General features: G+C 38.3%; 25 protein-coding genes, 1 non-coding gene and 4 pseudogenes across 32 annotated transcripts; 16 read left to right on the forward strand and 14 right to left on the reverse strand.

Moving 5' to 3' along the window:
* Positions 1 to 12,554: 12,554 nt before the first annotated feature.
* LOC137715788 (endoglucanase 17-like) lies at positions 12,555 to 15,379 on the forward strand. The gene is made up of 8 exons (XM_068455136.1): positions 12,555 to 12,980; positions 13,105 to 13,311; positions 13,409 to 13,609; positions 13,718 to 13,810; positions 13,908 to 14,069; positions 14,198 to 14,309; positions 14,399 to 14,562; positions 14,697 to 15,379. The coding sequence occupies exons 1-8, from the start codon at positions 12,720 to 12,722 to the stop codon at positions 15,027 to 15,029; spliced, it is 1,533 nt and encodes a 510-aa protein (XP_068311237.1). The 5' UTR covers positions 12,555 to 12,719; the 3' UTR covers positions 15,030 to 15,379.
* Positions 15,380 to 17,846: 2,467 nt separating this feature from the next.
* LOC137714670 (sucrose synthase 2-like) lies at positions 17,847 to 36,995 on the reverse strand (annotated as a pseudogene).
* Positions 36,996 to 40,290: 3,295 nt separating this feature from the next.
* On the forward strand, positions 40,291 to 42,508 carry LOC137716332 (exopolygalacturonase-like). Its single transcript, XM_068455771.1, has 5 exons — positions 40,291 to 40,693; positions 40,794 to 41,111; positions 41,212 to 41,865; positions 41,963 to 42,001; positions 42,132 to 42,508. Exons 1-5 carry the CDS (start codon positions 40,316 to 40,318, stop codon positions 42,390 to 42,392), a joined length of 1,650 nt encoding a protein of 549 aa, XP_068311872.1. The 5' UTR covers positions 40,291 to 40,315; the 3' UTR covers positions 42,393 to 42,508.
* An 11,436-nt stretch (positions 42,509 to 53,944) lies between these two features.
* On the forward strand, positions 53,945 to 61,346 carry LOC137715761 (putative GTP diphosphokinase RSH1, chloroplastic). Its single transcript, XM_068455106.1, has 24 exons — positions 53,945 to 54,268; positions 54,597 to 54,787; positions 55,285 to 55,464; positions 55,572 to 55,637; positions 55,735 to 55,827; positions 55,911 to 56,042; positions 56,172 to 56,273; positions 56,356 to 56,433; positions 56,515 to 56,586; positions 57,011 to 57,118; positions 57,294 to 57,391; positions 57,732 to 57,792; positions 57,897 to 57,959; positions 58,054 to 58,110; positions 58,203 to 58,304; positions 58,444 to 58,602; positions 58,723 to 58,854; positions 58,956 to 59,042; positions 59,142 to 59,213; positions 59,438 to 59,524; positions 59,615 to 60,071; positions 60,445 to 60,506; positions 60,593 to 60,661; positions 60,774 to 61,346. Exons 1-24 carry the CDS (start codon positions 54,244 to 54,246, stop codon positions 60,876 to 60,878), a joined length of 2,658 nt encoding a protein of 885 aa, XP_068311207.1. The 5' UTR covers positions 53,945 to 54,243; the 3' UTR covers positions 60,879 to 61,346.
* Positions 61,347 to 61,982: 636 nt separating this feature from the next.
* LOC137714671 (protein SEED AND ROOT HAIR PROTECTIVE PROTEIN-like) lies at positions 61,983 to 62,656 on the reverse strand. The gene is made up of 2 exons (XM_068453824.1): positions 62,419 to 62,656; positions 61,983 to 62,329 (listed from the first exon to the last, which is right to left on the reverse strand). Exons 1-2 carry the CDS (start codon positions 62,654 to 62,656, stop codon positions 61,983 to 61,985), a joined length of 585 nt encoding a protein of 194 aa, XP_068309925.1.
* Positions 62,657 to 64,523: 1,867 nt separating this feature from the next.
* LOC137714672 (protein SEED AND ROOT HAIR PROTECTIVE PROTEIN-like) lies at positions 64,524 to 65,478 on the reverse strand. Its single transcript, XM_068453825.1, has 2 exons — positions 65,211 to 65,478; positions 64,524 to 64,920 (listed from the first exon to the last, which is right to left on the reverse strand). The coding sequence occupies exons 1-2, from the start codon at positions 65,476 to 65,478 to the stop codon at positions 64,583 to 64,585; spliced, it is 606 nt and encodes a 201-aa protein (XP_068309926.1). The 3' UTR covers positions 64,524 to 64,582.
* Positions 65,479 to 71,971: 6,493 nt separating this feature from the next.
* On the forward strand, positions 71,972 to 73,434 carry LOC137716266 (ethylene-responsive transcription factor ERF073-like). The gene is made up of 2 exons (XM_068455692.1): positions 71,972 to 72,288; positions 72,381 to 73,434. Exons 1-2 carry the CDS (start codon positions 72,105 to 72,107, stop codon positions 73,133 to 73,135), a joined length of 939 nt encoding a protein of 312 aa, XP_068311793.1. The 5' UTR covers positions 71,972 to 72,104; the 3' UTR covers positions 73,136 to 73,434.
* A 2,299-nt stretch (positions 73,435 to 75,733) lies between these two features.
* On the forward strand, positions 75,734 to 77,618 carry LOC137716329 (large ribosomal subunit protein eL19x-like). The gene is made up of 5 exons (XM_068455768.1): positions 75,734 to 75,909; positions 76,553 to 76,675; positions 76,803 to 77,116; positions 77,198 to 77,253; positions 77,343 to 77,618. Exons 1-5 carry the CDS (start codon positions 75,798 to 75,800, stop codon positions 77,365 to 77,367), a joined length of 630 nt encoding a protein of 209 aa, XP_068311869.1. The 5' UTR covers positions 75,734 to 75,797; the 3' UTR covers positions 77,368 to 77,618.
* A 210-nt stretch (positions 77,619 to 77,828) lies between these two features.
* LOC137716328 (probable ethylene response sensor 1) lies at positions 77,829 to 81,127 on the reverse strand. Its single transcript, XM_068455767.1, has 6 exons — positions 80,862 to 81,127; positions 79,654 to 80,585; positions 79,014 to 79,382; positions 78,659 to 78,925; positions 78,419 to 78,546; positions 77,829 to 78,287 (listed from the first exon to the last, which is right to left on the reverse strand). Exons 2-6 carry the CDS (start codon positions 80,557 to 80,559, stop codon positions 78,041 to 78,043), a joined length of 1,917 nt encoding a protein of 638 aa, XP_068311868.1. The 5' UTR covers positions 80,560 to 80,585; positions 80,862 to 81,127; the 3' UTR covers positions 77,829 to 78,040.
* Positions 81,128 to 82,917: 1,790 nt separating this feature from the next.
* On the reverse strand, positions 82,918 to 87,045 carry LOC137716139 (fumarate hydratase 1, mitochondrial-like; annotated as a pseudogene).
* A 6,151-nt stretch (positions 87,046 to 93,196) lies between these two features.
* LOC137715720 (probable polygalacturonase) lies at positions 93,197 to 96,975 on the forward strand. Its single transcript, XM_068455061.1, has 7 exons — positions 93,197 to 93,735; positions 94,082 to 94,158; positions 94,630 to 94,944; positions 95,170 to 95,290; positions 95,387 to 95,561; positions 95,674 to 95,744; positions 95,832 to 96,975. The coding sequence occupies exons 2-7, from the start codon at positions 94,147 to 94,149 to the stop codon at positions 96,497 to 96,499; spliced, it is 1,362 nt and encodes a 453-aa protein (XP_068311162.1). The 5' UTR covers positions 93,197 to 93,735; positions 94,082 to 94,146; the 3' UTR covers positions 96,500 to 96,975.
* Positions 96,976 to 97,092: 117 nt separating this feature from the next.
* On the reverse strand, positions 97,093 to 99,221 carry LOC137715721 (major allergen Pru ar 1-like). The gene is made up of 2 exons (XM_068455062.1): positions 98,921 to 99,221; positions 97,093 to 97,656 (listed from the first exon to the last, which is right to left on the reverse strand). The coding sequence occupies exons 1-2, from the start codon at positions 99,102 to 99,104 to the stop codon at positions 97,358 to 97,360; spliced, it is 483 nt and encodes a 160-aa protein (XP_068311163.1). The 5' UTR covers positions 99,105 to 99,221; the 3' UTR covers positions 97,093 to 97,357.
* Positions 99,222 to 100,740: 1,519 nt separating this feature from the next.
* LOC137715826 (kinesin-like protein KIN-14I) lies at positions 100,741 to 106,632 on the reverse strand. The gene is made up of 19 exons (XM_068455173.1): positions 106,299 to 106,632; positions 105,887 to 106,053; positions 105,639 to 105,782; positions 105,215 to 105,460; positions 105,044 to 105,115; positions 104,711 to 104,779; positions 104,480 to 104,557; positions 104,264 to 104,371; positions 104,100 to 104,181; positions 103,899 to 103,994; positions 103,624 to 103,797; positions 103,405 to 103,511; positions 103,122 to 103,300; positions 102,798 to 102,959; positions 102,423 to 102,676; positions 102,165 to 102,328; positions 101,901 to 102,092; positions 101,219 to 101,706; positions 100,741 to 101,125 (listed from the first exon to the last, which is right to left on the reverse strand). The coding sequence occupies exons 1-19, from the start codon at positions 106,423 to 106,425 to the stop codon at positions 101,002 to 101,004; spliced, it is 3,033 nt and encodes a 1,010-aa protein (XP_068311274.1). The 5' UTR covers positions 106,426 to 106,632; the 3' UTR covers positions 100,741 to 101,001.
* Positions 106,633 to 120,219: 13,587 nt separating this feature from the next.
* LOC137715790 (actin cytoskeleton-regulatory complex protein pan1-like) lies at positions 120,220 to 124,302 on the forward strand. The gene is made up of 7 exons (XM_068455138.1): positions 120,220 to 120,722; positions 121,384 to 122,147; positions 122,565 to 123,201; positions 123,288 to 123,388; positions 123,501 to 123,590; positions 123,689 to 123,816; positions 123,900 to 124,302. The coding sequence occupies exons 2-7, from the start codon at positions 121,488 to 121,490 to the stop codon at positions 124,042 to 124,044; spliced, it is 1,761 nt and encodes a 586-aa protein (XP_068311239.1). The 5' UTR covers positions 120,220 to 120,722; positions 121,384 to 121,487; the 3' UTR covers positions 124,045 to 124,302.
* Positions 124,303 to 126,341: 2,039 nt separating this feature from the next.
* Positions 126,342 to 129,300, forward strand: LOC137715114 (ATP-dependent Clp protease proteolytic subunit 5, chloroplastic-like). The gene is made up of 9 exons (XM_068454341.1): positions 126,342 to 126,619; positions 126,908 to 127,024; positions 127,130 to 127,244; positions 127,350 to 127,442; positions 127,608 to 127,653; positions 127,755 to 127,827; positions 128,267 to 128,301; positions 128,401 to 128,489; positions 128,829 to 129,300. Exons 1-9 carry the CDS (start codon positions 126,492 to 126,494, stop codon positions 129,066 to 129,068), a joined length of 936 nt encoding a protein of 311 aa, XP_068310442.1. The 5' UTR covers positions 126,342 to 126,491; the 3' UTR covers positions 129,069 to 129,300.
* A 970-nt stretch (positions 129,301 to 130,270) lies between these two features.
* On the reverse strand, positions 130,271 to 131,971 carry LOC137716189 (probable WRKY transcription factor 65). The gene is made up of 3 exons (XM_068455600.1): positions 131,833 to 131,971; positions 131,518 to 131,658; positions 130,271 to 131,127 (listed from the first exon to the last, which is right to left on the reverse strand). The coding sequence occupies exons 1-3, from the start codon at positions 131,910 to 131,912 to the stop codon at positions 130,554 to 130,556; spliced, it is 795 nt and encodes a 264-aa protein (XP_068311701.1). The 5' UTR covers positions 131,913 to 131,971; the 3' UTR covers positions 130,271 to 130,553.
* LOC137716190 (peter Pan-like protein) lies at positions 131,932 to 140,324 on the reverse strand. 2 transcript variants are annotated; one of them, XM_068455602.1, is made up of 13 exons: positions 140,006 to 140,324; positions 139,568 to 139,917; positions 139,396 to 139,455; positions 139,077 to 139,256; positions 138,823 to 138,926; positions 138,480 to 138,738; positions 137,809 to 137,864; positions 135,598 to 137,192; positions 135,318 to 135,415; positions 134,422 to 134,450; positions 133,914 to 134,023; positions 133,665 to 133,800; positions 131,932 to 133,458 (listed from the first exon to the last, which is right to left on the reverse strand). In XM_068455602.1, the coding sequence occupies exons 6-8, from the start codon at positions 138,649 to 138,651 to the stop codon at positions 137,118 to 137,120; spliced, it is 303 nt and encodes a 100-aa protein (XP_068311703.1). In that variant the 5' UTR covers positions 138,652 to 138,738; positions 138,823 to 138,926; positions 139,077 to 139,256; positions 139,396 to 139,455; positions 139,568 to 139,917; positions 140,006 to 140,324; the 3' UTR covers positions 131,932 to 133,458; positions 133,665 to 133,800; positions 133,914 to 134,023; positions 134,422 to 134,450; positions 135,318 to 135,415; positions 135,598 to 137,117. The 2 variants fall into 2 exon arrangements, with proteins under 2 accessions (XP_068311703.1, XP_068311702.1); XM_068455601.1 differs by having other exon boundaries at positions 135,598 to 137,864; positions 139,568 to 139,635; positions 139,800 to 139,917; positions 140,006 to 140,309.
* On the forward strand, positions 139,709 to 143,587 carry LOC137714673 (uncharacterized; annotated as a pseudogene).
* On the forward strand, positions 141,876 to 141,947 carry TRNAD-GUC (transfer RNA aspartic acid (anticodon GUC)). The gene has a single exon. It is a non-coding gene; the product is annotated as a tRNA-Asp (tRNA).
* A 1,586-nt stretch (positions 143,588 to 145,173) lies between the features above and the next one.
* LOC137714674 (DELLA protein RGL1-like) lies at positions 145,174 to 152,318 on the forward strand. The gene is made up of 2 exons (XM_068453826.1): positions 145,174 to 145,721; positions 150,959 to 152,318. The coding sequence occupies exons 1-2, from the start codon at positions 145,174 to 145,176 to the stop codon at positions 152,316 to 152,318; spliced, it is 1,908 nt and encodes a 635-aa protein (XP_068309927.1).
* A 13,951-nt stretch (positions 152,319 to 166,269) lies between these two features.
* On the forward strand, positions 166,270 to 167,818 carry LOC137714675 (uncharacterized; annotated as a pseudogene).
* Positions 167,819 to 169,654: 1,836 nt separating this feature from the next.
* On the forward strand, positions 169,655 to 173,527 carry LOC137714676 (uncharacterized). The gene is made up of 3 exons (XM_068453827.1): positions 169,655 to 171,346; positions 172,914 to 173,015; positions 173,225 to 173,527. Exons 1-3 carry the CDS (start codon positions 169,655 to 169,657, stop codon positions 173,525 to 173,527), a joined length of 2,097 nt encoding a protein of 698 aa, XP_068309928.1.
* On the forward strand, positions 173,223 to 178,233 carry LOC137716368 (histone-lysine N-methyltransferase EZA1-like). 4 transcript variants are annotated; one of them, XM_068455812.1, is made up of 15 exons: positions 173,223 to 173,505; positions 173,659 to 173,820; positions 174,632 to 174,716; positions 174,797 to 174,922; positions 175,012 to 175,059; positions 175,142 to 175,210; positions 175,559 to 176,055; positions 176,146 to 176,299; positions 176,432 to 176,652; positions 176,725 to 176,856; positions 176,981 to 177,068; positions 177,167 to 177,214; positions 177,304 to 177,432; positions 177,546 to 177,622; positions 177,731 to 178,233. In XM_068455812.1, exons 2-15 carry the CDS (start codon positions 173,669 to 173,671, stop codon positions 177,921 to 177,923), a joined length of 2,019 nt encoding a protein of 672 aa, XP_068311913.1. In that variant the 5' UTR covers positions 173,223 to 173,505; positions 173,659 to 173,668; the 3' UTR covers positions 177,924 to 178,233. The 4 variants fall into 4 exon arrangements, with proteins under 4 accessions (XP_068311913.1, XP_068311910.1, XP_068311912.1 ...); XM_068455809.1 differs by having other exon boundaries at positions 173,364 to 173,505; positions 173,654 to 173,820; XM_068455811.1 differs by having other exon boundaries at positions 173,364 to 173,505; positions 173,654 to 173,820; positions 177,546 to 177,623; positions 177,688 to 177,871.
* A 3,711-nt stretch (positions 178,234 to 181,944) lies between these two features.
* On the reverse strand, positions 181,945 to 183,778 carry LOC137714086 (protein trichome birefringence-like 6). The gene is made up of 5 exons (XM_068453375.1): positions 183,563 to 183,778; positions 183,136 to 183,310; positions 182,746 to 182,939; positions 182,486 to 182,644; positions 181,945 to 182,291 (listed from the first exon to the last, which is right to left on the reverse strand). Exons 1-5 carry the CDS (start codon positions 183,775 to 183,777, stop codon positions 182,021 to 182,023), a joined length of 1,014 nt encoding a protein of 337 aa, XP_068309476.1. The 5' UTR covers position 183,778; the 3' UTR covers positions 181,945 to 182,020.
* A 6-nt stretch (positions 183,779 to 183,784) lies between these two features.
* Positions 183,785 to 189,017, reverse strand: LOC137714677 (uncharacterized). Its single transcript, XM_068453828.1, has 10 exons — positions 187,927 to 189,017; positions 187,618 to 187,792; positions 187,134 to 187,327; positions 186,801 to 186,959; positions 185,784 to 186,695; positions 185,475 to 185,649; positions 184,980 to 185,173; positions 184,649 to 184,807; positions 183,889 to 184,543; positions 183,785 to 183,805 (listed from the first exon to the last, which is right to left on the reverse strand). The coding sequence occupies exons 1-10, from the start codon at positions 189,015 to 189,017 to the stop codon at positions 183,785 to 183,787; spliced, it is 3,735 nt and encodes a 1,244-aa protein (XP_068309929.1).
* A 4,950-nt stretch (positions 189,018 to 193,967) lies between these two features.
* Positions 193,968 to 196,316, reverse strand: LOC137716528 (protein trichome birefringence-like 6). Its single transcript, XM_068455983.1, has 5 exons — positions 195,413 to 196,316; positions 195,043 to 195,235; positions 194,769 to 194,959; positions 194,421 to 194,579; positions 193,968 to 194,343 (listed from the first exon to the last, which is right to left on the reverse strand). Exons 1-5 carry the CDS (start codon positions 196,153 to 196,155, stop codon positions 194,052 to 194,054), a joined length of 1,578 nt encoding a protein of 525 aa, XP_068312084.1. The 5' UTR covers positions 196,156 to 196,316; the 3' UTR covers positions 193,968 to 194,051.
* A 1,024-nt stretch (positions 196,317 to 197,340) lies between these two features.
* On the reverse strand, positions 197,341 to 200,365 carry LOC137715184 (uncharacterized). The gene is made up of 2 exons (XM_068454420.1): positions 199,822 to 200,365; positions 197,341 to 198,166 (listed from the first exon to the last, which is right to left on the reverse strand). The coding sequence occupies exons 1-2, from the start codon at positions 200,258 to 200,260 to the stop codon at positions 197,619 to 197,621; spliced, it is 987 nt and encodes a 328-aa protein (XP_068310521.1). The 5' UTR covers positions 200,261 to 200,365; the 3' UTR covers positions 197,341 to 197,618.
* A 4,672-nt stretch (positions 200,366 to 205,037) lies between these two features.
* LOC137714098 (probable cytochrome c oxidase subunit 5C-3) lies at positions 205,038 to 206,523 on the forward strand. The gene is made up of 2 exons (XM_068453387.1): positions 205,038 to 205,198; positions 206,148 to 206,523. The coding sequence occupies exon 2, from the start codon at positions 206,158 to 206,160 to the stop codon at positions 206,347 to 206,349; it is 192 nt and encodes a 63-aa protein (XP_068309488.1). The 5' UTR covers positions 205,038 to 205,198; positions 206,148 to 206,157; the 3' UTR covers positions 206,350 to 206,523.
* A 288-nt stretch (positions 206,524 to 206,811) lies between these two features.
* LOC137714096 (probable glutamyl endopeptidase, chloroplastic) lies at positions 206,812 to 211,992 on the reverse strand. 3 transcript variants are annotated; one of them, XM_068453386.1, is made up of 11 exons: positions 211,659 to 211,992; positions 210,434 to 211,418; positions 209,711 to 209,839; positions 209,199 to 209,498; positions 208,659 to 209,117; positions 208,456 to 208,521; positions 208,164 to 208,224; positions 207,924 to 208,073; positions 207,660 to 207,797; positions 207,243 to 207,556; positions 206,812 to 207,026 (listed from the first exon to the last, which is right to left on the reverse strand). In XM_068453386.1, coding segments are annotated over exons 1-11 (2,913 nt in total). In that variant the 5' UTR covers positions 211,969 to 211,992; the 3' UTR covers positions 206,812 to 207,025. The 3 variants fall into 3 exon arrangements, with proteins under 3 accessions (XP_068309487.1, XP_068309486.1, XP_068309485.1); XM_068453385.1 differs by having other exon boundaries at positions 210,434 to 211,421; XM_068453384.1 differs by lacking the exon at positions 206,812 to 207,026 and having other exon boundaries at positions 207,239 to 207,556; positions 210,434 to 211,421.
* A 2,466-nt stretch (positions 211,993 to 214,458) lies between these two features.
* On the forward strand, positions 214,459 to 217,543 carry LOC137715560 (protein HOMOLOG OF MAMMALIAN LYST-INTERACTING PROTEIN 5-like). Its single transcript, XM_068454907.1, has 6 exons — positions 214,459 to 214,746; positions 214,860 to 214,960; positions 215,532 to 215,641; positions 215,823 to 215,898; positions 216,079 to 216,219; positions 216,571 to 217,543. The coding sequence occupies exons 1-6, from the start codon at positions 214,653 to 214,655 to the stop codon at positions 217,375 to 217,377; spliced, it is 1,329 nt and encodes a 442-aa protein (XP_068311008.1). The 5' UTR covers positions 214,459 to 214,652; the 3' UTR covers positions 217,378 to 217,543.
* The last annotated feature ends 16,243 nt before the right edge of the window (positions 217,544 to 233,786 follow it).

Below are 233,786 nucleotides of genomic sequence, written 5' to 3' on the forward strand. Positions count from 1 at the left end.
TTGTATAGAGTTGCTTCAGGAAAAACTATTTAGTACTGTACAATAACAACAACGATCCTTATCCTACTAAGTGGGGTTGTCTGTATGAATTCTAGGACGCCACTATTTCGGTTTGTGTCAAGTCTTCCTTTAACTCCAAGTGCTCCATGTCTTTTTTTAGAGTTTCTTTCCAAGTCTTTGTAGATATGTATATTCACTACTATACACTTAAGTTATAACTCTTTAGTTATATATGTTTTTGATAATTTATGTCTTAGGGTTGTCTAGTAGAATAAATTTTATGATTGATTTCTTATGGTTTACTAAGATTTATGATTGCTTTCATGTTTGTTCAGAATTAGGGTTTCATAAATACACCTTGTAAAACAAGATCGAAGTGTAGTGATTCGTTTTCTTCTTTTCTTATCCCCTTGATTCGGTAACAAATTATCATTTTAAAAATAGACAAATGATGTATATTCAACCTCTTTGATTCCTCCAGTTTAGCCAAGTGTGATAAACATTAGATGCTCTTTTAATAATATTTATTTTTATTTTTAATTTTTCACCATTTATGCTATCTAGAGAAAATACATAAAAGAAATGTGTGAGGAGGAGAAACTATAAAGATGAAGGAATATAAATAAAATTTTGAAAGTGAAAAGCTGAAAATAGTTTTGTTTTTGTTTTTAATGTGTGCCTTTTCTTATACATTTCTTATCTCTCCCACCTTCATCCGTTCACTCTTCTTCATCTCTCATTTCCATGTCTCTTTTCCTTCCATCACTAACACAAATATAAAAATAAAAAAATAAAAAACTAAGTGATTATTAAACAAGTCATGGATTTGCTTAACTTTGAGACTTACATTTTCTATATGCAGCCAACCCATATACATATAGTATAGCCCTTCTCGAACATTTTTGCTTCTGAACAAATCTATTATAAGGTCTGAATATAATTGCACTTTGATCGTCAAGGTCCAGCCTACTTTGAGTACAAACAGTTTATTACTCCATTTCACAGTAGTAATGTTAGATTCTATTCCCCCGATGTACTAATTAGATAGTGCTTTTAAATAATTAAAAGGGCTTTTAGAAAAGAAAAAAATTTTTTATAACCAATTCTCAGTAAAAAGCACCTCCCAAACATTTTTGTTAGATTATGGAGATAGAAAGGACGGTTGAAACACAGATCATCAGCTTAACACAAAACAAAGGAAATATTTTGAGCCTGTATGTATCCCTATTGAGGACAAAACTTAGAATTTGGATCCTCTCCTAACATTAGTGTACGAAACCTAAGGACTAGGAAATCCGAGTCCTTGGTTTGTGTAAAAGAGAAATCGAAGCTCTTAATTGGTTTGTGTTAGGTGGGCTAACGGAATGAGTTAATAGGGACCGTAGATGTGAAACCCTGTCCCAAATTATATGTATTTTCATATTAACGGAATTATGAAATTACTATTTTGTCCCATCATCCCCTCATCCTATCCGGATCTCCCCTTTCCCTTTTGGGATATTTTCCCTTATCTTTTACTATCATTTTAACACTTTCTCTCTTCCTTGCCTGCCACGTGGCACACCCACCCCATTTCTCCCTTTCTCTTATTTTCTCTTCTTCCCCCTCCCTCCTCCCCCGAGTACACTTTCTCTCCTTCTCGTATATCTCTCTATCTCACTCTTCTCTCTCCCACAAGGACACACCCACCCATAAAGGCAACGAAACCACCCTCGACCATCACCTCACTATGTGCTCTCTCTCTCTCTATCCCCTTTGTTGTGAAGCACAGAGAACCCAGGAAGCTCTCTGATGAGCCCTTTGGCTTTCGAGCTAAACTCCGGCTAGCTCCGACCACCACACAGCGTGTTTTAGGTATGAATCTTTTCCTCTCATCCTAAAATTCAATTTGGTAGTTAGATCGCACCTTGGGGTTGAGTAACGGAGTCAATCGGAGCTTGGGAAGCTTAGATCTTCTCCCTTATCAAAATCGGGTTAGACCCGACCTGAGATCCTAAGGCCTGGATCGAAACCTAACCCAAACCCAAAGCTTTGGGCCGGGCTTCAAGCCCAAAGCCCATTAGAACCCCAAGCCCAACCCATTACACTTGAGACCCAAACCAGGCCTTCGGGTTATAGAACCTTGGGCCTAGACTCTCAGCCCAGGCCCAATGGCCCAGGTTTTTTGAACCCAGGCCTTTGGGCTGTGCAACTCGAGCTTTCAGCCTAATGAACACCATGCCCAAACCCTAGGAAGCCCAAGCCTATAACTCAAGCCCAGACCTGACCTGGATCTGGCCCAAACCCAGTCGGATCCCAGAACCCAAGCCGCAAGTGGGTCTGCATGTGGGAGCACGTAAGGGCAAGTCTTGGCTGGCGCATGAAGCACACAAGCCTCCACCGTCCACGGTAGTGCCGGCAACTTTTCCGAACAATTTTCTGGCGATCCATCTCGGCGCATGGGCGGCGTGTGGGGGTACCCGAGGTTCCCCCTTATGTTTTTCGATGTCCTGAATCCGTTTATGACATCTGTTTTTTGAAATTCAATCGTTATGGTAGAGTTTTATGAATTGGACCCTTTATGTGCTTAGGTACGTTTATTAGCGACGATTATGTCCTTCCTATTTCGCACGGCTCTTCGATGACGGAGTATCTGTGAGTGGACCCTTTCCAAAATGCATAATTTTGGTATTAGAAATACATACATGAAAAGCATGATTTAATGATTACTTTTTATGAGATATCATGCTTTACTAAGAATATTTTGGAATAGTATTTTGGAATCTATGCTTTGTAGTATATATGATGGATGACTATATACTATGAAGATATTTTGAGATATGATGTTTGAGCTACTGAGCTTCGTTGAGATATATGTACTTATGTTGGAAAGATTATATTCAATGTTTTGTGCTTATCTAGTGGTCATTGTTCTGCCTACGGGCATATGTCTTGCCTATGGGCACGTGAAGGAGAGCCTTTGGGCGATTATGATACCACTAGTTAGCACACTATATATGATATATGTTTTATGAAAGGTTTTATGGCATGCTAGGGTTTTCAAAAAACCTATCACATATTATGCTATTAGTTTTCATAAACTTTGGGGGTTAGTATGTTATGGAATAACTATATTTGTACTACTTCTATACCAACTTGGTCCACTCATATTTGTTTTGCGCCCTCTCAGGACATAGGAACGAGGCGTACGATCCGAGCTACGAGGCATTCTCCTACCAGTGATATCATGTCATCCTCTCTGCTTTGACATCACTTGTAATAACACTTTCTGTTACACCTTCCGCTTGTATTTTGAACTAGATGTATGCTTTGAATATGTCATGTATTATCACTATCTGTTTATTGACTGCTGCATACTATTATATTATTTAGGATAAGGTTTGTATATGAAAATTACATTGTGTAGTTAGAGCAAAATTTATATGCATGTTTCACATGTTCTCAGCATATGCATTCATAAAATGGATTGAGTCACCCTTGGGTGTTGGTCAGCACGTGGCCATTTCGTTGTCCCTTTGATATCGGGATCGGGACGTGTCAGTCGAATTCAATTTGAGTAGTCTTGATTATGTGGTTCTTGCGCTCCGGAATGTGAGATTTGAAGTGAATCTCTGTCCCAAAACTTGTACTACATATTGTGCTTCAACGATCGATAATCATGATTCATCAAGATGATGGAAATATTACCATTACAGCCCTGGACCAGTAACTAGCTTTAACTTGCACAATCTATTTCAATTTTTGAACAAAGTTTCCTCATGGAAATGTTAGGTAGACTATTTTTTAAACTACATTTGTAAACTATGTGATGCGTTATCAATAAGAAATATGAACATTAATCAAATAATTTAAGTAATAATCTAATTATCAACAACCATGTCATATGCTTTACAAAATGTAGTTTAAATAAATTGTTTCCCTAGCATTACTCTTTCCTCACTAGTCATTCTCATGCTTAGAGTAAAAAGAAAATCAAATTGAAGGCCCGTCTGAAAAAGTAATTTGACTAAAAAGTATTTGGGAGTGTTTTATAGAAGTATATCATAATTTTAATATACTTTAAATAGACAGTCTCCCTAGCATTACTCTTTCCTCACTAGTCTTTCTACGCGGGCGAGGTTAGCAGCCATCTTCCTCTAGGTTGGCTAGCCTAGTGTTCTCTTCTCGTCTTCTCGGTTTACTAGCTCCATCAGGGCCACTAAACTTAACTCTTTCTCTCGCTCTTTTGCTTGTCATAGTACTTGGGGGAGTATGTATGACTACTTGGCACGAGACGTGTTTAGCTGGGTAGAAAATACAACCAATTTGTATGCGTTTCTCAAAGACGGCCCCAAACTATTAACGCTCAAAATTGGACGTCAACAAAGACCAGTATGGCCAACCGTGGTTGGACATAGGGTAAAGGCTAAATGATAGACAACAAAACTTAAGTGGTTTACCTCAAAACTAAGCTATGTCCACTGTAGTGATCTGTATATATTTGATGTGGGTTATAAAAGTGCTTTACAACAGTCTAAACTTTTTTATGTCTGACCCCTTACAAGAAGGCCTTCTTATATAAGCCTTTTATGAACCCCAAAAGTCGTGGGATTTCAAGTACTTCACTGCCTTAACATTAAATGAACTAAACGCATAAACGTGACTTGCTGGCTACTCGTCCATTATCCAATCAACACATGGAGATAAAGTGACGTTCGTTCAGGGCTAATTGCAAGGCTTATTAGGCTAACACAAACCAAGCATTTTGCTTGACCCTTGAATAGCCGAGAAAGCACTTTCCTAAGTGCTAGGTCCGACAATCATTGCATCCCTTCATAGACCTCTGATCTTGTTGATAGCTAACACATATCTTAGAGTTGATGTCTTGGTAGGCCTGTCTCTGAAGCTTCGTGTCATAAAATTGTCAATATTGCTAACTTACTTGGGTGGGTTGAAAGGTACTTTGTGATTAAGCACTCATCTTCTTTTTCGATAGTCAATCAAACTGATAAATGGTCATTTATAGCTGTGGTCATTTTGTTCTTATGATGGTGCTCAATCGTCTATTTTCTTTGGGCTGGCTCATAAACCTAAGGCTTGGATCTTCTCATTCTCTTGTTGGCCCTCTATCTTAGCCCACTTTAATGGGTCCAAAATACAACTATATACTATTTTAAGGTCTAAAAGGACCTTGCATTACCTCTTACTTGCAAAAATCATCATTGATTAGTTCGAACAATTCTATACTAAATAGTTCAACTCTAATTTTGATAGTTCCGATACTATTCTGGATAGTTACACTCTAATTCTAAATAGTTCCAATTTGATTTCGGATAGTTCCACTCCACAATAAAATGAGTTGGAAATTGATTTTGAATAATCTTGAGAAAGACCCCAAAAAGAAGATTCCTATAAAGGATTATCGTCCTATTATTCGAGATGAGGTTCGAAGATCATATATATTAATGGAGCATTTTGGTCTTTGTAGCTTGTAATTTTGTTTGTATAAAGATTATGAATGAAAGGTTGGTAGTTTAGCCTTTCATTTTTAATGTTATATTCGTTTTTTTTTTAAATTTTTATATTGAGACCACCTGATGTTAGAATTCTAAATTCACCACTGATTACAGATGGATCATGCAAGATGATCTAGCAAATGTGTGTGTGTGTGTGTCTATATATATATATATATATATATATATATTTTTTTTTTTTTTTTCTTTCCTTTGGTGTCAGCTTTTTTGGTCATCGTTGATTCTAACCTTGTGTTTTACAGAGAGGCGATGCATGAAGCATGAAGAAGCTGATGAAGATGCATGAATACATGATTAAGTTTAGCATGTGGAAAGGGGTACCACGTATCAGAGAAACCACGTGATGATACAAATAAGCCCATTTCCATAAACATGCCCTCTCACTCTCACCCATCAACTCTGGGCCATCGGTTTCTGACATAGAAGAACAAGCTCCACTATTGGATGGATAGATCATCATCCATTCTACTTTCCAATGATTATTAATTCCCTTTCGTCCAACAGGTCCTCTTCAATCTTTCAATCTATGCTCGACTATTAAAAAGAAAAAAACTTAACATAATTCGTTATTTTGAGTATAAAATAGGCTTTTAGAGCTTGAATTTTAAGTTTCAAAGATCACATTCTTGAAAATTAAATACTTGAAAATCTAATATCGAAGCGATTAAGTGACTTGAGATTAGACTCTTAAAATTTGACTTTTTGAACGACCATTGTATATGTCCTAAACAACTAATTTTGGTTCATAAATGAGACCGAAGTTGAAGAGAGCCTCACGCTTCAATTATTTTTTTTTTTTTTTTTTTAATAAAAACATTCTTTTTAGAGAATTATTTGTTTGGGGTAACATGGTTTTGGGTCCTATTGATAAAGAGAATGTTCGAAATGCCCTACCATGCAAGTATAGTGCTGTAACGCATATGCAAAACACAAAAGCAGGCCATTGATCGGATGATTAAAAGGAAAATAGTGTTGGAAAAAAAAAAAAAATTAAATCACCTCTCAACACGACACTTGTGAAATGAACTTTATGACTACACATGCTGTAGCATATGTTGGCGGACTAGGATTCTCTCTTCTTCTCTTTCCATCTCCTTCCATCTCCTCCTCTCACATTCTCTATTTTATCTTTCTCTTTCTATAAAAAATTAATATAAGATGTTGATGTGGCTTAACCGTGACTGTTCAAATAGGAGGGGAGGAAAGGGGAGGGAAAAAAAGAGGGAAGAGAATCTCATTCTTCCTATGTTGGCTTCGTCATGTTATCTTTTGCTTAAGTTGATTCTTGACAAGAGTTGGATGCTCGTTATAGCTTCTAAAGTTGCTTTTAAACTTTCGGCATTTGAGTTTTCAATAACACACTTCAAAGATATACACTCAGTCACACTAAGATTATGTCCCATCAAAACAACACTCTTTTGAACTCTTTGCTCTACTCCAATTTTGTCGAACTTACAAAATGCTGCAATAATATATTTCTGCTCCAATAATAACAATGACATTGCAATAAGCCGACTTTGAAATTAGGGTTCGACTACAATGTGAACACTTAAAAATACCATTATCGTATCATTTTATTGTATGTTTTGACACATTTACCACACCATATGATGGGTCTCATGCACAATCTAATGGATCATTTGTAAAGTTATGTACTTAATACATGTGTCTGTCCGTACCCTAAAAAATCGATGAAACTAAGCAAATTTGATATCGTCAAGTCAGGTGCATGTCACTAACTAGTAGTAGTACTACACGATAGAAATGGTACTGTTCCTTCAATTTGTGAACTCGATTTGGACTGATGGGTTGGTATTGGTATTATGTGAATTGGGGATTAGGATTTAGAACCAAAAGTTATCCATATTTCTCGATTCAAGAGTGCTCCATCCCAAAAACTAGAACTAGTACACATATATGTGCAGGGAACAGATGGGGCTTTATTGACCGTTTTGTGAATGAATTGCAGAACTCAAAGATCTTCACGTTTAAAGTCACTACCTTCCTCCGACAGCATATTTCATTTCAAATAATATCGATTTCGAACAACCCATCTTTTATATGTTCATCACCTTTCTGAATCTGATCTGACTGTAAATTTTGATTCTATCTGCCACACGGTATGGGCAACTGCTCCGCGAACCTAAGTCCTAAGTAATTGAAGCATAGTTCAGTTGTAACTTGTAATGTTACCATAGGAATTGACCAGAGTTCAAAATCACTTCATCATATATGTGATAATTGGTTCACTCACTCATTCACGGTCAGGAACGATCAAAGCTTTCATTACCCAGTAACATGAGATTATTTCACCATACAATAAAGATAATTCATACAATTCTCTCTATCATCATTTAAAGATCTCTTATTAAAAAATTCACTCGGTTTAAAGATCGTTTGTCATTTATATATATCAAAGAAATTGATGATTCATCATGAGGTTGTTACTTAGTACCATAACTTTTAATTTCCTCAACATATATGGATGTCTACATGGTTTTCAAATTGAATAAATACTTTTAAAAATAATCTTTAGATGATGATAACGAGAATAATGATCCACATCCTTATAATCTGATGAAATGATGTCACATTAGTTCCTCCTTAATGGGGATGAGTAAAATATTATCCCTTATTATACTTGGATAAAAAAAGCAGTGTGTCATCCACACATTCGTTCCTATCTTTTACACACCCTCTTTTAATTTATGTATTGTAACATCCCACATTGCCCAGGGGAGTGATCATTATATGTATATTCTCATCCCTACCTAGCACCTTTTGGGAGCTCACTGGCTTCGGGTTCCATGGGAACTCCTAAGTTAGCGAGTAGCGCACAAGAGCACTCCCAGGATGGGTGACCCCATTGGGAAGTTTTCGTGTGAGTTTTCGGAAACAAAACCGTGAGAGCGTGATCAGGGCCCAAAGCGGACAATATCGTGCTATGGTGGTGGAGCAGGCCCGGGAAGTGGTCCCCCCAGGACGGGGATGTGATAATTTGGTATCAGAGCCTAACCCTGGCCGTGGTGTGCCGACGAGGACATCGGGCCCCTAAGGGGGATGGATTGTAACATCCCACATCGTCCAAGAGAGTGATCCTTATATGTATATTCTCATCCCTACCTAGCACGAGACCTTTTGGGAGCTCACTGGCTTCAAGTTCCATGGGAACTCCGAAGTTAAGCGAGTAGCGCACGAGAGCACTCTCAGGATGGGTGACCCCATTGGGAAGTTCTCGTGTGAGTTCCCAGAAACAAAACCGTGAGGGCGTGGTCGGGGCTCAAAGCGGACAATATCGTGCTACGGTGGTGGAGCGGGCCCGGGAAGTGGTCCCCCCCCGGGCGGGGATGTGACAATTTTGATATTCTTCAATTCATTTGATTAGACGGTCAAAAATTAAAAAGAGTGTGTAAAAAGTAAAAAAAGTGTAAGCGGGCCCGGGAAGTGGTCCCCCCCGGGCCGGAATGTGACAATTTTGATATTCTTCAATTCATTTGATTAGACGGCCAAAAATTGAAAAGAGTGTGTAAAAAGTAAAAAAAATGTGTAGACAACACTACCCTTATATCAAATACTCTATTAGGGCTGGGTTCGGTTCTAATCGGTTCGGTTTTTTTTCAAAACCGAAACCGAACCGAAATTTCGGTTCGGTTTTTCTCGGTTCGGTTTCGGTTTTTTTCGGTTTTTTTTTTTTTTTTTTTTTTTTTGTTTTTTGTTTTTTTTCTCCCTCCAAAATTATTATAAAAAAAAAAGGAAATATGAAAGTTCACATTCATATTAATAGGCCAGGCGGAATGAAAAATAAGGAGGAGGAGGGTTAGGGTTACAGTTAAGGGTTTTGTTAAAAAGATTAAAAAATTAAAAAAAATCTCACAAATCCTGAAGGCATGAGGGTTCGAACCCATGTCTCCATGCTTGTAAAGTTTCACTGAAACCAATTTGGCAACAGGTTATGTTTTGTTATGATTGTATGACTAAACTATTTATAAATATTCAAAAAAATTATATATATATATATATATATATATATATCGGTTCGGTTTCCGAGCCTCAAAAACCGAAACCGAACCGGTCAGATTCGGTTCGGTTCGGTTTGACAATTTCGGTTCGGTTTTTTTCGGTCTCGGTCCGGTTCGGTTTTCGGTTTTTTGAACCCACCCCTATACTCTATTGCTTAAGTGTATATGAACACAGTCAAATTAACTAGAGCAATATAATTAATATATGGACTCAGATTCAAATCAAACTACCCATAAATTAGATTAGGTTAAGTATGACTCATGTCATCAGGATTCTCCAATCTGTAAATTTGCTTCTTAATTAAACTAGCTGCAGTGCTACTTTGGTGCAGCTTCAGTAATATTGGTCTGTTCAGCTTTTTGATAACGACATGGTCATAACTCGTAAATTCAATAGTAATTCCTCACTGCAAATAATTTTTTTTCGGGTCAATATACACTATTTTATTAGGTATCCTTAATGTGCGGGAGAGTTTTAATGGAATTGGATCCCATGGATTCAAATTATAGGGATTTTCACATCTTAATTATTCATCATGTAGTAAAAAATTATTTGATTTTTTTATTTAAAATTAAACACAAATAATATATAATGAAAATTAATCGTATAATATACGATGAACGGCTAAGAAGATTCCCACAAAGTGGATCAGGAGAGAATCCTCTTCCATTTTTAATTTATTAAACCAAAGTTCAAAGATTCTTTTGGAATAGAGATATATATATATATTGAACCAATGAGAACATTTCTGGTACATTTTGCATCTGATGCCTATTGCAGACAATGGGTGATAGGCTTTGAAATTAAGGTTAAATAAAAGGTACTTGTTATAAGTGTGAAATTAAGATTCTAACATAAAATTAATTGACAATATAGGGAGTAACACAAGATCATATAATCACATAACAAACCTTGTTCCTCACCAATATGGGATAACTCTCAACACACCCCGCATGTGGCAGATTTTCAAGCATGCACGTGAACAACAACTAGATGACGTGGAGCGTGTGTGGCCGTTGAACTTCACACGTGGACAACCTTGCTCTGATACTATGATGAAATTGAGATTCCACCATAAAACCAATTGCTAATATGAGGAGTAGCTCAAGATCATATAAGCACATAAAAAACCTTGTCCCTCATTAATGTGGGACAACTCTCAACAATAAGTTCATAAAACAAACTCACTGTACTTGTACTGTAATTTCTTGATAAGTAAGTAAACAACAAAAACCTTGTCCCTCATTAATGTGGGACAACTCTTAACAATAAGTTCATAAAACAAACTCACTGTACTTGTACTGTAATTTCTTGATAAGTAAGTAAACAACAAAAGGATTTTTTTTGTTCGAAAATTAACATCCATTAAACTGAAAGAAGATTTACACGAGGCCAACCCAGAGAAAGGCAAAAACCTAACACATATTGAGGAAATCCATATACACAAAAAGCCGCCCAGCCTAATACGCAAAAAGACAAGAAATTAAAAGAACTCTACCAAATGCAGACTTCAACTGTCGCCGCCGCCACAAACGCCTTGCCAGCAGCCAACAAGGCAGCAACACTGGAGAAACAATTGAGTGGTCAATTCGACCAAGACATCGCAACACAATGTTACAAACCTGCAACCAAAAGTATACCACAACCAGAATCATCACCATGAACACCACACCAAGAGATAGCCATAAGATCCAAATCGGCTTCACTGACCCCTGCAACTATATATAATACATATACAATAGCTATTGAACGAGGGGTGAGGCTAAAGGGGTATGTGCAATGCCCTTACTTTGGCCGAAGCTCATACTTTGGCCAAAGCAGCAGATCTATTGGCCTCGAAGGAAATCCGGCATGCAGGTCGGGGAGGGGCAGTAAGGGGGGAAAACAAATTTAGCATCCCTTTTCGATTCAACACTTGTGGGTTTGCGGAAAGGTTTTGTTGGGGATGGATTATGAGGATAGAAGGTAGAGGAAATAGATGGAGAAAGAGTAGAGGTATGGGTTTGAAAAGGGGCGACGGGAAGAAGAAAATGCTGGAAAACTAAAGATAATAAAATAGAAAATGGCGACAATAAATGTTGGGGAAGAGGCGAAGAACCACTAGGATGCATGCCACCAACTCTCAAAACGGAAACCGGAGGAGGCAATCAAGGGCGAAGCATGAGAGGGTGACAACGTTTCATATAGGAAGGGGGAGGAGGAGGCTGGAGTGAAGGAGGTGCAGCAAAAGGGAGGGGCAGAAGAGACCGAATGAGGGAGTAGAGGGAGAGGCAGTGGATGCCGCCAAATCAAGCAAGACCAAGGGGGCGGCGGTTGTGGTGCTCTCTGATCTAGGGTTGAAGGGGCGGCGACTTTCGTTTTTTGAGAGAGAAAAGGAGTAAAGCGATGAGTTTTCGTACCTAACTGCTGTTTACAGGAGACACTCCTCACCAAAAAAATTTACATGAGCATCAGTGAAAATAAGACCCCATGTGACCAGTCTTGTTAATTAAGATAAGAAAATCCACAAAATATAAATGAACTTATATATCAAGACTCAAACAATCGGGTATTGTTATACGTTTTAACGTTCTCACATATTAGTGTATGATTAGTTTGTGTGTGCAATTGATATTGTATTTCAAACCAATAATGCAATGTTGTGGAAGAAAGTCAAACTACATATCATTACATTATTTGTTTGAGATACATACATGGTGACGTACCTGGTGAGTAAATAAAACTCTTCACGTGAATGATTTTGTTAATAAATATATAGCGAACCCCAAAAAGAGATAAAAACTTATGGTATAAGGTTATGAGTTTTTGGCAGTAGTCAATATTGTGCCAAACGTTTTACCTTTTTAACATGACAATATATTACTAGTTTATAGGACGGTTACAATGAATTTCGTTGTATGGAGAAAGGGCACAACGCACAATGAAGCCAAACAGTGACAAAAGTGCCTTATAAGATAATCCAAGTTAATTAACCCAAAGCAAAAGCCGTTGTTGGAGGATGTGGAGCTAGCTATGATTAAGACCTAGCACGGTTAAACAGATGAGGGCAGCAGCTTGCAGTTTATAAATACAAGGGAAGGAGAGAAGGGAGAGGTGTCTGCTTCTATTTACTGCGGCTTTGCAGGTTGGCAGTTGGCTTGTTAGTTGGCCTGCATTGTTATTTCTTATACTTTTACTTCCCCCTAAATGGCTCTCTCTTCCATACTTGGACTCCTCCTCCTCCTCTCTTACTCCACCACTCTCCTCCTCCTCTGCAATGCCAACCCCATTCCCGGCCGCCACCGCAGCCCAATCAACCGCCACCCTCGCTCCGCCAGCCACAACTACAGAGATGCCCTCACCAAGTCCATCCTCTTTTTCGAAGGCCAGAGGTCCGGAAAGCTCCCACCTAACCAGAGGGTTTCCTGGAGGAGAGATTCTGGCCTCTCCGACGGTGCCGCCGCACACGTATGTAAAACAGACATATTCTTTCCATTTTTTGTCCTTTCCCCTTCTGGGTTTCGAACTTTACCTCAAAATATGCAGTGGGCTTTTACCATTTTATGATTTCTATGTGATTTTCAAAATGCAGGTTGATTTGGTTGGAGGGTACTATGATGCAGGGGACAATGTGAAGTTTGGGTTTCCCATGGCTTTCACCACCACCATGCTTTCATGGAGTGTGATTGAGTTTGGCGGGTTGATGAAGGGTGAGCTGCAGAATGCCCGGCAGGCCATCCGGTGGGCCACCGACTACCTCCTCAAAGCTACTGCGCACCCAGGCACCATCTATGTGCAGGTAATTTACTCTGCCCACCCAAAGCATTCTTCAAATTTCTCTGCTTTTTTTAGAAAAAAAAAAAAAATCTGAGCCAGTTTTGTGGTTCTTTTGGAAGGTTGGTGATGCTACAAAGGACCATGCTTGTTGGGAGAGACCAGAAGATATGGACACCCCAAGAACTGTGTTGAAGATTGACCAAAACACCCCTGGTTCTGAAGTTGCAGCTGAAACGGCTGCTGCTCTTGCTTCTGCCTCTTTGGTCTTCAGGAGATGTGATCCCACTTACTCCAAGCTTCTGGTCAGGAGGGCAATGAGCGTAAGTTCAAAAAACCAAACTTTAAATTCCAACCAAAGGAAAAAAGTAGAAGGGTTTTCTTCTAATTTTCCCAAAGAATCTGAGATCACGTTTTGCTTCTGGGTGTAGGTGTTTGCGTTTGCCGACAAGCACAGAGGACCTTACAGCATCGGATTGAAGAAATTTGTGTGTCCCTACTATTGTGATTACTCTGGCTTTCAGGTTAAAGAATTTCACTTCTTTCAAATTTGCCAACTTTTTATTGCTTATTTCTGCAAAATGTGGCTGAAGGTGTTAAAATCTTTTTTAATAATGGCAGGATGAGCTGCTGTGGGGTGCTGCTTGGCTGCACAAGGCCACCAAGAATCCGATGTATCTCAGTTACATTCAGGTTAACGGTCAGATTCTCGGGGCGGCGGAGTTTGACAACACGTTCGGATGGGATAACAAGCACGTCGGAGCAAGAATTCTTCTCTCCAAGGTCCCCATTTTCTCAAAATTTTGTATTCGATATCAGTTTTTGGTATATTCTTGAGGCTCCGATTGTATAGTAAATTAGAAGAAAAAAAAACTCCCCGACAACTATAACGTGGGATTTTGCTTTTACAGGCATTCCTCGTCCAAAAGGTGAAATCCCTCCATGACTACAAAGGGCATGCAGATAGTTTCATCTGTTCAATCATTCCAGGAGCCTCTTACTCTTCAGCCCAATACACTCCAGGTACTCTCTCTCTCTCTCTCTCTCTCTCTGAAAATCAAGAGCATAGTGGTCCTGTTCATAACGGCTAGTTTTGGTGTTTTTGGATGCAGGTGGTCTTCTGTTCAAAATGAATGACAGCAACATGCAGTACGTGACATCCACCTCGTTTCTGATCTTAAGCTATGCCAAGTACTTAACCAGTTCCCGCCAGGTGGTTAACTGCGGCGGCACCGCCATCACCCCGAAGCGGCTCCGAGCAATTGCCAAGAGACAGGTAATCGTGTATCACGTATTGGCCCTCCCAAATGCCATGATAAAGACATTAATTCCTCTTGTTATAAATTAATGAGAAAAATAGAGCGTAATTAATCTCTTTTTAATCGTGTTTATGTTAATGGCTTCTATCAGGTGGATTATCTACTAGGAGACAACCCAATGAAGATGTCCTACATGGTGGGGTACGGCCCAAGGTATCCACGGAGGATCCACCACAGGGGCTCATCGCTGCCGTGCATCGCCGCACACCCAGCAAAGATCCAATGCTCGTCCGGCTTCAGCGTGATGAGCTCCCAATCCCCCAACCCCAACATCCTGGTGGGGGCAGTGATCGGTGGGCCCGACAAGAACGACAAGTTCCCAGATCAACGGTCAGATTACGAGCAGTCGGAGCCAGCCACTTATATCAACGCACCCCTCGTAGGATCACTGGCTTATCTTGCCCACTTATTTGGCCAGCTCTAAGCTAAAAGCTAAAAGCTGAAAGCTGCTTCTGAGATTCTCCTCCAAGTTATTAGGTGTTTTTATTTTAAATTAATTATTATTAAGCACTGCTTTTTAGTAGTAACTGGATGGAAAGTGCACGTGGTGATAGGGTCGAGAGCAAAGAGCCCCAAACTACGAAGCACAAATGGCAAGGTGTAGTTGGTTCATATGTCAGGGTTCATAATTATAGTATCGATGTCGTAATTTGCCAGAAACGGTGTTTACATGTGAGAGCTTCATGGACTCTTACTACTATTCTAATTTGGTAGTTTTGTTTGAGTGATTTGTCTTCTAGTAAGCAAAACCGTTTAGCATGATTTGAAAAGAAATTTTTGAACGGATGTCTTGTTAAGACGTCTCTTGCAGTTGCACTGATCGTGATTAAAACTAAAGTTTTAAAAAATGTTAGGCGCCAGTCAAACGTGTAGGGACCTAGTGCTAAGGTGCGGGCCTCAAAGTTTTTATTTTATTTTTTATTATACAACATATAAATAAATGTTATACATAATTATATTGAGATACATGAAATACAAAATATAATAAAATATATATTATAAAATATTACAACATATTGAAAATATGGGGAATAAGTATAAAATGAGTGTTCATCTAAGTATTCAACAAACTCTTACAATTTATTGAAAAATAAAAGGCAAAATTTTTTTTTCTATTTTTTGTCTAAATGAAAGTCGAGACCTATGCGAGCGTTTAGACAAGTCTAGACGCCCCTTCTTAATTATCAAACATCTAGGATTTATCGGAATAGTTATCAGCCACTGCTTAGACAAGATCTAAACTGTCCTGGACGGAAATTTTTAGAACAATGCCTAAAGTAGAAAAGATTAGGGTGTAACCAACTTTCAAATATCTCATGTATTTGTGAGTTACTTTATAGACATGGTCAGAAACTCTAGTGCCTCACTGACATGGTCGGACACCTGAGCTTTTTACTTTGGTTTCCGATTAACTAAGTTGGAGATGGATCCGTAACTCAGTAGTGTAGTCTAGTGTCATTCTTGTTGTTAAGATATGTTTAGTCGAGTCATTTTATTAAAATACATATAGGTCCATCAAATGGTATTTTTTTAAAGTGATATAGTCGGGTGGGATGGTCTACCTAAGGAGCTAAATAAAAATAAGAATCCAAAGACAAATATTTTGGATTAGATAATTACAAATTATTATCAACGATGGTCCCCAAAACAACACAAGAATAAGCTTCTTTAGATTCAAGGCACATGATTTAACAATTATACCTTATAGTTTAATAAGAAAAAACACAATTAAGAACAAAGAGAACGGGTGAATGATAGTAATAGGATATGAATTTTCTCCTCTCTTATTTTCCCTTCTTCTCTCTCTTTTTCTGTTTGAACGCTCAAGATTAAACAACATTATCATCTTGTTTTACCTTTCCAATAAAGAGAATGAAAAAGAGAAAACTAATAGAAAAGGAGAGAAGGGAGAGAATTCAAATAATGCCTAACTAGGAAGTGATTAAATAAATTATCGTTGGGGAAGTAGTTTAGCGGTTAACGAGTAAATATTTGACCGTTGAAAAATGAGTGCGGAAAAAGGAAGTGGAAGGAAGATCAAGAAACAAGATTTTGGGTAAAAGCATGTGAAAGTTTGGCGGGAAGGAGTGAGTGGATCGTTTGGTCAAAAAAGCTGCTTGTATATAAGTATGCAGGTTTGTCAGATATGGTCAAGTGTCAGAAAGGGGTGTAAAACGCGAGAAAGTGGCTACGGGAAGTACTAGTAGTCCTTCTGACAAAGTACACGAGATATGTCACATGCTCTGCAATGCGGAAAGTGATCATCTTCGAATATTTTCCGTCTAATCCAACAGATAAATTTATTATAATTTTTAAAAAATTTAATTTTTGTAGTCGTTGAATTAAATTTCAAAAGCCTAGATCCCTTGATTTAGTAGATTTAGTGCAAGGGATCTGAAGATGATCATTTCCCCTGCAATGTTGAGCTTGAGTGGCTAGGTCGAGGTTGAGGACTTTCATGCCACATGACAGTAATACTGTTATCGTGGAGAGATTTTCAGTGTGATCGGGACACGAAATGGTATACAACGTATCATTATATAAATGGTGGGGTATGTGTTTTAAAAAAATTAATAACTTAAAAAATAAAATTTCCACCACTTACATAAAAACACATGATGTATCACTCGTGTTCTCATTACAACAAAAAATTTCTCGTTATCGTGATGTTTTGAAATTAATAATACAATATTATGTTTAAGTTTTAATTTATATGACAATGCTCGACTGGTTCAAAACGTTAAAGGTATGTACTCGATCTAAGTTGACAACTTGCTATTGTCAAGTTGAGAATAGCAGTTAGCAAGTTAGTTGAAACTCAAAAGGGACTCGGCGTTCAAAAAAAAAAATAAAAAATAAAAACTCGAAAGGGACTCCCAAGGGACCCAAAAACATTCCAAATGTGGCGTCGGATTGGATTATAACAAGTATCTGAACTGTAGATCGACTGAACCACATGAGATAGTGTATTGGACCAATTAGATGGTGTAGTAAACCGTAGAAATGGACTTACACCACTCAATCACCATGATGGCCCAACAAGTGGTATTTACAAATAATTTGTACCGAGTATGTGTTCGTAATGCAGCCGGACCCCTAAAGAAAACCTTAATGCATGTATTCTTCGTCTTGCGATTGGAGAAAGGAAGGAAAGTAACCGAGTGTTTTTCACCATGTTTACCAAATTCGTAAAGGATGACAATGTCTTGCATATTATATTAATCAGTTCAGAACAATACAAGATCAAGAGCTTCTGTACAATTCTACATTCATACATGCACAAAGGGTAACTTCTAGTTCATCTGTACAACCATATTACCTTGCGAATCACCGAGTTACGGACTCAAAGCCTCCGCAGCTGAGCAGGATGTAGCTTAATGTGCATCGTCAACAGCTCGAGAAACAGATTTTGCCTGAAACAATGCAAGCATAATAAGTCCCATGAAAGGAATTTATCTATCTTAAGCAACGACTGTCATTAATCCTATCAAGATCGTCCATTGATGTAGTTTAAAGCTAACAATCAAGACAGAAACTCACCAAATCACGGAACTTTAGAATGTGGAACATCTCCAGATATTGTCGGGTCTCACGCCTTTCAAGCTTTGACACAAACTTCCAGAAACCATAAACACCAGCCAATGTCATTAGCCTTCCAGAATAAATCTTCCATGTGTACCTGCAATGTTACAAAAACCCGTCAGTTCAGTAACGCATGGCTAATACGAAGTACTATTGTACAACTGTAGAAAGATACTAACTTTTCATAAGTTCTTTGGAGGCCTCCATCTGAGATTGTATTCCAGTAGCTAGGATCCTCCTTGCAACGTTGAAAGAAATCTGCCAGAAGTGCAGCAGCCTTCTCGGGATGATAAGGATCGATGTGTCTTGATACACCATGCTCAATAATCTCCGCAGGGCCACCATGGACAGTGGCTAATGTTGGAAGGCCGCAAGTCATGGCCTCCACAACCGTGAGTCCAAAAGCTTCATAAAATGCAGGCAGCAATTATAAAACTAAACAAAGTAAATTAAAGTACCCTGGGAGTTCTCTTCAAAACAAAATGCAGAAACACCTACGTACCTGAGCAAAAGCACCTCTTGTGTCTGCTATGTAACGATAAAGTTAACCGGTACTAACTCGATTAGTTTGGCAAGAAATCCATCGAAATTGAGCATTTAATTTGTACTCCTTCATGAGATTATGCATCTTCTCAATCTCTGCAATCTCTTCTCTATCCCGTGATTTGTTTGCGTCAATGTAACCAGCGACTACGACAAGGTTTACCAGATCCCTCAGTTTGGAACACTTCGCATAGCACTCAACCAACCCATGTTGAGAATTAAGCTGTCTTCTAGCTTTAGAGTTAACCTGCAGAAGGTAATCCTGCAGAAGAAATCAAAAGGAAGCAGAAAAGTGTGAAGAAATGAAGACTTTACTAAAATTAGAAGGAACTTTTAATTTTCAACGGCTAGTTTCTCTTCCTAGTTTTAGAAAGCCTACAGCTGGTGTTTTATCTTTTATTTGTACTGAGTTTTCTCATCTTCTTCCAAGTGGATGGATGATATCCTCTGAGAACCATTAATGGTCGGAGAGAAGTACTAGGTCCCTAGTTGTAGGATCTGGTTTTTAGACCGGCTGTGGAAAGATATAGTCTTTGTAATTTGTCTTTGGAGATTAAGAAGAAAATATATAGAAAAGGCTTTTGCTCTTCCGTTTTCTCTCTAGCAAAAACAAACACAAAATCTCTTCAAACTATTATTCAAAGTTTGAATCTTTATCAACCTAAACAACAGGCATGGTACCATTTCAATATGGTATCAGAGCATCTAGGTCTGATTTCGAAGAAGGGACGTGATTCTGTGAAGATACAAATCCAGAAAGGGTTAAAGGTGGTACCTTTATAACCATTTGTGCTGTGCTACCTGAGAAGATGGCCGGATCAAGCTCCTCCGGTGGTGATTTACGAATACCACAATTTAATGGTTCAAACTACGATTTTTGGGCTGTAAAAATGGAAACCATTCTCATAGCATACGATCTATGGGATGTGGTTGAAGTTGGTCTTGCTGGACAACAAACTACCAGAGAGGAGATCTCTGAGGAAGAAGGAGAAAGCGAGTCAGAGCACATTCCAGTTGAAAGACCATCAAGAATGCCAAGGCTCTAAGCCTTATTCAAGGAGCAATCACTGATGAACTTTTTCCCAGAATCCGAAATGAGAAGACTGCAAAGGGTGCCTGGGAAATCCTGAGAAGAGAGTTCAGAGGAGACAAAAAGGTAAGAGCTGTGAAATTACAAGCCATTAGAGCTGATTTTGAATATCTAAGAATGAATGATGTTGGATCTCTGGATGACTACCTGGCTCGGTTTTTTGAGATAGTAAACAACTTGAAATCTCTAGGAGAAGATGTAACAGAGAAAAGAATTGTTCAAAAGCTGTTAATGAGGCTAAATAGGAGATATAAGTCTATAGTGTCGATCATTGAAGAAACCAGAGATCTGGACACTATTAGAGTTGAGGAAGTCTTAGCTTCAGTGAAAGTTTATGATAAAAGAGAAGACTTGCATGAGGAAAGAGAGAAATATACAGGTACTGAGAGAGCTTTCAGTAGCCTTAAAGTTGGAGGAAATGGAAATGGAACTGGAAGTGTCAAAGGGTCTCAGTATAAGACAAACCCAAAATGGGGTCAGTATAAGAAGGGTAAGAACTGGTCTCAAAACAGCTGGAATAATGGCAGTGGTAGTGGCTGGAACAACAAATTTACTGCACATAACAGACAATCAAGTGGCAGCCAAGGAAATGTGAAACCGTTATGCCAAGTATGTGACAAATACCATTTTGGTATATGCAGATATAAAGGAAAACCCAAGTGTGGAAGATGCAGTCGATTTGGTCACTTATCTAAGGATTGTGACAATGGTAAACAGGTTGCACACTGTGCAAAAGAAGAAGATGCAGTCACAGGAACAATGTTTTATGCTTGTCATGCAAGTTCAATTGCATCAAGCAAATCTGTGTGGTTTGTGGATAATGCGTGTAGTAATCACATGACCTCTCAAGAGTCTTTATTGATAAATCTTGATAAGTCAGTGACCTGCAAAGTAAAAATGGGCACTGGAGACCTTGTTCAAGCTACAGGAAAAGGGACACTTGTAGTTGAGACACGAAAAGGGAAAAGATACATAAATGAAGTGCTGCTAGTTCCTGGATTAGATGAAAACCTACTGAGCATAGGGCAAATGATGGAGCATGGGTACTACATTCTGTTTGGAGGAAACTGTGCACTAATATGTGATGATAGTAGTCTTGATAATGTTGTTGCTAAAGTTGCAATGACTGGAAATAGATGTTTTCCATTGTCCATGGAATCTGTCAACTCAGTAGCAAGGAAAACAGCAATACAAGAAGATCCATGGGTTTGGCATAGAAGATTGGGTCACTTGAATTTTACTAGCATGAAGAAAATGCAGCAAACACAAATGGTGTTTGGTTTGCCTGAATTATCAGAGACGAAAGAAATTTGTGAGAGTTGTGTTTCTGGGAAGATGCACAGGGAACCATTTGATAAAGAAAAAACGTGGAGAGCAAGTTATCCACTAGAACTGGTGCACACTGATGTCTGTGGACCAATGCAGACTGAATCTGTTGGTGGCAACAGGTATTTCATCACATTCATTGATGATTTTTCAAGAATGTGTTGGGTGTACTTCCTCAGGAACAAATCTGATGTGTTCAATGTGTTTAAAAAATTTAAAGTCTTTGTGGAGTTACAAAGTGGTTTAAAGCTTAAGAAGCTGAGAAGTGACAGAGGAGGTGAATATACCTCTCATGAATTCTTGGATTTCTGTTCTAACAGTGGAATAGAGAGACAATTAACAGTTGCATATTCTCCCCAGCAAAATGGAGTGGCTGAGAGAAGAAATAGAACCATTGGTGAAATGGCAAGATCAATGATGGCTGAGAAGAATATCCCTGTAGTTTTTTGGGCTGAAGCAGTTGGAACTGCAGTATACTTGCAGAATAGGTGTCTTACAATCTCAGTGAAAGGCAAGACTCCATTTGAAGCCTTCACAGGAAGAAAACCAGGTGTAAAACACCTGAGGGTGTTTGGAAGCATTTGTTACAGTCACATTCCATCAAATCTGAGACAGAAATTTGATGGCAAAGCAAGCAAATGAGTCTTTATGGGTTATGGCAGTTGTGAGAAAGGCTACATGATCTATAATCTTCAAACTAAGAAGATTATACTCTCAAGAAGTGTTGTATTTGATGAGAACAAATCCTGGAATTGGGAAAGCAAGCAGGTTGAAACAGTTTACATGCCTCTTATTTTTGGAAGTGAAAATCCTGAGATAACTGAAACAGAAGAATTCTCTCATGAAACTCAAAGCACTGACTATTCAAATCCCATTCAATTAGTCTCAGATGATGAACATGTCTCTGGAAGCAACACTGGCAGTACCAGTCAAGAGTCATCACCAAGCAATACACCAGTAAAGTTACGAAGTTTGGAGAACATTTATGCAAGATGTCATATGACCATTATTGAACCTGAAACTTATTATGAAGCTATTGAAGACAAAGCATGGAAGGAAGCAATGAATGCTGAGATTGAAACTATTGAGAAGAATGGAACTTGGGAACTGGTGGAAAGGCCTGCAGACAAACCAGTCATAGGAGTCAAATGGGTGTTCAAAACTAAGTTGAATCTGGATGGAACAGTTCAAAAACACAAGGCTAGACTTGTGGCAAAAGGGTATGCTCAGAAACCTGGTATTGACTATAATGAAACCTTTGCTCCAGTGGCAAGGTTAGATACAATTAGAACTCTGATTGCACTTGCAGCACAAAAGGGTTGGAAGTTGTTCCAATTAGATGTTAAGTCAGCTTTCTTGAATGGAGTACTTGAAGATGAGGTTTACACTGAACAACCAGAGGGTTTTGAAGTGGAGAATGCAAGTCATAAGGTCTATAAGTTAAAGAAGGCCCTCTATGGTTTGAAGCAGGCTCCTAGAGCCTGGTACAGTGAGATTGACACTTATCTCACAAGCTGCAATTTCAAAAGAAGCATCAGTGAGGCTACCTTATATACTAGAACTGATGATGAAGGAAATATGATCATAGTCTCTATATATGTTGATGATATAGTATACACTGGAGGTAGCAATACATTGCTCAGTGAGTTTAAAAGAGACATGATACAGAAATATGAGATGACTGACTTAGGACTCTTACACCATTTCTTGGGAATGGGAGTTCTACAAACTGAAAGACGGGTCTTTATTCATCAAAGTAAGTATGCAAAGTCCTTACTTGCAAAGTTTCGCCTGGAGGATTGTAAGTCTGTGACAATTCCTCTTCCCACTGGTGAGAAATTGAAGAAAATTGATGGAAGTGAACTGACTGATGAAAATTTATTTAGGCAGATTGTTGGCAGTTTGTTATATTTAACTGCAACCAGGCCTGATATAATGTATGCTGCTAGTTTGCTATCAAGATTCATGCATGGTCCCACAAAAAAACACATGGGAATAGCTAAAAGAGTTCTCAGATACATTCAAGGCACTCTCAGCTATGGTATTGAATTCACAAGGGACAAAGAGGCTGTTTTGATTGGTTTTTGTGACTCAGATTGGGCTGGAAGTGAAGATGACAGTAGAAGCACATCTGGATATGCATTTAGCTTTGGAAGTGGTGTTTTTTCATGGGCCTCAGTCAAGCAAAACACAGTTGCATTGTCAACTGCAGAAGCTGAATATGTCTCAGCAGCTGGAGCAACAGCTCAAGCCATCTGGCTAAGATTTGTGTTGGATGATTTTGGTGAATTGCAAGCTGATGCAACACCATTGTTTTGTGACAACATGTCTGCAATATCAATGGTCAAAAATCCAGTCTTTCATCAGAGAACCAAACATATAAACAGGAAATATCATTTTATTCGAGAAGCATTGCAGGAAGGATCCATTGATGTGAAGTATTGCAGAAGTGAAGAACAATTGGCAGATATATTTACAAAAGCCTTGCCTAAAGATCGATTCAATTACTTGAGGATGAAGTTAGGAGTGAAGCCAGTAAGCAGCTTAGGAGAGGCTGTTGAGAATTAAGATGTCTTCTAGCTTTAGAGTTAACCTGCAGAAGGTAATCCTGCAGAAGAAATCAAAAGGAAGCAGAAAAGTGTGAAGAAATGAAGACTTTACTAAAATTAGAAGGAACTTTTAATTTTCAACGGCTAGTTTCTCTTCCTAGTTTTAGAAAGCCTACAGCTGGTGTTTTATCTTTTATTTGTACTGAGTTTTCTCATCTTCTTCCAAGTGGATGGATGATATCCTCTGAGAACCATTAATGGTCGGAGAGAAGTACTAGGTCCCTAGTTGTAGGATCTGGTTTTTAGACCGGCTGTGGAAAGATATAGTCTTTGTAATTTGTCTTTGGAGATTAAGAAGAAAATATACAGAAAAGGCTTTTGCTCTTCCGTTTTCTCTCTAGCAAAAACAAACACAAAATCTCTTCAAACTATTATTCAAAGTTTGAATCTTTATCAACCTAAACAACATGCATGGTACCATTTCAATAACCCAGTCATGTTTTTCACCTGGTTGAGCCTTGCCATTGAAAATATTATGGGCTTTGATCGATCGCTTAGGGTGCCACTAAGCCAATAAAGAAGAATATCATATTATCAAGTGACTGCCACAAAATAATTGCATTGTCACCTATGAACGAACTTACATATGCACATCATTCTGGTCAGGATCATATAGCAACTCTTCTAGGGAACCATGGAGGCTGGTAAGTCTCTTTTGCTTTTCAGAGTATGGGAAATAAATGGTCATAACTGCTCCGGGAGACGCAATATTGAACTTTGGATCAAAGACATTAATTCCATGAACCACTCGGTATTGCCTCAGAAGAGTGAAAGAACTGTGGCTCTCATACTGACCAACCGTATTCTTACTGAAAGATCGAGCGGAGACAAAAGTTAAGGAACCAGGAAACGAACATCAGTAAACAAAGAACAAGGCAACGATATCTATTTGGACAAGAAATTTCAACACTCCAATTATCAAAATCAGAAGTACCATTGACGCGTAAGTAATGATGTAATAAGCTTATTTATATTCCATTTCCAGATGAAACTAAACACAATTGAGCTGACAATCACTGTACTAACAAAAGTAGAGCACGAATATGACATTCCAATGTACCGGGAGACTTATGTTCCTGCAATCTCTTGGTATGTGCTGGTGACTATGAAATCTGCATTATTCATGGCTATAAGATCAGCCGTGAACTGAGTTGAGAAATGGTATTTCTCCTCAAATTTCTTTCAATCTATATCGGAATCCCGATAGTTTGTTTTCTCCACGCATGCGCAATAGTACACTGAACAGATTAGAACTTCAGATAACATTCTCGTTAGATAATATGATGAAATTTACAGCTGCAAAAATATCGAACCTGTGTAACTCCCATTTTATAAGCCAACATAGATGCAACAAGATTCCCATCACTGTAATTCCCAATAATAAAGTCTGGATATCCCTGTAACTCAGCAGTAATTTCACCTGCAACATCCTGATCACATGAGAAACAATGACTATATCAGATGGCAAAGGCTGAAAGGCATGTAAGGATTAGTTAATCGGAAGAGAATACAATTCTGTAGTATTCTGAATATGCAATTAGTGAACAAAGTCATGTGCTACTTTCAAAGTAAAGGGAGGCAGTTGTGGTCATGGCAGCAGTGACATCAGATGGGTAGCAAGCTATGATGGGAATGAACATGGACAGACAAAATCATCCACTTAAGACGGTGAAAGAGGCACAAATTTGCAGATTTAGTAGCTGTAGATAAATAGAGTTTACATGTTATCAAAATTTACCTCAACAAAGGTCTCCAAATAAGGCCAATACGTCAAACCTTGATATCCACTTACGAAGAATCCCTTTTTCTGATCTAAAAGGAGCTCTTAAAATATGCGTGTACTCGGTTCCAGTTATTTTTTCCTGCCTCTGGTTGCATGTAGTTCCTTTCCCATCAGGTATTAGCCTGGTCACCTTGAACCCACCAGTGAAAAAATCCATGAACTTTTACATACCAAAAAGCTACCGTAAGGATTCCCACTATAAGGATAAAAACACTTACAATAAGGATTCTTGGAGTGAAATCTAATCCTTGCCTGCGAATTCTTTCAAGCATTTCATTTTCAAGGGCACGCACTTGGTCCAGTATATAGACAATCTGCATATAAGTTATGCAAACTTCTCGTTTGTTATGTTGCAATCACGGCTACAAACATATGAAAGGTCATTATAGAGGTTTACAATGTACCCAAAGTATAGGTAAAAATTGGTAGTGGAACAAGACAAGGTTAACTGATTAGTATCGTAAAGTTTGCTAGTCATTTAAAAAGAAAAAAAGTTGACAAGGAATGCCTGGCCGCCAGTGTCGGGTAAGCCTAAAACATTTGCTCATCCAAAGTATCCATGTGGAGACAAAATGACAACATTAAACACCATCGGTATTCTCCCAAGGAATGTCTCCAATATAGAAGGATCAGGAGGTTGAAGGATCTCTAAGAGAAGATTTATCATCTCCAATACGTGAAATGCAGTGTCACCTTAACCTCGCTCGAAACCCATTCCATGAAATCTGTATACAAGTCGCAGGAAAGAAAACCAACATAAGATATCAGGAATTGCAACTTAAGATAGGTATTGATATTTGCGTGCGGGCGTCTGGTATATATATAAGCCTACATATATTCAAACTCAGAATAGGGTGTCTCAGGTTGAAGCTTAGAAAGATGATCCTCAGCCTTAGCTAGAACTGACTGAAGCTTGGATACGCTTTGTATCCATTTATTCAACATCAATGGCTACAAAAAGGAAAAGAAAAAAAATTAATTCAAATATCTCAAGAAATCACCAATTATTTTAAATAGACTGATGGTGAATTGCAATTGCTAAGGGTCACAATAGAACATCCATACTTTAGCAAAATAAACTACTTATACAAATAGAGAATTGAAAAAGAAAGACCCTTTTTAGGAAAAAGTGGCTCAGCGAACTTACATGCTCTTTATATTTGTGTACTCTAAGGAAATCAAGTAATGGCAATTGAACTTTACGGGAATTATTTAATTGTATTGCTTCTTTAGAAATATAAATATATACAATCAGTGTTCAACTAGGAAACTAAATAAAGCTTATAAACAACCTACTTAATAAAGGACTCCTACTATTTACATTCCTTTTTTTTCCTAATATTGACTCATGACTAACACTCCCCCTCAAGTTGGTGCATAGATATCACACATGCCCAACTTGACAAGTGAGTCATCAAACTTTCGACTACATACTGCATGAGTTAGAACATCTGCAAGTTGCTCCTCCGAATTCACAAAAGGTATTGACACAATCTTCCTTTCAAGTTTCTCTTTAATAAAATGTCGATCAACTTCCACATGTTTTGTCCTATCATGCTGTACCGGATTATCAGCTATATCTCTCGCTGACTTATTATTACAGTATAGTCTCATGGTCTCCTTTGGCTTGAACCCAAGCCCCTCAAGGAGTTTTCGAAGCCAGAGAATCTCACAAATGCCGTGAGCCATCCCTCGATACTCAGCCTCAGCTGAGGATCTTGATACTACCTTCTGTTTTTTACTTCTCCATGTAACCAAATTTCCTCCTACAAAAGTAAAATATCCCGAAGTAGACCGTCGGTCACCCACACTTCCTACCCAATCAGCATCTGTGAACCCTTCAACCCTCAAATGTCCATGATTCCGATATAAAACTCCTTTCCCAGGTGCAGACTTCAAATATGCTAAGATACGCATAACAGCAGCCATATGATCTACACTTGGTGAATGCATAAATTGACTTACTACACTCACTGCATAAGCAATATCAGGACGTGTATGAGCCAAATAAATTAGTCTCCCTACAAGTCTCTGATATCTCCCCTTATCAACAGATTTCTGATTCGGATCTAAACATAGATGGTGTTTTTCAACAATAGGAGTATCTACTGGCTTACATCCCAGCATACCAGTTTCTTTTAACAAATCCAAAACATACTTACGTTGTGACAAGAAAATACCTCTCGAAGATCGAGCAACTTCGACTCCAAGAAAATACTTCAAATCCCCTAGGTTCTTCATTTCAAACTCAGCCGCAAGATTTCTCTCCAACCTTGAAATCTCATCAAAATCATCTCCAGTAATAATCATGTCATCTACATAGATGATTAAAGCTGTCACTTTTTCATGTCTCTGTTTAATAAACAATGTATGATCAGAATGACTCTGATAATACCCCAATCTTTTTCATAACTCGAGTAAACCTATCAAACCATGCACAAGGCGATTGCTTAAGCCCAAAGAGAGACTTACGCAACCGACATACTCCGGTATTTCTGCCAGCACTGTATCCAGGAGGAAAATCCATATATACTTCTTCCTCCAAGTTCCCATGGAGGAAAGCATTTTTCACATCAAACTGTTTTAATGGCTAGTCCATATTAGCAGCTAAGGATATCAGAACACGTACCGTATTCATCTTGGCAACTGGAGAGAACGTTTCGTGATAATCTACACCATATGTTTGGGTGTATCCCTTGGCTACCAACCTTGTTTTGTACCTGTCTAATGATCCATCGACTTTGTATTTGACAGTAAACACCCACCGACATCCAACTGTTTTTTTCCCATCTGGTAAGGACATCACCTCCTAGGTATTATTCTTCTGTAATGCCAACATTTCTTCATCCATTGCTTTTGCCCACTTTGGATCCTTTAGAGCCTCTTCCACACGGGTTGGTACTCGAATAGCCTCCATATTGTTCACCAAGGTCTTGCGTTCTGGTGCAAGACAATTGCAGGAGACATAGTTGGCTATTGGATACTTCACTTTGCCTTCCAGAGAAAACCTGTCAGGTGGCACACTCCGATTTTGTCTCGGTGGCAGCTTATATGCATTTACATCATTACTCGCGTTAGTTACATAATCATCCACAATACTTACCTCAGGTATGTCCAGAGAAGATTCATTGGGGAGCACTGTGGAGCTAGAGAGAGAGGGGGTTACGTCCGCAGACTTGTCAACAATCTGCCCTGACTGCAGATCACTCTCGGCTGCAATCACTCTTGACTGCATGCTGCTCTCGGCAGCAATTATTCCTGACTCCATGCCGCTCTCGACAACAATCTGTCGTGGCATTCCAGCCCCATTATCACGCACGGCATCTATGATCACTGCCTCATTATGCACGGCATCAGCTACAGTGTTCCCTCCCAAGTCCAACCATTCCATATCACCACTACAGCTCTCCTCCTAGTGATCTGAAGATGAAGATATGGGAGCATAAAAATACTCCGATTCAGAAAAGGTCACATCCATGGTAACATATATATGCCGAGTCTCAGGGTGATAACATTTATATCCTTTTTGGTGAGATGAGAAACCAACAAACACACATCGGAGGGCACATGGATCCAACTTAGTGTGATGAATTTTCTGAATATGCACATAAGCCACACACCCAAATACCCGGGGTGTGAGAGTATGAGTAGACACCACTGGAACATGGTGAGTGAGGGCTTGAAGAGGAGTGCGAAAATCAACCACCCGAGATGGCATACGATTAATCACGTAAACGACATAAGTAACTGCTTCAGGCCAAAAACTCTTAGGAACCGATGCGCCTAGAAGGAGAGCACGTGCCGTTTCTAAGATATGACAATTTTTCCGTTCAGCCACCCCCATTTTGCTGTGGAGTATAAGGACAGGTTGTTTCATGGAGAATGCCTTGATCACATAGAAACTCTGACAACTCACAATTAATATACTCACCCCCATTATCAGAACGGAGAACTTTAATCACAGACAAGTATTGTGTCCGAATCATCTGAGAAAAAAATCGAAATACCATACCAACATCACTTTTATTTTTTAACACATACAGCCACGTCATACGAGTGCAATCATCCACAAACACAACAAACCACTTAATCCCAGAAGAAGTAACAACAGGGGAGGGTCCCCAAACATCCGAGTGCACAAGTTCAAATGGTAAAGCTCTTTTATTCATACGAGGAGGAAACGAAGCACGATGGCTTTTAGCAAGAATACATACTTCACAATGTAAGTCTGATTCATTTATTCCACTAAATAGACTAGGTAACATATGTCGTAAATACCCAAAAGATGTATGCCCTAACCGATGATGCAACAACCACACTTCTTGTAAATTACTAGACCGGGACGCTCGAACTGCATTAGCTCTGCCAGAAACAACGTCGTCCACATAGTACAACCCCTCTCTCTTAGTGCCACACCCAATTATCTCCTTGGTCTGAATATCCTGAAGTAGACAAAAGGACGGATACATTAGAACAACACAATCCAATTGTTCAGTAACCTGTGGTATAGACAACAAGTGATGGGATAAAGAAGGAACAAGCAAGCAATGATGTAAAGGAAGTGACGGGGTGAGATGCACAGTGCCGGCACCACACACGGGTGCCAAAGTACCATTGGCAGTTGATATATTTTTTCTGTGAGATGTAGTCATGTATTGAAACATATTTTGATCATATGTCATATGATCCGTTGCCCCAGAGTCCAGAATCCAACCTGTATAGTGCTGAATTTCGGAGGCTAAGAGAACACGTCCCACGGTACCTGTGTCGGAAAACGTGTCACCTTGAGTACGAGTCAACAAATTTTGACTAGAGTCACTTGGGCTAGGCACGGCTTCCTGGACTATTGGTGTAACCGTAGCAAGGGAGGCACGGCCTCCACTGGACCCGGCTGCTCCACGCTCCTTGGCACACAATTTTTTCTTTAACTCTGGAAACCAATCAGGCACCCCATGCTTAGTAAAGCATGTATCTTCAGTATGACGGGTTTGTCCACAGAAAGTACACTTCAAATCATCTTTATTTTCTCGGTTGAATGGACGAGAATTTAAAGATTGAGTAGAAGGATTACTAGGACGAGAAGCACCAACTGGCCGAGAGATCATGGCCATGGACGGTAACCCTCCGTGATTGTTATTTCCACCCATCATAGTAGCATGTCGTTGAGCTTCACGCCGAACAACAGAAAACACCTCCTCAACAGATGGTAGGGGCTGAGTACGTAAAATATCACTACGCACTTTATCAAACACATCATCCAAACCCGCCAAAAAAGCATACACACGATCAATCTGACGTTCTTCTCGAAGTGTCTTGAGATCCACAACACATTCCATCTTGATTGGTCTCCGTTGATCTAACTTCTGCCAAACGAACTTGAGATCAGCATAATACACGCCAACTGGCCGACCCTCTTGACGAAGTCTGAACGATTTAACCTTCAATTCATAAATCTGAGAAATATCTGAGCCATCATAATAGGTCCGAGCCACCTTTTCCCAAATTTCTTTAGCGGTATGCAGGTTCCATGGAATTGATCAACCACCCTTTTACTATTGCATTCCCTGTCTCCCACGTCTCATACTCAGCACTATTCTCAGCAGGCTCCTTGGTACTCCCAGTCACAAAGCCCTTCCTACCGCGTCCAGCGATGTGCATCTCCAAAACTTTGGACCAAAGAGCATAATTTGATCCAATTAATTTCACGGTATTTGGTATAGTAGATGCATCACTCTGAATAACGACCGGATTCAATACTGGATTATTGGTTGAGTTACTGCCCTCTAACTTCAACATGCCACTGCCTACTTCTGATGCCATTCGACTTTACCCAAAAAAAAAAAAAAAAAACAAAGCAAGACTGACACTGATGATTCACCACACTGCCACACACGCAGCACTACCACACATACACGGGAACACTGTGCAGAAAACACAACACCACCCACACTGCTGCACACACACAACAACACTGTTTGCTGCATAAATTTTGCAGAAAAACGCACCACCCACACTGCTGCACACGCAGCAAGATTACACACACACACGACACCACTGTTTTCTGCAGAAGATTTGCAGAAAAAACAATCAACCAAGCACAGCGGAAACTAGGGTTTCGGCAACTCTTGCTCTTGATACCAAATTGAACTTTACGGGAATTATTTAATTGTATTGCTTCTTTAGAAATATAAATATACAATCAGTGTTCAACTAGGAAACTAAATAAAGCTTATAAACAACCTACTTAATAAAGGACTCCTACTATTTACATTCCCTTTTTTTCCTAATATTGACTCATGACTAACAATGGCTTCAACGATTCTTTGTTACGAAATATGATTGAAGAAAGGTGGCGGTTGAGAAATTGAACGCCATTTCCAATGGATGAAGACCGGGTGGAACGAGGAAAAGTAGCATTAAATGGCTCAAAGTCGAGCTCAAGTACTGAGGAAAAATGAGTTTTTGATATATTTCCAATGATGAATTGTGTTTACAGCAAGGTGCACTATATGAAGCAGCAAAAACACAAGGGAAGATACACGACACCTTCTCCTTGATTTAAGGCCTAAACAATGGCTTTTAACTGATTACAAAGGATTCCTTGATTTAAACAGATTTACATCAAAAAATCACCTAAAGTCCCTAAGACCCTAGTTTCAAGGAGCAGCATCATGTTGCTGCAGGAAGGGCAGTGACTGCTGCAGGAAGCAGCAGCAGCGATAAGACTTGTTGCTACTGAAAACTAGAGTGGCTATAGTAAACTTTAGGGGTTACCTTGCTGTGGCTTTTCGTTCAAGACTCCCCTCAAGCTGGATCCATAAGATTAATGGAGCCAAGCTTTCCAAGAAGGTGCTGAAAATGTGTAGTTGGCAATGCCTTGGTACACAAATCAGCCAATTGATCATGGAAATAGTTAGAGAGAGTTTGAATAACTTTGGACTGAACTTGGGCTCGCACATAATGGCAATCCACCTCAATATGCTTGGTATGTTCATGGAAGACTGGATCGGAAGCAATGTGCATCGCGGCTTGGTTGTCGCACATGAGGGACATTGGTGCATTGCTAGTAAACCCCAAATCAAAAAGAAAACTCTTGAGCCATATAAGTTTACACGTAGTGGAAGCCATTGCCCGATATTCCACCTCAGCACTGGAGTGAGCAAAGGCATTCTGTTTTTCGCTTTTCCAAGTGACCATATTACCACAAACGAAAGTACAATAACCCATGGTTGCCTTTCGATCGAGAGCGTTTACCACCCAATCTGCGTCCGTATAGCCTTCTATTTGGGTTGAATCATTATTTCTCATGAGAATACCACGCCTAACAGACCCATTGAGATACCATAGTATCCTCTTGACAACATGAAGATGTGTAACAATGGGAGCATGCATAAACTGGCTAAGAAGACTCACAACATAAGTAATATCGGACCGTGTAATAGTAAAATAAATGAGTTTACCAACTAATCATTAATAGCAAATTACGTGAGTGAGAGGTTCCCAGCCGTGTCCAACTTGAGCTTGCAATCCAAGGGAGTAGTGACTAGTTTGCAATCAAGCATATTGACTTCTTGAAGAAGATCCAACACGTACTTTCTTTGGTTCAAAAACATTCCATTATGGGAAGTTGCCATCTCAATGCCAAGAAAGTAGTTTAGCTTCCCAAGATCTTTAATAGCAAATTTCTAATGAAGAGACCGTTTGAGGGACACAATCTCGTCCATATTGTCACCAGTTATGATAAGGTCATCAACATAAATCAACACCACCAATTTACCTGATGAACCTATTCGAATGAATAAAGATGAATCTACATTACTCCTAGAGAATTCTACCTCTTCCAAAACCAAGCTTAACTTAGCGTACCATGCTTGAGGGGACTGTTTTAACCCATAAATGGCTTTGTGGAGTTTACAAACAAGGCCATTTTGGGAGGCTTGGGTATGTCTGGGAGGTAATTGCATATATACTTATTCTTCAAGTTCCCCATGCAAGAAGGTGTTTTTCACGTCCATTTGGAATAAGAACCAACCTTGGTTGACTGCCACAGAAAGAAGAACCCGAACTGTATTTATCTTGGCCACAGATGCAAAAGTCTCTTTGTTGTCTACCCCGTACGTTTGAGTAAAACCCCGAGCCACCAATTGTGCTTTATAACACTCAATAGAGCCATCTGAATGGAATTTGAGCTTGTAGACCCACCTAATGCCCACGATTTTCTTTCCACAAGGAAGGTGGACAATACTCCAAGTGTGGTTGTCGTTAAGGGCTCGCAACTCCTCGTCCATAGCTTGTCTCCATTTGGGCTCACAGTGGTTTGAGATAGCACTGAGAAAAGTTGCATGGGAAGGTGAGTAGCGATGATATGCAAGTGGAATAGGATGCCATATTGCATAGGTAACATAATCCAGCAGTTTGGGTGGAGGTTGGCGTGCTCTTGGAGGATTTCTTCTAACTGGAAGTGGGTCAACCTCTTGACGGTTGAGAGGTGTTATTATGGCCTCGTCATGGGACTGTGACACGTGGCAGAGACTTGAGGAATCAGGAGGATGAGAGGCATTGAGGGCACGAGCATGAGCGACATCAACTTGAAGATGGTCCAAGTAAATATCCTCACTAGGATTAGGCAGCGGAATCAAATCCTCCCAAGTCTCCCCCTTTCTTGAATTTGCTGCTTCTTTGTGAAAACAGGAAAGACTCCTAAAATTTTCATCTCTAAACACCACAATCTTGTTAGTAACAGGATTAAACCATTTATACCCTTTCTAAGTTGAAGAGTACCCCAAAAACACACACTTAAAAGATCGGGGATCCAACTTGTCACAATGAGGTGTTTGAATGTGCACAAAACATGTACATCCAAACACTTTTAAATGTGAAATCTATGGGCCGATTTTTAAGAACTTCATATGGTGATTTAAACTCCAAAACTCGACTTGGAAGCCTGTTTATCAAATATGTGGCAGTGAGCACTCCTTGTGATCAAAACTTCTTGGGAATGTTCATGTGAAGCATGAGAGAATGTGTCTTCTCTAGGAGGTCTCTATTTTTCCTCTCGGCCACCCCATTTTATTGGAGCATTCCAACACAACTTGTTCGACGAAATATGCCATGCATGCTCAAATATTGTGTCATGTTATTAGACATGTATTCGGTGCCATTATCCGATCTTAATATTTGAAGTTTGGACTCAAAGTGAGTTGTAACAAGGTTGTGAAAGTCTTTGAACATAGTAACCACCTCACTTTTGAATTTCAAGAGATATAACCAAGTGATTCTTGTAAAATCATCAACAAATGTCACAAAATATTTGTAGTCATCAAATGATTCATTAATTGGACCCCAAATATCCGAATGTGCAATTTCAAAAGGCTTACTAGCTCTAGATAAGGAAGAATTAAATGGCAGTATAGCGAATTTGGAGAAATTACAAGTGTTACACTTGATAAGAGTTTGACAAATAGTAGGAAATAACTTAGACAAAACAGGTGAGGACGGATGTGCTAGACGTTGGTGCCACAAATGTGGGTCTTGGGGCTGTTTTGAACTTGAGGTTGCACTAACTTGAAGGCCTTTGGACATTGAGCAATTTCTTGGCAAATAATAGAGACCATTGAGAAAGAAACCTTCACCAATCGTCTTCCCGGTGACTAGGTCCTGAAAAATCACATTTTTTGATGAGAAAATTGCAAGACAGTTTAATGTTTTGGTAATTTTTCCAATGGAAAGAAGTTGAAAAGGGAAGGCAGGAACATATAAGGCAATGGACTCAACTTGGTTTGAAATTAGCCTAATTTTTCCTCTACGCATACACCAGCAAATGCACCTATTTATTCATGGAAAGCTAATTTTACGTTGTTAATATCAAACGGGAAGAACTGCTATAAAAATTACCTTTCGTATGAAAGCCTCCACCCGAATTCTAAAATTTCAAAAGGCGTAGAACAAATAGTATCTGGAACCATTTTCATTCAATTCTCAATAATCCATTCTGTTTCTTTCTAAAGTGTGCAAATATAGCGACAGTTGGAAACTTGACTAAATGTATCTGCTTCTCCAATGCAATATTACACTTTTTCCCTTTATTTATGTGAATGTTCCCTCCCTTCTTTAGGAACCCCTTTCCACATACATTCAATAATTTATTGGAGAACGAATTGAATTTTCGGAAATTAAATTCATGAAAAGTCATCAAGAAATCATGTTCTTCCCACTTCTAATTTACTGTTCTAAAAATAGGTCTAAGCGGTAGAGGACTGATGCGATTTAGGCCAAAATGTAGAAAAAAATCGGGTGGGAGCTAGGTGGCGGCGAGGCAACTAGGTGGCTAGGCGGTTTTATTGTTTTTAATTTTGTTTAATTAAGTTAAAGGGTTTTCTAGATAGCCTACCAAAAAGAGCGCAAATTATGAATTAGTGAATTTTCAAATTTGGTTTTTGGTTTTAGGTGTTCTTATTTTTTATAGCTTTAATATCTAATAATGTCATATTGGCTTAAGTAGACACTTATTTATATTTATATAATAAATTTAATTAAATCCGCCGCTTAGCCGTTGGGCTCTAAATCCCAGCCCGTCGCGGACTAGCGATTAGTAGTTCAATTACAGAAAATCACACGGAAATATTTCAAACAAACATACACACCATGTATCAACTAATAAATACCGTGCAAAAATAGAACAACGAGCAGAATAATTGGAAACTATATCAGCTTTCAGTGAGAAAGTAAAATCAATTATAAAAACCAGGTCTAGAAAATGAAACACGGAAAAAATAAAAGACCTGTGCGGCTTTGAGGACTTTGCTAAAAGCTCCGGTTTTGAGATGCTGTTTGGCTTCATTATCGCCGATGACATTTTCGAGCTGATCGATCAGGTCATGCGGCTGCAGTATTCCTTTCCCCCGATCCACGTACCTTCAGCCGAACCAAACAGAAAAACAAAACTCAGCAAAAATCTACCCCGCACTAAAATTTCAAAACTTCCCCCGGAAACAAACAGAGTTTAGCAGCATCAGAAGACAAAATAATTCCAAGCTGAGGAGGGGAACCTGGAGAGGAGAGCAACGAGTTAGTTGCGGTGGTCGGAGAGAGTGTCCTCGACGCGCTCCCTGAGGCTTACGGAGCGAGTGAGCTTAGGGCGACTCCATGATTCAATTTTCTTTCTTCGGTCGTCGTCGTCGTCGTCTTCTTCTTTGTCTCTGTGTTCTTCAAGTGCTGGAAGAGAAGTGGAGAGAGAGGGGGAAGTATGAGACGTGGCAAAAGGAGATAAGCGGGTATTTATAAAGAATGGGGGTAGGTGGGGCCTGAGGAGTGAGGATGCTCATGGTGGCGGTGGCGGCGGGGTATATACCAGAGTACGGTGTACGGTGACGGTGACGAGCAGAGAGGGAGGTAGACGTGTGTCATATGCCTTGTCTTGAGAGGCAGGCAAAAGCCAAAACGATCAAAAAGGGTCATTAATTTTTCGTATGCCTAATTCAAAAACACGTGCCTGTTTTAGAATGTCCGATACTGCATGGTTTTATCTCCGTCCTCTGGTCGGGAACGGGAAGGGAGAAAGCCCAGGATTACTCTTTGTAATGTATAAAATCCATTCTCGACGTGATCGATCCTCACACTTATTACATTTTTCATACTATATTTATAACACTTCTCTAATACAGGTACATGTAAGTCTAATTTCTAATAAAAAATATGAGCTTTTAGATCCAGGTCCAAAAACATAGATGGTTTTTAGGAATGAGTGCAATTACCTAATTATATGTATTTATTTTTTTAATGCTCATTTTATATTTTCTAAAAATGTTAAAAATCAATTAAAATCTTTTAATATTATGAATTTTCAACCCCAAAAAATATAATTAATATCTTATAACAAAAAAATAATATATATATTGACATAAATCTATCTGCAAATCATTCTACCCTAACTCAAGTAACAAATATATAAATGTATATCACACCTATAAGTAAGATATGAAACTTAACTAAAAGGTAGAAAAAAAACATAATATATCTACAAGAAAGACACATGAATCTTACTTGATTATAAAAAAGAATCTATCATATAGGTAGATAAATATAATTAACCTGTGATATAGGTTGATTATAAAATATAAAATAAAATCTACAAATGGGGTTTAAAACGGGATAAAGAACAAGAAAGAAAAAAAAAATATAATCAAAGAGATAATTAGGAAGAAATTTGATTTTTATAATAAATCTTATCATTTAAGAGATAATTATTGATAATAAAATAATAAGATTTAAGGAATTGGACTTATTTTAATAAATTGGACTATTCCTACTATTGGCTCAAAAAATTGGACCTATATCAAGTTTCCTCTAAAAAATAATACAAATACGGTATGGAAAATATAATAAAAGTATTAGTTTTAGAATGCTACTAAACCCACTACATTGTCCTATTTTTCCACCCATTTTTTAATCAAAATATTATTGACATATATACCCTTTTAGAAAAATACATTTAGACCCTTGTTTATAAATGGGTAGCATACATTTAGACCCTTGTTTATAAATGGGTAGCTGACATGTAAATGCCACACCATCATCAACTATCATAACCACATCAATGGAGAAACTTCTGGACACCCACAGATTTGCAGCAAAAAAATTTTCTAGGGTTTAGGTGGAATGAGATTTATTGAACACCGAGATGAGGATGGGGGTTGGAGGCTGTCTAGAATAAGGATTATGGGTTGGCTATGTAGTTGGAGAAGGATTTGGTTATGGCATGAAAAGGGGGACAGGTTTAGGTGGTTTAGTGGTTTCGGTGGTAGATAGGCAGAGATCATGAGAGAGTGTGGTGGTGGATAGGGGAGAAAGATATTGATTATTGAGAGGTGGTGGTGGATGGGTTGCAAGCTGGGGGTGAGTGGTTTAGTGGGCTGGGGTTTCTGCTGCTGCCGTGAATGTGGTGCTGCAATTAAGGATGAGATGTATTAAAGGTTATTTTAGGAATAATAAAGGGTGGAGGAATAGTATTTTAAGTTTTTTAACTTTTTAATGTGGGTGAAATTATAACGTGGGTGGAGAAATAAGACAATGAAGTGAGTCTATCAACACTGTATTTTTATTAGTTTAAATGAGCCAGAGGTACTTGGAAAAAGGACTTGTCGTCATTACATTGGTGTAATGATGAAATATTATGAGTACTTAAACTTGATATTTTACAAAAGATATTGCTAGGGAGGTCAAATTTAAAAATCAAATTTGCAAACCAAATTATGTGTCATGAATAGAAAATAAACAAGTTAATCAACACTTAAGTAATAATCCAATCATAAACAACCACATTATTTGGTTCATAAAATTTAGTTTAAAATTTTCGATTATTACTTAAGTGTTGATTACGTATTCATTCCTATTGGTGGTATGTGATTTGGTTTGCAAATTTAGTTCATAAATATGGTCTCCCTAGTATTATCCTTAAAATTTGACCCTTCTAGTATTACCCTTTTATAATTGGATGGAAATATCATTGTGATAGTGTGCATATTTAATGTAAATCATTTTTTAAAATGAGATTTCTCTGCGAATTGAGTTTGTGTCCACTAATAAAAGACCATATTAGTTCGGAAAGTTACAATCACTGTGAATTTGTTTCATACAAATATGGTCGAATAGTTGTGCTTATACACGGCCTCCAAATATGTTAAAGTTTCTCATGGTATAGACTTTTTGATCCTCAAACTCCACTTCATTTGATCTCCCGGGACAAACTTCACGTTTGATTTCTTGTATTAGGTTAGTGATGTATATATCTGTGACCAACGTTAGGGGAGTAACTGACCAACTTATTATTGTCTCGTGTGTGTGTGTGTGTGTTTTATTTTTATTTTTCTTAATAAAAAACTACTTTCTTGTGATTGAATCACTTAGACTAACTAACTATTGGTTTTGAATTCTCACTCCCTCAAATTTAATTAACAAAAAAAAAAAAAAAAAAAAAAAAACTTATTTAACCAATAACCATTAAGTGTTCCTACAATGGCAATAAGAAAATTAAAGAATAAAATAAATTCAATTTCCTACAGCAAAGGAAATCTTCCTGTCTTAAATACTTTTGCTTTCACAATTTGAATCCGCTAATTATTAGGATTAGTTAGTACGTTCAATCCAACTCAAGGCAAGCATTATGAAAATGATTAAGTCTTCTAATTCCTAAACCATCAGCAGCCTTAAGAGAACAAACATTATTCCAGGCAACTGGTTCATTTTACTATTCTTATTCCGTCACATGTCTTATTTTAAATGTCTTTATAAGACAAATAGTAAACTAAATTAGAAAACGTGTTTTTAATAATAACACTTACGAACACAAGTATTTAGAAGAATCTTTTCAAACGGCAACTTGTGAATCTTTCGATGTTTGCCAAACAATGCAAAAGATCATCTTAAACCACAATGTCACGTAATTTGGGCCTACTGTGGGCCGGGCCGGTTAAAAACAAGAATTGCTTTGATTTGTGGGTCCCGCTTCCGAGTGGTTTGCAAACCGGGAGTGTAGGACTTGCCTTTGGAACAAGCGGTGTGGTGGGGATCACCAAACAACCAAATAGGTCATCGTTTACTATTTCTGTATGAGTAAACATAGTTCATAGATGAAAACAGTAAAATCGCAAATATTTTTATAGATAATTTTAGGGTTGGAGCTTCTAAAAATAGATAGAGATTGATATATAGATGCATGCAGCATTGCCCATTCTTGCAATAAATCAAACAAAAATAAAAAAATCTGTACACATAGAAAGATGTCTATGGGATTGAGGTCACCAAATATGGGGGGCGTTGCAAGGAGAACATCAGCCATGGCTGTGTTTCTTCTCGGCTTCGCTTTGCTCTCTTGCGTGGCCCAAGCTGCATCCCGTGGACATCCTTTCAGGGCTGGTGCCCGTCGTAGCGACACTACCAAGAGGAAAGTGTTTGATGTCACAGCCTTCGGTGCTAAGACCGAAGACCAGATGAATAGAGGAAGTAAGAAGCCTAATGTTGTCGGCAAGTTGAGTACCGGGGAATTGCCCGGTGGAGGTGTACCCGGGGAACTGCCCGGTGGAGGTATACCTGGCCTCCCTGGTGGTACTGAGGAGGAGAGTTATGATGGCAATAATATTGACGATCCTAATGGATTGGTGAGATTACAGAAATCCTTAACACAATTTCATTTCAGTGCATAACTCGTTCAATAATTTGAATTCACGGTTTGATAACATAAGATTATGTTATATGTAGGCATTCATCCGGACATGGGTAGCCGCATGCAGAGGAAACTACAAGGGTCCAACTAAGGTTGTGATCCCCAAGGGAACATTCTTGACAGGACCTGTGGTGTTCCAAGGGCCATGCAACAGCTCAACTGAGCCCATCGTCGTTGAAGTTCAAGGATATGTCAAAGCGAGCACCGATATCAGTCAATACTCCTCTCCCGAGTGGTTTTCATTTGAGTTGGTTGACGGCTTGATCGTCACGGGTGACGGAACTTTTGACGGGCAAGGTACATGGACAACCAGTGGCAGCAAGGACTCCGACAAAGCTGCTCAAGCCCCATCCGTAAGCTCTCTAGCGTAACATCTCTGATTATGTTCTCCATTTTCGAGTTAAATTTTAAGTGACATACCATTTATTTGATTCAATTGTTGCACGAATGCAGTCACTTAAATTCAACAAAGTGAACAACACCCTGATCGAAAGGATCACATCCTTAAATAGCAAATTCTTCCACACACACATGTTCGGCTGCAACAACGTGACAATGAGGAATGTCCACCTCACTGCTCCTGGAGATAGCCCTAACACAGATGGCGTGTACATCAGCGCTTCGGACCACATCAAAGTGCTTAACAGCGTTATCACAACCGGGGGTGACTGCGTTTCCATCGGGCAAGGCGCTCACGATGTCACCGTTAAAAACATCACTTGTGGTCCAGGATATGGCATCAGTATCGGGAGCCTCGGAAAGTACCCTGACGAACTGAGCGTCAGTGAGATTCATGTCAGCAATTGTACATTGAGAAACACCACCTATGGTGCCAGAATCAAGACTTCGGCTGGCAAAAGTGCAGGAGAAGTGACCGGAATCGTCTACGAAGACATTATCATGGACCAAGTTCAAAACCCTATTATTATAGATCAGTACTACGGTAACAAGAAGGTGGTAAAAAAAATCAACGATGGAAATAAAAAGATGGTAGTCCCAGGAAATAAAAAGAACGTAGGAGCTGGATTAAAAAAGAAGGTAGGAGCTGGATTAAAAAAGAAGGTAGGAGCTGGATCAAAAAAGAAGGTCGGAGCAGGAAAACAGATGGTACGCATGCATGCACACGTAAATAATTTAATTTATTAATTCTAATTAATTCATTATAGATTATTAATTCATTTTGATATTTGTTTAATTTATTCAGGAACTGCAAGGTGGAAAGAAAAAGAGCGTAAGTAGGAACGTAAGTATTCATAGTCATGCAGCTCATGCATATAATTAGCGATTCAATTAATTAATTTTGCACCATTTATTAGTTAATTAATTGTTATCTATTGTAAGTAATTTATAATTTGGGTACTGCATGCATGCAGGATGGAGCTGGAGTACCTTCTAGGCCAGTATCAAAGTGGAAGATCAGTGACGTTCACTTCAGAAACATTAGGGGCACCTCAGCCGGAAAGGTTGCCGTTTCGTTAGCTTGCAGCTCTGTAAACCCATGCGAGGGTGTTAAGTTCACCGACATTAACCTTTCCTACAAGGGCACCAGTAAGAAACAAACGGCGCTTAAATCTAAGTGTTTCAACGCCCAGATTACACCAAAGGGCGTACAGAACCCACCACTCTGCCGTTAAATTAGTTTTCGATAAACTCGATCATCTTTGTGTACAAGATTTTGATTAATTTTGACTCAATGTTAACATGTTAGCTGAACATCTGTGTACTTAATGATATCGACTGATTTTTGTTCTTCTTTCTCTGTCCTCTATGATTTCTCTCGACCTATGTATATATTATATAGTACTTCATGTAGTAACAATACAAAAATATTACGTTACCACATATTTGTACCATTATTATATCATCTTTGTAATAAAGATGAAACTCATATGTGTTGACGGGTTCTATTTCTATTCGAGAAATGATATAAATGATGATACAAATTAATAAGCGTAGCATTTCTAGTAACAATATGAATCTGACCTTTATATATATATATATTTATATATATAATGTCTGATATTTCCGATTTTGCTAAAAAGTCAACCAAGGCAATTAAGGCTAAGTAATAAGGAATAGTGTAGTGCAGCTGTCTCCTCTAGGGTAGCTGGTTACATTATTCAAGGAGTTTATTCTCAATGTCTTGTCATGTCTCCTTATTGTCAAGGAATTTAGGGAAGGAAAAAGTTTTGTGTTTTCAACCTTGCCTTTATATTGTAACCCAGCATCTTGTTCTTCACACAGAAAAATATATACAAAACCTTCAAATTACAACAAAATCAACGTGGTATCATAGCAGGAACCATAATCGGCCTGCTTCTGCATTTTTTGTTGTCTGTGTTGCTTTCTTATCCTGCTAGGGTTTCCAATACATTCCTACTAAAATGGCAGAAGAAAATCCTTTAGTTTTAGATGGAGAAAGCTCATTAGTTCTTTCACCTCCAAACTTATCTAAGGTTGATGTTAGTCCCAATCAACGCTTGAGTTTAGTGCTACTAAATGAATTCAACCATTTACCTTGGTCAAGAGCGATTACTCTTGTTCTCAGTAGGCATTCAAAACTTGGCTATATCAATGGCAGCATCGAAGCTCCTGATGTCTCTTCTCCTAACTACAAAGCTTGGCTGTACAAAAAACAGTTGATCATGTCATGGCTTCTTAATTCTATGGAAAGAAAAATTGCTGAAATCTTCAGCTTCTTAGAGTCCTTTCATCTTGGCACCTCTCATCTTGGTAGTCTGTCAAGGAAATGTATGGTAATCAAAATAATTTTGCTCGAGTGTTCCAACTAAAAAAGGATCTTGCTTATCTTCAACAAGAAAGTAAGCATTTCGTTCAACTCTTAGGTAGCATGAAGAACATGTGGAATGAACTGGAGGTTTATCGTCCACACACCACTGATGCCGATGTGTTGTTGAAAAAAAATGAGGAAGAAAAAATCTTTCAGCTGTTGGTGAGTCTCGGTTCTGAATATGAAGACCTTCGAAGTCATATTCTCATGAACTCTGAGTTACCCTCATTTGCAGCTGTTTGTGCAATAATCTAGCAAGAAGAAGTTCACAGGAAAGTCATGAATATGGAGACTAAGGTCAATATCACTGAGGCTAGGGCGTATATGTCCAATCAAAGAAAACATGAAGAGAAAGTGTATAGAGGCAAATGACCAGGCTGGAAGTGCCTTAATTGTAATAATTCTGGCCATGTGATTGAAACGTGTTAGATACTGCATCCAGAACTGAAGCCTAAGTTCATGAAGGAGAATACCAGAAGCTCAGAGAGAAGGTTCCAAACTTCCAACTACAAGGCTAATCACACTACCTTCACACCTACTAAGGGTCTAGCTAATTTCACAGTAAATCCAGGTAATCTCATTAATGAATTTGCTGCGTTTCTTCAAAAAAGGCAAGAAGATGTTGAAAGCAGGGGAGAAAACCAACCCTAGGGCTGAAAGTTCAACTGCACTACTTGGGAAGTTTGCTGGATTCCGAGCGGAAACTGAGTACCCCTCACAAGATGACGTACCAGGTATTTTAAATGCTTTTTTAACTACCCTGAATTTCAGTTTTGTGCATGATCTTTGGGTTATAGATTCAGGTACCACAGATCATATAACAAATAAAGTTACAAACCTATATGAATTTGAGAAAATCACCAAACCTTCCAAAGTCTCTATTGCAAATGGTAAGGGTGCATCTGTTGAAGGGAAAGGGAAAATCAAAATAATCTCTGAAAAAATAGAGTCAATGGCCTTGTATGTCCATTCCTTTCCATTTCAGTTATTGTCAGTTGGGAAACTCACAAAGTCCTTAAACTGTATTGCTATTTTTTCACCTCACAATGTCATTTTTTTTTTTTTTTAAGGATTTAATCACCAAGAAGAAGATTGGTGAAGGTTTTTACTTGCATGGGCTATATTAGCAGTCAAAAGGCTTTCAAATTCCTAAGGGACTACAAGTAAAGTCAAATATTGTTCAAGATCACCATCTATGGCACCAACGGTTGGCTCATCTTTCTGAGTTTGTTTTGTCCAAAATTTACCCTAGTTTAAGGACAAACATGTCTAAGTGTAACATTTGCCACTTGTCCAAATGTACTAGGTTACCTTTTAACTCTTCCACAACTAGGACTAGCAAGCCTTTTGAACTAGTTCACTCTAATGTTTGGGGATCCATCTTTTAATCTTTTGATGGCGATAGGTACTTTGTAAAGTTATGAAAATGTTCAAGAACTTTCACAATCTTGTTAAGCCTTAATTCTCATCTCAAATTCAAACCTTAAGATCTGATACTGACACTGAATATATGTCCTATGTATGACACAATACCTGAGTAATCATGGAATCATTTATCAAACCAGTTGTGTTGGCACTTCTCAACAAAATGGGGTGGCCGAGAGGAAAAATAGAGATTTACTTGAGAAAACAAGGGCATTAATGTTTCAAATGAATGTTCCTAAAAAGTTTTGGTAACAAGGTGTTCTCACTGCTACATACCTTATTAATCGATTGCCAAGCAAAATGTTGAAGTTTAAATCTCCCTTGGAAGTACTAAAAGGAAAGCCACTTAACTTGTCACACTTGAGAGTGTTTGGAGCCACTTGTTTTGCTCATGTTCAGTCTATCCACCATGACAAACTTGATCTAAGAGCTGAAAAATGCATGTTCATCAAATAGTCTTTTATCACCAAAGGGTACAAGTGTTATAACCCCAAGTCTAAGAGGGTTTTTGTGACAAGGGATGTACACTTTGATGAAAGAACTTCATACCACCAAAAGGTTAGAGATGGTTCCAGTCAGGGGGAGCTCCTTCAAGATCTATTTCCTTTACCAAATCCAACTATAGTTGAAGATGTCTCAAATAATATTGATGCTCCACAAGATGACATTGACAATGTGTCAAATCCTAGTGCTAAGGAATTAGAAGATATCACTCATTCAAGTGAAGACATCATCATTAGCGAGTTTTCTAGTTTAGCCCCAGCACACATGTATCCTACTCGTGAGCGTCATCCTAAAAAAAGAATGCAAGAATATGTTACTTACACTGTAAAGCATCCAATTGCTAACTCCATTACTTATCACAGAATGTCACCCTCACATTTTGCGTTCCTTAGCACAATTTCCAATCATTATGAACCCCAAAACTTCCAGGAAGCCAATCTCAAAGATGTGTGGAGAAAGGCAATGAAGGAAGAGCTGCAAGCCCTTGACGAAAACCAAACTTGGAGCATTGTTGAATTGTGATGAGTATATTTTATATTATGTATTTTACCCTATTCTTAATATATTTTGGTTAATAATCTGGAAGGATTTTGATACTTTGAATTGTATTTCTAATATAGGATTTTCGACTTCTTCTGGAGCAAAACATGGACAAATGGATGAATTTTGGAGTAATCCCAATCGGAGGATGTTCGTGAGTCACTTGGCTTGATCGTATCAAAATATCAGATTTTTCTACCAAGCGTTGATTTTCTGACAATAAAATAAAGGAGCAATGCGCAGTGCGGGAATAGTGACGTTTTGGGCTTAACTTGCGTTTTTGGAGCCCAAGATGACCTTAGATGGGTTTGTGGCCTTCTGAAGATGTGTTCAGAACGTTCTTATCTTTAAAACAAGCTATCTTGGGCCGGATTTGAAGAAGTTTTGAGGCTAAAACGTGGCTGAACAGTTTCTGTGCAGTTTTTCCTAGTTTAATTAGGACTTTATTTTTTATTTTATTTTATTATTATTTAGTTTCTTAGTGGGAATAAAATACTTCTTAGGGTTTGTGCGCTGGTTTTAGGAGATATTAAAAAAGGCTTGGCCGTTCTTAATCAAGGGGAGGGCTTTCTTTTATGCAACTTTGGGGAGACAGAGAACTTGACTAGGGTTCTTGGAGATTTTCTACTTTAAGGTGTTTTCATTCATTTTATTCTTAATAATATGTTCTATGATTTCAATTATGAATATGCGTAACTAATTCCTTTTGCTAGGGTGAAGCCGTAAGCCTTAGCATGAATATGTGATTTTTATTTAATTACTTATGATTGATTGCGTGCATACTTTGAATTATTGATCACCGTGATTAAAACTATCTAATTGTCTTAATGTCTGATCACCATTAGGATTTTTAGAAAAGTAATTTGATGCAATTTTGGTCGGAAGGTTCCCTGAAATTGATGTTGGCTTCTTGTGATTAATAATTGTAATTTCACTTAAGATGAACACCACATCTTAAGGGTTGCATGGTATTTTCAAAGGGTTTTCATAAAGCATAATGAGTCTCTCATGTTCGGATTTCATCCGAATGTCTGGACGAGTTGCATGTTAGATATACGTTCTATGTTGGAGGTTCCAAGTAGAATATAAATTAGGAAAACCTAACCTTCAAAGTGGCATGTGTAGATCATAAGTAATTGATAAAAATATATAGGATTGCTAGGTGATGGTGAAACCCTATTGCTTTCTTAATTTGATTTTTCCAAAACAATTTTCTTTTCCTTTCATCTTTAATATTGCATATTAGTTTATTTTTATTAATTAAATTCGTTTTAATTTAAGTAGGTTATAAAACCAATCGTCTCAACTTTCTACTTTACAGTAATTAATTGAAATTTAGTTTGTTCGAATTACTTAATAATCCTTGTGGAGAACGACCTTGCGAGAACCATTTTATACTACAACAATCTTGTCATTCTTGCAAGTAATATAAGAGTTTTTAACCCGTTTGCGTGTGTGGTAAAATCTCTATCAAATTGCCAAAGGGAAAATGGGAAAATGGGCTATCGGTAGTAGATGGATCTATAAAACCAAATTCCATTCATATGGCTTCATTGAAAGACATAGGCCAAGGTTGGTTGCTCGTGGCTTCACTCAAACCTTTGCACCTGTTACAAAGATGAACACAATTAGAGTTTTATTATCCATCGCAGTCAAATCTAGGTGGTCCCTATACCAAATAGATATGAAGAATGCTTTTTTGTATGGTGAACTGAAGGAAGAAGTCTACATAAAGTTACCTTCAGGTCACCCTCAAATATGTCATTCTAATTTGGTATGTAAACTTCATAAAGCAATATATGGATTGAAACGATCCCCTCGTGCATGGTAAATGCTAAACTCAGTTCTGTCCTTGAAGCTGTTCGATTTAAGAGGAGTAATGATGACTATTCTCTAGTTTTTCATAATGGATCATTAGAAACTTGTTATTCTTATATATATTGATGATCTCATCATCACTAGGGATATATGGATGAGATTGCAAGTCTCAAACATTCGCTTTAACAAAAGTTTTCCATCAAAGACCTAGGAGTATTAAAATACTTTCTAGGTATCGAGGTAGCCATTTCCCCAAGGGATTGTTTCTCAACCAACACAAATATCTGCTTGATTTGCTGCAAGAGGCTGAAATGAAAGATTCTAAACCCAGTTGTACTCCTCTGGACAGCAAGCTGAAACTAGACATAGCGGGTGAACTTCTCAGCAACATCACTCACTATCAAAGGCTTGTAACTAAACTCATCTATCTAACCATCACAATAGCTAACATCACCTAAGTATAGTCAACCAGTTCATGCACGCACCTATTTTGGCACATTTGAATGTGATTAAAAGGATCGTACGTTACCTTAAACAGTCCATTGGGCTTAGTATTTTCATAAGCAAAAATGGTCGCCCTCATATTATGGGATACACTAATGCTAATTGGGCCAGTAGTGTTATTGATCGTCGATCTACCACTGGTTATTATACCTTCATTGGAGGCAATCTCGTCACTTGCAAAAGCAAAAACAAAATGTCATTGCTCGTTATAGCGCTGAAGCCGAATATAGAGTTATGACATCCATTGCATGTGAGCTCATTTCATTAAAAGGTTTGCTTTCAGACTTAAGGTTTCCCACTCATCAACCCATGTCTTTATTTTGTGACAATCAAGCTGCCATGCATATCACATCTAATCTTGTATTCCATGAGAGGACTAAGTCGTAGGGAAAAGTGTATTGGAAGATGAAAGTCAACCAAGGCAATTAAGGCCAAGTAGTAGGGAAAAGTGTAGTGCATCTGTCTCATTTAAGGTAGCTGGTTGCATTAGTCAAGGAGTTTATTCTCCATGTCTTGTCATGTCTCCTTATTGTCAAGGAATTTAAGGAAGGCAAGACTTTTGTGTCTTCAACCTTGCCTTTATATTGTAACCTGGCCTCTTGTTCTTCACACTGAAAAATATATACAAAACCTTCAAATTACAACAAAAATCAACAAAAGAATAAAAAGGAAGCCCCTAAGAACACCACTTTGACCCAATCAAATTTTGTTCATATACATGTTTTAACACTTGGAAAACGTCATTATGCATTCCAAATTTTTATAATGATAAAGAAGGTCGGTTGCAAAAAAAATAAATGCATGATTAGTGTGCCAATAACAACACCACTTTTTCAAACTATACAAATTTTGTAAATGACAGTTACTTGCAGTGTCTAAAATAGTGGTAGGTGAAAATACGATATGCAAATTTGTGAAAATATCAATTAATATATCGACATGGTTGTCTTTGATGGAAATGATGAAAATTTACTAAAAATGTGAAAATTTAAAATGAAACTATAGGAAATTTCATGTGGAAATTTGTTGATATTTAGCTAATATGTCAGAAATTTCGATGAGATTTATCGATTTTACCCAAAATTTAAGAGTTTATCCAACATGGGGTGAACTCTTTTCATATTTTTCTAATATTTCCACTGAAAGATCAACAAGAAAATTTCAAACACTGATGCATGTGTAAATGTACCGTGTCCATATATAATATATATGATAGGTTAAACATTAATATGAATACGTGGGGAATATTGGTGATCAAATTTAAAACAGCCGGGCGGCAACACTTCGTAATATCAAACAAGCGCAAGACAACTCCCGCAACCATAGGTCCGATCAAGGAATAGTTAACCACGTCTTTGCCTTTAGTTAGGTGGTAATAACTAAAAATCTAACTCGGTTATATGAAGAAAATAATTATTGAATTTCTAATTAAAGAGTACATCAAATGATCATTTCCAACGTACAGAAACTGGACATTGCAGTTCAATATGTGTCTTGTACTGAGTATCGATGAGGAAGCCATATTTGTAATTACTTTCTTACATGTACCGACGATAAAACTCAATAAAAAAAACATCTCCGAATTGAGCTCGGGAAGGGATCAAGATCAACATTACAGGAGGAGTAGGAGACGAAAATTAAATAGATCAATAGGAAAGTATGACGTTGGAGGCACATCAAGAGAGTGATCAAAAGGTTCTAGTTGAGGCTTCTCTGCAGAACTACGTACAATAATTTTTCAAGAAGATTTAGTGATCAGCCTGATTTTGTGCTAGGGCTGCCCTTAAAGGTGAGCTGGGAAATGGTTGAAGAGATGACATTTGGGTTTAGAACTAGGATTCTTGCTGATGAGAAGAGTGACTGTGCGGCTTATGAGGGATTCTGGGAGCCTGTTTATGGATCACAAGTAATGGTGAAGAGATACAACACGACTAGTGGTACTAGTACTTCTCCTGGTAATAGTAGGGCCGTTATTGAAGCCGAAAAGAAAGCGGCGGCCTTGTCTATGCATCACAAAAATATATTAGGCCTCGCGGGTTACTATATCATTCTGACAATGCTATGATTCTCGTATTTCCCTCTGCGTAAAGAAGCTCGTTAGAGTCAAACCTCTATGGTAATTAAGCTTCATCATGATGATGTCAATGGAGAATTGTTATTAGCGGTCCAAAAGTGTGAATGACTAATGTAGAGTGTCAATAACAACTACGTAATCATGTTCATGATTTGCTATGTTGTTTGCATAATCAATATATATATATATATATTGTATTATTGTTACTGCATGCACAGGTTCTATAGGAGAACACTTGAAATTGACATTTCAATATGGACTGAGACAGCAATAGAAATTGCCCGAGGGGTTCGATATATGCATGAACAATGTCCTCAAGGTCCTGTTGTTCACGGCAAATTACTCATCAGCAATATTTTCTGAGGTGCAATTTACGTTCGCTGGTGAAATCTCAAAATTAATTAGCCTAAAATTTTGATTTAATCTATTTTAACATCATGTATTGAGGATATTTTGTATAATTCTAATCATTTGTGTGCTTGTAATAGATATCTGGTTTTGGCCAAGCTACATGGCTTAATCTTAAGCAACTAGCAAAGCCAATCCCCAATCAAAAGTATGCGTAATCCTATACTTAATAGCTTAATTTCCTCATGTATATTTTACTCTTTATATACGATCTAATTAAGCAGTTCATTTTGGTCTTTATAAGGATTTCTTTCCGGGATCATATAGACCTGGAATCTAAAATCCGATATCTTCTTCTATGAAGTCTTGCTTTAGAGACTGTTTTGCAAATCATCTGGTGCCACAGGACAACAGAACTTTAATTGAATGGGTTAGTAAATTAAACTACTCTTTCCCATATATATACTCGGTTAGTTGGTTGAGACTCGAGAGAAACTAACCTAGAGGTGCATGCTCCTGTATTTCAAGTCAATCAAGCACATATTGTCATGAGCTTTTAACTTTCGAGCATGACAATGTGACTGACTTGAAATATCATCATAGTAGCATCCCATTACTTGAAAATTCTTCTCCATTCGGAGATGACTTTGTTCTTACATGTCAGCACTTAAAAAGTTATTATATACACACACGCATATGTGCAGGCCCGTTGTCCATTGTTGATGAGAAGAGCATTCCACGAATTAGATGAAGTGTGGGAGGACGTAGACATGCATGAACTCTCTACATTTCAGTGCACAAAGAGTCAAAGACAAGTCCAGAATCGCAATCCTGCATGAGCAAGGTATTTAATTAAAATCTCTACATATTATATATTCTCTCTATCGAGGTAATTAATTACTTGCTGATAATATATTCTTTCTCCGTATATTTCAGATTCTATCATATCTTAAAGGGGAAAGTTTTAAAGTAATGCAATCATCGCCTCCATTATCTTACAACATTCCATGAAAGATGGAGGCAGAAGATTTATGTTGCAGTGTTAACCCAATCAAGTTGGTTGGCATATTATTCATGCAATACCTTGACGATGGATGCTATCAAACATCAATAATGCTATTCGTACCACATTTACAATTACCTATCTAATATAAGTGAATCTAGTATTTGTATTTGAGATTCACCAGTATTAAAGAGGTCATCAACAATGTCGTACAAATATGTGCAAAACATGGAATAACAAGAGTGGAACTAAAGAGAGTTAGAGAGCTGTATTGCTTATGGCTTGTATTTTCATCTTTGTATGTGAAAATCGCCTGTATACTGTCACTTTTTTTTGTCTAGTTTGTTGAAGTATGAATTTCATGTTAGGAAAGATGGACTTTATATGTGCTTATAAGTAAGTGGGTTACTCCTTATATCGCCAATTGGTTTTAGGGTAGAATCTCAACTTTTTTAATATATCATAACAGGTTAGCATACGTGTGAAATTGAATAGCCACATGTGATCTATGTTACTCGATTTGTATTGTCCACATGCTAGGCTTGAAAATTCATCACATGTTAAGAGCATGAATCCCATATCGGAAAAATGAGAGACTTTATATGTGCTTATTAGTAATTGAGCTGCTATTTCTCTATCACTAACTGATTTTTATAGCAGAACTCCAACTTTCTTCAAAATTTTCTGGAGCTGGGGCTTCCACACATATACAATTTTACTAGGTAACTTAAAGCCAGCAGTATTGGTTTATTCTTTTGGGGAAAATGGTGGCTTAGTTTCAACCACACAAACATCATATAATATTTTCCAACATCCATTAGACCAGATCTTCCATATTATTCAGCAAAAAAACAAAAGACATGAAGCAGATGCTAAATCTGGGCAATGGTATATGCTTTCTCTAAAGCAGCCAAATCAATAAAGCTGAAAAAAAAGGATGGAATCATCGAATCTTCTTGTTTTATCTTTGAAACCTTGCACTAGTCAAATGGCTGGTCTTTTTCTTCAATTTCTTAATTCATCTGCTTGATTATTATATATGTGTATACAAAAAACATAGTTAAGCATGCAGCAGAAAATTGCAAAGTTTCTCGCCTCACAGGGCAATTTAAAGTACAAGCAACGACATCAAAAGATATGAGATAGCAGCATACTTCCCCAGAAGATAATACAAAAATAACAAGCAAAAAAGTGTCCTCTTCTCTTCTGTGTAGGTAGATATCTGCAGTACGCCTGCTAGCTTCCATCAGGCAGGCCAGCTCTCACTACCATCCAGAGCCAAAAACAAAATAAGTGATATAGTATAGCCCAAGTGCAGAGGGGCACCTTAGCTCACGAGAGATTTTTTTAATGTGTTCAAACACAGAGTAGTACGCCGTATATTATTAAAAGTAACTAATCGTTCGATTTGGAAAGAAAAAAAAAGTAAAACACAAAGTGTAGCATGTTAAAGTAGAAAATCAAATAAATAATTGTAGAGATAAAGACACATTAAAAGTAAATAACTCACATTAAAAGTAAATAACTCTAAAGATAAGATGCATCAAAACTTCTCCAAATAGTTAAAAACAACACATTCACAAAACATCACAACAAAATTTGTTTCACACAGACAATATGACCAATGACTTTAGGCGAAAAATAGGTGAGAAAGGGAGGTTTTCCGAATTGAGATTTTTTCTGAATCTTGCAGTGCGGAGCTAACGAATCGAGAAATTCTGACCATTCATTTTAAATTCTACAGCTCCCATTAATCAACTCTACTGACACATCTCACACAAATCATGAGTCCAAATCTCCCTCTTCCTCTCCCTCACTTGAATAATCTAAATTTCTCAATCCATCGACAGTGAGAGATCTAAAAATAATCCAAATTCAAGCTTTCCTATACTTGGGGAAGGAATAGTAAACCTACAAAAGTCAAGGGGCAGGCATTAACATATTAAAACGTGCGATAACCTTTAGTACAGACAAAAACCGGACTTTTCTCCTACGTGTCAATCATGTTGCCGTGATGGCTTAAAAATCCATATCTATTCCCTCCGCACACTATAAATCCCGTCTCAAAATAAAAAGTAATAATAAAAAAAAAAAACACAAAAAATATCTTTATCGAACGGCATTTGTGTGGCCTCGGCTAAAGATCCTCCCTATCCCTCCCTCTCTCCCTCCTCCCCCTCCTCCCTCCCTCTCTCTCTAAATTATCTGTTGGCCAAATTCTTGGTTTCAGTCCGTCGCTAATTTGTCCGAGACGAACGTTTCGGGGGCACCGCGTTCGACGCTCCGATTCGACGGAACCTCCCCGATTCTCAGCTGCACAGCCACCGTCTCTGTCATATTAAACGCGCGCTCTCGATTTTCTGGTGGCCTTAATCAGCTGCTGCCAATCCACTTTCTTCATATTTTGCGTGGCGTGCTTCCTCTGGTGTCGTTTAAATGCTCAGTTCGATTCAGTGAGATTGCTCTCTTCCGTCGCAAATGGCTTCCGCTCCTTCCATGTCAGGTATGCATCTCCGCTCTGCTTCTTCGCTGTTAGCTCAGAAAATGTAGGACACCGATGAACTTTCGAATTTTTTTTTTTTTTTTTTTTTTTGTTAATTTAGACTTGGTTTAAGAAAAACCTAGTTAGCTTAGCTTAACTCAGTGTACGGACACTGCCATGGCGGTCTCACTTTCGTTGAGGAAATTCGATTCACTATTTCCACTGGTTTTGATTTGCAAGAACGCGAACTTGAAATTCTTGAATTTTTGTTTCTACTGGTTTTCTGAGCATCCAAACAGATAATTAGGGAATCTGATTCACTTTTGATTTTGTGTGTGAATTGCTGTAGTTTCTTTAGAATGCGTGAATGTGTGTAAGCTATCGAAAGGGGACGGAAGTGGGAGAAATGACTGTAGCGTGTTCTCTTGTGCGTGGAAAGCTCCAAGAGTCTTGACGGGGTTTCTTGCGAGCACGGCTCATCATCCTCAATGTTCGTGGTTGCCGGATGTACGAAATGGAAGAAGGAACCGGACTAATCATGTAAGTACTTTGTGTAATGTGGATTTGCTCTCTGCCACCGATTGAAACCCAATTTCCTTGATTAGATGTCTTAATTTTGGGTGCAAGTTTGCTACTTGTTGGCCAGATTAGCTTTTAGGCAGCACTCAAGTTTATCATGTCTCGAAGTAGATAAATTGGTGCAGCATATGAACGTAGGGATCCTAATAAGCATACCTTCTCAAAGTGGTTAAATTTGTTTTTAAACATCTATTGGGTTTGGGGAATAGGGGGTAAGAGTACATTTTGTTTATGAAAGAATGAAGGAAAGAAACAATTTAAGCATGGAGCTGTGGTTTAGGAGCAAAATTGTTACTTGGTATAGGTGCTTGCTAGTTTTCTTTTCAAAAATCTTACTTTACGCAATTCTCTTTAAAAAAAATTAACTGTCTTCACTAGATGTTAGTGGTCTGTTGCCCAAGCAATTATCTTGCATGATTATCAATCGTAGAACCTGTTCTCTATTGTACTCTCCACAGAGATATCAGTCCTCTAGCGTTGGAGGTTGGAATTCTGTTGAAGCTTCAGATTTTGTAGTATTTGGAAGACTGCTTAAATCAGGTTTTCTTTGTGTTGGTGGTAAGAGATGGCATCTGCGATGTTCTTCATCTTTGTCTTCAGATGTCTTGGATGATATTTCTCCTGAAACATTGTGGGAGGTAAAGTTTTGTTATTGCCCAAATATGCATCAATGAAAATAATAGTTATTATCATACAAACAGGGAAATTTGTTTAAATTACGTTGTCTGTAATCTGATTGTCGCAGGATCTTAAGCCGTCTATCTCATACCTCTCACCTAAAGAACTGGAACTTGTCCATAATGCTCTTAAGGTTAGATATAAGCCTAACAACAAAGTTTAGTTCTTGTCTTCAAAATCCATTGTATCAAATTGGTGAACATATATAACACTAGTTTTTGGTTATATAGCTGGCTTTTGACGCACATGATGGTCAGAAAAGGCGCAGTGGAGAGCCTTTCATCATTCATCCAGTGGAAGTTGCACGGATTTTAGGAGAACTCGTGAGTCTTGCAACGTTAAAAATAGCCCATATTTTGATTTTAATCACAACATTGAATTGATGTGACTATATCCGTTGTTCTAGGAGTTGGATTGGGAGTCCATTGCTTCTGGATTACTACATGATACAGTCGAGGATACCAACGTTGTTACTTTCGAAAGGATAGAGGAGGAGTTTGGGGCTACTGTTCGCCATATTGTAGAAGGAGAAACTAAGGTTCTGTACCTTTATCTGTCTAGTACTAATAACAATTGTGTTTTTTTATGTTTTAAATAGCTTCTGTAACGTTTCACGAACCTCCTTCGTAATTGGGCATGCACTACTTCAATGTATCCTCGTGTTTAGGTGTCAAAGCTGGGAAAATTGAAATGCAAGAGCGAAGAGGATTCTGTACAAGATGTAAAAGCAGATGATCTTCGCCAGATGCTTCTAGCCATGACAGAGGAGGTAGATCTATTTCTTACTGTTCTTTCAAATTTCATGTGTTATAATTGAACCCATTTGGAAACTAAAATACATGTTGCCCCAGGTCCGAGTTATCATCGTCAAATTAGCTGACAGACTCCATAACATGCGTACCCTTTCACACATGCCACCGCATAAGCAGGTGTTGTGTTGTCTTTTTAAAGTATATTGATATTTGTATTTAGCTGATGCCTGATATGGTTTGATATTTTGTTGTGTCCAGTCAAGCATTGCACGGGAGACATTGCAGGTCTTTGCTCCTCTGGCAAAGTTGCTTGGGATGTACCAAATCAAGGTATACCATTTTTTTTACTTTTGTTTACAATTTTATTCCACGTTTATGCTTTTCAATTATCAATATTCCAGTTCTGCAACTGCCAACCGCTTCACCATTGGAACCTAGATTATCATCTCATGTAGCATAAACCTGTGGACCTGATTTGTGATCACTTGTATCTTAAATAAGTAGTTATTGATAACTGGTCATCAAACTCTAAAGTTTGAATATTTAGAGTTGTGACTTAAAGTTCTGTCCTTAAAATATAGTTTATGAGATACAAGTTTCTTATCTTGAGGTGAGGATGAGGGTTTCACAACTGAATTTCAAGTTTATGAGGAATGGTATGACTATAATGATAAATTGTTCTATCTTATTTCATTTTCATATATGATGCTTCTGTTAATTTGTATTCTGAATGCCCGCATATTCCATATTGCAGTCGGAACTTGAAAACCTTTCCTTCATGTACACCAATGCTGAAGATTATGCTAAGATCAAGAGAAGAGTTGCCGGCCTCTACAAAGAGCATGAGAAAGAACTTGTGGAGGTAATGCATTAATTTGTTAAACAACAGGGTCTACGTAATGCTCAGGGGACATTGTTGATTATATGGTTATTGTTTTGGCATGCAAATATAGTAGAGGCTTTCGGTTTTAAGTTTAACTTCTCAACACTGTGTTATTGGTGATGTTTTCTCATCAAACCTTAGTTCTTTGTGCTAGGCAAACAAAATTTTGATGAAGAGGATTCAGGATGATGAGTTCTTAGAACTTATGGATGTGAAAACTGAAGTTCGTGCTGTGTGTAAGGAACCATACAGGTCAGATCATAAGTCCTACCACCATTTTCTCTTTCTATTTTGTGGCCTGTTTTGTATTTTCTAAACTCATTACAAGCATGATTCTCTTTGACTTTATTATATGATTTAGTACTGCTGTGTTATCTGCTACGTGAAATACAAGGACATTGTCCAAAGAGATCTTAAAGTGGCATGGAACATGACCTATCACTCATGTAATCCTTGTAATGAGATGTTACATTCAAGCTTAGTGTGTCATTCTTTGTCCGAGAATTTATCATTTTGCTTCATATTTCAGCAGCCAGTTTCTTGAGGACTATTTTTGGGTCTAAAATAGACTGTTCTTGATGTTTGCTTGCAGTATCTACAAGGCCGCGCTCAAATGTAAAAGTTCAATTAACGAGATCAATCAAATTGCACAGGTATTTCTGATATTTCCTTCGGCTAACTTGAAACTTTTGTTGAGGACATTTCACGATAATTCATATTTCTTCATTGAGTTATAGCTTTTGTTCGTTATTACCAGCTTCGAATTATAATCAAACCAAGGCCATCCCTTGGAGCTGGACCTTTGTGCACCCCACAACAGGTATATCCTTGCTCATGCCAAGATAGGGAGTTCTTTACTTTGTAATCTGTACTTAGTATGTAATTGAGCTTTCCTTCTATTGTTTTCTCATCAGATCTGCTACCATGTTCTTGGGCTGGTTCATGGAATCTGGACCCCTATTCCTCGGATGGTGAGTATGTCTTCTATTACTCTTACAAGATTCAATTTAAGCAGTATAAGTTATTTGTGAATTTAAAAATTCGTGTTTATCTGTTCTGACAGATGAAAGACTATATTGCCACCCCAAAACCTAATGGCTATCAGAGTCTCCATACAACTGTAATTCCTTTCTTGTATGAAAGCATGTTGCGGCTAGAAGTGCAGGTACAATCACATCATTTTTTAGCATGCTCATATTTTCCCAAAGTTTTTATAAAGGTTTTTATAGAATTGAATTCTCTCCTGCATGATTGTTAGGTTTTTAGGAGGTATTCATTACATCACTTGCTTTCTGTTTTGGCAGATAAGAACAGAGGAGATGGATCTGATAGCTCAGAGAGGAATTGCTTCTCATTATAGTGGGAGAGGATTTGTTACTGTTTTAATTGGGCGTAGTCTCCCTAATGGTAGAAGTTCAAGAGGGAAGACTGTTTGCCTTAACAATGCAAACATTGCGCTCAGGGTATTGTACATGTGTTCATTTGTAATTTATGATTCCTCATAAGTCCTCTTTGTGGGGATTTCATGGTAAACTCTTTTCATGTCTACGAATCTCATGAATGAAGTCTCTTGTTTCTTCCAGATTGGCTGGCTCAATGCAATTAGAGAATGGCAAGAAGAATTTGTTGGCAACATGAGCTCTAGAGAATTTGTTGAAACTATCACTAGAGATCTATTAGGTAGTCGTGTGTTTGTGTTTACTCCCAGGGGAGAGGTAAGAAATTGGATTGCTTCATGACTGAGATTGTCAACATAAATTTTCACACACCAATAATTTTGCTTCATTGTATTGATAGATATCTTTACAATATGCAGATAAAAAATCTTCCTAAAGGAGCAACTGTTATTGACTATGCATACATGATACACACTGAAATTGGCAACAAAATGGTAGCAGCAAAGGTAATTTGCTCACATTTGACTGATTTTATATTATTTTTCGATTTTAAATTTCGGCTTCATGTATGGAATTAAAACTAGGATGACATTTTTTTGGTGCAGGTCAATGGAAATCTTGTTTCTCCTATGCATGTGCTTGTAAATGCAGAAGTTGTGGAGATAATCACTTATAATGTCAGTATTTGTCAACCATCATCTTGTATTTCCTTTCTTTAAATGTGTACAATAAAATGTACAAAATCTTAACATACACACCAACACACGCATTACATAGTAAAATTCTAATAGCTTGCTCATTTATATGGACATGTAGAGGAGTTTATATGACATGTTCAGCATTCTGTTATCTTATGGTTGTACATGTGGGGATCATAATTTTCTTTTTCTTGTTTCTCCAGTCACTTACCGGAAAATCAGCTTTTCAGAGGCACAAACAGTGGTTGCAACATGCAAAAACTCGTAGTGCCAGGCACAAAATTATGAAAGTATGCTTAGTCGGTTGGATGATGATATATTTTTGTTTGTCCTATTACTTCTGCCTTGCTCTAATGATAAACATTTCATTGTGATTGTAGTTCTTAAGGGAGCAAGCAGCCCTGTCTGTTGCTGAAATAACAGCCGATAAAGTAAATGACTTCATTGCTGATTCTGAAGAAGAGATCGAAGCAGAAGAGCTCCCAAGTACCTTCAAAGGATACAAACCTATATGGGAAAAAATGATGGGGAATGTTGTAGAAGTTTCATTGCCAGAACGAAGTTCCATAGGTCCCTTTCAAATTACAAATGGAAGCGCCTTGGCTCCCAAAGTGAATGGGAAGCACAACAAGAATGTTCAGCATGTAAGTTTAAAGGCTGCGGGGGAGTCATTGTTGCAAGGGAATGGCGTTGCCAGAATGTTGCAAGCTAACATTCCAATGTGCAAGGAAGCCTTGCCCAGTTTAGAAAGTTGGCAGGCCAGCAAGGTTGCATCTTGGCATAGTATTGCAGGGCACTCCATACAATGGTTCTGCGTGGTTTGTGTTGATCGAAAAGGTTAGCTTTTTTTAATAAATCATTGATAGATTCCCTTTGGTCTACATTCGAAGTTAAAAACAGTAGTGACGCATTTGCTGCTAGTTGAGATCCAACTTGTGCAAGTCAGCACTCAGCGGGCACTTCTGATTATTTTTCTTTCTTGAGAAGATCAGTGGAGATATCTTGTTTACTACCCTAAACTCTTTTCAACCTACTTGATTTACTTTAGTAATGATGTACAAGGATTCCCGGGACAAATTTTTTTCTTCTAATTTACCTTCATAGATTGAGTCAATCGGTAGCATGTGGTCTCATTAGTTTCAGTTGATGGATGTAGACGTCGTCTGCATATCACTCTAGACCTGTTTTAACTTTAAAACAATAATTTCAGGTATGATGGCTGAGGTTACTACAGCATTGGCAGCTGCAGGCGTTACAATTTGTTCTTGTGTGGTGAGTGGTTGGAGCTGGCAGTTATTTGCTTTTTATGTAGATGCACTCTCTTTTATTTCTGTAACACCTCTACCATCAATGACCAGGCTGAGATTGACGGGGAAAGGGGAATGGCGGTCATGTTATTTCACATTGAAGGAAACGTGGAAAGTTTGGTAATATATCCGACATCCATCTCTGAAACCTGTATTTTTATCCCTTGGTGATTCTTTTTGTGCTAACATGAGAATTTATCTCCCCTCTCCCCTCGCACCTCACCCCTCTCAGGTTGTTGCATGCTCAAGCATCGATATAATTCTAGGCGTCTTGGGATGGTCCACAGGTTGCAGCGTACCTAGCTCAATGGATAATCTGCAATATCTTGAATGCTGAGCCATTCATGGAGCCATCAACGCTCAACCCACTCAGCCGCTGCTGGCGTGGTTATCAAGTTTTGCCTAAAGAAATCTGAAATCCCGTCATGTTTTAGAGTTTTGTTGTGTAATCAGCTCCGTAGTTTCGGTTAATTTGTTGGTGACTCTTGGCCAAATAAGCCGGCAACATAAGAACTAGGGAGGTCTAAATTCAGGGCGGTGTATATAGGAAAAGGAGTGAATACGTAGGCTTAGTGTAACACACTTTGTAAAGAAAATTGTGAGGAGAGAGGACAATGAGAAAAGCTATACACAGCGACAGAGGGTTGTACCAAATTTGCTATACATATTCTTTTGTATAATTTGTAGTTGAAAGGGGACTACACCGCCTGCTCTCGTATAAAACTCACGGGAGAAATTTTACTCTCAAGCAGTGTACGATGACATTTTAGGAGTGTCAATAATAGCTTCGACAATATGCTGGATTGAGTGAGGATTGCTTGAATGATAGAGTACAAATTAAGCTTGTTACATTTGTTTATGAAATGCTAATTAACTCTATAGGCTTTTTAGGTAAAATGATCTCTGAGATTGGCATAATTTTTTCACTTCGATCTTTGACAATGAAAGTCGATATAGGTGATCCTTGAGTTTATCGACTGTTAATAATTTTGGTCATTTCGTAAAAAATCTGTTAATATTCTCATTAAATTGTCACATGAACGATCACATGACCAATTTTTTAAGGTTATTTTTGCCAAGCCAACCCCTTCACTTAACGAGGATACTGATAGATTTTTACATAATGACCAAACTAATGTACGGTGGACAAAGTTAGGAATCACTTCTATTGATTTTCAATGTCAACGACCAAAGTGAGAGTTATGCCACTGTTATGGACCATTTTGACTAAAAAAACGATTAAAACTCTAGCAACCAGAAAAATTAAAACTGATCAATTACAAAGTAAAATCATTTGCCTCCCCACATCTTCTCACACCATTTTTCTCACTTTGCACGTCTCTGATTATTCTGATCTTCGAATTGAATAAACTAAAGAACAATCGACGGACAAAATTCATTACTCATTATTATTACTCAAATGTCGAAAGTAGAGTCTTATCTAGTAGCCATTATTTGGGACTGAACTCTGGGTTTGTGGTGATGATGTGAAAGTAAAAGGCCCTACAGTATATAGCTTGATGTTCTTGTCATGGAGGAGGCGATATGAAGCTAGCACAGCACCACTGATTCCGCTGTTCGAGTCCGTCGGAATGTTGCAAGTCTCGGACGAAGAGAGTTCAAGAAAGGCTTTGCACTTAGTGAGCTGCTTCTTGTTTTCAATCTCAGAAGGACATATTGTTGCAAAGAAATAACCCTTTGCGTCAGTTGCATCACTTAAGATGGTGGCAGGTGAAGTTTCCAACCCATACTGGTCTACAGCCTCGCACGTAATCCTGGCTGCCGCTCCTGAAATATCAATTGAATAATATTCTAGTTAGAAACTAAGATCGAGCACAAAACTATATTGTAAACTACTCTAATTTTCAGAGAGAAACTGGACTCGCCTTCGAGCGGGAGGACTTTATGGCCGGATTTGCAATAAACAAGGCCTTGAATGCCCAAAATGGCTTTGGTTGATAGTAGGTTGTTCTGTTTTTCTGGTTTGGGCTTCTCATACAGATCAGGATTTGTGTTGCCGTAGCCGCCGGCACCAGCCTCGGAAGCCGTCACTGCCACCAGTACCAAGACTAGCAAAGAGGTTGCATGCAAGAAATGGTGATTAAAAGCCGCCATTGCAAAGATTTTTTTTTTCCTTCTCCTATTGGCAAATTATTGAAGTATGCTCAAATTAGAGAGATGGATGGAAAATGAAACCATCTCCTTTTTATAGAGAGGGATAAATCTTTGGTGACATAAAATATATGAATTACAGGAACCAACTTGGTTGCATGACATATAGACATGAGCAACGTGACTGCCAAACTGCAAATTCTTTCTCCACGTCCTTAATTTTGTATGCAATGTCTCTTGCTTGAGGTTATTTTTTATAGTTATTTGGCAACGAAATCAGATTTTGTTTAGATAAATGTCTAAAATGATTAGGATTTGGGATAAAAAAAAAATCAGACCAACTAGTTGACCTGTCTGCATGCAACCACGAACCTCCCATCGATTGTAGAAAACATTTATGATTGTAAATGCTAGTTTGGAATTACTTTCAACTAAAAAAAATTTTTTTTTTAATTTAAGTTTCAAAAATACTTGAAGCGCTTTTTTTAAGATTTACTTGCATTTTTATTAATAATTAGTTCCAAAAACGCTTTCAAATAAAAACACTTTCAATTTTCAAACGAGCCCTAAATGCATAACTAAAGATAGTACCTAGTTGACCAAAACAAACAAAACACAAAAAACTAGTCGTTGTCAAGATTGCAGAGATACAAATTAACGGCTCATTATTTATCACATTTACATTATCTCAAACTTTCATTTTATTACTTGGATAGCGTGACAAGTATTGGTGTTTTATCAGAAAAAGTAATTGTGCAAATTTTTATTATCGAATTCTTATATTATTTAACAATCAAGAGTCTAGATTCAAATATTGTATTTTAACAATCAAGAGTCTAGATTCAAATATTGTCCATAAATTTGACGTACAAATTTTGAAGGTTTATTAGTTATATATCGAAGAAAGATCTAACTCAGTTTTAAGCGTGATTCGGGTCAAAACGAATACCCCAAATCTAACTCAGTTTTAAGCTCTAATGGTAGGGTTAGAAAGGAAGCTATAAATCTGGCCGAACTTGAACAACCCAACCATTTTTGGGAAGGGGTTGGGTTGAGTTGAGTCATTGTCCGCTCGAAGCAACTCGAATATGAATTTCACTATATGTGAAGTAGGCTATTTACATTCGTTCTTTGTAAGGGACCAATTAGTATCAAGAATGTTAGATATTTGTATTAAGAAAGTGTTGGAGAATAGAGTCACATCGGGCAGATAACAAAATATAATTAATATAACTTATATATGAGATATCTCACCTTTAACATCACCGATGCATTTTATGATAAAATTCACACCTAGCAATAGGTGGTTAAGTAAAGACAATATCAGTGATATTAGTGGTGGACCTGCATAGATCTACAATGTTTATTAGAACGTATATTGATTTGCATTAATAATTGATAACACGTCGTTAAATTTTACCCTTGACATGTTATCTAGCTACCAATGTCGTCGCTAAATTTTGTTGTTGACATGTTATCAAGCTACAAATGTTATTGACACCATATTGACAGTCTGTTTTTTAATAAACACGGACATCTACAGAGAAGAAGTGGCACATACATCACACATGCGTTTAAAAACAACTCTATATATTCTTCAACAACATTCCTCCAGTTAGAAATCTATGTATTTGGAAACTCAAAAGTTGTAGATCTTATGAAATAATAAAGATATTATTGCAATAGTAAAACAAATGGAAAAACATTGCATATGCTCCTCTAATAGAGCAAAGCGCAGCTAATTACAAGTAATCCCAAATGGTAGAGCACAAAACCTCTTGACATTAATAATGAAATTAATCAAGCAAAACCAACAACAATGAAGAATCAAAATTCCAGCTCCAAATTAGTAAATGGAGGAAATAAATAAAATCAGGCATAGCTATGACGTGCTGGCTGACTGGTCAGGACCCGAATATTATCCTTTAATTAGTAGCCGCCATTAAGAACTGGTTTAGATTCTGAGGTGCAGAAGAAAGGCCCAACTGAGTACAGCTTGATGTTCTTGGCACTGAGGGTACGATAAGAAGAAAGCAGATGACCAGTAATTCCTTGGTTAACGTCAGTAGGGACTTTGCAGGTCTCCAATGGAGAATAATCGAGAAACGCCTTGCACTCTGTGAGCTTCCACTTGTCTCCAAGCTGCGACGGCGACAACGTTGAGATGAAGTAACCCTTTGCATCAGTTGCACCACTCAATATGGAGAAAGGAGCAGTCTCGTAACCTTGTTCATCCTCAGCCAAACATGTAATCCTTACCACAGCTCCTACGTTCCAACCCAATAAAACATTGATTAATTAAAAAAAATTATAAACTAGCTGTAAGCCTGTAAATATGTTCAAACTCATGATATTACGCCAGGTCGTGACATATCAACCATGTCCTCCACCTATATTATAACGCGTGGATTACACATGAGAGTGCAAACATACCACAATGTAAACCCTAAATTTTGAAAGTTACGTTAAGATTCTTCATGATACATAATGTGCCCTTGATTGTCTAAGAACGTAAGATGCATGAAGATTAATGATTTAACATTGAATTAGAGACTACCTTTAATTGGGAAGCTTTGAAGGCCTGATCTGCACAAAACCAGCCCCTGAATATCAATGGTCTGAGGTTTTAGCTTTGTATATACTTCTGGTTTCGGTTTTCCGACATTCGGTAATTTCGGCATACCAACCTTCGGAAGTTTTGGATGCTCATCAACCTTTGGCTTAGGAGCACCGGAGCTATAATCCGTAGCAGAGGCAATGGCTAGCAATGAGAAGAGAAGCATGGAGGAGGAGGTGGCAAAGAGGAAACGGGAGGTGAGAGCCATTGTTTGTTACTCTTGTTGTAAACAATGTATGCACAAGGTGAACCAAACTTGGATGATTTGTGAGTTGAAGAGTCACTACCATATCCTTATATAGCAATGGCTTCAAGTGTTTTATTTTTCTTTACTATTTTTAGAATTGTTGGCAGATCAGAATGGTTAAGTTTTTTTATATCCAGAGTCTGATTAATTAATATTGTGTTGGAGAGAGTTTACGTGGAAGCACGTTGGCAAAGATAAATGTCATAGGTTTGGGGTCAAACACTTCAATTTTTCTTCAAATAATCCGAACTACTGAGTAGCATTTGAAAAATTAACGATCAATATTAAATTGAGAAAATAATATTTTTGCTTACTTGTCAATCTAATTGATTTAAAATCCAAATTTTTGGTGAAAAATGTGCTTACTTAAACTACGGTCTAGTGGTATTCTTCTTCAATTGTAAGTGAGAGATCCTAGGTTAGATTCTCGCCAATGACGAATTTGAACCACATTATTGTTAGCCCATGGTGAGACTTAGTCCACTCCCCCACCCCTTTAATATAAATAATATTGTTTGTTTCAAAAAAAAAAAAAAAAAAGAAATCTGAATTTTTTAAGACTTACCCCAAACACTTATTGTGACAGCTCGTCCCAGATTTTTCATACCGTAGGGGTGAAATGATGGTTTTGCCCCTAATGGATAATTGTTGTTTGTGTGGTTGCTTTGGGTACTTGATTGGCTGCATCTCAGCCACACATCCATCATCATTGTCATCACCCTCTCCTGTTGACCCTATCTATCCCGTATCTCTCTCTCTCTTCTTCATTAGTTTGTACGAACAAGAACCAAAGTGTTGGAAAACGTGGTAGATCGAGGAAGCAAACTTTACATTTGTGCTCGTGAGGTTCTTAGGAGTTCAACCATACCCATTTCAGGTAAGGATACCTTCGTTTTCACGTCGAACTCGTGATCCCCGATTTGGTCACTGTTCATGCACACGTAAAATCTTGTGTTTTTGGGATTTTCAGGCTTGTAGGAAGCTTGGTGAGGTCCTTAGGAGGCTCGGGGTGGTTCGTTTGAAGGTTTTGGACGTCGGGTTTGTGAGTTGCAGGTTTGGGCGGAGTTGGTGGAGTTTTTCCGACGAGATTCCGTTGGTTTTAGTGCTTGAAAGTGGTAAGGATTTGTTTCTCTAGTTGTAAGCTTCGTTTTGGTACCAATTTTGTGGAATTTGGGTGAAAAACAAGTGAGATATTAAGTTTAGAAATTTTCCTGGTTTTCCGGCGACGGCGACGGCGCAGGAGGTTGGCCGAAGAAGACGATGGAATATTCCATCAGTTTGGACGGAATATTCCTAATAGCGTTAGGTTAACTTTAACGGAATCTGTCAAAGTTAACGGAATATTCATGACGGCGTTAACTGACGCCGTCAGTGTGCCAGGCATTTGCCTATGCGTGGACGGCGCGTGTGGCCATGCCTTGGCCGGCGCGTGGAGGCGCGTGCGGTGTTAGAAAATTATTTTAAAAATATGGGGATGTTCGTGAGGTTGAGTAGATCACTTTGGTGTATTCATACACCTCATTTGAGCATTGTATGAGAAGTTTTTACCTAGTTTGGGTTATGTGTTTTAAATTAACGTTTTTATAGTTGTTTCGCATATAGGTGAGACCTATCCCGAGGACGAGCGCAGTCACTCAAGGCAAGGGGGTTACGACCCTTCTACACACAAGTGAGTGGGCTTTTGGTTTTCCGTATATACCTATATAATTGTGTTTTTCCCAGAAAGTGAAATGAAGCGTCTATATGTTTTATATGCCATGCATTATGTTTGCCCATTTAATTATGCATTATTAGTTGCATATATATATATATATATATATATATATATATATGTTTGGTGCTGTGGACGCACAGGTAAGTGTCAGTTAAGTTATGGTTTATGTTTATGTTTAGTAGTTATTTGTGATGCATAGAGAGCTCATAACCTGCACATCCGGTGTTAGTGCTCCCGCCCAGAGTAGGGCACAGTCCTTCATGTGATGTTCACCTCCCGCACCACACGCTCATCTTGGATCCAAGTTAGGTGCACAGTACTGTCGTACAGACCACTTTAGGTGGTTCCGACTAGTGGGTGACCCGCGATTATTCGCCCAGTCTTCACGTGATCGTAGCACTTGAGCGTATTTATTTACACCCAGTCATGTCGTACAGACCACTTTAGGTGGTTCCGACTCGTGTGCAGGTATAGTTAGTGAGTTGTGGATTTGAGCTCTAGATTCAGCCGTACAGGTCACATTAAGTGACTTCGGCTGACAAATTACATGGCATTGATTGGCATTACCTGAGTACTTGCATTTTATTTAGAGGCATTCGACATGACATATTTCTGAGTATGAGTTATATATATGTGCATATTCTATTTTCTGAGAAACTATACAGGTTTTAGGGCAAGGGGTTAGTACTTTTGAGATTGAAATGATTTTGGAAAAGCTTTGTTTTTGCCCACTCACACTTTCTGTTTTGCGCCCCTCCAGGTTCTAGTTTAGATAGCTTTGTTTGTGGCTCTCGAGGGATTCACGACATATCTGACAAATTATCACCAGTGTAGAACCACCTTTGGATGTGTTTATTTAGTGTTTGTTTCTTCCGAACTGCACTAGGTCTTCCATGCTCTGAATATTGTTTTTCACACTTATGCTTGCACGTGTATGTTTCTACTTGGTGTATAGCTTGATTTTTATTTATTCGTACTTTTATTATTATTTATTAGTTTCCGCACTGTGCACATGGTTACGTCACTTCCACGTGACGGCCAGCATGCCCTGATCTCGATCGGGGTGTGTGTTCAATCGATCATATCGTTTATAATTGAGCATATTGTAGGCCTAGCACTGCTGCTTTGTAAACACGTATCTCCGAAGTGTTTTGCATGAATTAAAAATGCTTTAGGCGTTGCAAAAGTGTTTTAGGATGGATTTCGTAGAAATTCAAAGAAACTATTAAAAATCGTGAGTACTAGCTCACAATTTTTGGTGAAAAATGTGACTATTAGTTTCACGAAATTTTTCCTGTATGTCACTGAGAATACTTGTGTTCCTCTTTTGGAAAAATAAGTTCATTTTTTCACTAGCAAATAATGTATCTTCACCGTAGAAATTTCATGATTGAAACCACTCAATTTTCTTAGTCTTCATTTGAAGATCAGCCTTACAAAAACTCATTCAAACCGGAGTTCGTTTAATCATCTAAATATATCAAATAAATAGATGGTTCATCATGAATATGTTATTTAGTACCTACATCATTAATTTATTTAATACATTTAGATGACTGACCAAACTCTTATTCGAATTATTTTCTATAGAGATGATCTCCACACAATTAAATTTCCTCGACATTAAGAAATATGTTGGAAGTCATTTGAAAGCACTTATCATTATTGAGTCATATAATTACGTTTTTTTTTTTATTGAAACTTCAGCCGAAAAATAAAAAAGCTAATAAAAAGTACTGGTTAGTCTCACTAAGATGTCTCTAAAATGATCTGAAAGTAAATTTTATGACAACTTCAATAGAAAATTCCTCGTTGTTTCACATTGTCGACTTTAAGCAAACATGACATATAAAATACAATTTACTTGCACCAAAAGTGACAAAAAGTTACATTAAATTAATGTAAATTTGTATTATCAAATGAGACTCGGCGAACACGAAGTGGTGCGGATTAATTAAGATATTGCAAAATTTGGCAGTCAATGACTCAATCGGCAACTTCTACCATTCAATTCAAACACAACTACAGCAGCAGCAAACAAAAAGAGCTTTGAAGTCTTCCCTAATTAGCTGGCTGTTGTTTCTTATTGTCCAAGTCAACATGGATGCTCGATTATGCCCACCACTTTGAAATTAGAATATGCATACGATGTGCTCCGCGGTTTCTAAACATGCTTTGCTTCCATCCACTCTCTCGAGTCTCCTCTCATGTTTAATTATATATATTTACGTACCAACTTGATCAACAACTTGAGTTAAAGTCAACGAGGATCCTCTTTGTGAGAATTCTGGAAATCATCTAATTGCATTCATTCATCGTATGTCGTGCGATCAGTTTTCGTCAGGTACTATTTATATTTAATTTTAAATAAAAATATTTACAATAATTTCTAACTATACGATATACAATGAACGGATATGATTGGAGAATCCGGAGAGGATTCTCGTTCAGTTAAAGCTACTCCACTTACGGTAGAACCTTCAACATACCCATTCAAATTTTTACCGACAATCACTATTTTATTTTGGTTATTTGCCCCCACCCGATCGCTTTTTAACTGAGAAACTTCCTACAACTAGGATGCCAAATTAGTTGTATCCCAAGACGCTTATGTAATATCATATGAAGAAGGAAAAAGGTGGGAATTGTCCCCAAAAGAACAAAGAAATGAACAGGGTGGAACTTTGGTCCCTCAGCAACTCGGAAAAATCAAGGCACCTCCTTCAATAATCCTAGCTCCTCACTTGGAGATTTGGGAGGACTCCTATTATATGCTATTACACTTCAACATTCGAAAGATTCGTGATTACCAAGTGACTTGAATTTTTCAAGTTCACAACCGATAAGCATTACTCACTCGGGAATTTGGGGGAGCACTGTTTGTACCATACTTCACCAACCCCGAAACTACCAAGTACTTGTCAACTTTATACCTTTGAAGACCTACTGAAGGGTTCACGATAAGGCACCCCTGTCAAAGCACGTGAGTTCCTCTCCAATTAAGAAACCAATCATAATGTGACATGTGTCGACATCATAATAAAACTCCTAGGGTCTCATATCGATCGCAAACGAAAACACGGGACTATCCTCAACTATAAAAGGACATCATTCTCCCACAATTAATCCCTAATGCTATTATTCTACTTAATAATGATTATGCTTAAACCTTTGTATCATGTAAATTCCACATTATTAATGAGAACTCCTATACTCTTGTGGACGTAGCCTAAAATTAGGGTGAACCATGTACGTCTTTTGTTTGTGTCCGTATCTCTATCTCTATGCATATTACTTACACTTAGTAACTAGAGCAACCTTGTGAAAGTCACACTTTGATATTTTACGCTGTTCCAAAATCAACCTGATTTTATGCATCAACAAAATGTATCACGCATATGACTTTCTTTCCACCGCTGAAAAATTACTAAAATAGTCATAATTGAACTTACCCATAGTAAATTAGATAATAATTGTATAGGGTATACCACCACCAAGAAGGAAAAAAATGTCATGGTATGAATTTCAAGTCAATATTTGCAAAATCAAGTGAGAAAGCTAAAACAAATACCAAAGCGTAGTAGATTTAAAATATTATACAACAGCTTCTATATGTACCATACATGTAAGTTTTTTTCCACGCCAAACTAATAAAAGTAGATTTTCACATAATAAATTAAAGGACTTGTTATTAGCACTTCAAAAATCTCATTTGGCACTCCAAACTTTCTATAATTAGAAAGAAAAATACACGTGTGAGGAATGTAGAATGAGATTTTTTTTGTGTGCTAATAACAGTTTCCTAAGTTAATTAGAATAACGATAGATAGTACACCACCGAGATGAACATAATGTCATGGTGATTGTATCCCAAGCCGGTTATACAATGTTATGTTAAAAAGTTAAAACAAATAATATTGTATGATAGAGTCATATACAACTAATGTAAAAGTTCAGATGTACCATGTAATAAACTCTTTAAGTACAATATGTTTCACTAACTTCACCACCTATTCCAAGGTTTAGAAATTTATCAATAAAAAACCTTGGTAAGGTAATATTAAGGATGAAAACTCGCATATAATAAATTTTAGGCATTTCGGTCAAAATGGACATTGAGATTGACATATTCCTCACTTTGATCCCTGAGATTTGTAGTCAATGATAGTGGTCTCTGAATTTGTTCACCATCAATCATTTTGGTCATTCGGTGAAAATTTTCAACTAAATAAAAATAGAATGATAAAAATGATTGATGGTAAACAAACTCAATGGCTAGAGTGAGAAGTAATGTTAATCTCAGAAATCATTTTAATTAAAAAATCTGAATTTTATAGTATTTTGTTATATTTTCACTGGAAGACTCCATTCTCTGGAATCATGCAGGTAAATTTCTTTCCGCCGCCAAATAATTAGTCAGAATTTCAGCTTACAAAAAGCAAATTTTCAACCCTGTTTTACCAGCGTCACGTTGATCATCACCACCACGTCCAAATAAGACGTACGCGACATTGCTGTCTCATTGGGGCGAGCTGGCCTACCAGAGACGCGAAAGAAAGTCCGATAAGCTTGCCAACCACGCAAGGCCCAATAAGATTTTAAAGTAACAAAATTTAATTAAAAGGAAGGTAAATCCGACGAAAGTTCCATAAAAGGACATGTAATTAATGCTAAATCCCAAACAGTGTGGCTTTCTCCCCGTACAAAAGCGCCCCTCTCCTCAATTCTCACTCATCCCTTAAAACACTTCTCTCCCCTCTCTCTCTCTCTCTCTCTCTCTCTACCCCCCCTCTCTCTTCACATCTTTCTCCTTCGATTTTCAGTTCATCAAATCTCTGAGAGTTATTTAACACAAGTTTGTTCGACTTCGAGAATGTGCGGTGGTGCTATAATCTCCGATTTTATCCCTCGCGACCGTCGCCCTCGTGTCACCGCTTCTGACATATGGCCGGACTCTCCCTTCGCTAAGTTCAATCCCGACACTTTCTTCGACTGCAATCCCACCCCAACTACTCACACCGACTCAAATCCGCGTAAAAAATCCAAGCCCATTTCAGGTAAGCTCTTTGTTCATCCGTATGTTGTTTTCTGCGAGTTTAAAAGATGAGAATTTTCGTTCGGATTGTGACTGGGGATTTTTCACAAATAGGTAATGTGCAAGAAGAGAAGCCGGCTAAGAGGCAGAGGAAGAACCTGTACCGAGGCATCAGGCAGCGTCCGTGGGGAAAATGGGCCGCCGAGATTCGTGATCCTAGAAAAGGGGTTCGAGTTTGGCTTGGTACCTTCAACACCGCCGAAGAGGCGGCCCGAGCTTACGACAAGGAGGCTCGCAAAATCCGCGGCAATAAAGCCAAGGTCAATTTCCCAAACGAAGACGACGACCTTCCCGCCCAGACCTATCTGAGAAAACCAAATCCTCCTCTGTTTCAACCCAAAAGCTTTGAATTGGGATTTGAGTATGATCTGAACCAGTTTGCGGCATTTCCCTCCAATTCCAATTCAGATGGGTTTAACTCCATGGCCATTGCGAACACCGACCCAATTGTTATTTCCGGGGAAGAAAACTCTTGGTCTGGTTCAGATGGCGCTTTCTCCTCGAAGGGGTTGCTGGGTTGCAATCAGAACGGGATGGGCGGTTGTCACGGCGGAGCTGAGCTGACAGAAGTGGAGGAAACACAAGAAGGGGAATTGAGCTTGGAGGCGATTGCAAGAATGGAAGATGACGAGGTGCAGAAGCTTTCTGAGGAGCTAATGGCGTACGAGAACATGATGAAATTCTATCAGATTCCTTATCTGGACGGGCAGTCCATGGCGGCTCCCCAGAATCCTCCGCCTCAGGAAAGCACCGTCGGTGATGACCTTTGGAGCTTCGATAACGACGAGGGCGTTCCTGCTTCTGTGTGATTAATGTTGTCTGCTTCTATTAGTTTGTTTTAATTAAGGTGGTCGTGAATTGAGTCGGTCGGGCAAAATTGATGATTTTGATCATTATTTTCGTCCTGATTAATCTGTATTGTAGGCGTTTAATCTTTAATTAGTTTGTTAATCACCCACAATTGCAGTTGTGTTAAAATTTTTCTTCAGTTTCCGGTGTAAGTAAGTTTCTGGTGTTTATATAAGTGCTGAGACACTGAGTGTAATTGTTGAAAATCCCATTCCATTCCTCCCAATTTCCAATTTCGTTCTCTCCTGATAATTATTATTAAGTTTTGGGTCAAAATTCCAAAGAATTTATAAGAAATGGTAATGTTAATTGAAACGTGATTTATTTCCAATTTAGGTGTGAGTAGTTTTTCAAAGGAAAATGTTTTCTTTCTCCTAATTCATTAAGTTCGAAGATTCAAACCATTAAAATTTGATCAAACGATTAAAGTTATTATAACTTTTAAAATGAACCTCTATTTATAACCGTTGGAACAAATTTTAATAATCCGAATTTCCGAACTTGATGAATTAAGATAAAGAAATTCAGAGAGGATGCTTTCCGTTTTCCAATTGAATTCCCAGTGCGCGCCCACGGTTGCCGCCTTTTGCAAACTTGTACGTCCCCTTCTCCTACTTGACTTTTTCTCTCTTGTACTACACAACTAAACACCCGATGGCTTGGCAAGTAGCGCCCTTTCTTCTAATCGTTGGGCCTGATATCTGATTGAACTGGGTTGGGCTATTAGAACTTTATTCAGACTGGGATATAGGCCCGTTGATATTTGATTTCTTTTTCATCGAAAAATGTTTCACTTTTAAATTAAGCAACAAAAAATGCTTAGTAAAAATAAAATTCTCTGCTTTATTTATAAGTAATGGCCTTTAAATATCAGTTTTTGAAAGCAGCATATAAATTGTTTTTTAAGATGCGCTTTTATAAAAAGCAATATTAAACGTTTAATAAATTTTCAATTTCTATGATACCCTTATTAGCTTTTAAAAATGACATTATTAATAATTCTACACACATTTTCTCCCTTGGAGATCAAAATGACTGCCATCACCTACCACTACAACCACTAATCTTACACCACTGTTGCCATTACTACCCTCGCCACCTCTGCCACTACCACCACCACCACCACCACCACCAAAACCACAACCAAAGTTGCCACCACCATCGAGGTTGCTGCTATACCACCGTTGTTACCGATGCATCTCAACCACTACATTGCACTATTGGGCCCACCACCATACTCTTAACATTGCCGCTGCCATCACCTCCTCTATTGTCATTGTCACCACCCACAACGCAACCACTAGCCTTATACTACCACCATCATCGTTGCCGCCACCACCGCTGTCATCAACACAATTCCCACAACTACTACCTCTACCTTGTGTAATTCTGGCAGTTAGGTAGAGCGTTGAATAAAAACAAACATGGGTGTTTTTCTCAAATTGATTGTTAAGATGAGGCTTGGACCCAAACAACTTAAACAAGATAAGATTAGTTTTGGAAATCTCAAATCAATCCTTAAGAACTCAAATTGTCACAACAAGGAAAAGAGCAATCAAAACCCAATTTGTATGGATGTATGCCAAACTACCGGTTACAAAATTCTTTCGTACCTAAACATTTCGTATTTAAAACTATAAATAAAGTTTTTGAAAACAAATTTCGACAGACCGAAACAAGAGAAACCAGTGGTTGATTATCCACTACGACAATACTAAAGAAACAATGAGGGCAGAATCATGTTCTACTATTAACTTATTAATTTGTTACCTCCATGCTAGTTTCAAGTTCGAAAAAGGTCACGTAATCTCCAAGCTAGTTGCAAGTTCGAAAAAAGTTCTCCAAGCCAACTATAACCATACTAAAGAAACACCGAGAATCTCCGTTAAATTCCAAATTGGTGTTGTTGATGCACAAAATTAGATGAACTTTGGAACAATATAAAGTTTCGAGATATGAGTTTCGCAAGATATGCTCTTAGAATCTTTTAAATTTAAAAAGAAAGGAAATATTAGAGAAATACATATACAGAGAAAGAAAGAAACATGAGAGAAACGAAGGAGAAATTGGGAAGGAAAATCAGAGTCATTTTTTCTCTCATTAAAGTGCCTATTTATAAGCTTAGGATTTACATAGAAAATTTCCTAATTAATAACACATTATATAGTGACCCAGAAGAATATCCCATTCCCAAATTTGAATTATCGGTTTTTAGATAAGACAATGAAAATTAAACCAGTCAAACATATTTAAGCCTAGTCCAATATATTACTTGCTAAGAAATAACCGAATTTATTATTGGAGTTGTGAATAAAGCCAGGGAGCGAATTCACGGCCGTATAACTGAGCAGCGATTACTAGCGATTCTAACTTCATGTAGGCGAGTTGCAGCTTACAATCCAAATAGGCTGGACCACCCAACTAAAGAACCCACATAGAAAAAATATAGAAGAAACAGGCCCATGAAATATTAAGGCCCAGTCATATGGGGAAACCCTAGGTCGAAACTCCAAAACCGCAAAAGTGAGCGATATATAAAAGCTTGTCGTCCACTGAAGCTCAGCCTCTCTGCCCACTGCAGTTGCCGAAAGGAAAGGGAAGGAAGGAGGTAAGACACGGACGATGGTTTCGCTTAAGCTCCAGAAGAGGCTCGCCTCCAGCGTCCTCAAGTGCGGTCGCGGCAAGGTCTGGCTCGACCCCAATGAAGTCAGCGAGATCTCCATGGCCAATTCTCGTACGTTCTTCTCCTTTCCGTTAATTTTCCTCCTTATTTGCTTCTTTTGATCTGCATATCCTGCGCTGTTTTCCCCACTTAATCAATTTTCAATCCATTTCTTTAATCCCGCGTTAATCCACTGTTTGGCTATCGTGAAAACTCAAACATGTAACTATTCTGTGTTGTACGGAAGGGATTTGCGTACGGTTGCTGAAGTTTTGAGATGTCTGTTAACTGTTTTGAACTGGGTTTATTGAAAGATTATATTTTTGTGTTAGATTTAATCTACGATTTGTTTTAAGTATATGAGCTGTGGTTAATTGATATCGAATTTTGACTTGAGTGGTAGCTTTTTATTATCTTCAAATCAGTATAGAAGTAATTAACGTTGGTTTAATTGTTATAATCTGGATTATGTTTTAATTTAAGTCATTTTGTAGTTGTAGAGCGAAATGTGATGAAATGTTTTCGTGTTGCGATAATGTATGTTTTACTTGTGTTATATTTGAATTTTCCCCGTATTTTCTACTTGTGAAGTTTCGCCAATAATTTGCAATTGTATAAGTAGATGTTTAGATTGACGGTATTCGGATGCCAATTTTTTTTAGCACTTCTGCCTTTCATTGTATTGCTTGTTGACGTGTTTGATTCTGAATTGCAGGCCAAAACATAAGGAAGTTGGTCAAGGATGGTTTCATCATCAGGAAGCCGACCAAGATTCACTCTCGCTCTCGTGCACGTCGTATGAAGGAGGCTAAGAGAAAGGGACGTCACTCTGGATATGGTATGTTATTGTATGTGTTGTATGTGTTATCTCGGCTTGCACTGTGACTGTACATATACACTAGTGTTTGCATTTATTCAAACCAGGAGCAAGTCACATTTTAATGAGTGGTTTCTTAAATTTTTAGGTAAGCGCAAGGGTACCAGGGAGGCAAGGCTTCCTACCAAGATCCTCTGGATGAGGAGGATGCGGGTGCTCAGGCGGTTGCTTCGCAAGTACCGTGAATCAAAGAAGATTGACAAGCACATGTACCATGACATGTACATGAAGGTTAAGGGTAATGTTTTCAAGAATAAGAGAGTGCTGATGGAGAGCATTCACAAGTCAAAGGCTGAGAAGGCAAGAGAGAAGACTCTGTCTGATCAGTTCGAGGCTAAGCGGGCAAAGAACAAGGCTAGCAGGGAGAGGAAGCACGCCAGGAGAGAGGAACGCTTGGCTCAGGTATTGTCACCGTAATCTGTTTACTGATTATTATGTAATTCATATGAGATTCTCACGTTGCTGATTATTCTCTGCATTCAGGGACCTCAAGAGAAAGCACCAGCACCTGCTGCCCCAGCTGCAGCTCAACCGACACAGTTAGTACCCTGCCTTGAAACCCTATATATTATCTGCTGACCTTGTTGGTGTTGTTTTTTGCTTATTACATTGTCTCTTTTACTTGCAGGGTATCCAAGAAATCAAAGAAGTGAGTGCTTGACGAGAACTGATGGATTGATGACTTGTTATGGTCCATTTGTCTCGACTTACTTTGTTAGATTAGTTTTAACGAGCAAGTTTGTTCGTTTGTTTTGGATGTCAGTACTTTATTTTCTAGTTGAAAGAGATTTCAAAATCGGCGTACTCTGTATGAAGTTTAGTTTCTTTTATCTATTGATCGGTTTTTGGTCCCGGATCTACCTGTTTTGTATTCAGATTTAATATGAAATTCTTGTTTAACAAATTCTCTGTTCTCCGATGCATTAAAAATGAACAATGTCAGGAGTGTTTCATTAAAACTTTTTTTTTTTAATTTATGATTGAAAGTTGTCTATGATAGATATAGGTTTCTTTCAACCCAGTTATTGAATGATTGTAGATAATGGTGTATCGACGGTATAACATGTTAATTACCTGATTTGCCTCATCTGGACGAGGATTTAACACTTTCTAATTAAGAAACAATTGCATTAATCGCCTCGTAAAGGTGATGATTAACAGTTATAAACGGCATCGTTCAGTTTTACATACGAAGCACGTGACGATTAAACCCTAAATTTTGAAACCTACAGATTTCATCCAACCTCAACATCCTAAATCAAAATTCCCAGGTTGAGCTAATATCTCTGTCAAGCAGCAAACATGGATGACTCTGACCATTGACATTCAAAGACTTCTTTGATAACGTGCAATCGATGAACTTGCGCCAAATCGAACCCTAAAGGATGGTTTGCGTCCAACGAGATCTCCGCTTCCATAATTTGCTTGTCCTTTAGGTGGCATCTGGACCTGGTGTGTTGTTGCATCACCATGATTGTCGCATACCCCCAGTTTGACGATGAATGCAACGATACTCCCTTTGTCGATACCCTCGCTTTCAATCCAAATATGACCTCCCATGGTGTTTACAAACCTAATCCAAGTCATTTCGGATAATGTGGTGACCAAGTTGGATGAACAAGCAATAAAAAATAAAAAAAGCAGAATGCAAAATTTTCAATGCCCTATAGAACTGGTAAAAAATCAGAAAATATTCAAGTCTACCGTTTGCAAATGGCAAGTCCAAGTCCAGCACCCTCGTTTATTCGATTGGATCCATTTCGGGGCTGAGAAAACTTGGTGAAAACATGAGGAATATCTTCTGGGAGAACACCACAGCCAGAATCCTTAACCTGCAACATCAGGAGTGCCATTAGATCACGTTGCATCGATGTCAGAGTTACTAAGAGATGTCCCGACCTCAGCATACAAAGAAAAACTAAACAAAGATAAATCGCACAAGACCTGAACTCGTAGGTAGAAGTGGCCCTCAATTGACTCTGGATAAAACTCCGGTGGTTGCCAGTCTCTTGAAGATTCTGGTTTCGCAACAGACGCTATAATTGAAATATAGCCCTGCTTTGTGAACTTCACCGCATTACCGGCAACATTGAGAATGGTTTGCATAAGCCGGTTCTCATCTCCAACAGCACACACAGGTAAATCTGGGGCTAGAATCAAAGTCATAGACAACTTCTTCACAGATGCGATGGGCTGTACCAAATTCATTACCTACAGTTTGGAAAAGGCTTGCACGTAAGTTTGCCAAAACCAAATTATTCGAAAGTATACATTCAGGCCCTGGGTCTGGAAAATTTACCTCTCTGAAAACTCCATGGAGGTTAAATATTTCATTGTCTAATTCTAGACTGCCATCATCTAGTCTAGAAAGATCTAAAACATCATTAATAAGTGTTTCCAAAAGGTTACTACTCTTTAGAACTGTCTCTATCATAAGCCTTTGTTCCGGAGTCAGTTCCGTCTCTAACAGAAGAGAAGACAATGCAATGATTGCCTGCATTGGTGTCCTCATTTCATGGTTCATGACAGCAAGGAAATCATTGCGAGCATGGATTGCCATCTCTGCTTCTCTCCGAGCTAAATCTAAAGCCTTGTTCTGCTCCATGAGCTGAGCACGGGCTCGCATAGACTCTTCCAGAATAGCAGCATGTGAAAGAGCAACAGCTACCTGAGCACAGCTACACTTGTTATAACCTTTAGCAAGTATATAGGAATCATAAGGAAGGCAAGTGATTTATCAGTTGTTTCGGCATGATCAGGAAACAAATGTGCATAAGAGCTCCCGATAAATACATTACTCTTTCAAATCATGAACTTAAGATGCAAGCAGTAGTTAAACAGTAAGCAAATAAGCATTGTGAAAACAAAAGAAAACGAGTAAATGCATCAGGACAGTTAGTCATGCAGTGAAAAGGAAGCAAGTGAACGTGAAAACAGACCTGATCTGCGACAACATCAACAAGCTCCAATTCATGGTCTCGCCATTTTCTGGTGCTATCAGTGGGTAGAATCAATACCATGATTGCGTAGCTTTTGGCAGAGAGATCCGGCCAGTCATTGATTTCAAAATTCGAAAGATTCAATAGGGGTACCCGTAGAGCAACAACCTCAGGCGGCACATATCTTCCCACAAGCGGTCTGATCCTGGCCAGTGGGCAGGTGTATGGTACACGAATTGCTCGAGAACTATTGAAGACTTCATTGACCACAGGAAGGTTTATTGACACAGTAGACCCAACTTGTATCTGGTAGTTCAGAGTGTGATGAAGCTGTAGGTTCATACCAGTTCTCGACGGCATCCATAACGCGCATTCCTCGAGGCCTAATGTTCTACCCAACTCAACAAGGGTAGTTTTTAATATAGTGTCCCTATCCAATGTGCTTCGAATTTCATGAGTCAGCATCCTAACATGCCTTCCTGTTTCTTCCTGAGTGAGCATGAGCCCCATCTCCCTGTCAAGCTCTTCAGCTCTGTTCTTCAGACGCAGCTCCCGGCTCTTGACGCTTAGCAAATCAGGGATAATGTGAACGAGCATTAGAGCGGTAGCACACGATACAACGGCACACGAAACCTTGGCAACAGTCATAACTATAGCAACAGTTTTGGTGTGCATAGAGAAAGTCCAGACATTTATGAAATGGGTTGCTCCACAAAGAACAATGAAAGCACCGAATTGCATAAGCACCCATCTGTACGGAAAGAAAGCGGATTTCTGCACAAAATATACGAGCTCCAAGGGGATGGAGAAATAGGCAAGGGCAATGAACACATCAGATATGTACTGATATTTCACCAGCAACTCATCCGGGGGCCATTGCGCATCTACGCAATCACAGGACTCCATTTTTTCAACAGAAGTTTTCACTGAATCTGTGAAAAAATCATAAAAAAACAATAAAAAATAGAAAAAAGATTGAAGCTTTGGAACTAATAATCCATCTATTTTCTTAAAAATTAATCCAGAAAAGAACCCAATAATCTTTGTTTTCTGGTGATGATCTTGGCAATGCTTAAAGGGTTCAATGAGATTTTCGCTCCAGTATCCAGATATGCTAAAAAACGAGGCTAATCATAAAATAATAATCTCTAATCAACTGATAAACAAAACAAAAATGATATTATAAATTTAGTCAAATTTAGTATTACCAGGCTTGATGCTCGAACTGAGGGTGAGAGATCAACTGGGGAGCTCAGAAGGAGTGATCTGACTCGTCCATTTTGCAGGAGCTGAGCCTCTGAAAGTGTGAAGCGTTTTTTCACGTGGAGGAAGGAGGAGTAAAGATAGTAAAGCGGAGGGAGAAAGACAGAGACTCGGAGGGAGGGGAGGGAGGAGAGGGAGAGCCAAAAAGCATCACGGACAAACGAACAACGCCACGGACGAATAAATCCAAGACAAAGGAATACGAGGGTCTTGCTCGCGCGAAGAGAAGACCCATCTAGAATTTATATATTTTTTCTCCTCAAATGAAATTAGAGAAAAGAAAACAAATTATATATTTGGCATCTTACTGGCCCTACATGTATGTTAGCTACCTTCTTAGAATTCGATTTTGATTTTATTTTATTTTTTAAATTTAAAAGTTGTTATTTTAATCTTTGAAGTACAAAATTAGTTTTACATTGTCTTATTTTTGTTAAACTCAGTTACATATCTGTTAAATTTGCTTATGTGGATTAAAAGATGTGCATATGGCAACATGTGTGGACTCGCCACCACATAAAACTATGCCACATGTTCAGAAAAATTAATTATCGGTTATCGATTTTTATTTCTTTTTTACTTGAATCGTTGACGTGTCATACGTGCGAGAGGCTCTTGAATAAGACAACCATATAACTTATAAGACAATTCTCTCACAAGACAAGACCAATCTAAAGTCAAAGTGAAAAAGAGTTTTTATTCTTTTTAAAAATTGGTCAAACATAATATGTCATGAGGTGATTCGATCGAAGATTTTCTCTTTACGAAAGTGAGTTGAACGTTCTAATTAAAAAGACACCAACATTTCGTATTAAAAGCCACATTTGAAATGGATAAATTAAAAATAATAAAGATATATACATATATATATATATGATAAATGGAACCGGATCCCTTCTGGAGCAATATAATCTGAGCCTTGAAATTTGATTCAATAACTATAAACAAGAGGAGCTTCTAAAAGTTATAATAATTGTAATCATTAAATCAAATTTCATTTAACCGGATGACCTGTTCAGCAAGCTCAGATTATATTGCTCTGGAAGGGATCCGGTTCCATGATAAATGTTTATTGGTTCCTCAAAGACAAGTAGCGCGAGATTTAGTAGGCCCATGTCCATGTCCAAGTCAATGCTCTTTTTTTCATAAAATGGAGAGAATTGAAGGTGCAGCGTACTGAATGACTTTAGACAGTGACGATGCATTGTATTTGGAAGATGGCGATGTCGCAGCTATTATATGAATCTCGAATAATTTAAAAGTTATCTTCACGTGTTGTATTTTAGGATTTGTTTGGATGTGTTTATGAAATGGTGAAAAATATTTTTAGAGAAAATATTTTTCGGTTCCAAAAGCACTTAAAGTGTTTTCTACAAAAAGCATCAATTATGTGTTTATTCCAGGAAGCACTTTAAGTGTTTTTTCAAGATTTGCTTACATTTTTATTAAGGATTGGATCCTAAAATTATTTTCACTAAAAACGTTTTCAGTTATTTTAAAAGCACATCCAAACAAGCTTTTAATCTCTTACACACTCGTGTTTAATCTTGATCGCTGGTTCTATTTGATCTATTATGTCACATCCCGGCCCAGGCAAGACCATTTCCCGGGCCCGCTCCACCACCATAGCACGATATTGTCCGCTTTGGGCCTCGACCACGCCCTCACGGTTTTGTTTTTGGGAACTCACGAGCAACTTCCCAGTGGGTCACCCATCATGGGATTGCTCTAGCCTCCTTCTCGCTTAACTTCGGAGTTCCTACAGAACCCGAAGCCAGTAAGCTCCCAAAAGCCTCGTGCTAGGTAGGTATAGGAATATACATATAAGAATCACTCACCTGGACGATGTGGGATGTCACATATTAAACCTGAGTATCCTGTGCTTGCTTAATTGCTGCTTAGTTAGGTTTATTTATAAGCGATTTGGCCTTGGCTTGTTTGCTAACTGTCATGGAACCTGCACAACCAAGTAACTTTCTACATTTTATTCTGCTGGGTGAGTGAGTTTCTGAAAAGCTTGTACTCTTACAAACATTTGGGAGGCTTTCCCCTCAGCGGCCTAATTGACCCAAAGAACAAGGCCTGCCAGCCAGCCATGGAGAAAACCTCGAGAATATTGTTCCTAAACACATTACAAATAGCATACTTATCGCTTCTAATTCTTATTTCACCCGTAGGATTTATGCACAAGCACAACGGCAATTGATTCGGCTGAAACCGGGAAATCAATTTTCAACAGCTTCGAAATCTGTCAGTCAGTTGGGCCAATCATCTTCTCTGGCACCACAAGAGTATCAAATTCTTCGCTCGATAGCATTCCAAGTTTCAATGCAGCTTCCTGCAGAATGGTTGCATCTTTGTTAGATTCAAATGCTTCAGGCCTGTGCTCAAACATAATTTGATAATGCCATGTGTCTAACAAGAACGGAAACAAAATTTTCGAAAGGAATTAATACCTTCAAAGTGGATCCCTCCTTGTGGGCTGTCTTTGCAACTGCCGCAGCATTATCATAACCAATTTTCTGAAATAGAAGCAGAAATATAAGTCCGACAGACCGAAAGTACGCAAGAAAAATATATACATGAATGGGTGGAAACTTACATGATTCAAGGATGTGACCAACATAAGTGACTGCAATACAGAAACAACGTAAAATCAATTAGCTCTTAAATCTATGATATGGAATGCTTAAAAGGTGCACATTCTTCACCAAAAAAATAAACAGACCTCATGAAGAAACTTTGAAATTCTTTCCCTATTAGCTTGAATTCCTCTCACGCAGTTCTTTTCAAAGGAAGCAGATGCATCCCCAAGCAATCTCACAGACTGTCAGTAAAGAATAAAAAATACCAGCTCCGTGAACAATTGCATGTATGTGGCGCTGCAGCACAACAATAGACTCCAAACACAAATCGAGTACATACAGTAATAAAGGGGCATCTACTTAGGAAGTTCCATCATATGGAGAACTCGAAATATCGCAATGCATCCAAGTATGTGAAAATGCTCTATGACATTATTGTACCCACAACTACATTCAAGAAATGCGGGTACTTGATTTCTATAAGTTTTAGGTCTGAAATTTCAGTACTACAGCATTTTGATTTTGAACTACAAATCATAACAATACTACAACAGAACTTACGTGTAGGAGACCACTAGCAATCATTGGCTTGAACACATTAAGTTCAAAGTGACCATTTGATCCACCTACTGTAATGGCAACATTATTACCCATAACCTGCATGACATAAAAATACAAATTGGTTACAAGAAAAACTATATAAAAAAGATCACAGTATCCTAACATTAAACCAACATCTAACTAATGACTTCTCAAATGTTTGTATATCTTAATGAAACAAAAAAGGAGACACTTTACCCGAGCACAGACCATTGTGAGAGCCTCACACTGGGTAGGGTTTACCTTCCCCTGGAACAAAAATGAAGTCGATCAAAATGACAAGTTTGGTGGGATTAAAACTTTGCACGGAAAGCTAGTTACAGGTGTTGGGCTATTTCTTCATAAACATATGTAGGGAAGATATGAGAGTTTACAGGCATAATGCTGCTACCAGGCTCGTTTTCAGGGAGAATGAGTTCACCAAGGCCACAACGTGGACCACTGTACATGAAGTGCACCTTGAAATTCATAATTACAGAAAGGGCACATGGAAAGGGGGCGAAGAAAAGACAAAATGATCCAAATAGTACACAAACCTTCCTAAAAAACGTATGTCATTAGCAATCTTCATCAAAGAGGTAGCAACTGTGTTTAGGGCTCCGCTAGTTTCAACAACAGCATCATGTGCAGCCTGGAATAAAACAATAAATGTATAGCATGCAATATAAGTTTGTTGTATTCGACGCAAGAAGGTTTACCAACTGTTCAATCAAGTTAAATCTTTCATCCATCAAAAGAAGAAGATGGGCATTTAGTGTAGTGACTCACCAAAGCTTCAAACTTGTTTTCTGCAGTGACAAATGGTAACTTTGTTTCCTCAGCTACTGCTGCTGCTATCTTTACATCAAATCTGGACGGAAGACACCAAATAAATGAAAATCCATAAGGCATAAGAAATTCACTATGAAAGTTATAATATTTAAAGTTTAGTAAATGTACAAAGCATGCATCTCTATATATAAAACCAAGTGAGGTCTACGAAATACTAAAATAAATGGTGAATAAATTACTTTTCTTAGAAAAAATCTTGAGATTCTTGAAATATAAGAGCAGGAAAAGGAAAAAAATAAGAGTTGAAATGAAACCATGACTCCCCCAATTGAAAATACATCAGGATACCAAGGCAGGCAAACGTAGAGAGAGAAAATCAAGGAAAAAGAACACACAAATATTCTTCAACCCTAAAAGCTATTCATACCCCTTCTTTGTGTTCAATCCAGTCCCAACAGCAGTACCACCCTGTGCAAGCTGCTCAAACAAATTATCAATCAATCAGAAGGTTTAAAAGAAAAAATAAAAGGGGAGGGAAAGCAACCGACAATCATATGAGTTGCCTACCTGATACATGCGAGGTAGAGTACGCAAAACTCGTTCAATTCCATACTTAACCTGCAGCCAAAGAAAGAGGCTTTTGATACGTAACTCCTCGAACAAGGTACCAATCTTGTCCAAGAGTCAAAGATGTAAAAAGAATAGTATGGCCCAATGATGAACCAAGCTCGGCAAGAGGAACGTAAGCTCACTTGTGTTGAATAGCCGCTGAACTCTTGCCCAAGGGTCAAAGGTGTCGCATCTTGCGTGTGGGTTCGTCCAATTTTAACAATATCTTTGAATTCTTCAGACTGGTAACATTAAAACATATGGAATCAAGAACAAGTTTCACTTTTGGAGAAAATAATTTTGATTCATAAAATATCCATCTGCTTTCGAATGAAAATAACCAAACCTTTGAATGTAGGGCAGCATGCAAAGTTTGCAAATTTGGTATCAGTCTTGAGTTAATTTCCTTTGCAGATGCAATGTGCATGACCTGGAAATACCACACAACAGTTCAACAAACAGCAACAAAGAAAAAACCAACCTCACTAAAACAAAGGAAAAGCAAAGAAAAAACCAACCTCACTAAAACAAAGGAAAAGGGCTTACCGTTGGGAAAGTGTCATTGGAAGATTGTGATCTATTAACATGGTCATTTGGGTGCACAAACTTCTCGCCGCGCTGATGGCCAAGTATCTCAGCTGCCCTGTTCGAAATGACCTGGGCACAGTCCAATATCTTACCCCATTAATTAACAATTTAACATACACAAGAAGCACGACCCAAGAGCATAACTTTCATGGATCAGTGTTAACTAGCTGCTAAGAGCTCACCTCATTGGCATTCATGTTGCTTTGGGTTCCACTGCCAGTCTGCCAGATAACAAGCGGAAAGTGTTGGTTGAGCTTTCCCTCGGCGACTTCTTGGGCAGCTTGCATTATTGCTTTCCCAATAGTTGGATCAAGCCCATACTCCATGTTCACCTGCAGTACTCACCATAAAACTCAGCCAGGCAATACATCAAACCTTACAGGCACAAATAAAAACCACAAACCTTTGCAGCGCATTTTTTGAGCACCCCAAAAGCACGAACGATGGGTTCGGGCATTCGCTCCCGCTCGCCGCCGATGTCGAAATTCTGCAGCGATCTCTGAGTCTGCGCCCCCCACAGCCTGAAAATTCACGTTTTGGATAAATAAAATCACTTCAAATTTAGAGACATGAAAAATGAAGAAGCAGCTTGGAATGGAGAGACAGACGAACTTGTCTGAGGGAACGTTGATGGGTCCAAAAGTGTCCCTTTCCTCTCTAAACGACGTCGAATAGGCTCTCGAAGATGTAGCGTAGCGGAATGCCGCCAACGGCGTCAACCCTCCGGCTGCCCGCCGTGATACGATGTACATGGCCATTTGCTGGTGGTTGAACTCGGAACGATGAAGAGAAGTATGGAACGTAAGCTGAGTGGTTGGTGAGTCCAAATTATATGTCGGCGTGCCAGAACGTCGCATGCATTTGGACTAAACGCAAACCGAATTGTCGTATTGAGTTCAGATTTGGGTCGGATGGTAGGGCTCATGGGCTGGTGAGTTGGTCCATATGAGCCCACATTAGGCAGTCCAAGATTCATGTTACCCGGTTTAGGCCCACTGCGCAGTAGAATAAATAAAATTAATCAAAGGTAAGAAAAATAAAAAAGAAGAGTACTAGGGAAAGTTTATGCAAGTGGTGAATTGTAAATTGCATTGCTCTTCAATTTATTGTGCTCTGGTTAAAATATTTTTCCTTTTCTCCGCTTAATTTAGAGTAGTAACATCGCATGTAATAAAAATAAACAATTTTATTTACATTTGTGTTTTGTATTTCTACCCCAAACTTACTTTTCAAACTCATATTTTGAACAACAACATATTTACTGTGGGGATAGAGGAATAAATTAGTAGTGAACTTGTCATTCATAATATATTTACACGGGTTATGTAATGGGCTAGCTATGCAATTTCTCAGTTATAATAGATAATATCAAACTTGCCATCCACAATATCTGAACCTAAAACCTTCCGCTTACAGGTGCGGAGAAATACCACTTGCTATAGTATTACGTGGCACCCAATGCACTTAAACTTCTCTTTACACTAAACTAAATTAATTAAATATTTAAATGTCACATCCCGGCCCGGGGCAAATCACTTCCCAGGCCCGCTCCACTACCGTAGCACGATATTGTCCGCTTTGGGCTTACCATTCCCTCACGGTTTTATTTTTGGGAACTCACGAGCAACTTCCCAGTGGGTCACCCATCATGGGATTGCTCTAACCCCCTTCTCACTTAACTTCGGAGTTCCTACGGAACCCGAAGCCAGTGAGCTCCCAAAAGGCCTCGTGCAAGATGGGGATGGGAATATACATTTAAGGATCACTCCCTTGGGCGATGTGGGATATTACAATCCACCCCCCTTAGGGGCCCGACGTCCTCGTCGGCACACACGCGCCCAGGGTTAGGCTCTGATACCAATTGTCACATCCCGGCCCGGGGCGGATCACTTCCCGGGCCCGCTCCACCACCGTAGCACGATATTGTCCGCTTTGGGCTTACCATTCCCTCACGGTTTTGTTTTTGGGAGCTCACGAGCAACTTCCCAATGGGTCACCCATCATGGGATTGCTCTAGCCCCATTCTCGCTTAACTTCGGAGTTCCTACGGAACCCGAAGCCAGTGAGCTCCCAAAAGGCCTCGTGCAAGATAGGGATGGGAATATACATTTAAGGATCACTCCCTTGGGCGATGTGGGATATTACATTAAATATTAAAAACAAGCCACTTAGTAGTACGGTCTAGTGGTATGCCTCTTCACTTGTAAGTGAAAGGTCTTAGGTTTGATTCTCGGCAAAGGCGAATTTGAACTACAATATTGCTAGCCCATTGTGAGGCTAAGCCCATCTCTTCCATCCTTAGTGTAGATAATATTATTTGTTCAAAAAAACAAAATCCTTTGAAGAAATTTTGGAGAAATTTTTTTGGGTGACGACTAGACTGTGATAGTGTTGTTAATCCATGTGTTATATTGTGAATAAACAATATGATCAACAAACATCATGGACCTAGATTATATTATCATTAAAAAAATCCATGTGTTACAAGGTCGCATACTTGTTAATAATAAGGGGAGGGGGAAGGGTTCAAAACTATTCCAATAATTTTAGGGAGGAGGGATTTTTGAACTCGGGACGCATGGGTAAAAACCCAACACCCTATCCACTAAATATTGTACCACATGCTACTATTGGAGGGTTAGATTTGTTGCGTTTGATACATTAGTCTTAAGCTGATGACATAGCTAGATTAGGATAGCTTATCACTATTATTGTTAAGATGTACAACTACTGCAGTTCTCCATTATTAATTAATGAAATTATTTTAAGATTTTCTTTAACAATGTGACAATCACACTAAAAAACTTATGAACTTAAAAAAAAATTATCTAGGTTAATAAAATCAAATACAATGATCACCATGTTAAATCTTATTGCAAGTTTGTTATGATTTTATGCACGCCTATATAAATGTATGTGTTGCATATGCCTTTCATGCACCCTTAAATGCCTTTCGTTTCTGGCGTGCATGCAGCTCCTGCATGCAAAATATATATACACACACATACACACACATACACTTTGAATGCGGTCCCTAGTTATGAATATTTTTTTTTATTGAAAACTTGTTGGTTTTCAATTTTTTATTGAAGTCCATGAAATTAATGTAATAATTTATTTCTATGTATGTTACTATATTTTTTAAATTAAAATTTGAAATTTATAGTTGTTTATATTAATGAGGTTTTAAATAAAAAACAGTAATTTGTGGGATTAAAAATATCAAAATATAAATATACTATTTTGTGTGTGTGTGTGTGTGTGTGTGTGTGTGTGTAAACATGTGTATATTCATCAAAATTAACCAAAAAAATATTGTACCAAAACATGGGTACATTCTTCAAAAATTACACAAAAATAAAAAGATATTAGGCTTAATAACATTAGTAAATTTTTTCGTTTAAACTTGACATAGATACATTCTCAAATCAAAGAAAAAAAAATGTACCCATATAAGTTTAAAAATGGATTAGAAAAAAATGGTACATTTTGCATATAACAAATTTGTATATTTAAGAATGAGTACATTTTAAGATTAAAATTTTGAAAAAATTACATGAATGGGTACATTTAAGATAAAAAAATTGAAAACATTTTTTAAAAAAGCTAATGGGTATAAACTTATTCTAATTTATTTATTTATTTATTTTGGAAATATTTTGAATTGAAAATTAGTTAGGAGTTTAGTAAAGGTGTGAGAATTAAAATTTTAAATCAATTATTAATTTTTAGTTTAAAAAATTATGTAACTGACATGTAAATTCATTATTACATTAATGCTAGGGACTTAGATCAAAATTTGAAAACTAATAAGGTTTCAATTAATGAACATTAGTAATTAGGGACCGAATACTCATTTTTACGTGTGTGTGTGTGTGTGTGTGTGTGTGTGTGTGTGTGTGTAACAAAGTGCAGAAACGGTATTGCTCAATCTTTTTCATATATATGTATAACAAAGTGCAGAAACAGTATTGCTCAATCTTTTTCTGACAAGTAATATCTAAGGAATTGTACTCAGACTCAAACCTCAAACAGCATTCGAAGATGGTAGACTTTGCATTGCCTGAAGAAATTAAAAGCTGCATTAGCAAGCTGGGAAATGATGTTCCGAAACCGCAGCCCCTCGGTCGATTGTTGTTGTCTCAAAACGCAATAAAAGCAAACTTTTTACCGCTACCTTTGGATCCAAATATATTCAACGAAATCGAGCACAATGTGTTGAATGGGAGACAAAATTATAGTGTTAAGCTGTTAAAGATAGAACCCCCAGCGGATCCATCGGCCCCTGGGGCATCGGTGCCCACAAGATCCGAGGTTGTTGCGTCTCCTATGGATCTGGTAAAGAACGAAAATTACTATGGTTTAACCAAGAACTGGAGTACTGGTGTTGTCAAAGGGCAAAAGTTTGCTGTGTGAAAGGATAGATTTTTCAGTGTGACCGTCACAAGAGATGGTACATCACGTGTCTCTATATAAATGGTGGGATATGCGTGTCAAAAGGTTAATAACTTAAAAATTAAAATTTTCTATCACTTACATAAAAATACGTGATGTACCATCCGTATTCCCGTCACAACTAAAAATTTCTCGTGTGAAAGATTGTACAATGGATTGGAAAACTAGGATTATGACATGAGTCATTAGATTAGTCAAGAGATGTCTTAATGTTGTTATATGGTGTAAACTATAAGTACCTAAGTGTAATTATAACAATTACAGTTAATTAATTAATCAAGCATATATACTTTGAATTAATTTGTAAATGCAATAGCATATATGTTTTTGTTGGTTGGTGCGTAAACTTACAAGTTTAAGTTTCTTACTCATGTATTTTGTGTTTTAATAAGATACGCATATGACAATCCAATCGAGGTGATAATCGGGGATACATTGCAAACTCTTCTTCATTTATGTTACAATACGTAGTTATTCCAGTATGATACAGATGTTTCTAATTATTGTGTTAGTCCCCTCTAGTCCTATATATAAAATCAATCTAAAAGACTCTCTTCTTGATCTGTAATGATGATTTAGATCAATGAAAGAACACGATCTTGGTTCCTAATCTGGAAAACATACGCACATATTCACTTACATTGTTACATAGATATATAAGAAAGGGACATAGTGTTAAAGAAATCAACCCCATCTCATTAAAGGACCTACACAAATCTAGAATAAAGAATTCTAGAACATTCACTAAGGTTGGTTAGCTAGATTATCCAAGTTAAAGTAGTACTTTGTAGAAATGACTAGAATGTTGTTTCTTAAGTTGGTGGAAGAGTCTAGAAGAATGGTGAGGATTCCACCAACATGCAAGATTAGTGTAGATAATTCTAGCTTAGGAAGTTAGTGGAATTATCTGGATATCTTTAGCATGGTGTGTCCATACTTCTCCAAGGTTCCATCCATGCCTATAAAAGGAGAAGGCATCCACACCATTTGTAACAACAAATCAACAACCAACCAACCAAGCTTGTAAGCAAGCAAGCAAGTGAGAGTGAGAAGAAAGAGTAGTCTTGTAAGAGTGTGAGTGGTCTAGAGTTTGTCTCTAGAAAGTGAGTGAGTCATAGCTTCCCAAGAGTGTCCTTGATAGTTTGTGTTGTAATATTTTGTGTGTGTAATACAAGTAATTTGTTTACTTGTATTGTCTCTCCAACACTTGTGTTAGAGTTGTGTACTCTAAGTTTTTCACCCCAACACATAGTTTTACAATAGCTCAAGACAAATACGTCTTTGCAACACAGACACATGAATATATGTAAATTGCCATTTTCCTTCTTCATAGCAGACTGAGGTTAGAGACTTGAGAGTGCAACATTTTGGTTAAGAAGTAACATTTACACACTAGGAATTAATTGGTGTGGACGTGGATCCTATCGTGTCTAGAACTTTGCTTGAATGATTTTGCACAAAGAAGATTTCGTTGCCTAAAATTTTTTACCGACGAATTTATACTTGGCGCGACGTATCATTTTTTGTTGGGCGAACACTTTTCTGTAGTTGTGTAGGCACCTACCATAATGTCTAATGGGGTAGAGAAAACTTAGCTATCTTTAAAAGACACACGACGATGGTATCTCAAGTCACTCACTCATTGTTCTATGTTTAACCGTACATTAGTAACTTAAGATATCATTATCATAGCATTCCAAACACATTAAAAGTTCTTCTCGTAACGGAGGACCCCTCGACCCCTCTCCTGCAGTTATGATGCCTACCACTGCTGCCCAGTAACACTCATAGTGTTCTACAAGAATTGAGAGACACAAAACTACAACACTGGGCTCCAATTCACTAATAAAAAATAAAATAAAGCAAAGTTACGGTCTTTGAAAATTAACCAACCAACCCCATGACCCCATGTCTTTGCAATATGTCCCTCTCAGCCTTCGCAAACAAAAAATCCACAAAAACATGAAAAAAGAAAAGGAGAAGAGAAAGAGCTTTAATTAATTGAAATTAGTGTGGCAAGTACTAAAGCTTGTTGCTTTATGATACATCTGGCCGTTAGCGGCCAAATATTGAAATTCTCGGTGGCGGTTGCTAGCTGGTTTTCTTGGTTCCCCTCCTCCACTGCCACCGCTGCGGGTTCTCCATGTGATTCTCCCCTTTATCCGAGGGTTTTTTTGTCAATATACTCAAAAGCATATAGTTATCGTCAGCCTTATTCTAGAACCAGAAGCACTTACCAGCTTCGTTTCTGATAAATAAGCTCTGGCAATATCATGCCAATCCCTTCTTTTATGGTTTTTGACGAGGTTAGGATATTTATATATACAATTTTACAACGCAGTATTACGCCAAATACTTATCATTAGGTATCAAACTTATCTTACACACATGAAATTATTGGAGATATATGTGAGTCGAACATGAGACAATATAAAATATCGATTACAACTAAGTATCAAACTCATCATTGACATATTGTATAGGTGAGTCGAACATAAAATAATCGAACAGAAAACCAATACTTCGTAGGCAACGTGGCATGTGATGATGTAACAAAGTAAGTAAATAGTAGGCATTATATGTTGACTAACATATGGCGCAGATTTTGGCAAAACAACGATAAGTCTTGGGAGGAAACCAACTAGAAGAAGAAAACAAAGACGCGTTCGTCAGTAGAAGTGTTTGATTTGATGTGAATCCGAGAATTGGATGTGCGACCGTACGAGGAGAAGGAGGAGTGAGGGAATAAATATCCCTCTGATAAGCAGCAGCACAAGGGCCAGACAATCACTCATAGAGGAGGAGCAGACGAGGGCGGGCCCACACATGACGGCACAAGTAGTTGCAACCTGGCGCTTTGGCAACTTGGGCTGACGCCAGCCTCGCAATATCGACACATCACTGACATTATGGTCCTCCGCCCCACCCCCGTGCGCAGCACCCAACAGGGAAGTTGAAGACGTGACTAAAACGATATCTCGAACCGATTACGCATTGTGTATCCTTATTACACATTTTTGTTATTTGAAAATTTTAAAACAGTATATAATTAATTTGAGATAGCTTGCAACATCAATCAAATCCTCAAATTAGGTACAAAGATTTTGACTGTTTTTGTGTTTGTGCAAGAGGGTTTTGGGGGCCAAGATTGTGTCGGAAAGACATGATTTGTGTTGGGAATCGTGGAGGTTTAATTCAATTTCTATATTTGGTAAGGAACAGGATTAACTTAATTTCTAAACTTGATTAAGGAACAAGATTACCTTTTTATTGTCGAAGATTTTGTAAAAGAAAAAAAAAAACATTATTATTCAGATTTGAACTTTCCAACTTTGATGCGTGGAAAATGCTTTTTATTGTTGTGCAAATTGCAAATTGCAAATTTCTGCTGGCCTTGTCCTTTTTTAGCTGTCGTTTTTTCTCACCACCCGTTTGTTTTTGTTTTCATGTACATCATTGGCATTTTATACCCCAAACCCTCCTCTTACTTGTTCCCTTTTTCCTTGTCCTTCTTCTTCTTCTTCCTTCTGTTTCATATTTTTACTGGGTTTTTGCAGAGTTTTTAGAGGCTGCTGCTCTCTCAGTTTGGTAATTTGCTGTTAAGTGGAAGGGCAAACGACTAATGAAGAGCCTAGTAAGTACGTTGGTTTTGATTTCTAATGTTTGATTCGTGTGTGTGTGTGTGTGTGTGTATGTTGGTTTTGAATTTTCATCGTCTGGGAATCTGCAAAAGATGATCTTTCTGATCCAATGGTTGTTGGTTTTTAGTTTTTACATTGTACATCGGATTTGCGTACGATGTTTGTGAAAGACATCCACAAAAATGGAAGATTAGTTTTTGTTTATGATTCATGATTCTCAGATTAGATTGCTTCTTTGTTTTGCCTAAATTGTCGAGATCTTCGGACATCGAATGTTGTATTCTTTAGTCTGTTTTACAGTCAATATTCATTGATTTTTTTCGTTCGCGCTTTCTGTATCGTTGATTAAGGTTTCGATTTTAGTGTGTTTTTCTTGGTGTTCTACCAAGTTAGTCGCAGGATTTTTGAAGACATATCCCCAACTTCCCTTCAACGTTAATTTTCTTTTATTTCGCATTTTTCAGCTGGCTCTGGTTTTGGTTCTGGCATTTACTAGTGCTGAGTATGATGGAGAAGGAAAGGACAGAGAATGCGAAAGGAAGAAGCTTTTCGATCCCAGACCTCACAGTGTGTCACTCTTGGAGTTTGGGGCAGTTGGAGATGGGAAAACATTGAACACAGTCGCCTTCCAAAACGCTATCTTCTATGTCAAGTCATTTGCTGACAAGGGTGGTGCTCAGCTCTATGTTCCACCCGGCAGGTGGCTCACCGGGAGTTTTAACCTCACCAGCCACCTCACGCTCTTTTTGGAAGCCGGTGCCATCATTCTTGGATCCCAGGTTCACATATAACACAAATGAAAATTCTTTCTCTACACCATTCTCATTCTGCACACTGTTGTTTATTTATGTCTCGATCTTCCTTTGATTTATTCAATCTAAAGGTCGGAAATAAACACGGGTGTCCGGAAATCACTTTGCTGACACAAATTTTACTCTGCTTTGTACCAATAAAAACTTTTCCGCTTCTGTAAAAATTGCTCATTTTTGGCAATGCTTATGCAGGATTATGCTCACTGGGAAATTGTGGAACCCCTGCCTTCTTATGGTCGAGGGATTGACTTTCCGGGTTGGAGATATCGTAGCCTGATCAACGGAGACAATCTAACCGATGTGATGATAACAGGTGAGGATATTCATCCGTAAAATGGTTGTCTGCTGAGATATATCCGAGTTCTGCTCTTCTTACGTAACTATTTACATATTCAATAAATTTTACCAGGTGATAATGGAACCATTGATGGGCAGGGTTTCGTCTGGTGGGAGCAATTCAGCTATCATGCATTGAATTACAGCCGACCACATCTAGTCGAATTCACCAGATGCGAAAATGTCACTGTATCGAATTTAACCCTCTTGAACTCCCCTGCTTGGCACATTCATCCGACATACTGCAGGTACTGCTCGTAGCTTATGAGGTCAAATGTCACTTTTCTTGTATGCTCAACTCTACCAGATGCATTTCAAGAACTGATCTGATGTTAATCTATATGTGTCAAAATAATGCAGGAATGTGCAAGTTCTGAACATAACTCTCCATGCTTCTCCTGCGTCTCCATACACTAACGGTATAGTCCCAGGTGCGTCAAAAATTCTGTTCACACTGTTTATCTATCACTGCATCTCCATATACAAAGCCTAAATATCTTTCGTTACGTGTAACTCAGATTCTTCCGAACATGTTTGCATTGAGAACTGTAACATTAGTATGGGGCATGACGCAATTGTTCTCAAGAGCGGTTGGGATGAGTATGGAATTGCCTTTGGAAAACCAACCAAAAATGTGCACATCCGTGGCGTTAACCTTCAGTCTTCTTTAGGCTCCGGCCTGGCATTTGGCAGCGAGATGTCTGGAGGCATATCGAATGTTCGTGTAGAGCAGCTTCGTCTACATGACTCATTCATCGGCATTGCACTAAAGACAGCTATGGGAAGAGGAGGTTATATGAAAGACATAGTTATATCCAATGTCGAAATGGAGAATATTCGCTTGGCAATTGAGGCTACTGGTCAGATCGGTTTGCATCCTGATGAAAAATTTGATCCCGATGAACTACCAGTTGTTAAAGGAATCACCTTCGAGAATATGGTTGGCACTAATGTTACATTAGCTGGAAACTTTTCTGGACTCGAAAATTCACCTTTCACGTCCATCTGTCTCTCAAATATCTCATTCACCCTCACTTGGAATTCTTCTACCTCGTGGTTCTGTTCCAATGTGATCGGTTTTTCACAGGAAGTTTCTCCCAAACCGTGTTCAAACCTCCGGGACTCGGCTTTTAACTCTTCCTCAGCTTGCTTCTTTCCGTTATATAATTATGCTTCAGTTTTGTGAGATCAACATCGAAAAGACAAAATCACCGGTTCCTTGCAGTCTGTACATTAGATACGGTTTATACAGGAGAATTTTCCAATAAAGCTCCAACTTCGAATCTTCCATCTCTATACAAACAGGCATTCTCTGCCTTGCTACGAGATCTTCCCAATCATTGTGGCATCCTGATAGGCTCACGTAGAGCCTCATTTCTTCGTGTACAAGGAAATTTTGGTAGTGCAGTACAACTCAGATAGTCATTTGCTTCCATTGTGTTTTTAGTTTTTCTTTGAATTTCTTTATCTACAATGTAAATTTCGCGTAATGTGGACTGATACCAGTTTAATCACTCATCATGGTCTGGCACTGAGAGGGTTAAGTGACTGATGTGATTGAAATTATGAGTAATTCGAGTTTAATGTACTGATTAAGTCAAGTTTGGTAATGAATGGACTTGTGCACCCTGCGGTTTAGTTGGTTCTGTCATTGTCCGTATTGTTGGAGGGAAACTTATCTGCACATATGGTACAGTAACGGTATTTCAAGCCAATCACGCATTGTCACATATTTAGATGTTTACGGAAGTTCATTTCTTACTTTCCCACATGATAATGTTGCAGATGAAAATAACCATCCGCTTTTTCTAAGCTTCACTGCTAGTTTATATATTTCTCATGTCCAACGAAACTACAAACCAAAAACCGGATGAAAAGAAATATGCACACCGTGAAAGTTGACCGGAAAAGAAGAACGACAGAGAATAAAAAGGGTTTTTCACATATAAGCCCGTGACAGAATGACGGAAAATAGAAAGAGGTTTTCACATATAAGCCCGCCCCGCGACAACTTTACACGAAAATGCAGCCGAGGCTGCTGCAACTATTCGTAAGCCCCGGGACTTTCGAAGAGGTAAGCTTCAACAACTTTGTACATGCCCATTGCTCTTTCTTTGCCACCCCTGATTTCTTCCTCATTGATCTCCAAGTCACCGGCGGCGTGGTACTCACTCATCATCTTACAAGTACATCCGCCGTTAGGGGAAGCTTGAAAGCTTACCTCATAAGAAATGGACTTAATCTTGTCCGCCAATACATCTCCTTCAATCAGAGTGTACTTGCACACCAAATTCTCCACGTCCAGTGCGTCTATTCTGTTCTTCATGTACTTATAACGCGTACCTGCACATCGTTGATCACAAAACACGTGCGAAATTAGACATGAAACAGAGAAATGTGCTTCCTTTTTACTCTAGCAATGGAGAGAAACAAAGGGAGGGTACAGATGGGAGAAAAGGAGAGTGTGAAAATCATTATCCTTATACTCAATTGACCAAAAGAAAATCCTTTTACTCAGGGTCATCAGTCACAAACAAGCGGTTGAAATTAGACATGAAATGGGAAAATGTGATGTGACGAAGATTTAATGGGGAGTTTCCGCACTCCGCGCCTGCCCTCCTTCCTTTTACTTTAGCAATGGACATAAACAAAGGGAGGATTAAAGATGGCAACGGTTGGGTTTCGGGACAGAAATTACATATTAATCATAATCATAACCGAAGTTAATTATGGGGGATTATTTATAACTATATTCACGGGTAATAGATTTTCCATAGGTTAACCGTTATAATCCATCTTCGTCCATGTAAAAAAACTATTCATTTAACTGACATAATATAATTTAATAGATACTAATTCCGTCATTGAAATCCACATCTAAATCATCAAAAACAATACAATACTTTCTGGAGCTGTTCATGATAAGCCAAATGTGATAGCAAATTACGGCAAATTGGTCTCATGTAAAAAAGGAAAGGGATGACAAAAACAAATAAAACAACCACTACGGAAAACAGACGGACCAAATTATCAAATAATTTTAGTACTTGCTGTGAATGTACATATGTATTCATATTATTATAGACGAAATAAATTATCATATAATTTCAATATTTTTAAATATACATACATATATATATATATATATATATTCATATGTATTATATCGCGGATTTGGGAACGGATGTGGATTAGGGGTCCCTATAACCATATTCAAACCGTAATTGAATAATATTTATGGTTTTCCCCAATATCCAAAACATACCCGAATTTTCATCCCCAAATCCATCATATTCGGGCAATTATCCACATTCATCGGGTTTGACAGATTGAATTGTCATCCCTAAGAAAGATGCAGAAGTAGAGAAAATATGAGTGTGAAAACCACTATTTTGTGATTGGGGTCATCGAACACAAGATTTGACGTGGGAAGATGATGATTTTAATAAAGAGTGATTTTTGCACTCCCCTTTTCTCTGCCTACCCTCTTCCCTTTTGCTTTAGCAACGGACAAACAAAGGGAGGACGCAGAAGTGGAGAAAACAGGAGTGTGACAATCACTATCCTTGTGATTAGGGTCATCGACACATGGTTTATCTATAATTACCCTCAGCAAAGTTGATCTGCTTGATGCTTCCTGCGCCGCCGTCGCCGTGGATGATTTCGATGCTCTTGATGGCCTGAGGCATGAGCTTGGGGATGAGATTGTGGGAGTCTATGATCAAGGCCTTGAACAACCTGTCTGCAGCAACTGGACTTGTAAATTCCTGGCTCAAACTTATGGAACTCATCGTAATTAGCTAACTAATTAGCCTTGCTAATATGAAAAATGATAATTAGAGTTGAGGGTTGAGAATTGAATTGGCTCAATATTTATAGATTGGAATTTCTAAATTTTATGTAGTTGGCTTTGTTGGACCATATACTACCTGCTATAAATGTAAGCCGTGGAACACAACATTTGACCTGAAAAATATTTTGTTGGCTAATGCCATTGTCAGATTATTAATTAATTATGATTAATTGTTTTATTTGCATGTGATGGATATGAAACTTTGTCTCATCAACTAACCGTTCTTGTCCTTAGTAGATTGTTAGAAGCATCTAAATCATTTTTAAGAAAATATAATGTACCAACTTGTTTCTTTTCCTCAATGCACCAACTTTTTTTTTTTTTTTTTTTTTTTTTTGTGGATAAGTACCTTTTGGTTGGAGATTAAAAATTTGGACTATTTTTTATTGTTGCGTGTCATTCATTTAAATATAAAATAATTAGATGATTTTTTTATGTTAAAAATGTTGGGTACATGTATCGATCTCTTAGATTAAGCCATCTTCAATGGATAAAGCTAAAAGTTCAAATGCTAAAAAATGACCCAATTGAAGCCCCTCTCCTAGCCTGGTTTTCGGGACCCAACTCTTCTGCTACATAAACTGATTCAAATCTAACGATTGGATTTGAAAATTTTCAATGGTCAAGAAGGCAACTGCTAATGTCGTCAGCTAGTCGTTAGTATTTTTTTAGGAGGAATTTAAAAAAAAAAAATTATAGCTTTTTCTATAAACATCTATCACATTTCTACACCATCTCTCATATCCTCTTCATCCTTACATACTATCTTATCTCATTTTAATTTAATTTCACATTCTATTCACTTCAAACACTATTTTCATGCATACATCTCTCTTACCTCTTCTAATAATCTAAACTAGCATATGGGCACACACAAAGTGTGTGAGAATTTTATTTTATTTTTGAAATAGAAGGAGAGAGGAAGAGAGTGATAGAGAATGTGGGAGTGAGAAATTTTTATTTTTTTTATTTTTTTAATTAGAGATATGTTAGGATTACATGTAGGTGAGACTTTGAAAAAAAAAGAGTAAAATTTGGTTGTGTGAAATTACATTTCTGCTCCATATTTCTTATTCATGTTCTGTTTTAATTAAAGGGTTAAACCGGTAATTTTATAAAGTTTTGATTGACAATAAGTGTTTTATTAATTAGTAGAGATTTACATACTTTTTTTTTTTCTTTTCAAACGGCCACTCTTCAACCAAAGGAAAGGTTGAGATTATATAAAGATAAGAAATCTGAAAACTTATTCATTTAGCAACACGTGATACATAAAAATCATGTCTGGATAACTTTATTTTATTATGATAGTTTAGTCTAATAAATAATTGAAGAACTCGAGATGATATGTAAATATGGCATGACACTGTTCATTCAAAAATAATTTCTTACAAGACTATAATTCTAGACGTGGCCATGTCTAGCCCCTTCATTTGAAGGTGGCCTTAGAGCCAACCAGCCAGCCTAAGAAAAGGCTAAGCATATTAATGTATAGAGATACGAACTCAAGAGTTCTGGTATATAGATAAACGGTTGCAACCGCTTAAAAATTTAGCATATCAATTACAAGAAAGTGGAAAAATAGAATTTATAGACAGTATTTGCCATCCACACCAAAGTATGGCAGGATTTGTCTGCATAACTCACTCTTAAACATATACAAGCAACTGGATTTATTGCTGCACTTGAACTGTATTTATATGAAATTACAAGAATAGTTTTTTTTTAAACAAGAAGAATGTAGTAACACCTCTGTCCGTAACAAATCAAAGAAATCATTGAAAAATAAAAGAAGAAAACCTGAATCACTCCCTCAACGTGTCTAGTTAACACCTCTACTTTCTACTCCCGGCTTTTCGTTTCATCTCAGCTGGAACTGGCTGCCTTGCAGTCCGATGTGGTACCCCGTTCAAAGGTTTTCGTGACAATGAAGGGCCTAGAGAAGGATTAAAACTTTTCCTGCAAAATCATTAGTAACTTCTTTAGCAAGCAGATTGTATAAAACTCACCAAACTAAATGTACATGCAAACAGAATGCCAAGTTCGAATTACCTTGGTTCTAGGCTTTTCACTGGCTTTCCATTAGGTTTCTTGGTTTTCGATGCAATGCCGTTGCCTATGCTAGTAAGTTTAGTCTGATTGAATTGCCAGAGCAAATCTGGCTCTGAAGAGTCGCTCGTGGCAGCATCAAGATCATCCATTTCATCGGTGCTAGCAACATTGAACCTGTTGCTTCCCACGAACATATTGTAGGATTGGTCTGGATAAACCTTCGAAGAATCCTGGAGATATTTCTGGTAGAAACCATCAGATAAATTCCCATTGTCTGCTCCCCAGGATCCTAAAGGATTTCCAAGCCTGCTTGCTTCTTGCTTGTTCACCATAACCTTATCAACCCACTCGCCTGAGCTCACGTCCCTATCATCCTCCTCACAGTTCTGGATAGGACTATCAACTGGGGGCCAGGGAGATGAATTCCCTAGTAGCTCATCAAGATCAAAGCTTTGTCTTTTTGTCCTCGAAGCAGAATTGTCGTCAAGCTACAAAAGGAAGACATCAAACAAGAGCACTAAGTTCACAATGATTCAAGCATACGAACTGAATACTTTTGAAAACAGGCAAGAAACTACAAGGCATGCCAGAAGAATGAGGCATAAAAAATTTGGCATGACATCCACTGACAGTACTAAAATGTTGGTTTCCTTCAGATTCACCATCAAAAGCTTAGACTTACCTCAATTTTGCCTACCATTGGTGTCCCGCAACCATTCAGATCGCCCATCATGTCTGTACCCTGACGGTTAGAATGAAATGGTGACAGCTCACTAGCTTTCATCCTGGATTTATCAGAGCTACCACAGACTTGGCGTTGATTGCGTTCAGCTTCCTCCTCCTTCCTGGCTAGTGATGCCCTAAGACCAGCAATCTGATAACAAACAAAATTTCAGTATAAGAATTGGAACGATGCAAGTCAGAGTGTGACAGAGAATGTGAAAACCTGTTCTTTGAGAGCTTTGACATCTGTGCTATCTTTGTTTACTTGGGCTGCACCAAGTTCAACTGTGGCTACTCGCTCTGCAAATTTGAGCGTGCTTATTGTTTCACCAACAGCATCTGGCTCAGGGCTTATGTGAACAAACATAAGTGTCTTCGCCTGTCCACCTGAAATATGATTACAAATAGAGAACCATTAACAAAAGTTTCTTGACAATCTAGGCAAAAATCTCTCGAGAAGGCATGAGTTAGTTAACCGTACCAAGTGAATCTTGGAGCAGCTGTGTTAGTTTACTATTTCTATATGGAACGTGTGGATTCTTTTGGGCAAGGGAAGCGATCACATCTCCTAAAGCTGAGAGGGATTTGTTAATATGTTGAGCTTCTTTTAGTCTATCTCCGGTCACCTCAGATTTGTCCACCCTCTCACTTCCCGCAAGATCAACCAGATGCATACAGCCACGAAGAATAGCTCCAGATGTCAAATCCCTTCCTTGAACATGAACAGTCAAGCAACTGCAGATTGATAAAAGTTAGAATTGGCTAATTGCAGCTTAAGTATTTACTCCCATTCAACCCTCTCCCTCTCCCTCCCGCTCACACACACACACACACAAAGAGAAGTTTAGATTCTCACCTGTGAGAACGACTACTACGGTCATTCAGGGCAGTTGCACCCACAACACGATTCCTATGTCCAAGGTTCATCAGATCAATAACATCAGATGTTGATGAGACAGGAACAAGATTTGCATCTGGCACATTGAGACCTGTCTGAGAACTATTACGAATTTCTAATGTATGAATGGTTAAGGAAAGCCTGGAATATGTGAAAGACAATGAAAGACAACATAAGTTTTTGGAGTCTCACAAGTGTTTGACAAGTAGCTTGACTAAAGCCAAATTTCATGACCTATTGGAGAAAAAAAATATATAAAAGCAGTAAACTAGTAAAGGATATCTTTTGTTACTCCCGTCAGTAACAAGGAGATCTCGTACTTGCTCGTTATAGATCTCGATCATTTGAACAGAAACATCATAACGGAAAATGTCCTTTCTTTGATCTGCTATAAAAAACAAATCTCCCAATGCCCTAAAATTTACACCTTGGCTTTTCTCCGTAAGCTCTCTGGGTCCACTCTAATCAATTAAACAACAAAAGTTAGTGATAGTATGTTAATCAATCAAGCAATCTACAGTTCACATAAAATAACATGTATACAGTGATAGACAGCTTATGTTACCATAGTGTAAGTTTTGCCCGATCCAGTTTGGCCGTATGCAAATATGCAAACATTGTAACCATCAAGGACCGACCGAATCAATGGGTGCATGTCAGAGAAAACATCAGCTGCGATGCAGTAGAAAATAACATTGTGACAAATATAATCAAATGTTTAGATTATTTAAACTTCGAAGACTATTTCCATCTTAGTAAACCTTCTTAAGAGAAGCTTACCAACCTTGGGTTGCAGATGGCCCGAATACTTTGTTGAAACTGAAGGACTTGCGTCCGTTCCCATGCCTTGCTGGGGTGTTAATAGTGATATTTCCATCTTCTATATGATCCACAGTACTTAAGCAGTTTGATACTCCAGATAAGAAGGGTCTCACTCGACAATAAACCCTGATACTTCCTAATCAACACACCATACAACTAATTAGACATTTTGAGGACTAGCATTATGAAGGCAGACACAAAACTTAGAGATTAGGCAGCCACCAATTATTCTATTACCCTTGAGGTCTTGGACTTGATTGTAAAGCTTTCGATTTTCTTCAAGAACTCTGTGATATCCACTCGCTGCTTGAGCTAGGCCATGAATGTGCAAACCTATGGAAGCAGAAAGTTGAATGAGTATAAAGATTTCTACTCACCACCCTCAAAAGGAAAAATGTCAACAAAAAACACCAAATATATTTCTTTCACAATTTATACCAATATTGTGGAACTCCTCGTGGAACTTCATTTTCATAAACTGAATACCAGATTTGGTAGTGTGAAGAGTTTGCTTTAGTTCCTGCAAATTTGATATACGGCATAAGTATGCTAACCAAAAAAAAAAATGTACTAATAAATATAAGATCACGGCTGAAACCTACCTGAACATCTCTTTGTTGTTGATCAAAGATCATTTGCTGTTTAAGGAGCCGACTTTTTGATTCCTCGTCAGATATGTAATTTTTATTGACAAGTGTTTTGTCTTCCATCTAATTATTATCACAAAAGGCAAAGATATTTGAGTTTCAATCAGTTATAGACTTCGACATTAAAATATGAATTTCACTAGCTGATCAGAAACTAAAGCACAACAATACCTTTTTATCACCAGAAGCAAATTTCATCGGAAATTTGTTTCCGTGTGAAACAGTCACATCTTTTTGACTTGGTTTTGTCTGTAAGATTAATTTGTAAGTACGTGAATGTATGAAAAAGAAACAAAGAGATAACCCTAATCATGTTGAATAGGTGAAAGCAGTTATCCCTGCCACAAGTTTTCCTGATAATGTTCAAGGGGTGAGAATTTTGAAGGTGAAAAACAAACATACCAATTCATGTTGGCTCAACATACGTTGCTCAAATTCCTCCACGAGCTTGCTTAGCACAGACTCTACCAACTGTTGCACATTCGAATAAAATAATCCAATTAAGCAGCAGCAGCAATGTCACAAGATATCACCGAGAGTGAATCAATAGTACATTATAGGTAGTTGTATCAAAGAATCAAACAATGCCTTTTTTCTCACAAGTTAAAAACACAATTCGCTTGGTTAAATGCAGACCAGTTAGACAATATTAAGTAGCAGATATGAGTGGTACAAAATGAGAGAATGTTTCCGCCACTAAATTAGAAATAGGTCAGAGACTGCATTAAAACTTACCATCGGAACTTCTTCAGGCTTCTTATCTAATAAAACTGCGCGAACAAGCATACTCAAGGAGTGAGAATTAGGCTGCAATAACTCAAAACAAGAAGGGGGAACTTAAAGTTACTACTCAAGAATGCAACAATACACAAAACAAAATTGATAATATAAGGTTAGGTTACCAACCATCTTTTTAGAATTAAGGTCAGAGGACAGAGCACTCAAAGATTTGTCATTCATTGAGGAAGTCCTTGACAGCGAGTTCGTGAATGGCTCCGAATTTTTTCTTACAAAAGGCTTGGCAGAAGTAGTAGGTTTTATGTTTGCACCAAATTTCGATATGCCATTTGGCCCATTTCCCCCGGTCTGTTTCCCCTCACTGTAAGATTTAAGCACCAGAACCGTATTCACAACCCTTGCAGATTTCCCTCCCTGAAGGATAACAAAATAAAATGTATAGATGTTAAAGAAGTGCTTATCTTAGAAAATCTAATTCTGAAAACTGTAGTTGCCGGTCACAAGTTCCGGTATTTCAGCGCGCATAGAAACCTATCCAAAATAAATTTCTATGCAAAAAATGAAGAATACATTTTTGTGTAAAAATACATACTTGTTCCAAATCAGATGCCTCAAACGTGGGAAGTCCCATCCCCTGAATAGCAACAAGGAAGTTCCTCACATTCTCGAAGTACTGAAATGCAGACAAAGCCGCCCCATCAGGAATCAATGCTGAATCACATGGACTTTCTACCACCTGAGAAAATTAAACAGTGTAAACAACTGCCCAATATTTACAAATTGAAATTGAAATCGAAAAGAAAGCCGGAAATTAGGATAGGATTATAGGATCAGGGTCACCTTGGGCACAACTCCAGGTTGAACTTTATTGATAGCATTGCAGAGGATAATCCCACTTCTCAATGCAAGCCTGAACTCTTCCTCCGAAGGCTCTGCCGGCATATCTTTAGCCGCAACAACGCCGATCACCTTTCGAAGCCACCCGGCCGCCTCATTTCTCCTCGATGCTACAGAACAAAGGTTAGCTCAATTAGCTCAAAGAATGAAACGAAACCCAATTTTCAAGTATTCAATTATTTCAAACTTAATAATTAAAGTAGATTAAAATGTTTTTGAAGTATCAGTTGGTAAAGTTAAACAAAACAAAGGAAAGATAGCTAATTTCTGTTTGGTTGCTGAGAAAAAAAATTCAATCTTGAATACAATCGAGAGATTTTGGATGGAAAAAAGAAAAGAAAAAAGAATTGAGTACCTGCTTCCTCAGCTTTTCGAGACTCCAACTTAAGATCGCCGAGGCGAGTGCCGTGCTGTTGAAGCACGTCCTCCACCATGGACGCAACCGAAAAAGACAATGCCGTTCCCCCTCCTGCCACTGCCATTTTTGCTCCTTCTTTCTTGCTTGCTTCCCCACCACTAACAAAGTAACCACTAACAATTTATCACTCGGACCCGAAACTCGAAACCAAACACTCTCACAATGTAGCCATCAATCAATCGAATCCCTCTCAACTTCTCAAAAAAATCCACACGAAATCAATGCAATTTCAGCTATGCTTCTGTGTTGCCGCCAGGAGAGAGAGAGAGAGAGAGAGTATCTGTGCCGTTGTTGTAGGTGGTGTTTGAATTGATGTAAAGGTTTCTTTGTTTTCCAATTTAGACTTCTCTCTCTTCGACAGTAGGTGAGAACTTTTGCTTTTCTCTCTCTCTCTCTCTCTCTCTGACTTTCCTTTTCTCCGAACCTACTCTCCCCCGCCCAAAGCTTCTCCGAGCCTTCCCAGGTTTATCCCAAATTACCAAACTACCCTCATTTCTTTTGAAAAAAAAACAATTAATATTGATATTATATATGGACTCTGACTCTCAATTCCGAACTGTTAAAAAATGGCAACATCTTCTGCCAACAATGGCATGTGAGGTTGGTAGGCGCCGACGGAAAGCGTGGGGTTGGGTTTGGCGACACGTTTCGGGTTAACATTCTAAGGCCTTCCGCAGTCATTTAAGTGAATATGAAACTTTATATAAGAATCAAGCAGCCTGAATTTGATACATTTTCACACCACGACTACATTAGTGTGATTCAATAATTATGAGGGTCATATTTTCTTACATACTGTAGAAGTGTGATCTTTATATGAGTTCAATATATTAGAGGACATATATTCTGTCATTTTAAGTTAATCCTTTTTATGAAAAGCTATTTAATGTTCTAACCCAAAAAGAAGAAAATTATTGCTCTTAAGATGGGAAACATAATACCCACTGGGGTGTCAGTTAGAGCAACTCCACCTTTGCTAAGGCCCCTAGGGATATTCACTATTTAATTCACTCATTGAACAGTAACTGCCTTTTGCATCTCCATCCCTACACTGAATAGCCCTAACAATATGCAATAAAATATTAGTATTTTTTTATTTATAAAATAATACAAAATAATTTTATTTGTAATTTCGGATAAGATTTTTAATCATTTTCGTTGCACCACGTGTCATTATCCGAAAAGACAATTATTGGTAATTTCGAATAAGATTTTTAAATTTTTTATTCACATAATTAATCTCTGCCGTTGGATTAAAAAAAATTTGAATTCAAACACTCCAGATTGTGCCACGTGGTACAACGGTAAGATTTCAGAATTTTAAACTGCTTTTTTTTTTTAAATTTATAAAGCCGAATAACGTAGACCATTGATATCAGATTCAACGGCTGAAATTAAATAAGGTTTTAAAAAAAAAATTTACCGTTGGAAATCCAATGGTCTATAAATTGTTGTCGTTGAAATCCAACGGACGTGGGGAAGCCACGTGGCCTCCCCAACGGTAACATTTCTGAAACGCGCCACAGGGCCCCAGGTTTGAAACCTTGTCGGACAACGCGCACCCACGCGCGCTTGAAGCACACGTGCCTAACGCAAAAAATATATAAAACATGGCTGACTTCGCCCAAACGTCAGCCTGGCGTCACGTGGCCTTCGGGCTCTCAGGCCGGCTACTCGTGTTGGGCCTCTCCCTTGGGCACGCTCGGGCTCAATCACCAGCACACGCTGGACCTCATTGCTCGGGCTATCTAGCCCTGTTTGAGAGCCAGTCCATCGAGCTATTGCCCATAGTGAAACTGCTCTTACAACGCTATATTTGTGAATAGTTGGAGAACATTGAATAATATTAATAAATCAATAACTTATTATAACATAAATAAATTAATATTAATACGTGAAATTTTGACAGACTATTTTGCATGTAGGGAACACAATTCATTTGTCACAATAACCATTTTTCTGTATGAGATATGATTTTACAAGTATGAAAATCTTTGCCCGACGATTTGGATAGTGAATGGAGGTCCAAATTAGTTTAAGGTTTTAAAACTAATAATTAAGATTCATGAAACCTACCATGCACTATATGCTTCAAATCCAAAATCTCTTTTAATCCTTGATCATCACTCGTGTTTTTTTTTTTTTAATCAAAGTCGTGTTTGCTAATTTGATAATGATGGCTAGTGTTTGTTTGTGCCACTATTGCCTTAATTAAACGACAATAAAAAAAACCGGGGGGGGTGTAGGGGGGTCGGTGGGGTGTTGGGGTTTGTGGGTTGAGGGGGAGGAATTCGGCCCGTCACAATTTGTTATTCAACTAGTTTCGAGCTATCAGCTTGACTCTTTTTCTTGATTCAAATGTTCAACCACCTTTCTGATGAAACTAGGAGGGAACGAATTTTAAAATTTTCTAGTGCATGTCAGTGTGTATATATATATATATATTTGTCGTTTTCAATCCATTTGACAAACCTCTAGCTCTGAAGCCATATATATAATTTGTTTAAGAGTTTGAAATTCAAATATTATATATGGGATTGTGGTTAAGTTGTTTCAAAGCAACGGAAACATGTGGAAAGTTAGAAGACCTTCACACAAACTTGGGCAAGTGAAAACTTCGAAGGCAAGATGAAAGAAATCGACATTATCCAATTATCCAATACATCCAAGATACTATATGTAATGAAGGGTAGTGGGCGACTAACTGGTTGGTCGTGTGTTTTATCAGGTAGCAGAAACGGTTGCTGAAAACAGTAGTAACCGACCGCTAACGGGGCTAGGTTGAGTTAGTAAGGCGTAAGGATTATTCTCTTTGCTAAATCAAGGCATATAAGTTTGAGTTATTCTCTTTGCTAAATCAAGGCATATAAGTTTGAGTTTTGATGCCGACAATCTCTTTTGGTGGACGATCTATAAAAACTAAGAAAAAGGTAAGACCCCTCTGTAAGTTCTCAAATAAACTTATGGTATGCTTTGACTCTGAGATGAGGTACCCCCAAAAAAAAAACTTCTGAAAAAAAAAAAAAGTAACCGACGGACCTTTGAGTTATCTTATTAGGTCGTGTGATCATGGGATTAACCACTATTCAATAACCGTACGTACCCCAAGTATCTAGAGACTATTGCCTTGAGCTCTAATTAGGTCATGTGATCATGGGATTAACCACTAATTAGCTTGGAACTGTTTAGGTCAAAATGTTGGAACGAACCCTAATATGCTAAGAGATCAATTTAAAAGGTACCGGTACACCATTTATGTGGCATCTCGTGTCAATGGCACAACGTTATGTAAGTGGAAGAAAAGTTACATATAACGTTGTATTATTGACACAATACGATTGGTAGTTGGGTTCCTATAAGTCCTCTTGTATTAAAGCGTTAAAACTTTCTTTCTGCGATACTACTATATGATAACATGGGCAAATGTGCTATAATATCATTAACAAAGTTAAGGTTTCACTCTAAAAGTCATGTGTAATGTTATTTAGACACACAAAGTTGATCACATTACTGATACATACTCTAATATGTCATGCACACAATGTGATCAACTTTACAAGTTTAAATATCATAACAATGTATGAGTAACTCAACTCTTTATAAGCTCTTGAAAAAGTTTGTTTTTCAATACAAGACAACTCCTCATGTTTTTTATTACAATCATTACTTGACACAACCTCTCATATATATATATATATATATATATGATGAAATGGCATGCAATTACTTTACCTCTTATACGTAGGGTTTCGCTTTATTTATTACGAATCTCTTGCAAGATTTTGTGACAATGTGACTAGGAAGAGAACAAACTATTCGAGCAAGGTAACAGTAATAGTATGCGTTTTGGGCCTTTTGGCAAGAAAATGTTATGCGCATCGCATGATGGGAGCAACGGAAGCAAACAGACAAATGGGACATGATGGGAAGCATGGGGCATGCATACGCATCGCAGATCGATGGCTTCAACGTTCGAAAAAATTCAAATCGTAGCTTCGGTGCCGAACCTCCAGGTATGGATAAAGTGAAGGCCCCACGTAGTGCGTCTTTACCGGTCCTACTCGCGACCGCTCGGCGGGAATCTAATGTATGAAAATCCTTCTAAATTTGCGTAATTTATTACTTATTTAAAAATAAAAAGAAATTCACATAATTAGTGAGATTCATCAAAACATAGAATTCCAAGTTAATAGTGAAAGTATTATTCCAAAAGTTATCAAATTAAAAGGCACCAGAGAGTTGCTAATCATTATTAGTTTTTTTTTTTTTAATAAAAAAAAATTGAACATGATGGTGGTTTCATTACTGTAGTCCACCCTTCCATCATTCCGAAGGCCAATAAGACTCAGAGAGACATGTCAGTCTCTTTTGACCACCATCGTGTGATTCATCAGCGCCAAGAATCGAACTCAGGACGTGCCGTGTGAAATACGAGTCAGGAATTTGTATCTAACCACTGGGTCACCCCATGATGGTACTAATCATTATTAATTGTACAATCCGTTTTTCTCACCCCCTCTAATCCAAGATAATCGTTACTTTACTTATGGATTTACGCCACGTATTCTGGAAGGAATGTAACAATTACCTTGGGTTAGGAAAGTGAGCAAATAAGGACTAAGTAGTTATAATAAAAGGTTGTCAATAGTTGGATTATAATTGCAATTACCAATTTCAGAAAGATTATATGTCATAATAGCCACATGGTCATCATGCCATATGGGTGAAAAACATAAATTGATCGCAATCACATGTTGAGAGGTGGCCAGCTAAGGTGATACATCCCATGAATGCCTTTGTAGGTTCTCCATCCCTTTCTGCAACGGCATTGCGCGGGTTTATGCACACAAAGATGGAGAGCATGTGGCAAGAGAAAATAGTTGGATAATCTCTTCCATCATCGATAAAGCCTATATCTATTTCGTTATGTGACGTAATTAGATACATACAGGTGTTGACACACAAAATTTTAAATTGTGAGAATTTACTTGACATAAATACACTGTCATGGTGACATCTTATGCCAATGAAATAAATAAAAGTGTAAGTTTTTGTGCAATGTATTAATTGTTATATTGATATAAGACACTAAATGACGATGTATCTGTGCCATGTAAGTTGTTATATATGCTACATTATATTGTCCTATAATGAAAACATTACACGACATCATCCCATGGCGGATTTTTTTCTCTAACGAAAAAGAAAGTGGTCCTCAATTGTAAGCAAAAGTATCATATAAGCAAGCATATTAGTGGGCGATAAAAAGAGACCAAAACATACTTTATGAACAGAAACCTTGTCCACATAGATGCAGTTTTTATTAAGTTAGAAATATACTTTTTAACAACTTTGGATCATACAATCTAATCAACCTCTACTGTACTCATGATTTTCGCATCTAATTAATCTTTGCCTTTTTCGTTTCCTAATTTGGGCAGAGTCCAAAGAAATTTTACAAAGTCAAGAAACCCCTTGACTGTAATCCCTCAATTACAGGTATTATGTTGTGTTTAAATTTTCCTACATAACCATGTTTAACTAACTTAATGTGGTTGTGACATCACATACAAGTGTAGGTAAGTTTCTTTCGTCTTTTAGCAATGACCTGGAAAATGCATAAAAAGATAGCCACTTCCCACTAGCTTGATACCTTTATATAATTACAGAGACTTTTTTTGGTTCCAGTGAATAATTACAATGACTCTTTAGCGATATATGCTACATAGAGAAGGAATATATATATTGCCATGTCAAATTATAAAGCTAAGCACTCATCCTCATCGTGATGATTATCATGACCATAATTAATTATGATTATAGTTTTTGATTGGCCAGAGTGTAAAAAGGAGTCTTTGGTGGCAAATATGGATCATAGGCGGTCCCCCCTGGAAAGCCAACACCAGCCACTTCCACCCAGAAATGCATGCAGTTATGAATTTCAGAACAAATCTATGATCCAAGTGGTATATGTTATATTTTCATATATATATATATATATATATATATATATTATAAATGATGAAAAAGTCAAGCCTTTTCTTTGAAGACACCAATTTGTTAAACTTGCCAGTGGGTGGTTCATAGTTCCTCGTGAGGTTGTAAATGCTTCTTGTTAGAACTAATTAGAAGGTTTGGTTTAATATATAAATAAACATGCATGTAGCTGATAATTGTGAGGATGTGAAGAAATGTCTTCCGCTAAAAATTTACTAAATTTTGCATGTTTTTATGAAGAATTGACTACTTCTCATATTGCCAATTGGTTTTATAGTGTAATCTTAATTTTTTTCATGGTATCATAGTAGTTTGGCTCGCGTATAAAACTCAATAGTCACACGTGCTCTGTGTCACGCAATTTGTTTTGTTTATGTGTTAGACTTAAAAGCCCTTCACACGTGAGGAGCATGTGAGGATGCGAAGAAATGTGTCAAATCAAAAGTTTACCGAACTTTGTTTGTGTTATAAAGAATTGAATTACTCTTCAAAATTGCTTATTGATTTTATGGTGTAACCTCAACTTTATTTCATAATAGGAAAAAGAATATGGGTATAATAAAAGTGATGATAAAGTTTTGGTGTGTTTTAGTATTATGTAGGTGGGACAACATGCATCATATGTATTCCCTGTAAATCATGAAAGCATTGCACTCCTGCATCTTTTGGTGTATTTTTTGAGCCAACCAGTCTGTGATGAGGGATTAGACCCTCAGAGAGATCAAGGGACACCAGTCCTTTTTCTCCTCACATTCCCCTTAATCATCCTATGTACTTGCATTGATGGCTGGCTGTTGCACCATTTTGTTTCTAATAATATTCCAACTCATGCACTAGACCCATGTACCAAAAAAGAAGAACAACTTAAGAATAAAGATTTAAAGACATATTTCCTTTTCGTTGTCGATCGAGCAAGGATATATAGATATTGGTTTGTGCTGTGAGTCTGGACACTTGTGTGAAATAGCTAGGTGTTGTTCTTGATTTCCACGACTATGTCTTTATGCGAAACGTCATTAAATGTTTTCCGTGTCGTTTTTCAAATCCTCAAAAATTTACTTTGTGGTGTAGTGCCTTGCAAATGCAATTTATACACCGTTACAAATAATTTGTTTGATGGCTTGCATTAGAGTTCAATGCGGTTGTTTGAGGTTTTGCTTAGGCAAGGGGATTAATATGCCTCCATGGATGGCTTTGCAATCACGTTCGATTAGGTTGGTTGGTTCCAATTTATAAATACGAAACTAAACCTAAGCATACGTACGTAGCAAAGATCAATGAAATTGAGATTTCTTCAACCGAAGCCTTGGTTTATGGGCCTTAAATCTTGATCGACGGGAAACAAATAACAAGTTATCAACATGATAATTTGGATATGGATGGGTTTTCTTCAGGTCAATGGGTTGAAAGGGCTTTAAATTTTGTATGATTTCGTCCCAAAACGTAAATAGGAGTGTGTACTTTGGAACCACTAGCGAATGGGCTTGGCCTATTTCCCTATATATATTAAGAGGTGCTTTATTTCTTAGGTTTTTCGTTAAATTTTAACACCTTATAAGGGTGCATTGTTTATGATCTTGACGAGTTTAATTCTTACATCAGAAATAGCAATCTTTAATATTTGCATGATAATTGGATAGTAATTAGCTTCATAAAAGAAAATAGACTGTCATCGCCAAATCCATACTTTAGATTCCCCGTCTTTTGATTTTTAGTCGACAGTTATTGCCGTGTATTTTATTTGTTCAACTATTTAAATTTTCTTGTTTATTCTAGTCTAATCAACCATTCAATACAATCAATCATTTCTTTGTTTAAGTATTGCGAGTTCAAACAGTTAAATTAGCTTTAAAAGCAATTCTCATGGGATCGATCTTCTGCATTCTGTTACTATATTGTTGCGAGAAGAAAAAAAATAGTTCGAAGATCACTAACTTAAAAAAACAAAAAACAAATTAAAAAACAAAAAAAACAAGAGAGGATAAGATGGTATATTTTTTTTTTTTGGTAATCAAAAGTTTAGAGGGGAGAGGAGGCTACCCTATCTTGAGCCATGGCATACCACAAACATTTTTTAGGACTTAGAGAGGGAGTCTTAGCCTTCTTTTGGTTTTTATATATAGACTGCTCACCAAGATGAACTGTTGGCAGCGGAACTTAAACATATGCTTTGGTCTAACAAAGAGAACGATTATTATCAACTCAACTAATCCTCGTTATGGACAATAAGATATAAATTACTAATCCTCGTTATGGACAATAAGATATAGCTTACCCTTTTATTTTAGGTCCACTTGAGTAACAAGACAAAAAAACAGGTAACAAGAAGGAGGTAGATGAGGAACGGAAAAGCCATACCGGGCCAAACGGGTGCATGGCGACGTGGAGTATTTACTTTCCTGTTTCCTTCTTCTAGTTACAGATGGTAATTAATTAATTAAAGCGATCAGCAGGCTAAGGCATCCACATATGTATACATCCATCACATCAGGTGAACCATAACACGTAGTTAATAAATTTGAAACCCTAGCTAACTAATCTTCCAGTCTCTCTCTTTCCCAAACACAATTCCAAAAAAAGAAAAGCATCAAACTTGCTCGACAAGTTAACAATGGCCGGTTACGATGATGATGTGGGTTTTAGGTTCAAGCTAGCGGATCAAGAACTCATCAACTTCTTCTTCTACCGGAAGGTTGTTCTCCGACAGCCACTACTGCCGCGACATGTTGGCTTCGTGCATGAGATTGATTTCTTGGGAGACCACCAGCCCTGGGAGATTTGGGATGCCTGCAGAGGACCTCACCCCTACGGCAAAGAAATCTACTTCTTCTGCAAGCTCAAGAAATTATCAAAATGTACGCATCGATCGACGGAATGCGTGAGGATTTTGGAACGGCAAATAACTCGCCGAAGACGTTTTTTATCATCATGATGAAAACCCTAATAATAAGCGGATTATCGGTCGAAAAAAAAACAGTTTATGTCCATGAAGGGTCGGAGCACCATCACGATTGGTATTTGGAAACGTACACTCTTGCTAGCATTCCTGATGATGATCAACCAGTAGCGGCGATTTGCTGACTTAGAAAGAATTACCACAAGAGAAAACATTATACACCCCGAAAGAAATCGAAAGAGGATCAGCGGCTGAAAAGAAAGAGATCGAGGGAGAATCAACGGACAATTGATGCAAACAAAAAGGTAAAATTATCTACACAATTAGAAATGGGGCAACAACCAGAACTAGGGCAAACATTAGAATTAAAGCAACCAGAGAGACAAAGCTGCTCAAGGAATTTAACTACTGATGAGAAGTTGAACATAAACGACGGGGTTGCAACTATTGGTTATGATCAATGTCATAGTTTTTGTGTCCCGACGACGTGTGAGATTAATGCTTCTTATTATAATTATGATCACTATGGGGCTACTAATAGCAATTGGAAAGAGTACTCAATTTATACACGAGCCGCGGGGGCCGCCGGTGGACGTCAACGTGACAACGTGGATGAGTATTTGATGAGAAGCCTACATGCCGAAAACCAAATCCTGCCGTAGCTGCCGCCTGAGATCGCTGAATATAATTATGAAAACCAAATACCGCCGCTGGCGTTGCCAACTTCAGGGATGGATTATGGTGATCAATAATGATCATGGACTCGTGGGAGCTAGTAATCCAAGTCCTTTTGGGATTGGGTCCGAATCGTTGGAGGAGCTATTCATGAGCCAACATCGATTATCATCACATCATTATTAACATATCCAATAGCTAATTATAATTAAGATTTGGATGCAGTGCAGCAGTTGGCAGTTTAATCAATGTTTGTTTAATTCCTTGACTTTTCTTTAATTTCTAGTTAGTTGCTGATTGCAAATTCCTCGGTGATTTACTCTTGGACCATCTTTGATTGCACTGATACATAAGTGGTAATCTCATTAATAAGAAATAAGCACGTTAATGGACACTCAATTAATAATCTAATCATCTACAATCACATCATTTGGTTTTAAAAAATTGATCTCTCTAGCATTACTCATTCTTTTACGATCCATGCAATTACGAATTTAATAATATTTGTTGTGTCCAATGAAGTGTCAATGTTGTGGCCTATAGACTAACCAAGTTTGGGCTCTAGTTCAAGAATCTGATTTTGTTTTGGTTCGATCATCCTCTGGATATTATCCGAGATGCTCAAATTGTACTACCTCATTATCAATAAGTTTCGCCTCAAAAAATTATTTGTTGAATCTATGAGGAGGTAATTAGGGCAGTTCATACAACAGATAAATGGCTGTTTTTAAGAATAAAACACAATGTTTATTATATGGTCCATATGATCTACCTCTGGCCATGTAGAGGAGGGCAGTTCAGGTAGAGTAAAACACAACGTAGTAGCACATTCTGTTTGACCCGGGAGCTAACAATATGATGTTGCCTCTCATATATGTATTTACTTACACATACGAAATAAAAAGAATATGTATCCTACATTACAATTCATAAACTAATACATAAAAGATCATTAATTAGATTGCTTAGGGAGTAGTTCATCACATATCCTATTCACGTACGTTCTCTATATAATTCAATTTCTCCAATTTGCAATTTCACTAGTTTCAAGTAAGAGCATTTTTAACGGGCTTGTTATATGAGCTCATAAGACCATCTCCAATAGTAACCTAAAACCTAAAAATATTTAGCCTAGAAAATTTAGGTTTTAACCTAGAAACAACTTTTCTACTCCAACCCTTCTGGCCTAAAATTTTAGCCCTAGATTATCAAAGAATGAATTAAGGCTATTTTAAAAAAAAAAATTAACTTTTAAAAAAAAATTATGTAGACTATCCTAAATTAATTTTATGAACATTTTAACCTAAAAATATTTAAATTCTGATAAATTTTGAAAAATCACTAAGTCAATACATGAAAATCATGATAAACCACATAAACTTAATACCAACGACATTTAATAAACCACATAAACTTAAAAAATAAAAAAGACAATTAATAAACCACATAAACTTAATACAATTGAAAACTCATAGACTACATAGACTTAATAATGATATCCACCATCTTGACTTGGTGATAGACTTGGGTGATAGTCTTGAGATGAATCATCATCTTGAAATATACTCCTTGTGGCATTCCTTCGTAAAATTTCATTTTGCTTACCACGTAAGTATCTCTTCCTCTCTAGAGTGTATTTGTCGAGGCCCTCCATTATCAAATTAGTTTTGTACCTTTTTTGCTCCCTATCCCCTTCTTCCTTCATGGCCAAAAACATTTGGGCCGATTCTTCTTGCCAACGACACTGGTTTTCGTTCATTATTGCCATTTTGCTAGCAAATTGTGCACATGTCAGATCTTGGGACTTCCCTTTTCTCTTTGCTTCCTTTTGCTTATCTCTACCCGAGGGCCTTGCAAAAGAAGAAGTTGGGGTCATTTGTTCGACACCTTCATTGTCGGCAAAATTCACACCTTCATTGACATCATTTGGGGGTGGGGCTTCACTATGAAATAATCTTCCACATTGTTGGTTCGCATCGATTCCCCACCTCGGACAATCCTTGAGGATGTTCCAAGCATGATGCAACTTAAAAGCTTGATTTTTTGGTGTAGTTCTTGTCTTGTAAATTGCCATTGCTTTGTCACCCTATGCAACAAATACATAAAAACAATTAGTTGCAAAATACTATTATGTACATGACAACTAAAATATCAACAAATAAACTCACAATTTATGAGGCGCCCCCCTTCCACTAGGCATGTCAACCATGGCTCTCTCCAAGCTTCCTTTCCACAAAGTGCACACTTTGTTGATAATCTTCCACCGATCATAAACACCACCAACTTCCCTTCGACCGGCGTTGGAGTTTTCATGGAACTTATCAACGATTTTACCCCACAAAACCTTTATATTTTGATTGGTGCCGACGGCACCATCTTTGCTAACAGAAATTCATGCCAAACATAAAGCAATATCTTCGTCAAAGGTCCAATTACGACCTCTAACATGCTCTTTTTCCATCTCAAAAATTTTGGAAATGAGAAGAAATGGTAGAAAGAAAAATTGGAAGAATTGTAGGAGAAAAGTGAGTTTTGTGTGGATGTTTGAACAAATACATAGGTATTTATAGAGTTTTTGGTTGAATTTGAAGTTAAATAATTTTTTAAAATTATTTTAGCCATTGGATTTAAATTTGGACCATTAGATCTATTTTTTACCGTTAGATTTGATTATATTTGATCTAAGCCGTTGGATTCAATAAATATATAAATATAAAACTTAAAAAAAAATAATTTGAATCTGGACCGTTGGATTAACCAACGGCCCATTTAAATGGAGCCGTTGGATGAAGAAAAGTAGTTGTTAGGCTACAGTAAAACTGATAGCAGAGGGGGACAACCCACATGGGTGGGCCTTCAACTGCAATGATTTGGCGCGTGAGGGAGACTGGGTTTTGGGGTGTGGGCTTCACAGCCCACTTTTCACTCTCATCCGTGGGTCCTACTTCAATTTGTGGGCTAAATTTGGGACCGGTATTTGCCTTCATTTTAAGTTTTAGGTTTTAGGCTTAGTTTAGGTTTTGGGTTGGAGTGGATTTTTTTTTTTTGGGGGGGGGGGGGGGAAGGGAAATTTTAGGTTATAAGCCACCATTGGAGATGGTTTAAGTAGAATTTAGGGAGGATTAAAAAAAAGTCAACTCGAATCATACCCTATCCACCTCCTAAGGTAGGGATTCATCTAGGAGCTCCTAAACATAGGGAGTGGGAAGTGAGTTCCTAGCGGCTTTTTATATTTAGTATTAATTGTTTTAATATTATTTTTAAATAGATAATTAGTTCTTATTTGTTGATTATTGATCATAGAATATTACGAGTTTTTAAAGTAGAAAGTATGGTTGGGCATGAGCTTATTTTTTGGTGCGATGATCCCTCTTCTCCTCCTAGACTCTCCCTATTGACACTTACCACGATGTCAACGTTGATGGTTTTTGGAAGGGCTTTGTTTCAGGAGTAGGAGTTATTATCTGCAATCCAAGAGGTTCTTTAATTTGTGGCCAAACTAAGTTCTTGACTTATCCGACGCTGAAAGAAGTGGAGGCAAAGACTATTTTAACATATTGTTATAGAGGTGACTCTAAGTTGGTGATCGATGCTATCAAATATAGAGGAACCAAGGGGTCTTGGAGAAATTTTCTCATTATTATCGTTATTTTTCAGAAGGTAAGTTTGTGTCGTTCAATCATTTGAAAGTGATTTTTGAGATCTTCCAATCGAGCAGCCCATGCTACTGTAGCTTTAGCTTTAGCCAATTCGAGAGGTGCACTTTATGAGTTGAGCAACTATGCCTCCTCCCTCATTGTTGATGGTCCTCTCTCGTGACGAACTACCTATTCTCCAATTTTGTAATTTTTTAGGAGAGATGTTTCCTCTTCGCCTCTCAATTTTATGGTATGCCTATTTTTGGTGGTATTCGTCTCTTCTTTCTAGGTTCTTTGATACTCCTTGTGCCATTAGGTAGCACTTTTCCTCTCCGTTGCATGGGACTGAGAATCATGGTGCGGCTCCTCATAGTACCAAACACCACCCCCCGAAAAAAAAAAAAAAAAAGAAAAAAAAAGAAAAAAAAAAAAGAAAAGAAAAAGGTACAAATTTTGGATTTATATACTAGAAAAAGGAAGAGGTCAACGTCTCAGTCCTCGCGTGAGTAACTAATATAATAGAAAATGACTCCCTCACTACACAAGCCGACAGTGCGCAGCATGGTAAACCTGCGCATAGACTTGCAGCATAAGAGGGAGGGAGGGAAAATAGGAAGAGGAAAGAAGGGGGATTGAGTTGAAAGCGAGCGAGTCGGCCGATTCGGAGAAGAAACAAGAAAATAAAAAGGTCACAGGCAGAGGGGAATTTCGGTGGAAAAAAAAAAAACTTGGGCTTTTGGGTCGTGGAATTAGCAAAATGGTGAACACGAAGATAATTAGGCAACCAAGCCAGCCCCCCCTTCTCTCCTCTCTTCTCCTTTACCTCTCTCTCCACCACCCTCCTTTCTCCCTCTCCTTTCTCTCTCCTCATCACATTACCCTAAAATCTCCAACTCTCACTCTATCACTTTGTTCCCTTTCTCTAACCCTAGCTCCTCCACCGCGTGTCTCTCTATCCGAACCAGACACCCACCGCATTCTTTTTCTACTCTCCCCACCCCAATTCCCAATTCGTCATTCTCTCCCTGCTTCTCTCTCTCTATTTCTCTATTCTCTCTGCTCTGTCTACTTGGGTTGTTATTCTCTGCGGAGGGTTTCAATTGTTTTCGCTGCGGCGGCTTTGGGCGGTACCCCAATTGGGTTCGATTTGCGAAGGTATTGGATCGGTATATTGGTTGTGTTTACGTTTATTTTGTTAGGTTTTTCTATTTGGTTATTTCGACTTCAATCTGTTATATGTGGGTTTTCGGGTGAGTGTTTGTTTATGGTGTTCAATTTGTTTGTGATGAGTGATGAGTGTGTGCCATTGTTCTTGTCTTGATTGTGTTCTGAATTGGTGTATTTTTTAGGTTTGGAGGTATGCAATTTTGGTTGGGTTGCTTTTAATTTCGTAAATTTGTGGACTGTATTTCATATTGCTTCTAAATTCTGCTACTTTCTGTGAATGGTTGGTTGATTTGGGGTTTTCGTTCTAGCACTTTAATGGAATTAGTTGAGTTTTTAGGGTAATGCTCGTTATATCGTGTTTGAATGTCATCGGTTTGATTGCTATTGTTGTTGGTTATCTGTTAGCTACTGGGATTCTGGGTTTTCACCTGCACATATGATCAGCTACCAATACCAATTTGTGTTGTTGTCAACCTTAGTCGCTTTCTGTTCCTAATTGAATGTCATGGTTTAACTCTCTGTTTGTTGTTGTTCTCGCGGGTGTCATATTATGAGTGCTTTACACCCTTCTCCTATGCGCTGTTGTGTTACTGATGGCATATGATTTTCTAGTTTGCAATTAAATATGTTTCCTTTTGTTTTTGGGTAGGATTTTTGGCTTTGCTGGAGTACCTCGTTGGCGTTCTATTTTTCTTATTTCATGTTTTGATAAGTAGTGCCATCAGAAGAACTGAGTTGTAACAAGATTGTCTCATGGAAGACTTGGGCAACAATCATAGATTGGACAGTATAAGCAGTGCTGTAAGAAAGAAGAGAAGTCAAACGTTTCGTCGACCTCGACCTGATTCATATACTGAACTCCATGATGAGTCACCGTTGTCATCAACTACACCTTCGGATGATCAGAGCAAGGTCTCTAGTGATGAGAATGCAGGTTGTGATGCCAATTCAAAGAGAAAAGAATTAAGTCTTAATGAATGTATGGCCAGGGGTTCTTCTGCGGCAGGTAATGGCGAAAAACCTCACAAAAAGGATAGTAAGGGTGGAGGATGTAATTCGTTTTACAAGAATGAGCAAGGACGGAATGAGAGCAATAACAAGCGTTCTAGTGAAGGTTGCCTTGCCCCTGCTAATTGGAAGAGCTCAAGCTTAATGAAGGATGATTTGATATCGGAGTCAATAAGTGCTGGTGCATTTAATGGGAGGAATGGTGAAAGTCCAAGTACTAGGTTGTCAGGGTTTGATGGATTTGGAAATGAGAACAAGGTTAAAAAGGTTAAGCTCAAGGTTGGCGGTGTCACACGTACAATTCAGGCCAACTCTACATTGAATGGTACAACGGAGGGTGGGTCTACCACAAAGACTGCTCGATTGTCAGATGTGTCTAGACCACGGCAAAAGCAAAATCTTCTGGTAATAAACTATTGCTCTTCTTAGCTTGAATCAAGGACTCAGTATCTCCCCCAATTATACCAAGAGGATCTTAAAAGTTTTTAGATCTTGCATCATATTACTTGATTTATGGTTAATTGCTTATGCATTTGTGTTATGGGCCCGTGATGTCTTAGTTTGTTAAAAAATTTAAACTTTGAGTGTACTTATTAAAAAGAATGTCAATTTTTTTTTTTAAATTTGTGGTAATCAACTTGCTTGTTTATTTGACCGAGAGCTGACAGTCTGCTAGTTACCACGCGGATCGTGTTAATTAGATAAATGGAAATTTGGAATCTTTTTATGTATGGAAATTAATCTTTTGCATTTATGTTTGCATATGAACATAATAAATGGTTAGTCTATTAAGATCTTTTCGTTAAACAAATTTTTTCATAGCTGGAAAATTCGGATGATAATCATTCTCCTTCGGATAAGAAGCGAGGGTTAAAAGGAATTCCATGGAAGGATTTCTCAAGAAGTGGTATTAGTCTCGGGAGGGATAATTGTTCGATGGGCAGGACGGCGGGAAAGAATACCTATGGTAAGGAAGGCGATGGATCTGAACCAGTTCGTAAGAGCAAGCGAGTGCCTAAGAGGCGCATTCTTGATGGAGATTTTGGAGATGAAGAAGAGGATGATGAGATTCGGTATCTGGAGAAACTCAAAATATCAAAGGTTGCTGCAGTTTATAGAGACGACGATGATGAATCAAGCAGGAAGCACAGAAAACTTTCTGCAGTTTCCAACATTGATAATGCCAGTGCATCAAGGTTGGATAAAGACCTTAAAAGGAAGTCGAGAACTGATAGAGTATCTGGCGACACTGATCATGAGGAAGAACAAGGTTCATTATCTGATGGCGAGGTTGAAGGTAAAAAGAAACAGAAGAAAGAAGCTGTTAACTCTTTGGTGGATGGTAAGAAGGAAGTGACTCTCACAACTCGTCAAAGGACCCTTCAGTCAAGCAAAGATGCCACCCCTGGTTCATGCTTAATTGAGTTTCCAAACGGATTACCACCTGCACCATCTAGAAGTGAGCTTTTCCGCCATAATTTCGTATACTTTGAATTACTGTAGTTAATTGTAATATTTACATGTTATTGTTTTGGTTGACCACAGAGCAAAAGGAAAAACTTACAGATGTGGAGCAGCAACTGAAGAAAGCTGAGGCTGCTCAGAGACGAAGGATGCAGGTTGAGAAGGCTGCTAGGGAATCAGAGGTATGTTTGTTATTTGCCTTTTATTTTCATAATGTCCATTAGTTTCTTCGGAGCTCTAGAACTAGAAATCAGACGTATTTATTTTGTTATTTATTGTTATTGAATTATGTAGGCTGAGGCTATTAGAAAAATTCTCGGTCAAGATTCCAGCAGGAAGAAGCGTGAAGACAAGATAAAGAAGCGACAAGAAGAAATTGCACAGGTATTGAAACCTATGAGATGATCTCCCTCCCTTCCTCTTTCTCTGTCTCCGTAAAATGCTAGCAGTTCGGGCTTAGCATTCATTTGTACTTTATGCAGGAGAGGGCTGCTAACGCCTTGACACTTCCGCCGAACACCATCAGAACAGTGATGGGCCCAGCGGGTACTGTAGTTACATTCTCCAATGATATGGGTCTCCCAAGTTTATTTGACCCAAAACCCTGCAGGTAGTTACTTTTCTTGGAAATTTTACCCTATGTCTATGCTTGTTTCCTGATAGTGTCTAACATCTTGTGGTATGGAAATTCAGCTATCCAACTCAGCGTGAGAATTGTGCGGGTCCATCGTGTACCAATCCATACAAGTATAGGGATTCTAAGTCACAGCTTCCTCTTTGCAGTCTTAAGTGCTACACGGCAATCCAGGAAAAGACAGCGGTGGGAACTACATGCTAATGTCTGGAAACAATCTTGGACTTGCCTTGAAGTAGCGTCTAGCAGAGCGAAGCAACATTCCATTCTTTTCAACGGCATCTTTTCGCATTGGCGGGGATGCTGATGATTCTACACAGAGTAGTTGATAACTAATAAGTAGTTTAAGTACATATTTAGGGGATTTGTGGGATAACATTTTTAAGTCAAGAGTAGAGATGCTTATACAAGTGCAGATTGTCTATCCGTCGCAATATATAAAATAATCCCCTTCCATCTCAATGTTATTTTGCATTTGCACTTCCACTTGAGCATATTGGTGCGCTTTGGGAAAGTTACATTTACATACTTCAGCTGGTTTCAAACAATCCTTGCAATTTTCGAATCTTCCAATCCAGGCCATGGCAAATTGACTGCAGACCGCGTCTTGAGCAATATTTTAAGAAGGTTTTCTGACATGCAATTTAAATGTTTCTGGACATGCTTGTAACTACATTTGACTGCAAATTTTAAAAATGCTTGTGCGTCGTATAAGCACTTTCTGGAGGAGACTCTGTTAATGTGCTTCGGAAAGACTTCCAAGTACTTTTCCTTAGCACCTGGACTTTTAATAAAGGAGGAGAGTTCTCTCTCTTCCTATTTCTCTCCTCTCTCATCCTCTCCTACTTGTTGTGTAACGCTTGTGAGGGTTGTTGAACAAATTGATGAGAATGACGACATAATTCAAGAATTACTCGACAACTTTGAGATCTTTGAGATAGCTGTCAAGTTCTACTACGACGACAAGATCGACCTGAGGAGCCAACCATGAATGACGTGCAGGAAGAGGGTAAATGACGGTGTGGACATGAGCGGAGAAGACGAAGAATTGTTGAAAAAAGCAGTAAAAAATAAATAAAATGAAGCTCATTAAATATGTGGCACAACTTTAAACCATCAAATTTCTTTTGTACAGTCTAGATTAAAAGGAGGAGAAGTGAGGGGAGAGAAATAGAAGAGGCGAGAATTCAAGTCCTTTTATAAAATATATAGATGTTTATAAAATTATAATAAAAGCACGTCAAACATAAGTGATTATGAGTAACTCTTAATTAAACTAGTTTAAAATATAAAAAAACTTGGACCAATTTCAAACATAAAATCTTAAGGGGCCGTTTGTTTGCCCTCATTAAGTGGGATTGGACTAGATTGGACTAGTTGCTTTGTTTTGTGCTGAGATTAACATTAATGAGACTAAAGGGGACTCGCATGGACAAAACCCTTCGCTAAAAGGTCTTAGCGAGACCCCCAATAACGATGGAACTACTAAGACCTCTCTCTGCTACTGCTTGCATTGCTAGCTTTTTGTCCTCACTCTGAAATCACACCACCAGACCTGAAACCCTTTTGCGTACGAAGTCTGCACGTTGCAAGTCGTCTGCTTCTTTGCAACTCTGGCCACCTATACCTAGATCTGAAACCCACCACACCCACCGCCTAATTCTCAAGATCCAACCACCAAAATTTGAAAAGAAAAAAAAATCAATTCAATAACAACAACAAACTCAATAGAAAAATTCTTCATTTTTCCTAGAAAACTAAGAGATTTTCTGAGAAAATCAAAGGAGGGGCGAGAAACAGAGTGGTTGTGAAATCCGTGGCACTGTAGAGAGGAGCCTCTACACGATTTCAATTTTCCGTGGGATTTGAATTTGGGAAATCAGAATCTATGGTGCCATAAGTAATTTAGAGGAATCACAACAACAAAGAAAAGGGAAGGGAAAAAAAAGAGAACAAAAAGGGGGGTGGGGGAGATGAATGATGTTGTTTTGAGGGAGGAGAAGAGTGGAAAGGAAGAGAAAATGACGAAGAGAGGGAGAGGGTCGGAGCAAAATTAAGAAGAAAAAGGAAGATCAGAGGAAAAAAAAAAAAAAAATCAGGAATGGAGATGGGAAGTTTCCCGAATGAAAAAAGAAATAGACAGTGGAAGTAATAAAATATTACTAAATATGTATTAAATAATATAATATTAATAAAATATGAATGAAAAAAATATAATATTAGAATTTATTGTTATCCTGTTGTTTAGTCCGACACTGCATCAAATGCTTCACTAAGTCAGTCTAGCTTAGTCTAGTCTAAACGACTCCAACTTAATCTCTAAAACTAATCTAGTCTGAGATAATCTGGCATAACAAACGCACCCTAAATGCTTTTGTGGCCAAACTATGAGTATGAGCTACATCTAAATGGGCCCAATAGATATGGGCTTTGAAGGAGAAGTAGGCCCAACAAAATGAAGAATCGGGTGGAAGATAATCACAGAATGGAAGGTGGTAAGGTGTTGCTTGCTCCAACACTCCAGACTCCTCCAATCCTTGTGCAGACTGCCGCCGTGTGAGCTTCATTTCTTTATTTTTTGCAGATAAGGCGCCAAACAATTCAACTTCTTCATTTCTTCCCCAATAATTTACACTCCGAGCAGCACACAAATGGCGCAGACCTCCGTTTCCACCTCCGCCTCCGCACTCAGATTCAACTCCCTCGTCTTCGCCCCAAACCCTAGCTCTTCTCCCCAACCGCAGACCCTTTCTCTCCCCTTCCACCGCTTTGCTTCAAGGTCATTTCTATTCAAATTTACTCTCTCTATTTCAATTTCTTTTTACCTTAGTAGTACTACTTGGATTGGCTAAGGTAAGATATTACATGTTCTGTAATTCGAAAAAATAGAGGAAGGAAAACCCAGAAATCTTAGCTAATTGGTGAGAAATTTGATGGGATTCAAAGATTTTGAATTTCTGCTAAACCCAGTCCTTTAGAATTCTCTGCTTTGTTCGCAGAAATTAATTTGGAAATTTTGGCGAATGTTACCGTAAAGGAAAGCTTTTTCCATGGGGAAATTTTGCAGGAATTTGAAAAATTTAGTTGGGAGCAGCAAAAGGAGTTCTCCAGTGAAAGCTATCTACTCTGGTGAATTTTGGACACCGGCGGAAAGGAATTCCCGTCAAGGAATTTGGTCCATAAGGTGGGTTCAGTGTTGATTAGTGCCTGCGTGAATAATATTTACTCGGATACTAAATCTTCTGCATATTTTTCAGTTGTTTATGTCACTATGACTTTGATGTTGTAGGGAGGATGTCCAAGTTCCATCTTCGCCATACTTCCCTGCATATGCACAGGGACAGGGGCCACCCCCCATGGTGCAAGAACGCTTTCAAAGCGTTATTAGTCAGCTTTTCCAATATGTAAGGAGTAGCTATTTGTGTTTTTCTTCCTGTTAAATTTGGTGAGTTTTGCATCGCTTTTTAGTTTCTTATAATTAATGCTTTTCTTGTTTATATGACTGTCAGAGAATAATACGTTGTGGGGGAGCTGTTGATGATGATATGGCAAACATAATTGTTGCTCAACTTCTTTACCTTGATGCTGTTGATCCTCAGAAGGTCTGTACTATTCTATTTCTGCTCTTCGTTTATAGACTTATAGTTCCTCTCTCTCTCTCTCTCTCTCTCTCTCTCTCTCTATTGCATGTTTCTTGCAGTGATTTTTGGAATTGTAAAATATTTTTCAATTGATTGATCAGTTAGTCTCTTCTGATTTCTGAACAGGATATTGTCATGTATGTTAATTCACCAGGAGGATCTGTTACTGCTGGTACGATCTATCTTACGAACTTGTCTGGCTCTGTTTACAGTTTTTTGTTCATAAGGCAATTGTTATATGTTACTTGAATAACTAGCACTTTATCTGCTTAGGTATGGCCATTTTTGACACAATGAGGCATATCCGACCTGATGTCTCCACTGTTTGCGTTGGACTTGCTGCTAGGTACATGCCTCTATAATATACGCTTCTCTTCCCCTGTTACTACATGTGAATCTTTTAAGTGTGTGTCAGTACGGGTCTAGTGTTAACTTTATTGATACAGATAGTAGCTTTGGGGATGAAATTCTAAACACAATTTCCTTAGCTTTTTCTGTTCTCCCATTTTATATTAGAAAAAATGACGGGTGTTTTATTCATTATTCGTCTGGCTGTATGAGTGGAGATGCTGAGGCAGATTTAAGCTTTAGTTTGTGAAAAGATATCGTTTGTTAATGCTTATAAGTATGTAATTTCTTAATATCAGCTACGTATTCAGAATTTGAGCAGTTTATTGATGGCAAGATTTCTTACTTGTTGGTTGTTGCTAATGTTAGCATCCAAAAGAAAATGTCTGTTACCACGCACCAGCAATTGATATATGTATTTGCTTTTAAATAAACAGTATGGGAGCTTTCCTGCTTAGCGCTGGTACCAAAGGTACTCAATTCCTGTAGACCTGTGGTTTGTATAATTTGTGGTTCTGTGTCCTAAAGTTTGCTAAGTATTTTTCCTTTTTGCTGCATTAATTCACTGAAGGAAAAAGATACAGCTTGCCAAATTCAAGGATAATGATCCATCAGCCTCTTGGTGGAGCTCAAGGTGGGCAAACTGACATCGATATTCAGGTATGTTATTTGTTTCCGGTTTTGAAACCTCTCTGTGTCAACCGAACGCCAAAAAGGACAAACCTCTCTCCTTATATTATAGTGGGACCTCATGTTACTTTAGCAATCACATCTTGGTTAATGTTTTGTTACTTGTCATCATGCCTGTCTATTTTGGTACTAAAACCTTTATATATTAAAGTAGAACTCTTGATGTCTTGAAAATTTTAACCCGCCATTAGGAAAGATTAGATTTTAAAGATTTCTTGAAGGCTTTTGGTCTACTATTTTCTTGAAGGGGTTGGTGTGCCTTGTTTTAAACCCACGATTAAATCTCTAAATAGTTGACATGCTGTGCAGGCAAATGAGATGCTACACCATAAGGCAAACTTGAATGGCTATCTCTCGTACCACACTGGTCAAAGTCTTGAAAAGATCAACCAAGACACAGATCGAGATTTCTTCATGAGTGCGAAGGAAGCCCAAGAATACGGGCTTATAGATGGTGTTATATCGAATCCTCTCAAAGCTTTCCAACCTATGGCAGCCGCAACAGCGAGTGGAGATGAACCTGCTGAGCAGACTGTTGCGGACAGTTAAAGGGGAATCTGGTGTCCGAACTTGTTGGTTTGTTGCGAGTAATGACATGGATATGTTGTAGAGTTGGATGGCAAGGAGAGTGATATTTACGGGGGTTCATTTTTAATGCTGAATGATGTTAATATCCGTCAATCAGCGTAGAGAGACGTTAGTATTGCTGTTGATTTTCTCTGAACCAATCATTGAATCATGAAAGAATAGAAATTTCGATTAATTTGGGTTTTCATAGTCATACTCGTACATTGTCAATTTGAACTTCCTCATTACTTCTCCAGAAATTCTTGTACTAGGATCGGGTGGACTGTCGGACAAGCTCACAATGAAATGAGCCCTACCACTAGGCCTCATGGGATACAAACCCCAGAGCAAAGGTTGCACTCCTTTGTTTGGGGGTTTGATAGTGTCTCTAGCTCCGACTGTCGGATACAAGAATTTTTCCTACCTTGTTTTACGGCGGTGGTGAACTTGGTTAACGTTGGAAAATTTGAGTGGCCAAAAAAAGATAATGATTGATGATATTTAGAAACGCCAAATTGGATTTTTTTTTTTTTGGTCGAATAAAAACACCAAATGATGATTGGCATCTTGAAAACTTGAATGACATACACGGCACGTGACTTGCATGCATGGTCCATAGGCGGATTATTGTTCTTATAGTTTGGTCTTAGGGATCTGCAACTGTATCACACCAGAAAACAAATAAAACATATATTTTCTTAAATTATTATTATTAAAAAGAAAATTCGAAACTGCTATATTAACCAAATCAACGATGCACAGCTCTCTGAAAAAGCAGGACGGACGGAAAGGAAAAACACCCAACACCACCTCATCCCCAAAAGAAGTCGGATGAACTTGTGCTGTTATGCACCTCGTGCCATCTTTGATTAACTTATAAATAGCCCGTTAATGTGTGAGAGAGAAATTTAACTATACCAACATATTCACGTATTGTGTGTTTTGATTTTTCTGCATGAAGTGTGTTATTGACTTAGATGGCGATCATCACTGGGGGCATTTCGGGTGCTTGCTATGATGGCGGTTCCCACATTGATTAAGTAGTGTCATTTGTTTTATTTTTTTTGTATGAGACTGTGTAATTGAATGAGATATTGTTATTATGGCATTCCAAGTGTATACCATCAAAGCCATTTTCCAACCAATCTTTTCAAATGTGTATGTGTATTAGAATGACAGGGTTGAAGAACCTACCACCACCCACTGTCCACCCCCACTCGTGAACTTTATGCTCATGAGTCATGAGCGATGACAAAGTGATCCAACTTTCTCATTTTGTGAACCAAAAATATATTAAAAAAAAAAAATTTGTAAAAGATGCCAACAAGAAACAACCGCTGGTAGTGGGCTGTGCGGGATGAACAAGAACAAGATGACGACATATATTACATATATTTTAAGTACGTTGTTCTAAAAACACTAAAACACTAAAACTCTAAAAACCACACACTTTGAATTTCACATGGCTCAAGAAGGGACAGAGGGAATCCTTTCAATTCCAAAGGAAAGATTGTTAGTCCTCCTCATGAAGCTTGGGAAAGATGAAAATGTTGGCAGTTCTTCAAGCTCATCAAAGAAGTCATTGTTTTCTTCCGATAATTTGGGTGTTGAGAAGCTCATCAGCTGAGAATATGATAGTGATAGTGGCTCTTGCTTTTCATCCAACAGGAACCCAAAACTCGTGTCGTGAGCAATAAAAATGTGTTCTTCTTCCTGGGAAGATCTGACTGGGGACTCGATGTAGTGGAAGTGTTCTTCCAATTTCCGATGTTCTTGTTCTTGTTCTTGCTTTTGATCCTGCTTTTGATCCTGTTCTTGTTCTTGTTCCTGTTCCTGTTCCTGTTCCTGTTCCTGTTCCTGTTCTTGTTCTTGCTTTTGATCATGTTCTTGTTGGGTGGTGGAGATCACATTCACACCAGGAGGACCTGAATGATTGTGGCTACAAGTGTAGGTGATTATGAGTACTGAAGCATCAGTTTTGCTTCTCTCCACCTGTTTTTTTGCCGAGCAACCCTTCGATGTACTGCAACGGTAGTATCCCCTGCATCATCGGGTGGTTGCTCGGTCAGTCATGGAGCAACCATCAACAAAAATACCAACAAAACTGAAACATTGTACTAACTTTGAAATCCCACCATATGCCAACCAAAGCTTGCAAATTCTTGATAAAATATGATCACAGATGGCAACATGCACATGAGTACAAATAATCAAGGGCACTGGTTTTTAAACCCCGTTTTCTCCTTTTGCACTCCTCTCGTTTTTGGTCATTGATCTTCTTCCTCTGACGTGTCGGGAAATAACAGGGGAGTTTGAAATAACTTCCTATAATAAATTCACTTTTCCTATGGGGACTTCAAATTTAACTAAAGAAATTAAAAAATAAAATGTGAAAACAATTGATCATGAGCCAAAGAGAAAAATATAAAACCTTGGATAAGGAGATCCTTTGATGGGTTTTTGGCCATATTTCCTCCATGACCAAAGATCAGAAGGCGGCCCTTCATTCTTTAGCTTCCCAACATTAGCTCCTATCTTCACTGTCACAACAGTCTTCTCATGAGCCAACTTCCTACAACAATACAACAACATACATGTGTTAAAAACAAAAATAATAAAAATACCCGTACAAGTTTTAGATGAAATTTAAAGCCAGTGATTTTCACGCTCTCAGTTTCTCCTTCCGCACTTCTCCCCTTGTTTCAGTACATCGTTTCTTGTTTGACTTAGGTAGATATGTATGTACCTTCTTTTGGATGACTGAGTTTCTGGCCTGAGCTCCTTTGAAACATCTGAGTCGGGTTCTGGAGAGAGGGTTGCATCCATGCTCCTCCCCTTGGTGATGTTCTATCTTTTTTTTTCTAGGGAGGGAGGGAAGGAAGTTGCAGAAGCAAATGACACTAAAAAAGAAGGAAGAAATGGACCAAGATGAGACAGGAGAGTTGTCCAGTTGGTTAAGAGAGAGAAAGAGAAGAGAGAGAGGAAGGGGAAAGCAAAGGAGGAGGAGGATAAGCTCAGAGATGACAAAAACCCCTCCAAGTTGCTTTCTCTCTTTCTTTTCACTCATTTAATATAAAGTTATCAACACTTACTATATGCACTGCACGTATCACCAACCCCACTTCCCTCTCTCTTTCTTTCTATTAGTAGCCCCACCTCACCACATATTCAATATTATATATAGCCCCACCCATTAGAGCCATGCAAAAGGATATTTTCCATGGCCAGCATGAGCATGTTGGCCCCATGCACCTTTTAATGCAGTAGAAATACAGCGGATGGATTTAGAAATTACTAGAAATTACGCCTGCGCGTTGCTGCAGGAACCAACTGTTTCAGGCGTAATCGGATGAATAAAACATATTTAAGTTGAATAAATTCAACACAATTATGAACAAACAGAATGATACGTGAGTGAATGAGGTCAATAAGACGAACAATTTTGCTTTTATATACATTCAAGTGAGCTGGCATATAAACACATTGTACAATGAATGAGAAGAAACTGAACGTCTTTGATTAGAAAGATATAGTTTCCAAAAAAGTTCTGTTTCCTTAAGAAACAGAAGAAACACGTAGTTCACACATAATATGTGTCCTGCAGTGTAGGCAACCATTTCAACAGGTAATGGCAAGAAAAGAAATTAAAATATTTGGCATACGAATGCAAGCTTACAGAAACTTTGTTTTTGTACACTTTCTTCTCCCTTCAATGACAATTTGTTTCTTATCCAGAAAAATAAAATGAGCAGGTCAATGATACTCACATGCGCAAAATGCTAATCCTATGGTCTAAAGCTAACTAAGTTTATAAGTGTAAAATCCCTAATTTCACTGTATTTGGATTGATCATAGTTCGTGACTTGTTAAACTTGATATCTCCTTGTACACTTTGGGAACTTGACAGCTTAAAGAAGTGCTCATAAAAGCAAATTACACTATCTACTGAAAAACTTAAGAGAAGGGACTCAATTAGTCAACAAACAGGTGCCTCACACATAAATATTAAAGACCAAAGAGAGAAAACCAAGCCGAACTCTTCAAAATTCGTTGGCACACATGCTTCATTGGCTCAATTGAATGTATAATGCATACTTAGATACAACAATTCGAGCAATAGCTCAGAAACAGTGCTGAAATTCCATTAGCACTAATCACACACTGCCGGAACAGAGATCCTAGCAAAGCTATACCAATTAAATGACAAAGACTAAAAACCACAAACAGGAAAAAAAGAAAAAGAGTTATCAGACAACATGATTCAAATATAATTTTATTAGGGTTGGTAAAAGCACAACCCATCCAGCACTTAGAACACACAGTGGGATTTAAAAGCAGGTCTTTCTTGATTAGAAGCTCATATGTCTTGCACCTAATTTTCAAACACTCAAGCGTCAGTGTCTTAATACTTCTAACCCACAGTCCAAAACAGAAAGAACCTCATTTGATGAAAATGCCAAAATTTTCTAAGAATGGAGTCCAAAAATTTATAACATCAACTTCATGCGGGGACTTGGCTAAAATTTATTTTTAAGCATCCAAAAAGCCATTAAACTAAACATAGTTAGTTCTTCGTACCTTTGTATGAAGATCACACAGGAAAACATAATGCATTGCTACATGCTAGGTTGGAATTTCGGGGGCTAGATTAGAGCCACACTTGAGTTCGACATCGAAAGTGAGGCTTCGCTGGTGTGTTTCCACACCACATGCTCTGCAAAAGAGACAATCTCATAATCAAAAACACATAAATAAGAAATATACAATATATATATAGCAAGAGAAACTTAAGAAATGAAAAGTTCAATCAAAGTGAGTGAAGTGAACCTTTTTTCTTTTTTTAACCCAAAGCATTGAAAGTAGAACAAACCATTCTTTTGTCCTGTTTCTCCCCTCTTCTTGTGTTCCCCACTCTTTTTCACCCTTTGAAACAATAACTGATAAGGAAAAATAAAAAATTACTATTGAATAATCTAACAAATCATTTAGCACCATCGGTTGCCAACTTGCAATTTTGAGTCTGCTAACATTCCAAAATTATTATCAGCAAGTCTCCATATAACCTTTTTGATAGTGGAGAGAATTATGATAGTGGAGAACATTTCAAAATAATTATCATATGAAATGCACAATGTTACAAATAAAATTGATTAATTAGCACACCAAAAAAAATGATAGTGGAGAACAGGAAATAACTATAAAAAATTAAAAATGTCAATAGACCAGGAGAAAACTACTTTAAACAAAATGAAAACTCAGAATTTAGGATAAAACGAAGGAAAGAAATCAAACAGAAAAGAAGACAAAAGAGAAGTAAAAAATTAAAGCAAAATACCTGAAGCTCGGTGAGATTCAAGCTTCGAACTGAAAAAAAAAACATTCAATGGTCAACACCCAACCACTAATTAATTAAGTGGTGATCATGAACATGTGAATAAAATTGTAGAGGTTAATTATACGGAATCTTACCGCCAAAAAATAAAAAATAAAAAAACTAATTGAAATTATGTGTTGTGCACAGTGATATCGAAGAAGAAGAATTTCTATTTAAATTACAGATTTTCAATCAAATGCGGAATATACAAAGCAATTTTATTTCTGATTTGAATATAACCAACTAAATCCCACGTTGTATCAGTATCAATGGATCCAACATGGTGACCATCTGCCCCTCAAGTATTCATGTCTGCAAACCCTCGTCTAAAGAAAAATTCATCCAGAAATTAATCACTGAGTATGCAAGGTTGGCATGCATATTCACGTTTAATCGTGGCCATGATGATAGGAATTAAAAAAATACGAAAACAGGAATGATGTACCTTTACTTAGATTTCAGGATTCTAAAACCTGTTGCTGAGATTTGAGAAACATATGAAATGTGTTTCATGATTTCAAATTAGATTTGCATAAGAGTTCAGAAACGCAGACATCCCTTCTTTGCATTCCCCTAAATGCTTAATGCTAAACCCTAAACCCTAGGCTTTCAACACCAAAACACCCAGATAGTACCAGAATTTTGCAATGTGCAGGGAATATACTAAAAAAACTTAAACCACAATCAAGCACCATCTATCTAAACAAAATCAAAGAACCCAAACCACACACAAAATCTCCAAAATCAATTTACCCAACCCCTAAATATATAATAATAATAATAATAATAATGATTCTAGTAGAAATTCGAATCCACTACAACAAAACACAGAGCTAAAACAACAAAACACAGAATACCAGGTATTGCTGGATGTAGATATCCAAAACAGCGGCACCCATCAATTGATCTAATTACGTATCCATTCCCTATCCATGGCATACAAAGTATGTACTCCCTGTTTACATGTTATAAAACATTTAGTAGACCAGCAATCAAAATTAACAACCCTAATTGTTGTATACACCAAGCTCTCCAATTGAAAATGTTTAATTAAATTTTCCAACTTAAAACCCTAAATTAAATTCTACAAATTGAAATAGCAGAAACAGAATTAGAGAGAAGGAAGAAATCACTGACCTTCGAGTTGTTGAAAGCTCTGATGGGTGTTTCTTTTCATCCAGCCCTAAAAACAGAACCCACAGTTGTAATATAATATCCAATCATTGGTCAAGAATCAAATTAACCCAGCCTGTGTATAGAAAAATTGAACAAATTTAGACATTTATATGTATGTATATTCCAGTAAATGCATTGAACCCTAAATTGCAAAACTACGTCAGACTGATTGAAGAAGAGAAACAGAGAGGGAGAAGGAGAGTGAGTGGGACGGAGAGAACCCTAAAAACAGAACCCTCTGGCAACCTAATACAAAATCAAGCCAACAAATTCCATTTCAATTTTAATAAAACAAATCGAAAAAGAATAATGAAAACCAGAACGAATTACAGAGGAACTGATGGGTTTATGCATCAGCAACGTGATAAAACCCAGAAACACAAAACATAATATGTATCAGCTAAAAAAACCCAAATAAATAAATAAAACACTCAAATTTCTATGTAAAAGCGAACATATTTTGACCCCAAAACAAAGATGTCATATATGGAGGAAGAGAGAAGCGATAGAGAGGGAGATACTAACTCAACCCCACCATCTCTTTGCAGCCAACACACTCATTCCCTCAACCCTACCCTCAAATCTTGTACCCAATCAACTCTCTATGTCCCCCTAATCGTGCACCCACCGTCACCTTCTCTCAGCAACCAACCCCTTCTCCTCTCTCCCCCATATCACACCCCACCCTGTGAGGGCACTGACAGCAGACCACCTCCCTAGAAACCGGCCCTAAAAACCCATACCCATACCTCCCTTACCCGTTCCCTTTAACCCTTGCAGAAAATCCTCTCATCTCTCTCTCACCCTTGTCCCAGCTCTCTGTCTCTGCAAATCGAAGAAAACAAACCCTAAACCAAATCCCTAAAATCCCGCCTAAATCCTCCCACACTTCTCTTGGACACTCCCTATCTCTCTCTGCAATTCCTAAAACAAATCTCCTAAATCCTATCTCGGACACCCCCATCTCTCTACAAATCGCACATACAAAACCCCAAACCTAATCCTTGAAATCCCACCCAAACCTAATCCCTGAAACCCTTTCTCTTGGACACCCCATACCACAGAAAATGAATCTGAACTTTAGTTAATAAAATCGCAGGCCGCCTTCTCTCTTCCTACCTTTTAACAATTCACCAGTAAGATTATCTCAATAAAAACTTGTATTAGCAAATCCAGTGACGAATGATGTGAAACTGAAGCTGTGAAAGCTTATTTTGAGAAAGAATGAAAAGCAGTCTTTCTACAACTTGAAACCAAAATTTAAGTGAATGGCCCTGTAACCAAGGTTATTGAACATGATTAACTATCCGCAATATGACGACTATCCACTACCCTCAACCTTGTAACCTGAATCAAGCTGGTTTCACACATACCAATAGAAAACCAAAATATCAATGTTTGGGGAAGTTACCTTATTTGAAATACCACTAAAAAACAGAGTATACTTTTAGGCAAATATTGTTTAAACACCCAAACATAATTCATGATATGTGCCAAAAAGAAAATAGCTCTCGATTAGATTTCTTTTGTTCACGAACTTTCTCCCTGACAAACTCCTGAGATAAAACCAAAAAAGAAAATAAGTCACAACTGATGCAAGTAGAGGGGAAGGAGGCAGAGAAAAGTAGGAATTTATGAGTACACCACTCCTGTTTTAGGTTCCCAACTTATAAGGATGCTAACTTCATCATATAGGACTACTGTTAAAACGCATTTCTTTCCGAAATTAAATTAAGAAAAAAGTTCGATACTCACATGCCACAACACAATGTTACATAAAGTAATCTTACCATCACAACCAAATTGACACAAAACTTCAAACAGTCCTTTTGAAAGCGAAAGTCAAGCGATTAATCAAATACTCATTTTCCGAAAAAGAAAAAACCCAACAAAAATATATAAAAAGTAAAAGTACCTAAGTTCCCAATAGTCCAATCCATCAGAAAAATACAAACTTGCACATGTTTGAGTATAAGGACCATAAGAAAGAAGCAGGGGATGCAAAATTTTGAGAATGGGTCTAATAATACTCATCAAGTACAGATAATCAAAGTTAAAAGGAGGTAATAAAGGTATAGAAAAAAGAAGAATATATTCTACAAATGAATGAAACAAAAGATGGTGACACTGGAATGGAAACACTTCAGAAGGCCAGAGGAAGAGGGACAATACTATAGCAAATAAATTGATAATGCTTGTGCTCTCCTCTGTTCTTTCCCAAGTCGATCCTACAAACAAAAAACTTAAAAAACGATGCCAATCAATGACAGCTAAATTATCCCCATCCTGAATCTTTTATAAAACAAAGCACCAAGAAGATTTCAACAATAAATATTTCATACGACATTTAACATAACAAATATATTAACTTTAGATTCTAGACTTCAAATAGTTAACATAACAAATACAAATTTAACCATCATCTCTCTTATCCATTGCCTTTTCTACTATAAATGAAACCGGATATTAAATAACTGACCGTTTTACATTGGCAGATTGCAATTTCTTTGGAAATTAGTCATAAAAGTTAATACATTTCATCTCTCCATTTCTAACTTATCCTCTTATCAACTGTTGTGCACCCTAATCTAAAGAATGGAAATTTACCCGCCAAATATCAAATTGGATATCTAATAACTGGAAATTTTCCATTGGATATCTAATACATTTCAATTACTCAATTTCTATGCAACCCCAAATCCAAATACCGTGTGGTGCTCCAAATATCAATGCAAAGATGCAAACTTTTTTACGCTACAACAACAACCATACAATTTTAATAAAACCCACAAAAACCAAGTAAATAAGCAGATTTTTGGCAAAAGCGCTTAAAATACACTCACCAGAAGCAAAAGTGGAGGATGGGATTGAAGCCATTGCTGTGGTCCTCCTGGAGCTGCAGCTTAACATCTGACACAGCGGTGTTGGCGGAGGAAGAGGTAGTGCTCTGGACAACCTGACCTCTCTGGCGGCGGTTGTGAGGCAGTTGAAATCTACCGGCCTCGGTTTATCCATTGCTGTTTTTTTTCATTGGATCTCCCATTCGGTCTCACTGTTGTTATATCCGTTTCTGTTCTTCCTTGTCAATTAGGATCTGCACCCCTGAAAACCCACAAAGACATTAGAAATGGAACCCACTGCATATCTTATGAAAATAGCGTTGAGCCTTGAGGTGTCCTCACAAACCTAAGGTATGGCGCAGTTGGAGTTTTCGACAACATGAGGAAATGTGTAACCCCCATAGGCCCAGCCACATTAAAAAAGTCTCTAAGATTGTTCCGCCTCTTCTCCTGCAAAAACATTGCGGAAAAAGCTCAGCTCTTTACTTCAGATTCTTACTTCTCATTTTCATCAGCTCTTCAAATCAATTAAAATATAAACAAATCAAATATCATAAAGCATTGCAAAATATATTAAGACCGGAACGAATATTTGCATACCTTAAGCTTAAAGGCAGTGTAGGGAAGCACCAGTTTCCTCAAATCAGCTTGAAGCTGCTTCAGAGGACCAGGCAACTTGCATCTGGAAAACACAAACCTCCTTGGGATTTTATCCCCTGTGATATGGTCCATATTAGCCTGCTTCTTCGTCAAAACTGACTTCACAAACACGTTCTTCTTCTGTTTTCAAATTTTCAGAAACACAACAATCAACTACTTCTCCGAGATAATTAACAAAACAAAACAAACAAACAAACAAAAAAACCTCTTTGATTCAGTTTTCCAACAACCAAACAGAACCTAAAAATTTCAAGCTTACATTTTTTAAGGTAGCCATGATAGCGTTTGCAATTTCAGCTCCGTAACTTTGTGATTAATACTGCAAAAAATTAAAACAAAAAAATTAAATGCATTTAGAGTAGAGAGAGAGTGAATTTATGCTAGGTATTCGTCAGATAATTAAAACTAATTGAAAAATTAAACAAAATTACCTTTGGGCGTTTAGGGTTTTGGGGGATCTCTGTCTCTGTGTGAGGTTTTAGACGAAGGAATGAGATGACTGAACGCGCGAGGCAAATTAGGTTTGTTTATTAGGCGTATCCGAATCGTCTAATCATACTAAGGAAATCAAGATGCATCCAGAACACATACAGTCAAACTGGAATGCGCAGGGAGAAGCGGAAGAAGAAAAAGAAGATCGAGAGGGGGTAATTGATAGCTTACATGACACTGGTCGTGGTCGGAGTTGACAGAAATCAACGAAGTCCTGTGCGATTTCATCGTTGTGAGCCGTGAGAGAGAATACGATGGTCACATCACGATTTTATCACCAGAAGGTCGACTGTTCCAAGTTGGAAAATAGAAAAATTAAAATTCAAGAACAATAAACTAACAGAAACCAATTACAGATGAGGAAACAGTCAAATTACCTCAACAAAAATCCATGATTATTCCATAAGTGCTGATTCTATGGGTTTTGAAGGGGGAAAGTTTTTTTATTTGAGATGGAGGATGTTCGATCTGGGGATTTTAGGTGAGCAGATGGGATCTGAGGGAGAGAGAAAGGGGAGGAAGAGAATGGTAAAGTGACGATCGCACCCTGCCTTTCCACGATCATCAACACGCAGGTATCATGATCAACGGCAGAGAGAGTCAGTGGCAACCTTGTAAATAAAGTGAAATTCGGCCCAAAACACTGTTCATTTCTACAGTGCAATTTTGCCAGCTTCTTTAGACTAAAGTAATATGTAACAAGTAATCTAACATCCAATGTCCACGGAGAATTCAAAAATGTGTATTAGGTTAATTGACAGTGACTTAAACCAAGTTCTAACTTCTCCCTCTTAAATAAGAGTAGCTCGTAAAACATATTGGGCCGAACAAATTGAGAAATTGTAGAGGCAATTGTATGTAACCATTTTTTTATGGAGGTATTGGTATCATCCCCTCAGATACTCTTTTATTGGTGTGATGGATCATTGGCATTATCTCGTTTCAAAGAGTTGAGGTTTGAGAGGCATGAAAAATAAGGTGCATATTTTCTGATTTTGTTTTAGATGTCGAGGGCAAATCCTCTCGTCTAACTCTGTACACTCAAGCAACCCAAAGTTGAAATACACTAGAGAGGACAAAAGATGTACCAAGACGAAAATCCAAAATTCCATTCCATTCTTAGCTACAAATCCATCCAACCAAGCTGAAACAACTTATTGCATTCCGAGTGCAACAATCAATTTCTATGTTTTGTACACAAAAGTTCGAAAATATGTGCTAAACCCAGGAGACTATCAGGACAAAATATTAAGACATGCACTACCAAATGAGAGGTGAATAAAAATTAGACAAGCTGAGAACAAGTCTGCTACTGACAAAAATAACTAATAGAGTGCCACAAAAATAAAACGATTCATAACATAGATCAATAAACCTAATTATATTTTGCTTTGTGTATCTAATTTGTTATGCATCAGCGAACTTAGAGCGCCATTGAAAAACACGATCCGAGTGAAATGCATTGAAAAACCATTCTAAGACATGCTTTGAATACTTTTCCATGAGTTGGATTTTAGGCTATGAACACTGACTTCATAAACACAACCTGAACTATTACCCAACAACTCTGCAGTTCTCAGGATTTTATTAACTGAATCTCACCCGAATCCATAGTGATGTTTCATTGTGAATTTTGATGACGGCGGGTGTGGGAGAGGAAGCATCTTGAACTTTTGAATGGACGGGTTCCACAAAGCAAATACGCATAGCGTCATAGTTATAAATGCAACCTAGACCATTGGCATAGCCCAACATCAAAGTACACCTTTCTGGATTTTTCGGAGGGTGCTAAATTTTCACGCCTCTCCTGTCGGTGGGTATCGTTATCGTAAAATGGCGATGAGTAAATAATGAACGGGTTTTTTTGTCCAACCAAATTCCGTGAATAAAAGAGTGCGAGAAAAGTTGGTTTCAATGGAGCGTTGAAGATGGGATTTGTTGAAGTGCTGGCCATGAATGATAGCATTCCAAGCTTTGGAGACGCAAAAACATCGTAGCAAATCCTCGGGGGAAGCCGTAAAAGGATTTCAAAGATTAACTCCAGTGGGAAGCCTGACATGGCTGGAACATGGAAGCCTCTCAGTTTAGGGTTTTTAGGGTTAACAAGTCACTTATGCACTTAGGGTTTAGGGTGAAGTGCACACGACGACCCAGTTTTGGACGAAGCAGCCAAATATCCGAAAGCCAAAACGTGAAAATAGCTCAACAGCAATAATAAAAAAAAGGGCGGGCGATTGTAACAACAAAGTCGTTGTAGTATAGTGGTAAGTATTCCCGCCTGTCACGCGGGTGACCCGGGTTCGATCCCCGGCAACGGCGATACTTTTGTTTCTTTTTTTGTTTTCAAGTAATTTAACACTTTCCCACGTGAATATAATATAATTGTGGTACGGCGGGACAAGTTAGAATCCCACCAGCAAATCCAATTCAGATATATAACCGAGGGCCTGCTTCCTCCTCCTCCTCCTCCTGCGCTCTCAATCATTTACTTTACTGGATTTTGTGAGTAAAAAAAAACAATTGATGGCATCCTAGTCACTGGAGGGAGCTCAGTGAGGGAGTGATGTGACATGTGAGTGTCCATTTGCAGAAATTAAAGTGGAAACTCAGATCACAGGGTTTCCCTTTTCCCGTTTTCCTGCTGTGCACAAACAAACAGAAACAGGAGGATCGCTTTAGATTATGGGGAAATTAATTTGGAGAAGCTGCCATTGGAAGCCAAACTATGTCTTTAAGCTTTAATTAGTGTATAACATGCAACGGATGATGGGGTCACCGAATGTGTAGCCAACGATAAAATAATTAATCAATGACCCAAAACAGGTACGTATAGGCAATTAGGCATCCGCGCATACTAGGTCCAACGAACTATATATTGTATATAGACTAACAGCATGCCTTGAGTCTGGACCACTTAATTAAGGATCGACCTTAATATTCTGATTTTACCAGAATATATTAATTGTTGAGTACTTGAGCATATTTATTTATAATATTATAGCAGCAGCATGTTTTTGAGGTTAAATTTTTATATATCAACTTGAAAATGTTGTTGGTTGATTGACTGTTGAGGCAAAGATTACTATTACTTGATCATCATCGTGACCACCAATCAGGGGGCAGTAGTACTTCTTACATGTATATGTGTGTGTGTGTGTGTGTGTGTGTAGAGAGAGAGAGAGAGAGAGAGAGAGAGAGATTGTATATTTGCAGTTCATCAAATTATTCACGGGCACTCTCTATCCGTCTCCAAGCTTTAATAAATCACCAAAAGTCACACGTTACGCCATAATCCCAGACAGTGACAAGCAATGAAAAGAATCAGCATGCACGACTGCTGTAACTAATTAAGATCACCAATATTAATTAAAACTTGATTAGAAAAGGCAGACCAGCATAATTTTAATCCTCCAAATTAACAAGGCTAAATACACAAGCAAGTATTTTCTATTGCAAAAGTCTGCTTGGCCGTAAATGGATGATCATTGATGCATAAAGAAGGCAGTATATATATATATTTTTTTAAAAGGCATCTTCTACCACCATGATTAAAAATAAATTTTTGTTATTCTTAATTAGCATATATATGGCAATAAACTAGCCACACTGGAAGTTCATTGGTGTAGGGTTGTGGTGAAGCCGGTGGTGGATGACAGGGTTTTAGGTGGCGCTAGAGAGGAAAAGTGGGTTGAGAGGGTGTGGCAATAGCTGCCAGCTTTGGTTGTTTGTGGTGGTGGAGGTTGAGGGATGACGTTGAGTCTTTGGTTGTTGTGGCTAAAGCCAAAAGAGAGCTGGCAATGGGCTCAGAAGTGGCTGACTTTGTTGGTTGGTGGCTGTATTACCTCACTGAGACTATTGGTATGGTTAGGGTAGTAAAGGGTAATGTGTGGCTTTCCATGGTTTTGTTATGTAGAAGGACAGAAGCCAAACTTCGTAACGATTTGCAGAGAAGATCATGATCGTCAAGACGAAAAGGTTTAAATCTTATAACCTCATCCGATTAATTGATTATTGAACACAAAACTTCGGGTGCAAGAATAAATGTTCTGAACCATCTAAGCTATATTGTTGGGTAGCTTCGGGTGCAAGAATAAATGTTCTGAATAAAGGTTTCATACTTCATTTTGTATTGTTGGGTAGCTGTTCCAAAATTTAATTTAATTTTTCTTTTCTTTGGATGAACTTGTACCCTATTTTTAAGGAATTGGATCCTCTCCGAGGCAATGCCTCGGGATCCTACTAACTGGACAACATGGACCTGTTGGAATTTGATCCAACGGCTACAAATAGAGGGGTCCCTCAAAAGTTATAATAATTGTAGTCGTTGGATCAAAATCCAACGACCCATGTTGTCCGGTCAGTAGGATCCCGATGCATTGCCTCAGAAAGGATCCAATTCCTATTTTTAAAGCCAACGTACAACAACTGTATCATAATTATTTAATTGTATTATTCTTGGCAAGATGTGCATTTATATATTATCAAATCAGCTGATAATGAAGATCAACATTGTTGGTAACTTTGTATTGGTTCCTTTACAATGTAACAACAAAAAATTGGTGCATTAAATTGAGAATATGAGAAGTACTATAATCAAGTAAAATGGTATCTTCTTAAGTACAAATACAGCGACAGATTGATACACACACACACACCAATCTTAACACAGCTCATTGCAAGGTGGTGTCTCTGATTTCACAGATCATAACTTGAGCAAGAAGTATTGTACAATATTAACCAAAGAGTTAAAATTCTTCCGTTGTGGAACTTACCTGGCTGGCACGAAATATGTTATCTCACTTCTCACATAAGTTATATTACATGAGCAGTGAGATTAACACTATAGTTATAACCCTGTGCCAGCATGTGTTTTTCTGTCGTTACTAATCTTCTTCTGTAAATATACATAATCAATCACAGAAAAATGCAAGGTCAATTGACCTAATTAGAGTTAAAAAGTTTTCTTCCGAATTTCCAATTCCATGATATTACCGAAAATGCTGGATTAAAAAGGTTCAAAATCTATAATAATCTTCTCCAATTGAAAAAACTATAGACAGTAATATAATAATACGTTACTGCTTTTAGTTTTTTACTTTCCTGTCCAACCCTTTTATTTGTCGTGTATCTGAGTTCTGTCTTTTAACTCTCCGTAGTCATCCAAGCGAGTCCACATCTTCCTCCTTTAATTAAATCCCTTCGTTTAACAACCTTGTAATCTTGCGCAGAATATTTTGATTAAATATGGTGATTGGCAGTGACATTTGTTTAACTTTTAGCTCAAATTGAGGGTTAAATACAAATTTTTGGCATTTCATGGCTGCTGCCTTTGTTGAATATATCGGAATTATGTCACTATCATGGTTGCATTCCTCGCCTTAAAATGTGCTTTAGTACCCATGCCTGTGATCGTTGTTATCAACCAAACATACAAATTGATATAGATATATTCATCGGCACATATCCGAATAATACTATTGTCAGGTTCTCTTAAGCTCTGAGAATATATTTGGTGAATTTATTTGTGCATATACCCTTATCCGACATGGCGAATGCATTCTTCTCCTTCACAGCCTTTGATTTTGGAGTCCTCGGCAGCGGTGGTGGTTTGACTCCCCAGCTTGAAGAATATGAGAAGGAAGATCAGGAGTTCAAAGGGAAGCTAGACCATTTGGTTGGGATACAAGAATTAGGGTTGGGAGAGAGGGAAAAATTATCTTATTTGTCCAAAGATCAACAACATTCCAAGGCAAGTTATTTGATGACGGATAATTTCAGTTTCGATACAGTTTGTTCCGAACATGATCTCCAACGATCCAATAGCAAGTCCGAGAAAGGACGAGCTCATGTTTCCAAAGATCACGACCACCGCCACTACCAACAACAAAACCAACATTACCAACAACAATTCAAGTCAAATTACTTTGATTTGGATAATTTCACCTTTGACCCTTCCTTCCCATCCACGCAACCGATCCAGGATGCGGGGAATCAGCTCATGTACAGCCAAATCGGAGGATCAGACATTGCGGAAACCAACAAGCAAATGCCCCATCAGTCTTCCTTAGCTGCGTTGGAGCTCCTAAACTGTTGGTATTGACAAGAGTTTACTAACTCAATACCAAAATATGTGGGTGATAAGTTTACAAACTCTATCACACCTCTCACTTTCACTCTCAATAAAATTGGACAAAAATTGAGAAATGAGGGAAGCTACAAGCTTTGGCAAACAAGGCACTTTGATATTAAAAAACAGATTGCAAATACACTTCTAGAATTGAATGACAAATCAGATGGGATTTCTATCTAAAGCCTTACGAGAGGCTCCCTTAAATACAACACAACCTACACCTTTACACCATCAATTGACAGCACACAGACAGCAGCATATCTGCTGTCTTTAACACATGGGAACGTAAAAAATGAAAAGACCAAATGTATTCCAGGTTGTCTACATTCGGCTAGCACATGGCAGCACACTGCTGTCTTCCTGCTAACACATCACATGGCAGCATCATTCCAGGTTGTAATCACAACCTTTCGGCTAGCATATGGAGGAAACTTTAGTCTTTAAAGTTGCAGCATGTGTGGATACAACTTGTAAAGAAACTAACAACCATCAGCAACCTTTTACAGCCTGTTTTGAGTTGAATTTCCAACACGCCCCCTCAAATCAAAACGCCTTCATGCCTAGCATTTCACGCAATAACCTGAATGGTTCAACTGGCAGTGGCTTAGTGAAGATGTCAGCCACTTGTTCCTTTGTGTGACAATAGACAAGCTCAATTGTCTTTTGTTTCACATGATCCCTTAGAAAATGGAACCTAGTATCAATGTGCTTGCTCATTCCATGTTGAACTGGATTCTTTGCAAGTTTGATTGCAGATATATTATCCACATGAATCAAGGTCGATTCTTCTTGTGAATGACACACTGATTTCAACAGATTCCTTAACCATATTGCCTCACACACGGTTGAGGCTACAGCTACATACTCGGCTTCACATGATGACAAAGCAACAATTGATTGCTTCTTTGAAGTCCATGAGAAAGTTGTTGATCCTAGAAAAAACACATAGCCAGTTGTGTTTTTCCTTTCATCTTGGTCACCTCCCCAATCACTATTTGAATAACCAAATAATTTTGCTTCTTCACCAAAATTATAAAATAGACCATAGTTTAGAGTACGTCTTATGTACCTCAAAATTCTCTTGGCGGCCAGCCAATGAGACTCCCTTGGTGTTTCCATGTATCGACTCACGAGTCCAACACCATAAACTATATCAGGTCTTGTGATTGTAAGGTACCTTAGGCTTCCAACCAAGCTTTTGTACACGGTTGAGTTTACAAACTCACCTTCTCCTTCCTTAGACAGCTTCAATCCAGTTGCAACTGGAGTGTTGACAATATTGCACTTGTCCATATTGAATTTCTCCAATATATCTCTTATGTACTTTTGTTGAGAAATGTAGATACCATCACTTCCTTGCTTCACTTCTATGCCAAGAAAGTATGACATTAATCCATTGTCAGTCATCTCGAATTCACTGAACATGGATTGCTTGAACTCACAGAACATTGCTTCATTGTTTCCTGTAAACAACAAGTCATCTACATAGAGACAAATAATTAAGAACTCCCATTTTGCACCATTCTTCATGTAAACTGAATGCTCGTATGGACATTTCTGAAATCCATTTTGGTGAAGGTAGTTGTCAATCCTTGAGTTCCAAGCTCGTGGTGCTTGCTTGAGGCCATACAAAGCCTTCTTCAAACGATACACCTTATCTTCTTTTCCCTGTACTTGGAAGCCTTCTGGTTGTTCCACGTACACTTCTTCCTCAAGAACTCCATTAAGGAAGGCTGACTTGACATCTAGTTGATAAATTTTCCATTTATGATGAGCGGCAAGAGAGATTAGTAATCTTACCGTGTTAAGTCTTGCAACTGGAGCATAGACTTCATCATAGTCCACTCCATACTTCTGTTTGTAGCCCTTTGCTACAAGCCTTGATTTGTATCGATCCACACTCCCATCTGCAGTGCGTTTGATCTTGTAAACCCACTTGACACCAATAGCCTTCTGATTTGGTGGGAGCTTTGTTAACTCCCAAGTGTCATTCTTCTCGATGGCATGGATCTCTTCTTCCATGGCTTTCTTCCAACGATCTTCTTCCACAGCTTCATTGAATAAGAGAGGCTCGTGGTCTGCATACAAGCAGAAAAAGTTGGTTTCTTCTTCTTCTTCTTGTCCATATATCTCAGTGAGACTTCTTAGCCTTACTGGAGTTGAGGAGCTGCTTTCTTCACTAGATGTCGGACCACTCCTTGCAGTTCTGTGCAATGGAGTTGTTGTGGTTGTTTGAGCAGGTTGTTGCTCAACAGGTGGTACAACTTCTGGTTCTTCAAAATCAGTGGAAACGATCTTCTTTTTACTGACTTCTTTGTTGTTCCACTTCCATGCCTCTTCCTCACTGAAGATGACATCTCTACTAACCACTAATTTGCCAGTTAGTGGGTTGTAGAGCTTGTATGCCTTGGACTCTTCACTATAGCCCACAAACACACACTTCTCACCTCTATCATCAAGTTTCCTCCTCTTGGCTTCTGGAACTTGAGTATATGCAACACACCCAAAAATTCTTAGGTGTGTAACATTCGGCTTGTATCCACTCCAAGCCTCTTGTGGTGTCATCCTCTTGACACTCTTTGTTGGACATCGATTCAACAAATAAATCGAACAAGCTACAGCTTCTGCCCATAACTCTTTTGGCAAATTCTTCTCCTTAAGCATGGACCTTGTCATGTCAAGGATGGTTCGATTCTTTCTTTCGGCTATCCCATTTTGCTGTAGGGTATAGGCAGCAGTAAGTTGATGCCTAATTCCTTGCTCCTTGCAGTATGCTTGGAAAGCATTGGAGGTGTACTCTCCACCTCTATCTGATCTCACAGCCACAAGCTTGTGGTTGCTTTCAGCCTCTGTGAGTGCCTTGAACTCCTTGAAAATTTTTAGGGCCGCTGACTTCTCCTTGAGAAAATAGACCCAAGTCTTTCTACTGAAATCATCAATGAAGGTAATAAAATACCTATTACCTCCATAAGACATGGGATCCAATGGACCACATATATCTGTGTGCACCAACTACAGTGGTGCCTTTGCTCTCCATGTATCACCAACAAGGAATGATAGTCGTGCTTGCTTGCCAAGCACACAACCTTCACATACTTGGCGTGTGGCTTCAATCTGGGGTAAACCACGAACCATTCCTCCACTTGACAACAACTTTAGGCCATTGAAATGAAGATGGCCAAATCGAAGATGCCATTTCCATGACTCATCTTCCATCACACCGATGTTGCAACTCCCAATCTTTGTGTTCAACTTCAACGGGAACATTCGGTTTTTTGACATTTGAACACGTGCAATAAGTCTTCTCCTTGCATTCCTGAGAGTGAGAAACATATTCTCCATATGTATAATGTACCCTTTCTGGAGCAGTTGACCAATGCTTAGAATGTTGCTCTTCATACCTGGTATGTAGTAGGTACCGGAGATGTATTCTTCTTTACTATCCTTCTGGATGATCTTGATCTTCCCTTTGCCTTCAACTGGCAACTTTGAGGAGTCACCAAGACTTACAGATCCATAGGCCCCATCTTTTAGTTCGGCAAAAAACTCCTTCTTTCCACACATGTGATTGCTTGCACCAGAGTCCAAATACCAAACATCTTGTTGGCTACTGGAATCATGGTGTGCTAGTAAGACTGTAAGTTCTTCACCAACATTTCCACTTGATTCTGCCATGTTGACATGATCACCATTTTTATATGAACATTCATTTGCATAATGTCCATACTGCTTGCAACTGTGACACTGGATATGCGCTTTTCCTCGAGTAGATCTCCACTCTTGAGACTGACCTCGATTTTGTGCATAGCCTCGACCTCTTCCTCGAGCTCGTCCTCGGCTACGGTTAGATGAACTCCCACGACGTGAGTTCCACTGCCCACGACCTCCATTTGGTTTGTCAATATTCAACTTTGACTCCAAAGCTTGCTCTAGCGTTGTGGGGTTTGCATTCTTCTGAATGCGTTGCTCGTGAACTAGGAGGGATCCTAGTAGCTCCTCTACGCTCATCACCTCCAAATCCTTGGATTCCTCAATGGCAGTCACCACATGCTCAAACTTAGATGTGAGTGACCGGAGTATCTTCTCCACAACTCGTACTTCATCGAGTCTCTCGCCATTTCTCCTCATCTGATTTACTATCACAATGAGCCTTGAGTGATAGTCGGAGATGCTCTCTCCTTCATTCATGTGAGCAGTTTCAAAATCTGCTCGAAGTGACTGTAATCTCACTTTCTTGACCCGATCTACTCCTTTGTAGATTGTACTAAGTGTGTCCCATACTTGTTTGCTCGTTGTTGCTTCTGCAACCTTTTCGAACGTTGAATCTTCTAATCCTTGATATAGAAGATACAACGCCTTTTGGTCCTTCTTTCGTAAGTCCCTGAGAGTGCTACTTTGTTCTGCAGTATATGCAGCTTCTTGCGCGGCAGTGGGTACAACATACCCACCATTGACAACTTCCCACAACTCTTGTGATCCAAACAAAGCTTTGAATTGGATACACCATCTTTCATAATTTTCTTTCTTCAATACGGGAACTTGGAGTTGCACTAGATTTGACGCCATAGCCGCTGCACTTGCCAGAAAGGTATTCTGGCTCTGATACCAATTTGTTGGTATTGACAAGAGTTTACTAACTCAATACCAAATTATGTGGGTGATAAGTTTACAAACTCTATCACACCTCTCACTTTCACTCTCAATAAAATTGGACAAAAATTGAGAAATGAGGGAAGCTACAAGCTTTGGCAAACAAGGCACTTTGATATTAAAAAACAGATTGCAAATACACTTCTAGAATTGAATGAAAAATCAGATGGGATTTCTATCTAAAGCCTTACGAGAGGCTCCCTTAAATACAACACAACCTACACCTTTACACCATCAATTGACAGCATACAGACAGCAGCATATCTGCTGTCTTTAACACATGGGAACGTAAAAAATGAAAAGACCAAATGTATTCCAGGTTGTCTACATTCGGCTAGCACATGGCAGCACATTGCTGTCTTCCTGCTAGCACATCACATGGCAGCATCATTCCAGGTTGTAATCACAACCTTTCGGCTAGCACATGGAGGAAACTTTAGTTTTTAAAGTTGCAGCATGTGTGGATACAACCTGTAAAGAAACTAACAGCCATCAGCAACCTTTTACAGCCTGTTTTGAGTTGAATTTCCAACATAAACAACTACGGCAGTGCGTTCAAGAAGTTGAGGGCAGACAGATTAAGCAACAGATGCAATGAAGCTGAAGCCTCCTCGTATTCGATCCGACAAAAACTGTCAACTGAGGAGATCATAAGGGTTGCCGGAGCAAGGTATGTGCAGTTCTCTAATCAAGGATATGGTGATTTTTTCATGCCTTTGCACCCATTTGGGTACGCGCTTTCAGGTCTATCTGAAGAAGAAACGAAAGATGTGAAGCTTGCTCACATCCTTTTAGCTGCAGCAGAGAAGGTAGGTTACCAACAATTCGAGCGCGCAAACCGCCTGCTTCTTCATTGCGAAGTTGATGCCTCCTTCAAGGTCAACAATGTTCAGAGGGTTGTTTTCTATTTCACCGAGGCGCTTCGCGAGAGAATAAAAAAGGGAACGGGGAACAACATGTATAAGGGGAATCAGATGTCTACGTATAGTCTTGGACTAGGCACAAACCTTTCATTTTTTGCATGCTGCCAAGATATCCCCTTTATTCCAGTAATGCAGCTCCCAGCAATCCAAGTAATACTTGAAAACGTTGCCTTGGAAAACAAGGTTCATTTGATTGATCTCGAAATCAGAAGCGGAGTGCAATGGACAGGGCTGATGGAAGTGCTTGCAAAGCGTGAGGAGTGCCACATTGAGCTCCTTACAATAACCGCAGTGGGAGTGACAGGCAAGCAGAAGATCGAGGAGACAGGAAGGAGGCTGGCAAGCGTCGCAAAGGCCTTGAACTTACCCTTTCAATTCAAGGCAGCGATTGTGGCAGACATGGAAGATGTCAAGGACCAGTTGTTTGATATTGAGGGTGACGAAGCTGTGGTGGTTTACGCGCCTTTAATACTGAGGACAATGATTTCGAGGCCATGTTGCTTGGAAAATCTGATGAGGGTGATGAGAACTCTCAGCCCTTGTGTAATGGTGGTGATTGAGGTGGAGGCCAACCACAATTCACCGTCATTTGTGAACCGATTCATCGATGCGCTGTTTTATTACAGTGCATTTTTCGACAGCCTTGAGACTTGCATGAAGCAGGAGAACAACAGAGTGCTGATAGAGAGGCTGTTCCATGAGGGAATACGAAACATTGTGGTGGCGGAGGGGAGTGAAAGGGTTGTAAGAAGCGTGAAGATGGAGGTGTGGAGAGCCTTCTTTGAAAGGTTTAGAATGGTGGAAATCAACTTAAGTAATGTAGCTTTGTTCCAAGCTAGTTTGGTGGCTAAAAAGTATGGAAGCCCTGCTTGCACGCTTGATAGGAATGGGAAATGTCTTACTGTTGGGTGGAAGGGAATACTCCACAAAAGTGGAACTCTCCATGAACTGTCTATCACCTTATGTTTTTTACACAATATATTATAATATTGACACGGAAACTAATGTTAAACTGTGAGGTGACAAATAATTCTTGAAAAGTCCCACTTTAAAAGTCCTCTCAATTAGCATTAATGATATATATATATATATATATATATATATATATTGTTGTAAACATTTATAGTTTAAGTGTGATTGTGTAAATCTTATATTAGATTTGATTCTAGTTATCCTTTCATATTACAACTTGTATTACTTGGGGAAGAAAGAATATCTTCTCTCTTTTTATTACTATAAATAAAGGCACAATGTAGGAGGGATAACAACACACATTCCCCTACAATTCTACAAACACATCTCTCTTTCTCTCTCTTCTCCTTGTCGCCGACCACCCTAACCTTGTCAGATAAAATAGGCTACAACATGTTATTAGCATACTCATACTGCTGCGCTTAGGAATCTAACGTTGAAATTTTTTTTTTCTGCATTAAACCAGTTCATCTATATCATCACGCAATCAGGTTCTTTCAAAACAACGGTTTTTATCTCGATATTTTTGCAGCCCTGATAGCATGAACATTCACCATGATGCATGACCCAACTTTACGTTTTACGAATTTTAGATTATACATAACTTGTGTATGCATCATAATCATAATTATTGAATTATGTGAATTTGATATTTCCATGAATTGCATCAAATATATGTACATACATTGAAATTATTGAATTACATATGCATCAAATCAAATTATAGAAACAGAATTGAAAAAGAAAAAAAAAAGAAAAAGACAAAGAACTCGGAAAACCCTAGGGGTTCTTTGAACCCATGACCCCGACACCACTGGGCTCACACGAGCCCACCATAGGCTGCGAAGCACCAGAGCAAAACCCTTGCTCTATCTGAGAATATGCCTTTGGCATTAAACCCTAACCTTCGGCACCGCCCAAAGTTGACCACGGCTTCACCACTGTTATTCCTCGATAATCACACCTATAGTTGTGATCTTGCATTTGGCCTATTAATGAATCCTTAGATCACTATGAAATAATAGTTAAATAATGAGGTCAGATTGTAATAGAGTAAAGACTAGATTCTAATAGTCTTGTTAATTGTGGGTCTTAGTTTTAATTGAGTTGTCTATTATTCCAGATAGCATTCACGCGAATGTAATGGCTGGCTTGTGGTTTAAAAGCTTCAGCTAGTGGATTTGAAAGCATATATGAAAAAATTAGAATTTCCCTTCTTCTTGTTGTGCAATTCCTTTCCTCAGTACCCATCATTAACACACAGTCAAGGTTGTAGCTAGGTATTGGCTTGGGTTATATCATTGGTATCATCATCCGATTCTGGTATCCCTTCTGTATATGCCCCGTCCCACCACCACGACCCACATCTCCGCCATGGAATCTCGTGTTACCGCCATCGAAAACACCTTAGTCAACCTTCCCACTCAGTTCGCTGAAGCCATTGATCATGCCTTTGAAACTCGATTGCCTATGTATTTCAAGCAATTTTGTCGTGAGCAAGCCGTTCGCGGCAACGGCGAGGGTTCTGCTCCTCCTTTCATCGATCTTCCTCCACCTCCTGACATAGACTGAATCCAGTCTCCGCACAGTCCAGTCACCTCAGGCAATGTTACGGTCAAGCCATCGTGGTCTCCGCGCATCGAATTTCCCCGATTTGGCGATGGTGATGATTTGTTAGCCTGAATCTATAAGGCTGAACAATTTTTTGTTTAGTATGGCATTCCTGATTCTCAGCGCGTGGTCATAGCTTCATTCCACCTCGAATGGGAGATTCTTCAATGGTATAGATGGATGGATTGTTCCACTACTACTCCCTGTTGAGGGGACTTTACTCAAGCCCTGTGTAAGGAGTTTGGTCCTTTCGAGTTTGAAGATGGTGTTGAGGCACTCTTCAAACTTCGCCAAACAGGTATCCTACGTGATTATATAGCTGAATTTCGCAAACTTGCTAATCGTACTTGTGATGTTGGTCCACTCTTGTTAAAGAGTTGTTTCCTTGGTGGTCTTAAATGGGAATTAAAGTATGATGTGAAAATGTTGAAGCCTCATTCTGTTCATGATGCTATTGCCATAGAGGTTCAGTTAGATACTAAGTTTCAGGAGCTCAAAGGCGGCATCACTAAACCATCACCCAAAGTCCCTAAACACCAACCCAACACTACAGAGTCCAAAATTAACCTGTTAAGAAGCTTTCTCTAGCTGAAATTCAATTAAAACGGGACAAAGGCGAATGTTGGTTTTGCATTGACAAATGGGTTTCGGGTCATAAATGTGGGTTGAAGCAATTGCTTATGCTCGATGTTACTAACCAAGAGGAGTTTGATGAGTTCACCTCGGACTCACCTCCTGAAGTTCATCACATGGAACTTAGTAAGCGTGCATTCTATGGGACCACCGCCACTCCAAAGGCTCAAACTATGAAAGTGTAGGGCACTCTCCATGGTCATTCTGTGAAGATTCTGTTAGACTCCGGCAGCACACATAACTTTATTGACACTCGATTGTTAAAACGATAGGGCCAATCACTTCATCCTACTAAGACATTCGAGGTCATGATTGCCGATGGTGGTAAGGTCAAAAGTTCAGGTTGTTGGAGGTCCAACGCATTGTCCTTAGGGGGTTATGATTGCACTGTTGACTTGTATTCATTGCCTCTCGGGGGTTGTGATTTAGTCCTGGGGGTTTGATGGCTCTCTTCCATTAGCCTTGTATTATGGGATTTCCACCACTTGACTCTGGAATTCACGAAGAACAATCAGCAATACAAATTGTTTCATTCGGCGACTTCACTGTCTATTATCCAAGAAGTCTCCTTACAGCATCTTGAGAAAGAAGTTGCTAATTCCAACTTAGGCCTTTTGTTGTATTCTATGGAGACACCACCGGTGCTTGTTAGTGATTTTGAGTTGTCCCCAGCTCAATTTACCCAACTAAACAAACTATTGGCCGACTTTGAGTCCCTCTTTGTGCTGCCATCTCAACTTCCACCCTCCCGCTCACATGATCACCATATTACATTGCTGCCCAGTGCCAAACCACCTAATATACGACCCTATCATTATAGGCTTCTTGCGAAGAATGAGATTGAACGAGTTGTCAAAGATTTATTGGATGCCGGCTTTATCCGACACAGTCATAGTCATTTTTCCTTTCCCGTACTTCTTGTCCGGAAGAAAGAGGGCACTTGGCATATTTGTATTAATTATAGGGAGCTTAATGCTCTCACTGTCAAAGACAAATATCCAATTCCTCTGATTGATGATCTCTTGGATGAACTTTGTGGTGCCACCTATTTTTCAAAGTTAGATCTTCGCTTCGGTTATCACCAAATCTTGATGAAACCTGAAGATGTTGAAAAAACAGCGTTCAAAACTCATGCAGGCCATTACGAGTTATTGGTAATGCCTTTTGGGCTTACTAATGCCCCGACAACATTTCAACAACTCATGAAAGACATTTTTCGACCTTCCTTAAGGAAGTGTGTATTGGTATTTTTTTGATGATATCCTCATCTACAGCCACTCTTGGGAGGATCACATTGTGAACACGAAAGATTCCTTGAAACAAGAAACCAGAATAAACGTGTACAAAATAATATTTTTGTGTTTATGATTTTGGGGTTACGATCTCTCTCAAATTTGGTCCTCTGATTCTATCTCCGTAAGATGTAGATTTGTTGATCCAAGGGCCGTCGGGGCTTGATCTAAGGATGAACAGTTGATGAACGGATGAACACTTTCTTCAAGGGCCGTCGGGGCTTGATCTTGAATAATGGTTGTGTGGATTTCTTCAAGGGCTTTTGGGCTTGATCTTGAAGGTTGATGGATGAGCGGATCTTCAAGGGCTTTTGGGCTTAATCTTGAAGAACGATTGGATGTGTGGATTTGTTGAGGTTGTTGATCCAAAGGGCCGTTGGGGCTTGATCTTAGGATGAACGATGAACACTTTCTTCAAGGGCCGTCGGGGCTTGATCTTGAATAATGGTTGTGTGGATTTCTTCAAGGGCTTTTAGGCTTGATCTTGAAGGTTGATGGATGAGCGGATCTTCAAGGGCTTTTGGGCTTAATCTTGAAGAATGATTGGATGTGTGGATTTGTTTGTGCTGTTGATCCAAGGGGCCGTTGGGGCTTGATCTTAGGATGAACAGTTGATGAACGGATGAACACTTTCTTCAAGGGGCCGTCGGGGCTTAATCTTGAGTTGGTGGGAGTTCTTCAAGGGCCGTTGGGGCTTGATCTTGAAGGAGGATTTGACGAAGAACGAAGAGTGCTTTCTTGATCCTTCGGAATTCTTGGGAATTTGGATGCTTGAGAGCTTTGGAGTTTCAAAGCTTCAAGGATTTGGGGAATTCTCTTCCAATTTGGGAGTAGAGAAATGTATTTGTGAATTCCTTGATGCTTGATACCTTGATGGAGAAGCCTATTTATAGGCTTTGAGAATGAATCACCACCACAAAATATTTTTTTCCTTTCCAAGCACCATTGCCTAATTTTCCCACTTAATGCAATATTGAAATTGAAGTGGTGTAACTTATGGCCTAATTTCCCACTTAATGCAATATTGAAATTGAAGTGGTGTAACTTATGGCCTAATTTCCCACTTAATACCATTTTAAACTTGAAATGTGTATGCTTTGTCATTGCCCAAATGAGAAAAACTTTCTTTGATCCGTAATGGATTGAAGTGTGCTTACCTTGTCATTGCCCAACATGAGAAGAAAAACTTGTTTTGATCCTCAATGGATTGAAATGTACTTGCCTTGTCATTGCCCAAAATGAGAAGAAAAACTTGTTTAATCCTTCAAGGGTATTTCTTCCTATTTTGTTGAGTCACACGCCATGTGTACAATTTGTACAACACGTGGCGTATGCCATGTATGCCTTGACACGTCAAAACTTTAATGCATTGGTGAACATTTGTTTTACTGAAATTTCGATGTCTACACACATGTCTCATTTGTTGGCTGTTTTCCAAATCTTACAACAACATAACTTGTTCCTTAAGAAATCCAAGTGCTTTTTTAGTCAACAGTGTGTTAAGTACTTAGGCCATATCGTGTCTCGAGAAGGGGTAGCTGTAGATCCTTCCAAATTACAAGCCATCCATGATTGGCCGGTTCCTAAGACTCTTAAAGAATTGAGGGGGTTTTTTGGGTCTCATGGGATATTATCGCAAATTCACTGCTATATATGGTCAGATTTGCCATCCTTTATATCAATTGACCAAGAAGGACAATTTCCACTGGACTCAAGAAGCTACAACAACTTTCAATCAGCTCAAAGACATTATGACATCCCCACTAGTTTTAGCCTTACCTGACTTCTCCAATCCTTTCGAACTAGAGTGTGATGCCTCAGGTAATGGCATTGGAGCCATTTTACAACAAGGGGGAAAACCTCTTGCCTTTACCAGTCAAGCACTTGGTCCAAAAAATCAATCTCTCTTAACCTATGAACGGGAGCTTATTGCCATAGTTTATGCCGTGAAGAAATGGCATACCTACTTATAAGGCAGACATTTCACCATTAAAACTGATCATTGCAGCCTCAAATACTTCTTGATTCAGAAAGCCAATACTCATTTCCAACAAAAATGGGTTTCTAAGCTTCTCAGCTATAATTATGATATCCAGTTTCGTAGTGGCAGTGACAACCATGTTGCTGATGTTCTCTTTCATGTACACGACTCTCCTCTTCTTCCTGAATATGCAGCAATATCATATCCTCATTTTGGTTGGTTTGATGAACTTCGACAATATAATGAGCAGGATTCTTGGATTCAGAGTAAAGCTAAAGAGTATTTCCAAGCACAGGAGACTAATGCCACCACCTCTACATCTTCTCATTACTCTTTCAAGAATGGGTTTTTACGATATAAGGCACGAATATTGTTAAGCCATTCCTCTCCTTGGCGCACTCTCATTGGCGCACTAAGCTTGTAGAAGCTTATCATTCCATACCTGCTGCAGGTCATCAAGGTGTGATTAAAACTTACCACAAACTTAAGAAGGACTTTTATTGGCCGAGTATGAAAAATGATGTCAAACTCTTTGTCTCTGAGTGTTACATCTGCCAACAACATAAGTATGAAACAGTGGCACCTCCTGGAAAATTAAGGCCACTTCCAATTCCTAAGCGAATTTGGGCTGATATAAGCATGGACTTCATCGTCGGACTTCCTAATTGCAAGGGTAAGACTATTATCATGGTGCTGGTTAATCGGCTGTCCAAATACAGCTATTTCGTTCCTGTGGCACATCCATATACAGCGGCTAGTGTAGCACAGCTCTTTCTTGAGCATATTTTCAAACTCCATGGCATGCCCAACTCTATAGTAAGTGACCGCGATCCCATCTTCTTAAGTGCCTTCTGGAATGAATTATTCAAACTGCAAAATGCTAAGTTGTGTATGAATTCGGGCTACCATCCTCAAACTGACGGTTAAACTGAGTTATGAACCAATGTTTGGAAACCTACCTGCGCTACTTTGTTGGGGGCCAACCTAAAAAATGGGTGCAATGGTTGTCATGGGCCGAATGGTGTTTCAATACCTCCTACCATACTTCTTCTAAGTTCACACCCTTCAAATTAGTGTATGGCTATTTCCCACCGTATGAATCTGGTTCTACAAAGTTAGCTTTTATGGAACAATGTTTGGTTGAGAGAGACAAGGTTTTGGAGATTTTGAAAATGAACCTTGAATTAGCTCAGACAAGGATGAAGTCACAAGCTAATTAAAAGAGATTGGAACAGAGTTTTGAAGTTGGCGAAATGGTTTATCTGAAGCTTATTCATTATTAACTCTAATCATTGGCTGCACACAGTTATCACAAACTGTTACCCAGGTTCTATGGTCCTTATAAGGTTCTCAGCCGAGTAGGTGATGTGGCTTACAAACTTGAACTTCCAGCAATTTCTAAAGTTCACCCTGTTTTCCATGTCAGCAGTCTTAAGAAGCACTTAGGTCCGAATGTGGTAGCCAACAACCCGTTGCCCCAAGTTACAGAAGATGGTCTTCAGCAGTTGGTTCCTGCCTCCATTCTTGCTAGGCGCATGTATAAGAAGGGTAATTATGCCTAAGTTTAATTGCTTGTTCAGTGGCAAGATCGAGATGCCAGTTCTGCAACATGGGAGGACTTTGAAGACTTCTAAGCTCGATTCCCTGCTTTCTCTCTTTAACCTTGTGGACAAGGTTTTCTCGAAGAAGGGAGTGATGTTATGATCTTGCATTTGGCCTATTAGTGAATCCTTGGATCATTATGAAATAATAGTTAAATAATGGGGTCAGATTGTAATTGAGTAAGGACTAGATTCTAATAGTCTTGTTAATTGTGGGTCTTAGTTTTAATTAAGTTGTCTGCTATGCCAGATGGCACTCACGCGAATGTAATGGCTGGCTTATGGTTTAAAAGCCTCAGCTAGTGTATTTGAAAGCATATATGAAAACAACTAGAATTTCCCTTCTTCTTGTTGTGCAATTCCTTTCCTCAGTACCCACCATTACCACACAGTCAAGGTTGTAGCTAGGTATTGACTTGGGGTATATCAGATTGGGACCTCGCCATCGTCAGAGACGATGGGTTTTTCTCAAAAATCCGATGAACACCGACTGATTCTTCAAACCCACACCGTTTCTCAGACCCCCGACTTTAAAACCTAAGTTTCCGTCTACAATTTGGGTTCCCAGTTGAACCACATGCTTTGCCGTGCCATGACCCCCGAGGACAGTCGCAAAAAATGATGTCGGTGTTCCCCCGGTTCAGTTTCGACACCCAACGTTGTTGGGGTGTCTCGGTTCCTCGGCCTGCATTGCCCATTGGGCTTGCTGTTACGTTTGCTTTCCTCGGCCCAAAACATCGACCTTCTTAAGGCCACGGTGTTCCCATGTCCTGCTTACAGCCAATCTGAGCCCCTGTTGGGCTCCTATTTTCCTTGGGCTTACACTTGCAGTCCATTTTTCCTAGACCTCTTATCTGGGCCTGGTGCCCTAAGCTAGGCTCGTGAAAAAAAATGAAAAAAATGAAAAATTCTTGGGCTCGCCTGAAGCGGCCCATGTTTTTTTTTTAGGGCTTGCCTTTTTGCAGCCCCCTGTTTTTCCTCTCCCCGTGGGCCTGCAGCCCCACCCGAGACATCCTGCCCAATTTTTGGGCCTAGGGCACACATACCACAATTACTTAACCTACCCGTGGGCTTTGGTCCAAGTTTTTGGACCTCGAGCTTAGATTATTTAATATTTTTTAAATAATTTGGGTTTATATTTTTTCACCCACACTTTAATTTGCCCTGAAGTCCAAATAATTAAATTCAATTATAATTGTAGACCTAAAATTTCTATTTTGCATTTTTCTGTGTATATATTTGTGTTTGCCTGCAGGAATATATAGACCTGAAGTTCATAATTATTTTGAAACCTGAAGTTTCTTAAACATGCCTTGTTTGAAAACATGAATTTTTTCATGCAAAATTAAACCAATAAATGTCTATTAGAACCTGTATGTTCTATTTCTATGTGAATGATTGATTTTTCTCCATTACACTAGCCATATCTTGTCCATCTATTTTGTGATAGGAACATGTCGAATTGAACAAACTCGACTTTACCGCTTTAGAGGTCTCTCGAAGGAACTACCTCAAGTGGGTCCAAGATGTGAAGCTCCACCTCACTACCAAGAACTTGCATCCTGTTATTGAAGAAGAGACGGACAACCTTGTTGGTGAAGCTGAAAAAGCCACTGCTATGATCTTCAATCAAAGACATATCCATGACACCTTGCAAACTGAGTATCTTGCTGAGGAGGATCCATATGCAATATGGGTCGCTTTGGCTGATCGTTTTGATAAAAAATGACATATTCTTGCCTAAAGTAAGACACGACTAGTAGCACTTGCGCTTCCAAGACTTTAAGTCTGTGAATGAATATAATTCTAAGGTTTGTCGAATCCGATCACTTCTCAAGTTTTGCAATGAAACTTTGACTGAAGAGGATCTCTTGGAGAATACCTATTCGACCTTCTCTGCTTCTAATATTGTCATGTAGCAACAATATAGAGCTTTGTAGTTCACTAATTTCTCGGATTTGATCTCTGTTTTACTTCATGCTGAAAATCAGAACCAACTGTTGATGAAGAATCATCAAGCTCGACCTACTGAGGCGACTGATGTGCCTGAAGCACATTATAACACCAACCAACGCCCAAAACGCTAAAAAAGGCATGGTAGGGAAGGCCAAAAGCCATCCCACCAAGGTCAACAAAGTCAAGGCCCATCCAAGGAAGGAAACAAAGCCCAGAAGCGCCCAAACCTCTTTCCCAGGGCCCCGAACTTCAAGAATAAAAGCAAAGCACCTGAAACCATGGATGCAGATATGTGCTATCACTGTGGTTCAAAGGACCATTGGTCTCATGTTTGCCGAGCTCCCAAGAAGGTTGTAGATGAATATCATTCTCGTTGTAAGAAGTTTGAATCAAACTTCATGCAAGTAGACGAACCGGAGACTACAAAGATGAAGGTTTCTTACTTTCAAGAGGATACCACCCCTATGGAAGATTAGAATCTTAGACATAGACTTATTTTTTAGTTGAAATAAGACAATGGGGCCGAATTCCACCTAGTGGCCGAACCCCTCATTGTTTTTTGGTTGATTTTTGAACAATTTTCCTTTATGTTTGGATTATTCGTTGGTGATTTGTTTTTGGATATTAAGTTTTAATTAATTACCATCCTTGAATAAATAAAATTATTTTGAATTGATATTTGTTTTTATAAAAGTTTATACAAACCACTCAGGATATGCACCTCTGACAACTCTCTCAGGCCCATCCAACCTGATTGAAGGATACGGTAAGGCACGTACAATGTTGTCCAATGGTACAATCTTGACCAATGTTGAGGCACTCTATTCTCCACGTTCCGGAAGAACGTTGTTAAGTTTCTAAGACATTAGAGATAAAAATTACCACGTTGAAGCCTACGTAGAAGACGGAGTTGAATTTCTATGCATAACTTCCTACGAATATGGCCAGAAGTGTATTCTAGAGAAGATGGAGCGTATCCCGAGTGGTCTGTATATTACGACAATACGCCCCATTGAATGCCATTATGTGGCCGACCCTACTACTGGGACCGCGCATGAAATTACACTTTGGCATGATCGTTTAGGACATCGTGGATGAATAGGGATGTGCCGTATCCTCAAATCTTCACACGTGCATCCACGAACCCGCAATTTAGGTTTGATCCAAGGACACTCAAGGGGGAGTGTTGTAAACATTCATGGTTTAAGTGTGATTATGTAAATCCTAGAATAGATTTGATTTTAGTTATCCTTTCCTATTACAACTTGTATTACTTAGGGAAGAAGGAATATCTTCTCTCTTTTTATTACTATAAATAAAGGCACAATGTAGGAGGGATAACAACACACATTCCCCTACAATTCTACAAACACATCTCTATTTCTCTCTCTTCTCCTTGCCACCGGCCACCCTAACCTTGTCAGATAAACTAGGCTACAACATATATATATATATAACACCATGATTAGAAGTCAACTGTACTTGGGCGTGGCAACCACTTCATATTCTTGTTGGCAACCAATAATTGTGAACAATTTATCTTTTTTTTTTTTTTTTTTTTTTTTTTTTGGGTAAAGCAGGACTTCATTAACAAGAAAGAGTAAAACAGAGGAGCCACAAATGCAAAAGCTCCACTCCCAGCAGGGAGATGAAAAGTACAACCTTAGCATACAAGGAATACAAGAAACCCAGATAGAAAAGGAGGTACTGCCAAAAGCCATAAAAGGCAACCAAAAGGAGAGGATGGTGGAGGATGTCCACCGGCCTCAATCATCCGTAATAAGAGGGCACGGTAAGCCGTCGCTTAAAAGAACCATCACCAAAGAGTGAGGGGGCATTGTCGCCCATCTACAAGTGCTCACCCTCGAGTTGGCCAGTTTAGCAGCAAAATGAGTTTCTTGATTCAAGGATCGTGAAGTCCATCTCCATCGGATATTGGAGAAGTGAGTAGCTAAGCGGTGAATGGCGACAATTATCGGGAAAATGCGCCATGATCCTTTGTAATGACAATTAATGATAACATTGATAACTGATTTTGAGTCGCTCTCAATAATGACTTGTTGTAGTTGATATTCCCAAGCCAACAACATTCCTGCCAAAACAGCCTCCGCTTCAATCTCTTCGATGGTAGAACGTAATAAAAACTTTGCTTCTCCTCCTACCATCAAACCCATTGAATCACGAATAATAATTCCAACCCCAGTATGGAAAGAAGTGGTCCAAGCCCCGTCCACATTCACTTTATAAAAAAAAGATGCGGGAGCGGACCAATTGAGGGAAGGTTGTGGTGATTCAAATGAGGAGGCATAGCGTAGGAAAGACACCCTTGCAGAAATATCACCAAACAAAAGCTTGCTTTTGGTAATCACACTAATAGGATTTGGACGGGTATGGTTAAAGCAAGCATGGCTCCTCTCTTTCCAAATCTCCCAACAAATAACTCCAATTTGTACCAGTAAGCATGTCTTATGTGAAGATGTAGCATATTGCCTCTGATCCATTGTCTGTAACCATTGATCGAAAGTAGTGATAGCTTCTCCATTGGGACAATAACCAACATTAGAGCCAAACCAAACATAATGAACCCAAGGGCAAAGAAGCAAAATGTGTTCAATGGACTCCTTATATTCCTGACAAAAAGGGCATATTGGATCCGGAATAATGTGGCGACGAATTAAATTCAGCTTTGTAGGAATACAATTTGAGACAGCTCTCCAGAGGAAGTTGTTAATTTTTGGGACCATCTTGAGCTTCCAAATTAGCTTCCAGACCATTGGGTCAATCTGGTGCAAAGTGTGGGATGAAGAGGTGATATCATGTAACAACTCGTCCCGGGATTTACGTAAGAAAATGGGTATTTTTGTATTTTCACTAAGTTTAGGGGATACTTTCCTTTTTAAAATTGTTTTTGAATCTTAATTGGTGAGCCCAAGGGGCCCAACCCCTGATTCTGTCCCCCCGAGCCTCTCATCTCTTTCTTCTCTCTCAATCTCTCTTATCTCTTTCTTTCTCTTTGTCTTTCTCTCCCTCCCTCCGAGCAGAACACACACACACACACACACCCATGCCAACACCTATAGCTCTTTTCTAACCGCGTGGTTGTGTTTTGGACGTCAAACCACGAAGAAACCACCTCGGAGACATTTCCCAGTTTTCTGGCGAACACCCAAGGCCTTTGGGCCTTTCCTGCTAAGCCCAAAACCATGGGCAGCCCAACCCATCCTTTTTATTTATTTTATTTTGATTTTGTTAATTTAAAGGCCTTTGGGCCGTTTCTTTTAGGGCCTTCGGCCCGTTAACCCTAAACCTATTAGACCCAAACCCAGATCCAACCCAAGTCCAAACCCTTTAACCCAATCCGGATCCAAGCCCAAACCCGTTTGACCTATTGACCCGGACCCGGACCCGGTCTGACCGTTGACCCGGTCAACCGTCAGCGTTGACTTTGACTTTGACCGGTCAACGGTCAACGTTGACTTTGACCGTTGACTTTTTGGGTTTTCGTGCGGGACCCCTCCTAGGCTAATTTCGACGTCTTGAACCCGTTTCGGATGTCCGTTTTCCCAAATTCAATCTTTTGAGTAGAGTTTGACTAAATGTACCATTTATGTGCTTAGGGGCAATTATCTGTGGCGTTTCCTTCTTCGCTAGATGGCGAGGCTTTTCGACGGCGAAGTACTGTGAGTGGACCCCTTCTAAAAATGCATGTTTTGATAGTAGAAATGCATACATGAAAAACATGATTTGATGATTATATTTTATGAAACGTTTTACGAGATAACATGCTTACTGAGGCTAGTTTGAATTATTACTATTTTTCCTATAACCCATGTTCTTATAGAATATCTGATAGATGACGATATGATATTTAGAACATGTTTAGAACACCTCTTTATAATATAAATGATGGATGACTTTATACTATGAAGTTGATTTTCAATATATGTATGTTCACTGGTTTTGTACTTACCTAGTGGTCCTTTCCGCTACGGGACGTAGAGATAGATCCGGTCCGTCCCGGGCGACGGTTTGGTGTTGGCATAGGGCCTGGAGTGTGTTTTCCTCTGACTGTCTGTTCAGAGACGGGGAGCCGGCATGGGGCCTGAAGTGTATTTTCCTCTGACTGTCTGCTCAGAGACGGGGAGCCGGCATGGGGCCTCGAGAGTTGTATCGGACATTCACTAGTGTTTATTATTTTATGCGAATTATGATTTGAGACATTGCACGACATGCTAGGTTTCGGAAAACCTATGTTTATAATTATATATGTGTTTTCATAAAACCTGGGGGTTAGTATGTTGATAACTGTTTTATTATATATTTATCAACTTAGTCCACTCATGTTTGTTTTGCGCCCCCTTCAGGACTTAGAATCGAGGCATACAATCCCGACGTTCAGGCACTTCCGCATCGGCATCTTCGAGTCCTCGTGGTGTAGGACCCACTCCTTTGTTTCATTCAATTTTATATTATTTTCTTTTAACGTTCTAGATTAGAGATGTGCTCTGAACACGATCCTTATTTGCATATTAATTATTCTTTTATATTTATAAACCTTATTTACCCCTTGTTTTCAGCATTTACACTCAATAAATGGTTTTCGTCACCCTCAGATGTCGGCCAGCACGTACCTATCCTGGTATTCGGGGAATATCGGGGTTGGGGCGTGTCATATCAAGCATATTATGATCCATAACCCACCAATAACCACTCTTAACAGAGTAGCCCCTATCTTGACTCCAAGGCCACACAAGCCTACCGTCTTTATTCCAAGGCCACACAACCTTTATCAGGTATATCGCTTAACCCAAAGCCTTTTACATTATATTGATCATTTTCTAGACAAGAAGAAAGATAGATCGATCGCTTTAATTTTGGGTTTACAACAAAAAATGGGTCGGCAGTACAATTCGGAACAAAGTGCTAAGAAGCTCTTGATCAATTCGACTATCTTCCTAAAACAACCTTTCCATATTCTCACACTCACCCTCCTCAGTTTATTGCTTCCCCTCTCATTCCTCCTCCTATCCAGGCTATCTTGCGCCAACTGTCTCTTTAGCTTAAGCTTCCCCACTCTTCCTCTATGCTGCTACTCCTTTTCTCTATCTTCTTGTTTCCATCGTCACCATTGCCGCCTTTATCCACTGCATAACAGGAAAAATCATCATCATAACCAAGTTCCCGAGTCCCATTTTCCGTCCCCGTTTGAACACTGCTTGGATATTCCTGTGCACATTGCAAGTCTGCGTCGGTTTGGGAATCAAAGGTAGCATCGCCGCTGAGGTAGATGGGCGCGCTACTTTTGGCGGTGTTGTTGATGGCAAAATATGTTTGTCGAGCAAAGCAATATTTTTCCTAGGGTTGCATGAGACAATGCTTCATTAGTGTAGGGTTGTGGTGATGCCAGTGATGGATGACACGATTTTTGGTGGCGCTAGAGAGGAAAAGTGGGTTGAGAGGGTGGCAATAGCTGCCGACTTTGGTTGTTTGTGGTGGTGGAGGTTGAGTGACGAGGTTGAGTCTTTGGTTGTTGTGGCTATAGCTAAAAGAGAGCTAGCAATAGGCTTAGGAGTGGCTGACTTTGTTGGTTGGTGGCTATATTACCTCACTGTGGCTATTGGTGATGAGTATATTTTATATTATATATTTAACCCTATTCTTAGTATATTTTGGTTAATAATTTGGAAGAATTTTGATACTTTGAATTATATTTCCAATACAGGATTTTCGACTTCCTCTGGAGAAAAACATGGTCAAATTGACGAATTTTGGAGTAATTCCAATTGGAGGACGTTCGTGAGTCACTTAGCTTGATCCTGTCAAAATATCAGCTTTTTCTATCAAGCGATGATTTTCTGGCAATAAAATAAAGGAGCCATGCGCAGTGCTGGAATAGTGACATGTTGGGCTTGAATTGCGTTTTTGGAGCCCAAGATGACATCAGATGGGTTTATGGCCTTCTGGAGATGTGTTCAGAATGTTCTTATCTTTAAAACAAGCTATCTTGGGCCGGATTTGGAGGAGATTTGAGGCTAAAACGTGGCTGAACAGTTTTTGTGCAGTTTTTCCTAGGTTAATTAGGAATTTATTTTCTACTTTACGTTATTATTATTTAGTTTCTTAGTGGGAATAAAATACTTGAGGGTTAGGGTTTGTGTGTTAGCTTGAGGGAGACATTAAAAGGGCTTGGCCGTTCTTATTTTGGGGGAGGCTTTTCTTTTATGCAACTTTGGGGAGACAAAGAACTTGGCTAGGGTTCTTGGAGATTTTCTACCTTAAGGTGTTTTCATTCCTTTTATTATTAATAATATGTTCTATGATTTCAATTATGAATATGCGTAACAATTCCTTTTGCTAGGGTGAAACCGTAAGCCTTAGCATGAATATGTGATTTTTATTTAATTGCTTATGATTGATTGCAGGCATACCTTGAATTATTGATCACCGTAATTAAAACTATCTAATTGTCTTAATGCCTGATCACCATTAGGATCTTTAGAAAAGTAATTTGATGCAATTTTGGTCGGAAGGTTCCCTGAAATTGATGTTGGCTTCTTGTGATTAATAATTGTAATTTCACTTAAGATGAACACCACATCTTAAGGGTTGCATGGTTTTTCAAAGGGTTTTCATAAAGCATAATGAGTCTCTCATGTTCAGATTTGATCCGAACGTCCGGACGGGTTGCATGTTAGATATACGTTCTATGTTGGAGGTTCCAAATAGAATATAAACTAGGAAAACCTAACCTTCAAAGTGGCATGTATAGATCATAAGTAATTGATAAAAATACATAGGATTGCTAGGTGATGGTGAAACCCTAGTGTTTTCTTAATTTGATTTTTCCAAAACAATTTTATTTTCCTTTCATCTTTAATATTGCATATTAGTTTATTTTTATTAATTGAATTCGTTTTAATTTAAGTAGGTTATAAAACCAATCATCTCAACTTTCTGCTTTACAGTAATTAATTGAAATTTAGTTTGTTTCGAATTATTTAATAATTCCTGTGGAGAACGACCTTGCGAGAACCGTTTATACTACAACAACCTTGTCTTTCTTGCAAGTAATATAAGAGTTTTTAACCCGGTTGCATATGTGGTAAAATCTCTATCAATTGGTACGGTTAGGGTGGTAAAGGGTCTTATGTGGTTTTCCATGGTTTTGTTATGTAGAAGGACAGAAGCCAAACTTTGTAACGATTGCGGAGAAGATCATGGTCGTCAAGACAACAAGGTCTAAATCTCACAAACTCATCTGATTAATTGACTATCGAACACAAAACCTCAAGTGTATGAATAAATTTTCTGAACCATTTAAGATACAGATCCCTTCACTTCGTTTCATACTTAATTTTGTATTGTTGGATGGCTGTTCCAAAATTGTAATTTCATTTTTCTTTTCTTTGGATGAACTTGTACCTTATTTTTATAGCCATCGTACAACTGTATCTTAATTATTTAATTGTATTATTCTTGGCAAGACGTGCATTATATATTATATCAATCAGATAATGAAGATCAACATAGTTGGTATCTTGTTATTGGCCTCTTTATAATGTAAAAAAAAAATTGGTGCATTAAGTTGAGACTACGAGAAGTACCGTATATATGGTCAAGCTAAATGGTATCTTCTCAAGTTAAATGGTATATATCTTCATGTTTCTGAGTTTGTCTTTTAAGAGAGATTTTTCAGTGTTATCGTCACACGATGTGGTACATCATGTGTCCTTATATAAATTGTGGGTTATTTGTGTTAAAAGGTTAATAACTTAAAAATTAAAAATTTTCACCACTTGCATAAAAACACATAACGTACCATCCATATTCCTGTCACAACTAAAAATTTCTCGTCTTTTAACTCTCTGTACTCATCCAAGCCAGTCCACATCTTCTTCCTTTAATTAATCCCATCGTTTAATCGACCTTGTAATTTTGCGCAGAATATTTTGATTAAATATGATAACTAGCAACGACGTTTGTTTAATTTTTAGCTCAAATAGAGGATTAAATGGTTTTTATTTGGACAAGTTTTTGGCATTTCATGGCTGCTGGCTTTGTTGACAATATCGGAATTATGTCACTGTCGTGGTTGCATTCCTCGCCTTAAACTGTGCCTTATTACTCATGCCTGTGATCGTTGTTATCAACCAAACATACAAACTGATATAGATATATTCATCGATACGAATCCGCATAATCCTACTGTCTCACTTGAGGTTCACTTGAGCTCTGAGAATATATTTGGTGAATTTGTTTGTTCATATATAATCCGGCATGGCGAATGCATTCTTCTCCTTCACACCCTTTGATTTTGGAGTCCTCGGCGGCGGCGGTGGTTTGACTCCCCAGCTTGAAGATTATGAGAAGGAAGATCAGGAGCTCAAAGGGAAGCCAGACCATTTGTTTGGGATAGAAGAATTAGGGCTGGGAGAGATGGAAAAGTTATCTCATTTGTCCAAAGATCAACAACAATCCAAGGCAAGTGATTTGATGTTGGATAATTTCAGTTTCCATACAGGTTGTTCCGAACATGATCTCCAACGTCCCAGCTTCAAGTCCGAGAAAGCACGAGCTCATGTTTCCAAAGATCACGACCACCGCCACTACCAACAACAAAATCAACATTACCAACAACCATCCAAGTCAAATTACTCCGATTGGGATAATTTCACCTTTGACTCTGCCTTCCCATCCACGCAACCAATCCAGGACGCGACGAATGAGCCCACGTACAGCCAAATAGGAGAATCAGACATTGCGGAAACCAACAAGCAAATGCCCCATCAGTCTTCCTTAGCTGTGTTGGAGCTCCTAAACAACTACGGCAGTGCGTTCAAGAATCTGAGGGGAGACAGATTAAGCAACAGATGCAATGAAGCTGAAGCCTCCTTGTTTTCGATCCAACAAAAATTGTCAACCGAGGAGATCATGAGGGTTGCCGGAGCAAGGTATGTGCAATTCTCTAATCAAGGATATGGCGATTTTTTCATGCCTTTGCACCCGTTTGGTTACGCGCTTTCGGGTCTATCTGAAGAAGAAACGAAAGATGTGGAGCTTGCTCACGTCCTTTTAGCTGCAGCAGAGAAGGTAGGCTACCAACAATTCGAGCGCGCAAACCGCCTGCTTCTTCATTGCGAATTTGCTGCCTCCTTCAAAGTCAACCCTGTCCAGAGGGTTGTTTTCTATTTCGCCGAGGCACTTCGCAAGAGGATCGAAAAGGAAACGGGGAACGGCATGTATAAGGGGAATGAAATATCTACTTATAGTAATGGACTAAGCACAAACCTTACATTTCTTGCATTCTACCAAGATACCCCCTTTCATTCAGTAATGCAGCACCCAGGAATCCAAGTAATACTCGAAAACGTAGCCTTGGAAAGCAACGTTCATTTGATTGATCTCGAAATCAGAAGCGGAGTGCAATGGACAGGGCTGATGGAAGTGCTTGCAGGGCGTGAGGAGTGCCACATTGAGCTCCTTACAATAACCGCAGTGGGAGTGACAGGCAAGCAGAAGATCAAGGAGACAGGAAGGAGGCTGGCAAGCGTCGCAAAGGCCTTGAATTTACCCTTTCAATTCAAGGCAGTGATTGTGGCAGACATGGAAGATGTCAAGGACCAATTGTTTGATGTTGAGGATTACGAAGCTGTGGTGGTTTACGCACCTCTAATACTAAGGACGATGATTTCAAGGCCAAGTTGCTTGGAAAATCTGATGAGGGTGATGAGAAATCTCAGCCCTTGTGTAATGGTGGTGATTGAGGTGGAGGCGAACCACAATTCACCGTCATTTGTGAACCGATTCATCGACGCACTGTTTTATTACAGCGCATTTTTCGACTGCCTTGAGGCTTGCATGAAGCAGGAGAAGGACAGAGTGCTGATGGAGGGGTTGTTACATGAGGGAATACGAAACATTGTGGTGGCGGAGGGGAGTGAAAGGGTTGTGAGAAGCGTGACGATGGAGGTGTGGAGAGCCTTCTTTGCAAGGTTTAGAATGGTGGAAATCAACTTAAGTAATGCAGCTTTGTACCAAGCTAGTTTGGTGGCTAAAAAGTTTGGAAGCCCTCCTTGCACACTTGATTGGAATGGGAAATGTCTTATTGCAGGGTGGAAAGGAACCCCAATCCATTCACTTTCGGCTTGGAAGTTCACTTGAGAAGAAAAACTTGGATTTTGGTACATACCGATCAAGTCATCCATACGACACTTCTCACAAAAGTGTAGAAGTCTCTCTATATTTAGTCTCACTCCTTATGAGAGGTACCCTTGTAGCGTAGAAATATCAAACTTGCGTCTCTTCGTTGAGAGAGGGAGGAGAAAGAGTATTTTTTAGAGTTGAAAACAATGTAATATATGATTGTTGTAATATATGATTGTTGTGTTGATCTTGTATTTTCTATCCAAAGCGTCCTCATTTTAATCAAACAATATTCGAATTTAAATTAATTTATTTCTTATAAATTTAAAATTAGTTGCATCGGAGAGAAAGCGCAATGACATAATTTTAACCATAGCAAAATGACGAACATAGAAAATATAAACATCAAATTATGTCCGTTTTGAATTCTCATTAGTGCTTGAATTTATCCAAATTTGGAAATGTACGAGGGTTTCTAATGGGGTAGAGAACCCTAATTCCAACCAATAAAAGAAGAGGATATAGTCCTAAGTATGTGGGCCAATCACTAATCCCCTAATTATGGGGTACAAAATCTATGCTTACTATCTATCAATTTTGAATTTCACATTATTAAGTCTTGAAATAGTATGTGTGAATTTTAAATTATCATATTGTTTGTTAAAAGAATTAATAGAAGAAGAGAAAATAGTAAAATCGACACATACAATATTTTTTCCTTCAAAGCGTAATTAAACACATCATTAATTTTCCAACGCATGTACTAGTCTTTCGTTCATGTCAAATTTTACACACATGAAACGTAAGTTATATATATCTGACGCACACAATAATCGCGGCTTCGGCATGTAGGCCACGTCATCTTTCGGACACGTAGGCCACATCACAAAACCTCAGGCGTGTATGCCACATCAGCAATCGTTACACGTGTCAGGCACAAAATGGTTTATTACCTTCATTTTCTTAGTCATTTCTTTGTTGAGTCGCGCAGGTACACAGCAGACTCTGTAACTGAACTCACAGTCAGTCTCACTCTCTCTCTCTCTCTAAACTCTCTCACCTCATCGATCCCTGAATTCTCTGTTTCTTCTCGCGATTTTGGTTCGTGCTTTCTTTTTTTTCCTGTTAAAAACAAAATTTCGATGCTTTTTTTTTTAATTTTTATCAGAATTGTAATTGTTGTGATCAAACAGGGATGAGAATTTATCTTCGGATATCCAGATTGCATTTTTGATGTCAAAGCAATGAAATTTCAAAACTTTGTGTGATTAGAAGTCGTAGCTTCTTGTACAGTAGTTGCACATTTTCTCTGCGGCCAAACAGAAAATGGAATCTGATTGTGTTTGATATTGAATTCACGAAATTGTGTGTACTCTGTGATTTAAATGGGCAGAAATTCCATGGAGAAGATCGGAGTGATGGCGTCGGAAGCTTGGAGCAGAAGATGCACCAGCTCAAGTTGCAAATTCAAGCAGAGAGAGTGATATCAGTAAAAGTAAGTTTTTTCACATACATTTCAATGCCTTGTTTATTAATCCGTAATCAGAATTGTTTAAGAATTGAGTTTAGGAGGAGTTGAATTGAGGAGAATCAGAATCCGAGTTCCGGTAGAAGCTGTTTGCTAGATTATCTGGAAACGTATAACCGTAATGATTTCACTTTCAGTAAAAGTAAGTTTTGGCATACATTTGTTATACATTTCAGGAAAAAATTGAGAAGAACAGGGAGAAGGTAGAAGGTTATGTTTCAAAAATTATATCGGAGACATCAAGAGCGAATTTGAATGCTTCGTCATCAGAGCAAAATGGGAGCTTTAAATTGTTTTCTTCAAGAATTGAACAGCCTCTCTGCAAAATCAGTGGATTTGCGCAGGGATATGGTGAGAAAAACTGGATTGAGAATCAAGAGGTGTTATTCTCATCAAGTACCAAGCTCCCACTTGTTGACAAGATACCGCCTTATACAACTTGGATATTCTTGGACAGGTTTGATTACCCGTTTGTTTAGAATTTGGACTTGTGACATAACGCAAATTGTAGATTTTTGTATATGTTTTTGTCCCTGCTTTCTTATGTTGTTAATGTGAAAATTGTTGCTGTTGTGTTTCTCCCATCTCAAATTTTTCTTTCACAGCACAGAAATCAAAGAATGGCTGAAGACCAATCAGTAGTTGGGAGGAGGCGTATTTACTACGATGAAGATGGCAGTGAAGCTCTTGTCTACAGTGGCAGTGATGATGAGGCAGAAGAACCCGAAAAAGTAAAACATGAATTTTCTGCGGGCGAAGATCGAATTCTGTTGTAAGTTCAAATGAGATGTTAGATTTTTAGAGAATTACATTAACTTTTAGAGAATCACATCTGTCACATCCCAGTCTGCTTAGCAAGATATTGCCCGCTTTGGGTTTTCTGCGGGTGAAGATCGAATTCTGTTGTAAGTTCAAATGAGATGTTAGATTTTTAGAGAATTACATCAACTTTTAGAGAATCACATCTGTCACATCCCAGTCCGCATAGCAAGATATTGCCCGCTTTGGGTTTTCTGGGGCGAAGATCGAATTCTGTTGTAAGTTCAAATGAGATGTTAGATTTTTAGAGAATTACATCAACTTTTAGAGAATCACATCTGTCACATCCCAGTCCGCATAGCAAGATATTGTCCGCTTTGGGTCACGTCCTCACGGATTTGTTCTTGGGTTTCCAACCAAAACGCGTCTTACTAGAGGGAGGTGGGCATGTACATATAAGGCACATCACCTCCCCTCCCCCGGGCGATGTGGGATCTTACAATCCACCCCCCTTAGGGACCCGACGCCCTTGTCGGCACACTTCCAGCCGGGAAGTGGCTCTAATACCAAATTGTCACATCCCAGTCTGCATAGCAAGATATTGTCCGCTTTGGGTCATGCCCTCACGGATTTGTTCTTGGGTTTCCACCCAAAATGCGTCTTTCTATAGGGAGGTGGCCATGTACATATAAAGCACATCACCTCCCCTCCCCCGGGCAATGTGGGATCTTACAACATCAACTATGGCTGCTTATGAACTTGCGTAGTCCAATTTTTTCATAGGAATAAATGAAGGTTTTTAATTTTTCGTATTGAATTTGTAGGATGGCCTTTCAGGAGCATGGCCTAGGCGAGGAAGTAGTGGAAGTTGTGAGGGAGTTTATTGGAGTCCCCATTTTGGAAATCCTGGTAGCTGGCATTAACGTGTGTTCACATTGTTGTTTGAGAGGATTTTGGTGCCTAAATTTTGTGGAATTCTACACTTGCAGGACCGTTATAACACAATCAAGGAAAGGAACCGCGAGAAACGTGAACCCGATGGGTGCATTTCTCTTGATAAGAGTCTTAGTGCCGCCTTAGATTCTTTCGATAACCTTTTCTGTCGCCGTTGCTTGGTATGCGGGTGTCATCTTGCTTGAATTGTTAAATGAAATTACTGGTTTTGCATTTTCTGATATAACTCTCAACTGATTCTATCTAACAGGTGTTTGATTGTCGTTTGCATGGATGCTCTCAACCTTTAATCTATCCTGTAAGCAGCAGTGTTGCTTATATGTGCCAGCTTGCTTGAACTCCATTAATTTATGTCTATTGTGGTATTCTTTCTTTTTCAGAGTGAAAAGTTGCAGTGGTCCGGTCATGACGAGAACCAGGAACCTTGCGGTGATCGATGTTACCTCAGGGTATGGAATTTCCTTTCTTTATTAATGTTCTGTTACTACTTGAGCCTATTTAGTTAAATTAGTTTCTTTCGTTCTCCTTGAATTTAATAGTAAGACACTGTTAATCTGATAGGTTTTCTTATCATGAACTTGTACAGTTAAAATTTTTAACCCTCTAGAGTTTTGGTGGTGAATTAAGTTTAATGCCGAAATCTCACTTCGGGGCCTGACTACGTTTTTGTTTTTATTCTTTTGGTCAAATCTGAGGCTCACTGAACTTTTCTTTTTTCTTTTCTCCTGATGGACTATAGGGCATATTTATCATGACAATTATGTTTTGTACACTCCATATTTTTTTCCTTCTTGCAGTTGAGTATAGTAACATCAGAGAGAGAAAGTGTTCCAGGATCATCCATTAGTGCCGAGCGACCAAGTTCTCATGGCTATACAGACCTCACACACAACGAAAGAAGCATTCCTGGAGATGCTGTGCCTGCAACTTCAGAAACCATTCAGTGTTCTCACATCCTGAAGATGCACAATGAAAATACAGGGAAGCGCAAGGTTATGAAGCATACAGATAAAGTGGCAAAGGACCTAACTATAGTACCCGATGATTTCCGCGGTTCTTCTAAGAAACAAAAGAGATTAGATGCTTTGGATTTGGTAACTGCAACTAGTGAACCTATCCCAGTTCGGGTTCACATTTCCAGAGGTGAACCAAGAGATGTAACCGAAGTGCCTGAACTGAGGCAAACATCCAATTCTACACGTGGACAAGTTGAGCGGATGTGTAGCAACTCTGAGTGGAAACCAGTGGAGAAAGATTTATACATGAAGGGACTACAGATATTTGGGAGAAACAGGTACATATTTTTTAATTCGAAATGCCTTACACGGATCTTCATTACACCATTCCGTATCTTTGTACTTAATTGGTAACTTGCGTTCTGCAGTTGCCTCATAGCGAGGAACTTACTCTCTGGATTGAGGACGTGTATGGAGGTGTCTAGTTACATGCATAATTCTGGATCTTCAATGCCTAACAGATCTGTGGTTGGACCATCGTCATTTATGGAAGACAATGTGAAAGCTGATTTGGATCAGACAGTAGCATCATAGAACTTATCCTCCCTGTTTCTTTTTTTACTTATCTCTCTCTGTCTCTCTCTCTCTCTCTCTCTCTCTCTCTCTCTCTCTCTCTGTGGTTAAAAAAGGTTAATTTTATTGTACTCGTACTAGGAACAAGAGATGTCGTTAAAGCCACGGTTACTTCGTAGAAGGGGTAAAGCACGGAGGCTGAAGTATTCTTGGAAGTCTGCTGGGCACCCAACAATGTGGAAAAGGATTGCTGATGGCAAAAACGATTCACTTAAACTGTATACGCCATGTGGATGCCAGTCTATGTGTGGAAAGGAATGTTCTTGTATGAGTAATGGAACCTGCTGTGAAAAATACTGTGGGTATGTCTGACTTATCCTAAAAGTAAACTGAATGAAATGCACAGAACCAGTGATTAACTCTTTCAATTTTAGGTGCTCAAAGAGTTGCAAAAATAGGTTCAGGGGATGTCACTGTGCAAAGAGTCAGTGTAGAAGTCGGCAGTGCCCATGCTTTGCTGCTGGGCGCGAATGTGACCCAGATGTCTGTCGTCATTGTTGGGTTAGGTAATGAGCTCCATGATGGACCAGCTGATCGAGCTGTTTGAATCATGCACAGAGTGTTCATCATAGAGAGTTTGTTATTTCTTTAGTGGTGATTTTTTAATTCAAATATATAAACTTTTTGCAGTTGTGGGGATGGTTCACTAGGCGAGCCACCGAAACAGGGAGAGTGTCAGTGTGGTAACATGAGGCTTCTTCTAAGACAACAACAGAGGGTGAGCCATTCCTAGTATTTAGTTAATAAATCACTTCTGTGGACTGCATAATTTACTTTATGATTTATGATTGCATACACTTTCTTTTTTTTCTTCAGACTCTCCTGAGCAAGTCTGATGTTGCTGGTTGGGGAGCCTTCTTTAAGGTTGGAATATTTCGATGTTTTTGTATGTGGCATCCTATAACTTGAAGTTGATTTTTCTTTTCTCACCATATTAAACCATGTGATTTCAGAACCCCGTAAACAAGAATGATTATCTTGGAGAATATAATGGTGAAATCATCTCGCATCAGGAAGCAGACAAGCGGGGGAAGATTTATGATCGTGTAAACTCATCATTCCTTTTCGACTTGAATGAACAGGCAAGGGAAAATTAATGATTGACCACTTTTACATTTGCATTTCAATTTTCTTCGCAAATATGTGATACCTTTAGGATATAGCTTCACACTGGCTTTACACCTGTTTACTGCAGTATGTCCTAGATGCTTACCGAAAGGGAGACAAGCTTAAATTTGCAAACCACTCATCAAATCCTAACTGCCATGCAAAGGTAATTAAGTATTCTGTAATTCTCTTGTTTGATATTTATAATGGTGATACATGTTTGTGTATAGGTAATGCTGGTAGCGGGTGTGTGCTAATACATGTTTGTGTATGGGTAATGCTGGTTGCGGGTGATCATCGAGTTGGCATATTTGCCAAGGAGCATATTGATGCCGGTGAGGAGCTCTTCTACGATTATTGTTATCTTTCAGAGGCAGCGCCTGTATGGGCTCAAAAACCGGAGGGTTCTAAGAGGGACGATTCATCTGTCTCCAGAGGCAGAGCGAAAAAGCACCAAGCCCTTTGAATGGATAGTTAGCATGGATGGAGATGTACATAAGTATCAAAGTGTGGTGCATAGCTCGACTCTGGAGGGTTTTATCCATGACAACATCCAGGACAAGAATTGTCCTTCTAGGTGGCTGTATTGGAAATAAGGGTTTTTTTTTTTTTTTTTTTTTAAATTTTATTTGTTATGGATTTATAGAGAATAAGTTTGAATTCTTCTAGCAGTTCGGTATTGTAGTTTGTGTTTGAGAATGCTATCGCAGAGAGGCATGTTGTGATGGTAATAACCAGAAATTCTATGTAAAACATTTCTCGAGATGAAAAAAGGGTTGAATTGATTTATTTTATATTTTGATAAGATTCTGAACTTATTGAATGAACTTGATAAACAGACAGCGGTTTGCAGTGTGAGTTACTGCAGCAAATGAAAATACAGCAATTCATTCCACATATCAGGTATGCCAGGAAGACACCAATGGCTGCAATCCTGAACCCCTGAAGAATAAGAATTGCCATAGACAGATGGATGACCATCTATTCTATATTCTGACAAGCCAGTTACGTTCAACAAAGTCACACGAGTCTTCATCTGCTTAACGACCTGCTCTGCAATTATGTTTCTCTCGTCTTCAATTCGCGAAAGTTCGAGGAGGGGTTCAGTAGCTTCTGTACAGCTCCCGCCTGTATTCCATTGACCTCCCCTGTTCAATGAAGAATTACAAATTAAACACTCTGCGATGCAACTAGTTATATGAAGTTTATATGTGCAGGCAGCATGATCGAAGACAGGAGCAAATGCAAGTTAACCTGAAATGCGTGGGTGATAAACTTCGAAAGAAAACTCGGGTTTTATGTGGATTGATGTTTTTATCAACCCATGACCCCCAGGTCATCATAGCTTTTCTGAGTGCTGTGGAAACATCAAGGTGTGGATGGATTTTGCCACCTTCCTGGTAGAAATTCATCCTGCAAGCTCCAAATTAAGGTCAGGATATTGCGGTTGAAGAAATTCAAGTTAATTAACTATAGCATGTATCACTTGCACAAATTCTGTGACTAGACTGACCCAGCATTAGTTTTGTGATCATTCCACCAATGTCCAGTGTCAAATACCAAAATATCAGCTCCTCTCCACCTTGATGAAGCACGATCAATTGCATCGATTAGCAAGGTCTGCACCTGCTGCTGCCCTACTCTTGCCATGCCTTTGTCAACCAAGAAAGGGGATGTATAAAATTCGACTGTACACTTGTAATCCTGTGACAAATTGAACTACTTCAGAAAATGAAATACAAGTACGCATGTTAAGGAGTAAATAATGTTGAAGAAGAATAATACCACAAAGGTGAAAGTATATGCCCTCTTTCCTTTGATGACTCTGAGCCCTCTTATAGCTCCCATTAGCATGCAAACCATGGATTGGCATTGATTCCTATTGAGTGAATCCCCCACGAAAACGAGCCTTTTCCCTCTAATCAGTTCCAGCATTTTCCTTGCATTGAACCTTGGAATGTCACAATCTTCTGGTTGCCACCTCCACTTCATGAAATCTGTGTCTAATCTCCCATTACCTTGACAATTAAAACCTTTTTCGATGAAAGGACAAGAACGATATGTGTACAAAGGATAGCTGTTGTTATCTTTGATCCACCTCCCTTTTGTACTATAATCACATGATGCCCCTAATTTTGTTATGCTCATGTCTTCTTTGTCCAGCAGCCCCCCGCTAATGGAAATTTGAGAATTTTGATCAAGTGAAGTTGTTCTGGTCTTCTTCTTCGTTTTCTTCTTTCCAACCATCCTTTTCCTACTTTTGTCTGTTTCAATCCTGTCTTCAGTCTCATTCATCAACTGCGCATTTTGTTGCTCTTCAGTCTTTTTCATCAATGGCATTGGCGTGGCTTCCTCTTCAATCTTCTTGTCACTCAATGCATCATTTTTCTCTTCAACCTCATTCAACAATGGCGCATTTTTCTCTTCAGTCACTCTCATCGCAGGCCATTGTTTCCCTTCAATCTTGTTCTCATTCAATGCAGCATTTTGCTCTTCAGTCTCGTTCAACAATAGCATATTTTTCTCTTCAGTCTCGTTCTTCAATTGCACATTATTCTCTTCAGTCTCATTCAACAATGGCGCATTTTTCCCTTCAGTCTTGTTCATCAATGTTGTGTCCTGCACTTCAAACTTGTTTATGCTTAACGAAGCATTTTTCTCTTCAACCTCGTTCAACAAAGTCGCATTTTTCTCTTCAATCTCTTTCATCACAGGCCATGGTTGCTCTTCAATCTTTTTTTCGCTCAATTCAGCATTGTGATCTTCAGTCTTGTTTAACAATGGCATATTTTGCTCTTCTGTCCCGTTCAGCAACGACGCAGTATTTCCTTCAGTCTTGTCCAACAATGGCGCAATTTTATCTTCAGTCTCTTTCATTAATGGCCATTGTTGCTCTTCAACCTTGTTTTCGCTCAACGTAGCATTTTTCTCTTCAACGTTCAACAATTGCACATTTTTCTCTTCAGTCTCATTAGTCAGTGGCCATTGTTGCCGTTCAATCTGTTTTTCACTCAATGCAGCATTTTGCTCTTCAGTCTCATTCGTCAATGGAACATTTTTCCCTTGAACCCCATTCGTCAATGGGGCATTTTGCTCTTCAGACTTGTTCCATGGTGTAATATTTTGCTCCATAGCCACAGCTGCTGCACTTTGTTCCTCTGTTTTGAGCTCGTTACCATCTAAGTCACCACCGCCTCTGTCTTGTTCATCATCATCTGTCTCATTCTCCTTCCTCTGCAGCCCGCTAACAAGCAAATTAGTCCCAGAAAAGCTAGAAGCATTTTCAGGTGCACTCAAAGGGTTAGCCGCCAACTTCAAGGTTGAATCTTTCGGAGGAAGACTATCATCTGACGTAACTCCAGAAATATTGCTATTCGAATTACCAGTGGTCAAATTAGTCTCAGCAGATGATGGAACAGGTGGAACAACAGCAGCTATGAAACTCGAAACGGCTGAGGATGTAGTGTTGAACCGGAGACATCTGCTGGTTTCTTGAACCGGCAATGAATTGGGAGGAGCGGTTTTGTTAACCCAAATGATAACAAAAGAGAGAAAGATGATAGAGAAAGGGATGCTAAAACAGAACACCAATGGTCTAGTTATTCTAGTGGTTGATGATTTAGAGGAGGAGCTCAGCTGCCTCTTCATGACTACTACTTCTCGGTTTTGTAGTTCTGCTCGCGTAATCCCTCAGTTCCCTCTCTGTTGTCGTTAAGAAATGAAAAATAAATACTCTTCTTGAAGAAGAAGAAGAACACAATTCATCAGAAGAAGCAGCAAGACATGTGCAGCATACTTGCAGAAAGCAGTTTTTGGATATTCATGTATTTTGGACCATTTGTTCCATGCGCTGGTTGAATTCTAACCACTGACGAATTTTCTACAAACAACTTGGAGAATGTTGAGGTTTTCATATTCCACGAAAATGAAAATAAAAACGATAAAAATATACCAAAAAACAAAAGAGAGCAAGCTGTATGCAATATATATGCAGTAGAACATTAAGGTTGTGGTCCGAACTTCTCATGGTCTAGTGGGCGAATGTAGCACAATCACTAATTTGTAACTTATCTACCCTTTTGTTTTTTGTTTTGATTTCTTTCGATAATGTTTTCATTTCTAATTAATCTCAAGCTCTAAGGAAAGGGCTCATTGACTTAACGAGGGTTATACGTACTCAAATCAGAGTCTAAGGAGAATCAAAGCTTCTTATCGATTCCTTCTTTTTTTCACACTAGTTCTTCACTTCTTTCCAAAGCATTCAATTTCATTATGTGCCTTCATAACACAAATTTCTTGATGGATGTTTGTGAAATTGGTTACCACTGATTGTTCTTCTCAAACTTGGAGACGTTTGCTTCCATTGTCAAGCTTTCAGGCTTTAACTTTGATCAGTTCGTTTGATAATCATTTTAATTTTCAGTTTTTAAAGTGTGCTCTTTTCACTTCTCATAAAAACATGTACAATCAAGAAATTTTCACTCGCATTTCTAGGTGGCCAAAATGTGATTTATTTTTTGTTATCGTATGACACAGTGATCAAATCTACTCGGTGTATTTTGGTCACGAGTCACTGAGGAAGTGCAGATACAACAATTCATTCCAGGCATCGGGCAGGCCAGGAAGACACCAATGGCTGCAATCTTTGATGGCTGATGGATGAGCATCTATTCTATATTCTGACAGGCTTGTTATGTTCAACAATGTCACACGAGTTTTCATCTGCTTTACAACCTCCTCTAGGACTACATCTTTCTTGTTTGCCATTCCTGAAGGTTTGGGGAGGGGTTCAGTAGCTCCTATACAACTCCTGCTCGATTTCCACTCACCTCCGCTGTTCAATGAAGAATTACAAATTAGAGAACTATGTACTCAGAAAATCATCACAATGTGCGCAAGTTGATGGACGTCGCCACACAAATATAAATCATGGAGCAGGATAGATAGTGTACTTGTATTGACTGTTTCGTGAACTTGTATTAACCATAAGAACGTACACATAATATTCCAGGAGGCAAAACTCTTTACCTGAAATGCGTTGGTGATGAAGTTCGAAAGAAAACTTGGGTTTTGCGTGGATTGATACTTTTATCAACCCATGCTGCCCAGGTCATCAAACCTTTTCTGAGAGCTGTGTGAACATCAAGAAATGGATGAATTTTTCCCCCTTCCTGGTAAAAATTCTTCCTGCATGCATTCATTTGTTAGCTCCAAATTATGTATTTTTCTGTGATCGAACATCAACAAGCATGGTATACGTAGCTACTACTACTCATTATCGAACTCACCCAGAGTTAGTTTTGAAATCGGTCCACCAATGTTCAGTGTCGAATACCAAAATATCAGCTCCTCTCCATCTAGATGAACCCTGATCAATGGTATCAATTCGCAAGGACGTTTGCACCTGCTTCTGCCCTACTCTTTTTGTGCCTTTCTCAACCAAGAAAACGGATGGAGAAAACTCGACTGTAAACTTGTAATCCTGTGTGAAATTTACAGCATCAGAAATTTAATACATATGGAAAACAACTTGAAAGAGATAATTGGGGCATGAGACTCTGAATTTGGCCTGAACTAGATTTCTAGTCTGCAATTTGGCCAAATTCAGGGACTAGCTAGTGCTCCAATTTTCTCTAACCTGAAACGAAATGATCGACAATGTAGAGAGAAAGAATTACCACAAAGTAAAAACTATAAGTCCCCTTGGCATGGGAGATTCTGGGCCTATTGGGATCTCTTATATCTCCCATTAGCATGCACACCATGGATTCAAATTGATTTCTATTGATTGAATCCCCCACATAAAGTAGCCGTTTACCTCTCATCAGTTCCAGCATTTTTGTTGCATCGAACCTATATATAGATACATCACACCAAAATTAAACATGGTAAGTTGAGATTAATGATTGATGTAGGAACACATTAGCAAGATGAAATCTGGCATGAATAGTGATTATGTAGTGAATTGTGTATTTTGAGTCTGCCCTTCCAGTACTACGTCAACCATTGTCGAATTGCAATCTAACTGTGTACATTAATGGAAAACAAATTCGATACCAAGTTTTGAAGAAGGAAATAATTAATTAGCTTGGCTTATGTACTTACCTTGGAATTTCACAATCTTGTGGTTGCCACCTCCACTTGGTGAAGTTTTTATCTAATCTCCCACTGCCTTGACAATCAAAACCTTCATATATGAAAGGACATGATCGACGTGTGTACAACGGATAGCTTTCATCATAGACCCACCTCCCTCTTGTACTAAAATCACATCCTTCTAATTTTGTTGTTCTCTTCTTGTTTTCTTCAATGTCTTGCATCCCGCCGCTACTTGAAATTTGAGTAGTACTACTCTTTTGATCAAATGATGTTGCTATGCTCTTCTTCTTCTTCCTCTTTCCCGCCATCCTCTTTTTTATTGGTTTTTCAACCAATGCAGCGTTTTGCTCGTCAGTAGTCTTGTTCATCAATGTTGGAGGGTTTTGCTCTTGATCAGCCTTATTCATCAATATTGGAGCATTTTGGGCTTCCCTCTTCCTCTCAATCTTGTTCATCAATGCAGCATTTTGCTCTTGATCAGTCCTGTTCACCGATATTGGCGCACTTTGCTCTTGATCGGTCTTGTTCATCAATGACATCGGTTCATTTTGCTCTTTTGTCGTGTTCACCAACGGAGCATTTTGGTTCTCAATCTTGTCAAATAAGGTTGCAGCTGGTGCACTTTGAGCCGGGACTACCGTGACGTTAGTAAAAACGTCTGACTCGCTGGCGCCTCCGTCTTCATTTTTGACAAGTAAATCATTTTGTGCGCCCACTGTTTGGGATACCCTCAAATGAAGATATAACATTTCATTCCATACATCAGGAATGCCAGGAAGGCACCAATGGCTGCAATCTCTGATGTCGGATGGATGAGCATCCATTCGATACTCCGACAAGCTTGTTGTGTTCAACAAAGTGACTCGAGTCTTCATCTGCTTTAGGACCTCCTCCAGAATTACATCTTTCTCGTTTACAATTCCTGAAGGTTGAAGGAGGGGCTCACTAACTCCTACACAACTCTGCCGTAAATTCCATTTTCCTCCGCTGTGATCGATCAACAATTTTACAAATTAACCACTCATTGGTAAATTGTCATGTAAGAACACCAATACACGTACTACTTCGATCAACATTAAATAATTAGATAACCTGAAGTGCGTTGGCGATGAAGTTCGAAAGAAAACTTGAGTTTTGCGTGGATTGATGTAATTATCAACCCATGATGCCCACGTCATCAAACCTTTTCTGAGAGCTGTGAGAACATCAAGATATGGATGAAGTTTGTCACCTTCCTGAAAGAAATTAACCCTGCAAATGCAATGCAAGCAGTCATAAATACATAAGCTCCAAAAGTCAGGATAATCCCAATTTAAGAAATTTAATTTAATTATCAGACAATTAAAACGATCGAGTTAACATAGCTCAGTTGTTCTAAGGGGTGGGCACAAGTAAAATTCATTCATTTATTGATGGAGCCTACCCGGCATTTGTTTTGAAATCGACCCACCAATGTTCGGTGTTGAATACCAAAATATCAGCTTCTCTCCATCGATGTGAACCGTGATCAATGGAATCAATTCGCAAGGACGTTTGCTCCTGCTTCTGCTCTACTCTTGTCATGACTTTTTCAACCAAGAAAACGGACGGATAGAATTCAACTTTACAATTATAATCCTGTGAAAAAAGAAACTACCTACATCAGAAATTTAAATACCTCCATACAACATTCTAAATATGTATTAACCTTACATGAAACGGCAATGTAAATATAGCAATATAGCATAGAGAAGAGAAGAATATACAAAGAAGGGAAAGTGAAATATTTTCCGCACATTCTTTTTCCCGTTATTCACACGCTTGTTTATTTTGTCCCTTAATTATCCTCTAATTTATTCAATCCAAGTGTCAGAAATAAACATGCGAGTGCATGGGGAGAAAATAGGTTTTCGGGAATCACTTCCCTGTGAAGAATTACCACAAAGACGACACTATAGCCTCCTCTCCCTCTCATGAATCTGGGCTTATTTGGATTTCTTTTATCTCCGACAAGCATGCACACCATAGATTGCCATTGATTCTTATTGATTGAATCGCCCACAAACACTAGCCTCTTCCCTCTGATAAATTCAAGCATTTTTCTTGCGTCGAACCTATACATGCATACATAATTAAAATCCCGATTAGCTAGCTAGCTTAATCAAATTGAAACACATAAATAAAATCCCAATTAGCTAGCTAGCTTAATCAAATTGAAATAGTGATGAAGAACTAAATAGAATGTTACCTTGGAATGTCACAATCTTGTGGTTGCCATCTCCACTTAGTGAAGTTTTTGTCTAATCTCCCATTACAACTAAAACCTTCTTCTATGAAAGGACATGAACGACTTGTGTACAACGGATAGCTCTCGTCTTCGACCCACCTCCCTCTTGTACTAAAATCACATCCTCCTAATTTAGCTATTTTCTTGTCTTCTTCGACCAACAGCGGTCCGCTACTTGAAATTTGAGTCATCTGATCAAATGAAGTTGCTCTGGCCTTCTTCTTCTTTCTACGTTTAGCTTGAACTATTTTTTCACTCAATGCAGCTGCATTTTGCTCTTCCGTCTTGTTCATCAAAACTGGAGCATTTTGGGCTTTACTCTCCCTCTCAATCTTGTTCATCAATGCAGCATTTTGCTCTTGATCAGTCTTGTTCACCGATATTGGCGCACTTTGCTCTTGATCGGTCTTGTTCATCAATGACATCGGCTCATTTTGCTCTTTTGTTGTGTTCACCAACGGAGCATTTTGGTTCTCAATCTTGTCAAATAAGGTTGCAGCTGGTGCACTTTGAGCCGGAACTACCGTGACGTTAGTAAAAATGTCTGACTTGCTGGTGCCTCCGTCTTCATTTTTGACATGTAAATCATTTTGTGCGCCCACTGTTTGGGATACCCTCAAATGAAGATATAACAATTCATTCCATACATCAGGAATGCCAGGAAGGCACCAATGGCTGCAATCTCTGATGTCGGATGGATGAGCATCCATTCGATACTCCGACAGGCTCGTTGTGTTCAACAAAGTGACTCGAGTCTTCATCTGCTTTAGGACCTCCTCCAGAATTACATCTTTCTCGTTTACAATTCCTGAAGGTTGAAGGAGGGGCTCACTAACTCCTACACAACTCTGCCGTAAATTCCATTTTCCTCCGCTGTGATCGATCAACAATTTTACAAATTAACCACTCATTGGTAAATTGTCATGTAAGAACACCAATACACGTACTACTTCGATCTACATTAAATAATTAGATAACCTGAAGTGCGTTGGCGATGAAGTTCGAAAGAAAACTTGAGTTTTGCGTGGATTGATGTAATTATCAACCCATGATGCCCACGTCATCAAACCTTTTCTGAGAGCTGTGAGAACATCAAGATATGGATGAAGTTTGTCACCTTCCTGAAAGAAATTAACCCTGCAAATGCAATGCAAGCAGTCATAAATACATAAGCTCCAAATGTCAGGATAATCCCAATTTAAGAAATTTATTTTAATTATCAGACACAATTAAAACGATCGAGTTAACATAGCTCAGTTGTTCTGAGGGGTGGGCACAAGTAAAATTCATTCATTTATTAATGGAGCTTACCCGGCATTTGTTTTGAAATCGACCCACCAATGTTCGGTGTTGAATACCAAAATATCAGCTTCTCTCCATCGATGTGAACCGTGATCAATGGAATCAATTCGCAAGGACGTTTGCTCCTGCTTCTGGTCTACTCTTGTCATGACTTTTTCAACCAAGAAAACGGACGGATAGAATTCAACTTTACACTTGTAATCCTGTGAAAAAAGAAACTACGTACTTCAGAAATTTAAATACATACAGAATATTTATTAACCTTACATGAAACGGCAATGTAAATATAGCAATATAGCATAGAGATGAGGAGAATATACAAAGAAGGGAAAGTGAAATATTTTCCGCACATTCATTTTCTCGTTCTTCACACACTAAATTTTTTTGTCCCTTAATTATCCTCTAATTTATTCAATCCAAGTGTCAGAAATAAACATGGGAGTGCATGGGGAGAAAATAGGTCTGTGGGAATCACTTCCCTGTGAAGAATTACCACAAAGACGACACTATAGCCTCCTCTCCCTCTCATGAATCTGGGCTTATTTGGATTTCTTTTATCTCCGACAAGCATGCACACCATAGATTGCCATTGATTCTTATTGATTGAATCGCCCACAAACACTAGCCTCTTCCCTCTGATAAATTCAAGCATTTTTCTTGCGTCGAACCTATATATGCATACATAATTAAAATCCCGATTAGCTAGCTAGCTTAATCAAATTGAAATACATAATTAAAATCCCAATTAGCTAGCTAGCTTAATCAAAATGAAATAGTGATGAAGAACTAATTAGAAAGTTACCTTGGAATGTCACAATCTTGTGGTTGCCATCTCCACTTAGTGAAGTTTTTGTCTAATCTCCCATTACAACTAAAACCTTCTTCTATGAAAGGACATGAACGACTTGTGTACAACGGATAGCTCTCGTCTTCGACCCACCTCCCTCTTGTACTAAAATCACATCCTCCTAATTTAGCTATTTTCTTGTCTTCTTCGACCAACAGCAGTCCGCTACTTGAAATTTGAGTCATCTGATCAAATGAAGTTGCTCTGGCCTTCTTCTTCTTTCTCCGTTTAGCTTGACCCGTTTTTTCACTCAATGCAGCTGCATTTTGCTCTTCCGTCTTGTTCATCAAAATTGGAGCATTTTGCTCTTCAGTCTTGTTCATCAACGGTGCATTTTGCTCCTCGGTCATGTTTGTCAACGGCATAGTTTGCTCTTCATGAGTCCGGTTCAATGGAGCATTTTGCTCTACAGTCGTGTTCACCGATGGAACATTTTGGTCTTCATGAGTATTTGTCTCAATCTTGTCAATTAAGATTGCAGCTGATGGAATTTGTTGTACCACTGCTGTGAAGTTACTGGCAATAATAATATCTAACTCACTGCCACCGTTGTCTTCTTCTTCTTCTTCTTCTTCTTCTTCTTTTTCGTCTTCGTCATCATGTAACTCATGTTGCAGTACTGCCACTGCTTGGGCTTCGTTCTCAAAATAGCTAGAAGAAGCATTTTCAGGTGTACTGGAAGGGGTGTCCGTCAACTTCAAGACTGATAAATCTTTCGAAGGACTATTTTCTGTAACGGAAACATTATTTGTATCGATCAAATCATCTCCGGTAGTCAAATTAGTCGGATGATCAGCAGCTGGAAGAGGTGGAACTGTGGTGGCTAAGGGTGATGGTGTGAAACCGAAAACGATGGAGGATGTGTTGAAATACTCGAGACAATTGGTGGTTTGTTGGGCGGGCAATAGAATGTTGGAAGGAGAGGATTGGTTGACCCAAATGAGAACGAAAGAGAGAAAGATGATAGAGGAAGAGATGCTAAAATAAAACACTAAGGATGTAGTTGGTAATGTAATGGAAAAAATACTCAGCTGCGGCCTCTTCATAACTAAACGTGCGTACTCTCCTCAGCTTTTCTTCAATGGAGAAAAAGAGTCAATGGGAAGGAGGTCTTCAGTGAGATTTCTTATGTGTCTTGTATGTCTGTGTTTGATCAATGTGACTACTAGCTATAGAGGAAAACACAAATAATTCAGAAAAAAATTCTTCTAGTATGCTTTGATATGTGTGAGCTGCTGAGTTGCTGAATGTGAGTTGTTCACGAAAAACCATCTCGCCACTTGAGTTGTAAAAAACGCTAGGCACAAGTTGGGCGGCGGATTGGAGTTTAGTGCCTAGGTGGTTAGGTGGCCTAAACGGATTTAAATAAACTTATTATATGTCGGATGAATAATTATATTGGGATACATAAATTGAAAAATAGAATGACATATAGATTAGAAAGTATTAGAACATATTGAAAACATAGGGAATCAGAATATAATGAGTGTTCATCGAAATATTTAACAAGTTTCTTACAATTTAACAAGTATTTAAAAAAATGAAAAATAAAAGTTATCTATTTTCTGTCCAAGTGAGAATGGCGACCCAAGTGGGTGTCTAGGGGGGTTGCTAGGTGGGTCTAGGCAGACGCTTAAGCAAGTCTAAGTGTCATTTCTTAATTTTTAAATGCATAAGTATTAATCGAAGTGTTAGCTAGCCGCCTAGCGCTGTTACATGTAAGAAGGGCTTGGGGTTTAGAGATAGCGTTGTAGGTAAGGTAAGGCAAGGTATAGGCAATAGCGGATGAGGTGCGAGTGTTGTTGCGTGCATCGGAATGTTGTGGCATGCATGAAATGGCTTCTTTTGGCGCCATTTCTCTTGACGTTGGTGAATAGTGAAAGGAACACGTCCGTCTGCATGTTGGACCATTTGTCCCATATGTGACCACTTGTTAATTAACCACAAACGACATAGAATATAATCCACACAAAATTAGAAAGGAGGAACTAAAAGACATGATTGTATAGTAATAAACAATTCGGAAGGAAGAATTAAAAGACATAATTGTACAGTTACAAACAACTCGGAGTAAATTTTTGTATGAAATTTATGTTTCTACTAGAATATGAGCATCGAACGCAAACCTAATTCGTAATTTATGTTCACTATTAGTATGTGAGCATCAAAAGCAAACCAAATTCGTTACAGAAGAAAGATGATCAATATTACCATCAAAGCAAGATCCTTTTTCTGATGTCAAAACAACTCTCAATATCCATAAATAAATAGGTTGAAAAATGAATTGAATTAGATTGAAATTTCTATCCCCGATGGAGTCGGTGTTTGTGTTGGGAATAATGTCAATATTCACCATGAGCTGTATGGATCATAACCCTTTTGTCTAATGTTTTATGGACAAAAACATTGAGCATGCAGGAATTTCGGAGTGATCTGGTGGCCCAAAGGAGCAACACAAACACCTAGTCTGTAGTTTAGTCAATTATTATTTTGTTTGTTGTTTTGTTTGATGGCCATTTCTATCCATGGGCACGTACGACATTTGGAATGTTCAACTCTGACAAAACTGAACGACAAGGGCATCTAAGGCGGAATTCAACTGCATCTAGATACGATTTGTCATTTGATTTGGAGAATAAACCCGTCAACATGTACTCCTAATTTTATCCTTCTCATACTAACTTTTTCGCATGCAATCAATATTTATTCTAGTGGAAATGCAGTAGAATTCCAAGTCAGATTTGCTCTCTGATCTTAAATTCGAGGCATGAAGCAAGCAAAAACACTGATGATTTTCTGGTTGAAAGCTTTAAAAGAACGTGCAATTTGAATGTGGTTAGGTGACTAAAATATCATTTTTTCATAAATACTTGACACGTGTTAAAATGATAATACGAAGGAATCTCTTCATACATAGAGTATAGTAATTAGAATAACTTTATTAAACAAGGGCAGTAAAAGCCCAAAACAACTTTTAGGCAAAAGTCCAGCCCAACTTAATATATGACAACTCAACGTTCTAAGACCTTGCTCAAGACATTTAGTATTACAATCTAGTAGTATTACTCTTCATTTGTAAGTGAGAGGTCTTAAATTTGATTCTCGTCAAAGGCGAATTTGTATCACATTATTGCTAGCCAATTGTGAGGCTAAGTGACACACCCCGATCGAGATCAGGACATGCTGGCCGTCACGTGGAAATGACGTAACCATGTGCACAATGCGGAAGCTAATAAAATAATAATATAAATAGTACGAATAAATAAAAACTAGCTTTACACAAAGTAATAACAAACAAGTGCGACACTAAGTTCAGAGCATGAAAGCCTAATGCAGTCCAGGAGAAAACGACGCAACAAAAGCACACCCGAAGGTGGTCCTACACTGGTGGTGGTCTGTCAGATATGCCGGGGAAATCCTCAGGGAAGCCACCAAACATGCTAGCCAACTAGAACCTGGAGGGGCGCAAAACAAAAGCGTGAGTGGGCAAAAACAAAGCTTTTCGAAAACCATTTAATAAATAAGTTCTAACCCATCGCCGTAAAACCTGTATACTTCCCAGAAAATAGCATATATATATATATATATATATATATATATATATATATATATATATATATAAGTCATGCTCAGTACTATGCTATGCCAAAACCTCGAAGTAAAAATGCGAGTGCTCAGGTAATGTCACATCGATGTCATATAATCTGTCAGCCGGAGTCACCTAACGTGACCTGTACGGCTGAATCTAGAGCTCAAATCTCCATCTCACTAACTAGACCTGCACACGAGTCAGAACCACCTAAAGTGGTCTGTACGACAAGCTTGGGTGTAACATATATATACGCTCAAGTGCTACGATCACGTGAAGGCTGGGCGAATAATCGCGGGTCACCTACGAGTCGGAACCACCTAGAGTGGTTTGTATGACAGGACTGTGCACCTAACTTGGATCCAAGCTAAGCGTGTGGTGCGGGAGGTGAACATCACGTGAAGGACTGTGCCCAACTCTGGGCGGGAGCACTAACACCAGGGGTGCAGGTTATGAGCTCTCTATGTATCTCAAATCACTACTGAATGTAAACATAAATCACAACTCACCTGGCACTTACTTGTGCGTCCGCAGCACCAAACACACACACACATATATATATACACAATTAACGATGCATAAACAACGGCAACTATAGGCATGGCATATAAATGAATAAACGTTCTAAATCAATTTCTGGGAAAAGTATAAGTATATAGGTATATACGGAAAACCAAAAGCCCACTCACTGGTATGTGGAAGGGTCGTAACCCCCCTGCCTCGATTGACCACGCTCGTCCTCGGGATAGGTATCACCTATATGCGAAACAACTATAAAAACGTTAATTTTAAAGCACATAACCAACCTTAAGAAATAATTTCTCATACAATGCTCAAATGGGGTGTATGAATACACCAACGTGATCTACTCAACCTCAGGAACATCCCCAAATTTTTAGAAGAATTTTTCACCGCCGCACGCGCCCTCACGCGACGGCCAAGGCACGTGCCTGGCACGCTGACGGCGTCAGTTAACGCCGTCAGGAATATTCCGTTAATTTTAACGGATTCCGTCAACGGCGTTAGGAATATTCCGTCGTCTTCTCCGGCGAGGCTCCGGCGCCGTCGCCGGTGCCGAAAAATCAGGAAAACTTCAAATCGTCCTATCTTCTTCGTTTTTCAACCAAATTTCACAAAATTGGTACCAAATTGAAGCTTACAACGAGGGGAACAAGATCATACCACTTTCAAGTGATAAAATCCACGAAATCTCATCGGAAAAATACCTCCAACTCCGGCCAACCTCGAAACTCACGATCCCCACGTCCAAAACCTTCAAACGAACCACCCCAAGCCTCCTAAGGACCTCACCAAGCTTCCTACAAGCTTGAAATTCCCAAAAATATAAGAATTTACGTGTGCATGAACAGTACCAAAAATTGGGTATCCCAAGTTCGACGTGAAAACGAAGGTATCCTTACCTGAAATGGGTATGGTTGAACTCTTACGGACCTCACGAGCATGGATAGGTACTTTGTTTCTTCGATCTGTGAAGATTACATGGGTTTTGGAGTGTGTCCGTACACATGGGTATGAAAATGGGAAGGGAAATGGCACGGGATAGGTGCAAGGATAGGGGGAAAGGGTGAGGGAAAATATGGGAGAGTGTGTGTAGTCCACAACCAGCCACACCAACTCAAAACAGCCACACAACGTAAAAATAACACTAGGGGCAAAATCGTCTTTTCACGCGTACGTTTTAAAGTTTTAGGAACGGGCTGTCACACTAAGCCCACCCTTCTCTTCCTTAGTATACATAATATCGTTTGTTCAAAAAATAAACACCTTCTTAATCGAAAGGCAGCAAGATAAATCTACTGATTACTTAGGAGTAATGTTAGGTACACTAAATTTGCAAACTAAATAATACGTTAGCACCAAAAAATAAGGTAATGATATGGAGACTTAATTTGGTGGCTAAAATTTGTAAACTAAATAACATGGAAGTTAATGATTGGATTATTACTTAAAGGTTGATAAACGCACTCATTTTTTTATCAACAACACAACATTTAGTTTATAAAGTTTTATCTACAAATTTAGTCTACCTAGCATTACTTCAAAAAATAAGCACGTTAATCAACAATTAAGTAATAATCCAATCATTAATTTTTATGTCATTTAGTTTATAAAATTAATCTTCTTAACATTACCCTTTCCTTAGGGTTCCTCCTTCGCATTCAAAGGACCAAAAGGGCAAGTGTGAGACGCAACGGAAGACAAAAAAATTAATAGCCCCTTTATGACAGAAGATGGAAACCAAAATTACAAGCTACCTAGTCAGCCATGCAGCAAAGTGAACAAATTTATAACATGTTTACTTCTCACACACGTCTCTCTTAACTTTTGATCGTCGGATCGAATGAATTGAAAGCTCAATGGCTAAAAATAACAAGAGTGTGTGGGAGGTAAAAATGAGTGTGAATAGCAATATCCTTGAAAGGAAGAATTATATACAAGTCAGATGAAACAAAAACCGGTTTAGCCTCAATTACTTCAGCAAATGAAGAAACAACAATTCATTCCAGGCATCAGGAATGCCAGGAAGACACCAATGACTGCAGTCTTGAATCCCCGACTTTCTAGAATTTCTTCCATATATAGACGGATGACCATCGATTCTGTATTCGGACAAGCCGGTTATGTTCAAGAATTTCACAGGAGTTCTCATCTGCTTTATGACCTCTTCTGCAATTGTATTCTTCTCAGAGTAAGAAGAGCTCGAGGTTTGGAGGGGTTGGGTTGCTTCCTTACAACTCCCACCCGAATTCCATTGACCTCCCCTGTTCAATGAGTTATAAATTTATCAGCTACTGACTTGCACAAGTTCAGCATTGCTGCAATATGAACACAAGCTAACCTGAAATGGGATGGTGCTGAACTTCGAAAAAAAACTTGGGTTTTGCGTGGATTGAAGTGTTTATCAACCCATGATCCCCAAGTCATCAAAGCTTTTCTGAAAGCCGCGGAAACATCAAGCTGCGGATGAATTTGGCCCGCTTCCTGGTAGTAATTAATCCTGTTACAAGCTTCAAACATCAGGTTTCCCATTCAAGATACTTATTAGATGTATCACTTGCATAGTGTAAACATGTCATTTTTCAGTTTTAACCCATCATCAGATTTCAAGACGAGTACAATCTCCCAACAACGAGCATGGTACCCTAGATCCTGAAAAGCTTGATAATAGTTCGGTAATGGAACTGACCCGGCTTTAGTTTTGTAATGGGTCCACCAATGAGCAGTGTTGAATACCAAAATATCAGCTCCTCTCCATCTAGATGATCCATGATCGATGGAATCAATTCGCAAGGTTTGCACCCTCTTCTGACCTACTCTTGCCTTGCCTTCATGAACCAAGAAATGGGACGCATAATATTCAACTGTGCACTTGTAATCCTATATAAAGAACACTACTTCAGAAACAAAACACATAATAATAACCTGCAAATTAAACACCAGAGAACAATTTGAAGAAATACCACAAATTTGAAACTGTAATTCCCCTTCTCTTTGGTTATTCTACGCCTATGCGTCTCATAGACCCTAGTTGGATCTCTTACAGCTGACATCAACATGCACATCATGGATTCCCATTGATTCCTATTGATTGAATCCCCCACGAAAACTAGTCTTTTCCCTCTCATCAGTTCCAGCATTTTCGTAGCATTGAACCTAGGGCACGTGCAAGCATACACTACTTCAACAATCATGAATGCAGTTTGTCTAACTACATTGTTGTGCCCAGGCCAAAATACCAAAGCTTAAACAATCAATTCATCGTATATTTCTCGGAAGAAAAAAAAATTGCTTTTCTTTCAAGTAAATTAAAGGATTGGAGATAGAAACTACCTTGGAATGTCACAATCTTGCGGTTGCCACCTCCACTTCATGTAGTCTTTATCTTTTCTCCCATTGCCCTGACAATTAAAACCTTCATCTATCAAAGGACAGGACACATTTGTGTACAGAGGATAGCTCTCATCATATACCCACCTCCCCCTTGTAAAATCACACCCTCTCACTCTCTTCTCTTCTACCACCCCATCACTTGAAATTTCAATCTTTTTCAGTGCAGCATTTTGCCCTCCAGTCCTATTTAATTCAGCATTTTGCCCTCCAGTCCTATTTAACTCAGCATTTTGCCCTCCAGTCCTCTTCAATTCAGCATTTTGCTCTTCAGTACTCTCAATCTTCAGAAACAGGATTGCCGGAGCACTTTTCCCCATCGATGTGAAGTTACCAATTAGCCCACCGCTTGCTCCCTCTTCGTGTTCTGCAACTTGGGATTCGTTCTTCTTCTTCTGCAAATCACCTGTAAGTGAAGCCCCAGAAAACCCAGATGCATTTTCCGGTTTACTCAAATGGGTACCTTCCAAGATGGAATCTTTCAGAGCATTTACTGAGAAATTTCCACTGAAACCGGTCATAGTCTGAATAGCTACGGACGGGAAGTGGGTTTCTTGGGGGATTGAAGGGGTGGATTTAGTAACCCAGATGGTAAAGAAAGTGAGAAAGATTAGAGATGAAGAGATGGTGAAAGAAAACACCAGGAATCTGGTGGGTTTGAAAGAGAAACTTCTCTGCCTTTCCATAATTTCTGAATTTCTCAGTGGGACTGAGGAGTCAATGGGAGAGTGTTGGGAGATTTTTGGTAGATTTGGGATGTGGAAAAAGGAAGATAATTAGGAAATTAGTAAAGGACAATGCATGTGCAGACTCTGCAGAGAAGTTTGCAGATTTGAGAGCAAAGGAGCAGTTGCCAATCGGGGAAGTTGGGTGGTTAATTGTTAAAAAGATAGTTTATGAAATTGACAACATAACTACATTTCTACGTGTGAAATAACATGTATAGCCTCGTCTGATTTCTACATAACTACATTTCTACGTGTGAAATAACATGTATAGCCTCGTCTGATTTCTACATAACTACATTTCTACGTGTGAAATAACATATTATGTCTTTTTAACAAACAACATCATCTTTTAGTTAGGAGGAAGAATGATCGGTAGAAATGTCTAGAGCATATAGATATAATTATTTTTCATCACTGCGTCATATTATATGCTTTGCAATCTACTCAATTTGTTTAATTTATAGAACACATATGAAAATGGAAAGTGATCAAGCTTCAGAAAGTAGCAAACCATAACAATTCCAGCTCATGTTAACAAGATGTCAAAATCAGAGCATTACTCTCATTTTCTGGTTGGAAAGTGATTTTTATAAACCATTATTCTCTTGATTTCACCTTGTTGTAAATGTCATCGGAAAATCCGAAAATCGCCAATACATACACAATGCATACAGTCATCTCTCATAAGTCCATCTCGTATCTACGAGAAACTTTTCAATGTGTTGAGTACATAGCCCGTACATCAAATGTCATATTATAAGTAATTAGATATTTAAAGAAAAAAATTCAACCACTTGTAAAGTGACACTTTATGTACCGAATCGTGTTCTGTATTTACAATAAATGCATATATGAATTGAATTGAGATTCCTGATGAGATTGTCCATTTCCTACCACGTGAGTCATGAGTCATGAGTCATGACAATGTTTTTTTGTTAGGATTAATAGCTGTATGGGTCGTAGCCCTTAATGGTTTTTGCACCAGAACATGTTGTCGTGCGTAGCAAAAGGAGGCGACGCTTTGTTTTCTACTTTGAAAAGGAAAAGAAAAAGAACTTTAAATACAGGCCCACTACAAGCCCAAACCTCTCATTTATAAACCAGGCCCGTTTATGTTCAACCCACGAGAAGAACAAGAGAAAGTAGGAAGCCCAATCCAAATACTAGGATCGTTTATGGTCGGAATAAAACAAACCAAAAGAGAGAAAGGGGGACAATGGAAGCTGGGAATCCCCCTCTCGGATGATTCGAAAGTTACAGAGGCTATTCATGGACGACGCATTACAGTCAAGTACACGCCTATCTGTTCAAAACGTAGAAATGTGGTTTACTGATATAGAAATCAAATTGAAACTCCGCAGACAACATCTAATCTACATATGAATACGATGGTGGTAGTGGAGTTGAGACGAGTCCAGCGTTCAGGCAGAAAATACTGCCTCAACGAGGGCATGCGTCTTCTTGGGGTATCCCATGCCAATCATGTGGCTGAGATACACCTTCCCGTCCTTCACGGTTGCTGCTGTGGCCAACCGATGCTTTGGTCCTGAGAATTTTCCCACAACGGAAGCTGTCTCCCACCCGTCAGAGCTCTCCACTAATCTACCAGAAGGGTTGCCGGCAACTACAACCTTGGTGGGAGATAGGAGCTCTAGACCATCCCCAAATGTTAACGGTCCTCCAGCTACCTCAATGAGCTTCACTTCCTCTCCCTTTGCTAGATCAATCTTCAACAGTTTGCCACTGAAAGTGTGAATGACTATCAAGTAGCCATCTGGGTGGTAAACGATTCCGTTTAGGCCAACCAAGTTTTTGTACCACTCCTTTGCTTTGAAGAGAGGGTTTCTAATTGTAGAGACGAGCTTCCCGTCAGCTCCAACCTTCCAAATTTTACTGGCTGTGCAATCTGTCACATATGCATTACCTTCTGCATCAACTGCAACATCATCTGCGAATGATTTCTCATCACCTACATCGACAGAAAAAACGGAGAATGGGATGTAAATCATATCTATAGACTGTAATAACGATTTTGACAATAAACATTAATCCACACCAATCAAAGGATGCAAGAATGTGGCAAGATGGATCAAAAAATGCTTGAATAATTTCAAGCTTCAAGGGGTCTATATAGTAGTTTACTTCGTCCATATTTTTCAAATCTCGGAACATGACTAATAGGATGTTAGTAATAAACAAACTTGGCCGCGTTGTACTCAGTTTAGAGTCTTTATACTTCCAACTTAGTAGGTCAGCCATCCAAAGAGGACCTTAGAAGAAACTTTTTTATATCTTAGTCCAGTTTTCATCTTTGGGTGGTGTTAGATAGAGTCCGCTCACAAATATTTGACCTACAGTCAAAAGTGAACAGCCACATTCAATAAATCGAATCTCTCTTGATTAGTCATTCAAGCACCAATTAGCGCTTGAGTAATTGACAGCTATACTACATTTGCTAACCACATTACCGACTACATCTTGCGAGTGACGTCTATTGTGAATTGTACCGCTGATAGATATGTCTCATGTTGTGTGTGAGAGATGAGGTAATCAATATTTGTAGTAAAAATGGTACGAATAGTTTTAGTAGTGGTGCTTACAATTAGTGGAATAACAAAAGTACATAAATACACTTCGACTAATACTAACACGTAACAACCCCATGTCTCTCGTCTCTTTCAAGTAATGCGGTGCCTACGGCAATAACTCACCGATTCCTTGTTGTCTACCCATCTGTCTCTATCCTTACGTAACTTAGGATTTGTTTGGAAGAGCTTTTAAAATGACTAAAACCGGTTTTAGAGAAAATGTTTTTGAGTTCCACAAGTACTTTTAAGTGCTTCTTAAAAGAAAACACTTCAAGTGCATGTCCAGGATTCCCTTGCATTTTTACCAAAGATTGGCTCCAAAAACATTTTTAACCATTTTAAAAACACTTCCAACGAGGCCTTAAATAACCCCCCACCCACGTCTACGATTGTTTAAAATAAAATAAAAATGATAACAGGTGGACCTGTCTATGTGTAAGATTCATTAGTTTGGTCAACAACTATTAGGCTCACTAGCACCAACCAAGATATTTAAAGAAGACAAACAAATAGCACACCAACCACTTCTATCGCAAAAATAAAAGCATACCATAACCAGATTTAATCAGAACTTACCAGACAACACCATAATAGTTATTGTTCAGAAATAAATCCTACTAATCAGATAGATAGGTTTAGCTACTATTGTGGCTGCTACCTGAATTGAAGCAAATGTCCCCTGGTGGATGGCATACCAAAACTCAAAAGGCGCGTATGGAAAAGCACTTGATCATAAGCGTTTTCACTAAAAGCGCTTATATTAGAAGCACATCGACCTTTTTTAATAAAAATACAAGTACGTCTCTGAAAACACACTTCCAAACATGCCCTAAAAAATCAGCAAACTTTTCAAGATTTTCAACTATATTTCCAAATTTTCAAGGCACAAATGCAAGCTTTGGTAGGTGAAATTTAATCCAGACCGTCCATTTACGTGGGGTTTACCCGCCATCAACTACAGAAAGCGGTAAAAATGAAAGTAAAACAAACGGGTAACGGGCCAGATCAAGATCAACGATCTAAAAGAGGAACTTACTTGGGCCGCTGAGTTGAGTGAGAAACACCCGTTCCCACGTGGACAAGTCGTAGGCCGCCAGCGCACTATATAAGTTGCCCTTGACGTCAGCAGTGGCGACGAGGAGGCGATTCCTGGGCCGGTCGATGACGAGTCCGAGCGAAGCATTTCCGGCCAAGTCAACGTGTTTGACCACGGGGACTTCCACCAGAACCGCATCGGAATCGTCGCTGGGCACCGTTACCTGGCCGATTCCGCCGTCTATGAAGGAGACAAGGAAGCGACAGTTGAGATCGTCCCACTTGGCGCACTCGCGGAACCAGCTGGTGCTGTGGTAGTGGTAGACGTGGGTGGCGGGTTTGGCGACCTCGAGGGAGATGAGGTAGGCGATGGGGACGGCGGAGAGGAGGAGGAAGAGGAGGAGGAATTTGGGGGAGCAGAGGGAGGAGCAGTAAGCCATGTTTGACGGCTGCTGGGGTTTTGGTGTGAAAGAGTGATGAGTGAGCGGGTCGCCTTGTGTTCCTTTTCAAATAAACAGAAGATGATGGAATGCAAGGGGTGAAAAGAACGAGGTGAGGGAAAGACGAGGTTTCGAGGGTTTACTCTTTACTCGAAACATTGTGGTCCCCACCGTGAACATTTTCTTTTTATCGAAACAATAATACATAGAAAATCATGAATACAGAAAATAATGTCTAAAAATGATTGGAAATGAGATCAAGAATTTGTTATAGTCAATCTAATTTTTTTGTTTTCCCGGTGTTTGCATCGGGAAGTCATAAATCGGGTAAAGAATAAGATCGAAATTAGCAAAGACATTTTACCGAATAAGGTGAGGATGTTCTTATTAAATGGGCATGTCTACAAATATTCTTACAATCAGTCTAACATCATGAAGGTTTAAGCAACTAACTACGACACCACCAAGCTCTCCCGCTCGTGGCAAGAAAGAAAAATTGAAGGCATTAAAGATATGATTACTTGTCAAATCATATCTCTAATATTTTCTTAAATTGAAGATCAACTCAAACAAGTAAAAATCTTTATCACATTCAATTAAAAATGTCATTATGATCATCCCGAGATATTACGTCATTATTAAACTCTTTGAGATTATTCTTTCCTCACCTTCGTCAATGGAAAGCCACAACGGGAATGACAAAACCCTACACCGAAGCCGACCATCTCCCTATAAATACCCTATTTCCAACAAATTCTGTTAAGCTTTTGTTACGCTCTTAAGCTCCAAAAACTCACTTTATTTAGAAAAACTTACTTAGGCATTGGAGATTCATTAACCAAACTCCTTACCTCGTGGGGTGAGGAGGTTGGGTGGGGTGAGGCTTTGGCCTTAGGCCTTAGGAAACGCAAAGGTAGTCGAGAATGAAAGTAACTCTAATATTATATATTACTAAACACAGAGAATTTTCAATACCCGTCAACATATTTCAAATAAGCAAACATTTCTTAAAAGGGATAGAAATCGAATTTCCTTTTGTGCCTTTTGAATTAATTGTATTACAATCACTTTTATATGTGTGCCATCATGTTGGTATTACTAACCATGAATGATTAGGTTAGGGGAAAAATACATAAAGAGGAAAACAAAAGCTCAAAGCGCAGTGTCCATATGTCGATATATAATCCAAAACAATAAAACAAATTAGAGAAATGCTAAAGAGATTCTTTCAAAGTGGAAATCTTCATAAATTCGGTATCACTTCATAATTTAACGTCAATTTCTATGTCAATATTAGCATTATACCAAAAACATGAAGTTGTCCAATAGAGAATCTCACTTTTGAAGAATTCTCTTTAGCATTTCTCACTAAATTATTACAATTTACTAGAAGATTCTTTTTTTTAGTACATTGATTTTTTTATACTAAGAGGAGCTCGGCTAAGCTATATAATGGGTAGCCTAATTTGGTAGCGAATTCGCCATCCATAATATTCAAACCTAAGACATCTCATTTCTAAGTAAAAAAAATACTATCAAACCGTAGTACTGAATGGCAAAATATTCTTCCTTTTAGTTTGTGTGGTTAAGACTTGAGGGAGTTGGACAAGTAGCTGCATGGCTGGTAGTGCTAACATATTAAAGTCTTGCCAGATTGTTCCCATTTTTAATCTTTTGAAGTGCCCACCACTTACGACCATTGACTCAAATTTGGCATCTAATTTTCAAAATAATTCCAATTATTTATTTCAACGTGGGAAATGATGCAATTTTTATATTTCCAAATACAAATTCCAAACTTCACTCAATTTCTTCACCTACAACAAAACAAAATCACTGATTTTAAAAGATAGATCAATCAACATTGCTTGTATAAAGATGTTTCGAATTACAGATATTTGTGTTTATAATCAAAATCGATCATATTATGAATTACTCTGTAAAAAATATCTCTGCAAAAAAATAAATTAAACCTTCTATAACCTGGCAACGAACAATTTTGATTAGGAATTCCTACTTATTTTTTAAGTAGCCAAGTATTGAGTATCCAGTGGGTTGAGCAAGCTGACTGAATTTTTGTGTTTGAGAGTTTTGGGCAGCTCAAATTGCTATTTGTACACAAAAACGACTCCAACGACTCTAACTTGAACTCACTAGATAACTACGATAACGTAGTGTGGCTACATAATACTTAATGCTTCGAGTATTTTATTAGATTTGATTTCCATAACTATTAGATCATCTATTTTCTATATCAACAAATTAATTTTTTATATCATTCAATGGTACGTACTGTGACATCCCGTCCCGGGATTATTAGAACGTACGTGTGAAATTACATTATTGCCCCTAGTTCGTTTTTAGCACGTTTTTTGTTGTTTGTGCGGTGTGTCATGTGTTGGACCACACACACACACTGTCACACTCTCCCTCTCCCTCTGTCCCTGTCCCGTGTCTCTCTCTCTCTCTCTCCCTTTCTTCTTCTTCTTCCTTCGACGTACGGACAAACATCAAAACCACCCAAATCATCACAGATCGAGGGAACCAAGTACACCATCAAGTTCGTGAGGCTGAGAGGAGTCCAGTGGTACCATTTTCAGGTAAGGAAACTACCATTTTCACGTTGATTCGAAGTGGTCCGAATTGTGTATTGTTCATGCAAGTTTAATCTAGTTAGTTTTTGGACTTTTGAAGCTTGTAGATGTGTTGGTGAGGTCCCAAGGAGCTTGGGAGTGCATCGTTGGACGGTTTTGGACGTTGGAACCAAGAACTGTAAGTTTGGCCGATTTTCCATGTTTTTGAAAAGTTTATTCCAGTTGTTTTTAGGCCCTAAAATTAGTCCAACGTGGTAGTTTATGCTTAGGGCTTCGTTTTGGTATAAAGTACGTGAAAAATGGATGAAAAACGAAGGAGAATAGTGAGTTTGAAGTTTTCCAGTTTTCCGGCCAGTTTTCCGGTGACCGGAGTCTGGCGAGGGTAGGCCGGAGAAGAAGCAAGAATATTCCGTTAAGTTTAACGGAATATTCCTAACGGCAGGGGTTAAGTTTAACGGAATATTCTGGAATTCTAACGGAATATTCCTGACGGCGTCAATTGACACCGTCAGTGTGCATGGCACGTGGCCGCGCGTGGGGGCGCGTAGGTCCGTGCCTATTCTGGCGCGTGGGGGCGCGTGAGAGGTCCAAAAATTATTTTAAAAATATGGTTGTGATCCTGAGGTTGTGTAGAGCACGTGGGTATATTCATTTGTCCATTTTGAGCAATGTATGAGAAGTTATTACGAGAAGTTGGTTATGTGCTTTAAAGTTAACGTTTTTATAGTTATTTCGCATATAGGTGACACGTACCCCGAGGACGAGCGTTCGCACTCGAGGCTGGGGGGCTACGACCCTTCCACGTATCAGTGAGTGGGCTTTTGTTTTCCGTATATACCTATATACTATATTTTCCCAGAAATTTAATAAATGTTTATTAGTTTATGCCATGCATTACTTCATCATTATTCGTGCATTGATGGATATATTAGTAGTTGCATATATTTATACATATGCATATTGGGTGCTGTGGACGCACAGGTAAGTGCCAGGTAAGTGGTATTCATATTTACATTCAGCAGTAGTTTGAAATAGTTAGAGAGCTCATAACCTGCACCCCCGGTGTTAGTGCTCCCGCCCGTGGCCAGGGCACAGTCCTTCACGTGATGTTCACCTCCTGCACCTTATGCTCACCTTGGATTCAAGGTAGGTGCACAGTCCTGTCGTACAGACCACATTAGGTGGTTCCGACTCGTAGGTGACCCGCGATTATTCACCCAGTCTTCACGTGATCGTAGCACTTATTTACACTCAGGCCTGTCGTACAGACCACTTTAGGTGGTTCCGACTCGTGGGCAGGTTCAGATATTGAGATTGAGATTTGAGCTCTATATGCAGCCGTACAGGTCACGTTAGGTGACTCCGGCTGCCAGATTACATGATATTGATATGTTTATACCTGGGCACTTGCATATCATTATGAGACTTCGGCATGGCATACCTTAGAGTACATGGTATATATTTGAGCATGACTAGCATATCTATACATATGTGTATATGTTTATTTTCTGGGAAGTATACAGGTTTTACGGCGAGAGGTTAGAAAGTATTTTTACGAATGATTTTCAAAGAGCTTTGTTTTTGCCCACTCACGTCTTTGTTTTGCGCCCCTCCAGGTTCTAGTTGCTTAGCTGTTGCGGTGGTTTCCCCAAAGGGCTTTCCGGCGTTTCTGACAGACACTCACCATTGTAGGGTCACCTTCGGGTGTACTATTGTCGTCGTTTTAGTTTGGGCTGCTATAGACCTGCTCTGAAATTGTATCTCACTTACTAGCACTTGTTTATTTACTTTGTATGCTGGTTGTTTTTAATTATTCGTTCTTTCACATTACTACTTTATTAGCTTCCGCACGTGCACATGGCTACGTCACCTTGGTGTGACGGCCAACACGCTCCAATCTCAGTTGGGGTGTGTCACGTACTATCGAGAAAAAATACATATTATAATAATAATAAAAAAAAACTGAATAGAATTACCGAGGTTCACTTTAATCGAAAATAAGTGGCCATAAAAAAAAAAAGAAAAATGAGACTAAATGCAAAATACTAATACTTCTTTTTAATAGCTAAAAGCAGGGATAAAAAGGTAACTCCAGTATATCACACTGCATAGATTTTAAAGGGCCAGTCTCAGGGCTCAATAAAACGATAACCCACTCCAGCTAATTCGAATCTAAGCCCAAAGGGATAAGAAGCCCACAATCTCGGAAGAGCGTAGATTTTCTCCGCGAGGGAAGGGGAGGCTCAGAGGAGGCCGATCGGTTGAAAAGGATTGACCTTTACACGAAGCCCCAATTTCGAATTCGCAATCTCTCTCTCTCTCGTCGCAGCCTCTTCGTTCTCAGGTAAAAACCCTAACAAACAATTCGATCTCGCTTCTCTCTTTTATTTGATTCGTATTTGTTGGTTTGTGGAAATGATTTCTTATTCCAACTATTTGAATCCGGGTTATTGACGTTTCTAGTAGATTCGACTTCGATCACTAATTTTCATATTTTATTTTTCTGTTCGGTTAGTTGTTTAATTGTTCTGTAAATATGTGATAAATGATGGAAAAATTGGATCTTGGGATGAAGGGATTGGAGAAAATCAATCTCTAAAAGTCTTTTCAATTTTATCCCGAAAGTATTCGGTGGGTTTAAAATTTCTAGGCATCCTATCGAAAGGTTCAATTTTTGGGCATAAAGTTTTTTTTTTTTTTTTTTTTGAACAAGTGATATAATCTACACGGGAAAGGATGGGCTTATCCTCGACTAGCAATAATATGGTTCAAACTCGCCTTTGGCTACAATCGAACCTAAGACCTCCAATTTTTGGGCATAAAGTTAGATGCCATAGTCCGATTGTGGTAACCTCGCAGGGATAAAAAATTTAGCATGCTTTTATAACTGTTATTCGATACATTCTCCTTTGCAGACAGCCTATTGATTACTTCACCTAAATCCTAGGCCTCTTGTTTTATTTTACGGTTTATTCTGTTAGAGTATATGGAGTACCTAAATCCAAGGCCTCCTGTTTTGGGGTTCAATCTGTTAGAGTATATAGAGTTAAGGTGATGCCGAGCGTCACAGGATTAGTCTATATGTTTGTGAGGGTCAATGTCATATGAAGATGATGACATGTAACACAGATTAAACCATCTGATCACTGATCGGGGTATTGTTAGGATGCTGTTAGTGAGTCGGTTATGTTAGAGAGATATAATCCTCACTTGATTGTAATGTACGACTAACCTGAGATGATACAGAATCATATCTGTAAGAAATGGATAATATGACACTTTCTTAATTGCAGATCAAGCGAAATGGCGGGTCACAAGATTGCTCATGCCACATTGAAAGGTCCAAGTGTTGTAAGGGAGATATTGTATGGATCGGTGCTTGCTTTGGCTTGTGGAAGTCTGTGGAAAATGCATCACTGGAATGAGCAGAGGAAAGTGAGGGCGTTCTACGACTTGCTCGAGAAGGGTGAAATCAGTGTGGTCGTTGAAGAATAGATATTCGTAGTTCCGACCATGAATCCAACACCCAGTTAATCATTCTCCCTTTCCATTTAGTTTGGGTCATGAAATTATCGAATTTATCGACTGTTGTGGATTAGAGTATTACTTCAAAAACCAAAGTATGTTACTGATATTTGCTTCCTTTTGATTGCATTTATGGTTGCTCTACCTCTGTTTTGTACAATTGAATCGAGCGTGATAAGTTTCATGAGGATGGTACGATTCTCTTGAGCATTTCCGTTGTCGGTCAAAGTACATTTTATTTGGAAATCAAAGTTATCCAACCAACGGCATTTCTTCATCGAATTATAACTGAATGCTAAATTAGCTCTTCAATATTGCAACTGGATTGTCTGTGTAACGTTATTTTTCGTTCAAGAGCTTTATGACATCAAAAGCGACAGATGGAAGTTATGGAACACGCATAAGTTTATAACCCCTCTCCCAGAAATTGGCTGCTCAACATCCATCAACTGGAAGGATTTTGGAGCGAAAGAAGTTTGGGATACAATTATATAAATGATACATAGCAATTGTGACAAATACAAATTGCAGTTCAACGAGGAAGAATCGTTGCCATCGCACTTTGACAGGGCAATCTTGTGCCATCAATTTTGTCCACCACATTGATGTGCGAACTAGTTCTCAGAAGCCACGATCTGCAATTTTTTCTACAGGATAATCATTCGAGACAAATACGTAAGTAGAAAACCCAAGATTTAAGAAAAGGAATTTATGGTAACGAATAGATGAGGAAAACTGAGACTCCAAGGTTCGGATCCTTTCAGAGGATAGATAAAGAGACATTGAAATAATTATCTTGCTTCTTTTCTTTTCAGAGTTAATTTAGTTATGTCCCTCTATTTCTGCAAGATTAAAGAAATTACCATAACGATGACCTCGGCAACGAGTCAAATCCTTCGTGCTCAGAATTTGACACCTCTGGACTACCGCCTCCACTAGCAGCCACTGATTTGCTTTCGGAAACTGTAGATCCTGTGCCTAAGTTCTCTTTACTTGCATCGGAATCTGCATTTACATTGGAAGTGTTTGACACGCAATATTTCTGAAGCCATCTATCACTTTCCCATAGCACGTGCATGATGCTCTCTCTTGCTGCATATCCATGGCTCTCAAATGGAAGAATCACAAGGCGGGACAGAGCACCATGACCTTTCAGAGCATTAAAGAAGCGATCCGACTGTATAACACACAAACATAAATGAAATCACAAGTCGACAGCTCACAAACAGGAAGAAATTCATCAAGCAACTCAGCATTAAAGGGGTGAGCGACGTCTTTACCTGCATTGTCAAAGTTCCAGAATTATTGTCTTCTTCTCCATGGATAAGCAAGATTGGCTTCTTAATTTTATTAGCGGACATGAAAGGACTCATCTCTACATAAGTACTGGTAGCCTCCCAAAGAGTTCTATCCTCGTTCTGCACCGATAAACCAAAGAGTCAGGCCAAAGGTAAAGTAATTACCTAGGTCTTATGGCATGGAAAGACAAAATATCAGAACACACATATCCGTGTATATATTTAAATCAATTTCTCATAAGCTACCTGAAAACCAAAAGGAGTAAGTGTTCTGTTGTAAGCACCAGAACGAGCAATTCCACAAGAAAAAAGATGAGGGGCATGTGCCAAGAGGTTTGCAGTCATGAATGCCCCATATGAATGTCCCCCAACAGCAATTTTGTCTGGATGAGCCACCTTAATAAGGGTAGCACCAGAAGAGGTTCAGGTCAACATTAGTAAGTCAGAATCTAAAAAGATTCATACTGCAAAAGTGGAGAAGCTTACCCCACGTCGAACAACTTCCTCCACAGCAGCCTCTGCACTTGCAACCAATTGCTCCACATAGCTGGTCAAATTATATACATTATAAATTGTTGAAAAACACTAAAGCATTAGAGGCACTTTGGGAGTATCTTATCCATTTTTTACCCAGTTAACAATTCGATGGATTTATGATATATGAATCATCTTCTGTCACTAACCTTAGGAGAAATGCTAATGAGTTCATACAGAAAATTATAATTAATTTTGGCTGGAAGCAGAAACCCAGGTTATTACATATGCAAAAACAAGTTACCTATCATTTGCTTCTTTATCACCCTCACCAATAATAGGAATTGTTGGTCCAGACAGAATAGCAAACCTGCACGATTCCGAGCAATCAAAAATTGGTCAACATGTTTAAAACAATCCGGACACCAAAAAGGTTCTAAACAAAGACTATTATACACAGAATCACCAAAACATAGTAATAAAACAATGGGAAGAGGTAATGCATGCCTTCGAGCCAGCCAGAGGAGAGCTGATGTGGGACCTATGCCAGCAAATTCATTAGGAGAACCACGAACTTGTCCAGCAGCATCTTTGCTTTTGAATTCTCCAGGGTAAGACCAGAACAGACATGGAAGAGGGCCATCTCTGGCTGGATCATAACTTGGTGGAAGGTATAGCGTTGCAGTTAGTTGAACCCCATCCTTCCTCTGGTACTTGACCAGCTCTTTCTGCAATGATGCCAGCTGTGGATATGGATGAGGAAAATTTGTAATTTGGACTGCTTTCTTTTCTGGCCAGCTTAGGATAGAATACTGGGTGTTTTCAGTTTTTGACTCTTTGGAAGTCAATACTTTCAGGTGATCGATGAGCAGATCCCCTTCTTCCTCATCAGACATTAAAGCAACAACAGTCTCGTAATACTTTTCTTTGTCACTCTTCCATATTCTTTCTTTGTTTCCTGTATTTCTGGAAGAATTTGGTTTAGGACACCAAACACACATGAGCACATGAGAATGCAATAGAAACAAGAAATTATAAAAAACCTACATGTCAAACAAGTCGAGGAATGGGATATCTCCCTCTGGTGTAGCACCATTTCCATTCAGCAGTAAATAAGTGCCTTCCTCATTTTCTTTCTTTACTTTTGCTAACACATATGTCCCAGCAGGAGTTCTCCGCAGCATAGGAGAGCCAGGATCAGAATACACATCTTCTGACGATCTATCAAACAGGATGCGCGGACTGACATCATTTGATCCAGGAGAAATTACCCAGGTTCTCGTTCGCCGTGTTTTGTACCAAGACTCGTAAACCAGAGCCAGTGAATCATCAGACCAAGAAATCCCTCTGTGAAATTGAAAAGTTCAAATGCATAAAACAAGTATGGTTAGTGTTGGGACAACCATGAAGCTTCTTAAGCGTAGCACAGTTTTAGAAGTCTTCTGGAGAAAGGAGAAAAAGTTCCCTTGGACAATAATTCTTCCAAAAACCCCAATAAAACAGAAATATCATTGATGCCAATAGATGATAAAAAATATAATAACAGTTCAACTTCATACCCATAGCGAAGATCAAGTTTGTGTAGGACAGTTGGCCCTTCACCTTCAAGTGGCTCAGCGGACTGTGTATAAACTATATCACGTGGAGAAACATCCACTTTTGCATCTCCTTCATCTTGGGTCTCAACCCTAGTAAAGTCACAGTGTCAATCAGGTAACTGAAATCATATACACAAACAACTATGTACAAGTCATATGTAGACCTGGCCATGGGTTAGGTTTCGGCTTGGAGATGTCAAACTCTTAATGAGCCTAGCCCGAAACACGACAAAAATTGAACAAGAAGTTGGCCTGAGGCCAGGTCCTATATTTGGTGAATGGAAAGTGCTTCTGTAACTTATTGCATATCACAAATGCATTTAGGATGATGCGAATGACTGTAGGGACAAAGTTAAAATTAAGAAATAAAAATCTAAAGACATTATAGATAAATGCTTGGATAGTTTAGTAACAATGATGTGGAATTACAACAGTTTAGACTGTTGTTCTGCTTTTTCATTTTGAAGCGCACACATTAGAAATATATTCAACTTATAAAAGCATACAAAACTAACTATTACTACAGTCTACAGCGTATCATGTACACTACTCCATAAAAAGTCTTTATCGAGTACTTGTTATGATATCATGAGAGAGAGTGTGAGAGTGAGAGTGAGATAACAACTCAAAGAGATGTCACTTGAGTTATCCAAACAGTGTGAAAACAGGACTGAAAATGCATACCAATAGAGTGTTGACGGTTTATCTGCTCTCCAGTTGATAGAACGCTTCCCTTTTCGCACACTACTGAATGCAATGGGGATGTCCTCGGCAAGGGGCAGATCACAAATTTCTCTAACAAACTTTCCATCAGCTGTCCACACATCCACCTTCTTGGGAAATCTTCCACATGGTACAATGAAAGAGTATGGTCTGTGAATTGAACTAATTAAAAGGTATTTCTGATCGGGAGAGGGGTCCATTGATGTATATACAGCTGGAGGACCAATTTCCTTAACCGCCCCATCCAAGGAGGCCAAAACAAGTTGTGTCGTGGCGTAGTAGTCAAACAAATCTTCATCATACTCATCCTTCAGCAAATCCTGAAAGGTCCTAACTTGGATAATACTTTTCTGCTCATTAGATTGAATTTTAGGCCCAAAAGGAACCAAAGGTTTCTTTGGCGGGTCGCCACGAGACCGAGGAATGGTGCAAACTAACAAAGAAGAATCATTCACCCAAACAAAATTATCAAAAACTGCATTCAAAAATATTTCTTCCGACTTAAACAAAGGTTTAGCAATCCCTGTTTCAACTTGGGCCACCCACACTTTAAGCTTACTAGTAGTACTTTCCCCCTCATCAAACCGGATGGTGAAGGCCAAATGGCGGCCATCCGGGGACCAAGTAACAAAATTGATCTTGGCACCATCAGGGAATCCACGCACCTCTATCTCCGGACCAAGGGTGCCATCAGGCAAAAATTGATGGATCCCAATACCCGTGTAAAACGACATCCTTGTCCTTGTATTGCATTTTCCATCAATACGAACACCGGCAAGCTTTTCCTCGGGTCTTGCAAGTTCTGCCAATGGTGGCAACGCTCTCCGCTTGAGAAACAGTATCTTATCCCTACGCGGTGAGAATGACAAGGCGGGAAGTGGCGGAGCATCCACAATATCTTTGATTTCTTGCGGAGGAAGACGGTATCTAACTCCCAAAGTCGCATCTTCTGCATAAACATATATATATACATACGAATTACTAGCACAGAAATCTTCGAATTTAAGTTCACAACCAATTGAAATCCAATTAACCAACCAAACAAAGTTACGAGAGCAAGCAAGAAAATCAAAACTTTCAAACTTCAACCCAGATTTGGGGTTCAAACAGATACAGATTATACAAATCCATATTCAACAAAAATATACACGAGCACAAAGTATATGTGTGGATTGTGATGGAATACCTTCACCGTCAAGTGAAGCGGTAGCTGCAGTGGAAGAGACAGAGCCGTTGGTGGCTCCGCCATCGCTGGCATCTTCGGAAGCGCCGGCGTTGACGGGGACGAGGTTGCGGAGCCGCGAGGTGGCCATGGGGGCGGCGGATGTTCTGATGGACCTTACAACGTCGTATGGGGAGCGCCTTGCTCTGAGGTGGGCGGGCGAAAGGACCGATGTGAAGTGGAGAGGCTTAAAAGGGAGTGAGTGAGGGGGAGTGAGGGAGAGGAGGGAGAAGCGATGATAGACTTTGTGAAGGAACATCCTATCGACATTCATTTGTTTTTTTTTTTTTTTTTTTCTATTTTTTTGATCGAATAGGAATTTAGTGCGCTCTGTGACTCTGTCACTGTGCAGTGTGTGTGAGTGGAGAAAGTATTTCTTTCCGTAGGCGCGCGCTTTGCCTCGTACTAGGGAGATATTTTTTTTTTTTTTTTTACGCTACACGTTTCAGTACATCAAGATTCAATTATTTATATTATGATTCTCGATGTATTGAACAGTGTTCACCGATAATTATGGAAGAGGATTCTCTCTTGAGCACAGGATGAGGATCCTCCTGATCATGAAATTCGGACCGTTCAAATTTAATCCAATGATTGCAATTATTATAACTTTTAGACGACTCCATGTTTGGAGTCGTTGGATTAATTTTGAACGGCTCGGATTTTGTGGTCAGGAGAGGATTCTCTTCCGATAATTATAGTACCTTAGTAATTGTTTATTTACCATTATACCTCCACGCGAGGGCAGTAGGTGTCGTTAAAGGTATAGAAACTCAAGGCTTTCTCTGTAAGTTTTTCTTAGATATTAAGAAAAGTATATTTTCTTAGACATTAAGAAAAGTATATTTTCTTATTAAACCAAATGAATAATACAATCACTAATATATAGCCTTTGACTGTTTCCTCTCTCTCTCTAACTAACCAAAACATACTCTCTCACTCTAACAAAATAAAATTGAATACTTTACAATGAAACTATAACAAACTAATAACCATATGTTGTCATGACTTGTCATCTTCATCTTTACACCTCCTCAAGCCAAACTTGGAAGAAGGCAGGATTCCAAGTGAGAGCTTGGATTGTAGAAACTGAAATCTGGATCTAGACAAGGACTTGGTATGAATGTCAACAATCTGATCCTAACTACACACATACTGGACTTTAATCAAGTTGGCAATAACCAATTCCCTAATATAGTGATAGTCTATTTCAACATGCTTAGTACAAGCATGAAAAATAGGATTAAAAGCAATAGATATGGCTGAGATGTTATCACACCAGATAGTAGGTTTAGTAGTCATGGGAAAATAGAAATCTTTCAACACCTTGCATATCCAAGTAATCTCTGATGCAGCTTGAGCCAAAGACTTGTACTCTGCTTCAGTGGATGAACGAGCCACTGTGGTTTGTTTCTTTGGACACCAACTAATCAAGTTAGAACCCAAAAAAGCACAAAAACCGTGTAGCCAGCCCAGTCTGCATCCGAGTAGGCAAAAAGATGTAACAGACTTTGTTTGAACAAAAGACCTTGAGTGATAGTGCCCTTGAGGAATCTTAAAATCCTTTTGGTTGCTTGCATATGTGTAACGGTTGGTGCATGCATAAACTGACACACCTGATTGACAGGAAAAGAAATATCAAGTCGGGTCGAAGTGAGATATTGCAAGCCACTAACTAGAGAGCGATATTCAGGGGGATTAGGTAACAAGTCACCACTGTGATCCAACTTTGCATAATTGAGGGGTGTATGACATGGTTTTAGCTCCATCCATGTTATTCTTTTGTAAAAGATCAAGTAAATACTTGTCTTGATGCAGAAAAAGACTATCTTTGGTTTTGTGAACTTCCAAGCCCAAAAAATAGTGTAAGGGTCCTAAATCTTTGACTGGAAATAGAGTACTCAACTTTTTAATAAGTTGTTGACAGAGTGAAGCATTAGACCACTGATAAGAATATCATCAACATAAACCAGTACAATAAACATGGTTGGAACTTTTAGTACAAACAAAGAGGCATCAGAGGATGATTGAGTAAAACCAAGAGATTTGAGAGCCTGAAACAACTTTTCAAACCATGCCCTAGGGGTTGTTTAAGACCATATAATGATTTCTTAAGCTTACATACATGATGTGGAAGAGAGGGATCTTGAAATCCAGAAGGCTGCACCATAAACACTTCTTCTTTTAAATCCCCATGAAAGAAAGCATTGCTAATATCTAATTGATTACAAAACTAGTTGAATCGCACATAAAATGTTAATAGGATTCTGATAGTGACAGGCTTAGCTATAGGAATAGTGTGCCCAAGCAACTCAAAATTGGCTTCATCCATTCCTTGTTGCTGAGATGTTGTATGTCTTACTCTCCACGTGCCTAATTTTTTAGATCTTTGATCATTATAATGTTATGTATGCAAGGATATGTTATGTTGTATATTAAATACTACGATGCACGAATACAGCAATTCTGTCGCATATCGGATACGAGAATGAATACGACATACTTTCGACTCACATACGCTTGGATACGTTTTCTGGGGTAGGCGGGCGAGAGGACTGTTGGGGAAGTTGAGGGGCATGCACGCAATCGATGTGGGGCTCACACGCAAAAGTTGTGGATAACAAGACCAGTGGAATGGGGGCATTGCTAAGTCGAGAATCAAAGTAATTTTGGGCCGAATACTTCATGGCCCATTACATTTTGACAATAAGGTGGCCCGTTGGGTTTATCAACCCTCAAACCCGCGTAATCACTTGCTTTCTTGTTAAGCATTGAAGACGTCGGCGTCCGAAGATACTCTTCTCAGACGATCAGACGTCAGACCCGTTGTAGAGTGTAGACTCTCTCTCTCTCTCTCTCTCTCTGTGCCTTGGTACTCAAAGCTTTTGCCTCGCCCAAATCGTCCCAAATCGTCTCTCTCTGTTGAATCGATCGAACAGAGGAAGAAGGAAGGCATAGATGGCGAGCGACAACGAGCCGGCGAAGCTGCTGTTGCCGTACCTCCAGCGCGCCGACGAGTTGCAGAAACACGAGCCTCTCGTCGCTTATTACTGTAACTCTTTCTCTCTCTCTCTCTCTCTAAACAAAACTGAAACTTTACGGGTTGCTATCTCTAAAAATCATATTTCTGACAATTCAATTTTTTAAAATTTGAATGGAATTTAGGTCGATTATACGCAATGGAGCGAGGGTTGAAGATCCCACAGAGCGAGCGTACCAAGACCACAAATTCCCTCCTCGTTTCCCTCATGAAGCAGCTTGAAAAGGTTCTTTCTTTCTTCCTTTTAACTGATTCTTTTTAACGTTTTTCTGTTTTGGAAAGATGGTCTTTTGTTTAATTTGTTTCATCAACTGGGTCTGTTTGGTATCTGGGAAAAACTCAACCTTTGTATGGTCTTATACTTTGATATTCGGTACAAAAATCTTAATTCACCCCGATTTTTAGTTGCTCTGTGCAACAATGGGATTACCCGTTGCCTAGCATCAGTGGCGAAATTAAGATTTTGGAATTTATTTTGCAATTGAATCTGTGATATGTTTCTGCTCCATGGGATGCCCTTGCAAATTTTCGTATTTGGTTTCTTTAGTGATGTAGTGGTTGAATTTTAAACAAGAGCATTTGTCTATTGCCTACCAGTTCATTGCTAAGAATCTTCGGGTTACGTATGATTATATTGATTGTTGTTGCTTTAATTGTCTTGTAATGTCTCCCATGATTGGTCTTGAATTTTTACCAGATGACTTGTCCTGCTGATCTTTTTGACAAATTATTTTGTGATGAGATTCGTAGATTTTTGTTCCCCCATCTCAATGTATACTCACCCTTTTGCTCTATAGGATAAGAAGTCACTGAAGTTGGGGCCTGAAGACAATCTGTACCTTGAGGGATTTGCCTTAAATGTTTTTGGCAAGGCAGACAAGCAAGATCGTGCTGGTCGAGCAGATTTGTAAGTCAATGTGTCCCTTGAGTCTTTGAGGTGTCATAACACTACACCTCTAGGTTTCATGAAATGCAGAGCTCCTCCTGTCCCTTGTGCTTGTCGGCTCATGTTTTTTGACATATTTATATTTTATGTGGAAATTGTTAATAGCATGTGATACAAAAATATTCTTTTGAGCTTGTTGCAGGACTACTGCAAAAACATTCTATGCTGCAAGCATTTTCTTTGAGATTCTTAACCAATTCGGCGTGGTTCAGCCTGATGTGAGTTTCTAATTCTATTTCGCAATGCCACTTGATGTGTCATTATCCTTTTTGTTAGGATTAGATGACTCCATCTAAATGATTTGTGGTGTACATTTTTCTTTTCGGTATGTTATTACTAACTCGAAGGTTATACAGTTGGATTTTGAGGGTGACTGACATCTTTATGATCTTTTACAGCTTGAGCAGAAACAAAAGTATGCAGCTTGGAAAGCAGCAGATATAAGGAAGGCTTTGAAAGAAGGAAGAAAGCCTCAAGCAGGCCCCCCTGCTGGTGATGATGATCTCTCACTTCCATCAAGTGGAATGAGTGGTTCATATGTATGCTTATAACCTTTACAGTAGTTTATTTTTGAGCCTTTTGGATGAATCAAGGTTTTCTCCTTGAATGGTTTGATAACTTTGAATATATAACCTATTTGAAATGATTCCTTAGTTTTTCACCATTGAGAACAAAGTTGTAAAAATTCCAACCAGGAAAGAGAACAAAGTATAAAATTACAACAACAATTCTAAATTTATAACTTCTAGGGATAAGATTATGGTGGTACAATCTTATGATTTGAGTAAGAGTATATGTTTAACAATTGTAGTATATATTGAGAAAGTAAAATGAGTTCGTGTTAGTGGTTTTGTTTATTGTATAAAATTCAACTATTTCTATCCTTGCAGGATCTTGGTCCAAGCGATGCTGCAGTTACCAGTCCTGAATCACAATCTGATCCCTCGCCCCAGTTTTATGATGAAATTAACAGGCAGCATTCTATAAAAACTGCACCCCCGCAGTTTCAAGATCAGCACCCTACAAACATTGCACCTTCTGAGTTTCGTGATGATGCCAAATTCCAGCGTTCTACTAGCCTTCAGTCACCACCTAAGTTCCATGATGAAGTCAATGGCCAGCATTCTGCAAACAATGCTCCACCGCCACCTCAGTCTTACCCTACTGCTGGTTACTCTTCCCATGATTTTCATCCACCTCCTCCAACAAATAGACCAGAAACGTCTGATTTTTCTCAGCCATACCACCAGCAATCCTACTCGCACGAACCCCAACAGCCTTTGCCACCTAACTATCCTCCTCATGAATCTAATTACTCTTATCCTAATTTTCAATCTTATCCAAGTTTTACAGAAACCAATATTCCAGCAGTCTCATCCCACTATCCCTCTTATTATCAGGGCTCTGACCCTGCCTACTCTCCCCCGTCAGCTCCTCCGACAACAAACCACCCTTCAACTACCCAATATCAGACAAGCAACAGAAATGGAACTGTTTCAGAACCTGCTCCTCCTCCTGCCCCTGCCAAGACGTACCAGTATGACAGTAGCTACCAGCCATCACCTGAGAAAATTGCCGAGGCACATAAGGCTGCAAGATTTGCAGTTGGAGCGTTGGCATTTGATGACGTGCCAGTTGCAGTAGATCACTTGATAAAATCGCTTGAAATGTTGACAAATCCATCAGCTGGTCGGTAATAAGCTCCTCGTTTCTAGGTGCGTGGAATTCCAGATGTTTCATGTAGTTTATTTGCGTGTTTACTATGTAAATATCACTGGATGATGGATTGATGCACAACTTTTTACTGTTATCGTGGAAACGTGATGCAGCATATGAGAAAGAAAACCGTTGGTTTATGCTTCATATTCTTTCAAGCATTTATGATTTTCTAGTTGAATTTGGTTTTCATTTATATTTGTGTAATATTCAAGCTGACCGACCATTTGCATGCACAAGGGAAGTCGGTGGACACATCATATGCCGGTGACCAACCTTTTTCTCCGATAAATCAACCCATGTGATATGGCTTCTCGCAAACGATATTTCTACTCTAAGCTAGACTAAAAGAATGAATGAGAGTTTGCAGCTTGTTGAAGCAGAATGCCTTATCTACTAAGGCAATCCACCGCTTGTAGTTTTTGTAAGGTTTTTAGACAGATGAATGAATGAATTAAAGGAAAACTAATGAAAATAGCTTGAAAACTTTAAGTTTTAACGATAAGAACAAAATAAAAGGTAAAGTGAATAGTACTGGAAGTGTTTCGTTAAAGTTCCCATGAATTAAACAGGGATTCCTCTAATCTTTGTTAACATTTTTCTGGCGATGAATTATTCTGACATATTTTCTGGTTGGCTGGCATTAGGCGTGTGCTCTGCTCTTGACTTTTAGCGCGAGGAGTTAACTGGTTAAGAAACTTTGCTGTTGGCAGCTTGGCATCATCATTCATCATGGTGCTTGACACGCCTCTAAAATCTATATATTCTGATACTTTCCATCTGACGTGGTTAATGACTTATTTTATGCTTGATACTAGCGATATTATATTACGAGTAGATTATTCAAACCCATAGTTTCGAAAATGTTTGAATAAACGCTCTTATTGTTTATTGAAATTATAAGTCTTTTCAAATTTTTTTTTTTATACTTGAAGACTTTTGAGATATAAAAATAAATGCTTTTTAACTATTTTAATGTTAAATAGATCAATTTTTCAAATCACATTTATAAATCTACTTTAAAAATAAAAAATATTTAGATAACTGCTTTTAATTAACTCTTAAATAATAATTTAATCATCAATAACCACATCATATGATTTACAAAGTTTAATTTAAATAGATAATCTCTTAAACTTCAAAACATTACATATTCTTGCTAAGGCTCATAGACTCGCCCTAACAAACGGAAATTAGTTACTACCAATCATAAAATAAAATATTATTAAAAATAAGGATAGAAAACACATTGAAATACAAATCTTCAAAGCCTAACAAAGTTCTCCAAAATATTATGTGTTCTTCTCCTCTCTTTTTGTCCTCTAACCCTAATGGCTAAAAAACCTTATTTATACTATTACATAATTAAAATCCTTAGTAGAAAAGGTCTTCTAAAAACTAGAAAACATAATAAAATAAGATAATGAGGAAATACATTCCTATTCTAACTTTGGGAAATCTGTCCGGCCACAAATCATTCACATTTTTTTGAATTCCAAGGCTCCAAAACAGGAGCAAAAAGGCTAGAATTAAAGCTTGAGATGTTCTGAACATAATTACAGAAGACCTCTAACCCAAAATTTGTTCGTTGCATCATGTGTTGCTCTAGAGGAAGTCGAATGTCCTACATTAAAAATACATAACAGAGTATCAATTTTCACACAAAATAACCAATAAATTAATACTAAGATAAGGGTAAAATATATAGTATAATATCAACTCATCAAATACTCCCAAACTTAACTTTTTGCTTGTCCTCAAGCAAAACAAAACTTAAAAAAACAAAAATAAAAACTAGCAAACTAGAAACTTAAGTAAAACTTGACTAAGACAAATTTCACTTTAAGTTGCAAGCCATAGAAAACTTTAAAAATCAGAACATCTTTTCAAAACTTCCAACTAATCCCACTACAGAGTCTAAGCCATTTAGAATCAATTAAAAAAGAATTCATAAACTTCCCTTGATGTAAAGTGAACCAACATAGTTAAAGAAACTCGACTAAAATCTTACCTCTCATCCTTTTTATTCAACACTTCGCACATACGAACTTGAAACGTAACTATTAATTTTTTTTTTTTCAATTTTTATTCTTTTTTATTATTTTTTTCTTCTTTTTCCATTTTTTTTTCCAGTAATAGTAGTAGTCGTGCAATGTCAGTTCATTTAAGCTTTCGATCCAACTCATGTAACGAGCTTTAAGTCAATGACTCCCAAACCATAAGGGCTTTAGGGCACAAGGTGTAGAACACCCCTAAGAACTTACTAACTCAAGCTAAAAAGGCTACGAAACCAACTAACCATCCTACCCCATGCCAAAACTCTACCGTTTGACACGAGAATCATTGCTAATTAGGTAGGACTGACCCGGTTATTTAGCAAAGCCTCAGGTGGAACAATTATTACTTTATTTATAACAAATAAACTTCAATTTATTTAGAACAAAAATTAAAAATAAACTTAGACTAAAAGTAAGTGTTTCAACCTCACCCCTCACAAACCATGTTGATGTAAATATGCAAATTTTCAAAGTATAACTCATGAATTAGTGTCTAACCAGCGATAAATAGAAAAGACTCTAATGTAAAATTAACCTTCACCATGTCCATTTGTTCTAACGTTTAAAATAGACTATGGATATTAACTTTAAAAAAATGAAAATAACTTGACACAAAAATTAAAATCCTAAAATTTTACTTTCTCACCCCCAAACTTATGTTGCACCTTGTCCTCAAGGTGTGGAGAATAAAACAAAGATAAAGCAACGACAAAAAGAATAAACTATAAGATAAAAAACAACCTGAACTAAGATAAATAAACTAATCTATGTAAAAACATGAAAAGAAAACTAAAGAGAAAATAACTAAAAGAAAAAGAATTAACAGAAAAACAAAATAATTGAGAAAAAACACAATAATAAGGAAACTCAAGGTTCAGAGTCTGTATCCTGAGCTGTGAGTTGATGTTCTTCAGGTAAGAATATTGCCCTGGCTTTTACGTCTTCCAACTCTTTTTCTAATCTTTTAACTTTATCCTTGAGAATTAAATTCTCTTGGACAACGTTTTCTAAAAACTTAAAGTCTACCCTCAAGATCTATAATCCTTTGAGATTGGGTAGATACATCTAGTTTTAAGGCTGCTACTTCTAGTTTTAAAGCCTTATTTTCTAATTATAACTCTCGAATACGTAAGTCTCGTGCTCGTATATCAAGTTCAAGACTGCGTACCTTGATCGACTGGTCTTCTTGTGCAACAGGGGTATGTTTCACAAACTTAGTACACATAAAACATCCAATAGTTTTGCAAGTACTACATCTAACCTTACACTCGTAACCAGGCCATCCTCCACAAAAATGGCACCGCTCATCGAGGCTTCCTTCATATGGTGTGAATATATGTTCACAGGCCATCTATCATGTTCTGAAAACTATCAATATTGAAGTCTCCAGATTCGCTTGGCAAGAAGGCGAAGTCTTCATATTCTTCGTCTTCAGGCTGTACATCGTCATACCCAGAGAACTCTGATAGGGAGTCATCTTGAGCATCTATAAATTCTACATCAGTGAAAATACTATAAACAGAATCATCACTGTCATAATCAGAATCTGCTGAAATAATAATGCATTCATTAAGCAACTGCTTATAGGCTGGTTGCTTACCTCGCTGTGGACTTACATTGGCGAGATGTTCTTCGCTATTACATATATAGCAGGCACACTTCTTTTTATATGGTTTCCTAGGGTTAGGTTTAAATTTCTTAACATGCTTCCTAGGATTGAAATTTCTCCTAAAATTCTGACTAGGCCTAATGTTCTTAAACTTCCTAAAATTAGGTCGTCTGTTGAACAGTTGCCTAAATGGTTGTGTAGTTCTATTATATTTTTGAACTGGACGTCTAACTTGTTTTCTCTTCGTTCTTTTATATAATTTCACGAAGATCACTATATCCTTCTTGACATAAACCTCTACATGTACTTTGGTCTATAAGCTTCTTACCTTGTTGGATTTCTTAACGCTGTCTGCAGAAATCAGCAAGCTGCAAAAAGGTGAATCTTATAACATAGCTAAGATTATAATATTTAAAAGTATACAAATCTTACGCTGTTCGTCAGTGGTTGCTGCTGCTAGAGCTGCTTCTTCTTCTTTATAAAATCTATCCTTAATTGCTTGTCCTAGATCTTGAACCAATTTTGCAAGATATATAACGCAAACTTGTTTATCATAAACTACTCCTCCTATACTAGCAAGTCTTAAAAAACTCTTTAGAAAAAGGAGTAATGTTCTTCCTATTGAAGCGTCTATAGCGCGTTTCTGAATTGGAGAACTAAGTCTGTAAGGACTAGTATCACCGGTGGCTATTTCTCGAACTGTATTAACAAAGTTATTTATATTTAAATCTTGAGATATCCTGTGTTGTATAGTTTCAGGGTATCTAAACCTAAAATTGTCATAGGCCTTCTTAAAATCTTGACCTAAGAACGATTCTCCCCATTCCCATAAATCTTCAGTTTTGGAGAAAAGTCTTTGTTAATCTAACATATTCACGCTTAAGTGCGTCTTCCCATTTATCACCTGCTTCAGGCCACATATCCGGCTGAATAGGTGAAAGGTTGAGTTCTAAACCATTTTCTGCTTTTTCAAGCCTAGGGGTTTCTCTAGGTTTTCCTCTAGCAATTTTATATTTATTGTTGTTGTTGCTAGGGATGTAAGGTCATCTCTAACCGAAAGCTGGTCAGAGGGGTCGTTTTGGTCCTCAAAGAATTATATTTCTTAGGCTATCTTCAACCGAAGGGTCCAGATGGCCGAAAATAGCCCAAAAATCATCTCCAACTGAGGGCTAGGCCAAAGGGCTTGTGGACCCCACCAAACAAAAAAGGGCAAAAGGGGCAACCGGCTGGCCCAAAGGAGCCAGCCAGTTAGCCCCGGGTCAGGCCATAAATTTAAAACCAACGGCTAGCTGACGTCAGTTACTGTTATTTGATTTTTATTTTTTTTTGGGCCAACATTTTTAAAAAATATATATTTAATTATAGGCCCAGAGAGTATGTTTAGTTGAATGTTTGGGTGTTCTTTTTATAGGCTTTGGAGCTTGCTCAAATCTCTCTCACAGCCGATGTGGAACTTTCACCCACTTCCATTTTTTTTTATACTTCCACTCCCACAGCTGATGTGGGACTCTCCGACCCACTTCCATTTTTTTTGTCTACTTCCTCTCCCACAATCGATGTGGGACTTTCCCATCCACTTCCCTCTTTTTTTTCTATACTTTAAATAAAACCTCTCACATTTGACTTGAAATATATAAGTTGTATTTTTTAAATTTTACTTGCAATTATTAAATTTAAGTTGTATATTTTAAATATTAGTTGTAGATTTTTAATTTAAATAATAAATTATGTTTGGCCCCTTGGCCCTCTGTTGGAGATGGATTTTTGTGACAGTGTTAAAACGAGCCTTATGGTCCTTTAGCCCTCAGTTGGAGATGGTAAGAAATATGGCCCTACACTGTTCATTAAAATATTAATTTCTTGGAGGGCCAAATGGCTAAAACGAGCCCTCTGGCCATCTCCAACCAAAGGCTGGCCAGAGGCTCGTTTTAGCCCTCTGGCCTTCCAAGATATTAATATTTTAATAAACAGTACATGACCATATTTGCCTCCTTCTCCAATCGAGGGTCAAATGGCTAAAGGGCTCGTTTTAGCCATGTCACAAAAAATCATCTCCAATCAAGGGCCAAAGGACTATATTATGGAATGTAAAGAATTAAAATAAAATAAGGTAAGACAGTATGAAATGGTGTTGGAAAAAAAATTAGAAATAAAAAAAAAAAAGAGTCCAAAAAAAAAAGTGGGCTGGGACCAAAAAAGTTCATAAACCCTAAACCTAAAGTGGGCTGCTAGAACACCAAAAAAAAAAAAAAAAAACTGGGCTGGGCAAGTGGAAAAGAAAAGAAAAAAAAACAAAAACAAAAACAAAATGGACTAGCCAGCGGGCTGGCTGGCTAAAGATGATTAGCCGGTTGGCCCTCTGACCCTTTTTTGTCCTGTGGGGCTCACGAGCCCTTTGGCCTAGCCCTCGGTTAGAAATGATTTTCGGGTTATTTTCGGCCCTTTGGACAGTTTCGTTGGAGATGGTCTTACCATTTCCAACCGAGGGCCATAGGACTCGTTTTAGCCTCGTCACAAAAAACCGTCTCTAACCGAGTGCCAAAGAAAGGGCTATAGTATGGAATGTGAAGAATTAAAATAAAATGAGGTAATATATTATGGAATGGCGAAAAATATGTGAGAAATGGTGTAGAAAAAAATTAGAAAAAAAAAAAAAAAAAAAAACCTAAGCCCTAAACCCTAAAGTAGGCTGGGCAAATGGAAAAGAACAATATATATATTCTTATTTTGGATAAAATAAGAATTAGAAAATGGTATTCTAAAATCAAGATAATAATTGAAGATTTTCATTTAGAAACCATAGCATTAATTGATTCAGATGCAGACTTGAATTGTATTCAAGAGGGGTTAATTCCTATTAAGTATTATCACAAATCCACTGAAGTACTTAGTGCTGCGAATCAATACCCGATGAAGTTAAAATATGAAATTCCTAAAGCCCATGTTTGTCAAAACAATGTTTGTTTTAAAACTCCATTTGTTTTAATCAAAAATATTTCTGATCCTGTTATATTGAGACTCCCTTTCATTGTTTTGATTTACCCTTTTAAAGTCCACCATAACCGTATTACTACCAATGTTTTAAGCCAAAAAATTACCTTTGAGTTCTGCATGGAAACAAACCTCAAAAAATTAAAACAACTTCAGAAGGACAGTGTCTCCAAAACTCTTAACCACATCAATGCAAAAACTCAACAGATTAATTTCTTACAAGAAGAAATAAAACACAAAAGAGTTGAAGAACAGCTAACAAATAAGTCTTTGTTAGAATCCATTAGCCAGTTTTCTAGTAAGCTTGCTAAGGAAATCTGTTCGGATCTCCCCAATGCTTTTTGGCACAGAAAACAACATATTGTTAAACTCCCTTATGTTAAGGATTTTAATGAATAAAAAATTCCCACAAAAGCACGATCCATTCAAATGAATCATAAAGTTTTAGAGTTTTGTAAAACAGAAATCAACCAGCTTTTAGAAAAAGGAATTATTCGAAAAAGTAAATCTCCATGGTCTTGCCCTGCTTTTTATATTCAGAAAAATGCAGAATTAGAAAGAGGCGTTCCCATATTAGTTATTAAATATAAACCTTTGAATGATGTTTTGGAATGGATTCGGTATCCAATCCCCAACAAAAGAGATTTGATAAAGAGACTTTCTTAATCAACTATTTTTTTTTAAATTTGATATGAAATCAGGTTTTTGGCAAATACAAATTCATGAATCCGATAAATATAAAACTGCTTTTGTCACTTCATTCGGACACTATGAATGGAATGTAATGTCTTTCGGTTTAAAAAATGCACCAAGTGAATTTCAAAATATTATGAATGAGATTTTTAATCCATATAGTTATTTTTCAATTGTTTACATTGATTATGTCTTAATCTTTTCAAAATCAGTAGATGAGCATTGGAAACATTTGCATTCATTCATTAGAATCATTAAGACTAATGGGTTAGTTGTTTCGGCTCCTAAAATTAAGTTGTTCCAAACCAAGGTTAGATTTTTAGGTTATCATATCTATAGATCTACAATTCAACCAATAGATCGAGTCATCCAATTTACTGATAAATTTCCAGATCAAATTATTGATAAAACCCAACTTCAGCGTTTTCTTGGTTCTCTCAATTATGTTTCTGAGTTTTATCCTCATCTGCAACAACAATGCAAACCTTTATTTGATCGTCTTAAGGAGAATCCTCCATCATGGTCTCAAATTCATACTTCCATTGTCAAACAGATCAAAAATCATGTCAAGACTTTGTCTTGCCTTGACATTCCAACTCCCGACTCATTCAAAATAGTCGAAACCGATGCATCTGATATTGGTTATGGAGGTATCCTCAAGCAGAAAACTTCTTCCGAATCTCCTGAACAAATTGTTCGTTTCCATTCAGGAGTTTGGAATCCTACCCAACATAATTATAGTACTATTAAAAAAAGATATATTATCTATCGTATTATGCATCAGCAAATTTCAAGATGATTTATTAAATCAAAATTTTTTTGTTCGAGTTGATTGCAAATCTGCAAAACATGTTTTACAAAAAGATGTTCAAAACATTGCATCAAAACAGATTTTTGCACGCTGGCAAGCCATATTAAGTATTTTTGATTTTGACATTGAATACATTAAAAGCAGTCAGAATTGCATTCCAAATTTTTTAACAAGAGAATTTTTGCATGGGAAGAATGGGCACTGATCAGAGAAGACTTCCAGCTACTCTCACCCAAACCCCAGCACCAGTAAAACAAGAATCTATTCCTGATTCCTCATCGGCCTTAGCCATCACAAACAGATTCACTCCCTTAGGATCAACTATAGGAAATATCCGTCTAAACTACCAAACAGCATTAGCCACCCCTTATGATCCTTATTCATCAGTTCGTTCTCATTCCCCTTCAATTCCAAAAACACCTAGCTATGCTAAATCATCACCCTATGTCCAAAATCTCAATTCTGAAAAGTTTTTTAGCATCCCACTTCATATTGATAAGAATCAACCTCCAGCACGCATTGCCAAACTTCTCCTTCCCCCAAATTTCCATTTTCTCCCAACAGAATCTTTCAAAAGTCTTAAATATTACCAGGCCATTCTCTTTGAGACAGAAAGTATTGCTATCAAACCCATTTACAGCACCACTCATCATAACAAAATATTATATCATTCTCTCTACATTGGAAAATTTCTCACTGAACAAGAATGGGGAATCCTCATTTATCATACCAAACCACTTCATACCCAACATATTCTCATCCCAAACAGTCATTATAATTATTATGATTATATCCAGGCTTGGACTAATATTTTTCTCCATCAAACAGATGATTTTAGTCACTAATGGTTCATAACCTTTGACAAAAATTTCAAGTTAAGGTTTCCAGATTGGTGGGTTACTCATGGCCCGAATATTTCCCTCATTCCAGATGATCTTCGTCAAGTTCTCAGCAATAGCTTCAAAAACAGATTTGATCGCAGTCGTTTCGACAGCAGGATTTCCCTTTTTTCATTGTTCATGGCCAAGTACAAGGTCCCGTAGATATTGAAATGGAACTTTGAAGTAGACAATGGTAGTATTTTCAGAACCCGGTGGGTGAAATGGTGGGACAAATTCAACCACCAAAAGATCATTGATTTAGTAAATTCAGAATTTCCCCAGGGTCCGGCTCTATCAATTTCTGCACCTTCAACACAGGCTTTGTCAGATGCCCAACAATTTCCTAATTTACCAAAAGTTCAAGAACCAGTTCAATCTCTTTCAGACATTAGTACATCATCCTCTCTTAAAGGAAAATCTAAGACGTCCAGATCCTCCAGTTCGAAGAAAGAGAAATCTTCAAAGACTTCTCAACTCCTAGATTTGGCCCAGCAGCTTATGGCAGAAGCAGCAATGATGCAGAAAAAAGGAAGTTCAGACTCAGACTCAGATGCATCTAATGCTTCGTCCCAGCTTGGGCAGATCTCCCGGATGCCCAAGATCTATTTGAATTTTGATTTTCAGAAGGGTAATAATTTCCCATGTGATCGTATCCGAAACAGCATCATCAGCAGTAGCTGTCATCATTACAGTTTCCAAACAAGTCACTATTCTCCAACAATGAAAAGCAGACATATCACTGTGAAGGAAGATTTGTGAAAAACATGTTCATTTAAGCAACATCAATAGCATGCAATTAACAATTAAAGGCGGAATCATGCTTGTATGCACTTAAAAACAAAACATTTACTAAGGGTTAATTTTGGGGAAAGGATGAGAACACAAGCTCTCATTTCTCTCTAAAATTTCGGCCACCTTGGAGGGATCATCTAGCAATCAAACTCCTCCAAGGTCACTCATTTCTTCTTCATTATGCCTTGGTGATGAATCATTAGAGGTTCTCAATTTTGGGAACTTTGGAGAAACTTTTTCATCCATCCAAATCCATGGATCTAAGATGCAAGGAATGAAGGCCCTCTCTTTGGGTGATTAGCCTTTGCTTATGCAAAGAGGAATCTACAAAGGTATTGATTTCTCAACTCACTTTGTTTTGAGTTGAGTCTTGGTTCACCTATCTACTAGGCTTTGAATTTCATGGGTAAATGTTTTGTTTTTAAGTGCATACAAGCATGATTCCGCCTTTAATTGTTAATTGCATGCTATTGATGTTGCTTAAATGAACATGTTTTTCACAAATCTTCCTTCAAGTGGTATCAGAGCCTAAGTCTAGTAGTTGGTGAATCCTTTTGGGTTTTGTAGTTCATAGTTTGTGATTTGAATGTTGTAATTGTTACAAGCTTTATTCTTGCTTCTTTGAATGTAAATTTTGTTAGAAAATTTGCCATCTCAAATGTTGTAGATGTAGTTCATATGAGCATGAATTTTGGAGTTAAAATTTGGTGCCATGTTTTTGGGGAAATTCGGCCAAATCCAAAGGGTGGATTTTTGGGTTCTTGTTTGACTTGTTAAAAGTGTTTTAAAGTGACTTTTGGAACCCCTATGTACCCTAGTATGGTTGTATGTTAGTTCCCTTAAGTTTGAGTGGTTTTGGTATGTTTTTGGGTGAAGAATGTTCATGGAGCTCTTATGGGTTTTCATGAATGTTCTTCATTGTTCTTGATATGTTCTTGCCAAGAACAAAAGGTTTGGTGTTTTGATTCAAAGTTTTGATTTATTTCATAAAGTTTTTGTTTTGAAATATTTCTTATGTTTAAATATATTAGATATTTATTTTGAAAAATTAAAGAAATTTTAGTGGGTTGGTGTGTAATGATTTATTCCATTTCACACACCCCACTTACAAAACTTTGAAATTTTTTTATACTTTGTTTCAAATGGCCGGCCACCCTACTCAATTAGGGTCCTTGTGGGGCTTTTATGCAATTACATAAAGTTTTGATACTTTTGTGTATTTGTATTTTGACCCAAAAATTTACGTTTTTACGTAAAGGTCCAAAATCACTAAAATGACAAATTGTTTTGCTCCTTTAATGAAGTTTTATTTTTTGTGGAAATTTTTGGGTTCTAGTTGTAATTACATGAAGTAGTGGACTTTTGTGTTTTTACAAAGTGACCCCAAAAGTTTAAGTTTTTTGCAAAATAGCCCAAAAGTTGAGGTTAATTGCACTATGGCCCAAATAAGTTGAGGTCATAGCATTTTGGCCCAAATTAGGTAGAGAACAAAAATTGTTTTGTCTCTTTAAATGAGAATTGGATTTTCATTTCATTTAGCTCCATTTAAATCAATTCTATGGATACAAAAACCAAATGAAAATGTTGCATTCAAGTTTAATTAGTTAAAGCGTTAATTAATTAAAGAAAGGGTGATTATGAACCTAAGCCTACTATAATTGAGCTATGTGAAAGGCCGTTTCAAATTTGTTTGAACCATGGGAATGTGTAGATTAAATTTTGGTTGTAATTTGATATGATCAATTGTTGTAAAAGAGCATAAGCTCTTCTTTACTTTAAAGTAATTTGATTTGATCAATTGTTGTAAAAGAGCATAAGCTCTCATTTACTTTGAAGTACTCATTTCTTGTTTTATTCGATATGCATGAAATTGGAATAGTTGGGTCCAACGCCCAATAAGACAACACGCTTTAATGTGATTAAACGCGTAACTAAAATCAATCACCATCCCTAGATCGAGATTCAACACTAGGCTCGTGTTGAATCGAATCAAAGGTTCATAGTCATCCTAAGGCCCTAAGGCAACTATATAGTCCATCAATGAATGCAAATCTTATGTTAGTAGTACCATATAGTCTTGCTTTAAAAACCGTTTTAAAAGCATAGTGGGAGTATTATATACTACTAAATCAATCATATGGACCAATAGTTGTAATAGGACCAAAATGTTTTAATTAGATTAAAATGTATGTTTATATGTGATGAGACCTAAAAACCCTCAACCAAATCAATATTAAGTTGATAAGCGAGAGATGCTTTGAATATCTCTTCGTGGCCTTCCACCGTGGTAGGCTCCAATCGTTTGTGACTTGTACACCGGCTTCACCCTATCATGGGGGAGTACAAAGTGCATGCTTACATTCAGGAGGAGTCTATACGCATATGATGAGGTGAGTGTAGGCAACGAGGATGGCCAACATCATATCATTGTGAGGCTATTCTTGAACCCCTTCATGAACTAAGCATGGTGGGAATAACTTAACTAAGTGCAATGGCGCCGACATCATATCATTGTGAGGCAACATTCTCTAGAGGCCAAATAAGATGGGTACTTGCAAGAGATGTAAATGAGTAAGCGTACTCCCTCATTATTATTAATGTTAGCCGATATCGTATCATCGTGAGGTGGGCTTGGTAATAGTGAGCCTCCCATACCCTACTAAGAGTTTCCTCCAAAACTCTCGAATTCCGATGAGGGATATGGAATTTGCCGAAAATAGTGGGTGGTGCTATTTGATTTAAAGACCCGAATCAAATGGCTTAAAATCAATCAATTTATATTCGTTATGTATTTGTTTACCAATATATTTGCAAAACGCTATCCAAAACTTGACAAAGAAAAACCGAACGCTTTAATTTCCGGACTTAGTTCTACAATCCCATAGATTGTCTTTAATGGCTTGTAGATGTAACTAAGTAGTCTCATCCTCACAATCTTCCTATTGATAATGTATCATTGGAAGAATATGTTAGATAAGTCTAAACATGAGAAGAACAACACTTTTAATGTCATAATTCTTCAAATACAAATTGTTGTATGAAGAAATAAGAGTTGCTTTGAACAACCCTTAATCAACACAAACTTTAGTGCTTGTTTCTTTATTACATAAACAAGGAACTTTTGAAGTAAGCACAAAGGCATGGACGCTTTATGTGCCATGATTCTTCACTTACAAATTGTTGTATGAAGAAATGAGAATTGCCTTGAACAACTCTTGAAAGTTTGTTATTATGTTTAGAACATAATGGTTGGTTGACAAAAATAGTCCATTTATATGGACTTATGATGATTTTGAATCATTGAGTGTTGAAGTGTTAAAACATTTAACGAGACGGAAACTAGGCAAGGACTTCACCTTTGTGTCCCTATCCTAATGGTTCACTAAGTTTATTGTAAACTATATAGTGAACAATAACCGCACGCTCTCCAAATCGTTTGATGTGTATAACACATTTGAAATAAGTTTCAAGAGAGATAGTGGGAGTTTAGGGACCATGACTATAGTAATCAAAAGGGAAGTCAAATGAAGAAGGCAAAATAACTCCAAGGGAACAAACTTTCTTTATGAAAGGATGGACATTGGAAGGGGTATTTGCAAGAAATGTCTTGCAAGTGTCAAGAACACACCTTTCGAAGGTGTTGTAATATGTTCTTGAAATAGTTCAAAACAGTTGGTTCTTCTACTTGAATGCTTGATTCCGTATTAGTAACTATGTTTTACAATTGTTGTAAAAGTGTGCTAATAAGAAGTAGAAGATTAATGAGAGAAGAGAAAGTACTTCACATTCCAAACGTGAATCGAATATAGATCTCTGCGAAAGCGGATTGTACTTACTTCCTCATATGAACTACCAAAGAAATTGGAAAATACTAAAGATTGTCTTTACATTCAAAATTTAAGGAACTTAAATCCGTCACTATAGTAGAGATGGATAAATGTTTTGTTTGACAAAACATTGTTCTTTATTAATCAATAATTAGATTATTGTAATTTAATTAGTTGTCTCTATGGTAGAGATGACGTGGTAGTTTAACTGTTTAGAATACGATGATGCTTAAAACCCAAAAGGTTGCAAGGTAGTGACTAATCCCAACTGAGTTGTGATACCTCTAAAACATAAGTTACGAGTTGGTAATAGATGGATGCTTTGGATCGTTAGATCCGGATCCAATACCTTCTTGTTAAAATTGTATAGAGGCGAAATGTTCGAATCTTTATTCTTTTGGAAAGAAGAAAGAATCACAAAGTTGTTGAGGTTAATTCACTTAGATGTTAATGGATCTAATCCACAACATAATACTACTCATATTGTATGACATTCACCGAAGATCACTCTCGGTTGGACTATAGTTTATTTTGAATAAACACAAGTCCGAATACTTTGCAAAAGGTTTCAAAGAATTCAAGAAATGTGAGTTGATGAGTAAGACGTCTAAAGTATTTACCTCCTTGGATTTGATCCAAGGAAAGATAACACTTTAGATGAGTTTCCTTGAAAGATATCAAGGAAAATAGCATCATAAGATAATGAATTTCTCCATTAGGAGAAGAACGAACATGAATAAGATTTAGTTCGTTGGACATTATCAATTACCCATATATATATGATATATACTTCTAAGACAACCTAGTTCCTATACCACAAGCTCCAAGGTAGTCCAGAAGGATTTATAAACCGTCTCAGTTGAATGGTTTGAACTTTATGACTATGTCATAGAGTTGCACCTCTTAATTCGAAAGAAATAAGAATGAAAATCCTTATGACTACATTGAGTGTATATACGATATATACTCAAGGAAATGGTAAAGTACCATTTGACCCGAAATAATGAAACCTTCACAGCTAATTGGTAGCTTAAGGTGACTACACTCAAAGAAAATGGTTGACTTTGAAGAAACCGTCTTTGACATAGTCTTAGTTTCAATTAATTCGAAGATTGCTAGAAACAACTAAATGGTGATTCAATGTTTGGACATAATATGGGTTTCCGAAACCATTATTAAGATAGTCTTGATAATATATGTCTAAAACTATAAATCACAAGACAGGTTAGTTGTAGAGATCCATCCATCATGGATCTTAGCAAGCTAGTGGGAGCTATAAGCGTCTTATGAGAAAAGATCAATTGTTTGATTTCTCATAAAGATGTAAATGAATCTTTTGTTTACTAGGTTTACAAAAGATTAGTGGGAGTTGATCATATTCCTAAATTTGAATATATATACATGATATATATTAATTTTGAAAATGAAAGGAATTCTTCATCGTTAAAGTTATGACTTTAAACATTCTATAATGATAGAATGTATATGGGAGACATAGTCTATATACATAGGATGGAAATCTATAATGATAGATTTCAAGATATAATTGGATTATATCAATCCCTAAAATAGACAATGAGATGCTAGGAAGTTTCTCATATGATGATAAACTTCAATTAGAATGACAAATCTAGTGAGACTAGGAAGTTGTTCTTCTCAAAGGAAATGTACCCTTTGACTCCCAAAGAAATAATGCGTAAATAGAATCCTTTATGCATACGCAGAAAGGTGATTTATGTATTACAGATTGTATGAAAACATTGATATAAGTTGTACCTAGAACGGTACAAGATGATATCAGTGCAAGCCCAGGATCAGAACCATGGCAACTGTCAAGTGAATCCTTAGGTATTTAAGAAATACTAAGGATGGATTCCTCAAGAATGAGGAAGAATTAGAGTAACGTGATGGAAGCGTAAATGTATTAGATTATGAATCTAATCCATCATAGAATATCTCTTCATTATGAATGAAGTGATAATGAGATATCTCTTTATTATGACTAAAGAGATATTTGGGTGGAAACGTTAAAAGTAAATGACTTTAATGTATTCCATCATCTATGCAAAATATATTGCCATATAGAAGCTTACAACATTGTTGTTTGGATGGGAAAGTTCATTCATGAACTCTCCATTCGATTCCAACCAGAAAGTGTATGACACTAATGGGGCGATAGCTCAAGCCAGGGAATCAAGGTCTCATCAAGGTCTGAACTCAAATGAGAGACTGAACCACATGATTGAGAATCATGTATAATGGTGACGTCGTTATTCTCAAGGTTGCTTCTATGGATAACATATAGATATCCATTGTCTAGGCCTACTACTCAGCCATTTATGAAATGACTACAGAAGAGATATCATCACTGATGACTAAGCTGATTGGCTCTAGTGCAAGTGGGAGATTGTTGGAAATGTGCCCTAAAACCAATCATATGATGATACTTTATGAACATTTCACATGTTAAACTAATCTAGTTTAATATTAAGGGCAAACATTATTGTTTGAGCCGTCTCATATAAATGTTATATGCTTAAACGATAAGTCCAAGGAATATGTGATTGGAAGAATACGATCTAAAGAAGTTAGATTCATGAGACCATTCTTTCGTTGACACATCCTAAACGTTCCTGATCATAGGATTGTCAATTGGGCATTGACAGTCTGTTAAGATCAGTACGTGCTATGTCTTCTCTCAGGGAGAGTGACTAGTCTCGAGTCATTGG

The sequence above is a fragment of the Pyrus communis genome, chromosome 14 (assembly GCF_963583255.1).
Source record: "Pyrus communis chromosome 14, drPyrComm1.1, whole genome shotgun sequence".
Classification (NCBI taxonomy): Eukaryota; Viridiplantae; Streptophyta; class Magnoliopsida; order Rosales; family Rosaceae; genus Pyrus; species Pyrus communis.

Bases quoted from the DNA above. Each gene is read 5' to 3' on its own strand.
- LOC137715788 (XM_068455136.1), top strand. From the start codon at position 12,720: ATGGCTCTCTCTTCCATACTTGGACTCCTCCTCCTCCTCTCTTACTCC. The intron at 12,981-13,104 runs GTATGTAAAACA...TTCAAAATGCAG, and splicing joins CCGACGGTGCCGCCGCACAC to GTTGATTTGGTTGGAGGGTA. The intron at 14,310-14,398 runs GTACTCTCTCTC...TTTTGGATGCAG, and splicing joins TTCAGCCCAATACACTCCAG to GTGGTCTTCTGTTCAAAATG.
- LOC137716332 (XM_068455771.1), top strand. From the start codon at position 40,316: ATGTCTATGGGATTGAGGTCACCAAATATGGGGGGCGTTGCAAGGAGA. The intron at 41,866-41,962 runs GTACGCATGCAT...TAATTTATTCAG, and splicing joins TCGGAGCAGGAAAACAGATG to GAACTGCAAGGTGGAAAGAA. The intron at 42,002-42,131 runs GTAAGTATTCAT...GCATGCATGCAG, and splicing joins AAAAGAGCGTAAGTAGGAAC to GATGGAGCTGGAGTACCTTC.
- LOC137715761 (XM_068455106.1), top strand. From the start codon at position 54,244: ATGGCTTCCGCTCCTTCCATGTCAG. The intron at 58,305-58,443 runs GTACAATCACAT...CTGTTTTGGCAG, and splicing joins TGTTGCGGCTAGAAGTGCAG to ATAAGAACAGAGGAGATGGA. The intron at 59,214-59,437 runs GTCAGTATTTGT...TTGTTTCTCCAG, and splicing joins TGGAGATAATCACTTATAAT to TCACTTACCGGAAAATCAGC.
- LOC137714671 (XM_068453824.1), bottom strand. From the start codon at position 62,656: ATGGCGGCTTTTAATCACCATTTCTTGCATGCAACCTCTTTGCTAGTC. The intron at 62,330-62,418 runs GTTTCTCTCTGA...TTGATATTTCAG, and splicing joins CCCGCTCGAAGGCGAGTCCA to GAGCGGCAGCCAGGATTACG.
- LOC137714672 (XM_068453825.1), bottom strand. From the start codon at position 65,478: ATGGCTCTCACCTCCCGTTTCCTCTTTGCCACCTCCTCCTCCATGCTT. The intron at 64,921-65,210 runs GTAGTCTCTAAT...GTTGGAACGTAG, and splicing joins TCAAAGCTTCCCAATTAAAG to GAGCTGTGGTAAGGATTACA.
- LOC137716266 (XM_068455692.1), top strand. From the start codon at position 72,105: ATGTGCGGTGGTGCTATAATCTCCGATTTTATCCCTCGCGACCGTCGC. The intron at 72,289-72,380 runs GTAAGCTCTTTG...TTTCACAAATAG, and splicing joins AAAATCCAAGCCCATTTCAG to GTAATGTGCAAGAAGAGAAG.
- LOC137716329 (XM_068455768.1), top strand. From the start codon at position 75,798: ATGGTTTCGCTTAAGCTCCAGAAGAGGCTCGCCTCCAGCGTCCTCAAG. The intron at 75,910-76,552 runs GTACGTTCTTCT...TCTGAATTGCAG, and splicing joins GATCTCCATGGCCAATTCTC to GCCAAAACATAAGGAAGTTG. The intron at 77,117-77,197 runs GTATTGTCACCG...CTCTGCATTCAG, and splicing joins GAGAGGAACGCTTGGCTCAG to GGACCTCAAGAGAAAGCACC.
- LOC137716328 (XM_068455767.1), bottom strand. From the start codon at position 80,559: ATGGAGTCCTGTGATTGCGTAGATGCGCAATGGCCCCCGGATGAGTTG. The intron at 78,926-79,013 runs GTAAATTTTCCA...TCCAAACTGTAG, and splicing joins TCCATGGAGTTTTCAGAGAG to GTAATGAATTTGGTACAGCC. The intron at 78,547-78,658 runs GTCTTGTGCGAT...CTGATGTTGCAG, and splicing joins ACTTCTACCTACGAGTTCAG to GTTAAGGATTCTGGCTGTGG.
- LOC137715720 (XM_068455061.1), top strand. The intron at 95,291-95,386 runs GTGAGGATATTC...AAATTTTACCAG, and splicing joins AACCGATGTGATGATAACAG to GTGATAATGGAACCATTGAT. The intron at 95,562-95,673 runs GTACTGCTCGTA...AAAATAATGCAG, and splicing joins ATTCATCCGACATACTGCAG to GAATGTGCAAGTTCTGAACA.
- LOC137715721 (XM_068455062.1), bottom strand. From the start codon at position 99,104: ATGAGTTCCATAAGTTTGAGCCAGGAATTTACAAGTCCAGTTGCTGCA. The intron at 97,657-98,920 runs GTAATTATAGAT...AACGATGTGCAG, and splicing joins GCAGATCAACTTTGCTGAGG to GTACGCGTTATAAGTACATG.
- LOC137715826 (XM_068455173.1), bottom strand. From the start codon at position 106,425: ATGGCAGTGGCAGGAGGGGGAACGGCATTGTCTTTTTCGGTTGCGTCC. The intron at 104,558-104,710 runs GTATGTTTGTTT...TTAATCTTACAG, and splicing joins TGTTGAGCCAACATGAATTG to ACAAAACCAAGTCAAAAAGA. The intron at 104,182-104,263 runs GTAGGTTTCAGC...TCAAATTTGCAG, and splicing joins AACAACAAAGAGATGTTCAG to GAACTAAAGCAAACTCTTCA.
- LOC137715790 (XM_068455138.1), top strand. From the start codon at position 121,488: ATGGAAGACTTGGGCAACAATCATAGATTGGACAGTATAAGCAGTGCT. The intron at 122,148-122,564 runs GTAATAAACTAT...ATTTTTTCATAG, and splicing joins GGCAAAAGCAAAATCTTCTG to CTGGAAAATTCGGATGATAA. The intron at 123,817-123,899 runs GTAGTTACTTTT...ATGGAAATTCAG, and splicing joins TTTGACCCAAAACCCTGCAG to CTATCCAACTCAGCGTGAGA.
- LOC137715114 (XM_068454341.1), top strand. From the start codon at position 126,492: ATGGCGCAGACCTCCGTTTCCACCTCCGCCTCCGCACTCAGATTCAAC. The intron at 126,620-126,907 runs GTCATTTCTATT...GAAATTTTGCAG, and splicing joins TTCCACCGCTTTGCTTCAAG to GAATTTGAAAAATTTAGTTG. The intron at 127,443-127,607 runs GTCTGTACTATT...ATTTCTGAACAG, and splicing joins ATGCTGTTGATCCTCAGAAG to GATATTGTCATGTATGTTAA.
- LOC137716189 (XM_068455600.1), bottom strand. From the start codon at position 131,912: ATGGATGCAACCCTCTCTCCAGAACCCGACTCAGATGTTTCAAAGGAG. The intron at 131,659-131,832 runs GTACATACATAT...GTATTGTTGTAG, and splicing joins ACTCAGTCATCCAAAAGAAG to GAAGTTGGCTCATGAGAAGA. The intron at 131,128-131,517 runs GTTTTATATTTT...CCGATGATGCAG, and splicing joins AAAGGATCTCCTTATCCAAG to GGGATACTACCGTTGCAGTA.
- LOC137716190 (XM_068455601.1), bottom strand. The intron at 138,927-139,076 runs GTATGCAAATAT...ATGTTTTTGCAG, and splicing joins ACACTGCCTTTAAGCTTAAG to GAGAAGAGGCGGAACAATCT.
- LOC137714674 (XM_068453826.1), top strand. From the start codon at position 145,174: ATGGCGAATGCATTCTTCTCCTTCACAGCCTTTGATTTTGGAGTCCTC. The intron at 145,722-150,958 runs GTATTGACAAGA...CAACTACGGCAG, and splicing joins TTGGAGCTCCTAAACTGTTG to TGCGTTCAAGAAGTTGAGGG.
- LOC137714676 (XM_068453827.1), top strand. From the start codon at position 169,655: ATGGCGAATGCATTCTTCTCCTTCACACCCTTTGATTTTGGAGTCCTC. The intron at 171,347-172,913 runs GTGTGGAGAGCC...TTAAATGGGCAG, and splicing joins TGAGAAGCGTGACGATGGAG to AAATTCCATGGAGAAGATCG. The intron at 173,016-173,224 runs GTAAGTTTTTTC...TATACATTTCAG, and splicing joins AGAGAGTGATATCAGTAAAA to GAAAAAATTGAGAAGAACAG.
- LOC137716368 (XM_068455812.1), top strand. From the start codon at position 173,669: ATGGCTGAAGACCAATCAGTAGTTGGGAGGAGGCGTATTTACTACGAT. The intron at 174,923-175,011 runs GTATGCGGGTGT...TCTATCTAACAG, and splicing joins TTTTCTGTCGCCGTTGCTTG to GTGTTTGATTGTCGTTTGCA. The intron at 177,215-177,303 runs GTTGGAATATTT...ATGTGATTTCAG, and splicing joins GTTGGGGAGCCTTCTTTAAG to AACCCCGTAAACAAGAATGA.
- LOC137714086 (XM_068453375.1), bottom strand. From the start codon at position 183,777: ATGCAAGACATTGAAGAAAACAAGAAGAGAACAACAAAATTAGAAGGA. The intron at 183,311-183,562 runs GTAAGTACATAA...ATCTATATATAG, and splicing joins CAAGATTGTGAAATTCCAAG to GTTCGATGCAACAAAAATGC. The intron at 182,292-182,485 runs GTAAAGAGTTTT...TTCATTGAACAG, and splicing joins TCATCACCAACGCATTTCAG to CGGAGGTGAGTGGAAATCGA.
- LOC137714677 (XM_068453828.1), bottom strand. From the start codon at position 189,017: ATGAAGAGGCCGCAGCTGAGTATTTTTTCCATTACATTACCAACTACA. The intron at 187,328-187,617 runs GTAATTCTTCAC...CTTTTTTCACAG, and splicing joins GCTATAGTGTCGTCTTTGTG to GATTACAAGTGTAAAGTTGA. The intron at 185,650-185,783 runs GTAACATTCTAT...ATGCATGTATAG, and splicing joins CAAGATTGTGACATTCCAAG to GTTCGACGCAAGAAAAATGC.
- LOC137716528 (XM_068455983.1), bottom strand. From the start codon at position 196,155: ATGGAAAGGCAGAGAAGTTTCTCTTTCAAACCCACCAGATTCCTGGTG. The intron at 195,236-195,412 runs GTAGTTTCTATC...CACGTGCCCTAG, and splicing joins CAAGATTGTGACATTCCAAG to GTTCAATGCTACGAAAATGC. The intron at 194,960-195,042 runs GTATTTCTTCAA...TTCTTTATATAG, and splicing joins ATTACAGTTTCAAATTTGTG to GATTACAAGTGCACAGTTGA.
- LOC137715184 (XM_068454420.1), bottom strand. From the start codon at position 200,260: ATGGCTTACTGCTCCTCCCTCTGCTCCCCCAAATTCCTCCTCCTCTTC. The intron at 198,167-199,821 runs GTAAGTTCCTCT...CTGTCGATGTAG, and splicing joins CACTCAACTCAGCGGCCCAA to GTGATGAGAAATCATTCGCA.
- LOC137714098 (XM_068453387.1), top strand. From the start codon at position 206,158: ATGGCGGGTCACAAGATTGCTCATGCCACATTGAAAGGTCCAAGTGTT.
- LOC137714096 (XM_068453384.1), bottom strand. From the start codon at position 211,968: ATGAATGTCGATAGGATGTTCCTTCACAAAGTCTATCATCGCTTCTCC. The intron at 209,499-209,710 runs GTATGAAGTTGA...TCAATTTCACAG, and splicing joins AAACTTGATCTTCGCTATGG to AGGGATTTCTTGGTCTGATG. The intron at 208,225-208,455 runs GTAACTTGTTTT...TAATTTGACCAG, and splicing joins GATAAAGAAGCAAATGATAG to CTATGTGGAGCAATTGGTTG.
- LOC137715560 (XM_068454907.1), top strand. From the start codon at position 214,653: ATGGCGAGCGACAACGAGCCGGCGAAGCTGCTGTTGCCGTACCTCCAG. The intron at 215,642-215,822 runs GTAAGTCAATGT...AGCTTGTTGCAG, and splicing joins CGTGCTGGTCGAGCAGATTT to GACTACTGCAAAAACATTCT. The intron at 216,220-216,570 runs GTATGCTTATAA...CTATCCTTGCAG, and splicing joins GTGGAATGAGTGGTTCATAT to GATCTTGGTCCAAGCGATGC.